At 42.3% G+C, this 204,402-nt stretch overlaps 1 protein-coding gene and 1 long non-coding RNA gene across 2 annotated transcripts; one reads left to right on the top strand and one right to left on the bottom strand.

The window, feature by feature from the left end:
- Positions 1-76,965: 76,965 nt before the first annotated feature.
- Positions 76,966-198,869, bottom strand: KCNJ15 (potassium inwardly rectifying channel subfamily J member 15). The gene is made up of 2 exons (XM_089677904.1): positions 198,638-198,869; positions 76,966-78,703 (listed from the first exon to the last, which is right to left on the bottom strand). The coding sequence occupies exon 2, from the start codon at positions 78,682-78,684 to the stop codon at positions 77,560-77,562; it is 1,125 nt and encodes a 374-aa protein (XP_089534030.1). The 5' UTR covers positions 78,685-78,703; positions 198,638-198,869; the 3' UTR covers positions 76,966-77,559.
- On the top strand, positions 197,800-203,657 carry LOC149461667 (uncharacterized). The gene is made up of 2 exons (XR_016312786.1): positions 197,800-198,888; positions 203,101-203,657. It is a non-coding gene; the product is annotated as an uncharacterized LOC149461667 (long non-coding RNA).
- The last annotated feature ends 745 nt before the right edge of the window (positions 203,658-204,402 follow it).

Here is a 204,402-nt window from a genome sequence, read left to right on the forward strand (position 1 = left end):
CTTGGCCCTTTGCTTGCCCTTATCTGGCTGTTGGGGCACCATTCCACCAACTGACACCAATGATGGAGCGCCACTCCCTCTACTGACACTGTCAATGGGGCAGGTCCAGCACCCCCCCCCCCCCCCCCCATACAGCCTGAAGGACAGTAACCTGGCCCTGGGATTAGACAGTCTAGAGACCCCTGGTGTGGTATTTAGAGCTATATTATTTTCTATTTTGAATATTTTTTAGACAAGTCTTTCTGTGGACACTAGATGGCAGTATAGCATGAGATAAAAGTATGTGGAATACATTAACAATGATACAAGGAGTCAATGGAATGTTTGCATTTCTCTTCAATGCGCTTTAAACAATGTGGCTTATGCGTAGAAATCTATGCCAAAGGACTAATTATTACTGTCTATGATTACATATAATAATACTTTAATTATAAGCAATAATAATACAGTGTGGAGAATGTATACTCTTAAAGATGCTGAAGAGGAGGGCATGTGTTAGCTAAATAGGAACACATTGATTCTGTGAAGGTTCACTTTTCACCTGTGTCAGTAGGGGATTCTCTGTAGTATTTAAAGGGGCCGCTACCTGTCACTTAAAGTTCAGTTCCAGGCAGATAATACACCATTTAGTCCAGTTTTGTATGCTGAACTCCAGGCAGATTCAAATTAATGCAGCTCTGTATTTACAAATACATTATATATGTGTCATTAAATGCAAGTAGTGAATTTGACTTTCTGTAAGTATCTTGTAGTCCCTGTACAGCAGAGCTCAGTAGGGTTGCCACCTCATCCCTTTAAAACCGAACACATATTAATTACACAGGTTCTGGGGCTGATTAAGGTGGTAATTTAACTCACTTGGTGCCTTATCTGCATTAAGTTAGCCCCAGAACCTGTTTAATTAATGAGTTGCCAACCGCAGATAGCTGAATGACAGCTACACTGCGGCCGGCCAGTTCTGTTAGGGTGTCATATGACGTCCTCCCAGAACGCGCTCTCCTGCGCGCCCCCGGGGGCGCGCACCTGGCGATCTCCGTGATCATTGTGTCCTACGGACACAGCTGATCACGTGATGTGGTAAAAGGCCAATCACATCGGCCTTTTACCACGTGATCAGCCGTGTCCAATGACACGCTGATCACAGGGAAATGCAATTGCCAGTTGTCGGCTGCACTTTCCTCACGCTGTCAGATCGTGAGGAAAGTACTGCAGAGAACCGGCAGTTGTTAGAGCAGGGATCAGCACCGATCATCAGGGCACTGATCATGAGTGCCCTGATGATCGGTACCCAGCAGTGCCACCCACCAGTTTCGCCCACTTGTGCCCAGCAGTGCACCCACGTGTGCCCAGCAGAGCCACCCATCTGTGCCCAGCAGAGCCACCCACCTGTGCCCAGCAGTGCAACCACCTGTGCCACCCAGCAGTGCCACAAACCTGTGCCCCTCATTGCTTTCCAGAAGTGCCACCCACCTGTGCCCATCAGTGCCACCCACCTGTGCCCACCAGTGCCACCCACCAGTGCCCATCAGTGCAGCCCAGCAGTGCTGCCAGTCACTGCCACCAGTCAGTGCCCAGCAGTTGTGCCAGTCAGTGCCCAACAGTTGCGCCAGTCAATGCGTAACAGTGCCACCAGTCAATACCTAGCAATGCCGCCAGTCAGTGGCCAGCAGTGATGCCAGTCAGTGCCACCTCTCAGTGCTGTCTATCAGTACCCATCATCAGTGCTGCCTATCAGTGCCACCTATCAGTGCCGCCTATCCGTGCCACCTCATTAATGATGCCTATCAGTGTCGCTTATCAGTGCTGCCTATCAGTGCCCATCAGTGCTGCCTCATCAACGCAAATCAGTGAAGGAGAAAAGTTACCTGTTTGCAAAATTTTATAATAGAAACAAAGAAACTTTTTTTTTTCAAATTTTGTGCACTTTTTTTGTTTATAGCGCAAAAAGTAAAACACCCAGTGACGAGTAAATAACACCAAAAGAAAGCTCTATTTGTGAGAAAAAAATGATAAAAATTTCACATGGGTACAATCTTGCATGACCAATTGTCAATCGAAGTGTGACAGTGTTGAAAGCTGAAAATTGGCCTGGAAAAGAAGAGGGTATAAATGCCCGGTAGGCAAGTGGTTAATATGTGCTCGATTTTAACCCCTTCATGCCTAAGGGCTCGTTCACACTTGGCTGTTTTACTAACGCTTGCCAAACGCCTCTATAGCGTTTGGCAAGCATTGGTCCGGCGTTTGCGGAACGTTTTTTAACGCTCGGCAAACGCTCCGCAAACACCGTATGCGCGGTTTAGCGCTGGTTGCTAGGCATTTGCTGAGTGTTAATAATGCCCCACAAATGCCTATAATGCAGTTTGAGTGGTGTTACCGCTCTGCAAACGCCCCACAACCGCGTCGCAACCGCACCGCAAGCGCCAGCTAGGCGTTTGCGGAGCGGCACCATAGACGAGAATAGGAGGCTTCAACGCCTCCTGACTCGACCAGAGGCATCCGTTTTGCCGCGACGCAACGCGACGTTACGCAAATGCTCCCGTTAGAACAGCACCATGTGTAAAAACGCTTCCCATACGCCTTTCTGCCACCTGCACACAACGCTAGTGTGAACGTAGCCTAAGGGTAAAACAAATCTTAATGCCTAAGCACAATTTTTCAGCGTTGACACGTGTTAGTAAAACCGTACATATCATCACAACTACTTTGTACATCCAGGTGAATTATACCTTGTTTTTTTCAAGACAAATTGGGCTTTCATTTGGTGGTAAATGGTAATGGATATTTCCTGATTTTCTTTATCAAAGGAAAACTGGCCCAAAATAGTAAAAATAATTCTTTTTTTTTATTTAGCTGTGTGTTTCTTGTTACTACCATAACCTACCACCAAAGAACAACCCAAAATAAATTCTCCAGCTCTTGAGGATCGCAGCGATACCATAGATGTGTGTGTTATTTGTTGTTTGTACCCGTAGTACAGCCCAGAAACAATAGTGCACTTTTTTTTTTTGTTTACCTAAAACAAACTGATTAAAAAAAAAAAATCCTGAACTTTGAACCTGACCTTTGACCTTGACCTTTGACCCCAGCCTTGACTCAAACACTAACCCTGGCACTGAACTAGATCAAATCTTGATCTAGGTATTTTTTCTTTATTTTTTCTTTTATTTTTTAATATTTCTTTATTTAATTTTCTTTTTTGTTTTTTACAAACATTTTTTTCCCTCTATGCCCGGAGTTAGAGAGGTACAATGTATCTCTCTCCTCCATTCAAAGAGAGAGAAAAAACCAAGGGGGCCGGGCTGCACAGTGACTGATCACTGTGATAACCAATCAGAGCCTATCACAGCGATCATGTGACCTGGAATCGGGAGTACCGGGTCCCAATTGTTAGCTCTCAGTGACACCGCGGTCTTTGCGCTGAGAGCATGCCATGTGGCACACTCCCAGCACAAAGACAGGTATGCAAATATGCGGTCCCACAGAAAAAAGGCCAGTTCTGTGAGGTTGCATATTTGTGTTACGTCGGCGTCAAGGGGTTAAAGGGATGAGGTGGCAACTCTAGAGCTCAGGGTGGGAGAGGAAGAAGCAGCACAAGGAGCCAGTTCAGTAGTGCAAGCAGCACACTAATTGAGGGAGAAAGCAGCTAAATAAGGGTTCACATATTTGCGGGACCGGTTTGCAGTGCTATTTGTAAAACAGTCCAGTGCGATTTTGTTCAGCAGTTCAGATGCGATTCCAATACAAATTGTTAAAGTGTATGACATTGGAAATTACACCTGAACTGGGCTGAAAATCATACAGGACTCTTTTTCAAATCGCACTATGGCTGGCCCACACATATGTGAACAAGCTCCATAAAAAAGGATTTTGGTTTACATGTCGTGCAAATCGGATGCAGTTCAAAATGCATCAAATTCACATATACATTATATTGCCAAAATTATTGGTCGGCCTGCCTTTACACGCACATGACCTTTAATGGCCCCCCAGTCTTAGTCCGTAGGGTTCAATATTGAGTTGGCCCGCTCTTTGCAGCTATAACAGCTTCAACTCTTCTGGGAAGGCCGTCCACAAGGTTTAGGAGGGTGTCTATGGGAAGGTTTGACCATTCTTCCAGAAGCGCATTTGTGAGGTCAGGTACTGATGTCGAATGAGAAAGCCTGGCTCACAGTCTCCGCTCTAATTCGTCCCAAAGGTGATCTATCGGGTTGAGGTCAGGGCTCTGTGCAGGTCAGTCAAGTTCCTCCACCCTAAACTTGCTCATCCATGTCTTTATGGACCTTGCTTTGTGCACTGGTACGCAGTCATGTTGGAACAGGAAGGGGCCATCCCCAAACTGTTCCCACAAAGTTGGGAGCATAATACTCCAAAATATCTTGGTATGCTGACGCTTTAAGAGGTCCCTTCTTTGGAACTAGGGGACCAAACCCAACCCCTGAAAAACAACCCCACACCATAATCCCCCCTCCACCAAACTTTACACTTGGCACAATGCAGTCAGGCAAGTACTGTTCTCCTGGCATTCACCAAACCCAGACAGGTCCATCGGATTGCCAGACAGAGAAGTGTGATTGGTCACTCCAGATAACACATCTCCACTGCTCTAGAGTACAGTGGTGACGTGCTTTACACCACTGCATCCAACACATTGCATTGGACTTGGTGATGTAAGGTTGGATGCAGCTGCTCGGCCATGGAAACCCATTCCATGAAGCTCTCTACTCACTGTTGTTGTGCTAATCTGAAGGCCACATGAAGTTTGGAGGTCTTTAACTATTGACTCTGCAGACAGTTGGTGACTTCTGTGCACTGTGCGCTTCAGCATGCGCTGACCCCGCTCTGTCATTTTACGTGGCCTACCACTTGGTGGCTGAGTTGCAGTTGTTCCCAGTTGCTTCCACTTTGTTATAATCCCACTAACAGTTGACCGTGGAATATTTAGTAGCAAGGAAATGTCACGGATGGACTTATTGCACAGGTGGCCACCTATCCCGGTACCACGATTGAATTCACTGAGCTCCTGAGAGCGACCCATTCTTTCACAAATGTTTGTAGAAGCAGTCTGCATGCCTAGGTGCTTGATTTTATACAGCTGTGGCCATGGAGGTGATTGGAATGCCTGAATCTAATGATTTTGAGGGCTGACCCAAGACTTTTGGCAATATAGTGTATGTGAACTTGGCCTAACTCAGGATATTTCCCGTGTTTTCCTGGGAAACTTCAATGACCAATGTTTTTTATTTTTTGCTTTTCTATGAAAGAGATTGGATGGAAAATTAGTTGCACAAATCAAATGAAATGTCACATATGTCATAAAAAGAAGTAAGGGAAGTATCATGTGGGGTCCCCACCTCGCAAAGTATGCAGCCTCCAGGACATCCTCTGCCTTCTCTTCATTAGGTCACAACATGTAACAATACGTGTTTCACTATCAAAAGTGCTTTGTATCATTGATGAATCATCACTCTTCAGCCAGCAGTTATGCCTCAAGCATTAAGCAGAACACTTGATATGTTTACTCAGAAAAGTGACAATTTGAAAATGATTAGAACTTGTGAGAAAAAAATAAACCAAGTTGACTTTTTTCAACATCTCAAGTATGATCACCTTCTATGGAACATCTCACACATGGTCTTCCAGCCTACAACAGGATCTCCCTTTGTCCTGAATCTCAGGCAAAACCCAATATGCATTACTAGGCCTCTTGTACACTGCTGTTCATAAATATGAGTTTAGGAGCTTTTGATGTTTTTTTGCCAATGCCCCTGAACTCAACGCAATAAAAGCCTATGGGGTTTATTTACTAAAGCTGGAGAGTCCAAAATCAGACTCCCTTCTGCATAGAAACCAATCAGCTTCTAACCTCAGCTTGTTCAATGAAGCTTTGGCAATGAAACCTTGAAGCTGATTGGTTTCTATGCAGAAGTGAGTCTGATTTTGCACTCTCCAGCTTTAGTAAATAAACCCCTATGTGTCCATGTACACATAGGCTTTTATCAGAGTTTAGGAGCAGCAGAGTTTAGGGGCAGTTAAATGTTCCTTTTCTGAACACAGAATAATCGCATTCAGGAGAGGAACATTTGGCCAAAAAATGCTAAACGCGTCAAAAACATGTGCAACCGGTGCTAAACACTAGCCACGTTTAGCACTTGGGTGTTTATCCATGTCAATGGAAAATACTCTGGCCAATCAAATGAATAAATGTCCAAGCGTTAAACGTGGCTAAACGTGATACTGTGCTTACACACGTTTTTGCCTTGTTTAGTGGTTTTTTTCTGCTGCCAAGAGGGTTTAATGACTAGGCGAGCTCATGTGTACATGAGGCCTAACAATGTAAACAAAAATTGATACGTTATAGCTGGCCATGGTTTTCTGATGCCTTGAGGCTCCATGCACAAATTGGAGCAGTGGCTGTGTCCATGCCGCCACTGCTCCCAATTGACATGAATGGGACTGCTGCACAGAGATGCATGGGATAGGAGAAGTCTACCCTCCTAGCGATGAGTAGAAAACCCTTGAAATGAAACACGCATCTGATGATCTGAGCCCTCATGTCTCATGGGCCCCAGGTGCATGGTGACATCAAGTGAGCCAGAACCTGCAACCACTAGACGAAAGCAAGGCCTTGCTTGAAGTGAGCTGTCTGGAGGGTTCATTGGTGAGGTGGACCTGAGGGATGGCATGGTGAAATTTTGAAATCTTCATCCATACACACAGTTGGAGATGTTTCTGTATCGGCTTTGGGATGGATACAGTTCAAGGCAGGTGACCGCTGGTCTGGATTCTGGAAAGCTCTGTATTCCTGCTGGCCTCAGTAGGAGCAATGACTATGAGGGACAGCTAAGGGTTGGTCTACATGTAAATCTGTGAAATCCTTTGCAAATTACTATAGATCTAAATCTTAACCAGAATTTAAAATTTGAGCAAATAACAATGACGTTTAGTTTGCTGCAATATTTTTATTTTTCATAAAATAATTGCACTTGCTTTAGCATCAGCTGCACACCATTGCTCTGGTCTGGATTCCTTACAGTAACCACAGTGAACTATGCCTGCCCAATGTGTGTCAACCAGGGGCGGACTGACAACTCATGGGGCCCCCGGGCAATAGGGGATCATGGGGCCCCTGTGTCCTTGGCCAAACTCAAAAGAGCCTATGAAAAAGGTACCAGGGGCATCTCATGGGGCCCCCTACTGACCCCGGGCCCTCGGGCAGTACCCAAGTTTCCAAATGGTCAGTCCGCCCCTGGTGTCAACACAGATAATGAAGAAGCACAGTTGTCACCCTAAAGCAGGAAGTGTCTGAACAAGGACCTTCAAAACAGGATCAACAGACATTGACAACCTGCAGACTTAAAAATATTGGAACGGGTTTTGAAAGGACATTAAAATGTTGAAGCTTATATGAGATTTTAGTGATTGGATTTAGCTCTACTTTAAATAAACTCCATCACCATCCTAAAAAATTGTAGGTGAAAGCACAGGAAAATCAAGAATTTATAATGCTTACTGGCAGTATTTTTCTTTTCCACAACTTTTTATACACTTGCCATGTGCCTTTGAACCTGCTAGAAAACTTGACTTCTTATGAAGAATCACTTCCCTGGAACAGCCTCATCCTTCATAGTATGTCATATAGTATGTCCTCTCCTGGGAGTGTCTAATTACTCTTTGTGCTGACCCAGCTCCTCCACCCCTTCCTGCTGGTTCCTCCAGGGGTGGCTAGGGCTTCCTTGAGCTGTGGCTAACTGACCTCCCATACGATGGTGCCTTCATAGTATTATGTCCAACATCACTTGGCAGAGCCAGGAGCATGACTGCACAGGTGTCATTTTGACCAACCCTGTAATGGCGGCATTCTTCCCATTTGAAAATAAATGGTGCAGCACAAACTCTTCAATTCAAACAATAATATGTATAATTAATACCACAACCTAGTGCTGCAAATCTGCATCATAAAAATATAGCGCAAAACTCTATAACCAAAATTATGTGAAGAACTGAAGTATTCAGTACTTCAGCACAACCTGGTGCTGCAAATCTCCACTAGTAATCAATTCTAACTCGATACAAACAGACAATGTGTCTGGGAGAACATTATAGAATGGCAAATAATGGCCACAAATCTTATCTTCAATATAACCACAAATGAGAAAATCACACTTAGTGTCTACTAATTAGGAATAACGTCCCCATGCTACCCACATACTCCAAGTGTGAAATAAAGAACTAAATAATCATGCATAAAAGTATGACTAGTTATAAAATGAATGTCCACAAAATTAAAATAAACAGTCCGTGTGCATGAGAAAAATCCGTAGTGAATCAATCTTGAGTCAAAATGAAGAATCACTGATATGATAAAACTGAACTGAGCTCCACCAATGTGCAAAGTGGCTGGTCACCTCCAGTATTGACCTATACTCTCATTAAGGTCAAATACACTTTATCTGTTAAATCCCTAGGCACTGGAAACTGCTCTCTCTCCACCTGTAGACCACTCAAATGGGTATTCCCCCAACCACCAGTGTTGATCAGTAGGTATTCGCCCATAGTGTAATATTTCCAAAAAATGTTTATTTGATAACAGAATGCCACTCACATGTAAACAAAAAATAAAGATTCATTTGCATTCCACACAGAGAAAAAACAACACCTTCCGGTCTCCAAGATCCCTGAAGAAGTCATGTGATCTGTGACACAACGCGTCAGAATGAGCCTGGTTACGTCACTTCCGATCACAGCCAAGACCAGAAGGTTTTTTTTTTCTTTGTGTGGAATGCAGATGAACCTGTATTTTATGTGAGAAAGCCTGTATTTTATGGGAGAGCACATCTTAGGGGAACATGGTAGCTCACTGGGGATGCTGACAGCATCTGTCTCAGAAGTAGGAGAGTGTGGTTATCTCTCCCTATCCTAGTCACTTACAGATAAGCGTGGCATATCCCGAGGCAGGGACTTATATAGACCCTTCTAACCCAGGGGCGGACTGACAACTCATGGGGCCCCTGGGCAATAGGGGATCATGGGGCCCCTGTGTCCTTGCCTAAACTCAAAAAAGCCTATGAAAATGGTACCAGGGGCATCTCATGGGGCCCCCTACTGACCCCGGGCCCTCGGGCAGTGCCCGAGTTTCCAAATGGTCAGTCCGCCCCGTTCTAACCCAAGATGGCCACCAAGGATCCCATGGCTGCAGCATAACCAACCAGAATGCTGCTCCATTGTCGCAGGAAATCATAGAGAAGCTCTGTTCTCTGGACATCCTCTCCAGGCTGTGGTACCACTCAGTTTTGAGCTCCATCCACAGTGGAGGAATCAAACTGCACCTGCCTACAGGATGCTACAGAGTATCACTTGAGTGATAGTTCTGAGTTTTCTGGGAGTGCTGACCTCACATCCAAGATGGTGGTGCCTAGTAGAAGTCTCAAGGCTTTTGGATGTCTACATAAGGCATTTACAAGCAGACGAAACACATAAAACATGTTAAATGCCAAAACCAGGTCCCCTCATGCATTCTCCCTCTACAAATCTGCCTTCCTCACCTACACCTCCTCCCTCCACGCCGCCAAGCAGGCCTACTTCGTTGACCTGATCAACACCCTCTCCACCTGCCCTCGCCGACTCTTCTCCACCTTCAACTCCCTGCTCTCTCCCCCCCCTCCTCCACTCAGTACCTCACTTACCGCCCACGAGATTGCCACTCATCTCCACAACAAAATTGACGCAATCCGCAAGGACATAGTCAACTTGCAATCTACCTCCCCATCTAGTCTCCCCCCTTCCATCACCCCCTCATCTCTCCCCTCCTCTGACCTCGCAACGGCACTGCCCCCCACCACACCCAAGGCCCTGCCTACCGTAACCCCCCCATCACTGCACTCCTTCAGCCCTACTACCACTGAGGAAGTCACCAGAGTCTTCTCAGAAGCCCGCCTCACTACCTGCCCCCTGGACCCTATCCCCTCTCAACTCCTCCGGTCACCCCCCTCTTCCCTCATCCGCTCCCTTACCCACATCTTCAATCTCTCCCTCTCTACTGGCGTCTTCCCCTCCCCCCTAAAACATGCGCACATCACCCCCATACTCAAAAAGCCCTCCCTGGACCCCACTGACCTCAACAACCTCAGACCAATTTCCCTGCTGCCACTCACTTCCAAGCTCCTTGAGCGCCTGGTCTTCGATCGCCTAAGCGCCCACCTAACTGACAGCAACCTCCTTGACCCACTACAGTCCGGCTTCCGTCCCCTACACTCCACCGAAACTGCCCTCCTCAAAATCACCAACGATCTACTAACCACCAAAGCCAAAGGCGACTACTCTGTCCTCCTTCTCCTAGACCTCTCCGCGGCCTTTGACACAGTCGACCACCCCCTCCTCCTTAATCAGCTACTCTCCCTTGGCATCAGAGACACCGCTCTCTCTTGGTTCTTGTCCTATCTATCCCAACGCTCCTTCAGCATTTCCTACAACGATGCCACCTCCTCTTCCCTCCCCCTCTCTGTTGGGGTCCCCCAGGGCTCTGTCCTTAGACCCCTTCTCTTCTCCATCTACACCTCCTCCCTTGGCAAACTCATACACTCCCACGGCTTCAATTACCACCTCTACGCTGATGATACTCAAATCTACCTATCCACCCCTCACCTCACCCCCACATTCTCCACCCGCATCACTCACCTCCTAAACGACATCTCTGACTGGATGTCGCTCCATTTCCTGAAGCTCAACCTCTCCAAAACCGAGCTTCTCGTCTTCCCCCCAGCCCGCGCCCCCCCCCATCCTTTCCATCACTACCAACACCACCACCATCAATCCCGCCCAGCAAGCCAAGGTCCTTGGCGTCATTCTGGACTCAAACCTTTCCTTTCAACCTCATATCAAATCTCTCACAAACACATGCAGGCTCCACCTCCGGAACATCGCCAAGATACGCTCCTTCCTTACCCCAGACACCACTAAACTACTCGTACACTCCCTGATTATCTCACACCTTGACTACTGCAACTCCCTCCTCACCGGCCTACCCCAGTGCAAACTCTCCCCGCTTCAGACCATCCTGAACTCAGCTGCCAGACTCATCCACCTCACCAGCCGCTCCACCTCTGCCACCCCCCTCTGCCTCTCCCTCCACTGGCTCCCCATTGCCCAACGCATTAAATTCAAATTGCTCACCCTGACCTATAAGGCCATTCACAAGACTGCCCCTAACTACCTCACCGACCTGATTCCCAGGTACCACCCTACCCGTACCTTTCGCTCTTCACAGGACCTCCTTCTATCTTGCTCCCTGGTCTCCTCCTCCCACGCACGACTGCAAGACTTCTCCAGGTCCTCCCCCATCCTCTGGAACTCACTACCCCAATCCACCAGACTGTCACCTTCCCTCCTCACCTTCAGGCGCTCCCTGAAAACCCACCTCTTCAGGGAAGCCTACCCCACCCTCACCTAATAGCCGCTGCCCTTCCCTCCTCCTACCACTCCATCCCCCACAGCCATTTCCTCCTGTACCACTACCCCCTCCCTCCTAGATTGTAAGCTCGAAAGAGTAGGGCCCTCTTACCCCTCGTGTGCTGTTTGATGTTACTGTACTGTTTCATGTATTGTCCCCCCCTCTATTGTACAGCGCTGAGCAAACCCTTTGGCGCTATATAAACTAGATAAATAAATAAATAAATAAATGCAGATCTTATGGGAAAATGTTTGCTGAATGGTCTGGCCCTAGGATCTCTATTTATTGATGTTTTGTCTGTTTTTGCTTTTTGAACTATGGTAGAATGCCCAAGAGTGTCTATCAAGGGCGTATCTGTAGCTTTCAAATGTTTGGCCCTGGAAAATCTCCTTCCTTCCCATGGTGGGAATTATCATTACAGACACAGAAATAATTTTCACTTAATTCTCAGAAAGCCAATAAAAAGTTCAAAATCTGTTGCAACAAACTCTATTCATCTGTTCCTACAATAGAGTGAAAAGTGATGGACTGCTCTGGGTTTACATGACCATTGCTGTTGGACTGTTTTACTAATTAAGGACAAATATGCACTTCCCTTAGCATTATACAGAAGCAATGCCAAATAAACAGCGCTGATTGCTGCACGCCTAATGGAAACATTTAATTCAAGGTCACATTCACTGCAAATATTTTTATTGATTCATTGTTGAAATGATGTTAGTTAGCTGACTCACGCCGCAGTAACTGTTATATATACCGTCTATTTCTGATATCTGCTCCCAGAAGTAAGATCTGTTTTAATATACATACTTTGTTATTACTTGATGACCGGAGCACAATTAGGCTGTGAAATTAAGTGCACAGGTGTGGGCGGATATCTGTATGACTTTGTAAAAGTCACCATAAAATCTTGAGAAGTTTTATTTATTAAATTGTTGCCATGATAGAGAGAAACTGGCTATAGACCGGGATTTTAAAGTGCCAAGTTGGATGATGTGAACAGCAAGGCCATGTAAAGATTAGCTGAATTACATAATGTGGGTTATTTACTAAAACTGGAGAGTGCAAAACCTGGTGCAACTCTGCATAGAAACCAATCAACATCCATTGATTGGCTAAAAATGCACAGCTGCACCACTTTGTGAATGCATTGATTTTAGTAAATCCCTCCCTTAGGCTGGCCATACACTGTTCAATTTTCTTACAACTTTCTGTCCAATTTACCTTCAACTATGTAGTGCAAGAGCCTGCCTAATTGGATACAATTGAAAGTGTTGTTTAGGTTTGACCTCATATTATATGGTTTTTGGTAAATCTAACGCAAAATTCTCAAGAAAATTGTAGAATGTATGGCCAGCCTTAGTTTGTTAACACCCCTGGCGGTATTCCTGAGTGTAGCTTGGGGTTAACTTTCAGTAGCAGAAGCGGTAACACCGAGCTACACTTGGGATTACACTGCAGCGTTGCTCCGGGATCCCTCGAGCACTTACCTTGTCCTGTGCTCCCGTGATGTCCTCCCTGCAGCGACCCCGGCCAATGCCGGCATCCGTCTTCGGGGTTCCGTTCCCTGCAAGTGCCAGGATGTACGGGACGTACAGGGGATGGAGCCGGCGGGAATTTCAAAAATGTAAAAATTTGACAATCAATCAATACACTAAAATCTGATAGTATGACATTACTGTATCAAACCATTTCACATACATTTTGTCCCGAGTGCTTTGTCCGGCGCCCTGCCTGCATTTTTACTGTTCTTTCTGCCTGGAAACTGAGAAACCTCCATGGCGTCCAAAAAGCGTCCCTTTAGGTCAAAAGCGGTTTTAGCCCAGCTAGAGAACAGCGATAGTAAATCAGAACCACTTGCAGAATTGAGTGATAACGATTCGTGGGGGAAATTCCTCATCAGACACTGAAAACGATTCTGCGACTTTGCTCAGCGATGTGCTGTATATTTCAAATTTCAGTGTTTTTGGTTTGATTATATTATTGAATTAAATTTATTATTATTATATTATAATTTTTTATGATTATTTATTAAATTATAATTTATGATTTCGTGTTTCAAGTTTCAGCAAGTTTGGGTGCAACTTTTGGGTGCAACTAATCAAAGAACTGACGTGTCCTGGTGCACCCCTTAGACATTTGAACACCTGCTGTGAGGGGTCAAAAAAAGTAGACCCCTCTTGGGTTAGTTAAGCTCAAGAACATATTTCCTTAGCTCCAAATTTAGAAGAAAAGGCAGCCTGAGCGGCGTGTGGGCTCACACTGCCTATACTCGCCGTGCATCGGAGTCCGGGTACGTGGTGACGTCGGTGCCCCTCCCCAATGCGTTGCGCCATAGGGTCACGTGGCTTCGTCCGGGGGATATGATTCAATTTAGGTCTTCAATAGCCTATACTAATTTTGTTGCCCTTCTCTGAACTCCCTCTAGTTCTGGGACATATTTCATGAGGATTGGTAACTAAAACTGGACCATATACAGTTTTGCTAAGGCTACAGTTGCAAGCACTATAGTGCCTCTTACCTGAGGAAGCCCTAAGCCTTTTAAAATCATATCAAGCAAGACTGTCCCACCCCTATAGGCAGCAACTGTATTTAAATGCTTCTTGTACCTGGTGACCAAGATCTTTTTTGCAGAGAACCACTTTAGTTGGTATCATATGTAAGTTTTTAAGTATGAACACCTCTTTTCTCAGCATCTCTATCAGATCCAGGTCTGGACTTTGACTGGGTCATTCCATAACGTCCTCCTCTGTTTTGTTATGATTCATATATGAATCACTGTTTTAATGTATGACCTAGTCATGCCCAAGCTTTAGCTCATTTCTAGTTGGTGAAAACAGTGGAAAAAAATTGTGCACTTTGCCTCAACATAACAGCTTGTAGTCTCCACCAGGAGTATGTGTGTGAGATTGATAACTCAGGAGTACATTTGGTTTACAGGGACTTCCAGCACAAGGACCTTCTAGACTGGGTCACCAGGTTTTATTTTAATGAAAGCTGCAGTCTTAAAAAGATTTTCTAAAAATGTAAATTACATTAAGATGTAACCCCTTGCTACTGCTTCCTAGCAGCCCTTTAAATGGGTATTAATACCAGAAGGCAGAAGCAGCTTCCCAATCGTGTGGTCACTGATTGGATGTCAAAGCAACCATATGACCAAGAGCCCTTCCTGCTGGCTTCCAATCACAACCAGTGACCAGGAACTGTCGGCAACAGCTCTGTCAGTGTGCTGGGTGCAGGGGTGGACTGACCATTAGAGCACTCGGGCACTGCCCGTGGGCCCGGGGTCAGCAGGGGGCCCCATGTGATGCCCCTGGTACCTTTCATATGCTTTTTTGGGTGTGGTTTGAGAGTGGGCAAGGACACAGGGGCCCCATGATCCCCTATTGCCCAGGGGCCCCATGAGTTGTCAGTACGCCCCTGGCTGGGAGCACACTCTCAGCATCGAATCTTGAAGCGCCATGGACACGAATGTGCATGTGAGGATATTGTCTCCTCTGGAAGGAGGTGAGTGTAGCACCCTGTCTTAAACAGGGACATTTACACAAATGTAGTTTTTGGCTGGGTTGTAGTCAGCTCAGATTAATTTCTGTAGGTTTCACTTGGTATTTCCCAAAGTTCAATGGGGTTTGGTCTCTCACTGCTGCCAGTAGATGGCAATAGTATGAGATTTCATGACAAGACTAATGCCGGCCATAGACGGTTCGAAAATTGGCCGATGTTCGCACTGTTAGTGGGTTAATTGGTCGGCCGTTTTTTGCACTTTGAGATTATCGATCATGTTGGAAAATTTGCGGCCAAATTGGACGATCGGCTGATTTTCCCGGCAATGATGGCCAAATCAGCCGATCGTTTTAACGATAAAAAATCAGCGAATGAGCCGTGACCTACAAGGGACAGAAGTTATGGGGTGAACTTTATGATTTAGTTGGCCAATTTTTTAAACCGTTGGTGGTAATGTCGGCCAAACGAACAACCGATTTTTTGTTTATCGTTCGAAAAATTGGCCGATGTTTGACCCGTCTATGGCCTGCATTACTTAGGAATATTTATATTTACTTCAGGAAACCCAGTAGGAGGTTCATGCTACTGATGTAAGCTGGGGGTATAAATATCTGGGACAGGCCTGGTGATTGCTCTCTTCCCCCGTGCTGAAACCTTGGGAGGTGCTGCTGAACTGAACTTTCTATTAGGTTCAGAAGCCTGAGTGAGGCCTACCATGTGCTCTAGAACTGAAGCGGTCCTGCAGCTGTCCTGCCTGTTGATGGGGGAAGCTGAGCTGAGAAGAAGACCCAGTGGAGGATCCATGTTGTCTCAGGGGCCTTGCAATTCACTTGGAGAGGGACGCACTGAAGCCTAAGAAACAGAGTAGAGGGCACTGGATCCAGCCAGTGAAAGCAAAGTCTATGGACCAGCCAGGATACTATTTGCAGTGTTGTCAGGTGGGCTTAAAGGTTCTGAAACTATGAAACTGGACATAGAGGAAGTCTTTAAGTGTTTGACTAGAGTATGTGGGACTCTGAAGCCTCACCTCCTCGTATATTCCAATAAATCTTCTAAAAAGTGAGTGGAGCCTAATGTCATGTCTCAGTCTCCCACTTTAGCCATGGACTCAGCCCTGAGGAGCAGTGCCGGCCCAGCCCTGCCTCTGAAGGTGCCACCATGCCTACGGCAGGTGCCACAGTCGGCAGCTGGATGTCAAAGCTCACCTGCTCTGCCACCGTCTTTTATCCTTTATGCTGTCACCAAATGGTTGAAGATTAATTGACATTTTAGTGGTTGGGTTCTCATAAACTTAAATGAACTCATGGTGATGTAATTGCAAAACACAACAGAGAAAAAAGCTACATATGCATCCAACATACAGCACTAATGAATGTGTACCTTATGTTCTCACTGAGCCAATCACAATGATTTTCACAATTCTTGAGTGATCACCACCCTGGTAATATATTTGGTAACGTTCTGTCACCTGGCTGAGGACTGATGTAGTAACAAACATTACATCACAGCTCTGAGCAATCAAGTTGTTACTTGTATCTCAGGGAAGTGTTGAAAGGACAGAACAGCATCAACAAGCAAGTCTTACCTGGATAAACTGTTCCATTGTCTGGGCTATTGTAAAGGATTACATTGTGTATGTAGAGGGCAATGCATCAACCATCTTGTTTGTCCAGCACTTGTTGATTTTAAAGTAGACTTCACCTCCACAACATCTCCAAGATACGCCCGTTTTTAACCTCTGAAACTACTAAGCAACGTATTTTTTCCCTTGTTATCTCTCGCCTTGACTATTGTAACTCCCTTCTCATTGGCCGACCTCATCGCAGGCTATCCCCACTACAGTCCATCATGAATGCTGCTGCCAGACTCATCCACCTTACTAACCATTCTGTATCTGCCACCCCTCTCTGCCAATCTCTCCACTGGCTTCCAATTGCCCAACGGATAAAATTCAAAACACTAACAATAACATATAAAGCCATTTATAACTCTGCCCCAAATTACATCACCAATCTTGCCTCCAAATATCACCCAAACCGTACTCTCCGCTCCTCACAAGAGCTCCTACTCTCTAGCTCCCTTGTCTCCTCCTCCCATGCTAGTCTCCAGGACTTCTCCAGAGCTTCCCCCATCCTGTGGAACTCTCTACCCCAATTTATCAGACTATCGCCTACTCTGCTCACCTTTAGGCGATCTCTGAAAACCTATCTCTTCAGGGAAGCCTATCCTGCCCTCAGCTAATAATGGAATCTTCTACTCTTCCAACCAGTCCATCCCCCACAGTTACTTCCTTTTGTACCACTAGCCCCTCCCTCCTAGATTGTAAGCTCCAAGGATCAGGGCCCTCCTAACCCTCTTGTATTGAGCTGTATTGTTGCTGTATTGTCTCCCGTTATATTGTAAAGCGCTGAGCAAACTGTTGGCACTATATAAATCCTGTATAATAATAATAATAATTTGATTTGGAAACTAGGGTGGAGAAAGACATTAGAGCTCTGCCCCTGTTCCAAGCAAGAGTGTAGAAGGGTTAGAACCTCTGCCAAGGTTTATACAATACAGGCAGGGAAAAAACTGGCTGTGATGTTAAAGCCCAGCTCCCAAAATTAGACAAAATCTACCCTTGCAGTGCTCCCCTTTACCCTCTACTGCAAGGGTTAAATGCTCATTAGGTCCAGGGGGAGCTGAAGAGCGGCACTACTTACCTTACCCCCGCTCCAGCGGGCTTCCCCTCTCTTCCCCTCTCTTCCCCTCTGGGTATTAACTTACCGAGGAGCGGTCGTATGGGTCGTATGGGTGGAGGGGGCCTTCTGGAGCAAAGAGGTGAGGTAAGTGTTAATACTTATTACTGTGTAGCTGTGCATGGTAGCCAATCAGCTTCAAACTTCAGCTTATTATATTAAGGCTGGCCATACGTGGGTTGATATTTTAACGATTTTTCATCCAAAAATCGGACCTAAGAATAATCGGTCGATTTTCGCTCTGTTAGTGGGGCAATGGCACCGGTTGATTTTCGTTTTTCCTCCCCATTTCGTTTATCGGGCTTGCTGGAAAATTCGTAAAAAATTACTGATTTTCGAAATCATTGGTGGCACCATCGGATTAGAGAATGAACAATGTTTTCGATCGAAAAATCGTTCGGGATTTAACCCATGTATGGTCTGCTTAAGCTTTGACAAAAAAAAAACTGAATGCTGATTGGTTTCTACGAAGAGCTGCAGCAGATTTTTCATTTGAAAATCGGACCTAAGAATAATTGGCCGATTTTCACTCTGTTAGTGGGGCAATGGCAACGGCTGATTTTTGTGGTTCCTCCCCATTTCGTTTATCGGGCATGCTGGAAAATTCGTGAAAAACGACTGATTTTCAAAATCATTGATGGCACCATCAGATTACAGAATGAACAATGTTTTCGATCGAAAAATCGTTCAGAATTTAACCCATGTATGGCCTGCTTAAGCTTTGACAAAAAAAACCTGAATGCTGATTGGTTTCTGTGCAGAGCTGCAGCAGATTTTGCATTCTCCAGTTTTAGTAAATCAACCCCACTATGTCAATGGTGCGTTTGGGCAAAACTGATCAATCTGAACAGAAAATTGGATCATAGGGTAGTAGATAAATTGATATGATGATTAAGTGCGTGGTGCATCGAGTGACCTCTTCGATCTTCCAATCGTATTTCCTTCTCAGGGCAGTAAATCAATCAACAATACAATTGTATATAAAATCATTCCATGCACGGTCACCATTAACGAGCAGTTAACCCTTGCAGTGCATGGGGCAGGGGGGCCCAATACAAAGATAGATTTTGGCTTTAATCTTTTCATACTCTATTATAAACAATGAAACAAATATTTGGTGGAAGTTTTCATTTTAAAAAACCCTATAAAGCATTTCTGAATTATATGCATTTCAGTGCATGTGGCTAAATGGTTAGCACTTCCGCCTGGCAGTACTAGTGTCTTTGGTTTGAATTCCAGCCACGGCACCGCCTGCCTGGAGTTTGCATGTTCTCCCTGTGCCTGCGTGGGTTTCCTCCGGGTACTCCAGTTTCCTCCCACACTCCAAAGACATGCTGGTAGGTTAATTGGATCCTGTCTAAATTGACCCTAGTATGTGCATGTATGAATATGAGTTAGAGACCTTAGATTGTACGCCCCATGAGGGTTAGGGGCTGATGTGAATGTACAATATATATGTAAAGTGCTGCGTAAACTGACGGCACTATATAAGTACCTGAAATAAATAAATAAAAATGTAAAAATTGTTCGTTCAGTCAAGACAAAAATTGCCCTACTTCCTCTGTTATGTGTTTTTCCTATATCCTCAGCGCCATCTAGTGGCCTCAATACACATTGTGGCCACTAGGTGGCACTGATGTTTGTCATACTTATATACCCAGCAACCAATTTATACATAGGCCCCTATTAGTTTGAATTTCTGTCTCTAAAGTAGACCTTCTGGCAAACATATAACTGTTAATGCGGTCCTCAGGAAAAATCATTTGTATTGTATTTGTATACAATTGTAAAGGATCAAATTTCGAACATTCATATTCCCTACTTTGGTATGGCATTCGAATGAAAATGTGTTGCATTTAAACAGAAACTAAGTCTATCTAGGATTTGAGAATGTTCACATAATAAATTGCGTAAAGATTCACTTCAATTGTCCAATCAGGTGGAAAAAAAAATCCCTGTTTACTTATTTAATCTGGTCAAGATTGGATATTTGAAGTGAATATTTGCATACAGGGCTGCTGATAAGGCAGTGCAGCTGGCAGCCCTGTACCAGGCCCTGGCCCCCATCAGTTAAAAAAAAAACATCTTTTCTGGCTGGTTTTCACTAGTTTTGCCTTTGGCTAGGGTCAGTGTCACTACTGGTAGCATGAGGCGATACCTGGACCCTACAGAGGTTGCACAGGCAGTCCAACTCCTCCAGGATGTCACATCAATACATGACATTGCCAGAAGGTTTGCTGTGTCTCCCAGCACAGTCACAAGAGCATGGAGGAGATTCCAGGAGACAGGCAGTTACTCTAGAGAGCTGGACAGGGCCGTAGAAGGTCCTTAACCCATCAGCAGGACCGGTATCTGCTCCTTTGTGCAAGGAGGAACAGGATGAGCACTGCCAGAGCCCTACAAAATGACCTCCAGCAGGTCACTGGTGTGAATGTCTCTGACCAAACAATCAGAAACAGACTTCATGAGGGTGGCCTGAGGGCCCAATATCCTCTAGTGGGCCCTGTGCTCACTGCCCGGCCCCATAGAGCTCGATTGGCATTTGCCATTGAATACCAGAATTGGCAGCTCCACCACTGGTGCCCTGTGCTTTTCGCAGATGGGAGCAGGTTCACCCTGAGCACATGTGACAGACATGAAAGGGTCTGGAGAAGCCGCGGAGAATGTTATGCTGCCTGTAACATCGTTCAGCATGACCGTTTTGGTGGTGGGTCAGTGATGGTCTGGGGAGGCATATCCATGGAGGGACGCACAGACCTCTATAGGCTAGACAATGACACCCTGACTGCCATTAGGTATTGGGATGAAATCCTTGGACCCATTGTCAGACCCTACACTGGTGCAGTGGGTCCTGGGTTCCTCCTGGTGCACGACAATGCCCGGCCTTGTGTGGCGAGAGTATGCAGGCAGTTGAAGGAATTGATACCATTGAATAGCCCCACGCTCGCCTGACCTAAATCCAATAGAACACCTCTGTGATATCATGTTTCGGTCCATCTGACGCCGCCAAGTTGCACCTCAGACTGTCCAGGAGCTGAGTGATGCCTTGGTCCAGATTTGGGAGGAAATACCCCAGAACACCATCCGTCGTCTCATTAGGAGCATGCCCCAACATTGTCAGGCATGCATACAAGCACATGGGGGCAATACAAACTACTGAGGACCATTTTGAGTTGCTGCAATGAAATTTCAGCAAAATGGACTAGCCTGCTGCATCATTTTTTCACTTTGATTTTTGGGGCATCTTTGAATTCAGTCCTCTGTATGTTGATAATTTTCATTTCCATCAAACGATGGGGTATCCGTACATTCCCAACACGTTACCTAGTCCATATCAGTATAGATATCCAACGTGAGATTTTTTTCCCCATTGAGATCTGGTGTATTTTCAAAGTGTTCCTTTAATTTTTTTGAGCGGTGTACTTGGCCACAGAAGTGTGGCTTCATGAGTGTTGTTACTTCTATGCTTTAGAGTAGTTTTGTATTGGATTTATATTAAAAACTTGTTGGATAATGCACTAGGCTGGTTTGCCCTCTCTTTGTTCTGCTGGAGATAAGACAAGCCAATGGGACTTTGAAGACTGCAGCCTGACAAGTGTCCAAGTGTGAGCAGTTGCATTCTAATTTGACCACTGTTTAGCAAGTTTAATACACTAGGAGACACCCCATTTGCCTCACATCCCAAGTACAAACCAGTGCATGAAGCCTTACAGGAACAGTAATTAAGTGCACCACCATACACATTGGCCCCACTGTTAGCCTGCTGAAGTTTGCTAATCAGGTTGGATACTGCACAACTACCACCAGGGGAACCCCTTCTAGGATATATATATATACATATACACAAAGTGCACTCTGATACAATAGTATCATAGTCTGGCATTCATGTCAGTTAGTTCACTGCATTCAAATTGACTGATTTACCTACTTAATGTTTTTGTGCATTGCTTTCTTATTTTTGCTTTACAATATTATACTTACTTTATTTAGAGTCAAGTAGTCTGTTGTCTAATTCCATATGCTAATATACAGTAGTTATGGTAGTATAGGTAACATAGGTCCTTGCAGCATGCTAAGATATAACCAGGTGTGCCAGAGGTTATAGCTTTCAGACAACCCCCCAACCTCAGAAATAAACTAATCAGTAGGAAACTTCCTTCTGATCAAGATGTCACAAATAATGGAAGCACACCCTGCAATGGAAAACGCTGCAAACTGCAACCAAATCAATCCATCAAAAAGTGTCCGACACTCAAAAGGGATCTTCAATATTTCCGGATCATACAGCTGCACCTCCAGTAATGTTGTGTACCTTATCCGGTGCAGAAAATGCAGCAAAGGATCTTATGTTGGCAAAACAGGACAGAAGTTGCACACAAGGATGAATTTGCACAGACATACCATCAAGGAACATGAAGAAGATAACCTCTGCACACCTGTAGGACACTATTTCGCACAACCAGACCACACAATGGGAAACCTCAATATTTTAGTTCTTAAAGGAAATTTAAAATCCATTCAGGAAAGAAAAACTTTTGAACTAAGAATGATAATTCTGTTTGACACAAGAGATAACGGCCTTAACTTGGACATGGGATTCCTCACTCATTATCCAACAGTTTTATGACTATCAGCTCAAGCTTAACTCCCTCTGTGTGAGTGTAGTATTCCCCCCCCCCCCTCCTCCCCTCGCTTTTGCTGTATCTTATCTCTAACCTCTTTTTTTTTTTTCATCCCTTCTAACGTTCTGCTGAAACTTTATGATTTGTATAGTACTGCTTGGACTTTGAAGAAGGGGACATACCCTGAAAGCTTGTCCTCAAAATTGTATGTTAGTGCAAATAAAAAAAACGTTTCACGGACAGTACTCAGTTGTTCTAGAGGGAAAGAAACTCTACAGGCTCATGGCAGAGAACAGATCACCCATCATACCAAGTGGTTCCTCTGGAGATAAGTGCTATAGATATATTTTACATTCATATTAACCATCTGTAGACATTTGTGTTAAAAAACATTAGCAAAGTCCAACTATACTGCAACATCAGCTACCGAAGCATGTGTGCTCATCTAGAACCTTGTTTTCCAGTACACACATTTTGTTTCTTTTTTTTCACAATCTTTCTTTGCGCTTTTTCTATTCTCTAGGACAGTTTTCTCCACTAGTGTTCCCTGGAACCATAGGGTTCTTCCAGAGGTTTCTAGGGGCTTCTTTAACAATGAGCAATTTCAACCTCTTAAGTTATCACTGACACCAATAATTTTTTCAGATATCTGATATATATGTAAGGGGGCATTTTTCCCACCGACCCCAAGTGTAAGGGGCCCTTCTCCACTCACCATTAATGTAATGGAACAACTCACTGGCCACCTATGTAAAGGAGCAATTTACTGACCACCAATGTAAGGTAATACTACAATTTTCACAGTTTGCATTTCTTTTTCTGGGCATTGCTATTATTAGTTTTTTAATTTCATTATTATTCCCAAAATAGTTTTGTTCTTCAGAGCAGCTCTGAGTTTCGAGGATGCTAAAAACACAACATTTATTCTTTTCTTCCACATGTAACACCCTCCTATATAGGTGCTAGGTTTAGAACGATTTATTTTGTATTGTAATAGGTAATTGTAGTTATCACACTGTATTCAGTGTTGTTGTAATTGTTGTTAGGTAAAAGCATAACTTGCATACTGTAATCCGTGCTGCTGTGTTCTGCTAGTCAGGTCTACTCAGTGTGTTCAGCCGCTGCCAGGCTGTTAGCTCCCTTTGCGTCCACAAAGCTTGAGAAGCTTCTGGATGATAAGTGTGGAGCTGTAAGGGACCGCCCGGTGACACCACTAGCACTCCACTGAATAGGCGTCCCCAGTGCACGGAATCTAAGTCCCGGGGTGCTTGTTCACCAGGGCCCCTGATGGTGGGGATGGACTTGGAGCCCCCCAAGAACAGGTCGTGGCTACTGGGTATACCCATCATTGGTAGTGGTATGCGCCGAGGGCTGCCACGGGAGAGAGCCTGGTATGAGGAGGTCTGAAGACCCCACTGGAAAGGATGGATGGATGGCTGAGCAAGTGCGAAGTCAGACAGGCCGAGTCGGTAACAGAGAGGACGGTACGGTACAAGGCAGCGGGCAGAGAATAGTCGGGTCACACGCCAGGTCAGCAACAGCAGGTCAGATCCAATGGGGGGCATTCAGGAGAGAGGTCAGGCAAAGCAAGGGTCTGGGCAGGAGAAATCAGCAGGTCAAGTACAATCCGGGTCAGTCACTTACAATACACAGGTTCGCAGGATACAGGGAAGACCAGAAGGCACTGAATGACAGCTCAGGGCCATTTAAACATCCCGCCCTGCGCTGTCATTGGTGCCACGTGCGCGCCCGCGGTCCCTACTGCGCATGCGCGAACTCACTCGCCACGGTCGGCCAGGTCCCAGTACCCGCATTCTAACACAGGGCGGTGCACTGCGCCTGCGCCGAGCCCATCGCGGTGGTGATCCCCGACAGGAGCTATGCAGATGGCAGCATGAATATTGATACAGCCCTGGCCTATCCCAGAAAGAGCAGCTGTGATGGCATGCTGGGAGACAGTATATATTTAGTGAGCACACTGAGCTCTAGGTCTATTCCTGTATAGGTTTGGTCCAGTCTGGAGGGGGCATGCTGTCCTTCCAGGCAATGCTACGGGATCTAGTGCTGTAGGCCTCAGGGTGGCAACCTGAGGTCCTAAATTCTGAGACCCAGGTTCTGCTATGCTGACTGAGGGGTCATGTACTGAAGATCTGGTCTGGTATCACAGAGGAAGACAACCAGCTCTCCTTAGGCCTTGTGAGTATAGACACCTCTAAAGGATCCAGGAGACCGTGTGCTACTTAAACCCCTCTACTGCTAGGGAGTCAGCTGTGGGTTATTCATGTTCATTCATGTTTAAAAGCTTCAGAAAGGCTTCTCTAGGGACTCTTTTTTTACATGCCATCAGAGATTCACAAATCCTCAACTCCCCAATATACACCCTTCAAACAGATCAACTCATAAAGGCAAAAGACACAAGATCTTTCTCCCATCACCTAATGTTCCTTGAATCGTCATATAGTCTACTAAAAGGGAAAAGGCGAATAATGTGTCTGGGGCATTGCCCAAGTACAGAAACAATTCCTAGAGTGATCATTTGTACAGGTAAACACAGATTACATTGTACATTTTGTAACTATGACCAAATAATTTGGCTCTTTGCAGATCCTAATCAACTCAGATAACAGGACTCTTTGACTAATGGATGATGGATTGTGCGATATCGTTGCTAGTTATTTAACGCTGAACTCCGGGCACAAAAACATTTATCTAAATATAATCCACTTTGTGTGCACCAAATGCCTTTGTAAACCAAGTTATTGACTTGTAAGCTTGAACAGAAAGCAGAGCTGTGGAAGAGATCCAGCAGGTTCCACCCACTATAAGCTGCCTGCAGAAGGGGCGAAGACAGGACCAGTCACCTTGCACAAGGACAGAGAGCAGCAGTGGCTGGTCTTTGTTACAGGAAGTTCCTGAACAGAGGTAAAGTTTCACACTGGATTACTGCAAAGATCCACAGATCTGTTTTTTTTTTATTTTAATTTTAATTTACACAATAGGATTTCTGGTAAATTGGTTTTGATATTTTGATCCAAACCTTAAATTGGACCTCATATTAAAAGTTATGCTTTATATGAATCAATAGAGGTTCTGTCATTCTAGGACATTGTTGAATATACAACAATATATATATATAATATATATGAAGTACTCTGTAGGCAGGTGCATTTTACATTCTCCACTGCAGGTGGTGCTCATTCAGAAAGGCAATGTCAAGAGAAGCTGGGCTCCTTTACGATTTTCATGGTCCTTTGGAGCAAAGATCTGGTTGGCTACACTGGATCCCGGTGACCATTTTGGGTCACAAAGAGTCTTTTTAAGTTCCTGCCCCCAGGCTTTGGCGTGCATTTTACAGGTTGATAGTGCGGGGACAGGATACCTGTTTGACAGGGATAGTACTAACTAGGGAGCGGTTCCGGAGGAGTAGGGAAAACATAGGGCCTACATCTGTATTTTGGGTTGGACCAGCCAAGCCGCATTCCGCTTGTGGTACTGTTTATGTGTTCTGCAGTACATCAGTTTCTGCAGTCCGGGGCTCTCTGTGTTTTCTGTCACCGCAACCTGCTGCACCTACCAAACAACCTCTTTCACTACCAGGGGCAGACTGACAACTCATGGGGTCCCTGGGCAATAGGGGATCATGGGGCCCCTGTGTCCTTGCTCAAACTCAAAAAAGCCTATGAAAAAGGTACCAGGGGCATCTCATGGGGCCCCCTACTGACCCTGGGCCCTCTGGCAGTGCCCGAGTTTCCAAATGGTCAGTCCGCCCCTGTTCACTACTATCAATAAGTACTTATGGTGAAGACTTCAACTTATCTAAAACTAAGTGCCCAACCTGCAGCCCTTTGGTACTTGTTATGCAGCCCTCAGGTTCCAGCAGTTAGTAGTGGAGCATTGATGTGTAATTGATCAATGTGCATTGATGTGTAAAGGGGTAAAAGAAGTGATCCCTTCTAGCCATAGGTAACAAGTTTCCAGTCTTCTGAGGCAGATCTCCAGTCTCCAATCAAACCTGTATCATATACACAGCCTCTGACCCTCATTTTTAGTATGTTTAGTATGTCCTCATTAGCAATACATATACTTAGCATTTATCAGTGGCCATTCAGTGATGCAAGGTCCACAGTTACATACAGTAGTTAGTCTGGTTGAAAAAGACATAAGTCCATCTAGTTCAACCAATAAAAAGTAAAAAAAAATTATATGATCCTTTATACACAATCCTATACCCACAGTTGATCCAGAAGAAGGCAAAAAACCCCCAGCAAAGCATGATCTAGTTTGCTCTTGCAAATTCCTTCCTGATCCCCCGAAAGGCAATCGGATATTCCCTGGATCAACTTTACCTATAAATGTTAGTATCCAGTTATATTCTGTGTATCTAGGAAAGAATCCAGGACTTTTTTAAAGAAATCCACTGAGCTGTCCAGAACCAACTCTTGAGGGAGTCTATTCCACATTTTCACAACTCTAAATGTGAAGAAACATTTCCGTATTTGGAGATTCAATTTCTTTTTCTCCAGACATAAAGAGTGCCCCCTTGTCCTCTGTGATGACTTCAGGGTGAATAACTCTACACCGAGTTCACTATATGCACCACTGATGTATTTATACATGGAGATCATATCCCCCCCTTATGTATTATACATGGAGATCATATCCCCCCTTATGTATTATACATGGAGATCATATCCCCCCTTATGTATTATACATGGAGATCATATCCCCCCTTATGTATTATACATGGAGATCATATCCCCCTTATGTATTATACATGGTGATCATATCCCCCCTTATGTATTATACATGGTGATCATATCCCCCCTTATGTATTATACATGGAGATCATATCCCCCCTTATGTATTATACATGGCGATCATATCCCCCCTTATGTATTATACATGGAGATCATATCTCCCCTTATGTATTATACATGGAGATCATATCCCCCCCTTATGTATTATACATGGTGATCATATCCCCCCTTATGTATTATACATGGTGATCATATCCCCCCTTATGTATTATACATGGAGATCATATCCCCCCTTATGTATTATACATGGAGATCATATCCCCCTTATGTATTATACATGGAGATCATATCCCCCCTTATGTATTATACATGGAGATCATATCCCCCCTTATGTATTATACATGGAGATCATATCCCCCCTTATGTATTATACATGGAGATCATATCCCCCCTTATGTATTATACATGGAGATCATATCCCCCCTTATGTATTATACATGGAGATCATATCCCCCTTATGTATTATACATGGAGATCATATCCCCCCTTATGTATTATACATGGAGATCATATCCCCCCTTATGTATTATACATGGAGATCATATCCCCCCTTAATCTCCTCTTCTCAAGAGAGAATACATTTAGTTCCTCTAATCTTTCCTCATAGCTGAGCTCCTCCATGCCTCTTATCAGTTTGGTTGCCCTTCTCTGTACTTTCTCCAGTTCCCCAATGTTCGTTTGTGAATTGGTGCCCAAAACTGAACTGCATATTCCAGATGAGGTGTTACTAATGATTTGTACCGGGGAAATGATATTTCTCTCTGGAGTCTATACCTCTTTTAATACAAGAGAGGATTTTGCTCACTTTAGAAACTGCAGCTTGGCATTGCATGCCATTATTAAGCTTGTGATCTACCAGAACCCCCAGATCCTTCTCCACCATTGATTCCCCCAGTTGTACCCCCCTAGTATGTATGATGCATACATATTCTTAGCCCCCAAGTGCATCACCTTACATTTATCAACATTAAACCTTATTTGCCACATAGTTGCCCAATTACACAGAGCATTGAGGTCGGCTTGTAAGTTGGAGACATCCTGTAAGGACGTTATTCCACTGCACAGCTTGGTGTCATCTGCAAAGACTGAAATGGGATTTATAATCTCAGACCCTATATCGTTTCTAAATATACTAAAAAGTAAGGGTCCCAACACTGAACCCTGGGGTACACCGCTGATGACCCCAGACCATTCAGAGTATGAATCACAAGTCTCTACTCTCTGAATTCGGTCTTTTAGCCAGTTTTCTATCCAAAACTGACTTATCCAAGCCTGCAGACTTTACCTTACGTGTGTGGGAAACTGTGTCAAATTCTTTTGCAGAATCCAAATATACCACGTCCACCACCACCCCTCTGTCCAAGCATACCACATCCACCGCCACCCCTCTGTCCAAGTATACCACGTCCACCACCACCTCTCTGTCCAAGTACACCACGTCCACCGCCACCCCTCTGTCCAAGTATACCATGTCCACCGCCAACCCTTTGTTCAAGTATACCACGTCTACCGCCACACCTCTGTCCAGGTATACCATGTCCACTGCCACCCCTCTGTCCAAGTATACCACGTCCACCGCCACCCCTCTGTTCAAGTATACCATGTCCACCGCCACCCCTCTGTCCAAGTATACCATGTCCACTGCCACCCCTCTGTTCAAGTATACCACGTCCACTGCCACCCCTCTGTCTAACAGAATGTAGACCTTGTATACCATAGAGGTTGACAACCACTAACTCAGGGTAAGGTCACATGGCAATAACCTAGGGGAGTATTATGTCTATTGTACGTCATTAGAGAGACTGCAGAGAGTATATTGCTTTCAATTATTATTATACAGTATTTATAAAGCGCCAATAGTTCACTCAGCGCTGGTGAACTATGGTGCAACCATTGTTCATTACTACTAGGTAGGAAGTACAACCTGCATATGTAATAAACACATATGACTGCTACCATCTACAAATACAATTACAACATATAGGAAAACAAGGTTTTTAATATACAGTGAGGCAAAAAAGTATTTAGTCAGCCACCAATTGTGCAAGTTCTCCCACTTACAAAGATGAGAGAGGCCTGTAATTGGCATCATAGGTAGACCTCAACTATGAGAGACAAAATGAGAAAACAAATCCAGACAATCACATTGGCTGATTTGGAAAGAATTTATTTGAAAATTATGGTGGAAAATAAGTATTTGGTCAATATCAAAAGTTCATCTCAATACTTTGTTATATATCCTTTGTTGGCAATGACAGAGGTCAAAGTTTCCTGTAAGTCTTCACAAGGTTGGCACACACTATTGCTGGTATGTTGGCCCATTTCTCCATGCAGATCTCCTCTAGAGCAGTGATGTTTTGGGGCTGTCGCTGGGCAACACGGACTTTCAACTCCCTCCAAAGGTTTTCTATGGGGTTGAGATCTGGAGACTGGCTAGGCCACTCCAGGACCTTGAAATGCTTCTTACGAAGCCACTCCTTCATTGCCTGGGCGGTATGTTTGGGATCATTGTCATGTTGGAAGACCCAGCCACATTTCATCTTCAATGCCCTTGCTGATGGCAGGAGGTTTGCACTCAAAATTACACAATACATGGCCCCATTCATTCTGTCCTGTACATGGATCAGTCGTCCTGGTCCCTTTGTGGAGAAACAGCCCCAAAGCATGATGTTGCCACCCCCATGCTTCACAGTAGGTTTTGTTCTTTGGATGCAACTCAGCATTCTCTCTCCTCCAAACACGACGAGTTGTGTTTCTACCAAACAGTTCTATTTTGGTTTCATCTGACCATATGACATTTTCCAAATTCTCTTCTGGATCATCCAAATGCTCTCTAGCAAACTTCAGACGGGCCCGGACATGTACTGGCTTAAGCAGGGGGACACATCTGACACTGCAGGATCTGAGTCCCTGATGGCGTAGTGTGTTACTGATGGTAGCCTTTGTTACGTTGGTCCCAGCTCTCTGCAGGTCATTCACTAGGTCCCCCCATGTGGTCCTGGGATTTTCGCTCACCGTTCTTGTGATTATTTTGACCCCACGGGGTGAGATCTTGCGTGGAGCCCCAGATCGAGGGAGATTATCAGTGGTCTTGTATGTCTTCCATTTTCTACTTATTTCTCCCACAGTTGATTTGTTCACACCAAGATGCTTGCTTATTGCAGATTCAGTCTTCCCAGCCTGGTGCAAGTCTACAATTTTGTTTCTGGTGTCCTTCGAGAGCTCTTTGGTCTTCACCATAGTGGAGTTTGGAGTGTGACTGTTTGAGGTTCTGGACAGGTGTCTTTTATACTGATAACAAGTTCAAACAGGTGTCATTGATACAGGTAATGAGTGCAGAACAGAGGAGCCTTTTAAAGAAGAAGGTACAGGTCTGTGAGAGCCAGAAATCTTGCTTGTTTGTAGGTGACCAAATACTTATTTTCCACCATAATTTGCAAATAAATTCTTTCCAAATCAGCCAATGTGATTGTCTGGATTTTTTTTCTCATTTTGTCTCTCATAGTTGAGGTCTACCTATGATGCCAATTACAGGCCTCTCTCATCTTTTTAAGTGGGAGAACTTGCACAATTGGTGGCTGACTAAATACTTTTTTGCCCCACTGTATGTACACACACTGATCACAGTATTCACATAAATACGCTCCATAAAATGGATTTATGGTGTGCCTAGCCTTTCCCAAGTAAATAAAAAAAATGTAGCAGTCCTATTACTATGCAAAAATGCCTGCTTTTGTAGTCAGACCCACACAAATAACAAAAGAAACAATAAATGGAAATACTTCCGCCTTAGTGTTTGGTGGTATGATGGAATGTAGAAGACATGGTCACTGTACACCGGGGAATTTTTCAGTTGCAGTAAACACACCCTTTCTGCACAAACACTTTATTTAAAAGAAAAGAAAACACAGATAACATTGCATTACTTCTGGAGGGGACTTTACTCCGAGGTATTAGAATCCACAATCCCCATTGTTTATCAGTGTCTTTTGAGTAGAAATCACCCAGATTGACCAAATTACATCATAGCAGCCAATGGGGATATCTGAGAACTCTTGTCTCTATGGCACACTGTACAGCCAAATGTAGGTGGGACACCACTCTGCTTGATTGAGTTTAGGCATTTCCAGTGAACGTGTTTGCTAAAGCGATGGGATACAAGGAGATTTTGGGGTGTGCTCACACTATGGCGTTTTAGCTGTGTCTGTGCTTAGAGGACTGTATTTGAACTGTACCTTAAGATGGCAATGTATGAAGCGAAGTCAAGTAATAAAGACAACAGCAGTTGTAGTTGAATTCAAAATAGAAACATATTGAAATTAATACAGTAAGGTATATAAGTGAAATAGGATGATTCCTACTTAGGCTGCTTTACAGAATAGAATAGAATAGAATAAAATAGAAACATTAGAAAGGAATAAAATAGATCAGAATAGAAATGCAGAGAACAGAATAAAATAGAATACTGTAGAATAGAATATAAAGGAATATAATATAACAGAATAGAATACAATAGCAAAAAAAAGAAAAGAACAGCAAATAATAGAATAAAATAAAACAGAATGGAAAAGAAGAGAATAGAACTGAAAATAAAGGAATAGAATAGAGTAGAAAGGATGGAAAGTAAAAGAGTAGAATAGAAATGAAAATAAAAGAACAGAATAGAATATCATAGAATAGAATAAAAAGAATAGAATAGAAAAAATAAAATAGATTAGAATAGAATAAAACAAAATGAATATAGCCGTCTTCTGAAATTCAAATTCGAATTTCGAATTTGCTTTTCGAGCATTTTGAAAATAACAAATATATGAAAGGAATTCCAAAACCAAATCAGTCTACCATAACGAATATGACGAAACGAAATTATTAACTTAATGAACGAGTCTGAAATGAAACAAAACACATTTTTTCCACCATGCACATTTCTAGTGACTTGCTTCATATCTCAGCTGGTCTGGAGAATCTGCAGCTCTCTAGGCTGCAGGTGATTCAGTGGAAGTGTTGAATGAAGCAACCTCACAGTAACCACACCAATTGCCTCCACACAGGTCTGCTCACTACAGTAGGTCCACACGGCTCGACTACCGCAGCACCAAGACACTGGCTTTTCTTGGGCAGAGAATAAAAAAGGCTTCCCCTGGCTCCCCCTGCTGCACAGGCCTTTGGGATCTATATTTCAGAGTAGCTATTGCCCCCTCACACGGACGAAAAATATACTTTAAATATATTTTAAAAATATTCTTTCCAAATATATTGACATATATTTGAAATACTACAATTTTGGCCGTATTCAATATATTTCAAGATATATATATATATATATGTATATTGTATGTTGAAATGTATATTGTATGTTGAAATGCATTTTTTTATATATTACAAAACATATGAAAAATATTTTTTTTAAATATATATGTTTTTAAATATATTCTTCATATTTTTTTAACATATAAAAAAGTAATTTTACCCTATATTTTTACATATATTTGTAAGTGCATTCCAAAAATGTAGATTAAATGTATTTTTAAAGACATACAGTATATTCAAAAATGTATTTTTAAAAATATTTTTCATATATTTTGCAATATATAAAAAACACATTTCAACATACAGTATATATATTGAAATATATTTTGAAATATATTGAATATGGCCAAAATTGTAGTATTTCAAATATATGTCAATGTATTTGGGAAGAATATTTTAAAAATATGTTTCAAATATATTTTTCTTCCATGTGAGCCATATCAAGGCCATTGCCTTGGACTACATCTCCCAACATCCAGAGTGCTTGACACCAGAGTCTCTAGCTTTAGGGGAGTCTCTAGGTTTAGGGTAGCTTGGCTCTCCCCCTGCTGGCCAAAGGAGAATGTAGCAACATTATAAAAACTTATGCAGACCATAGATGGGTCGAAAATCGGCCGATTTTTCTTTAAAAAATGAGAAATCGGTCATTCAAGCATCCGACGTTACCAGTAATGGTAAAAAAAATTGGCCAATTTTTCATCCCATCTACAGCCGGCAAAAAGTGTCCCTGCAGAGAGCTCCGCTATTTCTTTGACAGTTCCTTGACATTTATAGCGGTTGCAACAATGTATCTGTATCCATTTAGGAAACAAATAGATACAATGTTGCAACCACTATAAATGTCAAGGAACTGTCAAAGAAATAGCGGAGCTCTCTGCAGGGACATTTTTTGCCGGACTGGAATTCCTCTTCTTCTTCATCCTCTTCTTCTTCTTCCTCTCTTCTTCTTCATCCTCTTCTTCATCTTCTTCATCCTCTTCTTCATCCTCTTCTTCTTCTTCTTCATCCTCTTCTTCTTCTTCATCTTCTTCATCCTCTTCTTCTTCATCATCCTCTTCTTCTTCTTCTTCTTCATCCTCTTCTTCTTCTTCTTCCTCTTCCTCTTCTTCTTCATCCTCTTCTTCAGCTTCTTCATCCTCTTCTTCATCTTCCTCTTCATCCTCTTCTTCTTCTTCATCATCCTCTTCTTCATCCTCTTCTTCTTCATCCTCTTCTTCTTCTTCCTCTTCTTCTTCCTCTTTTTCATCCTCTTCTTCATCCTCTTCTTCTTCATCATCCTCTTCTTCATTTTCTTCTTCTTCTTCTTCCTCTTCTTCTTCCTCTTCTACTTCCTCTTCTTCATCTTCTTCTTCTTCCTCCTCTTCTTCTTCTTCCTCTTCTTCATCCTATTCTTCATCCTCTTCTTCCTCTTCTTCATCCTCTTCTACTTCCTCTTCTTCATCTTCTTCTTCCTCCTCTTCTTCTTCTTCCTCTTCTTCATCCTCTTCTTCTTCTTCCTCTTCTTCTTCCTCTTCTTCATCCTCTTCTTCATTTTCTTCTTCTTCATCATCCTCTTCTTCATCCTCTTCTTCTTCCTAGTCCTCCTCTTCCTCCTCTTCTTCCTCATCTTCATCCTCTTCTTCATCCTCTTGTTCTTCATCATCCTCTTCTTCCTCCTCTTCTTCTTCATCCTCTTCTTCTTCTTCATCATCCTCTTCTTCATCCTCTTCTTCTTCATCATCCTCTTCTTCTTCTTCTTCTTCTTCTTCTTCCTCTTCTTCATCCTCTTCTTCTTCTTCATCCTCTTCTTCTTCTTCTTCTTCCTCTTCATCCTCTTCTTCTTCCTCCTCTTCTTCTTCTTCTTCCTCTTCTTCATCCTCTTCTTCTTCATCCTCTTCTTCTTCCTCCTCTTCTTCTTCATCCTCTTTTTCATCCTCTTCTTCTTCTTCTTCTTCATCCTCTTCTCTTCCTCTTCTTCATCCTCTTCCTCTTCTTCTTCATCCTCTTCTTCTTCATCCTCTTCTTCTTCCTCTTCTACTTCCTCTTCTTCATCTTCTTCTTCCTCCTCTTCTTCTTCTTCCTCTTCTTCTTCCTCTTCTTCATCCTCTTCTTCATTTTCTTCTTCTTTATCATCCTTTTCTTCATCCTCTTCTTCTTCCTAGTCCTCCTCTTCCTCCTCTTCTTATTCTTCCTCATCTTCATCCTCTTCTTCATCCTCTTGTTCTTCATCATCCTCTTCTTCATCCTCTTCTTCTTCTTCTTCATCCTCTTCTTCATCCTCTTCTTCTTCATCATCCTCTTCTTCTTCTTCTTCATCCTCTTCTTCTTCATCATCCTCTTCTTCTTCATCATCCTCTTCTTCTTCTTCTTCCTCTTCTTCTTCTTCTTCTTCATCCTCTTCTTCTTCCTCCTCTTCTTCTTCTTCTTCCTCTTCTTCATCCTCTTCTTCTTCATCCTCTTCTTCTTCCTCCTCTTCTTCTTCATCCTCTTTTTCATCCTCTTCTTCTTCTTCTTCATCCTCTTCTCTTCCTCTTCTTCATCCTCTTCTTCTTCTTCACCCTCTTCTTCTTCATCCTCTTCTTCTTCTTCTTCATCCTCTTCTTCTTCTTCTTCTTCATCCTGTTCTCTTCCTCTTCTTCATCCTCTTCTTCTTCATCCTCTTCTTCTTCTTCATCATCCTCTTCTTCTTCCTCTTCTTCATCCTCCTCTTCTTCATCCCCTTCTTCTTCCTCCTCTTCTTCTTCCTCTTCTTCTTCATCCTCTTCTTCTTCATCCTCTTCTCTTCTTCTTCTTCTTCTTCTTCATCCTCTTCTTCTTCTTCTTCATCCTCTTCTTCTTCTTCTTCCTCTTCCTCTTCTTCTTCATCCTCTTCTTCAGCTTCTTCATCCTCTTCTTCATCATCCTCTTCTTCATCCTCTTCTTCTTCATCCTCTTCTTCTTCTTCTTCCTCTTCTTCTTCCTCTTCTTCATCCTCTTCTTCATCCTCTTCTTCTTCTTCATTCTCTTCTTCTTCTTCTTCTTCTTCTTCCTCTTCTTCTTCCTCTTCTACTTCCTCTTCTTCATCTTCTTCTTCCTCCTCTTCTTCTTCCTCTTCTTCATCTTCGTCTTCCTCCTCTTCTTCTTCTTCCTCTTCTACTTCCTCTTCTTCATCTTCTTCTTCCTCCTCTTCTTCTTCTTCCTCTTCTTCATCCTCTTCTTCTTCTTCTTCCTCTTCTTCATCCTCTTCTTCATTTTCTTCTTCTTCATCATCCTCTTCTTCATCCTCTTCTTCTTCCTAGTCCTCCTCTTCCTCCTCTTCTTCTTCTTCCTCGTCTTCATCCTCTTCTTCATCCTCTTGTTCTTTATCATCATCCTCTTCTTCTTCTTCCTCTTCTTCTTCTTCATCCTCTTCTTCTTCTTCATCCTCTTCTTCTTCTTCCTCTTCTTCTTCATCATCCTCTTCTTCTTCGTCCTCTTCATCCTCTTCTTCTTCCTCCTCTTCCTCTTCTTCCTCTTCTTCATCCTCTTCTTCTTCCTCCTCTTCTTCTTCCTCCTCTTCTTCTTCCTCCTCTTCTTCATCCTCTTCTTCTGCTTCTTCTTCTTCTTCTTCATCCTCTTCATCCTCTTCTTCTTCTTCTTCATCCTCTTCTTCTTCTTCTTCTTCTTCTTCATCCTCGTTTTCTTCTTCTTCTTCATCCTCTTCTCTTCCTCTTCTTCTTCTTCTTCATCTTCTTCTTCTTCTTCTTCATCCTCTTCTTCTTCTTCTTCTTCTTCATCCTCTTCTTCTTCCTCTTCTTCATCCTCTTCTTCTTCAGCCTCTTCTTCTTCCTCCTCTTCTTCTTCCTCTTCTTCTTCAGCCTCTTCTTCTTCTTCCTCTTCATCCTCTTCTCTTCCTCTTCTTCTTCTTCTTCATCCTCTTCTTCTTCTTCTTCATCCTCTTCTTCTTCATCCTCTTCTTCTTCTTCTTCATCCTCTTCTTCTTCTTCTTCATCCTCTTCTTCTTCTTCTTCATCCTCTTCTTTCTCTTCTTCTTCATCCTCTTCTTTCTCCTCTTCTTCATCCTCTTCTTTCTCCTCTTCTTCATCCTCTTCTTTCTCCTCTTCTTCATCCTCTTTTTCTGTCTCTTCTTCTTCATCCTCTTGTTCTTTCTCTTGTTCTTCTTCTTCTTCATCCTCTTCTTCTTCTTCATCCTCTTCTTCTTCTTCATCCTCTTGTTCTTTCTCTTCTTCTTCATCCTCTTGTTCTTTCTCTTGTTCTTCTTCATCCTCTTCTTTTTTCTTCTTCTTTTTGTCTTCCTCTTGCAGGACACTGCTCATGCGCAGATTTTTTTATTGGTAAAAAGATCGGCCGATTTGCCCATCATTGCCGCGAAAATCGGCCGATCTTTTTCCAACTTTACCGATAAAAAAAATCTGCCAAAATACCGAAAAACGGCGAACAATCCTAACTAACGATCCGAAAATCGGCCGATTTTATTTTCGGCCGAAGAATCAGCCGATTTTCGACCCATCTATGGCCTGCATTAGAGAGACAGCAGCCAACTGCATTCGAAAGCAAAGTATGCCCAGCAATGGGCTACAAAATTTTTTTCTTTTGAACAAGAGTTTAGTGTCACTTTAACACTCTAGATATTTTCAGTTTCATTGGGCGGGGTCTTCAAACATTTCAGTACAAGGGACATAGCGTATATTTTGCAAATATTTCTAGGGGGTAAAAATTTTTTTTTTTATAAATAAATGAATACATTTACTTGGAGTTTAGTTTTCAGCATGATATGATTCAGAAGAGGGAAATAACTTCAGTAGGACAAAGCAAATGCATTCTAAATAAACCTGAGCCATGAATAAAGGTTGAACAAAAATACATTGTCTGAACCTTTTTCATCAGTCGCCTTGACATCAGGGCCACCATCAGAGTTTCCCTCGCATCTGTGTCCTCATCAGAGTCCCTCTTTACATCAATGTTTCCATCAGAGTCTCCCCATATATTAGTGTCTCCCTTACATCAGAGCCCCTTCACATCAGTGTCCCCATCAGATTCCCTCTACATCCGAGGTTACAGCAAAGGTAATGGCGGTGGGGACGCAACATTTCCAAGCCTGCTTCGTTTTCTTCCGTTATCCAATGTTTTTTTCTAGCAGTGCTGCTTTGTTGCATTTTATTTGTATTGCCTGTTCCTAATCTTTCATGTTGAAGAATAGCTGTGTGGCCTACATCATTTCAGTAGGTTTCTATGAACACAAGGTTCATTTCTGTGTCATTGCTGGAAGAATGTTAAACAAAAAACCTGCGCTCAGGAATTAAAAATCACATCAAAAGAGCTGCTAACACAATCAATAGGCAAAAAATAACAAACCAAATAATCCGAGTAGTGCTTCAGCATGGAAATAACAATAAAAGAAATAATAATAACCAATCCCCCACCAAGGTGGAATAATTACCGTATGTGCCAATAATACACATATTTATACAAAAGTCTATATAAGATTCCACATAATCTGGAAATGCTGGTGCTTAGTGAACCGGAGACCAAAGAATAGAAAGAGTCCGTCACCTTCCATCCAATCACTCAGCCTCTTACTGGAAGATTTGACCATCCAAAGGATTGGTCAAATAGCACAGTTATCAGGCCCAGCAGATGTATCACAGGCTTCCAAATAAGTCTCCCAGAAGATCCAGATGATATTCAAGCTATTATCTAAACCAGTGGTCTCCAAACTGAGGCCCGGGGGCCAGATGTTGCCCTTTGCTTGCTTTTTTCCTTCCCTCGAGGCACTTTTCCTCCCACTGATACAAGACACTATTCCTTTCCTTCCACCAACAATGGGGCATAATTACTGCTACTGACATCAACAATGAGGCACTATTTATCCCATTGACACCAAGGATGGGGCACTATTCCTCCCACTGACACCATTGATGGGGCACTATTTCCCCCCACTGACACCAACAATAGGACACTATTCCTCCCACTGACACCAATGATGGGGCACTATTCCTGCCACAACACCAAACGATGGGGCACTATTCCCCCGCAATGACACCAGCAATATGACACTATTCATCAAACTGACACCAATGATGGGGCAAAATTCCTCCCACTGACACCATTGAAGGGGCACTATTTCCCCCCACTGAGACCAAAAATAGGACACTATTCCTCCCATTGACCCCAATGATGGGGCACTATTCCTGCCACCGACACCAAACGATGGGGCACTATTCCCCCCGCAATGACACCAGCAATATGACACTATTCATCAAACTGATACCAATGATGGGGCAAAATTCCTCCCACTGACACCATTGAAGGGGCACTATTTCCCCCCACTGACACCAACAATAGGACACTATTCCTCCCACTGACCCCAATGATGGGACACTATTCCTGGCACCGACACCAAACGATGGGGCACTATTCCCCCGCAATGACACCAGCAATATGACACTATTCATCAAACTGACACCAATGATGGGGCAAAATTCCTCCCACTGACACCATTGAAGGGGCACTATTTCCCCCCACTGACACCAACAATAGGACATTATTCCTCTCACTGACCCCAATGATGGGGCACTATTCCTGCCACCGACACCAAACTATGGGGCACTATTCTCCACCAATGACACCAACAATATGACATTATTCCTCAAACTGACACCAATGATGGGGCAAAATTCCTTCCACTTACACAACTGAACACTATTCTTCCAGCTGACACCAACAATTGGGCACTATTCCTCCCACTGATTCCAATGATGGGGCACTATTCTTCCAGCTGACACCAACAATTGGGCACTATTCCTCCCACTTACACCAATGGAGGGGCGCTATTCCTCCCCCTAATACCAAAGATGGGTTGTTTACTCCCACTGATGCCGATGCAATTTCTACTCCCAATGGCTACAGCAGTCTGCCCCCCACCCCGAAAGTCCGATGGACAGTAAACTGGCCCTATGTTTATAAAGTTCGGAGACCTCTGTTCTAAATAATAAGATTTCAGATGGCAAGTGATTCTCCATGCAGTAAACGCCACAGAGGGCAAGAGTAACCGCTCATAGTGTAGACATTTAAAATGATATTTAAATGTATTCACAATATTGCACTTACAATCAAAGGATAAAAAAACAGCCTGCCAATGTAATGGTTCCATCCAATAAAATTGCTAGAAGAATGTCCATAATGCACTTTATGCTCTCTTTAGAAGCAACGTTACATACAAGACAGTGAACAAGTACCTCTGTTTTGAGCTGACACAGCATTGATTCAACAATTGTACATTCATAATGTAATGGTTAGATACGTTTATCACCATATGTAGCAGGACTTTGATGGTGTCACCAATAACTCAAAGATATATGCCTGTTCAAATGACAGTTCACAATAAAAACATCATATAAAAAGCACACAGACATTGCAGGTCGAAGGGGTTAAATATGTAAGATACAATACACAATCAATTTCTAGATCTAGATCGCCTCAGGTACTGACTTAAACATGTTTCCCCTGATTTGACTTCATCAGGAAGTTTTGTGTTATCATAACTGCAATGAACAAGAACAAATAATAAAATCACTGAAGACACTTATTCATATCCACTAATTAGAACTGAGTGGCAGGTATATTCTCACCATTCACACCTAGAACATTGTACTACGGTGGAATTCACCCAAGGAAGATGTAGATAAAGGTTTCTGAGTGCATCCTAGAAGGTAGGTCCTGGTGAACCAGAGAGGAGGCACAACGACACAACAAGGTTGTACAAAATATATATTATATATATATATATATATATGAAAGAAACCTGTATCTCTGTTTGGCATATATGAAATTGCTCCACCCGCATTTTCAGTGTTTTATACTTACCAAAATATCATTATCGACCAGAAGGAATCATGGTTCTCGCCCCTATGTGTGACATAATCACGACCTCACTTCCATTCGATATCACACTTCCTTGTTGTAGGTGCTTGATAAAGGGGACTCCCCCCTGAAACACATAGCTCTGCCCCTATGTGTGACATCATTCCTTCCTGACTTCCGTTTGATATCACACTTCCTTGTTGTCAGTGCTTGATAAAGGGGACTTCGCCCTGAAACGCGTAGCTGTGCCCCTTGTGTGACATCATCACAACCTCACTTATGGTTGATATCACACTTCCTTGTTGTCGGTGCTTGCTAAAGGTGATTCCACCCTGAAACATGTAGCTCTGCTCCTATGTGTGACATCATCGTGACATCACTTCCGTTTAGTAGCACACTTCCTTGTTGTCAGTGCTTGATAAAGGGGACTCTGCCATGAAAAGTGTAGATCTGCTCCTATGTGTGACATCATCGTGACATCACTTCCGTTTAGTATCACACTTCCTTGTTGTCGTTGCTTGATAAAGAGGACTCCGCCCTTAAAAGTGTAGCTCTGCCCCTATGTGTGACATCATCATGACCTTACTTCCATTTAGTATCACACTTCCTTGTCGGTGCTTGATAAAGGGGACTCCGCCCTGAAAAGTGTAGCTCTGCCCCTGTGTGTGACATCATCATGACCTCACTTCCATTTAGTATCACACTTCCTTGTTGTCGGTGCTTGATACAGGGGACTCCGCCCTGGAAAGTGTAGCTCTGCCCCTATGTGTGACATCATCATGACCTCACTTCCATTTAGTATCACACTTCCTTGTTGTCGGTGCTTGATAAAGGGGACTATGCCCTAAAAGTGTAGCTCTGTCCCTATGTGTGACATCATCATGAACTCACTTCCATTTAGTATCACACTTCCTTGTTGTCGGTGCTTGATAAAGGGGACTCTGCCCTGAAAAGTGTAGCTCTGCCTCTATGTGTGACATCATCATGACCTCACTTCCATTTAGTATCACACTTCCTTGTTGTCGGTGCTTGATAAAGGGGACTCTGCCCTGAAAAGTGTAGCTCTGCCTCTATGTGTGACATCATCACAACCTCACTTCCAGTCAATATCACACTTCCTTCCTGTCCACTGCTGCCTCCCATCTGACTGCACACTATCAGTGCTGGCTCTTCCTGGCTATCAGCCTATGGTTGTCTTGCTCCAGCTCCTGACAAACACATACACCTATGGTGATTGAAGATGTATCACCCATGTGCCTTCCATTGGATTCCATGAAATGGTGCCAACGACTGGTATTTGTGCATAATGCTTATCTATGTGTTACTAATGTGAGTGCAATACTGTTCTTACTTTTGTTTGCAGCGAATATAATAAGTACTACACTCAGAATGACAAAAACTCTCTTTGCCTAAATTTGTTTTACACTTGGGAAATGGTGTACCCCCACTGGCTGATGAGGATACCCACCAGGAACTCTACTCTGCTTACTACCAACATCATGGATAGATAAGAGGTTGCCATCTGTTGGATTTTATGAGTAATTCCATTGCTTCAGCTCCTATATGTGAGTGGGTTTGTATTCCCCTCTTCACGCCTTCTTTTTTTTTTGCTTTTATCATTTTATATCTATCTGAGAACCCAATATATTGTGTCCACTGATAGTATTGCATACTGAAGTATGAGTTTGCACCTGATGAGGTCATCATAATAGATCTATTGAGATGCCATATTCTCCTACCATTTATGATTCCGGAAGCCACTGCCAACCAACACGAATATACACATTGACCTGCTTTGTTTGAGTGCAATACCTACTGTTCTGATATTTTTTTACCCGTGTAGCGCTACTCTCTGAAATTTTGGTTCCCCCTATATTCCTGCACAGCCAGGCAGCACATATTTTCCATTCAGACTTGCATCCAGGAGACAGTAACCAGTCCTTGAGCTTGTTTTTTGGATTTTATTAGGGGATTGTAACTTGGATGGGATAGGGGGTGTATGGGATGCAAAAGGAATGGCAACAGAGGACAACTTCCTTAACTATGTACAAGTCTCTTTAACAGCAGAACAGATCCTTCTTCTTGGAGAACTAGCCAGCATCTCCTAGTGTACCACCCCAGACCCTAGATACTCCTTCATCCAGCTGTACTGGGTGACTCCCTGGGCAGAGGATCCAGTGCCTGTCATTTAGAAGGGTAAGACAGTCCCAGGCAGAAAGCTAATCCAGTTTTCCACTAGAGTGCTCCTTCCACTTACTGGCCCAGGGGGTTTGGGTCTACTTACTTAGTCCTCTGTCTGTGAGCTGATGGCTCGGTGGCTGCTCTCAGGCCTTCTAGCTGGGCTACTACTTTCCGGCTACACAGGTGATCCTCTATCTGGGAGCTGGTGAGGTCCTGAGCTTTCCTTCTTTCCAGCATCCTCTGCCTGTAGGTGGGCCCATTTCCACCTGGGCCTCCTCCCAGGCTCCTGCTCTCCAGCCTCACTTCTCCATCTTCCATCCGAATTCTCTTTCCTGCTGAGCAGGCTTAAACACCCTTAAGGGCTGTCCTTGCCTCTTGCCAAGCCTCCTGTTGGGGATTAGCCAGGATCCCTTGAGAGTGCAGACCAGCCACTATTCACTCCCTCCCACTGCTTCTAGAATCTTCTCCAAAATTCTAGAGTAGAGGAAAGTTCCAGAGAGCTGGTTTTCAGAGCCTCTCAGCTCTGACTGAAATTTGACCCCCTGACAATTACACCTGGGCTGCTACTGCTACTAGCCCATAGCAGCCCCTATCTAGAAATCAAAATCTAGCTTCCCCTAGCTATCTAGAAGGGTGCTACACCTGTATCTTCATGTATACTATGCTTAGATAGTGGTGCTCCCCCCCCCACCCCCCTTTTTTGCCTTAGGAATAATTGGTGGAGTGATTTATGTAATTTAAAGGTCAGAAAGCTTTCAAAATAAAAGGAATTATTTTTATCCAATTGTAAGGGAAGGAGGGGGGAGGAGTCAGGAGGCAAAAAAATGTTATAATATTAGATGATATCCACTTTAACCCTTTCCTGTCTGCCCAGCATACCTTTAAACAGTTCAGAACACCCGGAAGTGGGATGGATCGGATCACACGATCAGAAGCTGGTCCTACCAGTTACCAATCTGTAGCCTGGAACAAGAGCTGTCTGTGACAGCTCAGTCTTTGTGCCCACAGCTGCCCAGCAACACATATGTGCAGCATGTTGGCGCTAAAGCCCATCCTTTTACATATAAAAAGAACCTGTCAGATTTCTTTTTTTTTGCCATTTGTGCCTCATTAGGGCGTTTTACCTTAATTTCCTGCCCTGGTGACTAAACTGGAAGCGAGAGAATAATTTTCCAATATGATTGAAATCTCTTTCTGTCATAGGAAAAAGAGTTCCCATGAGAAGCTTCCCTTTCGACCTTCGTTCTGGTGGCTACTCAACGTTTTCAATTACCCCTCATTTTTAGGGCTCATGTACACTGCAGCTGATAAACGGACGTTCAGGAGCTGTTGAGCATTTTCTTCAGCAGCCCCTGAACTCTCCCTAATGTTTTCCTATGTGCCCATGTACACATAGTCGATTACAGTTGTTTACAGGCAGTTGAGTTTGCAGTAGTTTTTTTGAACGCACCAAACTTGCATTCACGAGTAGATTTTACCAGCGTTTCAAACGCCAAATTCTTGTAAACGCAGTTAACTGCGTTTACAAGCGTTTGCATTTGGACATGTTTTTTGACAGGTCCGTATCCAGATGCTGTCCAGAGCCTTTTTTCTTCATCAAAAATGCATGCAAAGCATTTTCCATTGATTCAAATAAATCTAGTACACCAGCGTAGTCAGTTCCAGATTTCGTGTGAAGGAAAAAATGGTAGATCGTGCCGCATTATGCTCATGATGGGATCCATAGTGAATACAACCAGAAAAGACAGGTCATCTCAACACATACTGCTCTCTCTGCTTCTGCTCCCTCTATTTCTCTCAAAATGTCTGAAATAGTTAATTATTTACTATTTTTCAGTGCATTCTGGGCATTTGGGAGGGTCTCCTGAGGTTATCTTTTAAAAAACGGTTCTAAACACAAGCGTGCATAAACGCGGTATGCAAACGCAGCTAAACTGACGTTTTTTTAATCTACATTTTCTAGCAGTCAGTTTCCAGCAGTCAGAAGAGTTTTCCAAATGCCCCGTGTACATGGAGCCCTTATACCTGGAGACTTTGGTGCTTAGGATAAAAATGAGAGAGGTTGAATCTACCAAACGGAACACAGACAGCAATAAAGATAGTACTTCCAACACTCCATTCAGATCTAAAGAAAAAAAAAATTTGCCTATAGATATGCTCTAAGTATTCCCATTCAACCATTGAAAATATTTCACCATTACCTGCCATACATGTGACTGCCATAAACCTAGGGCTTCGGGGAAGGCAATAAAAACGTATTGCCGACATCATCTTACTGTACATTGTTCACATCACCAGAAATATGCATACAGATAGAAGATTTGGATTTAGAATAGTCCTTCTCTATTAATGCTGCTGCTTGCTTCATATGTTATATGGTATTTGAATTTACAATCTACTTATGATAACAAATGCAAATGTTAGGTAAGATATCATCCTTCATTGTGTACTATGTCCATGTACAGGGCTGCATTCTTTTCCCATTGGTGGCTAGGCACAGGTATGGTTTTGTGACCTCTATATATTTCACTATGTATGTGTAGAAGTATATTTATACATTTACATATAACCACTGAAGTGGTTTTGTTCTGTAAAGTAATGACGTTTGCCCCTTTGGAAGCACACTAAAACAACCTATGTTGGACATCCTGTATTTGCCCTTTAAGGCACCATTAAAGCAGTTGTAAAGGCTGAGGTTTGTTATACTTACCTGGTCAGTGCGGCCCCAATCCGCCTCTGCTGGGTTCCCCTGCCAGCATTTTAGGCTCCTCCTGCTCTCAGTGCACTCCTATGGAAAGCAGCTTTCTATGGTGGCGCACTGTAGTCCATAATACTCGGTACAAGCCATTGGTTACATGTGAAAACACATTAATAGTACGCTAACATGTTTGGCTATAACAGCCTTCCTCATAGCCACCTGGGGGCACTGAATTGGGCTGTGTGTGTCCACTGACACACACAGTGCAGCTCAGCTCCGCCCCTGCATTCCCTACTCACAGGATTTCATTGACAGCAACGGCTGCTACAGATGGGCATAACGCTGGATCTAGGGAGGACTAAGTATAGGTGTGAGCAGCGGCGGACTGACAACTCATGGGGCCCCCGGGGCAATAAGGGATCATGGGGCCCCTGTGTCCTTGCCCAAGTTCTGACTTCATTATGACTTTTTGATTAGCTTGCTGGACCTGGATCAATGACAGTTTCACAGCCAGAGTCATCCAAAATATCTGGCATTTTCAGAAAATAATCAGCAATGGCATCCTACAAATGCAAATGTATGTTCAAGCATTAGGGGTGGACTGACAACCCATGGGGCCCCCGGCAATAGGGGATCATGTGGCCCCTGTGTCCTTGCCCAAACTCAAAAAAGCCTATGAAAAAGGTACCAGGGGCATCTCATGGGGCCCCCTACTGACCCCGGGCCCTCGGGCAGTGCCCGAGTTTCCAAATGTTCAGTCCGCCCCTGGGTGTGAGTAAGGGTAAGTATTTGAGAGGGGGGGTGTAAGTCCCCAGTCACACTGGATGCGAGTTGGTATGTGATTTGCATGCCATGTGACTTGCAAATCGCATGCCAACTTTCACCCTATTGTCCGCAATTACAGCGGTCATATCGGTGCGGTTACGACTTAGTCAGAGCCGCACTAATTTCTAAAGTAGTACATGCACTACTTTTGGTGCGATTTGCATAGACATCTGTGTTAGATGTCTTGCAAATCGCACCTGAAATCGTCACGTCATCTGACTTTGAAATCATGCGACTTCGCTGTCAGTCGCACGATTTCAAAGTCGGGTTTGGTGTGACTGAGGTGTAATACTACTACTGGGACATTTTTTTACCTTAATGCAGGGAATTCATTCAGGTGCAATACGTCTAGCCTATAGAACCACTTTAAAGCTAAATTCCAGGTATGCTTTTCTTAATCATTGTTACATTGGTCCAGCTTGGATCAATATACAGTTGTGTCCAAAATTATTCAACCCCCACTGAAATTGAGTGTTTTGGCCAGTTTGACATTGCTTTTGATCATTCAGTCATCTTGCTTACATTTACATTAAAGAGGCACTTGTAGGTCAGACAAATATAACATAACAGTTATAATGAAATAACCACAAATGTCTTTTCTGTGCTCACAGCATTATCAGTTTTATTCAACCCCCAAGTGACATTCAATCTTAGTACTTAGTACAGCATCCTTTTACAGTTATAACAGCTTTTAAACGTGAAGCATAGCTTGACACAAGTGTCTTGCAGCGATCTACGGGTATCTTCGCCCATTCTTCATGGGCAAAGGCCTCCAGTTCAGTCACATTCTTAGGCTTGCGCACTGCAACTGCTTTCTTTAAGTCCCACCAGAGGTTCTCAATCGGATTTAAGTCTGGTGACTGCGATGGCCACTCCAAAATGTTCCAGCCTTTCCTCTGCAACCATGCTCTAGTGGACTTGGAGGTATGCTTGGGATCATTGTCCTGTTGAAAGGTCCAACGTCTCCCAAGCCTCAGGTGTGTGACGGACTGCATCACGTTTCCATCCAATATCTCCTGGTACTGAAGAGAATTCATGGTACCTTGCACACGCTGAAGCTTCCCTGTACCTGCAGAAGCAAAACAGCCCCAAAGCATGATTGACCCTCCACCATGCTTCACAGTAGGCAAGGTGTTCTTTTCATCATAGGCCTTGTTCTTCCTCCTCCAAACATAGCGTTGATCCATGGGCCCAAACAGTTCTAATTTTGTTTCATCAGTCCACAGAACACTATCCCACAACTTTTGTGGTTTGTCCACATGGCTTTTGGCATACTGCAGTCGACTCTTCTTATTCTTTGGAGACAGCAAGGGGGTACGCCTGGGAGTTCTGGCACGGAGGCCTTCATTACGCAGTGTGCGTCTTATTGTCTGGGCTGAAACTTCTGTACCCACATCTGACAAATCTTTTCTCAGTTCCTCAGCAGTCACACGGGGACTTCTCTCCACTCTACGCTTCAGGTAGCGCACAGCAGTCGAAGTCAGCATCTTCTTTCTGCCACGACCAGGTAGCGTTTCAACAGTGCCCTTTGCCTTGAATTTGCGAATGATGCTTCCTAAGGTGTCTCTTGGTATGTTTAACATCTTTGCAATCTTCTTATAGCCATTGCCCTTCCTGTGAAGAGAAATCACCTCTTCTCTTGTCTTCCTGGACCATTCTCTTGCCTTCACCATGTTTGTAACCACACCAGTAAATGTCTAGAAGGAGCTGAGTATCACAGTCATTTTAAAGCTGCCTAATTGGTGCTTATTATGCTTGATTGCTGCTCGGTGACATCCACAGGTGTTTTCAATACCTGATGGAAAGCACCTGTATGAACCTCTGTTCTTCAGAGTGGTAGTCTTTAAGGGGTTGAATAATTGTGGCAATGAAGAAACCACATAAGAACCATTTACTACTGTATTACATAAACAATTGATGTCATTTTAGTTGCATTTGGGTAGTTACAACGTCCTTGTAGGATTTGATTCTGAATACAATTCCAAATGTACACTATAGTCCCTAAACCCCTTTACAGCATTGGGGGTTGAATAATTTTGGACACAACTGTAAGTATGTAAATTTCATAACTGTGGGTTGTTCAGATGAAATTTTTATTTTAAGAGATTCGGATGTATTCAAATTTCTGAATAAACACAGAAGCGAAAAAGTTTTAAAGAAATTGATGAATGCATGTGTTTCATTTGTTTCATCTGGATGATGTCACATGTTGCGACAGCAGCTCAGGCCCATGGGGAAATTAATACAATTTTCAAATTTGTTCGATAATTCAAATTTGGAAAACAAATTGATCCAAATTTCATTCAATTCATTAATCTGAACGTACATGACGCCAGTCGATATTGTCCAGTTTGCTCATGGCATTTCTCTTGGTGAATTCGACCAGCATCCGGAAATATGGAATCCGTCCGATTCAATAATATATTGAATATATGGCCATCTTCTGGAAAAACTGCAAAATTTTTCGAATCCACCCAGACCAACGAATATACACAATAAATGCTGTAGATATGATACGAATTCCGAAAATGAGTCGGGTCAACGGATCTGACGAAATTAAATTCCTCAATGAACGAATGCATCCAAAATGAAACAAAATGAAAATTTGTGGCATGCACATATCAAATCACTATAGTTTATCACTACTACTACAGTGACCCTCGCTGTCTTCCAGGTCCTGTGCTGAGCGGCTGCCCTGATGCATTGTAACCACAGGTGATCGTTCCCTCAGCAAAGGTGCCATTCAGTGAACGCTTTGTATTTTCCAAATGGATTCAAATTGCTCTCTGATTGGACGAGGTGGATGCTGAACACACAAATGGTAAGGGCGTTCGCGGCCATGGCTGTTAGTCACTGAGTCCCGGCCAGTGATTACTGAGGATCTCCGACGGGGAGGAGAACTGTTTTGTTTACAGTCCTCCTCCCCTGTCAGCTCGGGCACACAGCTTTGGATGGCTATGCACAGCACAGTCATCCAAAGCAGTGTGCTTACAGTGAAGCACACAGACACCTCCTTCTAGTAAAACGCACCCATCACACAATAAACCCTTTGATCACCCCTCTTATTAACCCCTTCATGCCTAGTGCCATTAGTACAGTGTCAGTGCTTTTTTTTTTAGCACCGAATATTGTATTGGTGTCACTGGGGATATCTTTTGGTGTTATTTAATCATCTCTGGGTTTTTTATTTTTTGAGCTATAAATGAATAAAGGCCAACATTTAAAACAAAATTCACTTTCTGCTATAAAACTTGTCCATTAAAAAAATGAAAAATTTTTATTTATTTATTTATTTTTGCTAAGAAAATCCCAATAAGCATATATTGATTGGTTTGCGCAAAAGTTATAGCGTCTACAAACTACGGTATAAATACTGGAATTTTTTCTATACTAGTAATGGCAGCGACTTATAGCGGGACTGAGATATTGCGGCGGACACTCTGACACCAATTGACACATTGTAGGAACCAGTGACACTTATACAGTGATCAGTGATAAAATATACCCTGTCACTGTATTAATGACGTTGGCTGGGAAGGGGTTAAACATCTAGGGTGATCATGTTTTTGTGTACTGTGTTAGGTGTTTTGACAGTCTTAGGTGTCCCTTCCCTCCAATCAGCTCTCAAAGCTCTCTTCACTGATGTGTCTTCAGCTCCACACCCCCTGCTTTTCAGAGCTGAGTAGATAAACAGGTACAACCAGGGGTGGACTGATCATTTGGAAACTCGGGCACTGCCCAAGGGCCCGGGGTCAGTAGGGGGCCCCATGAGATGCCCCTGGTACCTTTTTCATAGGCTTTTTTGAGTTTGGGCAAGGACACAGGGGCCCCATGACCCCCTATTGCCCGGGGGCCCCATGAGTTGTCAGTCCGCCCCTGGGTACAACTTATGTAGGGGGCTTTGTTTCCTCTCTGTGTATCTGGTGAGGCCAATCACTTCACTGGGTATATGTATATGTAACAACCACTTTAATAAATCATTCAATCCAAGCAGTGGCGTCCCGAGGCAGGTGCGGGGGGTGCGTGTCGCAAATGGTGACACCTACCACGCGGGGTGACACCGGACCCGCTCCACAAAAAGGTAAGTTGTAAAGCAAGCCAACGATCCCCGCAAGATGGATCCGATCCATCCTGCGGGGATCGTCGTCTTTCTTTACAACTTACCTTTTCGTGGAGCGGGTCCGATGTCATCCCGTATAGGTTGCATGCCAACGATCCCCGCAGGATGGTTCGGATCTGCGGATTGGGGAGCATAATGGATCGGACTCCGATCCATTATGCTCAATCTGCAGATCTGATCCATTCTGCGGGGATCGTCGGCATGCAACCTATACGGGGTGACACTGAACCCGCTCCATGAAAAGGTAAGTTGTAAAGAAAGACGACGAACCCCGCAGGATGGATCGGATCTGCGGACTGGGGAGCATAATGGATCGGAGTCTCATCCATTATGCTCAATCCGCAGATCCGATCCATTCTGCAGGGATCCTCGGAGGGGGTGTCACCAAGTGTTATCGCACCGGGTGACACCAACCCTAGAGACGCCCCAGAATCCAAGTTCTGTAAACTGAACAGCAGGTATACACCATCCAAGGGCGTCTAGCAGCAAATAAAAAAGTACTGTTCCAGAAAGCTCTGCCAGCCTTCTTCAGCCAGGTACTAAACTGATAAAGAGTCTCTTTACTTTTTGTACTCTTAATCACTTGTTTACTGTAATGTGTAACTAAGAGATTTCCAGCCAATTGTTGGAGAAGATCTTATGTTTATCTATGTGCCATACTGCATGTGAGGTGCTACTTTTTAATTACAAATTGCAAGCCTTTACCAGGCACCAACCTTCCTGGAACATTTACTGCTATTTACCCAAGCAACGTTCTTTTGGATCACTACTAAAATTCGATCTCTGGCTTGCCTAAGGGTCGCTTTTAGCCTCTAATTGACACTATGACCATTATATAAACCAAGCAAATGTGCTTATAGTATATATTCTACCTTGGTGGTATAGTTTATGACCAGGGGCAGACTGACAACTCATGGGGCCCCTGGGCAATAGGGGATCATGGGGCCCCTGTGTCCTTGCCCACACTCAAAGCACACCCAAAAAAGCCTATAAAAAGGTACCAGGGGCATTTCATGGGGCCCCCTTCTGACCCTGGACCCTCGGGCAGTGCCCAAGTGCTTGAATGGTCAGTCCGTCCCTGTTTATGACTTACCTTTATAGTCATTCGTTGCAGTTTTTCGTGGTGCGGCTGTAGTGACTTGTACCTCCTCCCCCTCTCCCGCTTTCCTTTGGGGGTGTCTCTTACGAATTTCCATCAAATACAACTTTGAGGTGGTGTGCGCTGACTTGGAGGTCTATACACTTTATGGTGGGTCCCCTGTTTTACAATTGAATATGACACCTTGGTGTGATATATAGCATGTTTTCAATTACTCATATAGTCCTCTATTGCAGTGACCTGGGATGCACTTGTGATTCGAGGCCTTTTGCGGGGGGTTCTGCTGTCCCGGTTCGTTCGGCCCCCAGCTTTTTGAGGCAACATTTCTGATGCATTTATGTCTTTTAACCAATTATCCATTTTGCATTTTCATATACTGTAAGTATGTCTACAGATTACAAGGTATTATATGTTGTTATAGACAGGGGAGTCCCTAGGGTTGGTGTCACCCGGTGCGATAACACTTGGTGACACCCTTTCCGACAATCCCCACAGAATGGATGTGCGGATTGAGCATAATGGATCGGAGTCAGATCCATTATGCTCCCCAATCTGCAATTCCGATCCATCTTGCAGGGATCATCAGCATGCAACCTATACGGGGTGACACCGGTCCCACTCCACAAAAAGGTAAGTTGTAAAGAAAGCTGACGATCCCCACCGGATGGATCGGATCCAACCTGCGGGGATTGTCGGCTTGCTTTACAACTTACCTTTTTTGTTGAGCGAGTCCGGTGTCACCCTGTGCGGTAGGTTTCACCCGGTGCGGCGCCCACCCCCCCCCCCCCACCTGCCTTGGGACGCAACTGGTTATGGATATGAGACATGTTCCAAACAAATATGTTTAATCTTGTAGATGATGTCATCCATATGCAGAGTTCTTCTCTTTCCCTGAGGAAGGAGTGGAATCACTCTGAAACGCGTTGGAACAATTAGATTAGTATCTCTGCAGCTTTGTTACATCTATGATGATACCAACTTGTATCTTCTATGACCACACAGGTTCATCATAGTAGGGATGTCGGAACTAAGATGGCTGTAGAACCTCGGGAGGAGTCGTGGAATGCATGCGTTGGAGGTGACATAAGGTGGGGGCGGTAATGCATTTTGGAGCATGCGCAAAGGGCTCCTTCATCAGACCTGGAAAAACTGCAAAATGTTTCTAATCCACCCAGACCAATGAATATACAAAACCAATGCTGAAGATACAAAACCAATTCTTAAAAACCTTACCGAATATGAGAAAACAAAATTCTTCAATTAACAAAGGCATCCAAAACTAAAGGAAATGAAAATTTCCAGCATGTCCATGTTTAGTGTTGATTGAACCTTTTCCCCATTGACTGAGTCAGGTAGTTAGAAAGCAAAATTGTTTCTGACATTAAATACATAAGCAGCTATTTACACTTTTTAGCCCTTTGCCCCGCAAGGAATGACTTGTTACTGATGTTTGCATGGAAATGCCTTAAAATACCTCCTTCTCTCAGTGAAAATGCTGCTTTCTGCCCTCCCCCTGCAGTGTTCTGTGCTGGCTGGGCTGAGTAACAGCCACGCCCCTAATTTCAAATAACCTCACACAGAGGGGTCGTACTCCAGTGCCTTTTGGACTACACACTTTGCAGATACAATGCAAATAAGGGAGTTGTCATTGCAATATCCAGCTGACTGAATATATTTTTCTCTGACATTAACTGGGTTTTAACCTCCCTGGCGGTATTCCCGAGTGTAGCTCGGGGTAAAATGTCAGTACCAAAAGCGGTAACCCCGAGCTACACTCAGGGTTACCATGCGGCGCTGCATAGGGAGTCCCTGCAGCACTTACCTTGTCCTGCGCTCCCGCGATGTGTCCCCTGCAGCGTCCCCGGCCATCTCCTCCGGCCGATGCCGGCATCCGGCTTCTGTGTTCCGGTCCCTGTGACGTCGGGATGTACGGGCGCCGCCGGCAGGAAATTTGAAAATTTTAAAAAATGTCATTTTTTTCCAAACAAATTTTACATAGTAAAACATTCCTGTATCAAACCATTTCACATACATATTGTTCCGAGTGCTTTGTCCGGCTCCCTGCCTGCATTTTGTCTGTTCTTTCTGCCTGGAAACTGAGAAACGTCCATGGCGTCCGAAAAGTGTCCCTTTAGGTCAAAAGTGGCTAGAGAACAGCGATAGTAAATCAGAACCACTTGCAGAATTGAGTGATAATGATTTGTGGGGAAATTCGTCATCAGACACTGAAAACGATTTTGCGACTTTGCTCAGTGATGTGCGAACTTGGAGCTATATTTCAAATTTCAGTGTTTTTGGTTTGATTATATAATTGAATTAAATGTATTATTATTATATTATTATTTTTTACAATTATTTATTAAATTATAATTTATGATTTCGTGTTTCAAATTTTATCATACCCGGGATGTTTAATAGACTCTTGTTCGGACAGATTTCAGTGAGTTATTCCTAAAAATTACAGCCTACAATAAAAAAACTACATATTTCCATGCAAAATAATGGTACCGCTTTCAGCACCAAAAATCTGAAATAATCATACCACTAGGGAGGTTAAAGGGTAAATCCAGTTTCAAGGATAAATATACAGCAAATAAAAAAAAATAAGAAAAATTAATAATAGCGCCTATGGTCAAAATTATATAACTTACTAATAGTGTACCAGCTGCAAAAAATCACCATATATAAAGTGTACCAATAAATAAATAATTTGCGCTAGTAAATGTGTATAAATATATAAATGTATATAAAGAAATCATCAAATCATAAGTCCAGAAAAAAATATATATATGCCAATACCACAAAAAAATATAAAAAAACTTTTAAGTGCAAAAAACTTTTGTGCAAAAAAAGTGTCTAAATATGAAAAATTTCACCAAAAAACCTTGATAATATAATGGCAGATCATCCATAAATATATCTTCAAAAACAGAAACTCTGCAACACACCGATCCTCATCGATCGAAATAACAGGATGAAAAACTTTGTAGTTAATCGAAAATCCACTTCTCCAATAGATAAAGGACCACCTTCAAACGTATCCATGGGGGGAAATGCCAAGCACTCGAGAGAAACAGAAAGACTTCATGGTGCAATATTATAAAAACCAATTCCTTTATTAGGTACTCATTGCACTTACTCAAGAGGTGTCCCAGCCGACACCAGCATCAACAGCATAACAGCAATCACATAAACGAGCCTGGCTACTCAGCACATGCGCAGTAGCTGGCAGCCAAAAACGTAATGACGTCACATCAATCAAGCTCCGCCCTACGCGTTTCGTCATCGACGTCCTCATCCGCTCCGTGAGGACGTTGATGACGAAACGCGTAGGGCGGAGCTTGATTGATGTGACGTCATTACGTTTTTGGCTGCCAGCTACTGCGCATGTGCTGAGTAGCCAGGCTCGTTTATGTGATTGCTGTTATGCTGTTGATGCTGGTGTCGGCTGGGACACCTCTTGAGTAAGTGCAATGAGTACCTAATAAAGGCATTGGTTTTTATAATATTGCACCATGAAGTCTTTCTGTTTCTCTCGAGTGCTTGGCATTTCCCCCCATGGATACGTTTGAAGGTAGTCCTTTATCTATTGGAGAAGTGGATTTTCGATTAACTACAAAGTTTTTCATCCTGTTATTTCGATCGATGAGGATCGGTGTGTTGCAGAGTTTCCGTTTTTGAAGATATATTTATGGATGATCTGCCATTATATTATCAAGGTTTTTTGGTGAAATTTTTCATATTTAGACACTTTTTTTGCACAAAAGTTTTTTGCACTTAAAAGTTTTTTTATATTTTTTTGTGGTATTGGCATACATATATTTTTTTCTGGACTTATGATTTGATGATTTCTTTATATACATTTATATATTTATACACATTTACTAGCGTAAATTATTTATTTATAAATTAAAAAAAATATAGCATTCACAATTGCTGTACAAGTCATGTTGCAATCTGGAGCCACTATTATTGTCTGTAAAATTGAATGCCCTGTAGGCATTCTGTACACTGTAGGTGTAGGCAACGCCCCCAGAAATGATTTTTTCCTACGTGCGATTGGCTCACTAATTTTTGTAGAAGTCTGCACTAAGATTCAAGTCAAGTTTTAGGTATCTCTGGCAATAGGAGTTTCAGTTTTGCTGGCATACTTCCCAAGAGTTAGATACTTCTAAAAGGATGCAGACACTGTGCCTTTTTGCATTATAACACTGAGAGTGCACCAGGTGATTAGAAAGAACACAAACAGCTATTTCTTCAGTGCAACAAAAAGTAGGAATCTGCTGATCACCCAGAGGAGATAATTTTTTTTTCAACATAGTGTTGTTACTCTTTAAAGTGGTTATAATGGGAAAAAGTGCTACTAAACCCAGGACCCTGCATTCACTATCTCCCACAGTACACAGAATATGGAAAACTGCTAAATTCCTTTTCTCATCAACAGTTAGAGCAGTCTTGTGACTTCTATCAGTGTTCAGCACAGCACTGGTTAAAGCTTGTAGGAGGAGCTTCATTCTGCTCTGACTGTCCTATGAGGCTGCATAACCCCTGACCCTCTGTCTATACAGCACTGATTGGTCCTGTGCTGATCCCATGTACTCTCCCAAGACAAAAAAAAAACTCTCTAACAATACACACCAAACTGAGCATGTGCAGCTTGCCCCCTACGTTCTGTTCTATCAACAGATAGTTTGGGGACAGTAGAAGAAGGGGAGGATCAAAGAAGACAGGATCAAACAGCCTTTTTAAACAATGCGGATGATTAACCCCTTAGGTTCCACAGTGAGTATAACAAGCATGCTTTACTGCATATAAAGACTGATTTTGCTGTTGCGGGTTCAGTAACACTTTAATGAATTCTCTGCATTAGGGTAAAAAAAAACCTTTCAAATGTTGCTTTCCCCAGTCCCCTCCCCCCCACCTTAAATACTTACCCAAGCCCAATTTCGATCCAGCTATATGCCCATCTGCAGCAGCCTTTCTCATTTCTCTTTCTTCTCACTGGAGCCATTGGCTCTTGCTGCTGTCAGTCAAAATCTGAAAGGGGGGGGGGGGTTAGCCGTGCTGTGTGTGTTTATAGATGAATGCAGACCACCTCAATAACAAGCCCACATGAGTTCCCCCATAGCAAGTAGCTAACTTTTAATAAACAGCCATCATCTGTCCCAGGATCCAGAGCCATGCTTACCCGGGTCATTTTCTACACAGATCTTCAGTCCCCGGTGCCAGCATCTTAACTGTGGGCACCTGGATGTAACAGCTTGGCGCTGCAATGCACATTGTGAATTATCTTGCAGTCTTCTTTGATCTCTGAGCCAGAAGACCACGAAGAGGGAGGAGGAGGAGAACTTCTACTTGGATTGCCTCCCACAAAAAATGCCAAATGTTGAAGAGTTGCAGGGAAGGAGGCCTTAAAGCGGAACTTCTCCCTGTTGGGTGCTGTTTTGCTTTAAGCATACTAGAAAGCTAGAAAAAGATTAAGTGGCTGGGGAGCTCAGCAGCATCGGTTTCTATAATTGCCACGTGGATTCACACGGCTGTATTCCACAGAAGATGCTGGCAATGGCCACAAACTTACCATAGATGTTGGAGCGGCATGTATTATTTATCACTGCTCATTCTAAAGTGCAATTTTCAGCCTCTTTAACCCCTATTAAAACGTATTGCAATGGTTTAACTTCAGTGTTGCTCAGTTCACCACATTACAAAGATAAATCGCCCTCGAGGAGGAAAGAAAGGCCAAAGCGGCAAATCACAAGAGCTCCAGGGATAGTCTTCTTGTCTAATGGAAAGGATAAGCTTCATTTCACGCTACTGAAATTGGAATTCATTAAGACTGCATTCAGCAGACCACAATACTAATGGTCAGGAGAGAGCTGACAGAATTGCACTGATACAAGAGGCTCAGATAAAAATATTACATAAATAGGTAGGATGAGTTTTAGGTCAATTCAAAGGGAATTGTAATATACTGTATACTGTATATACAGTACATTTGATTAAATAATAAAATACATTTTTTAATTTTCTTCCCAATCTCAGAAATGTAAATATTGTATATGATGTTTTCATTTTAACCACATAGCACTAGAACCCAATGGAAGGTCTGTACTCTCTTTCTAGCTGAACAGAGATCTGATTGACTCAGAGCAGTGACACCCACCCTTCTCTTCTGCAGGCAAAGATGTGTGGATGAACACACTTTTCAGAAAAAAAATAGAAAATCCCCTGCAAGGTAATGTCATAATGTGCTAGTATGCATGCAGGGCTTACCTTGAAATGAAGCCCTCCAGTGGCACTCTGTCACCGCTGCAGAGGCTTCCATCTTTATCCGGTCTTACTTCTGGGTTTGCGAACTCCGGCCCATGCACACGGGAGTCTCAGGACACAGCACAGTGCTCTGAAGGAATGGCATGGGTATGCCGCTCCTTCAGAGAACATGAGCCTGCTGTCAAAAAGAATGAATATCTCCTAAACGGTGCATGTTTAGGAGGTATTCATCTTACCTACAGGTAAGCTTTATTGTAAGCTTACCTGTGAGAGAAAGAGAGAAAGAAAGAAAGAAAGAAAGAAAGAAAGAAAGAAAGAGAGAGAGGGAGAGGGAACGAGTAAGAAAGAAAGAAAGAAAGAAGAGTTAAGAAAGAGAGGGAGAGTGAGAGAAAGAAAGAAGTTAAGAAAGAGAGGGAGAGGGAGAGAAAGAGAGGGAGAGGGATTTTTTTTCAATAGTTTTGCTTCTTGAAAAACATTTGGTGATGATAGACCCCTTCAAACTAAACACAAATATATTTTTAGAATGACCATACCACATAGGAATCTTGAGAAATATGGAATACACTTTTAATGACTATAATGTATTTAAGTGCATAATGTTTCCAACACGCTGCCTGATTTGAACAGAGCTAATAGTGTTTGCTGCTGATTTTAATTTTTCTCGCGTGGTGCATCTGGCTGAAGTATCCACCAATAGTCAGCTAGCATTGATGGATTCCAGTTGTGCTGATACTGTTCTTCCATTGTGGCAATGTTCTGGTGAAAGCCTTCACCATATTCATCATTGAGTGCATCTAGATTTCTTGGAAAAGTCCAAGTGTGAATGCAGTCATATGTTGCAATCCATGGTTTTGTATGCTGTAAGAAGTTTATCAACCACCTGAATGTAGTTTGGTGCTCTGTAGTTGCCATGAAAATCTCAACAAAATCCTTTATTGCTTTTCAGGCAATTTTCTCTGGCCCCACTAACAGATCTTTGAACTGCTTGTCATTGATGAGGTATCTGTTTTGTGGACCAGCAAAAATGTCTTCCTTGATTTTGACATCAGTTATCTGTCTCAAAACCTTCAGCTTCCCTGTTTGCGTTCACAAATGTTTTCATCAATCTGAGTATAATGTGAAGAAGAGGCAAAAATATCTTTGTCGGGTCAACAAGTGGTTTATATGTCATGTTTTTCTGTCCTGGAACCAAATTCCTTTGGTGTGGCTATTTCTTTTTAATGTAATGTGTCTCTCTTGACACATTTGCATATGTAACAACAGTACTTGGTGTATCCGAGCTGCATTCCAAGCAGTAGAACCACTACTTATAGATCTCCAGAGTCATTCCAGTTGTACTTTGGTGTACTGGATGTGCTTCAGCAGTTCCATGTTTCCATATGTTTCTTTCAAGTGTGCAGCCTAGCCAACAGACATTGCAAATTTAAAAAAAATTCTATACAACTGTACGTGATAGGTTAAATTACAGGTTAATTTCATGATTAGCAGTCAAAAATCTATAAGTGTTCAGGAAGTAAAATCTTTGCTGTTCTGTGTAATAAAATTGAATGCACAAAACAAGGAGAACCAAATACAAAGGACCATGTACATTAAGTATATTAGAAAATAAGAACAGAGATGAAAGATTGCCTCTTTCCCGCTATTATTTCTTTTGCAAAAGGTTCAAAATCACATTAGTCCCCTTGTAGGCAGACGCCTAAATGTTATTTGTACTTTGTACCAGGGGGTTTACTGTTGGTGATTCAGGAGTTAGTGGTGTGCCTTCCCTCTGCATGTGTTTTTTCCTTTCCAGAAGGGATATATAAAGGAGAAGATGGGACCTTGTAGTCTTCTGGTTGTTGGGAGGGAGACCACACACATGGTGATGTAGTCGCTTGCAAAGAGTTGAGCTACCCCGTAGCAGGTCCCTGATATGGGATGAAAGACTAAATCTTTAATATCCATTTATTAGGAACAAGCACAACTAAGAGTATGCACCTCACAGCCCCAGCATTTATTACAAGGCAGAAAATGTAAAGTTTTTCTGAATGTTACACCATAATGTGTTCAATGAAAACTACTAGTGACCCTAATGTTCAACTAAATTAAGTCAGTAAAAGAAGTTAAGAAGAACATCTGGTCTGATTTCTATTGAAGAATGAAAAAGAGTACGCTTCTACAGTGTATATGGGAACTGGGGAACGAAGTGGCAGCTTTCCAGAAAACGCTTTGGGTAATGAAAAGAAGTAGAGTAATGGGAAAGAGGAGCAGCCAGTTTGGGAGAAGGAGTAGTGGTGGCCAGCGATGGAGGTTCCATAGGTGGGATGGCCTGGCATGTGTTGCGCCCTATTGAGCTGCTGTGTCCCCAGATTAGAGCCCGCTGTGGACAGAAAACTTCCTTAGGGCAGAGTTTGGTGTGCGAGGCCTCGCAAAATATGTAGGGTGGCTCTGCTCTTTTATTTCAGCATGAACATGACAAGGCGAAAAGTATATTGTGAAGAGCTGGTGGAGTCATAATCAGCTCTCAACACTAATCTCATCAAAATGAACCTGTAGGCCCTGGTGAGGTAGTTTAGCCTCTAGCCATGAAGGGCCACTGAATTCATATAAGTAACATTATAATACAATCAGCATGTACTGTGGTTCCCCTATGCTAACACCCGAGCCAGCCAGCTATTGGTGCTCATGTTGGGAGATCAATAGACTTCACTATGGGACTGATTTCTTTCAGTGCCTATGCTCCTGGTACAGAACAAGGTAAGCATGGGGAGTTTCACAGTGACACAAGAATGAATGTGAAGACTAACACAAGTACCTGCACTGCAGTACTAATATTACATTGACCAGTTTTTATGCCAGTTCAAATTCACTTTAAGTCATTAAAGTAGATTTTTCATGTGGAAAACACAGAGATAATTGCATATGAATAGAGTATACTATGTATAATTTCATGTTATTGTAATTAATTACCACAAAAAGCTCCCTTTTGTGCTAACAGAGAACACAAATTATTACTGTGGCCAGTGTAATACCTAATGATATGTTTTGAATGGAAATGAAAGGCCAGATAACAGAACCACTTTGAACCTCAGAAAGCAGGGATTATCCATTATTACTGCTTCAGAGCAAGTGCTTTCAAGCTGAGGGATAACCAATAGCTTTATAAATGCTGTTCATTAAATGTTTGTGTTGTAAGTTTGATGATAAAAACTTGAACTATGGTAAATGGATCACAGAAGTTGATTATCCCCCATGTGTGATGATGACAAGCTAGAAAAAAGACTAGACAGGTACACTTTATCAGTGACGGGGCAGGGTTGTACAGTGCTGAGACAAAGTCATACAGTGCCCAGAGCGAAGTCCCTCTCACTATTTTGATCAACTTCAGCAGCTGTCACACTGCATTGAAAGCAGGTTGGAAACTGCTTAGCTACATAGTTGTTGTCCCAAGCTGGGTTGGGTAGGGTTAAAGTCTTTATGCCAATTTTGTGGGCTTTTTGAGTTTCAGCTTGCCCACCTGTGATATTTCATATGAGTGGGGGGGCTTAGGCCGAGAGCCTGGGGGTGTTCCAGTGTGTTCCGTTTCTGACCTGCTTCTAAAAAGGCCTTCTTCTGCCAAGTATCCAGGGATTCCACCAGCCATGGACCATGCTGAAAGCAAAAGATGTTGCCACCATGTATGGACACGTGTATGCTAAAAGATATGCCTGGGCCGTTTGATGGACAGTAAGGGCTATGAAAGAAAATGTTTGCTGTGTTCTGTTGCCATGTTTTGCACTACGGAATTTAGTAAAGACTGTTAAACTTGTCCTTAAGCCTGGTCTGAAGTTACAAAGAACCTGGGCCTGTTTAAGCACTAAAGGGTTACGGTACCACAGTGTCAAGTGAGCACATTAATTAAGGACAAGGTCGTTACTACAGGCAACTAAGTACACATCGCAGAGTTGCTAGCAACCAGTTGATGAATGGTTCCTTGGTTGAGGTGGGGTATCCTCTGTTGGCGAGGGAGCTCCCTTCCCAGCGGTCAATCTCCCATTGTAACTGGGAGCAAACAAGCATTAAAGAGGCCCTCACCTTTGCCAACAGGTACAGAGTGGGAAGAGTTAACTGAAGACATGTATGAGACCCATGCTATGTGTACGGCGGGGTTTCATCCTGTCGCTGGGAATGAGGTAACAGAGGTATGCTGTCTGGTGAGCGCAGCATGGCTAGGCCCGCTGCTCCAAATTCAACACAAGTACAGCACTAGAAGTAGAGCAAGGGGACACTTTTGGAAGGGAGAATTGGCTTCATACTACTTACAGTGTTATCTCATCTCTAATTCAGGAAACTGTCATAATGTTAGACTTTGCACATGACCACAGTATCCGCCTGGCCCAGGCATTAATGAGCGTGCCTTCTGCCAAAAGGCACCCCTGGGGAACGGACGTGCTAGTCCCTGTCCACAACATGGAATAGTCAGACTTCCATCTTGTCACCCACGAGCCTTCACACTGCTTCAGGTCCACCAACCATGCTTCACAGTTATATCATGTAACCTCCCTGCTATGTGTTCTCTGCCTCTGTGGGTCTTCTCAAACTTTCTGTGAGAAGTGCCAAAATAAAAGGAAAGGTGATAAGGATGCCCCCATCCCACATGAAAACACAGCACCCTGGGAGGTTTCCCCTCTCTCACATTTGGCCCTTGTATGGTGCATCCTATCTGATTTAGAGAGAACTTTGCTGACTTCAAGCAGCTTCAAGGCACTGAAACTGCAACAAGTCTGAAGTGTTCCAAATCTTCTGGAGCTGTGCTGGTATAGATGATGAGGCATGCACACTGTACATACAGATGGGGCAGTATGTTCTAACTCCCCTGGAAGAATAATTTTGTGGTTACACCTCATAATAATAATAATAATAATAATAATAATGAAAAACTTTATTTTGTATAGCGCCTTTAAAGGTAGCTTCTCAAAGTGCTTTACTAAGAAAACACAAGAAATACACAGGATAAAATAAAGGACAAAATGGAACAATTACATGAAAGCTTGTCTAAAGAAAAATATTTTTAGATTTAATTTGAATGAGTTTAAAGAAGATGACTCTTTGATGTTCTTTGGAAGCGAATTCCAGAGCTTTGGAGCATAGCAGGAGAAGGCTTTGTCTCCCATCGAGTGTAGGTGAGTTGGGGGGACACATAGAAAACCAGAATTTGAAAAGCGGAAGTTCCAAGGGGAGGATTATGGATTTAGGTACATCAGCGAGTAGAGCATTGAATTAGTCAAGTTGGGAGAACACAAATGTATGGATTAGCTTTTCAGCTACAGTGTATGATAGCATGGGACACAGTCAAACATTGTTTCTTAAGTGGAAAAAAGATGTTCTGACAACATTTTGTACATGTGGATCAAAGGTTAAATTAGCATCAAATATCACCCCTAGATTTTTCAATTTAGACTGAAGCTAAAATACAGTGTCATCTAAAGATAGACTACCAGGACTGGCCTTATATAATTGATGGGGGTGCCAATAAGTATGACTTCAGTCTTGTCACAGTTTAATTGAAGGAAATTGTGTGCCATCCTAGTTTTTATATCACAAATACAGTTAGGTAGGAAAGAAGCAGCCACAGTAGAATACGGTTTAGTGTGGATGCATATCTGAGTGTCATCAGCATAGAAGTGATAATTGAGCCCATGCAATCTAAGGAGTTGGCCAAGGGGAAACATGTAAATGCTAAAAAGTAAGGGACCCAAGATTGAGGCCTGAGGAACACCATACTTGACTGGTCCAACATCAGACTGGAATCCATCAAGAGGAACAAAGTGACAGTGATCACTAAGATATGGTTTGATCCATTTCAGAGCCAATTCTGAGACTCCAAATATGGTTTCAAAGTGAGAGAGTAAAAGATTGTTGTCTACAGTATAAAAGGCAGAAATAAGATCCAGGATAATAAGAATAGTTAGCGAGCTGAAATCAGAAGCTAGCAGAAGGTCGTTAGTGACTTTGACCAAGGTGGTTTCTGTGCAGTTGCCAAAAACCAGATTGGATGGGTTCAAATAGGTTATTTATTATTATTATTATACAGTATTTATATAGTATTATATAGTATTTATAAATGTATGCTCAGCGCTGTACATTATAGTGGGGGACAGAACATGAGACAATACAGTAACAAAACAAAACACAAGGGGGTCAAGGGCCCTGCTCTTTTGAGCTTACAATCTAGGAATTTAAAGTCAGATGATTATGTAACTGAGATTTCACAGCTCGTTCGAGGATCTTGGCAAGGAAAAGTAAGTTAGATATGGGGTGAAAATTGTTTAAACTGTCCAGAGCCATGTTGGGTTTTTTGGTACTGGGATGATGGTGGCAGTTTGAGGATTGCTGGTACAAAACCGATGCTAAGGGAGTAATTTATGATATTCAGAATAATGGGGCATAGAGAACTAAAACAGGATTTAAATAAATGGGTTGGAATAGGATCAAGTATGCAGGAGGAAGAAATCATATTAGAGACCAATTTAATCAGAGATGCAAAGTCAAGTAGAGAGAAGTGGGAAAAACCAGCAAAACTGGGTGGGTCAGGAAGTGATGTGGAAGAAACATATGGTGAGGTAAGAATTTGACGCCTTATTTTGTCAATTTTTGAGGAGAAAAAAAATCTAAGAATCTGTTACAGAGCTGGGTTGAAGCTGGTAATGTGAAGAGACAGCAAGGTTTTAATAGTCTGTCAATGGTGCAGAAGAGCTGTCTAGGGTTTCTAAGATTTTTTTCAATGGCATGGGACTAATAGTTTGATCTGGAAGTCTTAGTTTGGCCCTTACAGACCCAAAAATGGTCCTTCTAAACCTGATAATGAACAGTCAGGCCAGAACGGCGCCACCTGCGCTCCAGCCTCCATGAGACTGCCATTGATTGTAAGTGAGAATTTTAGCACAGAGCTGGACAGTTTAAGTTTTTAATGGGGCAAAGGTGTCAAGAGAAGGTGAAAGCACATGATTAGGGTAGTTATTTTGTCAACAAGGGTGTCAGAGTAGGAGATGCAAGATAGGGAGGAAGTAACAAAATTTACAAATTTGGGCTGATCAATAGAAGCCCACCTCGGTGCCACAGCACCAGCAGAAATGCTCAGTTCCACATTAAACATATAATCAAACCATCATTGCAGAATGCCTTACTATACATAGGGGACCAGGGCTCTTCCCCATAGACTGTGTTGTATCAGACACTTACCTTCTCATCATTGAGGTTCTGCAGGATCTCTCTCCCAGAGGAGGTTCTCATCTCATCTCAGGTCTCGCCTTGTTACTACTGGTCAGAATTCTTGTCAGTGAGCATCCAGCATTGCTCTTTCTGCCCCCCCCCCCCCCCGTGCCCAACTGTACCCCACACTTAGTAAGTCAAAATCTATAGCCTTGCTTTCAAATGCTCTTCACATTACATTACATTCCTCCATATTTCACCCAGAGCATTTATTCTGCGGTGTCCTGGTGGCCTATGTAAGATCACAACTAGAGATCAAGGGGCCCCATACAGCTAAGCTTACAGAACCCCCCCCCCCCCCCACCACCACCACCACCACCACCACCACCACCACCATATGCAGTTCAGTTTTTGGCACCAGTTGAGAAAAAAGATATTGGGGAACTGGAGAATGTGCAGATAAGGGCAATCAAACTCACAATCTCTGCAATTTCTGACATTCAAATAAGCCCTGTAGTTCACATTCCTCTTATCTTCAGGTTACTTGACCCACTTGTGTACTCTTAGGAGCTGGGAGAGATTAAAGAGATTCTGTGATATAAGTCAGTTGCAAGGGCAGTGTCAGACTTCATGTGATATTTAACCCCTGACTCTCATATTCAATTGTCAGGGTCAAACATAGTAAGCATAAATAAACAAGGTAACTTTGATTCCTGGATCCCTCAACCCCGAAAACATATTTCTTGGGCCTACCTCCCCACAACTTTTCTAAATTATCTAAAACGTTACTGATGCATATATTCATGGCAGCCATGTGCCTCTTGACCCCTTTAAGTGGAATTGTACCGAACCCCTTCTTTGATAGAGTTACATACAAGGATACGAGATACAAAACAGATAGATTATCTCACAGCCTTCCTTAATAACTCATTGGACAAACATAATAAAGTTTGGGAATCATTGCACTTAATAGAAAAGTTTTTCTGAATCAACTGTGTTTTTATCACAGTTCTTTCTGGAGAAAGGGGAGAGGAGGCGCGGGAAAGGGAATGGCTCCGGAGAGGGGTTTGTAGTGTTTGGACCACTCAGTTTTTTCACTTTCTCCCTTTGACCCTCTTTTCTCCCATCAAACCTCTCTTTTTTTCTTCCCCACCAATTTTTTCTACTTCTCTACTTTTGAAGTCAAGTATAAGTAATGCTATGTCGAACTACACCAATTTATTTAACTGTTTTGATCCATTTAGTATGCATCATTCTATCCTACTAACACAAACATAGTTTAATGGGTATTGCTGATTTACCTAAATCAACACCCATCATACATGACAAAGAATATCCTGTTATATAATTTATACTTACTATATAGCTTAAATTACCTCTTGAAGATCTAACTGTAAGCCTGAAATATATGTTTTTACGTGAACTATGGTCTGCTACTTTTGATGCAATTCACAGTGTATGGCTTGTATACTTGACAATCATTGTTCTGCACTCATCTTGAAAATTATTAGAAAGTCATAAAAAAAAACCTCAAAAAAGGGAAATGTATAACTTTATTTTTTACAAACAAGCACCTACACTCAGGGGTGTATTTATTAAAAAAAATCTCTGAGCTATTCCCCCTGTGAAACTACATATACAGTACATCCATTCTGTGTGAATGGGGGCAAAATTGATTGTTATTGAGCTATTTTTCTCTCCAGGTTGAATGTTCTTTGTTTATAGAGAACAGAGTGAATCAAAAAAGTGGAGCTGACAGTCATAATAAGTAAGTATTTTTTTACAATGATCATCAGATCCATCTTGTGGCCATATTGTACCATATCCCACTAAGCCTGCATCTCCATCTATAATCATTGCTCCGGACACTGACATCTGCAGAGAGCAAGGGAACATTACTGTTACAGGAAGGGTGGAGTTGTCTTTGATATGTGATTGACAGCCTGGCTTTTCCTTCTTTATGTTGTGCAAGCAGCAGATGAGCATGCCCAATGGAGGAATAACTGTGTTTCTAGGGTAAGAATGGAGCAGAGTTTTTATTAATTGACCAGGCATTAAGGAGTAATTGTGTTTATTAATAACATTCCAGATTGTGTCATCTTAAAATGCTTCAAATTTGTGAGAAGGTCATCATGCTTCTATGATTTGACTACCCTCAGGACAAATTATATTCCAGAACACTCTATAAATTGAAACGGTGGATGCAGAAAGAGCCTCAGCGGTGATCAACCACCCTCTGAGACTTTTACTGAAAGCTGTGCTTGGTAGCTAACGTATGAAGTGTATTTCAAAGATAACCGCAGACATAGCAAGAAGCAAATTTACAAAAATAAACATTGGACTTACCTGTAAATGTAGCACCCTCCTAGTAAGGCTGCTAGGTGAATTTTTTTGGCTTTGGCTGTTATCACAGGAGCAGTGATTGTCTGGTCTTGGCTGGTCAGGGTTTCACATGCTGAGAGTTTGATTACCTCCCTCTGCCTCTAAACAAAGTTTCTGGATTTTAGGAAGGAAAAAAAATCAAATGTTCAGCCTAAATAGTGGCAAGACCTAGCCAATCCCTAGAGAGGTGTGCCCATATGGTGGCTGGGCTGTTGTTAAATAGTCTAGAGCCCTTAAGAGATTGTCTTCTTCCCTGTAGGGTTATGGATCTGTGAGCTTCAGTAGGCTGCTTACCCCTGGAGCTCTTCTTGGACTGGATGCTGGACTACCAGGGACTGATCTTATAGACTCACTCTGCCTCAGGATCTGTGAGTAGTAACTCTTCTTATGCTAAGGCTGTTTCATAGTCCATGAACCTACTACAGCCTATTATAGTCTACTTCTACTTGAACCTATAGACTGTTCCAGTCTGCTTCTACTTGTGCTGAAATTACGTCATAGTATCCAGTTGCAAATCTATAGACAGTTCCAATCCACCTTTATATATTGACAAAATAAAAGTGCAGCGCTACAAACAATATCTTTATAGCAATTATGTTAAAATAACTCATGAGAAAAGATGATTGTCCAATGTAATAATATCAGATGTGGTAATCAGTTCAATTATGAAAAAACTTCCAAAAACGTTGGTGTAATCCAATCCAATATGGAGGGATAGATAGATTGCCCACTTACCAGAAGCGCAATCTCAATGGGCATGTACAGGTCACATGTAGTCGAGGTCTCATGCAAGCGCTGCTTGGTGGTACCCAGGTGGTCCCTCAATGATAAGAAGATATTGGTCTGGTCGGATCACACTGCTCCTTCGATCCACGCAAAAGCCTAAAAAAGCTGGGGCAGTGAAAATCAAGGATTGGCCGCCGGACCTCCTGATCCGGCGGCGTGACGTCAAGGCGTGCGAAGGCTCCTCCTAGACGTGTTTCGTGTCAATACACGTCTACAGTAGGGGTGATGCCATGCCATTGTTACTGAGTCAGAACTGTCATCTGCTGACTGAACTTAACATTTTGGAGTATCCCGCATCCTTTTACCCTCTATTACAACTTCTTCAGCAATAAATTACAAAAAGATAACTCCCCTAAACTGATTACTGAGCCGGACTTAATGGAGTGTTTGTCAGGGAGCGAGGAGCCAGACACACAAGGAGGTGCAATTAAAGGTAGGTTTATTAATATAAAAATAAGACAAGAGTCCATGCAAGTCCAACAGCGGAAATCGTAGCCAAAGCCGGGGTCAAGAGCCAGGAAGAATCGTCGCCAGAGCCGGGATCAGAAGCCAGGAAGAATCGTCGCCAGGGTCGGGATCAGGAGCCAGGAAGAATCGTCGCCAGAGTCGGGATCAGGAGGCAGGAAGAATGGTCACCAGAGCCGGGGTCAGAAGCCAGGAGGAGTCTTAGCCAAAGCCGAGTCGGTATCCAGGAAAGCAATGAGTAGCTAAACAGGAGCTTGCTGTTGTGCAACAGACAGGACACGAATGCAATGGACAGCCACAAACAGCAGACTTATATGTGATAAGCCGCCACCTCCTGGGGGAGGAGCCGCAGAGGGCTGAAAGCATAAAGGATCCCACAATGCTTTGCAGACACCTAAGATGGATGCCAGCACATGGAGCAGCACAAGGTATGAGGAAAGGTAGGACCTTGACAGTGTTGCTGTGTACCTGGTTGCTCTGCACTGTTTTGAGAAAAAAACCTGCTAATCTACAGCGGTCCCTTTGGGAGTAACACTACATAAATTAAATTTAGTTTGCTAAACAATAGCCCCCTTTTTTAAAATGTTTGTTTTTGTGATTCTTTGTTGCATCTTGCATGCTTTCTACATGTACTCCAGCAATGGCAGTGTGGCTTTGCTCACGGTGGGTTTCCCGATAGTGACAACTGTAGACCATGTCTGCATTATGTGTATGAAACAGCCACATATAGACTCATGTGCCAGGGTGACAAGTCATAAAGCACAACTAGAAAGCAATTGTGCATTGTCACCCTATAAAAGGAAGCACCTGAAAAAGGATTCCCATAGAAGGATCACCAGGTATTATTTTAATCAAAGCTGCTGATTTGTTATAACTGAAAATTACATTTAGAAACACAGATCCATAGAAGTGTAATGGCAGAAAAAAGAACAAATGATCCATCGGAAATTTTTTTTTATAGTATTTTAAAACTTATATGAAATGTTAGTGATTAGGTTTAAAATGAATAGCCAAAATCAGTCAGTCGATGAATAGTGTTTACCAAGTTTATTTCACTGACCCGCCTTTACAGGATCATAATTGTTCAGGGAAGGAGAGAAGATTACAGTGCAGTTACACCTTCCACTAATTGTAACAACAAATATTTTTACAATACGATTTAACAAAAAAAAATTAAAATACATTCATCCCTAAAACATACTTTACAGTGATTCATTTTATGTAGAGCTCCTTTACAATAAAAAGGCAGCATCTTCTAAACCACTAAATAAGTCCAATTAACACTTTTATCTACTTTCCTTAAAATAACAGAGCAGTCCAGTACCTGACACCCTTACAAATTACATGTAGGTGACCCCTACCTCCATTATTGTCTGCCAAATGACAGCACAACATACCAGTAGCAAACCACTTGAATCCCCCATTGCGTCATTATAGCTCAACTCTTTTCCCTAGTTTAGACCTTCTCACCTATGACATAACGCAGAGTAGTGGCCATACACAAGGTAAAAAATTCAAACATTTCCACATGATTTCTGGCTGTTAGAAGCATGTTCTCTCTCATAGATAATTGTAGTTATACAAAAGTAATCATTGGATTATGTTATACGGCCATTAATAATAGCAGCTGGTTAGTTTTTACTGACCTTAAGATAAGGCTTTCAGCATTCCTGGTCAAACAATCATTTTTATTAATATTTTATTTTTTTGGTTTTCAACAAATGAACTATATACATGGGAAGCCTAAAATGTCCAGTTTATATGTATGCTTTTAGTAACAAGTACAGTTACTTCTCTGAGCCACCAGTCACATTCAATCTTGACCTGAAAGCCTAAATCTGAATAGTAGAAGAGGGAAAATAAAGTCTAAGTAAGAATATGCTCCTACGCAGGGGCGGACTGACCATTTGGAAACTTGGGCACTGCCCGAGGGCCCGTGGTCCGTTGGGGGCTCCATGAGATGCCCCTGGTACCTTTTTCATAGGCTTTTTTGGTTTGGGCAAGGACACAGGGGCCCCATGATCCCCTATTGCCTGGGGGCCCCATGAGTTGTCAGTCCGCCCCTGCTCCTACGTCACTCACTCTTACAGTTTGTAATTTTATTGAAAAGTTTGAAGATTTCCATCAACTTTAAGCAACAGCAATCTACCACCAATAGTTTTTTCTATTTAAAATGAGCAATTTGACTTATCTTTGGATCTGGAATTGAAGTTCCAAAGATCTTCCAAAGATCCAAAAATTTCCTTCAAATTCCCACAGTACGCTAGTGTTGGTCAATATAAATATAAAGCCATCATCCAACTTTATCTCAAGGTTTTGGTGCTATTAATCCACTGTCAAGTTCGCTTGTAGGTCAATCAAAAATGCCTGTTCTTTTGAAATTTCCCACTGCAATTTTTATATTCAGGGTGCTTGAAACTAATAAATTTAAACAGTGCTGACAAAGCAATAGTGAAGATCCAATGTTGCCAAAAATTTTTACGTGAACGGGCAGAGTGCAGAAAGATAGTCATCCTGGCATCATATTTGTTTAGTGTAGGAATTTTCTGAATAGTGTCACATCTTATATGCAAGATGGTTTTCCAAAAGGCTGTTAAGGGTTTTGCTGCACAACAGAAAAGCTCAGTTCATGTCTATGGATTAATGGAGCCCCGACTCAATCACAGGAGGCATGGACATAGGCAGTCATAGAATGCAAAGGAATGGTAAGTTGGTTACTACTGTCCATCTTGTGATCTCTCTATCTTTGTCTGAATGGTAACTTCTTTCATCTGCAAAGCTGAAAGAAGCCTACCATTTGTATAAAACTATTAATGGCCAATGGTACCATTAATGTGCAGAGCCGTGAGTTGCCTAAACAGGATATAAATGTGTTCTAACTCATTTTAAAGAAAGGTGAGGGTATGTAAACTGTAGTGACCCATAAACAACAATCACATTTTAGATCAGTCAAGAGGAGTTTTTGATTAACTCTATTAACTATAGTTTGCTTATTGTCATCTCTGTTTGTTCTGTTGCTTCAAGCAGTAAAAGTAAGCCAACACATGCTTATTTTATTAATACATAATTTGTTTCAGTGAGCTTTCCTTTATCTGTAGTTAACCATACCTGGAGATAACATGGCCACTATTCTGTTTCTCCTATAAAATTAAAAAAAAAATACAAATATAAAAACCTGCTTTTCCTTTTGAATTTCAAGTTCACGAGGTCCCATACCTCTATGTCAACAGCCATGAACTTGGTTGGAATACTTCTAAGGAATCACCTAATTCCCCTTCAACACAGTGAGTGTTGATGGGGGAATGCTTCCCACAGCACCAGGGGCGGACTGACAACTCATGGGCCCCCCGGGCAATAGGGGATCATGGGGCCCCTGTGTCCTTGCCGAAACTCAAAAAAGCCTATGAAAAAGGTACCAGGGGCATCTCATGGGGTCCCCTACTGACCCTGTGCCCGAGTTTCCCAATGGTCGGTCCACCCCTGCACAGCACTATTGTTTTCTGCCAGTGGGGACGCAGGGAGCTATTCCAGCTGGCAGAACACAATATTTACTACTAGGAGCTATAACCGCAGATAGTACTCACATGCCAAAAATCTGACAGGCTGCTTGCACCCAAATCGATTGATTGATCAACTCGGGTACATCCAGCCTGCCCATACATGGATCAAAATTCTGTTGGTCCAGCCAGATTTTGATCCATGTATGGCTAATTTTACAGTACATGTATACTTTAACAAAGTTCAGGAGTTCCTATACATTTACTTCAACAGGTAAAGGTACTCATGAACCTGGTTGACATAGCTATTACAATACAATACAAGGATATTTTCCCTGTGTGAGAGCCAAGGTTCTGCTGTGAGGTAAAACATCAAGGTTTCATTATCTGGGGTGAATTATCCATGTATTGCTTTGGAGAATCCACTAAGGGTTTGGCGACATCAATATTTTTTGGTATTGACAGACCCCAGGTGGTTTCTTTGTATCATCGAGAAAGTACTCTAGAAAGCAAAACCAAGTAACCCATACTTCAAGGGCCAGGAATGAAAGTGAAATCCCCCATTTGTGGTGCAGTGTGGTCAATATAAACTCAGAAGGAAGACCTCAAACCGTTCTTTGACCTTTTTTTGGCAACTTTCAATATTTTGGTGTCTTGTGCAAAAGGAAGACTTGGCTACTTTATTATTTTCTGAACATACATTGGAATGTAGATGCAGAACCTGATAATAATTTGGCAGCTAGGATAGTTGAGGTTAAAATGTATATAGGCTTAACTACTGGTGAAATGACATCAAGTGTAAACCAGCCAGATCCACTACATGAGGACACATTCATATGCACAATAATTGCACCACTGGTTGAACAAGTTGCAGCAAAGACAACATTGCATGATATTCCGCACCAGGGGCGGACTGACAACTCATGGGGCCCCCGGGCAATAGGGGATCATGGGGCCCCTGTGTCCTTGCCCAAACTCAAAAAAGCCTATGAAAAAGGTACCAGGGGCATCTCATGGGGCCCCCTACTGACCCTGGGCCCTCGGGCAGTGCCCGAGTTTCCAAATGGTCAGTCCGCCCCTGTTCCGCACACTTTACATGAACAGCAGCTTAAATTTCTATTGTGTGCTATTCAACCTAGTCATGTGTGTGCTACAGGGATTGGTTTACAAAAACTGGAGCAGAAACTGAGCAGTAAGGGCCCTTTCACACTGACGCAGTTTTGCTGTGCTTTTACCCCACTTAAAAGCACAAGAAAAATGCTCTTAAATTATTTCTCTTTAAATCCTATGGAAGTCTTTACACCAGTGCAGAGCTTTTTGTAAAGTCCTGCTCGCTGCATCTTTGGTGCCCTGTTTCAAAAGCGCACCAAAAATGCACATCCCTTTGAAAAAAAAAGGAAAATGGATCAAAACCCTTTAAAAAATGCTCTGCGATTCCGTTTTTGGTGCGCTTTTTGTGTCACATGTCCATGTTTTGCATGTGCATGCTGGGAGTCAGGCAACCAGAAAGTGCACCAAAAACGCAATATGCATTTTTCCAAAACGTACACGCTTTTAAGTGCACAAGTGTGAAAGGGCCCTTATTTGGCTTTATTACCTATAAGGTCTAATAGAATTCTTTGTTGCATAAGTAAGATGAGACCTGACTGATTGTCTTGAGTAATGGCTCCGCTTCTTCCTCAGTCTGGTATACCAGCCTCAATGACTTTTACAATATGCAATGCAATGCGCATTGATGTGCCATTAAAGAGTCAGCTTTCACCTGAATACAGAAAAGTGCGGCAAACACACTTGATCTTGCTTGGGTCTATGAAGAATTCTACGGTTGTAGTAATATCTAAATCATTTTTAAGTAAGTGAGGGAAAACAGTGAAATATGGTGGTCACTGCAGTTAATATATATTCATGTACCTTTAAAATGTGACAATAGGAAAATCGAAAATGATATATATGATGCAGTCTGTTAGTAACATTAACACAGCAGTTTTTTTCCCCCTGAATCCACCCTGCAGTATAGGTTTTCTACCTGTTGATCCAGTGGATCCTTTACTTTTCCACTTCCTTTAATGGGTTAACAGCATTGTTGCTCCTGAAATGAACCCTGTAGAGAGGGTAGTCATAGACTGACACGTAGTTTTACGTGGAAATCAACCACTTTTATACCAGACAGCTTATAATTTTTCACACACAAGTTAAAATCTTAAATAAAGGAATGCGCTAAAACCACAAACTATTCCTAATTTAGTGTAGAAACATTAGTGCAAAAGGACCGCCCCTTGAAGACGTCATTCATGACGAAACTAGTAGGGCTTGGCTTGCTGGATGCTGACGTCTGTGGAGAGGATTGAGTCACGAGCGCTGTAGTGAGTGTGCGGGGAACAGGAGACTGTTATACCATTTGCTGTTTTATGCTGTTATACTGGTGTCGGTGAAGACACCCTTTTTGTGAGTGTAAATCTTTATTAAATTGTTGGATACTTTTATAAAAAAACTGGCTGCACCATGATTTTCTCTTTCATTCCCAAACATGACCTCGGTGGAGAGATATAAAAAGAGAGAGTGATATAATGCTCCTGGAACCATTATATTGAGTGGTGGATACCTACCTTATGGATGATTGTGTAGCTATTGATCATCACATCTGAGAAGTTGATTCATTGCATCTGCTCCCAGAGCAAAAAGCGTTTTTTGCTGATCTAGAGATTGATCAGCATGGAGCTCTGGTGAGTTACCCAACTTTACTTTGGTGGTGGATTTTGGCACAATTTCTTTGAGAGCACCTGAATTTGAAAAGAATTTGTTTGGACATTTGAAGAAATTCAGAATTGGACATTTTTTTATATTCACAAATTTAATTATTTAAATTACTTATGCACTAAAAAATAGTTTTGCACATAATTTTGATATTTTTTGATATTAATTGAGAATAGATATATATATATCTTTTGCACTAATGTTTCTACACTAAATTAGGAATAGTTTGTGGTTTTAGCGCATTCCTTTATTTAAGTTATAGCACTAAGAAATTTATTTGGTTTCTTTGAGGTGGAATTGCTGCTTTAAAGTATTAAGGGTGTTGCGCTTTTATTACACTTGTGATATTGTTAAGTTAAAATCTGCACTTTCTGGTAGAAAATGTCTTTAAACCCCAAACAATTATATATTTTCTGAAATCGGAGGCCCTGTTAAATAAAATGGTGGATTTGTACAGCTGTTTATCAAACTTATATTTTAGGGAAAAATACACTAAAATGAGGTTTAGTGTGTACAGACACAATATAATACCCACTTTTTTGTAAAATATAAAAGATAGGGCTGCACTGAGTAAATAGATACTAAACATAATTTACATTTGTGCACACCTACCGAATGGACAAAAGTTAAAGCCACACTCAGAATTGTCCATAAATGACATTTCAATGGCCTTTACAGGTCATTAGTTTAAGGTTAACTGTAAATTATAACCCTAGAATTATCCCCTCCCTCCTAGATTGTAAGCTCCAAGGAGCAGGGCCCTCAAACCCCTCGTGTATTGAATCGTATTGTTACTGTACTGTCTCGTGTACTGTCTCCCACCATAATGTAAAGCGCTGAGCAAACTGTCGGCGCTATATAAATCCTGTATAATAATAATAATTACTCTCACTTAGACATTCATGGTGATACCTAACATGTATGATTCAATTGCTGTTTTCATATACGTGTGTACCATACACGCATGTTTTCATTCCCGTGTCAGCAAAGGGTGATGGAATTACTTTTTTTTGTTTAATTTGTATTCACTTTATTAGAATTTAATGTTTTTAAAATGTAATTGTTTATTTTCCATTCAATTGTACTGCTACATACATGTGGCCTCCTACACATGCATTAGTTATTTATAATTTAATTAAATGCAATTTAATAAATGTAAGCTTTAATTATTTACATTAAATTATTTATTTATTAATAATTTAATTTCCTTTAATAGCTAACACCTGTAAGTCGTTTTAGCAAGGTTTAAACCGTGCAAATAAAAACTGACCAGCAAAAGTACTACAAATGCCACTTTTGTTGAACAGCTTAGGTGTCCGTTTATGACACAGAGAATAGCTGCGATTCAACGGATCTCAGCTATTCTCTGGTCATTCACAGTTTATGACACTCAGGAGATCATGTCAGCCCTTCTCTGGAGATCTGTGTTCTCCCTCCAGATTCTCCAGCCCAGAGCTGGAGAATCAGAGGGACCGAAAACTAAGCAGAGATAATTTACCTCTGTTTAGTAAACTGATCTTTTACTGTAATCTCACGAGATTATAGTAAAATCAGCCGTTTTCCAGAGTTTGTAGACCGTTCTCCAGCGTTTGGAGACCGTTCTCCCTTCGTTCAGAGAACTGGTTCATAAACTGCATTCACAGGAGAACTGTGTTCTCCGAGAATGCCGGAGAACTGAGCAGCGTTCTATTACCGCTGGTTCATAAAACGGACACCTCAGTCTGTTACAGGAATGGGAAAAATAATGGATCTACTGGCAAGTAGAAAAACTATGAAAAAAAACCTGCTGTGTTAATGTCGGTGACAGACTGCATCATATACACCATTTTTTATTCTATTACCCTTTAAATTAAAAACAACTCTGCATTGTTTTGACAGTGCAATGTAGAGGCCAATATATGTTCTGTTTTCTGAAAATGTAGCTAATCTGAACTAAATGATTATACCTCTTTTACAGTTCCATACCTCTCAATCATGTATTATTAGAAACTGAACCAACTGTATGCATCTCCAGTAGTTTATGAAAGGTTGCTTGGCCATTCTGACAGCTGGATGAAACCATATTTGATCCTCCAAGATGTCTCGGAATCAGGGGCGGACTGACAACTCATGGGGCCCCCGGGCAATAGGGGATCATGGGGCCCGTGTACTTGCCCAAACTCAAAAAAGCCTATGAAAATAGGTACCAGGGGCATCTCATGGGGCCCCCTACTGCCTCCGGGCCCTCGGGCAGTGCCCGAGTTTCCAAATGGTCAGTCCACCCCTGCTCGGAATTCAAACTGTCCTATCAGGATCAAAACATCCATTATCAAAGGTTTGAGTATGGCCTATCACAACTCTCTCAGCAACATAACATTGAAGTCCTTATTTCTGCGTATTTTTTACCCAGTGTATTTGGTGGCTGTACAGGGTGAGTAACTTCTGAATAGATTTCACAAAGATGCTTATAAAGAAAAATGATGAAGGACAAAAGGGTTTCTTTCTGAACTAATAAAAATGTACAAAAAAATCAAATAAAGAACACAACCTTTGTTACTTTTAAATTTCAAACCATAATTTGCATGAAGTGTTTCCATACTGCATTTACTGTTATAGAGTTTGAGTTTGGACTTTTCACATCCAATATTTTATACACTAAAATAGATATTATTTTACAAAAGATTGCTGAAATTCTTGTCAGTGTATTTTTTTTCTGATTGGATTTAGTGCTGTCACGTGTTTGCTGCTCTGCCAAGTATTTTATTCTTTTTTTTTTTTACTGTGTCAGTAAGTGATCACAAGTAAAAGATTACAGTGATTTGGTTTTATAGTTTCTGAGTTCACAGTTCAGTGCATATGTTAACTGGCTTTCCCAGTATGGCACTTAGGAAGAAGATAAATCAAATATAATTGGATAAAATGGCAAGATAAATAAATTATCCATAACAAGTGGTTTGCAGTCACTGGTGGTTGATCTGAGTGTTTAGCTAGGTAAGTAGCTTATTAGGCACAGGTATAACCAGTTCCCAAAGTCAACAAAACTCAAGATATTGCCCATGCTACAACTTGTAATAGTCAAACATCACTCTGCAATGTTATAAATGATTGATTCTGTCTTTCTTTTAATTCTTGCCGTCGGTATTCTTCTTCTAATCTTTGCTTCTCGGTATTTGTGTAGAATGTGGTTTGTATTTCACTTTTTCTGATTTTATCAAAGTTGCTGAAATCTGCAACATACTTGCCATGCTGGGACAAAGAGACAACCGGAACAAATTCATAGCTCCAGTAGATCTCATCTGGCAAATATGAGGTTCTGCTTTGGCAAACTGTGCTGGTAGATTCCACTGTGGCGTTGAGAAGAACAACAAGTTCAAAGTCTTTTGTCTTTATGTTCTCAGCTGTAAGATCACTCAGTGGGCTTTTTTCATCCAGCACATGATAAAACATTAATGGCAGAATCAAAAAGGGGCTTTCTGAAGAAGAGTCTACATGGAAGCTCATGTTGTCTTGCTTTAGCAAGATCTTCTCCCCTTCTTTGGTCTCATAGGTATGAAGCAGCTTACCATAGAGTTGACATTGTATCAGCAAGCTTTTTCTCATGTTGGCCACCTGTACTACCAAACATGTCTTTCCATTGTGTTTTGTGATCACAGCCTTGTTGCTGAATTTAATGGTTTCAGCCCTCTTTTTAGGTCTAGCAATTTTGGCAAGGAATGTACCAGTAATGAAAATTTCTATTAAAGTTGTCAGGACCAGTTGGGCCACAAGTAAGAGGATAGCAACAGGGCACTCTTCAGTAATGAAGCGAAATCCATAACCAATTGTGGTCTGTGACTCCAGAGAAAAGAGAAAGGCACCAGTAAAGGAGTCAACGTTCATTACACATGGAGTATGGTTTGTATTTGGTTCAATGTTGACATCTCCATGAATTAATGCTATCACAAAATATATGATTCCAAAAAAGCACCATGTCAGGAAGAAGGTGGCCGCAAACAAGGTCAGCTTATACCTCCATTTCATGTCAATAACAGTGGTCCACAAGTCTTGGAGGTACAGAAAGAAGACACCCTCCACTTTATCAATCTTGACATTGCTATGTCCACTCTTAGATATCACCCTTGGCCTCTCAGACTTCACTTCATTATGAATCACATTTTGAACCAGTGGGCAGCCTGCGGAATCAGAGTCAATGGTATCCATAATCTTCTCTGGAAGAGCACTAAAGGAGAGAAGAAAGAGGAATGGTAAGCCCCAAAAATATTACCATACAGCAGGGATTCAATTAACAAACATATATTTTGCTAGTTGCCAATTTGTATGAACAGTAAAACTTAATTATAGCACTGTGTATACAAAGGCACTATTACTAACATTAAGATTATGTAAGATTTCCAAGGCATGCCAAAAGGTGCTCCTCCTAGTTTCTAGTCTACGTTTTAAACACATCTCTATCTAAATTATGGTTCCAAACGTAATCCATAATGACCACCAGGGGTCAAAGGGACTATCCCAGAGGTTGTCAAAATGGCTGGGGATCAGTAAGTGACTGGGGGGGTCAATAGGTGGTCAATAAATGATAAAAAGTAAATTGGGATCGATTCATCTTTTGAGATCTCTGTAGAGCTTCAAGCCGGTCCCTAGTCCTGAAGGTGAGATGGCTTGTGGCAATACAGCATTACTCAAGGTTGGATGATCAGCCACTGAGATCATTATTATTATTTTTATTATACAGTATTTACAAAGCGCCAATAGTTCGCTCAGTGCTGTACATTACAACGGGGGACAGAACAATAACAATACAATACAATGCAAAACATGAGGGGATCGAGGGCCCTGCTCTTTCGAGCTTACAATCTAGGAGGGAGGAGATGGTGGCACAGGAGGAGAAAGCTGTGGGGGATGGAGTGGTAGGAAGAGTGGAGGAGGTCGGCAAGTTAGCAGGGGGTGGGGTAGGCTTCCCTGAAGAGGTGGGTTTTCAGGGTGCGCCTAAAGGACCTTTGTGACCCTCCTGCTTAATGAAGGATATACAGTACATACGTGTTCACTTCTTTTACTGAGATCACCCCACCCATTTCAAACTCTGTTGTAGAGCCAGTGAGTACACATACTGTATAATGATAGCAGTAGTGCCAAGAAATGTATTACCAAGAATTTAGCAATTTTAACAATGTAATCAACTGTTGATGCCAAGAGTAAGTGTTGAATGTATTCACATACAATATGATTATTATTCATAGTACTACTATAGAAATGTATAAAAATATTTCATATAATAAATGTTGGGAGGAACACAAACAATCTGAAACTTCATGAAAGGGGACAATAAGCGTATAGTATAACTAAAGGCAAAACTTTTTGTTTTGTTTTGGATAGAGTGCAGAGGGATTGGAATGCTTGTCAGTTGTTATAGCTATCTGTTCCCCCATTACGGAGATTCACTCTTTCAATTTGTCCAGTTTGCTTATATCATTAAAAATGAAAGTAAAGAAACCCCAAAATTTGGGTTGTCCCCAGAAAAATAATAGAGGGGAAATCTTCCAATGGGATCAATAGTTCTGGTGAGGTGGGAGTCCCCAAGGAGTTCCCTTAATGTGCAGGGATTTTCTCTCACTTTCTGTGTAGCTATAGGACAGGAAGTGAAACCTCCACAATGGGACACAGATGGCGAAAAAAAAAATCTGACAGGGGTTATTAACGTCCCTTGCTCTGAAAAAAAAAAAGTTTTGCCTATAGTTCTACTTTAAGAGTTTAGGGACACCTGATCTAAACACTTGCTGGTTCACCAACACAGCAACTTATACCAGATTTGGGATTCAAATTCCTCCCATTACATCCAATGTAATGCTGTACAATGAGATTAGTTATCAGGTAGCTTGCGACCAGAGAACCAGTTTATTATTGTTAAGAGTCCTGACACTCTTGTAATGACAGCAACATTACTGTGCAATGTATCTACCCTAACCAGGGGCGGACTGACAACTCATGGGGCCCCCGGGCAATAGGGGATCATGGGGCCCCTGTGTCCTTGCCCAAACTCAAAAAAGCCTATGAAAAAGGTACCAGGGGCATCTCATGGGCCCCCCTACTGATCCCAGGCCCTCGGGCACTGCCCGAGTTTCCAAATGGTCAGTCCGCCCCTGACCCTAACATACATCCCAACAAACTAAAATGTAAGCTTTGTTCAAAACATAATAAATTAAAGATCCAAATCTCAATGCAAATCCAACAAGCTAAACTATTTCACAGCCTTGTTTCTTGCATCCCACTTAAATACAGAGATGGGCAAAACTGAGGGTTTGTATTTCCCTCAACTTTAGGTGAAAATCAGGAGATGGGAAAAACCAGGGCTTTTTTTCAGTGAGAATGGGGGGGGGGAGAGACGCAGTTCCGGCGCCTTCAGCACCACCAGCACTGAATGTACGTAATGGCAAGGTGTGCTGGGGTGTGCTGGAGGGTCTATTGATGCTGGCTGCTGGGGGATCTATTGTCACTGGAGGGGATCTATTTTTTCATGGTGGTCCATTGTTGCCGGAGAGGGATCTATTAATTCTGGGAGATCAATTGTTGCTGGAAGGGATCTACTGGTGAGGGAAGATATGTGGTTGTTGCTGGGGTGGTATTTTTTGCTGGGGTCCATTGTTGGTGGGTAAATCTACTGTTGCTGGAGTGCGTTACATACAGAGTGCAGGATTCAGGGATGCATTGCATACAAAGTGCAGGATTCAGGAGTGCGTTACATACAGAGTGCAGGATTCAGGAGTGCGTTACATACAGAGTGCAGGATTCAGGGATGCGTTACATACAGAGTGCAGGATTCAGGAGTGCGTTACATACAGAGTGCAGGATTCAGGAGTGCGTTACATACAGAGTGCAGGATTCAGGGATGCGTTACATACAGAGTGCAGGATTCAGGAGTGCGTTACATACAGAGTGCAGGATGCAGGAGTGTGTTTCGTGCAGAGTGCAGGTTTCAGGAATGGGTTACATACAGAGTGCAGGATTCAGGGATGCGTTACAAAGTGCAGGATTCAGGAGTGCGTTTCATACAGAGTGCAGGATTCAGGGATGCGTTACATACAGAGTGCAGGATTCAGGGATGTGTTACATACAGAGTGCAGGGTTCAGGGATGCATTACATACAGATTGCAGGATTCAGGGATGCATTTCATACAGAATGCTGGATTCAGGGATGCGTTACATACAGAGTGCAGGATTCAGGAGTGTGTTTTGTACAGAGTGCAGGATTCAGGAGTTAGTTAAACCGCAAAGGCACCAATTAAACATACACTTACGTTCTAAAATCTTAATTAACAGCATACAGGAGCCGAGGCAAGGATGCCGGCATCAGATGAGTGCAGCCGAGCAGGACCTGCAGCAGTGTGAACATCTAGCACACCCAGGGATTGGCAAAAAAGCCAGTGGGGGTACGGCTGCAATGAGAGAGAGTGCAGCTGTCAAGTCCAACCTGTGATGTCAGAGATGGGCGGGGCCTCTATGCGTTTCAGGGGCTCCACCCCTTTTTAAAAAACAACCTGTTCATAAGTAAATAGCCAGCATTTATACAGTGCCAACCGAGAAAAAGGTGGCAAAGGACAGGACCAATTGGAACTCCTGCATGCGCACTCACAGCGCTGTATAATTCAGGTTTATTATTACCGTGCACATGCAGTAGTTCCAGTAGGTCAGAGGTCTCCAATCTTTCTAAACAAAGGGCCAGTTTACTGTCCTTCAGACTTTAGGGGGGCCAGACCAGAAAATGTCCCGACATCGGTGCGAATAAGCAATGCCCCATCTTTGGCGTTAGTGAGAGGAATTTTGCCCCATCAATGGTGTCATTGGGCTCCATTCTTGGTATCATTGGGATGAACTGTGCCCTATCGTTGGCGTCATTGGTTGCAAATGTGCCCCATTGTTGGTATCACTGGGAGGAATTTGTGGATGTCAGTGGATTAAATAGTCCCACAAGGGCCAGATAAAAGCAAGCAAAGGGTCGCATCCGGCCCCTTGGCCGCAGTTTTGAGACCACTGCAGTAGGTCCTGCCCCTTGTCACTGTCTTCCCTGGACAGCAATGTATAAATACCGGCTGTTTGTCTATGCAGTGCTTGCTTGACAAAGGGGGTGGAGCCCCTGAAACACATATTGGCCCCGCCCATCCCTGACATCACAGGTTGGAGGTGACAGCTGCATGCTCTCTCTCATTGCGGCTGCAAGCCCCGCTGGCTAGCCCACCAATCCCTGACTGTGCTAGATGTGCACACTGTTCACACTGCTGCAGGTCCTGCTCGGCTGGAAGCTAGCATGTAAAGAGTGGATAGAGTAATGCTGGACAAAGTCCCTGTACACCGGGACCGCAGGACAAAGTGGGAAAGTCCCACCCGATCCGGGACTGTTGGGAGGTATGTATAAGTGATTCTGCATTTCCGGGTAGGGGGCCTACCTGTGCTGTCATTGGTTCCTGTACATGTCAATCACCAGTTCCAGCGATTCATGGCTGGGACCTGGGGATCGGTGGAGCAACTGGCAGGAGAGAGATCTGTGAATGTAAACTCTCCTGTCAGCGGGGATGTGCTGGTTTTTATCTCCCTGCAAAACAGAGAAATAAAAACTAGCACATCCCCTAGTAAAACACCACACAGTACACAATAATCATACTCCCTAACACACAATTAACCTGTTGATCATCCCAGATGTTAACCTCTTTCTGCCCAGTGTTATTAGTACAATGACAGTGCTTTTTATTAGCACTGATCACTGTATCCGTGTCGCTGGAGATTTCGGTGGCCTTTAGTAAGTTTCCACCCAGAATCAGTTAGTGTCAGAATGCCCGCCGTATTTATCACAGTCATGCTATAAGTCGCTGATTGCCGCCATTAAAAAAACCCAAAACATTCCGGTATATATACCATTGTTTGTAGACGTGATGGTTTTCACGCAAACCGCTTAATATACCAAAGAAATGTAGCAGAATACATTTTGGCCTAAATTTATAAAAAAAAAAAAATGTTTTATTATATATGTTTTATAGCAAAAAGTTAAAAATATTGTTTTTTTTAAGTTTTTAAAAATACATTCTTTTTTTTGTTTATAGTGCCAAAAATTTAAAATAAAAACAGCGGTGATCAAATACCACCAAAAGAAAGCTCTATTTGCGTGAAAAAAACTGAAATAAATTCCGTTTGAGTACAGTGTTGCATGACCGCACAATTGTCAGTTAAAGTAGGACAGCGCCGTATGGCAAAAAATGGCCTGGTTATGAGGAGGGGTAAATCTTCCGGAGGTCAACTGGATATTATTGTCAAAATCCCAACACATTTCACTACAATTCATATCTTTGGAAGGGCATGAAGAATATTATGAGCCACGCAGGAGGGCTCTCTCCATTTTGTTGCTGGGGTGCTGTAACAAAAATACATCATCAGTCCTGATTATTTTTGTTCTGTAATTGTATTCTATAATAATTTCTGTCATTAGGTACATTGACAAATCAGTAAGCATTGCATTATCGTGCCAAACCCTGAATTTATAGTTATTTAAATAAGAAACCTCCATCGGCTTTTCAGAACTGGAGATTTTCAAAAATATTGTTGAATCTTGGTTTTGTTGCACCAATTCTTTCATGTCTTCTCCTAACATTGGGCAGTCCTATTTTATTAGCTCAATATGAATGGCTGAGAACAGGGGCAGACTGACCATTTGGAAACTCGGGCACTGCCCGAGGGCCCAGGGTGAGTAGGGGGCCCCATGAGATGCTCCTGGTACCTTTTTCATAGGCTTTTTTGAGTTTGGGCAAGGACACAGGGGCCCCATGATCCCCTATTGCCCGGGGGCCCCATCAGTTGTCAGTCCACCCCTGGCTGAGAAGACAGGTACAAGATCTCAAGTACATAATGTAGAAATGAAAGCAACAGTTTTGAGCATCTTACACTTCTTTACTCAAACACATGGAAATGTGGAGTGCTGTAGATTTCCAAGCAAAACAAGTGTAGGACGCTTTACAATGGGAAAGTCAATGAACATTCAGTTCTTGTGGAAAAAAAAGACTTGTTTAGCAATGTTTTTTAGTCATACAATGTAGCCAGACGTGACATATTATCTCACATGGCATCTATAACTTGTGTTCTTGTACAAGCTGGTTTTGTCAGGGTCAGTAGAAAAACAGGTATTTATGTTAATATGGAGTGCGTTCAGTGTTGCCTTAAGGGAAGATTCATGTTGAACCCAGGTACAGAACTGATTACTCAAAACAGACTGCAACTGCAATCATTAAATCACAAATGTATTTAAAAAAAAATATATATATATATATATATATATATATACAAAGCAGTAATATGGGTGGAGTGCACAACGATGATCAATCACAGTGCATAGCAATCACGCCCTCCCAAAGGCCGTATATAGAAAAAAGAAAGTTGGATTACTGCACAACAAAAACTTTTATTATTGATAAACCACCATACAAAAGGGTGAAAAAAAAAATGGACAAACCCATACATCATAGTGTTCAACAAACACTATCTTATATATATATATATATATATATATATATTTATTTTGTAATTATTTTTTAATAAAACAATTACATTTAAAAAAAAATATATATATATACAGTGTATATATACAAAGCAGTAATATGGGTGGAGTGTACAACGATGATCAATCACAGTACATAGCAATCAGGCCCTCCCAAAGGCCATATATAGAAAAAAGAAAGATGGATTACTGCACATAAAAAACTTTTATTGTTGATAAACCACCATACAAAAGGGTGATTGAAAAAAATGGACAAACCCATACATCATAGTGTTCTACAAACACTATCTTATTTACATATATATATATATATATATATATATATATATATATATTTGTTTGTTTTGTAATTATTTCTTTAATAAAACAGTTACATTAAAAAAATATATATATATAAAAATATTTATACAAAGCAGTAATATGGGTGGAGTGCACAACGATGATCAATCACAGTGCATAGCAATCAGGCCCTCCCAAATGTCCTATATAGAAAAAAAGAAAGTTGGACACTAAAACACTATCTTTTATATATATATATATATATATTGTAAAAAAAATTTTAATAAAAAAAGTTACATAAAAATTATATATATAATATATATATATATATATATATATATATGAATATTTATATATAATACTATAATGTTATATATATATATCAATATATATATATATATATTTTATTTATTTTTTTTTAATACAAAAATTGTGCTTTTATATGTATAAAACTCTCCCATTTCGATATTTCACATTTCCGCTTGCAGTCAACAGGTGGAGCTTAATGTAATGGCGTTTCCGCATGTGCGTTTTTGATGTGTTTTTGATGCATTCCGGTTAATTTTTTCCCCTCTCTTTTTCTTCAATTTAAATAGGGACATGTGCATTCCAGTGCGTTTTTGGTGCATTTTACTGCGTTCCAGTACAGTTCTGTGAATAAAAATGCAGCATGTTCTACTTTATTTTCTACAACTGGAACGCACTGATTGAATAAATTAACCTCATAGGTTAACATGGAGAGACATTTAAAGGCAGGAAAAAAAACACCGGACACCCCCAGGAGCAGCAGAAAAAAACAGTGTATATGAGGCCTAACAGTTAAGCTAGATTCATATCTATACAGTTTGCATTTGATCTGTTTCTGCAGTGCTTTTTGTGGTGCTTTTTGCATTTTTTCACATGTGCTTTTGATGCATTTTCGCTGCTTTTTTTATGCATTTTTTTTTCAACTTGTTGCTTGGCAGAATAAAACACAAATTCAAAAATGAATAAAAAAACTCATCTAAAATGCACCAAATGCTTTTCTGTAGCATCTCCATTGAAGTCTATAGAACCAAAAACGCAACGTTTTGCGTTTAAAAAAGTCCCTGACCCTTTCCAAAAAACACACCGGATGAAAATGCAGAGATGTGAACCTGTCCCATAGGAAATCATGTTAAATGGACTGCTGTGCGTTTCTGCAAAACGCAGTGGAAAATGCATAGGCGTGAACCTAGACTTACAAATTTTTGTTTCTAAATAGAAAGTTTCAACAACTGCAAAAATATAAAAGAAAAGGTAAAATTTTAAATTTATTTTATGTAAAATATAAAAAAATATAAAATATTACTTTACATGCCTATGAAAAAAACAACCCAAAAAACATTATATCAAATTAGGACTCATGCGGAGAGCCATATGTGTCATTCCTTTATGCCCTTGTGGCCGACAGTTCATGCGGAGCTGCTGGATTATAAAACGAAATCAGCCTTTACTATAGAAACAACCGGTCTGTATAGTAGATATCTGTATGACTTGAGAGCCAAGTTGTATCCACCAAATAACAGCCCCCCAAGAACGCCAAAAATGGACACAATATGTCCCAAGTATAATTGGATCGCAAACACTCAACACACAACTACCACTGTGTCCATATAGTTAATTTTTCATATTGTGTTGCGCTCCTAATAATAGGTATCTCTTCTATATTCCTTATTCCTAAATACACCCAAAAATTGACAATGTGTAATCAAATGATCTGATACACAAAAATATATAAAAATGTAAAAAAACATTAGTATACAGTGATGCAAAAAAAACTAAATATAATAAACACTTGTGTAGAAAATACCTAAATGTGAATATGATTCTCTTAAAAGATACATGATATAATGATTTGTGCGTGATAATAAAAATAAATAAACCAATATTGCACCATAATTTGTGAAAAAACAAAAAATGTGAAATATATATAAAAAATATATACTATATATATATATATATACTGCAAATAAAAAAATAAAAAATAAAAAATATATATTAATAATGTCCTTTAAATTCAGTGACTCTGTGCTTGATTTAATCTTGAATTGGTGACTTTTTGTGAATCCGTGACTCTCTGTGAATCCTCTAATTAGTGCAGATGTATGCTCACCTCCTTATCTGCCTGCAATTAGGCTATATGCGCTTGTGGTTCACCTCCTATGGAACCTGCTTGGATGAAATTCCTCCTTAATAGACTGTGAAATATGGATATCCTTTATCTTTAATTAGCCCATTCGGGATTGATCACTCCTTACGAAATTCAAATCCCCTTATGATCTCCTCTCCATGCGTTTCTCCATATGTGGGGACAAATTACCAAACATAGTGTTTTATCCTTTTAAAAAATTCCTGCTTTATTACTTCCAGAAGATACACTCACATTTGTTGTACAAAGTATGAGGCAATTTGTATATAACGAGTAGTCCGCCGACCGATGAGTCATGCACCCGCCGTCTGTCAAACAATCCGGCTTTCTCCGAGTGACATTACAGCCCCACCCCTACGCGTTACGCCACTGGTCACGTGGCTTCATCAGGGGGTTGTATAGGTTTGCTTTGAACTGGTTAGCTTTTGTCAGTATGTGATATGGAAAATCTGATAGCACATAGTGAGCAGCAATTGTAAGACAGCCAAAGAGAAACTGAAAAGCATACTGCTAACATACGGAGAAGTCTGAAAGACATTATTTTTATTATACAGGATTTATATAGCGCCAACAGTTTACTCAGTGCTTAACAACATGAAGGCAGACAGTACAGTTACAATACAATTCAATACAGGAGGGATCTGAGCGTCCTGTTCCTGGGAGCTTACAATCTAGGGTTAGGGTAATTGTTAGGGTTAGGGCTAAGGTCTAGGGTTAGGGTAATTGTTTGGGTTAGAACACCAACCCTAACAATTACTGCTAACCCCAACCCTAACATTTAACCCTAACCCTTGTCTCTAACATGTGACTTTGGACACATAAAGGTTCCTGCACTAGTGCAACTTTACACTCTCTGGCACTCAAAGTAGTGCAAGAACCCTTATGTGTCCAAAGCTGCATGTTAGGGTTAGGGCTAAGGTCTACGGTTAGGGTAATTGTTAGGCTTAGGGCTAAGGTCTAAGGGTTAAATGTTAGGGTTAGGGCTAAGGTCTAAGGGTTAAATGTTAGGGTTAGGGCTAAGGTCTAAGGTTATGGTAATTGTTAGGGTTAGGGCTAAGGTCTAGAGTTATGGTTAAATGTTAGGGTTAGGGCTAAGGTCTAGGGTTAGGGTTAAATGTTAGGGTTAAGGTCTACGGTTAGGGTAATTGTTAGGGTTAGGGCTAAAGTCTAGAGTTAGGGTTAAATGTTAGGGTTAGGGCTAAGGTCTACGGTTAGGGTAATTGTTAGAGTTAGGGCTAAGGTCTAGGGTTAGGGTAATTGTTAGGGTTAGGGCTAAGGTCTAGGGTTAGGGTTAAATGTTAGGGTTAGGGCTAAGGTCTAGGGTTAGGGCTAAGGTCTAGGGTTAGAGTTCAATGTTAGGATTAGGGCTAAGGTCTAGGGTTAGGGTAATTGTTAGGGTTAGGGCTAAGGTCTAGGGTTAGGGCTAAGGTCTAGGGTTAGGGTTAAATGTTAGGGTTAGGGCTAAGGTCTAGGGTTAGGGTTAAATGTTAGGGTTAGGGCTAAGGTCTAGGGTTAGGGTTAAATGTTAGGGTTAGGGCTAAGGTCTAGGGTTAGCGGTAATTGTTTGGGTTAGAACACCAACCCTAACAATTACTGCTAACCCCAACCCTAACTCTAACCCTAACATTTAACCCTAACCCTTGTCTCTAAAATGTGACTTTGGACACATAAAGGTTCCTGCACTACTTCGATACAACTTTGATGCTACTTTGAGTGCCAGTGAGAGAGTGTAAAGCTGCATCAAAGTCGCACTGCATGAACAAAACTGTCATACTTTCCTATTAGCTCAAAAAAATGCATCAAAAACTCGTGTTCAAAAACGCAAAATGCACCACAAAACACAACGGAAAAACGCAGCAACTGTGACCTGCATAGATGTGAACCTGGCCTTAGTCTAGGTTCACACTTATGCATTTTCTGTAGCATTTTGCTGTAATGCACAGCAGTCCATTTAACATGATTTCCTATGGCACACGTTCACATGTCCGCATTTTCACTTAGTGCTTTTGTTTGGAAAGGGTCAGGGACTTTTTAAAATGCAAAACGTTGCATTGTTGGTTCTATAGATTTCAATTGAGACACTGCAGAAAAGCATGTAGTGCGTTTTTGCTGCATTTTTGCTGCATTTTGCATTTTAATCTGCCTAGCAACAAGAAAAAAAAGCAAAACACATAAAAAAAAGCGACAAAAACGCGTCAACAATGCATATGCAAACTGCAACACAAAAAGCACTGCAAAAACGGATCAAACGAAAACTGCATAGATGTGAACCTAGCCTTACTGACAGTACAAAAATAAGCATTCTTTTTCTGAGTTTAGTTCTTTAACCTCCTTAGCGGTATTCCCGGGTGTAGCTCGGGGTAAAATTTGAGTACCAAAAGCGGTAACCCCCGAGCTACACTCGGGCTTACCATGCGGCATTGCTCAGGGAGTCCCTGCAGCACTTACCTTGTCCTTCGCTCCCGCGATGTGTCCCCTGCAGCGTCCCCGGCCATCTCCTCCGGCCGATGCCGGGATCCGGCTTCCGTGTTCAGGTCCCTGTGACGTCGGGACGTACGGGCGCCGGAACCGGCGGCAAATTTGAAATTTTTAAAAAATGTCATTTTTGCTGTCATTGCTGTTTCAATGCATTTCACATACATTTGTCCCGAGTGCTTTGTCCTGCGCCCTGCCTACATTTTGACTGTTCTTTCTGCCTGGAAACTTAGAAAAGTCCATGGTGTCCAAAAAGCGTCCCTTTACGTCAAAAGTGGTTTTAGACCGGCTAGAGAACAGTGATAGTAAATCAGAACCACTTGCAGAATTGAGTGATAATGATTTGTGGGGGAAATTCCTCATCAGACACTGAAAACGATTTTGCAACTTTGCTCAGCGATGTGCGAATTTGCCTCTGTATTTCAAATTTCAGTGTTTTTGGTTTGATTATATTATTGAATTAAATTTATTATTATTATATTATTATTTTTTATGATTATTTATTAAATTATCATTTATGATTTCGTGTTTCAAGTTTTATCATATCCGGGATGTTTACTAGACTCTTGTTCAGATAGATTTCAGTGAGTTATTCCTAAAAATTACAGCCTACAATAAAAGAACAAAATATTTCCATGCAAAATAATGGTACCGCTTTCAGCACAAAAAAATCGGAAAGAATCATACCGCCAAGGAGGTTAAGTAGCAGGGTTGTGTAGCTGTCATCACTGCAGATCGAGATCAGGATGACATAATCTGTATTGGCAGCTGCAGTATCCCTCTATCATGACAGGGATTTGCAGAAGTTACAACTCTCACTTTTCTCCCACAGATGTTGTGTTTAACCTGCCAGGGCGGAACAGCAGCCCAAGTTCATACATCCCAAAATACACATGACAAGAGTCAAAGATTTCCATTGTTGAACTAGGATTTAAGCACCATCTGCAGTCGTCCGCATATTAAGCACTGCTCCAGAATGAATTAAAAATACCGCTACTCTTCCTTTCATTGTGGTTTCCGTTGGTTTTCAGCTAACTGACAGCTGTATCTTTTCTGTAATGTGTTAATAAAATCTGAACTCCAAGAAAAAAAAAGGCCCCATTGCAGTGGGCCTACCCCCTACTACCATTTAGGTCTGGGGGGCAGGGGAGGACACAAAAAGCAGTGTTAACTAACTTGATCCTTCGATTCCCTCAAGGCTGTAAGGTGAGTCCCCCCCAGGCAGTGGTGTATTTAGGTTTTGTGCTCCCCTAGGCAACAAAAAAAATCGGATCCCCACCTCATGGACAGAGCCTGACACCAACTAACACCACATCACCCCAAACCCCCCCGGAGAGCCTGACAATGACCAACAAAAAACAACCACCCTCCCCCCCCACGGTCAAGAGAGCCTTTCACCACCCCCCATACACCTTCCGCCACACCACCCCCCCTTCCCCAAGAGAGACACACTCACCAGACATCTCGGACATCCCCAGGAACAAGAGTTGGGCTCTGCATACATAGTCAAGCAGCCCGCAGCCTCTCATGGATCCCACCTGGTCTCCATACTATGTGTGTCCCTTGTCTTGTCCCTTCTTCTGCCACCCCCCTGAAAAATGCCGCCCTAGGCAAGCTCCTTGTTTGTCTTGTAGTGAATACTCCCCTGCCCTCAGGCTCAGAAGAGCCTGAGGGCAGGGGAGTATTCACTACATGCTACTACATGCTCCAGAGGCCACAGAACCTTTAATGTCATCATGTCCAATGCAGAGCACATAGCCCAGCACTGGACATGGGGATGCCAAGGTCCACTGCTGCAGGGGAGTACCAACACTGGGGGAAAGGAGGATCGGGTAAGTAAAACTGTTTTGCCATCTTTCCTTGGGGCTTGCAGGATGGACCAGATTCCAATTGGTCACATGATGGCATGGGACCACTTTGACCAATCAGAATCGCTCTGATCCATCCCGGAAGCCCTATGGAAAAACAGGGAAAAAAGAGCTGGGCTTTCAAGACTGCTGCACCGACTGCCTGGGCAGTGACAACTATCATCCATGGAGGTAAATGCGGTGGGGATCGGCAGGTGGGGAGGATGCAGGGTGTTAGTTCACCTTTTTCATTTTTTGTAAAAAGATGAACTTGTCCTTTAATCTTTAAAAGAAACCCGTGCAGGGAGAAAAACAGGATTGCCGTCACCTACCTTTTTCCACAACTGCTGCTTGCCTACCTGCCAAGTATATCTACAGCCAAAACATTTTTTAAAATTATGGCTAGAGCAGAGAAGGGGCCCCCATTTATTTATTTTTTTACCAACTGTATGCCATTGGGGAGATTTCCCATAACTTCCTGTTCTGGAGACAAAACAGCATGTTCAAAGTGAAGGAGATTGCGTTGGCTAGGAAACTAACCCAGGTCGATTGCTTAGAAGGCAGCTATGCTCACCACTATACCACCAACGCAAGGATATATTTTCAGCAGTTCCGATGGTGGTGCTGGGATTACATGCATGAGGTCATGAGTTCAAATCCCCGCACTGCTGCCTCAAGACTTTGTAGTAAATTGGTTTCCATTTCCAAGCAGTTGACCCAAGTTCGGTTCCCAGCCAACACAATCTCCTGCTATCCTTGCGGGATTAGAACCCCTGTCAATTTTTTATTGCTGTGTGTTAGGGAGATTTATTCTCTCTACTTGTCCTGTTTACCATTATCATTGAAAGTGAATGTAAAAGAAAATACCAAATTTTGGGTTGTCCCCAGAAAAGTAATAGAGGGGAACTCTTCCAATGGGGACACTAGTTCTGGAAACCTGGGGGTCCACAGGAAATTCCCTTTATTTGCACAGATTCCTCTAGCTTCCTGTTTGGCTATGGGACAGGAAGTAAAGGGAAATCTCCGCAATGGGACAGAGGAGGCGAAAAAAAAATATTTTGGGTCTCACTCTACCCAAAATGAAAAAAAAGTTTTGCCCATAGTTCTACTTTAAGTTATGAGGAATGTGGAAGTCAGGAGGAAGCAATACAGGTGGAGGAAAGATCCCATGTAAAAGATACGAGTACATGAATTCACCATGCTAAAAAGATTTAAATATCAGGTATTTGGGGATTAGCATATTTCTACGTATTATTTCTACGTATTAGAGTACAAATAAATATGCATCCCGTTACACCCATTACATGACCTGAAACCTGAGCCCGGGATCATATTTCCATCAATTGCTTGTTATTGTTATCGTCAAGGTTGAGTGACGGCAGAGAAATCGAGAGTTTCTCCCCTTTTCTTCCATTTACAGTAATCCTTCAGATTAGGACATCATGCTATGTACACTGGTGATACTCAAATCCAAAACATAGTCTAATCAGCAAATACGGAAATTGGATATTTGTTTTCTGTTCTTTGAAAGCCACAAATCACAATGCATTAATATCACCGTAGAAGCAAATATTTCATGGCATAAACCTAGGTGAACCTATCTGAGAACAATACCACCGGAAAGCAGAGAGGGGAATACAGACGTGTGATTGAGACATGTTATGCGAGTATACACACTTGCGTAACAAATGTAATCTGTAGCTAATAGATTACTTTAAAGGACCAATAAAAAAGGTTTTGCAAAACTGTATACGTGAATTTTAATTTCAGTTTTCCTTCAGTTTGGTCATTGTTTTTGTCTTGTGTCAACTTCCATTGGCTTTGTGATCCACAGTTATTCACTCCAGAGCCCACCACAATGACACCACTCCCCATGTCTTACCAGACAAGCTACATGCGACATATCACTCCAGACCTCCCAACCCACCCAAACTCCCTCACAATTCTTTTAAATGCCCAATTACACCCAGATATAAACCCAGTGGTGTATTTAGGTTTTGTGCTACCCTAGGCAGCACAAAAATTGTCTGCCCCCACGGACACCGACAAATACAACCCCCCCCTTCCCATGGTGAGAACCTGCCATTGACCAACCTGCCATTGACCAACAACACCCCTGCCTCACACTCGTCGGGAGAGCCTTCCACTACCCCCCCTTCCCCAGGCGATGGAGAGACACTCATTTTCACAGCTCCGGACATCCCCGGGAGCAAGAGCCAGGCTCTACATACACCATCAAGCAGCCCACAGCCTCTCTCTGATCCCACCTGGTTCCCATGGTGCACGTGCCCCTTCTTTCATCCCTTCTTGTGCTGCCCCCCTGAAAAATGCCGCCCTTGTTTGCCTTGTGGTAAATACGCCCCTGTATAAACCCCCACCTCTCCAGTTTCTCAACCACAACCAACCATTGTGCTCACCATCTATAAAGACATGCCCAATCATAGCCAACTATAACCCCTCTCCAACACTCCAGATTCCCAACTACAGCCAGCCACAGTGACCCCCATCTTTCCAGACTCCTAGTTGATCCCACCATCTTTTTAGACCGCAATTAATAACTAGTCAATGTGCCCTCCATCTCCTCAGGCTTCCAATCATAGCCACCAACAGTGCCCCCCAATCTTCCACACGCTCAATAACAGCCAGCTATAACCCTCCTCCAACTCTCCAGATTCCAAACTACAGCCAGCCACAACGACCCCGTCCCATCTTTCCAGACCCCCCAATTGAACCTACCATCTTTTCAGACCCCCCATTCACAACCTGCCACCATATTCTCCATCTCTCCAGACCCCCAATCACATCCACCAACGGTCCCCCCCCATTCTTCCACTTGCTCAATTACAGTTAGGTAATACCCCCTAACACTATATTCTCAGCTACAGCTAGCCACTGTGACCCCCATCTCTGCAGATCAACAATCACAGAAAGGCACACCTCCTAGTTTTTCCACACATCCAATTACAGCCAGCTAAAACTGACTCCAACTGTCCAGATTCCCAACCATAGCCAGCCACCATGATCCCACCATCTCTCCAGATCCCCAATCACAGCAAGCTGCAGTGCTTCCCAGTTTTTCCACAAGTCTAATTACAGCAATTTATAACCCCTTTTCAATTCCCCAGATGCCCAACCACAGCGAGCCACCGTGACCCCTCATATCCCCAGACCCCAATCACAGCCAGCCACAGTGACCATTCCTTCTTTCCAGACCTCCAATAACAGCTACCATCAGCACCTTTCGTACTTTTCTACGCTTCCAATCACAGGTAGCTATAACCCACTCCAACTCTCCAGATTCCCAACCACAGCCAGCCACTGTGACCCGTCATCTATCCAGACCCCAATCACAGGAGACACAGTTACCACACCACATCTTCACACCTCCAATCACAGCTACCAACAGTACCCCCCATTCCTCCATATGTCCAATTACATCAAACTATAAACCCCTCCAACTCTCCAGATTCTCAACTACAGCCAGCCACAGTGATCCACCATCCCTCCAGACCCCTAATCACAGTACTTCCCAATTCTTCCAAACACCGAACTACAGTCAATGATAATCACCTTGCAACTTTCTAGATTCCCAAGCACAAAAAGCAACCATGCCCTCCCCTCCTCCTCCAACTTTCCAGACCCTCAACATTGCCAACCACACTAACCCCTACCTTTTCAGACCCCCAAACACAGACAGCCACAGTGAACCCCAATCTTTCCAGACCCAAACCACAGCAAGCAACTGTGACCACTTATCTATCCAAACCCCAATCACAGCCACCCATAGTGCTCCCCATTCTTTCACATGCCCAATTACAGCCAGCTATAACCCCCTCCAACTCTCTAGTTTCACAACAACGGCAAGCCACTATATGCCCCCTCCCATCTCTCCATTCATAGCCAGCCACAGCAATCCCACCATTTTTCTAGACCCTCAGTCACAGCCAACCACAGTGACCACCTCCATTTTTCCAAATCCTCAATCACAACCTGCCAATCTTCTAATGAAAACAAACTGCAGGTGCTGTAAGCTATTAGAAACCAACTTAAACTTGACTTTAGAGTCTTTATTGTGCTCTTTGAGAATTAATTACTTCACAGTTCATGCAGCTAAAAAGGTCAGTGATAGCTTGTTTTAAAGCTCTTCTACTGGCCATTTAAAACATGTAAATATTTTACTGTTCATAGTCGGGGAACAGGTGCACTTTAAGTGCCTCTTTTCTTGGCCATCAGCCTCTAGAGAAGCCACTGCAAGTCTAATTTCACCTTCAGCTGGCACTTGGAAACTTAGTATCAACAGAGATTACAAATTGTGTGTTCGTTAGGGCTATTGAAAGAACAAGTGTACTATGTTTCTGTTTATATATTTGCGTACTTTAATTCCTATTTTACTTTGCCAAACTGCTCCGAGGCATTTAGAGAGCTCTGTGCCAAGGAATTCTTGACAAAAGAGATACACACTTTAAAGCCCAACTCCAGGCAAAACCTTTTTTATTACAATATATTGCCAAAAGTATTGGGACTTCTGCCTTTCCACGCACATGAACATTAATGGCATCCCAGTCTTAGTCAATATTGAGTTGGCCCGCCCTTTGCAGCTATAACAGCTTCAACTCTTCTGGGAAGGCCGTCCACAAGGTTTAGGAGGGTGTCTATGGGAAGGTTTGACCATTCTTCCAGAAGCACATTTTTGAGGTCTACCACTCCATGGCTGAGTTGCTGTTGTTCTCAGTTGCTTCCACTTTGTTATAATACCACTAACAGTTGACCGTGGAATATTTAGTAGCCAGGAAATGTCACGGATGGACTTATTGCACAGGTGACAACCTATCACGGGACCACGCTTGAAGTCACTGAGCTCCTGAGAGCGACCCATTCTTTCACAAATGTTTGTAGAAGCAGTCTGCATGCCTAGGTGCTACGTTGCATACACCTGTGGCCATGGAGGGGATTGGAACACCTGAATCCAATGATTTGGAGTGCTGGCCCAATACTTTTGGCAATATAGGTGTCCGTTTATGACACAGAGAATAGCTGCGATTCAACAGATCTCAGCTATTCTCTGGTCATTCACAGTTTATGACACTCAGGAGATCATGTCAGCCCTTCTCTGGAGATCTGTGTTCTCCCTCCAGATTCTCCAGCCCAGAGCTGGAGAATCGGAGGGACCAAAAACTAAGCAGAGATAATATACCTCTGCTTAGTAAACTGATCTTTTACTGTAATCTCGCGAGATTATAGTAAAATGAGCCGTTTTTCAGAGTTTGTAGACCGTTCTCCAGCATTTTGAGACCGTTCTCCCTTCGTTCGGAGAACTGCTTCATAAACTGCATTCACAGGAGAACTGTGTTCTCCTAGAATGCCAGAGAACTGAGCAGCGATCTATTACCGCTGGTCCATAAACGGACACCATAGTGTGTGTTTAACCACATGCCGCCCAGCCACTGTATAAATACGGCGGCAGGGCATCACAGCTGGTCAAAAGCACGTTTTAAAACATGTGTTTTGTAAACAGGTAGGGGGCACGCGCGAGGCACGCCACCGCCCTACCTGTCCCGCCGATCACAGCCGCGGATGTCAGCCACCGGGTCACAGCCGGTCGTTACCGGCTATGTCCCGGCGATCAGCGGCAATCGCTAGATTGTGGGCTCGAAAGAGCAGGGCCCTCAATCCCCTCATGTTTTGCATTGTATTGGTATTGTTCTGTCACATGTTCTGTCCCCCTTTGTAATGTACAGCGCTGAGCGAACTATCGGTGCTTTATAAATACTGTATAATAATAATAATAATATAGCAAAAAGTTCAAAATATTGTTTTTTTTTCCTCAAAATTGTCAGCCTTTTTTTTATAGCGCAAAAAATAAAAACCACACAGGCGATCAAATACCACCAAAAGAAAGCTCAATTTGTGGGAAAAAAAAGGATGTAAATTTCATTTATGTACCGTATTGCATGACCGCGCAATTATCCATTAAACTAGCACAGCGCTGTATAGCAAACAAATGGCGTAAATTGCAGTATCTATACCATAGTTTGTAGACGCTATAACTTCCACACAAAGCAATCAATATACACTTATTGGGATTTTTTTTACCAAAAACATGGAGCAGAATACATTTTGGCCTAAATTTATAACCAACTTTGAGTTTACTATATATTTTTTATAGCTGAAAGTAAAAAATATTGTTTTTCTTCAACATTTTTGGCCTTTTTTTGTTTATAGCGTGAAAAATAAAAAGCGCAGAGGTGATCAAATACCACCGAAAGAAAGCTCTATTTGTGTGAAAAAAAGGACGTAAATTTTGTTTGGGTGCAGCATTGCATGACCGCGCAATTATCAGTTGAATTAGTGCAGCGCCGAGTAGCAAAAAGAGGCGTGGTCATTAAGGGGGGTAAATCCTCTGGAGGTCAAGTGGTTAAATAGAACAAAGGAAGAGTCTCTTCTCCAATTTATGGTGGTCCAATAGGGAGATTTTCCCCACTTCCTGTCCAATAGATAGATGTCAGACAAAACACAGCATCAGATGCTGAAGACTCCTCAGCATCCATAGCTCTAAAAAAGAAGTACAAAGTCAGAGACAGAATTTCTACATTACAATTGGATATTTGACCTGAACACAGGTTCACTTTGCTTCCAACTTTTTTTTGGCAAATCAGACCTGAAAACTTTCCACGAAGTGTCCCAGTGTCCAATTTGTTACAATGGAACACTAAGTTTCTTGAATTGTTACTAAAGTGAGGTCAAGGATTTAAACAGAAGACATTTAAATAGTCCTTGATTTTCCACTGCTGATTGCTTGGCAGTGGCAGTATAAAAGTAAACAGTAAAAAAGACTCCAAGGTGTTCTAATCTGCTAACGTTTTGCCCTTGCTTCACAAACAACAGGAGGGGTGAGGCTTTGTTTACAACTTACCTCCATAAACTGATCGCCCTGTCTCCTCGCTGCACAACACCTCTGTCTAGCAAAGTCCGATCGGTGCTGAAGGTGAGTATGTGAGCTCAGCTGATTGCTGTATGATTGGTATTATAGTTATTTACAAACTTCCTTTGTGAAATATCTCCAGGAAACATTCTTCCACGTTAACAACAAACACTAGGCAGAAAGTGCCTTTATTTCCTTATAGCATTCATGGCTTCATGGAAACCTGGAGTATGTATAAGCCTGCCTGTCAAGTCTAACTATGCTCATGTGCGTGCAGCCTTAACCACTTGCCTACCAGGCACTTATACCCCCTTATTTACCAGGCCAATTTTCAGCTTTCAGCGCTGCCGCACTTTGATTGACAATTGCGCGGTCATGCAACATTGTACCCATATGAAATTTTGATCATTTTTTTCTCACAAATAGAGCTTTCTTTTGGTGGTATTTAATCGTCACTGGGCGCTTTACTTTTTGCGCTATAAATTAAAAAAGTGCAAAAAACTTGAAAAAAAAAAAAGTTTCTTTGTTCTATTATAAACTTTTTCAAACAGGTAATTTTTCTCCTTCACTGATGTGCGTTGATGAGGCAGCATTGATGGGCACTGATAGGCGGCACTGATGGGCACTGATAGGCAGCACTAAAGGGCACTGATAGGCAGTACTAATGAGGTGTCACGGATAGGCAGCACTAATATGCAGCACTGATAGGCGGCACTGATAGGTGACACTGATGATGGGTACTGATAGACGGCACTGACTGGCATCACTGCTGGGCACTGACTGGCGGCACTGACTGGCACAAACGCTGGGCACTGACTGGTGGCACTGACTGGCTGCACTGCTGGGCTGCACTGGTGGGTGGCACTGGTGGGCAGCACTGGTGGGTGGGCACAGGTGGGTGGCACTGGTGGGCACAGGTGGGTGGCACTGCTGGGCACAGGTGGGTGGCACTGCTGGGCACAGGTAGGTGGCACTTCTGGGCACAGGTGTGTGACACTGCAGAGTGGCACAGGTGGGTGCACTGCTGGGCACAGGTGGGCAGAGCTAGTGGGCGCACTGCTGGGCACAGGTGGGCGGAACTTGTGGGTGGCACTGCTGGGCACCGATCATCAGGGCACTGATCATCAGTGCCCTGATGATCGGTGCCGATCCTCGCTCTGACAACTGCCAGTTCTCGGCAGTACTTTCCTCACGATCTGACAGCGTGAGGAAAGTGCAGCCGAGAACCGGCACTTGCATTTCCCTGTGATCAGCGTGTCATTGGACACTGCTGATCACGTGGTAAAAGGCCGGTATGATTGGCCTTTTACCACATCACGTGATCAGCTGTGTCCGTAGGACACAGCGATCACAGAGATCGCCGGGTGCGCGCCCCCTGGGGCGCGCAGGAGAGCGCGTTCTGGGGGGACGTCATATGACGTCCACCCAGAACTGGCCGGCCACAGTGCAGCGGTCATTCGGCTATCTGCGGTCGGCAACTAGTTAAAGGAGAAGTACAGCCAAAGCTTGTTTGGCCATTGTTCTCCTGTGGATTGCAGGAGTACAGTTCGTTCCTGCTGTCGTCTGATGTCACAGAGCCAGTCCAGCCTGGGGAAAGATCCCGACAATATGTCGGGATCCACCCAGGAGCCTGGACTGGCACATGACTCATCTTCTCAGCAATACGCTGAGAGCCTGAACCAACCATTCCCACCCCCTCCACAGACCAGCACTCCAGTGTGCACCTGGTGACTGACAGTCACCAGCTCTCTGCCCACGGAGCACTGAGAAAAAATTAGCGATGTTTGATCTCAGTCTTAGAGCAAGCGGGGGACAGATGCAGCATTCGACCAATGCTGCATGCACCTACGTTTGATTTTTCTAAAAAAAATAAATTAAAAAAAAAACCCAAAACACACTTCTCTTTTAAAGTGGTTGTAAACCTTTGAGACGAAAAATGAGCAAGCATATCCTTCTTTAGTGTGCACTTGTCTTGATTCAAAGCACCAAGTATGATTGCTGTCTGCTTTCTCATTCCTCTACTATCTGCATGAGTCACTTCTGACAGTCTCTGCTGACAGCAAGCAATCCCAGCAGATAGCCCAGCCCTCCACTCGGGTCTCAGATTACACTCATCTCTCTCTCTCTCTCTCTCTCTCTCTCTCTCTCTGAGCTGTGCATTGCGTGTCATCAGATTCCGGTCACCTGCCTTCTGGAGATAGGAGTTGCTGAATAAAATGTGAGCTTCAGGAGGCTTTAGAGTAAAGATGGCCGCAGATAAACAGGTACAACTCATGTAGGAGGGTTTGTTTAATCTCTGCGTATCACCTAAGGCTAGTTATTTCACTGGGTATATGTGAGGGTTTACGACCATTTAATATTAAAAGTACAGGAAAATACCTGTTAATTTACCAGAAGTCCAGTGACCTTCTAACTTTCTGTACTCGGCTGACAACACCTAACCTCTGCCTACTGGACTACAGAACTCCACATATCCCTGACTCCTCCCTGTCAATGGAAACATTGATTTATTTCCCAGTGCTGCTGCCTTAACTCCCAAGAACCAGGTCACAAACTGTGTGTATGCAAAGGGCTCTTGGGAGTTGTAGTTTTGGAATATTATTATGTTGGTATGTCGATAGGAACTGACCTCCCACCAGTTGCCCTTTACAAGCTAGGTAATGATGTCAAAATCAGGAATAAAAGCTGTTGCTTGTGGAAAGAGCCTGAGTGGTGTTCCCAGACTTTCAGAAAACAGGATGACTTGGCACTGTTTTTATATTGTAGATGTAAAAAAAACTCAATAGACAGCTATAAAGGTATAACAGACCAATATAACATTGGCACCACGAGTTATAAAGTACACAGTTTCTTTGTCTTTAGAACACTTGTAGAGAGGTACTCTAGACTGTACTCCAAGGGTCTCCAAACTGTGGCCCGTGGGCCTTATGTGGCCTTATGTGGCCCTTTGCTTGCTTTTATCTGGCCCTTGGGGCACTTTTCCTTCCACTGATATGTAGAACTATTCCTTCCATTGACACCAACAATGGGGCGTTATTCTTCCCACTGACACCAACGATGGGGTGCTATTCTTCCCACTGACACCAACGATGGAGCACTATTCCTCCCACTGACACCAACGATGGGGCTCTATTCCTCCCACTGATACCAATGATGGGGCACTATTCCTCCCACTGACACCAATGATGGGGCACTATTCCTCCCACTTATACCAATCATGGAGCGCTATTCCTCCCACTGATACCAACGATGGGGCTCTATTCCTCCCACTTATACCAATCATGGGGCGCTATTCCTTCCACTTATACCAATGATGGGGCGCTATTCCTCCCACTTATACGAATGATGGGGCGCTATTCCTTCCACTGACACCAATGATGGGACACTGTTCCTCCCACTGACTCCAACAACATAGCACTGTTCCTCTCACTGATTCCAAAGACAGGGGAATTGTTTCTCCCACTGACCCCAACGAAGGGACTCTGTTCCTCCCACTGATACCAATGATGGAGAGCTATTCCTCCCACTGACCCCAACAACGTGGCACTGTTCCTCCCAGTGATCCCATGATGGGGGAATTGCTTTTCCCACTGGCAACAACAATGGGGAGCTATTCTTTCCACTGACACCAACGATGGATGCACTATTCCTCCCACTTACACCAATGAGGGGGCACTATTCCTCCCACTGACACCAATGATGGGGAGCTATTCCTCCCACTGACACCAATGATGGGGCACTGTTCCTCCCACTAACCCCAACGACGGGGCACTGTTCCTCCTACTGACTCCAACGACGGAGCACTGTTCCTCCCACTGATCCCAATGATGGGGAAATTGTTTCTCCCACTGACTCCAACGATGGGGCGCTATTCTTTCCACTGACACCAACGATGGAGCACTATGCCTCCTACTGACACCAACGATGGGGCGCTATTCCTCCCACTGACACCAATGATGGGGTGCTAATCCTCCCACTGACACCAATGATGGGGCACTGTTCCTCCCACTGACCCCAACAACAGGGCACTATTCCTCCCACTGACCCCAACAACATGGCACAGTTCCTCCCACTGATCCCAACGACGGGGCACTGTTTCTCCCATTGACCCCAACAACCTGGCACCGTTCCTCTCACTGATACTAGAAATGGGGAACTAATTACCCCACTGGCACCAACGATGGGGCACTGTTCCTCCCACTGATCACTAAGCCTAGGGTATTGTTTACTCCCACTGATGCCAGGGCATTTTCTACTCCCACTGACCACAATCTGTCTCCCCTAAAGTTTGAAGGGCCAGTTTACTGTTTCAAAAGCTTGGAGACCCCTGCTGTACTCCATAGCATACAAATTCCATTTTCAATTTCACAGTACCAGAGAAGTGCTCCATTTATGTGGTGGTAGTAAGGTTAGATGACACTGGGCTCCTCTAGGCCTCTGCGGTATATGATGGCCAGAAGCTGTCTGCTTGATACCGATGTGACGGAGACACCCTGAAAAGGGAAACCTATCGTCCCTGCTCACTTGGAACCTCTCCCTACTTCTGTACCTGTGCTTTCCCTACCCAGTGGAGCTTGCTCTCCAATTTACTGCCACACTACAAGTGCATTGCAATGACATCGGCCCCTATATGTATAGGTTCCTTCGTCAAGATGGCCGCCCAGATCTCATGGGACTTCAGAATCCTATAGATCACCATTCTTGGTCGCCTGGAGCCCAAGATAGGAGACATTACCTCTTCGTTGGACTTCTGCCAACCTGAAGACACAGTACAGTGCAACTTACAGGTTGGAGGAAGTGCTGCATGTTCCCCTGCCTACATGCTCGCTACAGGAACAAGGTAATAGGAAGAATAATAATGATGTGACATGAACTACAGAGGGATATGGAAGCTTGGGGTGAATTTGGGTAATGCCCAGGGGCGGACTGATCATTTGGAAACTAGGGCACTGCCGAGGGCCCGGGGTCAGTAGGGGGCCCCATGAGATGCCCCTGGTACCTTTTTCATAGGCTTTTTTGAGTTTGGGCAAGGATACAGGGGCCCCATGATCCCCTATTGCCAGGGGGCCCCATGGGTTGTCAGTCCGCCATGCTTGAACATACATTTGCATTTGTAGGATGCCATTGCTGATTATTTTATGAAAATGCCAGATATTTTGGATGACTCTGGCTGTGAAACTGTCATTGATCCAGGTCCAGCAAGCTAATCAAAAAGTCATAATGAAGTCAGAACTTGTCATTTACAAATCAAGGATGGTGTGATCATATTGAGAGCATATTGTGAACATATTGTCATATCAATATGACAGCCGGCCAAATAGCATTTTTAGAAGAAGTCAATGTCAGCGTGTTGCTTGTCAGCATAGGGGCACTGCAGCATAACTGCTTCCTTGTGCTTCTTTTCTCTCTTGCAGTCTGAGCTCAGCTGTACAGATGGCTACAAGAGGCTGATACCAAATCTAGTTCAGGTACTTACACTGCCTTCATTCTTCAATTTTAGACATTAAGTGTAATGCATTCATCTGTGTCCTTTATATGTGCCTGGAGTTTTGTGCTTTAAACCTGCTGAATCGCATTGACAAGCGGTGGAAGGTGGTCCCATCCTGGGCTGTCCAGTCCCACCAGGGAACCCGTGATCACAGCCAGCTGACCATAGAGATCGTTAAGGACCAGAAGGTTCGTTATGATGTCTATAGTATAGGAAACCGAAAGCGACAAGCATTTTTGTCACTTCTGGTTTTCCAAGTGTGAGCGGCGACATTTTAAAATTTGGAAATGCATCTGATCCAGGGGTGGAGTGACCATTCGAGCACTCGGGTACTGCCCGAGGGCCTGGGGTCAGTAAGGGGCCCCATGACATGCCCCGGTACCTTTTTATAGGCTTTTTTGGGTGTGCTTTGAGTGTGGGCAGGACACAGGGGCCCCATGATTCCCTATTGCCTGGGGGCCCCATGAGTTGTCAGTCCGCCCCTGATCTGATCATACCGATCTTGGTGTGGTAAGATGCTTGTAAGGGTGGAGCAGGCATCTGGGATCTAACAGACCCCAGATCTCTACATAAAGAGTACCTGTCACTGCCTATTGCTGTCACAAGAGATGTTTACCTTCCTTGTGACAGCAATAAAAGTGATCAAAAAAATTTAAAGAAACTGTGTAAAAATAAAAAAAATTAAAAAATAATTAATAAAATAAAAAATTATTTAAAGTGTCCCCTCCTCCCATCCTTGTGCACAAAAAAGAGAGCCCATACATAGGTCACGCACGCATATTAACGGTGTTTGCACCACACATGTGAGGTATCGCTTGAAATAGTAGAGCGAGAACAATCATTCTAGCACCAGACCTCCTGTGTAACTATAAAATGGAACACTGTTCCATGGGCGTACACAATTTTAAAGCGTGATATGTTAGATATCTATTTACTCGGCATAACATCATCTTTTATATTTTACCAAACAAACGGGTATTATATTGTATTTTTGCACATTAAAACCCATTAAATTGTATTTTTTTTTTCAAAAATGCATTTTAAAAACCACTGCGCAAATATCGTGTGACATAAAAATATGCAACATCCCCCATTTTATTCTCTAGGGTCTCTGCTTAAATAATATATAACGTTTGGGGGGTCCTGAGTAGTTCTCTAGGAAATAAATTAAGATTTTTACATGTATGAGAGAAGTGTCAGAATTGGCCCGGTAGGCATGTGGTTAAAATTAGGTAAATTCATTCCATGCACATCAAAACAAAAAATGTTACTGTTTGTTTTCTTTAAAAATCAGCCACAGACTGAGTAGAAAAGCCTATCCCCTGGCAGCATGCTTTAGAAAGAACACCAACTGGTTTTCACAATAGGCACCCAGACAGAAGACACACCAATGCCCTTCCTATATTAGCCAATCAAATTCTACCTAACACTTGTTTTTTTACTGGTTACAATGTCCTCCAATCTTGCTTCACTTCCATACACAAAGCCAACAATATGCAAACTTTTAGACATCTAAGAAAAGATCTGTGTAATTATGGAGTTAACTACAAGCCACAATACACGAGCCTGCTTCTCACATATAGTAAGTAATGTTAGCCTCAATTTTCCCAAGTTCCACCCAAATTCCAGGGCATGGTTCAGTGGTGGGCCAAGTTCTCCTTTCATTCCACAACGGAGATGTAAAAAAATGCATTTATTTTATTTTTTTGGAGGTAGTTAAAAGACCTTTGCCATTCATGTAAAGTATGCACTTGCCTACATCAGTAGAAATTAAAAAGTATGTATTCAATTAAAATTCTTCATAGATTTTGCTAAAGGATAGATAAAAAAAATTGAGAACAAAAAAGATAATTTGATGGGTTACATATAGTGCAGGACAAAAGATAAAGGATATAGATGTTAATAAAACTGCATATAAATAAACTAATATAATATTAAAAGCATGTTTGTTACATGTGTGTTTTATAGTCACACAACAGTTGGGTAACAATCAGGGGCGGACTGACCATTTGGAAACTCGGGCACTGCCCGAGGGCCCGGGGTCAGTAGGGGGCCCCATGAGATGCCCCTGGTACCTTTTTCATAGGCTTTTTTGGGCAAGGACACAGGGGCCCCATGATTCCCTATTGCTCCATGAGTTGTCAGACTGCCCCTGGTAACAATTTAATGAAAATAAAAACTTGCAAATCTTAGTCAAAACGCAAATCAAAGTTAAAACGTGCTAATTTGAGAGACTCCAAATTTAGTGTTGTTCCGCATGCAGTGGCTACTTTATTTGGAATGCCTATCTAGTACCTATAAAGACATGGTCAGCAAAAATACGCAGATACATTATGGCTTTCAAATGATGCTTATGTTGTTATTAGCCTTAACTGACCCAGTACCATCCAAGTTTATGAGATGAAAGAGAAGGACACCTTTTAACAAGAAGGCAAAGGATGCACCCCTTACCATACCCCCATATAGGTTATGAAGAATTAATTCATCAAAAATGATTATGGTGCTTTTTTACTGCTACGTTTTCCTTGAACTGGTAACAAATGTCATAAATTCAAGTTTGGATACATTTTTTAAAATTAAAGTATATGTTAAGTCAAAACTTTTTTTTAGTGGATAAAATGTGGAAGAGTCCATCTGTCTGCCTGCCACTAGGGAGATTCACTCTCACTATCCTGATGACTATTGCTCCCGTTACAGAAAGCGATGAGAAAATCAATATATTTGAGTTGTCATAGGACAGGTAGTGAAAGAAAACTAGTTCTGGTGACAACTGTCTGTGGCTGTATTCACATCTTCGCGTAGCAGGACCTTGTGTTCCCGCTCAGGTTCTTTTGCACAATTTTTGCACGTTCACATGCTTCCTGCATAGGGCATCCTATTCACGGAATGAAAATCAAATTAAATCCGTGCTAGGTCACCAATCAATAAAGCGAGTTGCTGTGAAACTACAATATACGTTCACTGGAACGGGCTGCCCTACGCTCAACAAATGTGCCAAAGAACCTTTTCAGGCTTGAAGCATGCCACATTTTTTTAGCACGGGTTTTGGCTGCTCTTGAGGTGCCATTAACATTTAATGGCACCGCAAGCGTGATATGCGCTTGAAATGTGCGGCAAAATGCGTGTTTTTGTGTGCTTTGTTGCATGTTCCAGAAATGTCAAGTGTGAATAAAGCTTAAGATTTGCATGGGTTACTACTTACTTCTTGCTGTGCCTCTGAGACAGGAAGTTAAGGAAAAACTTCCCAGTGTGACACAGACTAGAAAGAAAAAATACTAACAGGGGCATAATCATGGGCTCCTGGGAGAACCACTAATAACCAACCAAGCTGAAGCACCAAATGGGCACCCCCAGTTTTGTAAAAATTCATTTATTCATTGACCCTTCAAAGACCTCGCCATAACCACTGCCTTATAACAAAATGCAAGTCTAGCGCGGTAGGTTGGGGAAACATCCTCTGCTTCTAAACTTTCCAGAATGAAAACCCACCATCCTTCACACAATCAACCCTTCCAACACCATCCTACCCATTTGACCTTCAACCACCAACCTGGTGAGACCTACATCCCTTCCACATTTTTAAACCTTTTCTGACCTGTTCTTCCCCTTAGTCATGCAGACCATCTTTCCATTTGGTATTCTCAAGGTCTTGCTATATATCATACCAAAAAGGGACAACTCAGGAAGAAAAAGGGATATTGAAATTTGAATACAAAGGAGGAACAGTTAGGAAAATATGGTGACACAAAACAGGATGGATTTTTGTAGCATACACCAAATGCAGACTCTTCCATCTGTAGCAGAAACATTCCACCAGGCAATGGTTTTCCAATCTTCAGCTCTCCAGTTTTGTCACTTCAGTGATCACTGTGGTCTTATTTTGTTCTTAAATGATATTGGAGGAACCCAACCTGATCCCCAGTTGCTCTAGCCTGTACTCTTCAAGGTTCGATGTGTTGTGCATTCAGACATGCCCTCTGCTGAGCGCTGCTGTAAGGAGTGGTTGACTTTTGGTCATCTTGAACATGTCTGGCCATTCTTTTCCAACCTCTATTAATAGTGACGTGCTTTGACCTTCAGAACTGCCACAGGACTTTTTTTGTTTAAATGCCACTTTTTGTAAAGTCTAGAGACCACAGTATGCCCCATTGGAGAGAAGAAAGAAAATCACAATCAAAAACTGGCTTATGTGTTGAAACTTAAGGGAGTATAAAAATGGCTCTGGATCCCTGAAGATTTTTTGTGCTATCACCCAATTGTGTGGAGATGTTGTTAATGGATGGTTTATAAAGACTGAGCTGGTGGCTTCTGAACGCCAGAAGGGCTTCAATGGCACCTTGGGCTGTAACTGGAATGAATACGTTTAGCATTGAAGCTTCACACCGTGATATTAAAGTCCAGATACAAGTCTTATTCTAACGTAAAATCACATGAAAGACTACACACAATGTGAGTGAATGAGGCATAAAAATACACATAGGTTTCATTGAAAAATGCATGTTACACAGCAAGCAGACAACCCCACATCTGGCTTTAAGAACTCAAGATAGTGTCACGTACAAAACAGTTAACTCTGTAGCACCTATTTCTTAGATCAGCCAGGACAATTAAAAGTGTATGTGACACCCATGGCACCATATAATAATCAATATTCCAAGTTTCAAGGGCCAATAAGAGAAAAGAAACTAAAAAAAACGACAATCTCTCTACTTTCCCATGAACTCGTTTTCAACCGTCACCCACGTAAGTAGCTTAATACCACCTGATCTGTAGGCTGCCATTCATACGCTGTGAAAGTTCTCAGGCCAGAGACAATTAAAATGTAATGCTATATTTTACAACGTGTCTCAAGAAATACGGTTAATATGGATTTGTTTAACTGGTGTGGCATTTGAAACTGAATCCTGAATAAATGAATGAATCATTCAGACGGAAATCATACCTGGGCCACATTCTACTCTGTTTTAGAACCATTTCATTTGAGTAGCATTCCAGTGTTTTTCTACATTTATTATACGGTCAGCCACCCACCAGGAACCCAGTAGAAGGTCTTTTATGTATTTGCTCAAGTAATTAATGGGGAGGATATTGGTTATTGTAGACATAATAGGCATAATGCAACTAACCAGACTGCTAATAGTGAATTTTCATTATGCCCATTCTGAGCCCAATGACCTAGAACGTAGTTTTGTAGAATTATTTCTTCAAATCTCTCCCTTTTCTTGTTGTTACCTAAACGTTCTCATTTTGTCTTTATTAAATGTAAACTCCATGAATTATCTTTCTTTTTTTTAGTGTACATTGTGGTCAAACTTAGTTATATTTAATCTCTCATATTGTAAGCCGTGTACCGGGGTGGGCTCCCCTGGATACAGTGAAGTCACGAACAAGGAAAGCAACCCCAACATCAGCTTTTGCCACAACAGAATTTTACTTAGATGTGGCAAATAAACACAACCACAAATGCTGGAAACATACAATAAATTTACATACACCCAGCCCAAAGGCTGAGACCCTTGTGCTGCACAGCACGGCGCCTTCAGATGGATGAAGGTAAAAAGTGTAGTAATTTACCTACTGGCGGGCACAACTAAGCTGCCACACCTTACCTGTTATTACCCTAAAAGAGCAGGAATCAGTGTATGGGTGTACGGTATGGGCTAGCCTGCGGTGCAGCACAACAGCTTACAATTTTACACAAATCTACAGTATTCCCCCTCCCATAACTGGTCCTGTAGCACGTGCCTGAGTATTCCTTCTGAGCAAAACGCCAGTATGCTTGAGTTTGTAGGATTCTATCAGCTCTCCAATGTGAAATGTCAGTTTAAGTTGTGGAGTCCTTCCAATGATCAGTAACAACACTTGTGGCCTGACACAAACAGAGACCCTAACTAACTAACTATAGGCCTGTCTAAGTCCTATAGGAGCCAAGACTGAAATGAGGTGCGTGCACGATCTTACCGACCCGGGTCTGCTTTGCATCCGCTGGTGACTCTGAACAGAACAAATGTCTCTCCACTAAGCATGCAATATCACAGTATATATATTGCTTAGTTCCTCAGCTTCCCATCAGCTTCCTGGAAGCAATCTTCCTTTCTTTGAACAGAGTTAGCGTCTTGAACACCATCAGCTTCACTCAACTGAATTTCTGATGACGGAGGGCTGTCCTCACATCTGGATGGCTTCGGATTGTCAGATCACACAGCCCCCTTCTCTCTCTCAAGCATGGCTACTCTCCTCTCTTTTTCCTGTTCACTCTCCAAGTGTAAAACCCCACCTCTTCATGAATATTGAAATCTCTATGCAGTCTGAGGCTGTGTTAGAAAAAACTGTGACATCTTGTGGCTAAACTGCAGAATGTCAGTCAGAACGTTTTTAATTTACTTCAATCAGTGTTCCAACAATGAAAGCTGTTTCCCCATCTCACAATATCTCACATATATAGGGCTGCTGGAAATTCTGAAATTCCCTGTCATATCTTGTGCTACATACAATCAGCATTGGTCTCTTACAGGTGCTGACCGCACAACTTACTATCTGTAGCTGATCGCAGCGGGTCGCTTCTCAGCACCTCAGCCATTTGGAACACATCTTGTACTTTTTAAATGAATACAAGGCATTCTCTCATTAGATAAGGTTGCAATCATGGTGTCATCCAATCAGAGAACACCTTGCATTCATTGTTCAGTATACAGGATGCAATATATGAAGAATTAGCTGAGCCAAAAAGTAACCGAGCTGAACCAATACAACTTTAAAATATATATAATTCCTGGGTTTCAGCTTTAAAGTGGAACTAAACTCTCTTAATCAACATTTATATTTTTAATCCTTATACTGCTAGCATTAGTAAATAGATAGCTAGATTATATTTACTCATTTAAAAAAAAAAAATTTCACATTTCTTCACTTGCTTCCTGGTTTCTGGCCTAGGCTATAATGATGTCATACATCCCAGGAGTCCTCATGCCATTTTTTTTCTTTCATCTGGAGGAGGGGAAGTTAGGGGCTTTCTTAGCTAAGCACGCCCTCCTGTCTGCATGCCCGGGCTAAGGACAGATGGATTCCAGGAAGTAAATGATAGCTCTCTAAGAAGCTTCTGCAGCTGAGAACAGAGGTACATGAAATTTGAAGATTGGCCCTTGGAGGTTACTCGATTGGTCGAGATAGATAAAGCCATACGAAGCCAGGATGTTCACCAATACAGCTGCTTGGCTCTATCCCTGTGGTGCAGTGTATGAACATCTCCACGCTTCAGCTGGTGTTGGGACTTATTCTTTCTCTTGGATATGGACCTTCATATTGTATAAACTTTTTTTAGCGTGTTGAGCACTGCATGTGTATATATTATGTTTTATTTGTGAACAATCAAATATATGCTGGTTGATTTTAGGAGTTTATCCAAGTGCAGTTAATGTTTTATATTATATTATAAATGATACATGAATATCCTGCCCTTAATCAAGATGGCCATGGCTAGAAATGCTAGGAGGGTGTTTTTCAAAATGATTTCTCAACAAAATAAAGCATGGAGACATGGATGGATGAGTGAGTTTGCTTTAAACATTAAAAATGAATGAATTATTATTATTATTATTATTATTATTATTATTATTAATAATAATAGTAATAATTAAAAAAATAATAATGTTTAGTTTGTTGTACGGGTAAATTCCACTTTAACTTGTTTCTGACTCTATGGGGCGGATTTACTAAAACTGGTGATTCTGGTGATCACAGAATCTGGTGCAGCTGTGCATGGTAGCCTACCAGCTTCTAACTTCAGCTTGCTCAATTAAGCTTTGGCAATAGAACCTGGAAGCTGATTGGTTTCTATTCACCAGTGGCACCAGTTTATGCACTCTTCAGCTTTAGTAAATAACCTCCATGTATACCTACATGTTTCTTTCTCAGTGATCTGAGTTGTATATATTTTATCCATCCTGGTATGTTGATACCATGCCTAGCCAAAGACATGAGATGGCTTTTGGAGGGTCTGTCCATACCAAATGATGCTCTGCATAGTGACTGATGCATAAACATACACATAATGTAGTGAAAAAACACATAACTCAAGGTAGCTGTATCTGATTAGGACAAGAGGCAGTATTATGATGGGTGTCATTCTATTGTAGCACCAATTTCCTAGGTCATATCCAACTCGTGTCAATTTCATGGACCATCTTTTTAGGCTTCAAGAAATGCCCGTAGCGGAAAAGGAAAAGAAAATTAGCGCAGGGCAGGCATGACTAGGCCTAGAGTGGGAAGGAGAATAGAAAGGGTTAAGTATAGTGCCAGGGGGTTTGGAAAGTATAGCTGGGGTGCTGGTTGGTAGAGAGAGAGCGTGGGTGGGCTCTGCCGCACCTTAGGGTGGGGTGTCCTGGTGGGGGGGCGTCAGTTGGACCTGGACGTTGGTGAGAGAGCTTCCCTCCCGCCCTCCCTATTTTAGTGAGTATTGTGTCCCTCTCGGGGGGAAAGGGGGGTTATTTCGGTCATGGGCGGTTGTTGGTCTTTGGAGGCAGTTCTTATCTTGGAGGTACAGATAATGGTGTGGGACCCATCGGTGGTATGGGCTGCCCGGGGACATTCCAGTTAATCAAGGTTTAACTGGAAGGTGGTGGTGCTGCACTGCGGACGGTATGGTTGTCTCCGAGCTGGTTGGTTGCGGCTGGAGGCCTTGTGTAATATGGTTGTCCGCAGGTGCATTTCAGATCATTTTTGGGGGGTGCCTTCGAAGACCAACAACAACAACTCTGTATGTTTCTGTTATAAGGAATGGTTGGTGTGTTAAAATGTTTGTTAATAAAAGGCCGTGTTGGCCATTTTACTCCAAATTGGTGTCATGTTTTCCTTTAAATATAGCAAAAAGGGGGGGAGATTTGGATGACCTATCTCTGGTGCTCTAGTCATGTTTAATACTCTTAAAAGCCTTTCTCCATAGAATTTCCCTTCCCTCTCAAATTGCTTGGCATGCAGAATATGATAATGTATGTGCATAGCCAATTTGTACACACATACTAGGGCCAAAAAGGACAGTAGACTATTTATCTACCAGCATGTCTTTGGAGTGTGGGAGGAAACCAAAGCACCAAAGAAAACCCATGTGAAAACAGGAAGAACATGCACTTTCAATGCAGATAGTGTCCTGGCTGAGATTCAAACCAAGGACCCAAATTGCTTACCACTAATCCACTGTACCACCCCCATATCTAGAATAGCCAGACCAATTTAATGGGGGTGTGTTATCTGTGGCATCCAGTAATATTCCCTATTCCACTTTCACATGGCAGGCACGAGAGAAGGGAAGAAAAAAATCTGACAGATAACTATTCTACGTGTCATATAACTAGTTTTTATCAGTCACCCACTCAAAATGTTGAATAACATGAGACCTGTGGACTGCCATTTATATGCTGTCAAAGTTTTCAGTCCAGAAACTATTAGAATACAATGTTATATTTTATGATGTGCCTCAAGAAATAAGGTCAATATGGGCTTGTTTAACTAGGGTGGTATGTGAAATTAAATCCTACATAAAATAATGATTCATTCAGACTGTAAAGCACACCTGGGGTGGAGTCTACTCCGTTTTGGAACTATTTTATGTGAATGGCATTCCAGTTTTTTTTTCCTCATGTATTACATGGTCAGCCACCCACCAGGAACCCAGAAGAAGGTCTTGTACTTAAAGTAATCAGTGCAGAGGATATTTGGCTCTTAATCCAGGTGTAGACTTCAGACAGTGGGTGTAGACTGACTGCTGATTTATCTTTTTGCCAGGACCATAGACATACATGCTTGTATTACCCAACAATATGTACAGTATGTCTCTGTCTTGGGATGACAGCAGTGGCACCAGAATGTTGTATGCCATTTAATTTTGTTGGTGATTTAGCACAATAAAACTACAAAAAAACATGGTTGTACTGGTTGGACTTCTCCTACTCAACAGAATACAACAAATAGTGGGTGATACACCCTCACAAGTATGGGGGAACCCAGAAATAGCTATTTCCTGTGTTAATATCTTGTTGGTTCTCTCTGGCTACCTCACATTTATAGGGTCCTATGACCACTGGCTGGCATGGACTTCCTCCTCCCCAATGCAGTTCCCTATACCCTTCTCCTACCCATTCCCCCCAACCCTCCACCACCCTGTTTATTTCTCTTTTCTACTTTCTTTTTCTGACTCTTTATACTTAACCCAGCCCTCTAGTTCCACTCTTTGGTCAGGCACGTATATCTTAGATCAGCCTTTTTCAACTTTTTCAGCACATGGGAACCCTAGAAATAACTTTCTGGTCTCAGGGAACCCCTGTCAAAAATCACTATAACTACAACTCATGATACATTAGTGTGATGGTCTGTGGGAAGAATGCTCCTTACACTTGTGGTCATTGGGAAGACTCACCCCCTTACAGATAGCCAGAAATATCAATGGTGTCAGACGGAACTCATCTGAGAGACAGAAATTGCTCATAGCTTAAGGAGTTGAGAAACCCTGTCTTACATTATGGTAATTAGGACAAATATGAACCTTATATTTACCTTCTTTACAGCTCGATATGTTGCAGTTAGACATAACTTGTTGAACGATGCTCCCCATTGGGTTCTCCCCTGGGGGGTTTTTAGATCGTAAGCTATATTTTCATATAGCATTTACATACCCTTTGTACATTTATTTCTTATAATTTTATGATGTGTCCTTTCTATTTGTCTAATCTGGGCCTAATGTTTTTGTGTATCCTACTGCCAGTTGTAGTCTCTGTAAAAACTGTTTTGATCAACAAAGCATGCATAGAAAATACACAAACCCTAAATAAAGTGATCGGTGCCCATATTTCTTCTACTCTGAGAAAAGAATCACTCTTTGAGATGAATGTGCCTGGGACCTTGTTATCAAGCAAGTAGGTTGTCACAACGGACATTTGAAAAGTAGCTGTTGGTTAGCTGAAGATTAATGTTAAATTGAAATGGTTGCAAATGTTTAACAACAGCATTGCATGTATATAGGCTTGAAGCCTTTCTAAACCTTTTTAACCACTTGCCTTCCGGCCGATGTATAATAAATGGCCGGACAGTGGCAGTCCAGGGACGGGTTACCGTTCATAAATGGCGCCCGTCATTTTGGACTGTGCGCGGTGTCCTCCGGACACAGTGGAACACCGATTGTCATACGGGACCTCTGTGCGAGGTCCCGATCATGTGATCACTGATTGGCCAATCAGTGATCACATGCAGAGTAGTAAGCAAGATGTCACTTCTGACATCATTGCTTACTACATGTGAAATATGTGAATGATCACAGAGGTCACATGGTACAAGGCTATTAATAACAGCCTTATACCATGTGACAAGCTGTGACCAATCACAGCTCACACAGTATTTCTCAATGGCTGGAAGAATGCAGCCAGAGAGAAGGCCAAATTATTGCTTTTACAGCCTTTATGGGTCAATCAGTGATCACATGCAGAGTAATAAGCAAGATGTCACTTCTGACATCATTGCTTACTACTTGTGAAATCTGTGAATGATCACAGAGGTCACATGGTACAAGGCTATTAACAACAGCTTTATACCATGTGACAAGCTGTGACCATTCACAGCTCACACAGTATTTCTCAATGGCTGCAAGAATGCAGCCAGAGAGAAAGCAAAATTATTGCTTTTACAGCCTTTATGCTAAAAAAAGCAATCAGTGTAAAAAAAAAAAATCTTCATCACCCCACAAGTAGTAGTGTCACCATGGTGACACTGTACCGCTAGGGTGACAGTATGCAAAAAAAAACCCATAAATAATAATATAAAAAATAAAATAAAAATTAAAAAAAAAGTTTTAAAAATTATAAATTTTTGGTTATACACTAATTTGGGTTATTTTTTTTTTTTACTAAAAAGATAACGGAATAAATTTTGGCCACAATTTATGAAGAAATATTTATTTGCAAAATTTTATAAGAAAAACACTTTTTTTCAAAAGGTTTGGACTTTTTCATTTATATAGCAATAAAATAAAAATCCAAGTGGTGAATAAATACCACCAAAATAAAGCTTTATCTGTCTCAAAAAAATGCAAAAAAATTCTTATGGGTTCAGTGTTGCATGACCGCGCAATTGTCATTCAAAGTGTGATAGTGCTGAAAGCTGAAAATTGGCCTGGACAGGAAGGGGGTAAAAATGTCTGGACTTGAAGTGGTTAAAGCAGTTACTGCCCCCGCCACCTCCCATCTTGACTAAGGGAAACCGGCAGGGAAAGTGCGCTTTGCTGTGTGAATGGGCTGCAGCCCTCTAGGACCTTGGAAGTGTCCCAGAGGGCTGCGGGGGGGGGGGGGGGGGGTGCCAAACTTCAGCTGGAAGTGGGAGCAGGTACCTGTCAAAACCAGGTACCTGCTCCCCCCTCTCCCCCAAAAGGTGCTGAATGTGGCAGTGGAGGAGGAAGGAGGCAGAAAAGAGCAGCTTCCAATTTTGGGTGGAACTCCGCTTTAACATTGAGGGACCCTAGAAATAACTTTCCAGTTTCAGGGAATCCCTGCTAATAATTACTATATCTAGATCTCCCAGTACATTAGCATGATGGTCAGAAGGAAGAATGTTCATTACATTTGTTGTCTTTGGGAAGAATTGCCCTCTTACAGATAGCTAAAAGGATCATTGGTATCAGTGGTTACTTATCTGAGAGGCAGAAATTGCTAACTGCCCAAGGGACATGTGGACTGTGTGCTGTCTGTTCTGTAGGGCTATATACACCACCTTGACTAAAGATAGTTTTTTTGGAGGTTACAAAATAAATTACTGTATCACCCAATATATGGCTTCCATTCAGTAGCCCAAAGAGGCATACAAAAAAGAAGGGTTTGTGAAAAGGAATTCACAGAAAGCGGCTACATTATGAACAGAATGTGATACTCAGAAAAATTTCCAAAAATTATGCTTTATTACATATAAATATTTGACATATGGGCAATCGCCCTGGTTTACCATCACCTCAGTATGAGACAATACACACAGACCTAAAACCATATAAAATAACACCAAGACTGGTCTGGATAGATGTGCTGCAAAGACAATGACAACTGAAGTCTAAAGTCTTTGTAGCACTGGCACATAGGTTAACACTTCCCAAAGGAGGTGTACACAAAAATTATACCATAGGTATATAGTGTCACATGTAATAAATATAAAGACATGTGTCAAAACCATATAGGTTCTATCCCATAGAGGGGAATTCCCAAAAATTATACCAAAGGTATGAAATATCACATGTATACAATGCAGCGAGCACAGTGTGCGTCAAAAGAGAGGCATAACCATAAGCCTATGTTAGGCAGCAAAAAGGATATCACAAATGAAATGCAGTACAGTCCCATGCCGGCACATGTGGTTGGGGCCCATTCATCTGTAATATAAGTGACTGATTCTTAGGACATTTAGATATAAATAACGCCCCAGTTGTTGCCTGGATGGAGAAACAGATGCAAGTAGCAGAACACTGCTTCAAGTGATTTCTTCACCACAGCATGTGGACTACACACCACTTTTTGTTGAAAACAAGATAAGGCCCAGCGGCTCCTCCGCCTGTTGAAATATATGTGGCATGCCTTGTTTCCTATATAAAGCACCATAATGTCCCCATCCTGTAGTAAGACAAACAATATGAGGGAAGTCACTGTAAGAGCTTTCACTCGATAATAGACGTTTATGCCATATAGGTCACAAGGGACCTTTAATCTAATGTCCTGTAACAGTCCACTCACCACCTGTGCAATGGGTAGTAAGAACGAAAAGGATATCCTTCATAAGTACTGCCCTTCAAAAGGTACTGCTGTATGGAACCAAGGAACCACCGCTAACATCAGCCGACATACCGCGGGTTCCGACCTCTCGATGGCGCCTGTGCCGCCTAAGTATGCCTCATGGCATGTGAAGATGGCTACCTCCTTGTAGGTCAGCGTGCGTTCCACCTAGTGCGCATGACCGGAAGTGACGTATCTGATGTATGACGTCAACGCGTTTCGCCGATGGGCATATCTCACTCAGCTTCGTCAGCTCTTACAGTGACTTCCCTCATATTGCTTGTCTTACTACAGGATGGGGACATTATGGTGCTTTATATAGGAAACAAGGCATGCCACATATATTTCAACAGGCGGAGGAGCCGCTGGGCCTTATCTTGTTTTCAACAAAAAGTGGTGTGTAGTCCACATGCTGTGGTGAAGAAATCACTTGAAGCAGTGTTCTGCTACTTGCATCTGTTTCTCCATCCAGGCAACAACTGGGGCGTTATTTATATCTAAAAGTCCTAAGAATCAGTCACTTATATTACAGATGAATGGGCCCCAACCACATGTGCCGGCATGGGACTGTACTGCATTTCATTTGTGATATCCTTTTTGCTGCCTAACATAGGCTTATGGTTATGCCTCTCTTTTGACGCACACTGTGCTCGCTGCATTGTATACATGTGATATTTCATACCTTTGGTATAATTTTTGGGAATTCCCCTCTATGGTATAGAACCTATATGGTTTTGACACATGTCTTTATATTTATTACATGTGACACTATATACCTATGGTATAATTTTTGTGTACACCTCCTTTGGGAAGTGTTAACCTATGTGCCAGTGCTACAAAGACTTTAGACTTCAGTGGTCATTGTCTTTGCAGCACATCTATCCAGACCGGTCTTGGTGTTATTTTATATGGTTTTAGGTCTGTGTGTATTGTCTCATACTGAGGTGATGGTAAACCAGGGCGATTGCCCATATGTCAAATATTTATATGTAATAAAGCATAATTTTTGGAAATTTTTCTGAGTATCACATTCTGTTCATAATGTAGCCGCTTTCTGTGAATTCCTTTTCACAAACCCTTCTTTTTTCTATATACACCACCTGCCTGGAGTTTGCATGTTCTCCCTGTGCCTGCGTGGGTTTCCTCCGGGTACTCCGGTTTCCTCCCACTCTCCAAAGACATGCTGGTAGGTTAATTGGCTCCTGTCTAAATTGTCCCTAGTATGTGTATGTATGAATGTGAGTTAGGGACCTTAGATTGGACGCTCCTTGAGGGTTAGGGACTGATGTGAATGTACAATATATATGTAAAGCACTGTGTAAATTGATGGCGCTATATAAGTACCTGAAATAAATAAATAATATACAAAATCTCTAACAGAAGAGCTTGTAGGGGATAATAAAAAAAAAACAAACTAAGATTAACATCAGATAGCATCAGTGACAGTCAATTGATTGATACAAACAAGGACTCTGCATTTTCTCTTTCCAAAGGGCAGTTTTCACTGCAAGTGCAAAGGTCAATTAAAGGTTAAAGTTCAGAAAAACTGCATAGTTCAGAGTTAATAAAGTTTAAAATAGGCAAAGTATGATAACACTGTTTATTGTAGTCAGTGTTATCAGGAATAATGACTGAATGGTATTTGAAAACCAAAGTAATGACAGTTATTACCTATGACTGTCACTCAGCTGGTATATTACTGACCCAGCGTATAAAAAAAAAAGGTACTTCTCAGCAATTTTTAGGAAAGAAAAGTATTTTTTTACCCCAAAAGCTGGCAATGTTAGTATCACCATCATACCGGAGGACTTGCCAGATCACTCTCAGCAATGCAGGCTTCTCTGTGCAGTGGCTGATCATTGCCTCAGGAAAAAATTTTGGATTGTCATGCATTATTTGTAAAAATTGTGTGACATCATTCCTCACTGTCACAATCAGAGACTCACAGGCTGCTGCTCTGTTACTTCCCCCTGTCTTCTTGAGCAAGGATCTCCAAACTTTCTAAACAAAGGGCAAGTTTACTGTCCTTCAAACTTAAAGTGTTACTAAACCCCGGACCCTGCATCACTATATCTGGTCTCCCCAGACCCTGCATCACTATATCCGGTCTCCCCAGACCCTGCATCACTATATCCGGTCTCCCCGGACCCTGCATTCACTATATTCGGTCTCCCCGGACCCTGCATTCACTATATCAGGTCTCCCCGGACCCTGCATCACTATATCCGGTCTCCCCGGACCCTGCATTCACTATATCCGGTCTCCCCAGACCCTGCATTCACTATATCAGGTCTCCCCAGACCCTGCATCACTATATCCGGTCTCCCCGGACCCTGCATTCACTATATCCGGTCTCCCCGGACCCTGCATTCACTATATCAGGTCTCCCCGGACCCTGCATCACTATATCCGGTCTCCCCGGACCCTGCATTCACTATATCCGGTCTCCCCGGACCCTGCATTCACTATATCCGGTCTCCCCGGACCCTGCATTCACTATAACCGGTCTCCCCGGACCCTGCATTCACTATATCCGGTCTCCCTGGACCCTGCATTCACTATATCCGGTCTCCCCGGACCCTGCATTCACTATATCCGGTCTCCCCAGACCCTGCATTCACTATATCCGGTCTCCCCGGACCCTGCATTCACTATATCCGGTCTCCCCGGACCCTGCATCACTATATCCGGTCTCCCCGGACCCTGCATCACTATATCTGGTCTCCCCAGACCCTGCATCACTATATCCGGTCTCCCCGGACCCTGCATTCGCTATATCTGGTCTCCCCGGACCCTGCATTCGCTATATCTGGTCTCCCCAGACTCTGCATTCGCTATATCTGGTCTCCCCGGACTCTGCATTCACTATATCTGGTCTCCCCGGACCCTGCATTCATTATATCCGGTCTCCCCGGACCCTGCATTCCCTATATCTGGTCTCCCACAGTACACAGAACATGGAAATGCAATTATTTTAGTAAATATAAACAGCTAAATACCTATTCTCATCAGCAGTTAGAGCAGTCTTATGACTTCTATCAGTGTCCAGCAGAGCACTGGTTAAAGCTTGTAGAAGGAGTTTTCTTTCTGCTCTAGAAGGATGCAAAACCCCTGACCTCTGTCTGGACAGTGCTGATTGGTCCTGCGCTGATCACATGCACTGTCCTAAGAAACAAAAACCACTCTAGCAATACACACCACACCGAGCATGTGCAGAGTGACTCCACAGGATATGTCTTATCAGGAGATAAGAGGGGGACACTGGAAGAAGGTGAGGATCAGAGAAGTCAGGATCAAACAGCTTTTTTACACAATGCAGATGATTAACCCCTTAGGTTCCACAGTGAGTATAACAAGCATGCTTTACTGCATATACAGACTGATTTTACATTTGTGGGTTTAGTAACACTTTAATTATGTATTATTAAATACAGAACAGCATTTACAGTATTTGTGTATTTATTTCTGCCCAGAGTTCAAATTTAAATTTCAATATCTACATAAAAAGAAAGAAGTGCAGAAATTTTTTTTGCATTACCATTTCAAGTTTGCACAAAAATATAATTGTCTCTATAATTTAATTTCAATAACAATGCACAATTTAGGCAAACCCTGTAATCTAACAGCGGTTTGGAAATGGATGCTGAGCACACCAGCATAGTCTTTAGCTTCACGCAAATTGCATGTTTTTCTAGGTTCCTCACGCACTGTTCAGATCATGGTGTATTTGGGTATCGGGTTTGTACACAACGAAGTTGCAGAATGAACTTTTATGTGTAACTGCAGCCTTGTGACCATGTTAAATGGTTGTTAAAACGAGTGACTCACATAGAATATGTATGAGTTGGAGCCTGGGGCATTATAGGAAAATAACAATGTTTTTCAACCACATACTTACACGACTCTCATAATAATGTGCCTTATCCGGACCAAAAGTAAACATGTAGGTGAATTAAAGAGCAATTCAAGGCAACAAGTGGAATCTGTCCTTAAGCCACTAATTTTATTCAGCAAGTGCACTAAAGTCAAGGAGTTCACTCAATTTTAGTTAATACAAGTGTCCTGACTGTTCCTCTGTGCACAAAGCCAGCTCCATAAAGACATGGTTTGATGGGTTTGGCGTGGGGGAACCGAAGTGGCCTGTAAAGCGCCCTGACCTCAGCCTTACTGAACACCTGTGAGCCAGGTCTTCTCATTCAACATCAGTACTTGACCTTACAAATGTTCTTCATGTGTGAATGGGCACAATTTCCCACAGACACACTCCGAAATCTTATGGAAAGCCTTTTCAGAAGAGTGGAGGCTGTTATAGCTGCAAAAGGGCGGCAACTCCATGTCAATGTCCTTAATTTTGGAACTGGCTGTCCATTCAAATAGGGGTGATGATAAGGTGTCCACCAAGGTTTGGCCATATAGTGTATTTACTGAATTATGTATTTTTCTGAAATTCTCTATAACGACCCGCCAATTTTTCTAATCAGTATCAGTTATTCTACGCACAGCTGTAGCTTTATAAATGTTACGTAGAATAATTGTGGTAAAGTGTGTAATATCTAACTTTGTCTGTATTCAACATCAGCACTTGACCTCACAAACGTTCTCTTGGGTAAATGGGCCCAGCTTCCCATAGACACACGCCGCAATCTTGTGGCAAGCCTTCCATGAAGACTGGAGGCTGTTGTAGCTGCAAAGGGGCAAACTCCATGGTAATGTCCATGATTTTGGAATTGGATGCCCATTCAAATAGGGGTGATGGCTGGGTGTCCACCAAGCTTTGGCCATATAGTGTATTTACTGAATTATGTACTTTTCTGAAGTTCTCTACAACAACGCACCGCTTTTTTTAATCAGTATCAGTTATACTAGGCACAGCTGTAGCTTTATAGAGTTACATATAATTGTGGTATAGTGTGTAATGTCTAACTTCGTCTGTATTCAACATCAGCACTTGACCTCACAAACGTTCTCTTCGGTAACTGGGCCCAACTTCCCATACACACACTCCGAAATCTTGTGGCAAGCCTTCTGAGAATACTGGAGACTGTTGTAGCTGCAAAGGGGAAAACTCCATAGCAATGTCCATGGTTTTGGAATTGGATGCCCATTCAAATAGGGTTGATGGTCAGGTGTCCACCAAGGTTTGGCCATACAATGTATTTACTAAATGTTGTACTTTTCTGAAGTTCTCTATAACAACCCACCACTTTTTATAATCAGTTTCAGTTATTCTACGCACAGCTGTAGCTTTATAAATGTTACATGTAGCTGCAAAGGGGCAAACTCTACGGTAATGTCCATGATTTTGGAATTGGATGTGATGGTCAAGAGTCCACCAAGATTTGGCCATGAAGTGTATTTATTGAATTATGTATTTTGTCTGAAGTTCCCTACAAAAAAACATCAATGTTTCTAATCAGTGTCAGCTATTCTAGGCACAGCTGTAGCTTTACCACAATTATTCTATGTAACTCTTTATAAAGTATATATAGTGTAACTTTTGCCTGTATTCAACATCAGTACTTGACCTAACAAATGGTCTCTTGGGTGAATGGGCCCAACTTCCCATAGACATACTCTGAAATCTTGCAGAAAGCCTTCTGAGAAGATTGAAGGCTGTTATAGCTGACAAGGGGGCAAACTCCATGGTAATGTACATGATTTTGGAATGGGATGTCCATCCAAATAGGGGTGATGGCCAGGTGCCTACCAAGGTTTGGTCATATTATTATTATTATCATCATACAGGATTTATATGGCTCCCACAGTTTGCACAGTGCTTTACATAGTGAGGGCAGACAGTGCAATTACAATACTATTTAATACAGAAGGAAACAGACGGCCCTGCTCATTAGAGCTTACACTCTGAAAGGTCATATAGTGCATTTATTGAATTAAGTGTTTTGCCTGAAGTTCTCTTTAACAACCCACCATTTTTCTAATCTGTGTCAGCTATTCTAGACACAGCTGTAGCTTTATAAAGCATTACATTGAATAATTGTGGTAAAGTGTGTATTGTCTAACTCTTGTCTGTATTCAACATCAGTACTTGACCTCACAAATGTTCTTTTGGGTGAATTGGTCCAACTTCCCACAGACACAGTTTGAAATCTAGTAGAAAGCCTTCCCAGAAGAGTGGAGGCTGCTATAGCTGCAAAGGGGGTATAAATCCCCATTAACATCCATGATTTTGGAATGGGATGTCCATCCAAATAGGGGTGCACATCAAGGTTTGGCCACATAGTGTATTTATTAAATTATTAACTTTGTCTGAAGTTTAAAACTTCAGACAACTTACCATTTTTCTGATCAGTGTCAGCCATTCTAGGCATAGCTGTGGCTTTAGAAAGACCTACGTAGAATATTTATGGTGTAATATCTAACTATTGCCTGTATGCAAAATAGTCCATCTTGCAAAAACACATGTTCTCTGCCAAACTTTCTGGTAAATAGATAAACTTTTGTAATTAAAACCCAACCAGGCTTGTCAGCAGTGTTAATAATACTATCCTGCCAAACATCTACCAGGTGTTTTCGATGTATGCAAAAGAAACCTATGATTGCTCATCACTAGTGATTTTTTTTTTCAGTTCGATTGCTGTCTGTGTTCCCAATGGGGAGATTCACCCATTTTTGCCCTGTTGACCTCTGTCACCAGGAGGGATAGTAAGGGGAATTACAAAATTTTACAGTTGCCACCAGAACAACAGGTAAGAGGGAATTTTCACACCTGTTCTGATGCAATTGTAGGCCTCTTTTACACAGGCAGCAGCTTCTTCCACCATGTGACAGTCAATTTGTGCTGGATCGGTGGAGAGCAGCAGAGCAGTGGCTTCCAAGCATTTCGGAATTTTTTTCCTGTTGAACAGGGATTTTGTATTGTTTTGCTGCAACAAAGAGTGAAGCATTTGGCTCGGGGTTGAAGCATGGCCTCCTTGACTTCATTGGACAAGTTTGACAGGCAGTGCTGCCTGTTAAACTCAGCATGTTGAGTTAAATTTGCTGTGACAGCAAAGCCTTGTGGCCACCGTAGGTCTCCAATCTCCTCTGCCTGCCATGTCCATTTGTAAGTGGGCGTTTAAAGAGAATAAAATGCAGATCAGCCTGTTTTTACTTCCCCCTTGTGAAAGAGCTCTTAGATTTTTTTCCATTCTTTGGAGAACTTTCCTCTAACTTTCTGTTGTGTCCTTATGACAGAAGGTATAAGGAAATCTGAGTTATAGACAGCAAATAAAATAAGCCTGCCAAGATTTTAAAAGTCCAACTCCAAGCAAATAAAAAATATTCATTGCAGTGAGGCTGTGCAAGGGTCAATTGCTTGTTTATGTCTAGGGCACGGGTGTAAAACGAATGGCCCTCCAGTTGTTGCCAAACTACAATACGGCTGCCAGACTCATTCACCTTTCCAACCGCTCCGTTTCCGCCATCCCCCTCTGCCAATCCCTCCACTGGCTTCCGATTGCGCAACGGATCAAATTCAAAATCCTAACACTGACGTACAAAGCTGTCCACCATACTGCCCCGAACTACATCACTGACCTAATATCCAAGTACTGCCCAGCACGCACACTCCGCTCCTCACAAGACCTCCTTCTCTCTAGTTCCCTGGTCTCCTCCTCCCATGCCCGCCTCCAGGACTTCTCCAGGGTGTCACCCATCCCCTGGAACTCCCTGCCCCAACCCATCAGATTATCACCTACTCTCCTCTCCTTTAGGCACACCCTGAAAACCCATCTCTTCAGGGAAGCCTACCCCACCCCCTGCTAACTTGCCGACCTCCTCCACTCTTCCTACCACTCCATCCCCCACAGCTTTCAACTCCTGTGCCACCATCCCCTCCCTCCTAGATTGTAAGCTCGAAAGAGTAGGGCTCTCAATCCCCTCATGTTTTGCATTGTATTGGTATTGTTCTCTCACATGTTCTGTCCCCCTCTGTAATGTACAGCGCTGAGCGAACCATTGGCGCTTTATAAATACTGTATAATAATAATAATAAGTCCGATGAGGCATTTCAAGATTGACCGATACCAACATGACTCCCAAAGGCAGAGACATGATGGGACTTGTAGCTTCGCGACAGCTGGAGGGCCGCCAGTTTGACACCCCTGGTCTAGGGAATCAATAAAAGAAGATCTACTTACCTGATCCTCTTCTCCTCCCTGCTGCTAGTGTGGTCCCTCCAACTTCTGCATCCCCACTCTCTAGCATTCTAGGGTCTTGATGTCATCAAGACCAGAGTAGGGTCCATAGTCCTGCTCTGGATGTGATGACGTAGAGAGATATTTCACCATCAAATCGTGGAGGAGCTGGGGCACAGGAGGGTCAGGTAAGTAGAACTTTTTCTCCTCTCCCCTAGACAAAATGAGCAATTAACCCTTGCAATGGGTCTGTGCGCACACTGCAAGGGTTAATTGCCGATCATTTTTTTTTACCTGCTCAGAGTTGGGCAATAGCCCTTCTTTACAGCTTCAAATACAAATAAAAATTTAACTAGAGATACACTTTATATCTGTTAATTTGGATTATGTAAAACCATGTGCAGCATACACATTCTGCCATGCTAGACACAACAAAGAAATTAAAAAATATCAGAAATTAGTTAGCGGCGGAAATCGGCATCTATTTTGCTTTCTGGTCCTACACAACAAATATGACAGCTGGACACTGCTTGCTATTGGCCACATGTATGTAAGGTGACAGATACAAGAAGTAGCACATTATTAAGACATGACGTAACAGCTTTACACTCCATTGTTGACATAAACTAGAAGCGGCATTAAAGTGAAAGGTTACAGATGTGTGGATAAGGCTTGTTAGCGGTAGAAGTTGACACAAACTGTGTAAACATGATTTTAACCTCGCTATAAGGGGCACCAATACTGGCCGCCTGAGACTGAGGTCATTTCTACATTACTGAGTACATATTGGCAGATTTGTTTGTGCTATTTTGTAAAGTAAACTGGTCATGAAAACAATATGTAATCCACCAGCTGACCTCTCTTTTTGGCAAAAAAAACCCACTATCTGGTTGACTATCATACCGACCCTCAGACTTCAGCACCTTAAAGGCTAAGTTCACCTTTTCTAAAAGTAGCCTATGCAGTTGAGGGTCCCTAGTAGGTAGTCAAAAACTGTGCCGCTCCGTAAAATGTTCATTCATTTTATTGTATACCTGTAGGCAGGGGCGTATTTACCACAAGGCAAACAAGGACTTGCCTAGAGTGGCATTTTTCAGGGAGGCAGCACCTCCCTCCAGAAGAAGGGAACCAGATGGGATTCGAGAGAGGCTGTGGGCTGCTTGATGGTGTATGTACAGCCTGACTCTTGTTCCCGGGGATGTCCGGAGCTGTGAAGATGGGTGTATTTCTCTCTATCGCCGGAGGGGTGGTAGTAGAAGGCTCTCCCAGATGGGGGACATGGGTGTTATTGGTCATTGTCAGGCTCTGAGTCCGTGGGGGCAGACGATTTTTGTGTTACCTAGGGCAGCACAAACCTAAATACACCACTGCCTGTAGGCCCTTTGGGCCCCCCCAGGTCCCCCCACCCGGAATTCTGACTTAAAACTCCCAGTCATCAAACCTCAAGATTTTCCTTGTTACTAGGATTTCACTGTTGGATGCTCACGTTCAGCATTACAGGAAGGAAAACCAACAGTTTTCAGGTTCTGGCAATGATGTGTGTATTGCTAATTGAAAGTTTTTTTTAACCAGGCTTCCAGGCGGGGCCCAACTGGCCTACAGGTATGGCGATAAAATTGAATGCATAGGCAAACTGAGCCTTGAAGAGTCAGGAGTTCAGATTCAGATGGCAGTGAACCAGGGGCGGATTGACCATTCGGAAACTCGGGCACTGCCTGAGGGCCTGGGGTCAGTAGGGGGCCCCATGAGATGCCCCTGGTACCTTTTTCATAGGCTTTTTTGAGTTTGGGCAAGGACACAGGGGCCCCATGATCCCCAATTGCCCGGGGGCCCCATGAGTTGTCAGTCCGCCCCTTCAGTGAACCCGCTTCCAGTAGGTTTTTGAGCTGTGGGAAAACCATGCAAACACAGGGAGGAGAGAAGACATCCTGTTTAAAAGAAAATTAAAGGTCAGCAGCTACAAATACTATAGCTGCTGATTTTTAATAAAAGGACACTTACGACAGGCAGGGATCCACCATTCTTATTTGGGCACTTATTCTTCTCTGGTCTTTGGGCCCCCGGTGCTGGCATGTTTTCTAAGGGAAGTTGGCTGTGACTCATTGTGGCTTCACAGCTGGCTTCCCACTGCACATGCATGAGCCGGGCTGCGCTTTGTGAATGGTCCCGCAGCCTTCTGGCACCAGTGACGTGTCCCAGAAGGTTGTGGGCAAAGGGGGGAGTGAGATTTCGCTGGGATTTCCTAGGCGTTCTCAAGAGATGTGGTAGTGGGTACCAGTTAAATCTAGGTACCTACTCCCCAAAAAAACAAAAGTGTGTCCAAAAATGGGAAGTGGGGGGGAGGTGGAAAAGTTGAACTTACCCTTTGGGACTTTCGAGGCAGAGACGTTGATTAGCTAATTCTTCATATCAAGGCATCTGACCAATGCCTAGTCTTTTCAACATAATAAACCCTGTACAATCCCAGAAGAGTGGTTTCTGTAGTCACAATGAGAATTTCATGCACATTTCTTGACTTTAAAGTAAGCCCACGAGGGGCAAAACAATGCATATATTTTAATGCTCCTCTCCAGCAGCGCTTGCTCACCTATCATTTGTACCCAGTCAGGGGCAGATTGATAACTCATGGGGCCCCCGGGCAATAGGGGATCATGGGGCCTCTGTGTCCTTGCCCAAACTCAAAAAAGCCTATGAAAAAGGTACCAGGGGCATCTCATGGGGCCCCCTACTGACCCCGGGCCCTCGGGCAGTGCCCGAGTTTCCAAATGGTCAGTCCGCCCCTGTACCCAGTCCTTCCAGATAAGGAGAAGCATGTAACTCATTTCCCTTCCTTTCATCTGACATTGGCCTTGGTCTTTTAGCCAGTATATGGGGCAGGAAGAAAGTTCTCAACCTCAACCTTATGGAAGCTCTCCATAGGAAGGCTAAGGACTAAAATTGAGCTTCCTTTTCCTTGCTTTTGTTAGGTGAACGCAGCAGAAGTATATCTGCTGGAAAGAGAGGACTTAAAGCAAACATGTTGCTTCACCCTACACAGTTTGCTTTAAGGAAGCAAGGAACTAAAATTAGTAATGGGGAAATTATTGGTCAATAAGTAGCTGGTAATAAGGAAGCTGTTAAAGTATATGCAATCCTAGAATATTTCAGCAATAGTTGAGCCTGGTCCCACCCAACCCAGTTCTTCAGCTACCCCAAACGCGTGTATTATGCGTTTTGCATTTTCTTAATTTTTTTTCTTGTTGCTAGGCAGATTTAAAATGCAAAACGCATAAAAAATGCCGCAGAAACGCATCAAAAATGCGTCAAAAACACACTACATACTTTTCTGCAGCGTTTTCATTGAAGTCTATAGAACCAAAAATTAAACTTTTTGCATTCAAAAAAGTCCCAGATCCTTTCCCAAAAATGCACCAGGTGAAAACGCGGAGATGTGAACGTGTCCCATAGGAAATCATGTTAAATGTGCATTTCTGCAAAACGCTGCGGAAGACGATTAGGTGTGAACCTAGGGCTAGGGAGTATCAAACCAAAAATGAAATTACTACCGCCTGGCAGTACTAGGGTTGTTGGTTCGAATCCCAACCACGGTACCACCTGCCTGGAGTTTGCATGTTCTCCCTGTGCCTGCGTGGGTTTTCTCCGGGTCCTCCGGTTTCCTCCCACACTCCAAAGACATGCTGGTAGGTGAATTGGCTCCTGTATAAATTGTCCCTAGTATGTGTATGTATGAATGTGAATTAGGGACCTTAGATTGTACGCCCCTTGAGGGTTAGGGACTGATGTGAATGTACAATATATCTGTAAAAGCACTGCGTAAATTGACAGCGCAATATAAGTATCTTTAATAAATAAATAGATAATTGTATCTTCTGAAAAAATCAATCAGCCAATCACACAGGCAGGAAATGACATTTTTCGGGGTATTCTATACACCACATTCTGTATGCCTCCAATATTGCATTACATTTTTTAACAGTTTTGGAAAAAGCACTGCCACTGCAGATCAAAATGGAAAAATATTTTTGAGTAACATTCATCCACAAAATGGTTTGTATAGCAATTTTATATGCTATATTATTTATTGTATGTTATGATATTATTTATTGTATGTTATGATATTATTTATTTTATGTGCTATATAATTTTTTTTTCATATTACTATACTAATTATTTCATATGCTGTATTTTTTTCATGAAAGTGGAATTTTTCTTTAGGTTGATCAAATTCACATATATACTGAATATAGTACAAAAAAAAAAACGTACAAAGATTACCGATTCCTGTACAGTCTCCCTGATCGCAGTGCGTTCTTCAGAGTCTATCAAGGTCATCTGGGTTTATTTATGTTCATGTTAACATTTAACGTTTATCATGTTAACATTTAACATTAAAATATAAATTATTGAGCAACAGAAGTGATGTTGCTGCTACCTGAAGTCGGGGTTGCTGAACTGAATCCCGTGCGTTAACTCGTTTTATTGGGTTGTAACTTGTGAACTCTTAAAGTTAACCCATCGTATGCAAGGTCTTGGAGTAAGCCTGTGTCTTCTGCTTTGTAAAGTTGAACTTGGTGGCCAAGCATTTCACACCTGATGTAACTATGTAACCATGCCTTATAATGATTACCCAAAAGTATCCACAGAGCAGGGTGCCTATTAAACCAGAAATGCATTCATTCCTCTAATCTACACTATTACGTAATGCGATATTGATTTTCCGGTAAAAGCTGGACAAATGCGTTCCCTTTTGAAAAACAATGTCAGGTGCGCTTTTTCTTTCGGTTGTTCTTTTATGTACTGTGGATGTTGTCAAAGGAAAGGGATTCGTCCCCGAAACGTGTCAGCCATTTGACCGCACTGACAGTGAGAAAACCTTGCCCGCCGTTGTGGCCATTGTCATTTTTCTATGCTTTTTAGATACATGCTTCGTCTGTGAGTATGTTTTTATTATTTCACTCCTACAATAAACCTTGTGGTAAATACACCCCTGCCTCCACTGCAACTGTAAATGAGCCCTAACTCTAGAAGATTTTACCTTCATGACCAGGCCATTTTTTTGCTATTAGCACTTTAATTGGTGATCGCACGGTCGTGCAACGCTGTACCCAAAGAAAATGTATTATGTTTTTCACACCAATTTTTATTATTATTATAATACAGGATTTATATAGCGCCAACAGTTTGCGCAGCGCTTTACAAAATGAAGGTTACAATATAATTTGGTACAAGAGGAAACAGAGGGCTCTGCTCATTAGAGCTTACAAATAGAGCTATCTTTTGCTGGTATTTGATCACCACTGAGCTTTTTACTTTTTGCGACATAATTTGAAAAAAAAGACCGAAAATTTGGAAAATAAAATCTATATTTTTTGCTTTCTGTTCTAAAACATATCCAATAAAAAAATTTTCAAAATCTAATTTTTTTCATACATTTAGGCCAAAATGTATTCTGCTACATGTCTTTGCTAAAAACTAAATCCCAATACGTGTATATTGATTTGTTTGTGTGAAAGTCTACAAACGATGGTGTATACTGTATACAATGTATTTTTTTTTTACTACTAATGGCAGTGATCAGCGACTTATAATGGGTCTGCAATATGGCAATGGGCAATCTGACATTAGCTGATGCTGGGGGGGACACCGACTGACTAACTGTCACTGACATCGCCAGTGACACTAATATTGTGATCAGTGCTAATGCTATACACTGACACTGTACTAATAACACTTGCTGGGAAGGAGTTAACATCAAGGAGCAATCAAGGGGTTAAATGTGTACCTAACTATGTGTAATTTGTGTAAAATGTGCTGCTTTTACTAACAGATCTCTTTGTTTCTCATCCCTGGTTTGCAGGGACTCAGAAGCGGGCAGCGACAGACAGGTACCTCACTTTGCCTGCAGAAATCTGCCCGTCCAAAAGTGGATAGTCTGAATCTGGGCTTTTTTTCAGCGGAAACGTGGGGGAGCGCAGTTCCGGCACCTCCAGCACTGAATGTATGTAGTGGGATGTGCTTTAAGGTCTATTGATGCTGGATGCTGGGGGATCTATAGTCACTGGAGGGGATCCTTTTTTTAAAGGGAGTATATTGTTGCTGGTGGCAATATATTGCTGAGAGAGATCTACTGTTGAGGGAGAGGTCTTCTGTTGCTGTCTGCTGGAGGGTCTATTAATGCTAGCTGCTTGGAGTTTTTTTCGTTCCTGCAGGGGGTCTAATGTTGCTAGAGTGGTATTTTGTTGTTGGGATCCATTGTTGTGGGGGGTCTAAAAGGGGTGGAACTGGGAGGTGAGTAGGGGTGAAACCTAGGGATGGTTCTCAGAGGTGCGTGGGGGAGTTAGATGGGGGAGTCCCTTCACTTATTCTCTGAGAAAAAAAGCCCTGGTCTCTACTATAGATGCCCTTTAACTTGGATCAATTTTGGAATTGTTAGCAGTTTCCTGGACTTTAGAGTTGTACAATTATATCTCCGTTTAGTTAATTTGTAACAAAAAGACTCTTACACGTATCCACGACAGTGTTAGTGAGGAAGGGGGTCTCGGTTAGTCCACTCTGGACAGACAGTCTTTGGGCTCGTTCGGGTAGGCGGCCTGGGAAAGTCAGTAAGAGTGGGCAGTAGAGCTGCAGCTTTACCTGTCTTTGACCGGCCCTTAAGTTACAACTGCAACCAGACAGGATTGTACATAAAAATGACATCTCCTGTCACGTTCGGTCAGTAGAACCAAATCCAAAGGTGACTTATTCAAGTAAATTGGGCCATTGGGCCACGCCATAACCACCCTGCGGGTGGTTGTAATGAATGCTGTTGTGGTATTTTGGTGCGGGCTTGCAGGAGGTGACAGATGGCCACCTGCCAACTGCCATCCAACCCAGAAAACCAAGTCTACTGTGGCTAAAACCTGCAACTCTGCCTCTAAAGAAACTTATGTACTTTTTTCAAGCATTGAGCTTCAAGCAACACTATGCTTTAGTGTGGATGGGCACCACCAGGGCTTTTTTTCAGCAGGAACGTGGGGGGGAATGCTTTGAATGCATGTAATGGCAAGGGGTGGTGGGGTGTATTGCAGGGTCCATCGATGCTGGTTACTGGGGGGGGGGGGGTCTATTGTCGCTGGGGGGGATATTTTTTGTGTGAGGGGGTGTCTATTGATGCTGGGGAGGTCTACTGTTGATAGTGGGGGATCTGTTGAGGGAGAGGTCTATTGTTGCTAGCTGCTGGAGGATCTAATGATGCTGGCTGTGGGGAGATCTGTTGATGTTGTTGGGGAACTATTGGTGCTGGGGGGTATTTGTTGCAGGTGGTCCTTTGTTGCTGGGGTGGGTCTATTGTTTCTGCCTGCAGTGGATCTATTTTACTGTTTTTCTTGTTATTACAAATTCCATACAAATTGATACTTGGTTCTGTATTCTCAAAAAGAGTGATACTGGGAGGTAGGTAAGCGGTGGAACGCAGCAACAGTGAGGGATGCAGACAAGGGGTGACTCAGAAAGGGAGAGTTCCTGAACCTATTCTATGAAAAAACAAGCCCTAGGTACCATTGAATATAATGGAAATCCCTGTGCCGAGCATTGAAGCGCTTCTGGTAAAGTTTCAAATTGTGCTTCATATTGCTTGGTTGTAAACAGGGCCTTACAAGTTGGGTTGATGACCTCTACGCCAACCAATAAGATGGCTTTGCCAAGCAGCCACCAAAAACATGCATCACAGGAAAAGTGAACCCACAAACAATACGTTTAAGTATATCTATTATGATGCAAATAAAGTAATAATATAAATATGTTTAACTGCTTTCCGACCTCTCTATATCAGAAATACTGCTACAGGGTGGCACGGGTGTGCAAAATCAAGTATAAATACGTCATTTTGCATTTTTTGGTAGGGTGTGCGGCTGCAGCTGTCAGTCACCGTGTTACCGGGTGCCCGGATTACCAAGCATCTCCGACGGGGAGGTGGACTGTTTTGCTTACTAACAGTCCTCCTCCCTGTCGGCTTGGGCACACTGCTCTGGATGGCTGTGCACAGCACACTGCTCTGGATGGCTGTGCACAGCACAGCCATCCAGAGCAGTGTGATTACAGTGAAGCACACAGACACCGCCCCCTAGTAAAACACTCCTTGCACACAGTTAACCATTTGATTGCCCCTCATGTTACCCCCTTCCTGCCCAGTGCCATTAGTACAGTGTCAGTGCTTTTTATTAGCACTGATCACTGTATTGGTGTCACTTGGGATGTCAGTGACACCAAGTCAGTTCCCCCCAGTGTCAGGATGTTCGCCGCAGTCCTACAGTCCCTCTATAAGTCGATGATCGCCACCATTGCTAGTAGAAAAAAAAATTCCAGTATCTATATCGCCATACCATATGTAAACGCTATAACTTTCAAGTAAACCAATTAATTTACACGTATTGGGATTTTTTTTTTAGCAAAGCCATGTAGCAGAATATATTTTACGATGAAATTTGATTTTGAAATCAATTTTTTACTGGACATGTTTAATAGCAAAAAGTCAAAAATATTGTTTTTTTCAAAATTGTCAGTCTTTTTTTTTTATAGCTCAAAAAATAAAAAAACGCACAGGCGATCAAATACCAGAAGAAAGCTCAATTCATGGGGAAAAAAGGATGTAAATTTAATTTGGGTGCAGCGTTGCATGACTGCGCAATTGTCAGTTAAAGTAACGCAGTGCCGTACTGCAAAAAATGGCCTGGTCAGGAAGGGGGGTAAATCCTCAGGAGGGCAAGTGGTTAAAACAATAATAACAAAAAAACAAACAAATATTCCTACTACAGATACATAATGCAACAAGCTGCCAAAGTTGGGGCTGTGAGGTCCTACCTCCATGTGAAAAGGGTTTGTGTACATGGAGATCATTCCGAGACAAGGACTTTGGTCTAGGTGAGGGCAGCGATATTGTTATATAAGGATCTCTGCATTTTTTTATGGCTTCTTCTTGCTTTGTATATTAATTAACTCCTTGGAGGTCACCCAACAGCATTGCCAAGTTATTTTATTTATTATGTAACCCACACCCTTCTAGAAACATAGAAGACTGAAGGCAGAAAAAGACCAAGTGGTGTGTTGTGTCTAGCTTTTTTTTTGTTTTTATTTTTTTTTTGTAAATCTTTTTTATCTCATTAGAGATCTATGTTTGTCTCAAACATGTTGAAATTCAACTCTTGCTGACTAACTCACTACATAAACTGGAATCTGTTCAAAGCATAAACTACTTCAGAAATGAGCACAGTTATATAAAAAAAGGAATAACTGAAGATCTATATAAGAGAACCAGGAATTCCTTCCTCATGCTGGTGGCTCCTCTAGTGATAACTAAAGATCCATATAGAGGAATCAGGACCTCCTTCCCCATCTGGTGATCCTTCTATTGATGACTAAAGATCCATATGGAGGAATCAGGACCTCATTCCCCATCTGGTGATCCTTCTATTGATGACTAAAGATCCATATAGAGGAATCAGGACCTCCTTCCCCATCTAGTGATCCTTCTATTGATGACTAAAGATCCATATAAAGGAATCAGGACCTCTTTCCCCATCTGGTGATCCTTCTATTGATGACTAAAGATCCATATAGAGGAATCAGGACCTCCTTCCCCATCTGGTGATCCTTCTATTGATGACTAAAGATCCATATAGAGGAATCAGGACCTCCTTCCCCATCTGGTGATCCTTCTATTGATGACTAAAGATCCATATAGAGGAATCAGGACCTCTTTTCCCATCAGGTGATCCTTCTATTGATGACTAAAGATCTATATAAAGGAATCAGGACCTCTTTCCCCATCTGGTGATCCTTCTATTGATTCATCCACCTTACCAACCGTTCTGTATCTGCCACCCCTCTCTGCCAATCCCTCCACTGGCTTCCAGTTGCCCAACGAATAAAATTCAAAACACTAACACTGACATATAAAGCCGTACATAACACTGCCCCAAATTACATCACCGATTTTGTCTCTAAATATCACCCAAACCGTACTCTCTGCACTTCGCAAAACCTCCTGCTCTCTAGCTCCCTTGTCTCTTCCTCCCATGCTCGTCTCCAGGATTTCTCCAGGGCTTCCCCCATCCTCTGGAACTCCCTACCCCAATCTATCAGACTATCGCCTGGAATCAGGACCTCCTTCCCCATCTGGTGATCCTTCTATTTATGACTAAAGATATACACTCACTGGCCAATTTATTTATTTATTAGGTACACCTGTTCAATTGCTTGGTAGCACAAATTTCTAATCAGCCAATCACATGGCAGCAACTCAATGCATTTCTGTGGTTTACAGAGATAATTTCATGGTCCGAAAAAGAGGAAATATCCAGTAAGCAGCAGTTGTGTGGACGAAAATGCCTTGTTGATGTCAGAGGTCAGAAGAGAATGAGCAAACTAGTTTGAGATGAAAGAAAGGCAACAGTAACTCATGTCGAGCCTGGTCATGGCGGCTGTGGGGAGTGAGCGGTGCTAGCCTTCGACTAGGTACCGCTCCCCGACCTCCCTGGTGACCCTAAGGAGCCGACTCACCGGAGTCTGGAGGGCCGAGAAGTGCAGTCCTGAGAGCCGGAGATGGGAGGCAGACGGGGGTCGCAGCGACGGACCAGCCTCTCCGGTCCTTGGTGAGAGGAAGGACCCGGACGGCTGGAGAGCGGAGTGACGTGGCGGGGGTGTGTGACCGGCCGCGGAGGCTCTCTGGGAGAGGAGAAAGCCGGCCGGCCGCCTGAACTGACGGCGAGACGCCGGCTGCAGTCGCTGGCTCTCTGCTGCCCTCAACCCCCCCGGCTGATTACTGTTCATGGTCCCCGGCTGCTGTGTGCAACCCCCGGTCTATTGCTGCCTGGGGCCCCCGGCCAGCTGACTCTACGATTCTGGGTCAGGGAGCCCGGGAGCGCCAGGAGACCCACCCTGCATCCCTGGGACGAAGCCCAGAGGCAAAAGGAAAAAAAATAAAAGGGAAAGAAACCGAGGTGCAGAGTTGGAGGCCCGGAGGAATCCCCCCCCAGGACAGAGCTGTTGTGGAGACCTTCCGACCAAACTTGGAGTCACCATCTGGGGAAGAGAAGGGTGAGTGAGACCTGCTGGGGGCCTATTCTATTGTATTGTGTAGTGGATTCTTGAGTGACAGTGGGGAACAAGGGGCGAAGGAGAAGAGGAGAGGATTCCCTGAGTTTAGAAGAGAAGAGATCCATGTCCCCCTAGGAGAGCACAAGTAAACTCAGTAAACCTGTCTGGATTACAAACCAAAGAGGAGAGATATAACCCCATCTAGAGAATATAGAAGACAAAAGATTTTATTGAGGATATGAAGAATAAAGGTCCTAAGGGAGCAGGGCTTAAAGGGTCTCAATCAGGCACGATAAAGAAATTTACATCACATGGAAACATTACGCCAGAAAGGGCCCAAGGCGCAAGCGCCAAAGGGGAAATGGACATTAGCTCAGGAAACAGCCCGAGACTATCAATGGGTATGAACAGCAGTTGTAGCCAACAAATAGCGGATGGCCTGGGTCAAAAAGAACTTGATGGTGAACTACAAATACCGAATAAGAAGGAGATGATAGAAATGTTCCAAAGTTTGGAGAAAACGATAAAACATGAAATGACAGTAATTCGGAACGATTTAGGGCATCTGCTAACGAGAATGGAAGAAACAGAGGAGAAAGTCAAAACCCAGGCCCAAACCATAGATAAGCTAAGGAAAAAAATAACCCATTTGGAGAAAACCCAGAAAAAACTGTTCTACAGGATGGAAATTCGAGAAAATAAAGAAAGAAGGTCTAACCTTAGGGTGAGAGGAATTCCAGAGGCAGCAAAAGGGGAAACATTACATGAACTAGTTAAAAAAATCTTAAACTCCATAAGAGACAGACCTGAAATAGAAGTGATTGAACTGGATGGAGTTTTCAGAATAGGAAAGTTCAAACAAGATACTGAGAGGGAAAGACCGAGGGATATAGTTGTACAGTTCCAGAACTTTGGGGTCAAAAATGAGATTTGGAAGAAGATCAAGGGAAGAACGTTAATCAAATATGGAGATTTGACTGTTCAAATTTTTGCGGATTTAACACCAGAGACTCTGTGGAGAAGGAGATCCCTGAGACCCCTGTTAGAGCAAATGAGAAAACAGAACGTGCAATATAGATGGGGCACTTCAGCATCTTTAATTGGCTGGAAGAGTGGGGTGACAGCATACCTGAGATTCCCGGAGGAACTGAGAGATTTTTGTGATAGACTGGGCCTGCAAAGAATGGAGATAACTGGGTGGGAAGAAGAAGAAGAAAAAGGAGACTCGGATGATGCGGGAGGGGAGGATTGGCGGCAGGTCGGGGGGAAGGGGAGAGAGGCTCAGGGATTGGGGAGAGGGGGGAGGGAGAAGTGAACAGGAGAAAATACTTTTTTTTTTTTTTTTTTTTTTTTTTTTTCTCTTTCTCTTGTTCCCTTGCCCCCCCTAGTAATCCCCCTTTTTTGAGGTGGAAGTCCCTCTGGAGGATCCGGTTGAGTTGGGGAGAGAAGGGGGTACTGGGGAGGTCGGAGGAAAGGTGAGCCGTCCATGGGCGGAGTCTACGCCCAATATTTTAAATCAACTGTGGAAACAGTTCCACAAATGATTTGTAGGCAGTTTATAAGCCTAAAAATGGGTAGGGGAAAAGTAAGAGAGGGGGGGCGGGGGTGGGGGGGGGGAGGGGGGGGAGGGGGAGTGGGGCTAATATTCTGCAAATCATTCGGTCCTAATAGGAGGAGGCGAACTAGAAGAGAGATAAAAAAAAACCAAGAAGGATGGAAGAAATACAGTTTATAACATATAATGTGAATGGGTTGAACTGCCCTGGGAAAAGATTTAAGTTGTTTAAAGAGTTACATCACAGGGCAACGTCAGTGGTATTTTTGCAGGAGACACATTTTGAGATAGAATCTAATGTGAAATTAAAATCTAAATATTATCCTACATGGTATTACGCTGACTCTCCAATTAAAAGAGCAAAGGGGGTGGCAATAGGATTGGCAAAAAATATGAGATTTGAGTTGGAAGATAGAAGGACTGACCCGGAAGGGAGATTCCTGTTTTTGAAAGGTAAATTACAGGGAATTGAATGCACACTAGCCAATATATATTGCCCCAACAAGAAACCTGAGATCTTTCTGAAGGGTTTGCTAAAAAAATTGATAGATTTTAAAAAAGGGCGTTTGATAATAGCAGGAGATTTGAATCTCTGTATGGACCCACAAATGGATGCAACCTCCCTTGTGCGGAGAGAAGGGGGTAGGTCTCTGAGAGCTTTGAGGAAGGCGATCCACGAGTACCAACTGGTGGACACCTGGAGAGTAATGCATATGAAGGACAGAGACTATACCTCCTTCTCTAATGCACATGAGATATACTCGAGATTGGATTACATTCTAATAGATCATCAACTCATTGAAATGCTGGTTAAAATAGAAATAGAGATAAGAACTTTTTCGGACCACGCCCCAGTCGTAATGAAAATAGGATGGGGAAAAAGGTGGACGGGAGGTTTAGGATGGAGGTTGAATGAGGCTCTTCTCTTGGATGAGGATATTGTGCAGAAGATCAGAGAAGAGATTAAGGTATATTTCCGGGAGAATGAAACAGAGGAAGTATCGACAGCTACAGTATGGGAAAGTCATAAGGTATATATAAGAGGAATCCTGATTGCGATGGGAGCAAGGAAGAAAAAAGAAAGAACAGAGAGGGTTAGTGGACTCTTAAAGGAAATCCTGGAATTGGAGCAGATACACAAGAAAAAAATAACAATAGAAACAAGACAGAAGTTAAGGGATAAAAAAGATGAATTAGAGAGACTGATGGAAGAGGAGAGGAGAAGAGTATATAATAAAGTATTAAGTGAAAGATATAGATGGGGTGATAGACCAGGAAAATACTTAATGAGAGCCCTGAATAAGAAGAAGAACAGGAATTATATAGAAAAGATAAAAAGCCCTAAGGGGGAGATGGTCCACTCAACTAAAGAAATTATTAAAGTATTCACGGAGTATTATAGAAAGTTGTATAATATCAGTCACCAAGGATCACCAAAAGAAATGCGGGAAGGTATCAATGAAAAAAGGAGGACATATTTAAAAAATGCAGGATTGCCAAAGCTTAGCGAAACACAACTGAACTCCTTGGATGCAGAAATCTCTCAGGAAGAAATAGAAGCAGCAATAAGAAGTACAGGGGGAGGGAAAAGCCCAGGCCCGGATGGTTATACAGTTAAGTACTATAAAAAATTTAGTGAAGTACTGTTACCAAAGTTAAAGAAATACATGAATGACTTGGGAGGTGGGATGGAGGGGAGGAGGGAATCCCTTCAGGCCCATGTAGTTCTCATCCATAAGGAGGGAAAAGATCCCTCTCAGTGCTTTAGCTACAGACCAATTTCATTATTAAACACTGATACTAAGTTGTACGCAAAGGTCCTAGCAAACAGGCTGAAAGATCTAATGCCCGAATGGATTCATGGAGACCAGGTGGGCTTTGTTCAGGGGAGAGAGGGTAGAGATAATGGCTTGAGAACTCTGATGCTTATCCAGAAAAGTAAAAAAGGGAAAGCCCCGGTAGTGCTTTTGTCAATTGATGCCGAAAAGGCGTTTGATAGAGTGGACTGGGGCTTTATGATGGATAACTTGGAAGTGTTGGGGATCGGAGAGAGAATGCGCGAATGGATAGGTAAACTATATAAGGAGCCCACTGCAATCATCACGGTAAACGGGGAAAGATCGGAATCCATTGGGATGTCCAATGGAACAAGGCAAGGATGCCCATTGTCCCCCTTGCTGTATGTATTGACATTGGAACCCCTGCTATCAATAATAAGGAATAGTGGAGCGGTAAGGGGAATCCAGATAGAAAATATAGAACATAAAGTAGCGGCCTTTGCGGACGACCTACTGTTTTATGTAGGCAACCCCCGAATAACACTACCAAATATTATGAAGATCCTGAAGGAATACGGTGAATTATCTAATCTAAAAATTAACCCAACAAAAACTGAGATTTTGAACATTAATATACCAAAGAGCGAAAAAGAAAAGCTACAAAAAGAATTCCCCTTTATTTGGAGAGAAAACGATATAAAATACCTAGGAATAAAACTTGCTACCTCATATAAAAAACTGTATAGATTAAATTATATCTCTCTGATAAATGAGATTAAGGACGAACTAAAAAGATTAGAAGGAGGAAATCCATCATGGTTAGGACGTATGAACCTAATTAAAATGGTAATTATACCTAAAATACTCTATAGATTTCAAATGATCCCGATCAAACTCCCAGAGGCGTTTTTTAAGATAATGAGAAAAATGTTAACAAGATTTATATGGAGGAATAAAAAACCAAGAGTATCATATGAAACACTAAGTAGGACTAAAGAGAAAGGGGGGATGGGACTACCTGATGTCAAGAGATATTACAAAGCAGTAATGTTAGCAAGAATTTATGACTGGACTTTTAATCACAAGAGGAAAATTTGGGTAAAAATGGAAAATGATCTGAGTGGAATTAATTTGAGTAAGATGATATGGGTTCCAGCACATTATAGAGGAATTAAAGAGGACACAAGCACTTACACTTTAACTGTCTTAAGGATATGGGATAACTTACATAAACACATGAAATGGGAATTCAACTCTATACTAATGCCTCTTGCAAACACGGAGTTTTTCCCCCCAGGAAAAGATGAGATATCAGGGAGATGGTTTAAAAAGGAAGATATCCAATTGAGAGACATATTGATAGAGGGGGAATTGAGAACACTTAAAGAATTAAAAGAGAAGGGAGGAGATATGTTTACTAAAATAGATGAATGGAAATATCATCAATTAAAATGTTTTATAGGAGCTCTCCCAAAACCCTTGAGATTAAAAAAGGAGTGGAATATGTTTGAAAGGTTATTAGAAATACGTAGAGATGGGAAACACGGTGTTACAAAAATGTATAGAATACTTACAGAACTAGACACAGACACAAAGTTAATTTTTATAACAAATTGGGAAAGAGATATGGGGGTGGGGATAGATGAAGAGCAACAGAATAAGATATTTAGATTAGTTCACGAGAATGTTAGTATGAGAGACGTTGAGATTAACTATAAATGTCTGACACGATGGCATATTACACCGAGCACTGAGCACAGGATGAGGGGGGAGAATTCAAAAATGTGTTGGAGAGGATGTGGGGAAGAGGGCACGGTGTTTCACATATGGTGGCAATGTCCAAAAATTCAGGTTTTCTGGAAGACAATAGTCAAATTAATAGAAATAATAACTGGAAATGACATAGGATTAGACCCAACCATGTGTCTCCTACATAGTGTAGAGACAACAGTAAATAAATATAAAGAATCAGGAGTATGGTACTACCTAAGTGCAGCAAAAGGGTTGATCCCCAAATTTTGGTGGAAGACAGAGGTACCAACGGAGGAGGATTGGATCAATAGGGTAAACCAGATTAGCAGAATGGAAAAATCTTATCATATGCAGGAAGACAGGATGAAAATATACTATTCACGATGGGAAAAATGGGAAAAATCGGGATTAAAAGAGAAATATAGAAAACTCTAAACTAGGAAGCTATTCAAAGTTGTAGGGCCTAAAGAGACGGAAGATTTTGCAGAGGGGAGGGAGGGGGGGAAATGGTGGGTTGGGAGGGAAGGGAAATAAAAGAGGTAAATAGAAGGGACAAAGTAGAAATGTACTGATATTTATAAGTATTGTGTCTCTTCTTATGGAAATTTTGTAATAATGTGAAAAATTAATAAATATTTAAATTAAAAAAAAAAAAAAAAAAAAAAAAACAGTAACTCATGTCAATTTGTTTTGTTGCGTTTTTTAGCATTTTGCATTTGTGTTTTTCAGTATTTTTTAGCTTTTTCAGCGTTTGCGTGTTTAGTGGTTTTTATACTTCCACAAAAGCTTGAGGTTTAAAAACACTCATAAACGCTGGATAGCTGCGTTTTGCATCGTTTTCAGCAATAGAGTGTCTTTACAGCTGAAAAAATCCTCTTCGAATGCAGTAGTCATGGGTTTTTTCTCCAGCCTAAAAATGCCCCTGCCAAAAAATGCTTATAAAAGCTTACGTATGCATGGACACCTAGGATCACATGCTGGGGAGTTTACTGGCTGTAGAAGAAATGCCTGACACCTGAAACAGCAGCTGTAAAAACATGCAGTGTGCATGAGGACTTATTCTTGAGTTTAGATACACTTTAACCACTTCCCGTGCCACGGGTGCGCAAAATCACGTATATATACGTGATTTTGCAGTTCCGAGTAGTGGGCGCGCACGCCTGCACCCGCACCGCCATTCGAGACCTCGGTTGTCTCGGTGATTACGCGCCGGCATAATCGGTATAACCAACTCAGATCTCTCCCCTGTCAGCTCCTGCGCACTGCTTTATATGGCTCTGCATAGCAGAGCCATACAAAGCAGTGTGCTTACAGTGAAACAGACACAGCATACATAGTAAAACACACACAGCCCCCATAGTGGAACAGCACACAGTTAACCCTGTGATCACCCCAGATGTTAACCCCTTCCTGCCCAGTGCCATTAGTATAGTGTCAGTGCTTTTTATTAGCACTGATCACTGTATTGGTGTCACTGGGGATGTCAGTGACACCAAGTCAGTTCCCCCCTCCCCAGCGTCAGAATGCCCACCGCAGTTCCGCTATAAGTCGCTGATCGCTGCCATTACTAGTTTAAAAATAAATTTCAGTATCTATACCGCCATACCATTTGTAAACGCTATAACTTTCATGTATACCAATTAATTTACATATATTGGGATTTTATTTTAACAAAGACATGTCACAGAATACTAAATTTAAGACGAAATTTGATTTTTTAATTTTTTTTACTGGACATGTTTAACCCCTAGATGCCGAGCATACAAAAATATGCGGCCTCTCGGCATCTGGGCCTTGACGCCGAGCGGCCGCATATTTGCGTATCATTTAAAAATACATATGTGCTGAGAGCATGCGTCCTTCGCGCTCCCCACATGTATGCACGTGATTCACGGAAACGTCCTGATCTCCCCTTGCAATCAGGACCTTTTCCGATTATGTGATCGCTGTGATAGCGTGAAACCTCTTAAAGGGCCGGGAGGTGGCAGGGAAAAGGGGTTAACAGCAAAAAGTAAAAAATATTGTTTTTTTCTCAAAATTGTCGGCCTTTTTTTATATATAGCGCAAACAATAAAAACCGCAGAGGCAATCAAATACCACCAAAAGAAAGCTCCCACCTCTTGTGGGAAAAAAAGGACATAAATTTAATTTGGGTGCAGCATTGCACGACCACGCCATTGTCAGTGCAGCAGCGCAAAAAAAATGGCCTGGTCAGGAGGGGAGGGGGGTAAATCCTCTGGAGTGCAAGTGGTTAAAAAATTAGGATTCTTGTCTTTTTAAGTCCTGCTTTCCCGATTTGATTCATTCCTGTAAAGGATTTTTGTGTAGATGGACCCTAATGATTGTACATTTGTTTAGTTGCTTCATTCTCTGCAGCTAGTGCCCTGATCTGTCCTATGGTCCATTGTGGATACTTTTAGGATGTTGTAGTTGGGTCTTATCTGTTCCTGGGATTGATAAGATCTATGCTTTCATAGTTTTGATCTTAGTAAACATCCTGACACTAGAAACACATGGGGGGGGGGGGCATTGTCACATGTTTACTAGCAATTTTCTCTTTATTGCCCCTGGCACCTGTATCTCTTCTGCTAGCTATAGGCCTCATGCACACAGGACCATGTGGTGTCAATTGTGGGCTTATTTCTGTGCCCTGTAGACACAGCTGCAGCATACAACCACCTATAGCAATGAATGTCTGTATTTATTTATTTATTTCAGGTACTTATATAGCGCCGTCAATTTACACACCACTGTACATATATATTGTACATTCACATCAGTCCCTAACCCTCAAGGGGTGTACAATCTAAGGTCCCTAACTTACATTCACACAAACTAGGGACAACTTAGACAGGCTCCAATTAACCTACCTGCATGTCTTTGGAGTGTGGGAGGAAACTGGAGTACCTGGAGGAAACCCACACAGGCAGAATATACAAACTCTAGGCAGGAGGTACCATAGCTGGGATTCGAACCAACAACCCTAGTACTGCCAGGTGGAAGTGCTAACCACTGAGCCACTGTGCAGCCCGCATTCTGCACGCTAACTGTGCTGGGTATATGGCCCCCACCACAAACATCTCCTGGGTAATCCATCTAAAATTTACCCCCCTTACTGGCCAGGACATTTTATTGCGATACGGCACTGTGTTATTTTAACTGACAATTGCGCAGTCATGCAACGCAGTACTCAACTAAAATTTATGCCATTTTTTTCCCCACAAATAGAGCTTTCTTTTGATGGTATGTGATCTCCACTGCATTTTTTATTTTTTGTTTTGCTATAAGTAAAAAAAAGACCGACAATTAAAAAAAAACACAATATTTTTTTAATTTCTGCAATAAAACATATACAATAAAAAAATGTAAAAAATCTAATTTCTTCATAAATGTAGGCCAATAATATTATTATTATATTCTGCTACATATTTTTGGTTAGAAAAAAAATCCCAATAAGCGTGTATTGATTGGTTTGTGCAGAAGTTATATTATTTATTTCAGGTACTTATATAGCGCCATCAATTTACGCAGCTCTTTACATATATATTGTACATTCACATCAGTCCCTAACCCTCAAGGGGCGTACAATCTAAGGTAGTGTCTACAAATGGCGGTATATATACTGGAATTTTTATTTATTCATTTATTTTTTATACTAGTAATGGCGGTGGTCAGTGACTTAGTTCAGGACTGCGATATTGCAGCGGACAATCGGACACTAACTGCCGGGTATATGGCGTGAGTGCGTGCATAAACACTCACACAGGCAGAAATCCCTGGATTCACACAAGCCTCATTCACAGATTTACACCTGTACATAGGTTTATGCTAATATGATGTATACCTGCGTACACCTAGTGTGCATTAGGGTGACCAGAAACAGTCTCCAATTTTAGGGGGGCTGTTCCTAGGAAAAAAATGCCCCCAATTTTGTCCTCCGGTTAAAAGTATTTCTCTGATTTTTTTTCCCCGCTTTAATAATGACCTGACCACAAACATCTGCAGGGTAATCCATCTAAGATTTACCCCCCTTACTGACCAGGCCATTTTTTTTTGCAGTATGGCACTGTGTTATTTTAACTGACAATTGCGCGGTCATGCAACGCAGTACTCAAATAAAATTGAGTTTTTTATTTTTTGTGCTATAAACTAGACTGACAATGAAAAAAATATTATTATTATTATTATACAGGATTTATATAGCGCCAGTTTGCGCAGCACTTTACAATATAAGGGAGACAGTACAATTACAATACATTTCAGTACAGAAGGAATAGGAGGGCTCGGCTCGTGGAGCTTACAATCTAAAGGAAGGGGGAGGGGATACAAAAGGTGATAGCTGCGGGGGATGATCTGGTGGAGGTGATTCAAGTACAGTTCTTAGGTGGAGGTGGGATAGGCTTCCCTGAATAAGTGAGTTTTCAAAGATCGCCTAATGGCAGACAGGGTGGGGGCTGACCGGACATACTGTGGTAGGGAGTTCCAGAGGATGGGAGAGGCTCTGGAATATACAGTTGCAAGAAAAAGTATGTGAACCCCTTGGGATTACGTGGAGTTTTGCATGAATTGGGCATAAAATGTGCTCTGAACGTCATCTAAGTCACAACAATAGAAGAACACAGTCTGCTGAACATAATACTACACAAACATTAGATGTTGCCATGGTTTAATTGCACATAACATGTAAACATTCACAGTGCAGGGAGGAAAAAGTATGTGAGGCCCTAGCTTAATGACTTCTCCCAGAGCTAATTGGAGCCAGGAGTGAGACAACCTTGACTCCAATCAGTGTGATGATATTGGATGTGTTGCTGACAGCTGTCCTGCCCTTAAAAAACACACACCTGTTTTGGGTTTACTGGTTTCAAGAAGCACTGTCTGATGTGAACCATGCCTCGCAGAAAAGAGCTCTCAGAAGACCTACGGTCAAGAATTGTTGACTTGCATGAAGCTGGAAAGGGTTACAAAAGTATCTCCAAAAGCCTTGATGTTCATGTGTCCACGGTAAGACAGACTGTCTACAAATGGAGAAAGTTTAGCACTGTTGCTACTCTCCCTAGGCATGGTCGTCCTGTAAAAATGACTGCAAGAGCACAGCGCAGAATGCTGCATGAGGTAAAGAAGAATCCCAGAGTGTCAGCTAAAGACCTACAGAAATCTCTGGCACATGCTAACATTTTTGTTGACACATCTACAATAAGGAAAACATTAAACAAGAATGGAGTACATGGGAGGACACCACGGAGGAAGCCATTGCTGTCCAAGAAGAATATTGCAGCACGTTTGAAGTTTGCAAAAGAGCACCTGGATGTTCCACTGCACTACTGGCAAAATATACTGTGGACAGATGAAACCAAGATTGAGTTGTTTGGGAAGAACACACAACACTATGTGTGGAGAAAAAAAGGCACAGCACACCAACATCAAAACCTCATCCCCACTGTAAAACATGGCGGAGGGAGCATCATGGTTTGGGGCTGCTTTGCTGCCTCAGGGCCTGGACGGATTATTGTCATTGATGGGAAAATGAATTCCAGAGTTTATCAAGACATTTTGCAGGAAAACGTACGACCATCTGTCTGCCAACTGAAGCTCCGCAGAGGATGGGTGATGCAACAGGACAATGACCCAAAGCATACAAGTAATTCAACAAAACAATGGCTGCAACAGCACAGAATACGCCTTCTGGAGTGGCCCAGTCAGAGTCCTGACCTCAACCCGATTGAAATGCTGTGGCATGACCTTAAGAGAGCGATTCACACCAGACAGCCCAAGAATATTGCTACACTGAAACAGTTTTGTGAAGAGGAGTGGTCCAAAATGACTCCAGATCGTTGTGCAGGTCTGATCTGCAACTACAGGAAACGTTTGGTTGAGGTTATTGCTGCCAAAGGAGGGTCAACCAGTTATTAAGTCCAAAGGTTCACATACTTTTTCCTCCCTGCACTGTGAATGTTTACATGTTATGTGCAATTAAACCATGGCAACATCTAATGTTTGTGTAGTATTATGTTCAGCAGACTGTGTTCTTCTATTGTTGTGACTTAGATGACGTTCAGAGCACATTTTATGCCCAATTCATGCAAAACTCCACATAATCCCAAGGGGTTCACATACTTTTTCTTGCAACTGTATATATATTTTAATTTCTGCAAAAAAAACGTATTCAATAAAACAATTTTATAAAATCTAATTTCTTCAAAAATGTAGGCCAATATTATCATTATTATATTCTGCTACATATTTTTAGTAAATAAAAAATCCCAATAAGCGTGTATTGATTGGTTTGTGCAAAAGTTATAGCATCTACAAATGGCGGTATATATACTGTATTTTTTATTTATTTATTTTTTATACTAGTAATCAGCGACTTATTGCAGGACTGCGATATTGCGGCGGACAATCGGACACTAACTGACGCTTTGTGGAAACCAGTGACACTAATACAGTGATCAATGCTAAAAATATGCACTGACACTGTACTAAAGACACTGGTTAGGAAGGGGTTAAACTTCTGGGGCGATCAAAGGGTTAACTGTGTGCCTAGCTATGTGCTTTTGTGTAAACCCTGTGCTGCTTTTACTAAGGGAAGTGATGGATTTTACTCTCTGCTTTGCAGGGACACACGATCCATCACTTCCCTCCTGTCAGGAGGGAGCTCTGCCTTGTTTACATAGGCAGAGCTCAGTTCTGTGTTTCTCTCTAACGATCGATCGGCCGCAACATCCACTGCCCGGTACCTGCAGATTGGTTTCTGCTGAGAATACACACAGCCGAAGCGGCCCGCTGTTGGCGCACATGCACGCCCCCTAGGCGGAAGTGCAGGATCATGTTTATATATGTGATTTTGCACAGGAGGGTTGCCTTCTAGCAGTATATCTGCTATAGGGTGGTCCTAAAGTGGTTGAAGCCCAACTCCAGGTAAAAAAAAAAAAGTTTTCCTATGCAGTGGGGCTGTGCTTGCACTACACAAGTTATAGACTGTCATACAGAAGCCTTTAGTTGTACTTTAAAGTGTTACTAAACCCCGGACCCTGCATTCACTATATCTGGTCTCCCACAGTACACATAACATGGAAATGCAATTATTTTAGTAAATATAAACTGCTAAATACCTTTTCTCATCAGCAGTTATGACTTCTATCAGTGTCCAGCAGAGCACTGGTTAAAGCTTGTAGGAGGAGTTTTCATTCTCCCACATGAGGCTGCATAACGCCTGACCCTCTATCTGGACAGTGCTGATTGGCCCTGTGCTGATCACATGCACCATCCCAAGAAAAAAAAATTCTCTAGGTACTATACACCAAACTGAGCATGTGCAGAGTAACTCCAAACCTCTGTTCTATCAGGAGATATCTTGGGGATAATAGAAGAAGGGAAGGATCAGAGAAGACAGGATCAAACATCCTTTTTACACAATGCAGAGGGTTAACCCCTTAGGTTGCACAGTGAGTATAGCAAGCATGCTTTACTGCATATACAGACTGATTTTACTGTTGTGGGTTTGGCCACTTTAACTGCTTGTTTTTTTTCTAGGGGAGAGGAGAACAGAGATATACATACCGAATCCTCTGATCCTCCCAGTACAAGACTGGTGCGGCACCCCCATACTCTGGTGGTTTTGAGTTGTGGACTGTTCCTGATGTCAAGCCCAGAACAGGCTCCAAAGACCAGGAACTGTCCACTGCTGGACCATGGGGGAGCACATTTTCTGGTGGAATGAAGGATCGTGTAAGTATAAGGTTTCTCCCCACCCCTAGAAAAAAACAAGCAGGTGACCCATGCAGTGATGGCACAGCCCGACTGCTTGGGAAAATGTTTTTTTTTCTTCAACTCTGTGCACACAAAGCAGTGCATTGGTTTGAACTGAAGAAATAGGTCAAGAGGCAAACTATCTTGTCTATATGCTGCAACGGACACTCCTAATACAAAGGTAAATAATAGCACCACATTTCCCTGTTTGGTCCTTCACAATGGAGACTAAAACAAATATACAGTGGCTTAGTGGTTGGCACTTCTGTCTTGTAGCTTTAGCATCATCGCTTTGAATTCAAACCACGACCCAACCCAGCCCTGGGGTCATTGATTTCAACCCCAACCACAACCTCCATGGAGTATGTGGCTTCTCTCTGTGCTTGTGTGGGTCACCTCCCATACTCCAAAGAAATGCTGATGGGTCAATTAAGTCCAGTGGGAAAAGTGCCCCATCATTGGTATTAGTAGGAAGAATTGTGCCCCATTGTTTATGTCAGTGGGAAAAATAGTGCCCTATTGTTGGTTTCAGTAAAATGAATAGTGCTCCATCATTGGTGTAGTATCAGTGGGAGGAATAGTGCCCCATTGTCAGTATCAGTGGGAGGAATGGTGTCCCATTGTCAGTATCAGTGGGAGGAATGGTGTCCCATTGTCAGTATCAGTGGAAGGAATAGTGCCCCATTGTTGGTATCAGTGGGAGGAATGGTGTCCCATTGTCGGTATCAGTGGGAGGAATGGTGTCCCATTGTCGGTATCAGTGGGAGGAATGGTGCCCCATTGTCGGTATCAGTGGGAGGAATGGTGTCCCATTGTCAGTATCAGTGGGAGGAATGGTGTCCCATTGTCAGTATCAGTGGGAAGAATGGTGCCCCATTGTCAGTATCAGTGGGAGGAATTGTGTCCCATTGTCAGTATCAGTGGGAGGAATGGTGTCCCATTGTCAGTATAAGTAGGAGGAATAGTGCCCCATTGTCAGTATCAGTGTGAGGAATGGTTCCCCATTGTCAGTATAAGTAGGAGGAATAGTGCCCCATTGTCAGTATCAGTGGGAGGAATAGTGCCCCATTGTCAGTATCAGTGGGAGGAATAGTGCCCCATTGTCAGTAACAGTGGGAGGAATGGTGTCCCATTGTCAGTATCAGTGGGAGGAATGGTGTCCCATTGTCGGTATCAGTGGGAGGAATGGTGTCCTATTGTCAGTATCAGTGGGAGGAATGGTGTCCCATTGTCAGTATCAGTGGGAGGAATGGTGCCCCATTGTCAGTATCAGTGGGAAGAATGGTGCCCCATTGTCAGTATCAGTGGGAGGAATTGTGTCCCATTGTCAGTATCAGTGGGAGGAATTGTGTCCCATTGTCAGTATAAGTAGGAGGAATAGTGCCCCATTGTCAGTATAAGTAGGAGGAATAGTGCCCCATTGTCAGTATCAGTGGGAGGAATGGTGTCCCATTGTCAGTATAAGTAGGAGGAATAGTGCCCCATTGTCAGTATCAGTGGGAGGAATGGTGTTCCATTGTCAGTATCAGTGGGAGGAATGGTGTCCCATTGTCAGTATCAGTGGGAGGAATGGTGTCCCATTGTCAGTATCAGTGGGAGGAATGGTACCCCATTGTCCTTATCAGTGGGAGGAATAGTGCCCCATTGTCCTTATCAGTGGGAGGAATGGTGCCCCATTGTCCTTATCAGTGGGAGGAATAGTGCCCCATTGTCAGTATCAGTGGAAGGAATAGTGCCCCATTGTCAGTATCAGTGGAAGGAATAGTGCCCCATTGTCAGTATCAGTGGGCGGAATGGTGCCTCATTGTCCTTATCAGTGGGAGGAATAGTGCCCCAAGGTCGGATAAAGAGCTCCAGTTTGGAGACCACTGGTTTGGGTTGATAGACACTGCAGCAAGAGCTGGCTACAGGATCCAGAAAATATGGAACATATACACAGCAGCCTTTATAACAAAAATCTGTTGTGTGTTTCCTTTTTTATAATGAAGCTTTTCTTTAATTTAAACATCAATAAACAAATTAAAAGCAATTTAAAAGAATAAACTGTGTTTTGCCACTTCGTTAGAGCTGAAGTGCCTCATTTTCTCTGTGGATCAAACTGCTTATAAATGATTTTCTTGACTAATAATGTGTAGTGAGCTTTTGAGACGAGCGCCGCTTTGTTCCATGAAAACAGTTTGTCTGTGCCTGCAGAACTCAAACAAATCGATCGAAATGAACCCAGACATCGGGGATATTAAACATCTGTGCTACCAGCGTTCAGTTACAAAAATAAGAAAATTGGTTTAGATGGAAACAATAATAATCTCTCTAAAACGGACTCATTCAGGGGAAAAAATGTCCGAATTTTGTTTGTTCTTTTCACTTTTTTCTTTTTTAAAACCAGTTCTGTTAGCAGTTTTACTTTTACCTGACTCAATGAAAAATATTGCCGTAGATCAGCCATTCTTACCCAGGGTTCCATGGAACTCTGGGGTTCCGTCAGATGTTGCCAGGGGTTCCTTGAGCTGTGAATGATTGAGCTTCCATTTGATGGTGCCTGTATAGTTCCAGGGCCACCACCACTTGGCAGAGCCAGTTGCTTGACACCAACTATCAGCTGTCTGCCACCACTATAAGGGGGCATTCCTACCACCACTGTAAGGGGGCATTCCTACCACCACTGTAAGGGGGCATTCCGACCACCACTGTAAGGGGGCATTCCGACCACCACTATAAGGGGGCATTCCTACCACCATTATAAGGGGGCATTCCTGCCACCACTATAAGGGGGCATTCCTACCACCACTATAAGGGATCATTCCTACCACCACTATAGGGGGGCATTCCTACCACCATTATAAGGGGGCATTCCTACCACCACTATAAGGGGGCATTCCTACCACCATTGTAAGGGGGCATTCCTACCACCACTATAAGGGGGCATTCCTATCACCACTGTAAGGGGGCATTCCTACAGCCACTGTAAGGGGGCATTCCTACCACCACTATAGGGGGGCATTCCTACCACCATTATAAGGGGGCATTCCTACCACCACTATAAGGGGGCATTCCTACCAGCACTATAAGGGGGCATTCCTACCACCATTGTAAGGGGGCATTCCTACCACCACTATAAGGGGGCATTCCTATCACCACTATAAGGGGGCATTCCTACCATCACTGTAAAGGGGCATTCCTACCACCACTGTAAGGGGGCATTCCGACCACCACTATAAGGGGGCATTCCTACCACCATTATAAGGGGGCATTCCGACCGCCACTATAAGGGGGCATTCCTACCGCCACTATAAGGGGGTATTCCGACCACCACTATAAGGGGGCATTCCTACCGCCACTGTAAGGGGGCATTCCTACCACCACTATAAGGGGGCATTCCGACCACCATTATAAGGGGGCATTCCTACCACCACTATAAGGGGGCATTCCTACCATCACTGTAAGGGGGCATTCCTACCATCACTATAAGGGAGCTTTCCTACCACCACTGTAAGATGGCATCCTTTCAATTGACAACCAGTGCAAGTGGCGTTTTTTCCACTTCCACTAGTTGCCAGTTGAAACAATGCCAATGAATTGGTTTTAGTAGGGGTTCCTCAAGAAGTGAAAATTGTGTCAAGGGTTCCTTGCTGGTAAAAAGGTTGAGAAAAGCTGCTATAGATTCTAGAAATGCTCAGTTTGACGGTCTGTGTTGATGGGCTTTTGTTCACTTAAAACCAGTTTTGTATGCTAATGCTTGAGATTTGCAGGACAAATGCAGGTCAGAAGGAGGTCAAATACACCTGTCAGGGAATTCTGAATTATCTAAAAAATGGCTCAGACTGACATCAAATGGATGACATGACACAGGCTGAAAGCCCATTGACACAGGCCCCTTGCACATGGGGCCATCTAGAAGCAGTGCATCCCTCCTGGTATTTTGGTGCACATGGACCTTCATCTATGATTGCACATGGTCCTAAATGTTGGTCCTATTCATTACAGCATCCAGCCCCATCCAGCCACAGCCCGTAATAGACTTTAACAGGCTGCCTGCCATGGGGCTGGTCCCTCGCGAGTGCATTAAAACACCAGGAGGGATGCAGTGCACCTGATGGCCCCATGTGCAGGGGGCCTAAAAGTGTTCAGAATCTTTATTCCATTTTCATCATATTGTCCCAGCCCCAGATCCCAAGCATATTTTTGCTAATATTTTAAAATGTTTGGGTGTATATTATGCTGGCAAGTTTTCATATTAGGCCCCACTCGTACTTGTGAATGGGGCCACTTGGGATTACCGGTGGGAGACTGAGCTGTGTACGGGAAGCCCCATGAAAAGCAATGGCAGCCTGGCAGCTATTTGTAGCCAATAGCCTGCAATTACCCATTCAGCGATTACCTGTGGATGATTGGCCCCAGACTCAGACCTGAGAGTTGGGCAAAACTGTGAATCCTGGTGAAGGTATTTCTCTTTTGGATTCCTGAACCTCTTTCTGCTGGCCATTGGCATATATGCGTCTTCTCCGTGGGTGGGCCTTAATACTAATAGTAAGCATAGTGTCATCCTATGTGTCCATGCACACTACTTTAGGCTATTAGCATTTTTTCAGCTTCAACGTCTAGAAGCAGAAAAAAAATTGTTTTTGTAGAGTTTTTTGGGGCATTTTTCCAGCAGAAAAAAAACTCGAATCGCTCCTAAACACTGCTAAAATGCTGCTAACAGCTTATTTTTCTAGCTTTTTTTCTCCCTACATGTACTGTAAAATTACTAATACAAATCGAACGTTTATGAACACTACTAAAATGCTAATAAAAAACTGCTACTACCAGCATTTTTTTATCCAGCGTTTTTTGAGCTTAATAAAAAAGCTAGTATGCATGGGCATGGAGCCTAAGCCTGGGTTCACACTTCTGCGGTGTAGCATAGATGCATACAAAAATGTAAACAATACTGTGCCGAGAATGCGCACCTTGCACACTCCCAGCCCAGTTACTGGCAGGTAGCGGAAAGCTTTCCGATCATGTGACCTCTGTGACAACTAATCACGGTGGTCACATGACCAAAATGCAAGCCTCCGCCTCCCAGTGTCAGAAACCTTTTAACCTCCTTAGTGGTAATCCCGAGTGTAGCTCGGGGTAAAATTTCTATACCAAGAGCGGTAACCCTGAGCTACACTCGGGCTTACCATGCGGCGTTGCTCTGGGGGTCCCTGGAGCACTTACCTTGTCCTTCGCTCCCGCGATGTGTCCCCTGCAGCGTCCCCGGCCAACTCCTCCGGCTGATGCCGGCATCCGGCTTCCGTGTTCCGGTCCCTGTGACGTTGGGACGTACGGGCGCCGGAACCGGCGGGAAATTTGAAATTTTTAAAAAATGTCATTTTTGCTGTCATTGCTGTTTCAATGCATTTCACATATATTTTGTCCCTACTGCTTTGTCCTGTGCCCTGCCTGCATTTTGAATGTTCTTTCTGCCTGGAAACTTAGAAAAGTCCATGGCGTCCAAAAAGCGTCCCTTTACGTCAAAAGCGGTTTTAGAACAGCGATAGTAAATCAGAACCACTTGCAGAATTGAGTGATAATGATTCATGGGGGAAATTCATCATCAGACACTGAAAACGATTCTGCGACTTTGCTCAGCGATGTGCAAATTTGCCTCTGTATTTCAAATTTCAGTGTTTTTGGTTTGATTATATTATTGAATTAAATGTATTATTATATTATTATTTTGTATGATTATTTATTAAATTATAATTTATGATTTCGTGTTTCAAATTTTATCATACCCGGGATGTTTACTAGACTCTTGTTCGGACAGATTTCAGTGAGTTATTCCTAAAAATTACAGCCTACAATAAAAAACTACATATTTCCATGCAAAAAAATGGTACCGCTTTCAGCACAAAAAATCGGAAAGAATCATACCGCCAGGGAGGTTAAAGGGCTGGGAGGAGCCGACAGGAAGGGTTCACGTAGTGTTAAACGCAAAAGTAAACTGTTATTATTATATTGCAGCTTACCAATGGTGGCTCCATTAGTTTTCTTTTTAGGCTTCCTTTCCTTTATTTTCATCTGGTGATCTGGCCAGTGAGGCTCCATGCACACTAGCGTTTTTTTAAGTTCCTAGAAGCTGTTAGCATTTTCTGCTCCTAGAAGAATAAATAGTGTCATCCTATGTGTCCATGCACACTACTTTAGGCTATTAGCATTTTTTCAGCTTCAGCGTCTAGAAGCAGAAAAAAAATTGTTTTTGTAGAGTTTTTTGGGGCATTTTTCCAGCAGAAAAAAAACTCGAATCGCTCCTAAACACTGCTAAAATGCTGCTAACAGCTTATTTTTCTAGCTTTTTTTCTCCCTACATGTACTGTAAAATTACTAATACAATTCGAATGTTTCTGAACACTACTAAAATGCTAATACAAAACCGCTACTACAAGCATTTTTTTATCCAGCGTTTTTTGAGCTTAATAAAAAAGCTAGTGTGCATGGAGCCTAAGCCTGGGTTCACACTTCTGCGGTGCAGCATATCGCATGTGATTCGCTCTGGAACCTCACCGCATACCTGTGCAAATCACATGTGAATTCTGTGCGGTGCGATTTGAGTCATACATTCTGTATGGTTCAAATAGCACAGCATCCGCACCAACAAGGTGCAGGACCCTTTCTTTTGTCCGCACCAGAATCGAATTGCATAGGTATTCACATCCATGCGATACGATTCTGCACATTGCACATTTTTGCAAACCGTTTTCAGGGTGTTTTTAACTTAACATACTCACCCGCAGCAGTTCGCATGAATGGGATGCGATTTTGATGCGATGCAGATATCACGCAGAAACTGCTGCGAATTCCACACCACATCAGTGTGAACCAGGGCTACGGCTGTTGTTTTGCAAAAGAACAAGCTGTCCTGTGGATGTAGCAGTCAGAGGGATGAGACAAACCATTTACCACTGACAGGTGTATCCCAAAAGGAACAAAACTGTTTGCTGTAACTGATTATAGTGTGAGCTGGAGTTAAGGCGGAGTTCCACTCACCAAAAAATAAAAGTCAGCAGCTACAAAAACTTCCAGAACAAAAACTTCATATACTGTTGAAAAAGCATTTGAGAAACATTCTCATGTGAAATTCGCAGTGTGCCCTCCTTCCTATATTGGAAATAATTATTTATTGTCCATAACTGAATTGGTCGATAGTAATCTATTGCTGGTTAAAAGCTTTAGCTCCCATTCACACCGTTGCAACTTGTCATGCGATTGGACAGTTCAAATCACACCCAATGATCAGCAATGAAACCGTTCTAATCGTTAACAGTTTGAAAAGTAGTTCCTGTGTTACTTTTGGCGATTTCAAGTGCGACTTGCATAAACATCTGTGCATGAAGTCTCTCGGATGTCTTACAAATCACAGCTGAAGATGCAGTTACATCCGATTTTGAAATCATGCGACTTCAAGTGAGTGAGTATTTCAATGGAACCCTTCACACTGATCCATTGCAGGTCAGGTGCATTTTTAAAAATCTGGCTTGATGCATTTTTTGGTGCGGTAAAAAAAAACGCAGCAAAAATGTACCTCCTCATTGAAATCAATGGAAAACACAGCAAAAACATCAGAAATGCACCCGCAGTGGTTTTTGTGCAGTTTTTCAGTCACATATCATGTTAGAAACGCACAGCAAACACGGTAAAAACACAACAAAGATGCATATGTGTTTTTGCCACAGGTCAGTGTGAAATTAGCTGACCCCCAATTGATCAGTGTGAAAGCAGCCTTGTTAAGTATGCAGTTTCTTTATATTTTAGGCTGCTTTCACACTGATCTGTTTTTCTTCCACTTTTGCATGAAAAAAAGCAGAAGAAAAATTTGTGACCATGTATTCCTATGGAACTCTTCACACTGATCCATTGCAGGTCTGCCGCGTTTAGTAAAACCCTGCTTCCTGCATTTTTGGTGCAGGTTTGGTGCGGGGAAAAGAATGCACCTCTTCACACTGATCCATTGCACCTTGCCTAAGCTGGTGGCAAGCTACATGTTTCAGGGTGGCTCCGTTCTCTTGCAGCATCCTGTGGAGTCACCCTTGCATCAATAGAAACACACAGCCCCATAGCCTAGGATGGGAAGGCACTCCCCTCCATTCTCTATGCTAACAGACTAGTTATAGATTGCACTGTCCACTTTTAACTCTTTCCTGTCAATACTAAAAGTTCAGGGAAGCAGCACCGAGAAAGCAGAAGCCAGCAGTGTTGTAAGTTGTAAACTGCAAGTGATTGGGTAGGAATTTTAGCAAACAGTTTACTGGGGAATGTTTATTTTATTGTGTTCAATTTGTTAAAATTAAAATAGAAATAAAAACGTTGTGGGTTTAGGGGCCGGTTCACACCATAGGAACGCAGTCTGGATGCATTCAGGTGCATTTTTCCCCTCTTCAACTTAAATAAGGGAATATGTGTTCCGGTCCGTTTTTGGTGCATTTAGGTGCATTTTTCCCCTTGTTTTTTTTCTTATTTATTTATTTATTTCAGGTACTTATATAGTGCTGTCAGTTTACACAGCGCTTTACATATATATTGTACATTCACATCAGTACCTAACCCTCAAGGGGTGTACAATCTAAGGTCCTAACTCACATTCATACATACACATACTAGGGACAATTTTAGACAGGAGCCAATTAACCTACCAGCATGTCTTTGGAATGTAGGAGGAAACCCACGCAGGCACAGGGAGAACATGCAAACTCCAGGCAGGTGGTGCCATGGCTGGGATTCGAACCAAGGACCCTAGTACTGCCAGGCGGAAGTGCTAACCATTTAGCCACTGTGCTGCCCATACTTCACCTTAAATAAGGGTATGTGTGTTCCGTTGCGTTTTTGGTGCATTCAGGTGCATTTTTGGTGTGTTTTTCATCCGTTTAAGGCCTGGTTTACACTACATGCGTTTCAGTTGCATGTTTTCTGCATCCAAAACGCACAGAAAGTAGGTTATATGGTTGTCAATGTCATAGTTCACAACATAGTTACATAGTTAGTCTGGCTGAAAAAAGACAAAAGTCCATCCAGTTCAACCATTAAAAAAAAAAAAGTTATAATCCTACACCCACAGTTGATCCAGAGGAAGGAAAAAAACAGCAAAGCATGATCCAATTTGCACCTGCAGGGGAAAAGACTCCTTCCTGATACATCAGTGCTTGCAGTTCCAGTGTGTTCCGGGTGCAGGAAAAAAAGTAGAACAGGCTTCATTTTTTCTGCACAGAACTGTCAAATGCATAAAATGCACGAGAACGCACTGGAACGCACGAGAACGCACTGGAACGCACGAGACGCACTGAAACGCACGAGAACACACTGGAACGCACGAGAACACACTGGAACGCACGAGAACGCACTGGAACACACGAGAATGCACTGGAATGCACGAGAGCGCACTGGAACGCACCAAAACCACACTGGAATGCATATGTCTCTATTTAAATTGAAGAAAAAGAAAGAGGAAAAAATGAACTGGAATGCATTAAAAACGCATCAAAAATGCACGAGAACACACCAAAACCGCACTGGAACGCAGATGTCCCTATATAAATTGAAGAAAAAGAAAGAGGAAAATATTAACTACGATGCATAAAAAACGCACTGGAACGCGCCAAAAAAAGCATCAAAAACGTGTCTGCAAAAACGGAACGCATCTGGTCTGCGTTTCTATCGTGTGAACTGGCTCTTACCGCGTTCCAGCACAGTTCAGTGCAGAAAAATATGCAGCATGATCTGCTTTTTTTTCTGGAACTGGAACACACTGGAACTGATCACACTGGTGTGAACTATGCCATTGGAAATCATATAACCGACTATCCACGCTTTTTGATCCAGAAAAAAATAAACAAAACGCTGAACTGCATGTGATGTGAACTGGCCCTGTAATAATAATAATAATAATTTGACACTGGCATCTCCAAACAAAAAATTCCAGCCAATTAGATTTCAGTCCCAATGGTTAAAAGACGTTTGTGATTGGCTGAGTCCCGGCACTTTGCACCGGGTGTATGCATGGCCTTAGCAGCAGAAGTGAATGTGTGTTATGATGACAGCTGTTTCTGCAGAGTTCATTCTCAGGCTGCTGATGTGAAGACTTGGACAGGACAGGCAGGTTTTAAGGTCTTACAAATATTATCACAAGTGGGAAAGAGAGCTGAGAGCTGGGCTCTTCTGAACCAGGTGGACGCAGTACAGGCAGCGTGGAATGGAACTCACAGAGACACCACCTCCGACCTTTGTCCTGATCAGTCCATTATATTGTACCTATGGGGCATACGGATGTTCAAGTCAGAATAATTTCAGTTCCGGCTCCAAACCAGAGCTGTCCAATCTCCGTCAACTTCTGAGCCACATTGCTTCAGGCACACATTTTTACGCTGGCTAAAAAAAATGCAGGTAATAGCGTTTTTTAGTAGCGTTCAGAAGTGTTCAAGAGCATTTAGGAGCATTAGCAGTTGATTAGTGTTTTTACAGTACATGTAAAGGAACATAAAAAAAAGCGATTAGGAACATTTTAGGACCCTTTAGCATTTTTGTTCCTCCAAAAAACTCTACAAGAATAATTTTTTTCGTAGTCTAATGCAGGCCACACATGGGTCGAATTCCGAACAAATGTTCTTTAGAAAATTGGAAGTTGTATGCGTTTTGTAATGGGACGGTTACATAGTTAGTCTGGTTGCAAAAAGACAAAAGTCCATCCAGTTCAACCATTAAAAAAAAAAAAGTTATAATCCTATACCCACAGTTGATCCAGAGGAGGGCAAAAAAAACAGCAAACCACGATCCAATCTGCTCCTGCGGGGGAGAAAAATTCCATCCTGATCCCCTGAGAGGCAATCGGATATTCCCTGGATCAACTTTCCTTATAAATGTTATATCCAGTTATATTCTGTGTATCCAAGAAAGAATCCAGGACTTTTTTGAAGCAATCCACTGAGCTGGCCAGAACCAACTCTTGAGGGAGTCTATTCCACATTTTCACAGCTCTCACTGTGAAGAAACCTTTCCGTGTTTGGAGATTAAATCTCTTTTCCTCCAGATGTAAAGAGTGCCCCCTTGTCCTCTGTGATGACCTCAGGATGAATAACTCTACACCGAGTTCACTATATGAACCACTGATGTATTTATACATGGAGATCCTATCCCCCCTTATGTATTATACATGGAGATCATATCCCCCCTTATGTATTATACATGGAGATCATATCCCCCCCTTATGTATTATACATGGAGATCATATCCCCCTTATGTATTATACATGGAGATCATATCCCCCCTTATGTATTATACATGGAGATCATATCCCCCCCCCTTATGTATTATACATGGAGATCATATCCCCCCTTATGTATTATACATGGAGATCATATCCCCCCCTTATGTATTATACATGGAGATCATATCCCCCCTTATGTATTATACATGGAGATCATATCCCCCTTATGTATTATACATGGAGATCATATCCCCCCTTATGTATTATACATGGTGATCATATCCCCCCTTATGTATTATACATGGAGATCATATCCCCCCCCTTATGTATTATACATGGAGATCATATCCCCCCTTATGTATTATACATGGAGATCATATCCCCCCCTTATGTATTATACATGGAGATCATATCCCCCATTATGTATTATACATGGAGATCATATCCCCCCCCCTTATGTATTATACATGGAGATCATATCCCCCCCCCTTATGTATTATACATGGAGATCATATCCCCCCTTATGTATTATACATGGAGATCATATCCCCCCTTATGTATTATACATGGTGATCATATCCCCCTTATGTATTATACATGGAGATCATATCCCCCCTTATGTATTATACATGGAGATCATATCCCCCCTTATGTATTATACATGGAGATCATATCCCCCCTTATGTATTATACATGGAGATCATATCCCCCCTTACGTATTATACATGGAGATCATATCCCCCTTACGTATTATACATGGAGATCATATCCCCCCTTATGTATTATACATGGAGATCATATCCCCCCTTATGTATTATACATGGAGATCATATCCCCCCTTATGTATTATATATGGAGATCATATCCCCCCTTATGTATTATACATGGAGATCATATCCCCCCTTATGTATTATACATGTTGATCATATCCCCCCCCCTTATGTATTATACATGGAGATCATATCCCCCCTTATGTATTATACATTGTGATCATATCCCCCCTTATGTATTATACATGTTGATCATACCCCCCCTTGTGTATTATACATGGAGATCATATCCCCCCTTATGTATTATACATGTTGATCATTTCCCCCCCCCCCTTATGTATTATACATGGAGATCATATCCCCCCTTATGTATTATACATGGTGATCATATCCCCCCTTATGTATTATACATGTTGATCATACCCCCCTTGTGTATTATACATGGAGATCATATCCCCCCTTATGTATTATACATGGAGATCATATCCCCCCTTATGTATTATACATGTTGATCATACCCCCCCTTGTGTATTATACATGGAGATCATATCCCCCCTTATGTATTATACATGGTGATCATATCCCCCCATATGTATTATACATGTTGATCATACCCCCCCTTGTGTATTATACATGGAGATCATATCCCCCCTTATGTATTATACATGGAGATCATATCCCCCTTATGTATTATACATGGAGATCATATCCCCCCTTATGTATTATACATGGTGATCATATCCCCCCTTATGTATTATACATGGAGATCATATCCCCCCTTATGTATTATACACGGAGATCATATCCCCCCTTATGTATTATACACGGTGATCATATCCCCCTTATGTATTATACATGGAGATCATATCCCCCCTTATGTATTATACATGGAGATCATATCCCCCTTATGTATTATACATGGAGATCATATCCCCCCCTTATGTATTATACATGGTGATCATATCCCCCCTTATGTATTATACATGGAGATCATATGCCCCCTTATGTATTATACATGGTGATCATATCCCCCCCCTTATGTATTATACATGTTGATCATATCCCCCCTTATGTATTATACATGTTGATCATATCCCCCCTTATGTATTTATACATGGTGATCATATCCCCCCTTATGTATTATACATGGAGATCATATCCCCCCTTATGTATTATACATGGTGATCATATCCCCCTTATGTATTATACATGGAGATCATATCCCCCTTATGTATTATACATGGAGATCATATCCCCCCTTATGTATTATACATGGAGATCATATCCCCCCTTATGTATTATACATGGAGATCATATCCCCCCCTTATGTATTATACATGGAGATCATATCCCCCCTTATGTATTATACATGGAGATCATATCCCCCCTTAATCTCCTCTTCTCAAGAGAGAATAAATTCAGTTCCTCTAATCTTTCCTCATAGCTGAGCTCCTCCATGCCTCGTATCAGTTTGGCTGTCCTTCTCTGTACTTTCTCCAGTTCCCCAATGTTCTTTTTGTGAATTGGTGCCCAAACTGAACTGCATACTCCAGATGAGGTGTTACTAATGATTTGTACCGGGGAAATGATATCTCTCTCTATGGAGTCTATACCTCTTTTAATACAAGAGAGGATTTTGCTCGCTTTAGAAACCGTAGGTGATGGTGCCACCATTGATTTTGAAATTCAACCAACCAAACCTTCAATTTCATCTCCTGTTGCTACAGAAAAGATTTTTCATGGCCAAGAATTTTCTTTTTTTTCCAGGTCACGGCTCAGGCTCGTTTCTTTTCCATTTATATTTCCTGCACGATTCTCTCATCATTGATTCGAAATTTGTTAGTTTTTCAAAAAAATTTCCAACATGTCGATCACTCAGATTCGATGGTCACACCAAAATCGGCCGTTTCTGTAACCCACTAATGGTGCGAAATTCGAATTAAAATTTTTAGAAAGCTGTTATTGGCACTTTTTCTTCTCCTGGAAGTTAAAGCGGAGCTGCACCCAAAAGGGGAAGTTCCGCTTTAAGCCCTTGTCCCCCACTCCCTGTTAAGGATTGGCACCTTTGGGAAGCGGGTACCTGAATTTGGCAAGTACCCGCTCCCACTTCCGCTGTGATCACCTAGGTGATCAGAAGCAGAAGTTGTCCTCCCTCCTCCCTCTCTGTAGATTTTTGGGACACGTGATAAGTCCCAGAAGACTACGGGACCATTCACAAAGCGTAGAGCTTCTCGCGCATGCGCAGTGGGTACCCAGCTATGAAACCACAAGCTGTCACAGCCGGGTGCCCACATTAAAGATGCCGGTGCCAGGGAGAGAAGACGTCGGTGAAACCAGCCATGGTGAGGACGCCGCTGGACCGAGGGACAGGTAAGTGGCTGTGTTTAAACCTTCCTAGCGGTCTGATTATGTCCATATTTCTGTGCTCAAAGCGGTACATTTTTTTGCATGGAAATATGTATTTTTTTATTGTAGGCCTGTAATTTTTAGGAATAACTCACTGAAATCTGACAAGAGTCTAGTAAACATCCCGGGTATGATAAAATTTGAATCACAAAATCATAAATTATAATTTAATAAATAATCAGAAAAAATAATAATATAATAATAAATGTAATTCAATAATATAATCAAACCAAAAACACTGAAATTTGAAATACAGCGCCAAGTTCGCACATCACTGAGCAAAGTCGCAAAATTGTTTTCAGTGTCTGATGACAAATTTCCCCCACGAATCATTATCACCCAATTCTGCAAGTGGTTCTGATTTACTATCGCTGTTCTCTAGCCGGTCTAAAACCGATTTTGACCTAAAGGGACGCTTTTTGGCCACTATGGACTTTTCTCAGTTTCCAGGCAGAAAGAACAGTAAAAATGCAGGCAGGGCACAGGACAAAGCACTCGGGACAAAATGTATGTGAAATGGTTTGATACAGGAATGTTATACTATGTGATTTTAGTGTATTTAGTGAATGTAACATTTTTAAATTTCCCGCCGTTCCGTCCCCCGTACAACCCGATGTCGCAGGGAATGGAACCCAGAAGACAGATGCCGGCTTTGGCTGGAGGACATTACAGGGGACACTGCAGGAGGGACATCGCGGGAGCGCAGGACAAGGTACGAAAAGAACAGATCCCGGAGCAGAGCTGCAAGGTATTCCCGAGTGTAGCTCTGGGTTACCGCTTGTGGTACTGAAACTTTACCCCGAGCTACACTCGCGAATACCTCCAGGGAGGCTAGGAGCAGAAAAAAAATGCATCAGTGTGAACCAAGGCTCAGCATCTAGGAGCAGAAAAAAACTGTTTTGGAGAGTTTTTTTTTGTTTTTTTTTAACGCTCTTAAACGCTACTAGATGCTACAAAAACGCTCCTAACAGCTTTTTTCGCAGCAAAAACGCAATACATGCTTTTCCTATTGAAGTCTATACACCCTGTTCCAAATTATTATGCAAATTCTATTTAAGTGTCACAAAGATGAAATATTTTGTTTTTCAGTTTAACTCATGGATGGCATTGTGTGTCAGGGCTCTTTTGATCACTGAAAACAATCTCGGACACCTGTGATAATTAGATTGGCCGGTGAGCCCAATTTAAGGAAAAACTACTAAAGGACGGTGTTCCACATTGTTGAGCAGAGCACCATTTTCAAGCAATATGGGGAAGAAAAAGGATCTCTCTGCTGCCGAAAAGAGTGAAATAGTTGAATGCCTTGGACGAGGTATGAAAACATTAGATATTTCACGAAAACATAAGCGTGATCATCGCACTATGAAGAGATTTGTGGCTGATTCAGAGCACAGACGGGTTGGTACAGATAAAGGCACATTGAAGAAGATTTCTGCCAGATCCATGCATCGGATCAAGAGAGCAGCTGCTAAAATACCATTACATAGCAGCAAACAGATATTTGAAGCTGCTGGTGCCTCTGGAGTCCCATGGACATCAAGGTCTAGAGTCCTCCAGAGTCTTGCAACTGTGCATAAACCTTCTATTCGGCCACCAATAACCAATGCTCACAAGCAGAAACGGCTGCATTGGGCAGAAAAATACATGAAGACTAATTTTCAAACAGTCCTGTTCACTGATGAGTGCCGTGCAACCCTGGATGGTCCAGATGGATGGAGTAGTGGATGGTTGGTGGACGGCCACCCTGTTCCAACAAGGCTATGACCTCAGCAAGGCGGTGGTGGAGTCATGTTTTGGGCCAGAATCATGGGAACAGAGCTGGTCGGCCACTTTAGGGTCCCCGAAGGTGTAAAGATGACCTCTGCAAAGTATGTGGAGTTTATGACTGACCACTTTCTTCCCTGGTACAGAAGCAAGAACTATGCTTTCCGTAATAAAATCATCTTCGTGCATGACAATGCACCATCTCATGCTGCAAAGAATACCTCTGCATCAATGGCTGTTATGGGGATAAAAGGAGAGAAAGTCATGGTGTGGCCACCATCCTCCCCTGACCTCAATCCTATTGAGAACCTTTGGAGCATCCTCAAGCAAAAGATCTATGAGGGTGGGAGGCAGTTTACATCCAAACAGCAGCTCTGGGAGGCTATTCTGACATCTTGCAAACAAATTCAAGCAGAAACTGTCCAAAAACTCACAAGTTCAATGGATGCAAGACTTGTGAAGCTGCTATCAAATAAGGGGTCCTATGTTACAATGTAACGTGACCTGTTAAAATGTTTAAAAAGTTAAAATGTTGTTAAAAGTTTGATTGAAATAGCTTTCGATTTCAGTAAATATGCTGCAAACACAACAAATGACAATTTTCAGTTCTTTACAACCTATAAAGTGTTTTGAAACTTACTGTGCGGAATAATTTGGAACAGTCATTGGAAGTGTTTTATGTTTAACAAAAATCCTGTTATCATTAGGAGGTTTGTTCAATAAAATGTGAATTGTACTCTTAATAGTTGATAACATGAGAATTATGCTGACTGTTATTTACATCAATTATTTAGGGAAATGAGAAAAATATCATTTGCATAATCATTTGGAACAGGGTGTAGAACCAAAAACGCAACGTTTTGTGTTAAAAAAAGTCCCTGACCCTTTCCAAAAAATGCACCAGGTGAAAACGCGGAGATGTGAACCTGTCCCATAGGAAATCATGTTAAATGGAAGGTACTGCGTTTCTGCAAAATGCTGCAGAAAACACTTAGGTGTGAACCTGGGGTAACAGAGTGCAACTGCACTTGCCAAATGAAGAGTCTATTCCGCTTTAGTAAATCATCCCCAATATATGCACATGGGGTGTGACAGAGAGAGGTGAGCTTAGGCTGTAGTACTGCAGTTCAACAGGTAGGGGTGACAACACTGGTTGGAATTCAGTTCATAGAGGCACTGTGTTGTCAGCCCAAACAGGAAGTTACAGATCTAAAGGCATTTCAGGGTTTTAAAAGGTAAAAATAAAATGGGAAAATACACTTTCTTGTTAAAACAGCACTGACATGCACTTAGAGAACAGCAGGCAAGTGAAATATTAAAGTCTCTATACAGAATACATTCAGATAAATGTCACGGGATGTATGCTTTTTTACAAACAGGCTTTGGTTTCCCTTTGACACGTGTTGAGGTACAGCTCACATTCCTCTAGGTTGAAAAACAACTAAATTCTCACCATTCTAGAAGCTCTGAAGAAGATCATTTCAGGAGATTCCACATCCATCTAACTGGATCTTCTGGTTCTACCTTCCACGTGCTGAACCTTTGTAATTTGTGGGGCGTTAATTGATTGATAGTGATATATATTGCTGTACTGCTTTTATGTTAATATTGCTGCGGAGTCTCAGACACGGTACTTTGGCATCAATACAGAAAGTTTTATTGGCATTGGCACACTGGTGATAATGGAGGTGAAACTAAAGAAAACTCATTTTAAAGGCCTTGAGTGACATAATAGTAGCTATAGGATATGAGATTTTTTTTTTATAGGACACAAAGAGGAATTGCAAGTTCCTTGTGAATGTATATATGGATGGAAGTGAGCAACTAAAACGCTTAAGCGTCAGCTTAAGAACTCTTTCAGACGGACGTTCCGATCAGGTCCGCCTACCGATCAGAACCTCCATTCTCCTCTATGGAACGGCAGGTGTAAACGGACATGTGTCCGTTAACACCCGCCGCCATCCAATCCGATCCGACCTGCAAAGAGAAACAGATGGGCATCCAATTTGGATCAGGTCAGTTGGAAACAGACAGGCGGTCCGTTTTGATCTGAACGCCCATTGAGAAGAGCGAGCTGCTCTGTGTCCGCTCTGCAGCAGCAGAACAGACACAGACCTGTCATCCGCTAGCTTAGTGGGGAGATCAGCAGAGAGATCCACCACTGAGCAAGCGGATCCGTTAAACAGGTCCGCCCATGTGAAAGGATCTTAATACATTCCAGGCACATACAACGTATTACAGGTTTTTTTTTTAACTTCTTGGCGCCGGCCGAACGCAAATGTGCGGCCTCCCGGCATCTGGGCCTAGACGCCAAGCGGTGACACATTTGCGTTCTATTAAAAAAGACATTTGTGCTGAGAGCGCACACCCTGCGCGCTCCCAGAACACATGTCCGGTACTCACAGAAAGGTCCTGATCTCCTCTGTCAATGCCTTGACATCGGTCACATAACTCTAAACCCCCGCCGTGACATCGGTAACATGACTCTAAACCCCCCCCCGTGACGTCTTGTCACATGACTCTAAATCCCCGCCGTGACATCGGTCACATGACTCTAAACCCCAGCTGTGAGGTCGGTCACATGACTAAACCCCGCCCCACCTCCCGCCTTCTGAAACGCTTAAAGGACCAAGGGGTTAAGATAAGCCATGAACTTGGTGGTACCAGTGAAACAGACAGCAGAACTCCAGCCAAAAATAACAACATAAAAATGAACAGCCCATTAAAACATAAAGGAACAAAACCATCTCCATTGCTGAAATATTCACTTTCAATCCAGAGATTTCCTCGCAGTAATTTTTTTTCCACTAGTTGTCCTCAGTCTGATGGCCAACATTATTCAACACACCTCCTCTGAGCCCAGATCATATTTGACCTCCCCCCAGCTTGTGACTGGACAGTCAAAGGAAAAGCAGCACAGTGATGAGCTCATCTCTCTGCTCTCTCCTCCTATCAGTGTGTTTCTTGTCAGCACATACACTAATTGGCTTCACCCTCTCCTGATCTGAGCTCTGCAGTACAAGGAATGAAAGAGGCTGATACCAAATCACATTAAGAAGCTTACATTTAAAACTTCTATTTAATTATGTAATAATGATTACAGAGTTGCATTATTTTTGTCTTTTTTTTATCTGACTGAAGTTCAGCTTTAAAGCAGAATCAAAATATAAAAATTAAAAGCCCATTAACATATACAATAAGAAAACCTTTTTTTTTTAGCTGCAATATTCAGATTCAGACCAGAAATATCCCTGCAACACTTTTTATTTCTGCCACTAGATGCCCTCAGCCTGATGACCAGCATCATTCTACCCACTTCCTCTGAGTCCAGGCTTTCCAGGGCCTGACCACAGCCTGTGACTGTACAGTGAAAAGAGAAGCAGCACAATGATACTTTAATCTCTGTCTTTTTTCTCCTATCAGCTTGCCCATAGTCAGCATATGAACTGCACTGGATACTTGTGATGCTTCTTCTTCTCACACCCCAGCCCTGCTGTACAGGGACTGCAAGAGGCTGATACCAGGGTAAAGTCGGGTGCTTACACTACCTACATTTCAAAAATAAGTATTAATGAATAGAGATTTGCATGAGTTTGTGTCATTCATATCTGCCTCATGTTCAGTTGTAAGCCTTCCTTACTCCAGATCTTAAAAAAAAAGTTGGACTGGAGTCCCGCTTTGAGGGTTAGTTCAGCTTTTCAGAAAAAATAAAAAGGTGCACTAACACCGTACACCTTGGTCCCCATTGTACTTACCTCTGTAGGTGGTGAGGTATCAGTGCCCATGTAGTTGGTCCAGCTGCTTCTGGGACAGATCAGAAAGATGCTCTGTGCTGTCACTGACCAATCCGAATCGCTCTGATTTATCCTGGAAGTGCTGCAGAAAGAAGAGCTGGATATCAAATCCCTGAACTGCTGGGCTCTGACTGCTCACCACCCACAGAGGTAAGTACAGGGAGAATTGGGGGGGGGGGGGTTATACGGTGTTAGCTCATCTTTTCATTGTTCCAGAAAATGTGAATTTACACTGTAAGCAGCATTTTGGATTTGCAACATTGTTATTTCAAATACTGAATGCTATACTGAAAGAAAGGGAATTTTACTGTTTGAACTAAAAAAAAAAAACACAAGTTAATTTATGTAGTATGTGGTTTGAAAGTCTTTAATGTTCCTTGTGAAAATAATACAGAATATGCTTCTCTTGGCTTTGCTTGTTCAGAAAAGTCTGCTACTTCAAAGCCCCGTCTTCTACCTGTGTCCAAGGAATACAGTCTGGTAATTATATTTACATGGTGGATGAAAAAGACAACAGGAAATGGCACTTGGTCAGGGGAAACTGCGCTTTCCCATCTGTCAGAGACCAGACCTCTGTTCTTCAACACATCCTGGACCGTTTAACGAGGCAAAGAGTCATGTGCAAAGTGTGGAAAACCAAAGGCAGCCAATCATCAAACTGATCTGACTTCAAAAAGTTGAAATTTGATTGGCTGCTGTGTGTTACCATTGTTCTGAGTAGCAATGAATGTGGTGAGACTGACCAGATAAAACAACTCCAGCCCTTTTAAGTGGAAGTGAATGCAATTCACAAATTAAATATGTAAGCCTGACATAGTCTGCCTGCCAAATAATTAGTATTTCTGTTTAGCCAAGTCTGTCATCCAAACATCCCTGTTAGGTTCTGACCAGGGGCGGACTGACAACTCATGGGGCCCCCGGGTAATAGGGGATCATGGGGCCCCTGTGTCCTCGCCCACACTCAAACCACACCCAAAAAAGCCTGTGAAAGGTACCAGGGGCATCTCATGGGGCCTCCTACTGACCCTGGGCCCTCGGGCAATGCCCGAGTTTCCAAACGGTCAGTCCGCCTCTGGTTCTGACCTCACTTTTCTCTAGTCTACTTACAGTGATGCAGGTTGGTCAGCTTGGTCAAGATCCGTCCTAGCCTGTGATTGGTTAGTGATGGGGCAGAACACACCCATGATCATCCCTGTGTTTTCTTCTCTCCTATCAGCCAGCTCCTTTTGTATTGTACACAGAGCAGAGCTGCCTCTGTTTAGAGACTTACAGTGAAACTTCACCCTAACCCTAGGTTCACATCTGTGTGGGTGGTGCCTCTGTGGATCCGCACGAAAATCCGTGCAGCCGCACCACCCACACAGAGAAATGCGGACCCGCGGGTGGGTGCCATTAGTTCTAATGGCATGCCGCCTGCACTGGAAAACGCAACCGTACTGGGAACCGAGGTTCCCATGCGGAGCTGCATTTTCCAAAGAAGTGCAGGGACTTCTTCCCTCCGTGTCACTGGCACGGGAGTCCATTCATATGTGCCCATGCAAAACACGGCCGCATATATGTGAACCGGGGATAAAGGAGAAGTTCCTCTTTATGTCCTCCTCCCACTTTTGGCACATTAAAATGTTTGGGTGGAGCAGGTACCTAGTTTTGCCCACAGCCTTATGGGACATGTCACAGGTCCCAAAGGGGCACAGGACCATTCACAAAGTGTAGCATGGCTCAGGCATGTGCAATGGGAAGCTTGGCTGTGAAGTCGCAAGGAGTCACAGCTGGCTTCCCACAGCAAACTAGTAATGGTGCCTACTATGGTGATTTTCAGCTTCCATGGAGATCCCACAGGTATAGCACATACATATTTACATTGGATCATGTTGGACTAATGTACCAGGGTCTCAAAGAGACCCTGCCTTGTGCCTGGGGGGCCCATCAAGGTTTTGCAAAGGAACCCCATAATCTGAAGTTCTCTATACTGCCAAAGTGCATTACCCATGCCACTCTCCATTCTGGGCCAATTAACTGAGATGTATGAATTATATTACTCGCGTCTGCTAGTTTATTTTAGAATGATGTTCTCATTACAATTTTCAGTTCACATATATAATGTTGCACATGTGTACAATTATTTTTTTCTTGAGATTTTTTACTTTTCACAAAAATGCTCTCTTCTGTTGCTACCTCAAGCGAATTCACAGTTAACGTCAGCCAGTAGCTAGTGCTATTTTAAGAGGCATTAATCTGTGCAATTATTTTGCCCATCGGCATTTACATACATACAGTCTATACCACAGAATTTATTTATATCACAGACACTATACAGCCAAATAAATGTGGATAGCCTGTCAAATGATTAAGTATAGGTGTTTCCAGAGAAGAGTTCTGTTAATGTTATAGTTTACCAAGACATTTTAGACAATTGTGCACTTTCCATCTTCTGCTATCAGTTTGGGGAAGGCCCTTTTCTGTTCCGAAATGACTGTGCCCTTGTGCACTGAGCTACATCCAAAAAGACATGGTTTGATGAGTTTGGTGTGGAGGTACTCCAGTTGGCTCCAGAGAGCCCTGACCTCAACCCTAATGAACAACTTTGGGATGAATTGGAAGACCGATATGTTCTTTTGGCTGACTGAAGACACATTTCCATAGGCACACTCCAAAATCTTGTGGAAAACCTTCACAGAAAAGTGGAGGCTATTTTAGCCACATGGTTTTGGAATATAGGGGTGATGGTCAGGTGTCCACCAAACTTTGGGCCATATAATATGTATATATAATTTAGTAAACTCAGCTAATCCACATGATGAAACATTTAGTGAATTGAAGAGATCATTTGCTATTATTGTTAGCCTAAAAAGGAAAATAATTAAATCCAAAAAACCCATAAAGCATAACAGTAACTCATAAGGCAGCAAAGCCAAGCTTTGACTTGCAATCTGCATTCTCTAAAAAAAAATCTACCTCCCACCTTTCTACTATTAGAGGTTCCCCTATAGCACCCTTTTTGCCCCAGAGGAACCCTCAAAATAATTTTCAGGTCTTCGGGAACTCCTGTCAAAAGCAATTTATTGGTGGCCAGTGTTAAGAATGCTCTCATTACAGTGGTGGTTAGAATGCCATCCTAAAATGATAATTGGTGTCATGTTTCTTGCTCGGCCAAGTGGTGTTGGTATATGGAGGCATCATCAAATAGAAGGTCAATCAGCCACATTTCAAGGAACCTCTAACAACCTCTGGAAGAACCCTAGTTGATAATAGCTGTCCTAAGGGCATGTTCATACCATGTCCATTGACATGCTTTTATCATGCTCAACTTATGGGCATATAGGAAACAACTACCATCTATGCGTCTTTTTCACACCCTACACGTATGTTGGTGTGTGCTCTGAAAACTCCCCATGTCACTGCACCACAGCACTTAGGTGCATAATGTTGAATGAAGTATAAAAAGTAAAGATTGTGATCCATTGTAACACATCACACTGCCCCTACACAACGCTCACCAGTGGAAACCCATTTTAGGATGTGGGCTGGTGTGAACGAGCCCTTCAACATGCTGGTGACCCATTTATATAAGGCATTGAGCAGCAATATAACTTTTCCCTTGTACTGGAGTTGGAAAATATAAAAAATACCAACGATGTAGGATATGGCATCTTATAATACAAAAGGCTTTTACAGGTCGCTTTTCGGAAACGCCTCATTGCTCTGCACTGCAGATCTGTTTATTGCTGCTTCCCAGACAAGTAACATTTCAGTAACATTTCAGATGTTAACAGTAAACAGAGTTTTATTGAACGGTTGTTGTATGTACAGTTAGCCTGCAACCAACTGGCACTTTAGATAATTTGAGGCCCAGGAGTGCCATAAAAGGAGAAGACAGTTTCAAGTTCATTATTTTATGATGATTGGAGAAGGATGGTAAAGTGTACCTGTCACCAAACATGCACACAGCAGTGGAAGCCACATTATTCAAGACACCAAGGTTATAGCTAAACTACAGGTAGCTATTGTATAAAATGCCTGGTATTATGCTTTTAAAAATTACTGAATGGATTTTGAAAGGGTAACTACCTGCATTCATATCAGTTTTCCTTTATATTTTATATGAAACATAGAGTGGTGCCCTAAAAATAAATATACTGTATAAATAGCTAATAATTCATACCATAACAAATCATCTATACAGATAAAAAGAACTGTATTAAATCAATACATCAATAAATATATTAAAATAATGACAATATTAATTTTAAACTTTACAAATATATTTATTGATATATTGATTTAATGATCTTCTTTTTATTTGTATAGATTAGTTTTTATGGCATGAAATATTCTTTTTTTTAATATACAGTATTTATATAAATAAGTGCATTAAATCAATGCATCAATAAATGATTTAACATATAAAAACACATACAGTAAAGAAAAGAAGTACAATACGTACAATTACAATTACAATTTGATCCCCTGCTGATTTTTGAATGTTTGCCCACTCACAAAGAAATGATCAGTCTAAAAATCGAATGGTAGGTGTATTGTAACACAGAGACAGAATAGCAACAAAAAAATTCAAAAGAAATGCATGTCTAACAAATTATGCACTGATTTGCATGTTCATAAGGGAAATAAGTATTTGATCCCCTTCACAAAACATGATTTAGCACTTAGTGGCAAATCCCTTGTTGGCAATCAAGAGCTGAGACGTTTCCTGTAGTTGGCCACCAGGTTTGCACACATCTCAGGAGGGATTTTGGCCCACTCCTCTTGGCAGATCCTCTCCAAGTCATTAAGGTTTGGTGGCTGACGTGTGGCAACTCGAACTTTCAGCTCCCTCCACAGATTTTCAATCAGATTAAGGTCTGGAGACTGGCTAGGCCACTACAGGACCTTAATGTGCTTCTTCTTGAGCCACTCCTTTGTTGCATTGGCCATGTGTTTTGGGTCATTGTTATGCTGGAACACCCATTCACGACCCATTTTCAATGCCCTGGCTGAGAAAAGAAGCTTCTCGCCCAAGATTTGACGGCACATTGCTCATCCCTCATCCCTTTGATGCGGTGCAGTTGTAATGTCCCCTTAGCTGAAATACACCCCCAAAGCAGAATGTTTCCACCACCATATTTGACAGTTGGGATGGTGTTCTTGGGTCATAGGCAGCATTCCTCCTCCTCCAAACACAAGTTGAGTTGATGGCAAAGAGCTCGATTTTGGTCTCATCTGACCACAACACTTTCAACCAGTCCTCCTCTGCACCATTCAGATGGTCAGTGACAAACTTCAGATGGCACGAAGCATGATGGACATGTGCTTTCTTGAGCAGAGGGACCTTGCGGGTACTACAGGATTTCAATCCTTGTTGGCGTAGTGTGTTACCAATTGTTTTCTTGGTGTCTGTGGTCCCAGCTGCTTTGACATCATTGACAAGATCCTTACGTGTAGTTCTGGGATGATTCCTCACTGTTCTCATGGTCACTGACACTCCACGTGGTGAGATCTTGCATGGTGCACCAGACCTAAGGAGACTGACAGTTGTTTTGTGTTTCTTCCATTTGCGAATGATTGCACCAACTGTTTTCACCTTTTCACCAAGTTGCTTGTTGATAGTTTTGTAGCCCAGTCCAGCCTTGTGTAGGTCTACAATCTTGTCCCTGACATCCTTGGACAGCTCTTTGGTCTTTGCCATGGTGGAGAGTTTAGAATCTGATTGTTTGATTGCTCCTGTGGACAGGTGTCTTTTATACAGGTAACAAAATGAGATTAGCAGCACTCCCTTTAAGAGACTTCTTCTAATCTCAGCTTGTTACCTGTATGAAAGACACCTGGTAGCCAGAAATCCTGCTGAATGATAGGGGATCAAATACTTATTTCCTTCATGAACATGCAAATCAGTGCATCATTTGTTAGACATGCATTTCTGCTGAATTTTTTGTTTCTATTCTGTCTCTCCGTGTTACAATACACCTACCATTCGATTTTTAGACTGATCATTTCTTTGTGAGTGGGCAAACATTCAGAATCAGCAGGTGATCAAATACTTATTTCCTTCACTGTGTATATATATATATATATATATATATATATATATATATATATATATATATACACACACACACACTGTATATATAGGAATGTGCTGTGTACAGAGTAGCTCTGTATAGCGTGTTTCTGATATTAGTGAAATATTTATACAGCAGCTTGGGTTGAGAAAGTTTAGAATGGGCACAAAAATTAATTATTCATTTTTTAAAGTTTATTTAACATACTTCTTATTATTTGTCATAGTATATATTTATTTATTATTACTTTTTTAAATATTTATTTATTTTTGAAGCGCTGTATACTGCATATTAAGTTTATCAAAATTAGTCAAATATTTATATAGCAGCTTGGGTTGAGAAGGTTTGGGCTGAGCGCAAATATTTTAAAAATTCTTATTTTATATATACGGTATATATATATATATATATATATATATATATATATATATATGTCAATGCTTATTTCTTTCAGTGTAGCATAACATGCAAAAACTGTACGGATATGAGAGCTGAAGTGGTTAAAATGGATCATGGCACCATGCACCAAATACGTCAGCTTCTATTTTTCCCCAGAAATCTTGTGCTCTTTTAATAAGTGAAACAGGACTGATAAAGTACAATTAAAGAACATTTCATTGGCAACTGTTTCCAAAGTTTTATGACCTACCCTTTATGGTGTCTAAACTTTAACTTTACTAGTTCTTGAGTTTCAGAAAGGACAAGTGCACTGTTGAGATAAAAATCAAATGCTATGTTGATCTTCACACCTGCTTCAATCAATACCTTCAATGCTTTGAGCCATCATTTCCATATAGCACATGCCTTCAATACAGTGTCACGCTAATCATAAACAACTTTCAGGCAATTTTATCTAAGTTTTGATTGCTAACACCATTGAAAGCAATTAAAAGTATAATCGATCATTAACTAAGTTGGCCAACTGGCAAGCTTTGACCAATTTTGAGGTCTGAAATACCTTTAAAGATTGAATGCATAATTGTACTAAAATAGAAATTGATCAAAAACATGAGTTTCTATTTAAATCAAGAATATGGAGGATTTAACTGCAACTCTTGAAGACAAAAAAAGAAATCATTCAGAAGACATGGTCCTACTCAATCCAATTCACATTCTGCATTGAATATGTGTCCATATGGTTGAGTTAGACCTTGAACCCATCATACAGAAAACGTAACTTATTATTTTATTTATTTCAGGTAGTTATATAGCCCCGTCAATTTACACAGTGCTTTACATATATATATTGTACATTCACATCAGTCCCTAACCCTCAAGGGGCGTACAATCTAAGGCCCCTAACTTACATTCATACATACACATACTAGGGACAATTTAGACAGGATCCAATGAACCTATCAGCATGTCTTTGGAGTCTGGGAGGAAACCGGAGTACCCGGAGGAAACCCACACAGGCACAGGGAGAACATGCAAACTCCAGGCAGGTGGTGCTGTGGTTGGGATTCGAGCCAGCAACCCTAGTACTGCCAGGCGGAAAACTTGAAACTGATCCAAAGGCCACACTGTACTACCCAGTACCATGAGTTGGTGAATTTGGTTCCATCTCACCTGGGTGGGTTGGCTTTGCCAACTGCCTTTCACCTCCCGAGGAGACCACTGTTCGTTATTTTGAACCACCTCCACCTCCCTTTCTCTTTTCCCCCTTCACTGTTCTTTTCTTTGTGCCTTTTTACTCCTCTTTCTTCTCTTGAACCCCTACCTTATCATTCCCATATGTAATATAAATAAAATATTTGCACCTCCAATGGAGTCATATTGTATTTCATTTAATTGACATTGGCAGGGTTGACATACCCATCATGAATTGCACCCATCCAAGGACTTTTCTTGCCATCTCCTTTACAGGATTCCCACTTAATCCTCCATTGGGTTCAGAATGGTTACTTTTCCCGTAGAGGATCCCAGCACAGGAGAGCTACATATGCAGAGAGGGGGTTCATTATACACAAATGGGGTTGTTGTTGGGTTACAGGAAGGGTCTTAGGCTGGCCATACATTATACAAATTTCCTTTAGATTTACCAAAACCATATAATATGAGGTCAAACCTAATCACTTTCCATTTTGTATGCAAACAGGCTCTACATAGCTGAAGGTAAATCTAAAGGAAATTGAATAAGAAAGTTGTATAATGTATGGCCAGCTTTAGTTCGGGGTATCACACTCTGTGCTGTTTCAAAAGCTACCAGCATAAATCTCTCAGTGCTACAAGAACAGAAAGACTGGGCATCCCCTGCATCATTTTTGCTTAGCCCATCACAACTGTTCCCTGTCAGGCTTCCTTGGAAGTATGCTGGGGATACCTTCAATGAAATACACAAAACTAGACTGAAAGGATAAAATGGACTAACAATTTGTGATACATACAAAATTAATCATAGAGCTGTGTGCTTGTCTTTATTACTCAGACATATCAAAACACCACGGTAGAAGAAAACCCATAAAATATCCACCCTATACCACACAAATGCATATTCAACTCATACCTGAACCAGATATTCAGACATAGATCAAAATAGTCCCTAAAACGTCTGTATCTCCTTGAAAATAAAATCAGAACATTGAAGTGCCAGCATAGTAGCTTAGTTGTTAGCTCTTTTGCCTTACAGCACTATGGTTATTGGGTCAAATCCCAACCATGACACTATCTGCATGGAGTTTGCATGTTCTCCCTGTGCTTGCGTTGGCCTCCTCTCACACTCCAAAGACATGCTGGTATGTTAATTGACTCTGTGTGTATGCGTGCATGCAAGGTAGAGATCTTAGAATGTAAGCTCCTTGAGGGCAAGGACTGGTGTGCACGTACAATAAACTACTGGTGCTATACATTTACCTGTAATAAATAAACAATATAAATGAAATAGAAAATAGTCTCTATAGCATTCAATGGACCAACATATATAATAAAAATAATCTGGGCAGCCTAAAAAATTCCCAAATATCCAATCGGAAAACCACTGAATATCCACAGCGTCTATAAAATTTTTATATGTAGACAAACTAGTGCCCTCTGCATGTGTCATCTGTTCTGTTCTCCAATAAAAAGGTGTCAAAGGTCCCTGGTCATCAACCAATCAGCTGCCACTATCAGTCCCAAGCTATGATCAGGCTATTACAACTTAATCTTACATAGTTACATATTTAGTCTGCCTGAAAAAAGACAAAAGTCCATCCAGTTCAACCATTAAAAAAAAAAAAAGTTATAATCCTATACCTTCAATTGATCCGGAGGAACGCAAAAAAAACCAGCAAAGCATGATCCAATTTGCTCCTGCAGGGAAAGAAAAATCCTTCTTAATCCCCCGAGAGGCAACCGGATATTCCCTGGATCAACTTTACCTAGAAATGTTATATCCAGTTATATTCTGTGTATCTAGGAAAGAATCCAGGACTTTTATAAAGCAATCCACTGAGCTGGCCAGAACCAACTCTTGAGGGAGTCTATTCCACATTTTCACAGCTCTCACTGTGAAGAAACCTTTCCGTGTTTGGAGATTAAATCTCTTTTCCTCCAGATGTAAAGAGTGCCCCCTTGTCCTCTGTGATGACCTCAGGGTGAATAACTCTACAACGAGTTCACTATATGAACCACTGATGTATTTATACATGGAGATCATATCCCCCCCTTATGTATTAAACATGGAGATCATATCCCCCCTTATGTATTATACATGGAGATCATATCCCCCCTTATGTATTATACATGGAGATCATATCCCCCCTTATGTATTATACATGGTGATCATATCCCCCTTATGTATTATACATGGTGATCATATCCTCCCTTATGTATTATACATGGAGATAATATCCCCCCTTATGTATTATACATGGAGATCATATCCCCCCTTATGTATTATACATGGAGATCATATCCCCCCTTATGTATTATACATGGAGATCATATCCCCCTTATGTATTATACATGGAGATCATATCCCCCCTTATGTATTATACATGGAGATCATATCCCCTCTTATGTATTATACATGGAGATCATATCCCCCCTTATGTATTATACATGGTGATCATATCCCCCCTTATGTATTATACATGGAGATCATATCCCCCCTTATGTATTATACATGGTGATCATATCCCCCCTTATGTATTATACATGGTGATCATATCCCCCCTTATGTATTATACATGGAGATCATATCCCCCCTTATGTATTATACATGGAGATCATATCCCCCCTTATGTATTATACATGGAGATCATATCCCCCTTATGTATTATACATGGAGATCATATCCCCCCTTATGTATTATACATGGAGATCATATCCCCCTTATGTATTATACATGGAGATCATATCCCCCCTTATGTATTATACATGGTGATCATATCCCCCTTATGTATTATACATGGAGATCATATCCCCCTTATGTATTATACATGGTGATCATATCCCCCCTTATGTATTATACATGGAGATCATATCCCCCCTTATGTATTATACATGGAGATCATATCCCCCCTTATGTATTATACATGGAGATCATATCCCCCCTTAATCTCCTCTTCTCAAGAGAGAATAAATTCAGTTTATTGTATGTATGTCTTGTATGTTCATGTTTTATGAAAAAATGATCTTGCATTGGATCACTCTCAAACAAAGGCTGCCCGCAGACAGGACATTTTTTGTTTTTTGCTATGCCAAAGATTTGACAAACTTATGACAATTGTTTCTTTTTTACAGAAAAGATTGCAAATAAAATAAAAAGACTGGCAAACAACCAGCAGACTGATTTTGCAACAGGATGTACAATTGTTCTCGGTAGACGATCAATAACATGGGAAGCCATTGATCCGAACGAGTGCATAGAGTGCAGGGCTGTGGAGTCATTATGTTATCTGTTTGAAATCTATTGTTTCACTAGAACTTGTAATTAGAACAATTCACACAATTCCACAGAAAATCGTATGTACATTTTTAATTGGCGCACAGATATTCAGGATTGTGTTGTTTTTGTTTATATTGCTTTAGATGGGGAAAACACAATCACATAGATCATGACTGAACAATTGGACACCTTAGCTGTTGGGAATTCTCTCAGTAATGGTGAGAATCTAAACACCCAGACAAAGAATAATTTATGTACAATACAGCTAAGGTTCACCAAATATTGACTTTCTCCTAATAGCACAAATACTGAGCTCTGAGCCACTGTGGGACTTAATCCACAAAAGACTGAACATACCTTATTACAGGTGAGACTGCAGAACACAACAAAACACCAGATATTCACTACATATGTTATTGAAGCCAAGGATTAGATATGGCAATCTTTACATAGTTACATCGGTCCAGCTTGAACCACTGGTGCCTCCCATAGTGAGTTGAGCTGTCCACCGTCCAACCTTAAATGGGTTTGATCTTGAATATGTATATGTCGTACCTGTGGGATCCCCTTGGAAGCTGAAAATCACTGTAGTAGGCATTACTGTAATAGGTAGGTACAGGGGAGGACTGACCATTTGGAAACTTGGGCACTGCCCAAGGGCCGGGGTCAGTAGGGGGCCCCATGAGATGCCCCTGGTACCTTTTTCATAGGCTTTTTTGAGTTTGGGCAAGGACACAGGGGCCCCATGATCCCCTATTGCCTGGGGGCCCCATGAGTTGTCAGTCCACCCCTGGGTAGGTATTCCAGTTATTTCCACTGGCTGCTAGGTCACATGCTGATTGGTTTCTCACTTGGCATGGGCACCATTTAGACAACACTTTACATTTTCTCAATGAATGCAAAGCATGTTCTGATTGGCCAAGGTGGAGAGGAGGGGTGATGACAATGATCTCCACCTCGCCCAATCAGAGTACACCTTGCATTCATTGGGAAAATGCAAAGTGTTGTCTGAATGGTGCCTGTGCCAAGTAAGCAACCTCCCAGAATGGGTCCTAGAAGAAGACCTGGAACAAGTGACCTCCTGTGTTCACTAAGAAACAGGGCAGCCACTCAGCATGGGACCTGGAAGCTAGTAGAGTTCTTTGGAGTAGTGGTGCCCGCTACGGTGATTTCCAGATTCCACATGTTTAGCATATATAATGATCTCCACCTCGCCCAATCAGAGTGCACCTTGCATTCATTGGGAAAATGCAAAGTGTCGTCTGAATGGTGCCCATGCCAAGTGAGCAACCTCTCAGCATGGGACCTAGAAGAAGACCTGGAACAAGTGACCTCCTGTGTTCACTAAGAAAACGGGCAGCCACTCAGCACAGGACCTGGAAGCTAGTAGAGTTCTTTGGAGTAGTGGTGCCTGCTACAGTGATTTCCAGATTCCACAGGTTTAGCATATACATACTTACATTGGTTCAAGCTGGACCAATGAACCAATACAAAGAAAGCCATACCTAAACCTCATATTTAAAGTTGTCATACGTGGGAAGACCACTCATCTGTAAAGACATGAAGTTTGCTTGCCATCCTCAAAATTTCTGTATTGCCCAAATAAAACTGACATTTCTCCTTAAATCAAACCATGTTTTACTGTAGCCTATATGAAATTCTTCTATTTTCAATGCAGATTGGCGGTCACAGAGTGGCACCATGGGGAACTGCCAGCATAGGAAAGCCCATTAAGTATTCTTGTCATGGGGATTGCCATGGTAACCATCTGCCTAAAATCAAGGTGTCATAGGGAACACCCATGGGAAAGGGGTCTTAGTCCAGAGCAGGGTTCCTCAGCTATGGTTCCATGGAACCCTAGGGTTTCTCCACAGGTTGTTAGGGGTTCTGTGAGGAATAGGCAATTTCTGCCTTTCATATAAGTTCCCACTGACACCATTGATCATTTTAGCTATCCACAAGGGGGTGATTCTTCACAATGACCACAAAGGTAAGGAGCATTCTTCCCATTGACCATCACATCAATGTATCATGAGTTGTAGATATAGTCATTTTTAGCAGGGGTTCCCTGAGACCAGAAAGTTATTTCAAGGGTCCCTCTGTGTTGAAAAGGTTGATAAAGACTGGTCTAGGCCAATAGCAGTAACATGGTTGACTATACCAATAAAGCTGGGGGAGTTTCTGAGGATGACATCAGTGGAGCATGCCAGCATAATTCATATATGAAACTTGTAGTCTCCATCAGAAGCTCATGTGGCAGGGTGACAACAGAGGAACACAACTGGGTGACAAGGACAGAGTATTGTCATCCTACAAAAGAAAGCGCCTGAACAAGAAAGCTCATGGCAAGGTCATCAGGTAATTTTTTGTTTTGAACCACTTCCCGACCGGCCGTTGCATATAAACGGCCGGACGTTGGCAGTGCAGGGTCGGGTGGCCGTTTATAAACGGCCTCCCTGCACCCTGCTTGTGCGCGCTCCCTGGGAGCGTGCAGCACCGCGATGCGGTGCCCGCTGTGTCCTCCGGACACAGTGAAACACCAATCGTCGGACGGGACCTCTGTACAAGGTCCCGATCATGTGATCACTGGCCAATCAGGCCAATCAGTGATCACATGCAAAGTAGTAAGCAAGATGTCACTTGTGACATCATTGCTTACTACATGTGAAATATGTGAATGATCACAGAGGTCACATGGTACAAGGCTATTCACAACAGCCTTGTACCATGTGACAAGCTGTGACCAATCACAGCTCACTCAGTACTTCTCAATGAGTGCAAAAATGCAGACAAAGAGAAAGAGAAATGATTGCTTTTACATCCTATATGGGTGTAAAAGCAATCAGTGTAAAAAAAAAAAAAAAATCTTCATCACCCCCCTCAAGTAGTACAGTGTCACCATGGTGACACTGTACTGCTAGGGTGACAGTATGTAAAAAAAAAAAAATATATATATAAAAAAATAAAGTAAAAATGTAAAAAAAAATGTTTAAAAATTATAATTTTTGGTTATAAACTAATTTGGATTTTTTTTTTTACTAAAAAGATAACGGAATAAATTTTGGCAAAGATTTATGATGAAATATTATTTATTTGCAAAATTTTATAAAAAAAACACTTTTTTTCAAAATTTTTGGACTTTTTCATTTACATAGCAAAAAAAATAAAAATCCCAGCGGTGAATAAATACCACCAAAATAAAGCTTTATCTGTGTCAAAAAAATGGTAAAAAATTAATTTGGGTACAGTGTTGCATGACTGCGCAATTGTCATTCAAAGTGTGATAGCGCTGAAAGCTGAAAATTGCCCTGGTCAGGAAGGAGGTAAAAGTGTCCGGTCTGGAAGTGGTTAACGAATTCTGCAGATTTAAAAATATTAAAAATGACTTATGAAATGACTTTTGTGTGTAAATAGATTATGAGGTTTTTTTTAATACAATGCGGTTAGCCATTCTTTTTTGTTCCTCCATCCACACCCTAAGGCTGGCCATACATTATACAATTTTCTTACAAATTTCTGTCCGATTTCTGCACAATTTCCTTTAGATTTACCTTCAACTATGTAGTGCAAGGGCCTGCCTAATTGGATACAATTGCAAGTGTTGTTTAGGTTTGACCTCCTATTATATGGTTCTTGGTAAATCTAAAGCAAAATTCACAAGAAAATTGTATAGTGTATGGCCAGCCTAGACAGGAAGTGTGTTACTGGGCAGATCACCAGGTGAAAACAATGGAAAGAAAAGCCTACAAAATTAAAACTAATGCAGCAATTACATCTAAGGATTGGTAAGCTGCAATATAATACATGTTTGGGTTTAACACTGCTTTAAAACACCCAGTCATTGAGAAAGAAGTAGCAATTTGATTGTTCAGAGATGTATTGCAATGTTTGTTACTACATCAGTAATTTGCTCTCAGTCAGGCGACAGAATGTTAAGAAACACATTACGAGGGTGGTGACCGTACCCATAAATTGTGATTGGTGGCAATGAAAACACAAGGTACAGTTTAATGAGTGCCAGGAATTTGATGCATTTGTAGTTTAGTTGTCTTTAATGTATTTTGAAATGACATCACTGCCATTCCTCACTGCCATCTCCTGCCATTGCTGCCAAGTAAATGTAAACCCAATCATTAAAATCTCATATAAGCTGTAACATGTTAATGTTACTTCAAAATTTTAATTATTTTTAATTTGTAACTTTCATTAACCACCTGCCGACTGCTCACGGTAAATAAACTGCGAGCAGGTGACAGGTGCAGGCAAGGCAACCTACATGTATGTTACTGCTTGCTTCCAGGTTTGGAGCATGCATGCGCACACCCTCCTACGATTAGACAAAGCACGAGTTTGGCAGCAGCTTTCAGCCAATGATTTTGGCTAAAAACTGATCATTGGCTGTGTCCAATCACACACAAAGGTCTGTGTTTATAAAAACACAGAACTCTGTGTACAGTGAACAGCGATATGGCTGTTTCTACTCCCTGAAAAGCAGGGAGAAAAAACTGATTATTTAGTAAAAGTAGCACACATTCTACATATTACATTTGTAAAACTGACCATAAACAGTTTGAATCTTGGCTGATTCAGCAGGGATTCAACCCATGTATGGGCAGGTTGAATGTGCCCAAGTTGATCGATCGATTATCTTGGGTACACCAGCCCTTCGGATTTTAAATGTGATTATTGCTAGCGGCAATGGGAGGGATTCCCCCATCAACACCGACTGTGTTGATGGGAGAATCAAGCTAATTTCTTTCCTACAATCTGTGTCTATGGCTGGCTTTGGGCACACAGTTATCCCATTGATTGCCCCTAGATGTTAACCCTTTCCCAGTCAGTGTCTTTAGTACAGTGCCAGTGTACAGTATTATCACTGATCACTGTATTAGTGTCACTATCGACATCAGTGTCAGTTGGTGAACCTCCTAGACGTTGTCTGCTAGCGCCAGATTGTCCATCACCCTCATACAATCCCATTATAAGTCACTATAACTTTCACACAAACCAATTAATATACACTTATGGGGATTTTTTTATATCTGACATTTAGAAAAATACATTTTGGCCTATATTTATGAAGACAATTGACTGAATTTGTATTGGATATATATATATTTTTTCAAAATTTTAGTTTTTTTTTTTCATTTATATAATAAAAAATATTTGGACAAAATTTATGAAGAAGTGTTATTTTTTAAAATTTTCTATTGGATATTTTTTGTAGCAGACAGCAAAAAATATTGGGGTTTTTTTTCAAAATTTGGGTCTTTTTTTATTTCTATCACAAAAAATAAAAAAACCCGGTATATTTGTGTGAAAAAAAATTATATAAATTTAATTTGGGTACAGTGTTGCATGACTGAGCAATTGCCAGTTAAAGTATTGCAGTGCTGAATAGCAAAAAATGCCCTGGTCATAAAGGGAGTAAATCCTTCTGGAGGTCAAGTGGTTAAAGAGGCATTCCGTACCGCCCAACTTTCCTGGATGAGAAGGAAGGACACCATGTAGTATGAAGGAGTAGCAGTAGTAGTAGTAGAGATCCTAGACCAGCAATGGGCAAACTACGGCCCGCGGGCCGTATACGGCCCGGCGGACCTTTTAATCCGGCCCGCGGAGCTAGGCTCCCGCAAGGCCAGTGGTCGGCAAGCCGCGGCTCTTTACAAATTTAGATGCGGCTCTCCTGTGTGCCGGGCGCCCGCTCCCCTCCCTCCTCTCCCCTCCTCTCCTCTCGGATGGCCGCCCCCCCTCTCGGATGGCCGCCCCCCTCCCTCCTCTCGGACGTCAGGACTCTGCAGCTGTCAGGATGTAGGCGGGGCAGCCAGGATGTAGGCGGGGCAGCGTGACGAACTCCTCTCACAGTCCTCCCTGAAGACCAGAACGGCGCGGGAATACGAGAGGAACGCGCGGACCAAAGGTAAGTGAATTGACACAGGGGGGGGACTTACTATATGGGGGACTTACTATATGGGGGATGAATTACTATATGGGGGACTTACTATATGGGGAATTAATTACTATATGGAGGACTTACTATATGGGGAATGAATTACTATATGGGGGACTTACTATATGGGGGACTTACTATATGGGGGATGAATTACTATATGGGGGACTTACTATATGGGGAATGAATTACTATATGGAGGACTTACTATATGGGGAATGAATTACTATATGGAGGACTTACTATATGGGGGATGAATTACTATATGGGGGACTTACTATATGGGGAATTAATTACTATATGGAGGACTTACTATATGGGGAATGAATTACTATATGGGGGACTTACTATATGGGGAATGAATTACTATATGGGGGACTTACTATATGGGGAATGAATTACTATATGGAGGACTTACTATATGGGGAATGAATTACTATATGGAGGACTTACTATATGGGGGATGAATTACTATATGGGGGATGAATTAATATGGGGGATGAATTAATATGGGGGATGAATTACTATGTGGGGGATGAATTACTATGTGGGGGATGAATTACTATGGGGGATGAATTACTATATGGGGGATGAATTACTATGGGGGATGAATTACTATAGGGGGGATGAATTACTATGGGGGACGAATTACTATATGGGGGACGAATTACTATATGGGGGACGAATTACTATATGGGGGATGAATTACTATGGGGGATGAATTACTATATGGGGGATGAATTACTATATGGGGGATGAATTACTATATGGGGTCTTAATTACTATGGGGGATTAATTACTATGCTTACTATGGGGGAATATTACTATACTTACTATGGATGACACATACACATCATTCATCTACTCTTGGTCCGGCCCCCGGGTCCAATATATGAACCCATTGCGGCCCTCAAGTCAAAAAGTTTGCCCACCCCTGTCCTAGACTGATCACTTGCAAATTTGGAACAGAACAGAAACGGATGTCACATATGTGATAGTCAAGCCCCTTCCACTTTTTCCTTCATCATGTCATGGATGAAAAACTGACCCATGTAATCATGTGCAGCGGCTTGCATCCATCTATATACACCCACAAACCGGTCAGGTCCACATGAGCAAACTCATTGCGTTTGGTCCAACGGACCTTAACGGCTGTCAGCCGGATGGACATCTCCTTACATTCGGCCAATTACCACAGTCCATTTTTTGATCTGTCCAATGACTGGTCAAGAACAGAGTGACGGAACAATTGTGTGAATGGGGCCTTAGTCCAGAGCAGGGTTCCTCAACTACGGTTCTATGGAGCCCTAGGGTTCCTCCAGAGGTTGCTAGGGGTTCCCTGAGCAATGAGTAATTTCTGCCTCTCAGATAACTTCCCACTGACACCATTGATCAGTAAGGGGATAATTCTTTCCAATGACCACCAATGTTAGGAGCATTCTTCCCACAGACCATCATTCTAATGTATCATCTGCCTGGAGTTTTTCTCCCTGTGCCTGTGCAGGTTTCCTCCCACACTCCAAAGACATGTTGGTAGGTTAATTGGCTCCTGTCTAAATTGGCCCTAGTATGTGTATGTATGAATGTGAGTTAGGGACCTTAGATTGTACGCCCCTTGGGGGTTAGGGACTGATGTGAATGTACAAAATATATGTAAAGCGCTGAGTCAATTGACAGTGCTATATAAGTACCTGAAATAAATAATAAAGTCATGAGTTAAAGATATAGTCATTTTTATCAGGGGTTCCCTGAGACCAGAAATAGTCACTTTTAGCAGATATAGTCATTTTTAGCAGGTATTCCCTGAGACCAGAAATAGTCATTTTTAGCAGATAAAGCCATTTTTAGCAGGTGTTTCCTGAGACCAGATATAGCCATTTTTAGCAGATATAGTAATTTTTAGCAGATATAGTCATTTTTAGCAGGGGTTCGCTGAGACCAGATATAGTCATTTTTAGCAGATATAGGTGTCCGTTTATGGACCAGCGGTAATAGATCGCTGCTCAGTTCTCCGGCATTCTCGGAGAACACAGTTCTCCTGTGAATGCAGTTTATGAAACAGTTCTCCGAACGAAGGGAGAACGGTCTCCAAACGCTGGAGAACGGTCTCCAAACTCTGGAAAACGGCTCATTTTACTATAATCTCGCGAGATTACAGTAAAAGATCAGTTTACTAAGCAGAGGTAAATTATCTCTGCTTAGTTTTCGGTCCCTCCGATTCTCCAGCTCTGGGCTGGAGAATCTGGAGGGAGAACACAGATCTCCAGAGAAGGGCTGACATGATCTCCTGAGTGTCATAAACTGTGAATGACCAGAGAATAGCTGAGATCCGTTGAATCGCAGCTATTCTCTGTGTCATAAAAGGACACCATAGTCATTTTTAGCAGGGGTTCCCTGAGACCAGATATAGTCATTTTTAGCAGATATAGTCATTTTTAGCAGATATCGTCATTTTTAGCAGGGGTTCCCTGAGACCAGATATAGTCATTTCTAGCAGATATAGTCATTTTTAGCAGATATAGTCATTTTTAGCAGGTATTCCCTGAGACCAGATATAGTCATTTGTAGCAGATATAGTCATTTTTAGCAGATATCGTCATTTTTAGCAGGGGTTCCCTGAGACCAGAAAGTTATTTCAAGGGTTCCTCTGTGTTGAAAAGGGTGAGAAAGGCGGGTCCAGAGCACTGATGTGCAGTGCATGTGGACAAGAAGCGGCTGGACGAGGCTGGAGGAGGTAGGCAGAGCTGAGATGTAAAAAGGGATAAAAAGAAAAAAAAAAAGAAGAGTTTTATGCAAAAAAACAAAAACAAAGGCAGTGGTTTATAATACATGGTGATTAAGCAACTAACTGGGTTAATATCTAATGCCAGGTGCCTTATAAAGTACCCGCCTGCAGACACAGACCAAAGGTCCATCAGAGTTCATTATAAAAGACAACGGAAGAACAAAAACAAAGGCGCACATTCCGTAGAATGGAGGGCTGATAACGGTCGGTACACGCCGCCATACAATCGGACAATGTTTATGGCCAGTGATGGGCTTGGCTTACCCCAGTAGGATGTTGACATTCCAGTTCTTCATTCTCCAGTCTGATTCTATTGATGTTTCCCGTCCCTTCCAGGCCTATCTGATAGTGAAGGGAAAACCCGAAGCTGCCATAGCATTAGGTTCCAGTGTAAATACGCGGGGCAGAGGAAAAGATTCTGTCCGCTTCTGAAATTTCATCATCTCAATTACCAAACAGTTTCTTAATCTGTTGTGACAAATGAGCAGGATGTGGCTGCAAAGAGTAAAGCCTGCGGAGTAACACCAACTACAGCCGTTGATGGCATAACTTCTGGAGAATAACTGTAAGAGTATTCTTAAAGCTGAACCCCAGGTATATCCTTTTCAACAACCAGAAGGATAAAAATCCACTTTGTGAGCAATAAACACTTTTTCAAATCCAGATACTACTGAGTAAAATAGCGGTGACATCATCACTGTGCTGTACATAGCCTGTGCAGAGAGCAGAGCTGTGGGAGGGGTCCCTGAGGCCCCACCCATTACAGGCTGCCTGCAGAAAACTGCAGAAGGGGTGGAGACAAGACCAGTCACCCTGCACAAGGAGAGAGAACAGCAGTGACTGGTCTTTATTACAGGAAGTAAAATCTCATATCAGATTACTGCACAGATCCGGAAGAAATACACAAAGCACACCAAGATTTAAGGAAAAATACACAGTGAATGGATTTATACCATATTTGCTTATCCTGGGGGTCTCAGCTTTAAAGTGACCCTGCCACCACCGACTTCTTGTCCCAGAGACATAGCAGGAAGTAAGGAGATCTCTCCAAAGTGATGGGAAATCCTTCTCAGGCCTCATTTATTTATTTCAGGTACTTATATAGCGCCATCAATTTACACAGCACTTTAAATATATATTGTACATTCACATCAGTCCCTAACCCTCAAGGGGCGTACAATCTAAGGTCCCTAACTCACATTCATACATACACATACTAGGGCCAATTTAGACAGGAGCCAATTCACCTACCAGCATGTCTTTGGAGTGTGGGAGGAAAACCGCACAGGCACAGGGAGAACATGCATACTCCAGGCAGGTGGTGCTGTGGTTGGGATTTGAACCAATGACCCTAGTACTGCCAGGTGGAAGTGCTAACCACTTATCCACTGTGCTGCCCTGGGCACTTGCGCCCAGCAGTACTAGGGTCATCTGTTTGAATCCCAACCACGGCACCACCTCCCTGGAGTTTCCATGTTCTCCCTGTGCCTGCATGGGTTTCCTCCGGATACTCTGGTTTCCTCCCACACTCCAAAGACATGCTGGTAGGTTGATTGGCTCCTGTCTAAATTGGCCCTAGTATGTGTATGTATTAATGTGAGCCACATGTACACTGCTGCTCTTAAACGTGAGTTTAGGAGCTTTTGGCGTTTTTTTGCCAAAGCCTCTGAACTCAACTCAATAAAGCATGTGTGTCCATGTACACATCGGCTTTTACCAGAGTTTAGGAGCAGCAGAGTTTAGGGGCAGTTAAACATTCCTCTTCTGAATGCAGAATAATCGCTTTCAGGAGAGGAACGTTTGGGCCAAAAATGCTAAGTGCGTCAAAAACGCATGTAAACGCAGCTAAACGCTATGTCAATGGAAAATACGTTGACCAATCAAATGAATAAACGTCCAAGCGCTAAACGTGGGTAAACGCGATACTGCATTTACACGTGTTGTTGCCACGTTTAGCGTTTTTCTGCTGCCATGAGAGTTTAATGACTAGGTGAGTTACATGTGTGTACATGAGGAGTTGTCACCAAACCAGGTGTCCCCACTAGTAGGTTCCCCTCTCCCTCACCCCACCTCCTGACCCTGTGAGAACTCAAATATGTTGGATTTCCCATCACTTGCTGTACCAGAGACAATGATCACCAGGAAAAATGGTGAACCTACCCAGACAGCAATAAAAACCTGACAGAGGTTCTAACCCTACCACATTCTATCCAAATCTTTTCGGATGTTTTTAGATTTACATACACTTTAATTGGCGCCATCACTTAATAAAACGATAAAGTCCTCCCTAAAAAGAAGACTTTGAATGTTCACCTCTCCCACCAACAAAGTAATGAAAAGATACTGAAGCCTGAAGGTCCTGCAAAATCTGACACTTCCAGGAGTGTCAATTCTATGGTCTTCCGCAGCGCATGTGGTTCCTCCTGCTGGCCCCAACATTGGGGGAGCTGGACTAAAACTGGAGCACTCAGAATCTGGTGCAGCTGTGCATAGTAACCAATCAGCATCTAACTTCAGTTTGTTCAATTCAGCTTCGACAATAAAACCTGGAAGCTGATTGGTTACTATGCACAGCTTCACCAGATTCTGTGTGCACCAGTTTTAGTGACGCTCCCCCATTGTGTCTATCAATGCCTTCTATCCTGCCACTAAGGCTGGTCATACACGGCCAGGTTTTTTAGTACACCCCACAACAACTAAGGCTTGGTTCACACATACAGGTGCGTATTTTGCGGGTTCCTGCTCCCTGTGTGTAGGACAGTTCATTCATTTCAATGGGCTGCCCTACATGTGAGAAACGCAGAAAAGAAGTCCCTGACTCTTCCAAAAATCGTGTTTCTCTGTGCATTGGGAAAGCGTGCTACACTCAGATGCCGCCACTCCTGGCAGTGACATTGCAATCTACGCAGCCATGATTGGCGAATATGATAGTCAGCAGTGTAGATTCCACCACCCACGTTGTTTGGCACGAATGGCGGGATCGACTGAATAAAAATCGAGTCCTGTATTGCTAGCTTAACATGATCAGCGTACAGTCTGCCTCCTCCCAGGTATGTCTCCTATTATGTATGTACACCCCAGGTACGTCTCCTATTATGTATGTACACCCCAGGTACGTCTCCTATTATGTATCTACACCCCAGGTACGTCTCCTATTATGTATGTACACCCCAGGTACGTCTCCTATTATGTATGTACACCCCAGGTACGTCTCCTATTATGTATGTACACCCCAGGTACGTCTCCTATTATGTATGTACACCCCAGGTACGTCTCCTATTATGTATGTACACCCCAGGTACGTCTCCTATTATGTCTGTACACCCCAGGTACGTCTCCTATTATGTATCTACACCCCAGGTACGTCTCCTATTATGTATGTACACCCCAAGTATGTCTCCTATTATGTATCTACACCCCAGGTACGTCTCCTATTATGTGCGTACACCCCAGGTACGTCTCCTATTATGTGAGTACACTCCAGGTACGTCTCCTATTATGTGCGTACACCCCAGGTACGTCTCCTATTATGTGAGTACACCCCAGGTACGTCTCCTATAATGTATGTACACCCCAGGTATGTCTCTTATTATGTATGTACACCCCAGGTATGTCTCCTATTATGTATGTACACCCCAGGTACGTCTCCTATTATGTATCTACACCCCAGGTACGTTTCCTATTATGTATGTACACCCCAGGTACGTTTCCTATTATGTATCTACACCCCAGGTACGTTTCCTATTATGTATCTACACCCCAGATACGTCTCCTATTATGTATGTACACCCCAGGTATGTCTCCTATTATGTATGTACACCCCAGGTATGTCTCCTATTCTGTATGTACACCCCAGGTATGTCTCCTATTATGTATGTACACCCCAGGTATGTCTCCTATTATGTATCTACACCCCAGGTACATCTCCTATTCTGTATGTACACCCCAGGTACGTCTCCTATTCTGTATGTACACCCCAGGTACGTCTCTTATTCTGTCTGTACACCCCAGGTACGTCTCTTATTATGTCTGTACACCCCAGGTACGTCTCTTATTATGTCTGTACAGCCCAGGTACGTCTCTTATTATGTCTGTACACCCCAAGTACGTCTCTTATTATGTATGTACACCCCAGGTACGTCTCTTATTATGTCTGTACACCCCAGGTATGTCTCTTATTATGTCTGTACACCCCAAGTATGTCTCCTAGGATTTGGAAATGACCTTGTATTTAACTCAGGACCCCGATCATCTTTAAATGTGAATTGAAGGTATATTTTAATCTGACAACTGAACTGAATCCTCTTTTAGAAGTGACCATTAAAGCAGAATATTTATTTCAAGTGTTTATATTGCTCCAATAATCTATGCAGCACTTTTCATACTGTACATTCACATCAGTCCCTGTCCTCAAGGACCTAAGTTTCTCATCTCACCTACATACGCACATACACATACCAGGGCTAATTTAGACTGGAGACAATTAACCTACCAGCATGTTTTTGGAATGTGAGAATAAACCAGGGCACACCCAGGCAAGAACAAGAAGAGCATGCAAACTCCATGCAAATAGTGTCCTGGCTGAAACTCAAACTGAGGACCACAGAACTGCTTACCACTCAGCCACTGCGATATGGTCACTTTATATAAATAAAGGTTCATATGGTCAACTTGCTGCAAAGTTATTCACATTTACGCTATTGCAAATGACAAGGGAGCAGTCTTTGAGTCTGAAGGAAAAGATGTTTAACCTCCACATAAGGAAAGGCTTCTTTACAGTAAGAGCTGTGAGAATGTAAAATAAACTTCCACAGGAGCTAGTTCTAAGAAACTCAATGGATTGCGTCGTAAAAAGGCTGAATGTCTTTCTAAATGCACAAAAATAACAGGCTACTAATATTTATAGGAATTAACATTGTAGATTCTTGGTCCAGTCAATATCTGATTGTTTTAGGAAATCAGAAGGGACTTTTTTTCTAAGAGCACATTGAATTACACTAATTACACTTTATAAAAATTCTTCCTAGCTCTGCCTCAACTTTTGGTTTACAGTTCTGAGAATGCAGTTTTTTTTAGATTTCTTTTAGTTTTTTTTGGTTAAATTGCAGTGGGTGGGGGGTTTGTCCTAGAATCCACCAATAAAATCATCCCATATTATTAATGATCTCCAAAGACTTAAGCTGGCCATACACTAGTAGGATGGTATTCTAGATTTTTCCCTAAGAACATTCGTTTGATTTTCTAACCCTTAGTGGGGTCAAATTGACATTCATTTTCAAACGCAATGATGAGAAAATTCAAAGAATCAGGATGGAAAGTTTTTCTCAAATAATTGAAATTACAACAGCCTATGTAATTATGGGGAAAGTACATTCATACCAAAATCGAAAGTTAAAAGCAAAGAAAACTTTCAAGCAATTTCAAGTGACATTCATCAAGTCTTCGAATGTAATGATATTTTTTTTTTTGTACGATCGGTTTCAGAATCTTTAGTGTATGGCCAGTTTTACTTGTTTGTTCACGAAGGCCAGTCACCCCAAGGTCGCATAATCCCATATTATTGATTATGTATCAAGACTTCAGCTGACCGTACACTAGTAGAATTTTGTTCACAATTTCTCATTTTGAGAACCTTTGTTCGATTTTCTAATTGTTAGTTTGGTTAAATTGGCCTTCGTTTTCTAGCACAGTGACAAAGTACACCATTCAACCTGCAATGCTCTCTTTGCATTCAGTGTGGAAAAATGCAGACATTTCTCCACAGCGCACTGGATGGTGGTACATTTGAGACTTCAAATAAAGTTAAAAAAAAAAAAGCAAACAGCTCAATGTGATAAACATGTATTTCACCGTCCCCTGCCAGACCACACACTGACAGCTGCCCATGATAAGACGCTACTCTTTACCATTGCAGGCTACAGTGAACCAGTCCTTATCAATGTTTTCATCCAATATTAAATTGGGGAAAACAATCTTGAAGGAAAGTTTTTTAAATTGTTTTTAAAATGCCCATACATATGCTGATAATCTGCAAGACTCATTGCACACCCTTGTCTTTATGGGACACGGTGATGCACAGGAACAGTGGAAATTACCTTACAAAAGCCACAATCACACTCCAGCTGAGCTGGATGACCTACAGTGTCTTCCATCCTGCCTGGTAGTTATTCACCAGATATTTATCTGGTGGGATAGAAGATGCAATAGTCTGTCCTGTGGCTTTTCCATCGTCCCTGCTTGACACAGAAGGATGTCATCTGCTCATGCAGGGTATTTATGCCAGAGTTGACCTTCAACTGTGACACCCAACACACAATCTAGAATGGATACATTTTCGTTTCACCTTGTGTCCTTGTTAAACAAGTCTTACCTGTCCATGATATTTATTTTATTTGCACTAAAATCCAGATTTTCAGGACAAGCTTTGGGAGTGTACACCCTTCTTCAAGGTCCAAGCAGTAATGGATCAAAATTTTCAGGACAAGCTTTGGGAGTGTACACCCTTTTTCAAGGACCAAGCCCTACTGGATCCACATTTTCAGGATAAGATTTGGGGGTGTACCCCCTTCTTCAAGGTCCAACCAGTACTGGATCCAAATTTTCAGGATAAGATTTGGGGGTGTACCCCCTTCTTCAAGGTCCAACCAGTACTGGATCCAAATTTTCAGGATAAGATTTGGGGGTGTACCCCCTTCTTCAAGGTCCAACCAGTACTGGATCCAAATTTTCAGGACAAGCTTTTGGGGTGTATCCCCTAATTCACAGTCCAAGCTGTACTTGATTCATATGTTCTGGATAGGCTAACGGGTTACCCCCTTCTTTAAGGTCCAAGCAGTACTGAAGAAGGGGTACACCCTGGAAGCTTATCCTGAAAATTTGGATCCACAACTGCTTGGACCTTGGCTTGGGCAGGTGACTTCGTTCCATATTGTGCAAGGACAGCAGTGCTCCTTGGACCTTGAAGAAGGGGGTACACTCCAAGAGCTTATGCTGAAAATTTGGATCCAGTACTGCTTAGACCTTCAGGAAGGGGGCACACTCTGAAAACTTATCCTGAAAATTTAGATCCAGTACATTTTGAACCTCGAAGAAGGGGGTACACCTCCAAAAGCTTATCCTGGAAATTTGGATCCAGTACTGCTTAGACCTCCAAGAAGGGGGCACACTCCGAAAACCTATCCTGACAATTTAGATCCAGTACATTTTGGACCTCAAAGAAGGGGGTACATCTCCAAAAGCGAATCCTGGAAATGTGGATCCAGTACTACTTGGACCTTGAAGAAGGGAGTACATTCTGAAAGCTTATCCTGAAAATTTGGAAATAATGCAAAAGAAAACAGTATCACAGACAGTTAACAACTGTTTAACAAGAACACAAGGTGAAAAGAAAATGTATCCATTCTAGATCGTGGGTTGGGTGTCACAGGCGACCTCTGGCATGAATACCTGGCTTGGGCAGGTGACATCCTTCTGTATTGCACAAGGTCATCAGTACTGCCTGGACCTCAAAGTAGGGGGATACACTACAAAAGGGGGTACCCCCCGATAGCCTATCCTGAAAATCTGGATCCAGTACAGCTTGGACCCTGAAAAAGGGAGTACACTAAGAAAGCCTATCTTGAAAATCTGGATCCAGTACTGCTTGGACCTTAAAGAAGGGGGTACATCCTGTAAGCTTAGCCTGAAAATTTGGATCCAGTGCTGCTTGGACCTTGAAAGAGGGGGTATGCCCTGAAAGCTTATCCTTAATATTTAGATACAGTACTGCTTGGACCTTGAAGAAGGGGGTACACCCTGTAAGCTTAGCCTGAAAATTTGGATCCAGTGCTGCTTGGACCTTGAAAGAGGGGGTACGCCCTGAAAGCTTATCCTTAAAATTTAGATACAGTACTGCTTGGACCTTGAAGGAGGGGGTACACCCTGAAAGCTTATCCTGAAAATTTGGATCCAGTACTGCTTGGACCTTGAAGAAGGGAGTACACCCTGAAAGCTTATCCTGAAAATTTGGATCCAGTACTGCTTGGACCCCAAAGAAGGGGGTACACCCCGATAGCCTATCCTGAAAATCTGGATCCAGTACTGCTTGGACCCTGAAAAAGGGCATACACTAAGAAAGCCTATCTTAAAAATCTGGATCCAGTACTGCTTGGACCTTAAAGAAGGGGGTACATCCTGTAAGCTTAGCCTGAAAATTTGGATCCAGTACAGCATGGACCTTGAAAGAGGGGGTGCGCCCTGAAAGCTTATCCTTAAAATTTAGATACAGTACTGCTTGGACCTTGAAGGAGGGGGTACACCCTGAAAGCTTATCCTGAAAATTTGGATCCAGTACTGCTTGGACCTTGAAGGAGGGGGTACACCCTGAAAGCTTGTTCTATAAATTTGGATGTTAATGCAAATAAAAAAAGTATCACAGACAGTACTCAATTGTTCTGCAAGGACACAAGGTGAAAAGAAAATGTCACCATTCTATTCCATTGTGCGTTGGGTGTCACAGATAATGGTCACCTGGATTGGGCAGGTGACATCCTTCCGTATCACACCAGGACAACAGTACTGCTTGGACCTTGAGGAAGGGGGTACACCCTGAAAGCTTTTCTTGAAAATGTGGGTGTTATAAACATATAAAATGTATCACGGACACTACTCAGTTGTTTTTGCTGCAAGTGCACTAAAACGGCTACAATCACCTTAAATAGTTGTTACAAGTTAAATAAAAAAAAAAAGGCAACTTTTCTTCCATTCAGCCAATCGTGCGCCTAAACATAACAGCGTGGTGATGCAAACGCACAGACTAAATAAATAAAGCTTAACAAATGCTTGCAGTGTCAACATCCAGAATCTTATTGCTGTTTATACTTGGTCACTTTTCTGTTGATAGTCAGCGTAAAAGAGGAAGCAAAAGCACCGGCAGCACCGTCTACAAGAGCCAACGCAAGTCAATACTTGATTAAACGTAAAACATCTGCAGGGGAATGACACCTTACCTGCGGCTGAGCTCAGAGTACACAGGCGTGCGGCGACGTTAAGCCATGGCTCGCAGGAAGACGTCTTTTAGTAAACACAGCTGAGGTTAGGACAGCGCTCGCCTCTCCTTTGGTACACCCAGAAAACAAGTTTGCTCTAGTCTGAGAAGTAAGTACCTGATTTTTATGAAGTGCAATCTGAGAAGACTTCCAGTGATGTCAGCAGCTTGTCTCAAGGAAAAGCCCCAGCCCTGCACATGTTGTGTGGCATGGTAAGTGCAATCAACACCCAGCAGCGGAGGGAGCGCAGGGACACGGAGGGAGCGCAGGGACACGGAGGGAGCGCACACACACGGAGGGAGCGCACACACACGCACACACCTGGCTGGAAGGAAATCGCTGGACTTGGAATGCGGGTGATCTTAGGCTGAGCTGCTCTGCAACCTCTGTCTTGTAACTCTTCAATGACCAAGACAAACTTCTTGCTGGGTTTTTTTTTTTTTGCATATCAAAGCAGCAGCTTTCTCCTCAAGTTAATGAATGGCTAAACCCCATTGGCTTTGTTTTTGATTAACTCATGAATACCTGGTGAAGGCTGGAGTCCTGGACAGGCTGAAATCCAGGCAACTATGAGAGAAAAATGATGAATGCAGCTCTGTAATCATTCAAAAATATATATCAATGCATCATATGCATTATTCACTTTCAATCCAGGGATTTCCCTTCGCAGTACTCATTTTCTGCCATTAGATGTCCTCAGACTGATGGCCAGCATCATTCAATCCACTTCCTTTGAGCCCAGGTCATCCTGGTCTTGTCCTCTGATTGGACAGTCATAGATGAGTTAATCTCTCTGTCTCTCTGCTTTCTCCTATCAGCATGATTTTCAGCACATGAATTGATTGGCTCCTTGTGCTGCTATTTGCTGTCACTCTCCAGTCCTGCTGTAAGAGAGTTGCAAGGGGCTGATAGAGGGTCACATTCAGGTACTGACAATACTCACATTTAATCACTTCAAGTCCGGACACTTTCACCCCCTTCCAGTCCAGGCCAACTTTCAGCGCTGTCACACTTTGAATGACGGTCACGCAACACTATACCCAAATTAAATTTTTAGCATTTTTTGAGACTGATAAAACTTTCTTTTGGTGGTATGTAATCACCACTGGGAATTTAATTTTTTTTGCTATATAAATGAAAAAAGACCAAACATTTTGAAAAAAATAGTGTTTTTCTTATGGAATTTTGCAAATAAATAATCTTTCTTCATAAATTTTTGTCAAAATGTATTCAACTATCTTTTTGGTAAAAACGAATAACCCAAATCAGTTTATAAAAAAATAATTATAATTTTTCACAATATCTTTTTACATTTTTATTTTATTTTTATATTACTATTTATGGTTTTTTTTTTTTGTTTTTTTTTTACATACTGTCATCCTAGTAGTACAGTGTCACCATAGTGAAACTGTACTACTTGTGGGGGGTGATGAAGATTTTTTTTTTTCACACTGATTGCTTTTACACCCATAAAGGCTGTAAAAACAATCCTTTCTCCTCTCTGGCTGCTTTCCTACTGTGAGAGCTGTGGTTGGTCACAGCTTGTCACATGGTACAAGACTGTGGTGCATGGCGTTGTACCATGTGACCTCTGTGATCATTCACAGAATTCACAAGTAGTAGACAATGATGTCAGGAAGTGACATCTTGTTTACTACGGTTCATGTGATCACTGATTGGCCAAACACTGATCACATATTTCAGGAGCTCACACAGTGGTCCCGTACAGCAATCAGCTGGCACAGATCATGGTGCTGCGCCACCATGATCGCCATGATTACGCACAGGCAATGGATACAAGCTGATTGTCAACATTCTAATGAAAGTGATCCAGTGGCTGTACAGCCATCAGATCATTTTCTGATACTCCCAGAGTGTGCTCCCACAGCGAGTGTGCTTTCCCACTAATGCATTTTTGCTACTTTTTTACGTTGCTAAAAACGCAAGAAAAAACACAATAAAAATATTTTCCTTGAAATCCTATAGAACTCTTCATGCCACTGGACTGTGAGAGCGGTGCGTTTTAAAAAGTCCTGCATGCTGTATATTAGGTGCGCTTTTGAAACCACACTAAAACCCCACACCCCCAATGAAATTAATGGAAAACACGTCAAAAACGCATCAAATAAGCACAGCGTCTGTGTGATTGGTGCGTTTTTTGAGTCACATGTTCATGTTTCACAACATGCTGAGAGTCAGGCACCCATAAAACGCACCGGAAATGCATAAAAATGCATGAGCACTGAGAAAGACCCTTATGGTGGTGACAGCAGAGGGTTTTGCACGCACTGCTGATGGCTGCAGACGTGTGTGCACACTGCAACAGCTGTCGGCTTTCTGATGACAGTGATCTTGTACAGGTTGTGGCCCCTGGACAGTCAGTCCAGTCATGGTCAGTCCGCCCCTGTTCTATACCATCTATATCACCTCCCCCTTCCTTTAGATTGTAAGCTCCATGAGCCGGGCCCTCCTATTCCTTCTGTACTGAAATGTATTGTAATTGTACTGTCTCCCTTATATTGTAAAGCGCTGCGCAAACTGTTGGCGCTATATAAATCCTGTATAATTATAATTTAGATGCCCATGTTATATATCACTGCGCACACCAGAGGGAAAGCAATAATTCTAGGCCTATTATTCATGGTTACCTCTAAACTGATGCCTTGTAGGGTTTTTAAAAGTGAAGTATGGGCTTTACAAAAAAAAAAAAAACCTATTACAATCAACTAAGTGGATGCAGCAAAATAATGAAAATGCAGAGCTAAGAAATGAGAAGTAACAGCAATAATAAATAATAGGAAGTGAGCGCTTATGCAGCGCATATGAAGTGATATCGTGATGAATCGTCTCTAAATGACATATCAAAAAGGGATATATAAAGTCAATATATAAAGTGACTGTGGTGCATCATAAACAGAGAATTTAAGTCCGGACATCTTCTCGGTAGGCTCATACCTTTGATAACGTGCTGGTGCACGAAACGCATCAGCAGGGAGCCTACCAGAGTAACGTCACACCGCAAACGGCCACGAGGAAGGCCATTTTGCTTGTTCATTGTGAGTGCTTCCTATTATTTATTATTGCTGTTACATATTATTTCTTAGCGCTGCATTTTCATTATTTTGCATTATTTGGAGGTCTAGAGGTTTACTTTTTATGCTAGCTGCTGTTCTGGTTTTGCGCTCGCATATATTTGTATTTTGTCTAAGTGGATGCAGCATTGATCCAATGCTGCATCTGTCCCCCGCTGCCTCGGCATTGAGACCTGAGTGATCAAGCACTGCTGATTGCTCATTTCTTCATCTCCGTTCTGAGACTGTCAGAAACTGCTCTCTGCTCTGCCCCACCCAGTGCTCACTGGAGGGCTGGGCTGCGGAGGGGGCAAAAGCTGCTGGCCTAGGCTCTCGGCGGAATGCTGAAAGGCTGAGCCAGCTGCTGATCCAGGCTTTTGGGTGGATCCTGACCATATGGACCACCTCTGTGACGTCAGCTGACATTGGGCTTTAGCCCGAAATGGGTCATAGGATTGCAGAATGAACTTTACTCCTGTGATCCATAGGAGAAGTAAAGCCAGAACAGCTTTGGCTATACTTCTCCTTTAAACCATCTCCTATGGAAAATATAGAGTACCAAAGTTCATTGATGTCTTGCAGGCACACACAAATTTAAAGCTTGACATGTTGGGTATCTAAAAATTAATGACCAAATTACTCTCACACTACCAGGGACGGACTGACAACTCATGGGTCCCCCGTGCAATAGGGGATCATGGGGCCCCTGTGTCTTTGCCCAAACTCAAAACAGCCGATGAAAAAGGTACCAGGGGCATCTCATGGAGCCCCCTACTGACCCCGGGCCCTCGGGCAGAGCCCGAGTTTCCAAATGGTCAGTCTGCCCCTGCACACTACAATACCAACAACCTAAGTGCATAGAAATCCACAGCAACCAATACATTGTGTGAATTAAATAATTTCAGCAGCCAGCACCAACATGTTTTTCCACATCTGCTAAAATCTTATTATATTGCATGATGAAAATTAGTTGCAGCTACAGTATTCAATAAAAATATTTGTAAAATATTTTTAAAAAAACCTACATGCTGGAAAATAAATAAAACTCAATATAAATTAGAAATTTAAATTGTAATCCAAATACATGCAAATAAATTCCTATAGAATCATTTTAATTTGGGTTATATTGTACCTGTTCACAGCAGAGCTGCATTTTATGAAATAAGAGGTTAGGCATCTATTTACTCAGCGCAACCTCATTCTTTATAGTTTAGCAAAAATCAGGAATATAGATTACATTTGTGCACCCTAACATTACCTCTAGTGTACTTTTTACTGAAAAATTGTGCTTGAAAAACCGTTGCACAAATATTGTGTTGCATAAAAAGTTGAAACCACCATTTTATTCCCCAGGATCCCTGCTTTCAGAAAGGAAGGAGGAAGCAGGTGAGGCTCTTTGTGAGTTTACCAACCCACAGAGCTTTCTACGGAGGACGGCAGAGGTACTGCGGATGACCCAGAGAGGGGGACTCCAGACCAGGCTGTAAATATCCTTAAAGGGACCGCCGGCTGACCACAGAATATATATCCATAAATGTGTGATTTAATTGCGCATCTGGTGAGTGCGTAATTCTTTTACTTACCTGGCACATCACCATACCATTGAATATAGAGTGTGGATCACCAACTCTGAGATCATAATTTCGGATCTCCAACATCACTTTATGGACATTTTTATTTACTGCAATTGTCACTTTTATAAGCACTTTTAGCCACTTTTCAGTGACAGTATACAGTGTTATCATTTTGTCACTTTATGAACATATCACTATCATTGCCACTTGGTCACTTTATGTACACTAACAGTCACCTTGATTATTATTTGAGACAGTGATTCATTCACATTTCGTTTATACTTTCATGTTTTTTGGTTCATACCTTTAAAACTGCATTTGCACTTTTTGATTCACTTGCACTTTCTTAATTTTATGAAATTCAGGTTTTAGCGCTGCACCTATTATATACTACAGTTTTTGTAGCTGCTGACTTTTATTTTTTTGACAGTGTGAGTGGAACTCCACTTTAATTGAAAGATTTCCAGTTCTGATGGAGATTGTAGTCCACCTCAGTATGGATTTGTTCTTCATGTAACAGGATATCTAAATTCAGCAGTCACAGGATATGGATACGCATGTACTGTATAGAAAGTAAAGAAAGGGGGCCACACGGTGTGATTCCATTTATTAATAAAATAACGAACAGTATAGATCGCACTCACATTAAATAAAATGATTCCAAGCAAATCCCGGACTGGAAGTGACGCACCGATGTGCACTCCACCAGCCGGATATGTCACCACGTATGCATGTAGGCAATGTGCACGTTAACGCATTCTCGGAACACATACAGTTGCAAGAAAAAGTATGTGAACCCCTTGGGATTACGTGGAGTTTTGCATGAATTGGGCATAAAATGTGCTCTGAATGTCATCTAAGTCACAACAATAGAAGAACACAGTCTGCTGAACATAATACTACACAAACATTAGATGTTGCCATGGTTTAATTGCACATAACATGCAAACATTCACAGTACAGGGGGGAAAAAGTATGTGAACCTTTGGACTTAATAACTGGTTGACCCTCCTTTGGCAGCAATAACCTCAACCAAACGTTTCCTGTAGTTGCAGATCAGACCTGCACAACGATCTGGAGT

The sequence above is a fragment of the Staurois parvus genome, unplaced genomic scaffold (assembly GCF_062004578.1).
Source record: "Staurois parvus isolate SC_StPar_1 unplaced genomic scaffold, SC_StPar_1.0 ptg000195l, whole genome shotgun sequence".
NCBI classification, from domain to species: Eukaryota; Metazoa; Chordata; class Amphibia; order Anura; family Ranidae; genus Staurois; species Staurois parvus.

Coding starts and splice junctions, on each gene's coding strand:
- KCNJ15 (XM_089677904.1), bottom strand. CDS start 78,684: ATGGATACCATTGACTCTGATTCCGCAGGCTGCCCACTGGTTCAAAAT.